The sequence below is a fragment of the Homo sapiens genome, chromosome 2 (assembly GCF_000001405.40).
Source record: "Homo sapiens chromosome 2, GRCh38.p14 Primary Assembly".
In the NCBI taxonomy this organism is placed as follows: domain Eukaryota; kingdom Metazoa; phylum Chordata; class Mammalia; order Primates; family Hominidae; genus Homo; species Homo sapiens.
Window position 1 is genome coordinate 154,461,260 of NC_000002.12, and position 222,986 is coordinate 154,684,245.

At 36.0% G+C, this 222,986-nt stretch overlaps 2 long non-coding RNA genes and 1 pseudogene across 4 annotated transcripts, besides 1 other annotated feature; 2 read left to right on the plus strand and 1 right to left on the minus strand.

Annotated features, from left to right (window-relative positions):
- Nucleotides 1-8,374: 8,374 nt before the first annotated feature.
- LOC105373694 (uncharacterized) lies at nt 8,375-27,639 on the minus strand. 2 transcript variants are annotated; one of them, XR_923486.4, is made up of 4 exons: nt 27,525-27,639; nt 14,551-14,662; nt 10,277-10,395; nt 8,375-9,741 (listed from the first exon to the last, which is right to left on the minus strand). It is a non-coding gene; the product is annotated as an uncharacterized LOC105373694 (long non-coding RNA). The 2 variants fall into 2 exon arrangements; XR_923485.4 differs by lacking the exon at nt 8,375-9,741 and having other exon boundaries at nt 10,329-10,374.
- Nucleotides 25,152-132,120, plus strand: LOC105373693 (uncharacterized). Of its 2 annotated transcripts, none has more exons than XR_001739741.2 (3): nt 25,152-25,237; nt 25,673-25,791; nt 128,611-132,120. It is a non-coding gene; the product is annotated as an uncharacterized LOC105373693 (long non-coding RNA). The 2 variants fall into 2 exon arrangements; XR_923484.3 differs by lacking the exon at nt 128,611-132,120 and adding an exon at nt 48,120-48,544.
- Nucleotides 122,102-122,829: an enhancer, noted in NCBI's record as "H3K27ac hESC enhancer chr2:155439873-155440600 (GRCh37/hg19 assembly coordinates)". NCBI's record gives its function as "activates a minimal SCP1, AML or CMV promoter by ChIP-STARR-seq in naive H9 embryonic stem cells {active_cell/tissue: H9 hESC(naive)}" and the evidence as "EXISTENCE:reporter gene assay evidence [ECO:0000049][PMID:30033119]".
- Nucleotides 129,148-129,269, plus strand: RNA5SP107 (RNA, 5S ribosomal pseudogene 107; annotated as a pseudogene).
- Nucleotides 132,121-222,986: the final 90,866 nt, after the last annotated feature.

Sequence of the window (222,986 nt, forward strand, 5' to 3'; positions counted from 1 at the left end):
GTTACATAGGTAAACTTGTGTCATGGGGCTTTGTTGTACAGATTATTTCATTACTCAGGTACATTCTTTTATAAGGAAAGAAATTCTTAATTTTTAATAATCTGAATATTGCCAGAAGGCTCAGTATAGAAACACTTTCCATGCAAGTTAGTGATGACAATGCAGGATGTGAAGATTTTTTGTGGTTGTTGCGGTGTGCGTTATGATTAAACGTCAAATATTGGTTATTATGTGATTAGTTATTTAATGTCAACATGTAAGAATTAAAGAAAGATGAAGACAACAATCTATTTGCATTTTAACAGTTAAATTTAAATTAACTAATCACATTGTAATCTTCAAATAGAATAAGGGAGCCAGTCAGGCAAAAGAGCTTTCTTCATTCCCTACTCAGGCAGAATATTTCAACCCCATTTTTCCTCCTCAGTGCCAACATCTGTCTCCACCTACATGTCAACCAGATGCATGTTTAGGAAGGTGATATACTTTTGGCATTCTCTGGGAATTTGCCAAGATCTTAGGCAAAAGGAATTAGGGTTAATGGGAAATAAATAGAAAAGTGAGATCTTTTTAAAAAAATGAAGTTCTCATAAATCTCAGTGAAGAAATATTATCCTGATTAAAATAACATGCATAGCTTATAAAAGATTATCATCAGCTAATCTGAGTGTATTGAAACCAAGCAGGATATATTAACATGTATCCTTATGCTTACATGCTATGTTTTGTGATTAGAGAATACGGTTTGAAAAAATCCTTTTCAAATTAAAGCTCTTGGGCCAACAGCAATTAGATAAATCTAGTTTCTGACTAATGTTCTATATTCAGATTGCTGCTTGGATATTAAGGTGGAGATCTGATGGGTAGACAGATAGAAAGGCTCATACATTTGTTATGATGTTGATTCATTTTGTGACTTCTTGCCTATTACATCCACTATTTATTGCTCCAAAATAAGAAGTATCTCTTCTAGGTCAAGTTTGACAGTCAGAAGAGAATGTCTGTAATATTCCTTCAGTTTAATTCAATTGTAACCTAAAACCACCACATTTATAGCAAATATGTTTTACAATAACAAGGTGTATTAGGAAGGGTAGACTTGAAATATGTTTTACAATAGCAAGGTGTATTAGAAAGGGCAGGCTTGAAATGGATGAATCAGAATCCAACTGACAATTCTAGCAATGAGAAAGTTCTTGAAAGCTATGGTTTTCATGTGCTAACCATTGCACTGGTCCCCATCTCCTTCCTTCTGGGAACACATGATCAGGAATGAGCCAATCATGAACCCCTTTGCCCCTCTGACTCTAGTGATTGCTCCAGAGATAGACCTATGATAGAAGCGAGGCTAATTAGATTTCCGGTTTTTTCTGTTTTATAAGTGTCTTATTTGGAACTGGAGGATAATCTTCCCATTTCCTCTTACGGTGAATTAAAGAAAAAAGACTGTGTCCCAAACTCAAGCATGTGAGGTTTCCTACTCACAAAAAGTGAGTAAGAAATTAAAAGAAAAAAAAAAAAAAAACGAGAATCAAAGTTTAGGTCCCTTGAACTAAGTGCAGTGCAGTTCTGCCCTCATCGTTTCTTTTGTTTAGATAGTTTTTCAAAAAACTCCTCTCTTGCTTAAACTGGTTCAAGGTTGGGTTTAAGTACACACAGATGAACGTGTACTGGGTAATCCATTATTTAAGCTAGCTGAACATGTTTCATCATTTGAAAAACGTAAATGATAAAATGGTCATCATGGATTTCTTGTAAAAGTGTAATCTATGCAGAGAGTCTAATTGTGCATGAGTCAAGGGGGTGCTCAATGGAAATTAGTTTCCTGATGCCACTTTTATTTCCAACATGCCACAGAAAAAGAACTTGTCTAGCAGACCTTATTATATGCTCAAGTGAAATATTTACACACCACTAATATATCTAGAGTTTAAGCTAACTGGCTGTGGCTTTCTTGGAAGTGAGGGGCCTTAATTTTTAGTACTTTATCATAGTTAAAAAAAAAAAAAAAGTAGGCCTAGTGACACAATCCCTCTCAGTTGAGGTTACTTTTTGTTTTAATACAGGAAAAAATATTACAGATTATATTAGTTACTTTTCAAGTGTAATACCTTGAAGTGTGAAAGTGTGCTTATTAAATAGCATCTATGGTAGAGTGATTATGCACTATTATTCCCCCCACAGACCTTACCTCTCTGTTAAAGGATTGCCTTGGCCAAGGAAGCCATTATATTTCTAACTCTCATAAACTGAGTTTTCAAATGACAGCATGTGAAAAAAAGTCTTTGTAGAGGCAGGGCACAGCTAGAAATACATTTCAGCAATGACTGACAAAGAAAATGATTGAATCAGAGGGATGATGAGACCTATATTTGAAAAGAAAAAGTTAATTACTTTGCATTTGATTACAATTCATTGAATATATTCATCATAATCAAAATTATTTGTAAGCACCTATATTCTAGAGACTAAAGCTAAATTTTTTATGCATGATTTGAATAGACTGAGACCCTACTTTTCTGGGAGCTTATGAGTTAAGATGGTAAAATAATGACATTAGAAACAGACATCAACATCATCAACACCTGTGCCTATCTTGATGTGCCATCTGTAAATATATTAACTTAACTATAATTTTATTTCATATAATGGACTATATATAATATTGGAATAGTGTAATATTATTTGGTATAATGCCTTCAGGAAGGAGTGGCATTGGGTCAGTGTTTAAAAGATGAAACAGAAGTAATTTTTGATAGCAAGAATGGAAAATCTCAAAGGTAATCCTTCAGATACAAAAAAAAATAAGCTAGTGTTTTTGTGACTGATGTTTCTAGTAAAATTTAAAATCAAGATTCCTAATAGTAATAAAATGTAGGCCTAAAATCAATTAAAGAAGTCATAAATTATAAAATATTCTTAACTCCTTTTGAAGAAAAACCTTTCAAAATCACTCATCCATTATTGTGTATGCGTGTGGTTGTGTGTGTGTGTCTGTATGTGTGTATGTAGAGTATTCTTATTTAAAACATGATAAATAGGCATCTTACAGGCTTGGAAGCAGGCTAAAAATATCCGCTAAACTCCCCTAGGTTTCACGGCAGAGGCATAGAGCTCAGAGTTAAATAACTGAATTCTGTTTTCAGCTAAACCCCTGACTTCTGAGAGTAAGGCTTCAAGGAGCTGTTGTTGTTGCTAAAGGCACAGCAAAAGGCATGAAGAACAGTGGTGCTTGCCGTGAAGATTTTCTAATGGAGGTGGTCCAACCCTGCTGTTTTCTAAGGTTACTGTTCACTCTCAAGCTGCCTTCATGATGCTTTCTCTGTGTATTAATTTCCTAGGGCTGTTGTAACAGAGTAATAAAAACAAGGAGGCTTACAACAACAGAAGTTAACTCTCTCACAGTTCTAGAGGCTAGATGTCAACAGGGCCATGCCCTCCCTGATGGTTCCAGGGGAGAATCCTATGCCTCTTCCAACTTTTAGCATTTGCCGGCAGTCCTTGGCATTCCTTGACTTGTATGAATGTGACATTCTAGTCATGTGGCCGTCTCCTCCCTGTGATGTCGTCACATCATCTTCCCTCTGTGTCTGTCTGTGCATCCAAAATACCACTTTTATGAGGATATCAATCATAGTGGATTAGAATCCACACTAATGACTTCATTTTAACTTGATTACTCCTGTAAAGACCTTCTTTCCTTTTTTCCAGATAACGTTACCTCCTGAGGTACTGGAGGTTAGAACCTCAATACACATTTTTGGGGACACAATTCAACCCATAACATTTGGGGCTTATGCCTTCCTTTAAGGTTGACTCACAAAAATAGGAGCCTAAAGGGATTCTTGGAGCAATTTTCAGCGCCTTCACTTTCCGCGCCATTCTTATTCATGTTTCTACACTTTATACATTTCTAGCCTTCTCACATCACACTCCCTTTTCTTCTAAAATCATACATATTGCATTATACTCAGAGTTTATTTTTCTTTGTAATACTCTCCTCTACCCCCCACCCCCTTGATAGAAATACTAATGACCTGCAATCAGAACTTCCTATAAAGAGTCATAAGAGGGAGATGATATTATTTTTAAGTGCGTTTCTTTCCACTCCACCTCTCACCTATGCAGTTTCAACTTCCACATGGACAGGATTGGTGAGTAGAATAGGACGGAACACCTACCCAGTTGTATATTGGTTTCTTGCCAAAAATACTTTTCTTTTTCCACTTTGTCATCATGCACCCTAAATCCCTTACTAGAACCTCTCCAACTAAATATTGTGTTAGTCGTGCTGAGAAGTTGATATCCTTCAATCTTTGGAAGACAAGTGACACCACCTTCTGACAAGTGGTGTCCAAGCAGCATTCTACTTTGCCCAGCATGCCTTATAAACCATATTCTAATTATCCATGTGTGCTGTCACATGAAGCATTGCTCTACACTGATAAAGAACAGTGCCCAGGGACTACCAGAAACCCACCCATAGTCAACCAAAATTAGGTTTATTAACCTGCTTCAGCAAAGAACACATATTGTAGTGAACACTAAGATGTGTCAGAAGTTAGTAAGCAAGGAGGGAGAACTTTCTGAGCAGAAGAAGCAAGAGATGCAAGGCATAAAGTTATGAATCATGATGATGTGATTAAGGAGCTATATGAAGTTTGCTATGGCATAAACTGGCTCACATGGAGGTAAACAGAAATGAGAAATAAGAAATAAGCTGTCTGGGACAGCTTTGCCTGCCGGATAAGGGCCTGGGACTTTTTTCCATAGGTAATGGAGTGCCATTGAAGAATTAAAAGCATGCTGGTGATATAATTATATTTGGATGTTGGAAATTGCTCTTTAAAATGAGAAGGAAGCACAGGTTTGAGGGCTTGAGACTTTCATAATAGTTTAGACTAGAACGGATGAGACCTTGAAATAGAGCTGTGGCTTTAGGAATGATTTTTGAGTTATGTCAGACAGAGATGAAATTGTATGGCTTAATAGGTGATGAGGATGAAGTAGAAGGAAGAATCTAGGGTAGGAATATTAAATCGATTTCAACACAGAATGATAACTGATGAATTCAAAGTGCCTGCTTGGAGTGCTCAGTTCAGACTCATTTTATGGCTATGGGAGTACATATTAGGAAAGCGGTGAATTAACCACAGTTTCCATGGCATGAGGAGGGGGAAGGAACACACTCATCGTGTGAAAATGGCATTGTGGCTGCGTAACTAGATACCATTTCATAATTCTCTCTTCCTTCCAGATCTCCAGTTTCTTTTCAGACAGCCACTTTTATATTTTATGTTCTTTAGGAAAAGGGATCATATAGGACAACTTCAATGGATATTCATAAAATGTCACTCATCTCCTTGCAGAGGGATTGTCCAAGAGCCTAGGCCTAAGCACATCAGCCCCCGTCACTTCCACAAACAAAGAGGTTGGTTTAGAAGTGGGCATGTGATGCCATTCAGTTCAATGAGATGCCAAAAGAGCTTTTCCATCTGGGAAATAACGTTTCTTGCTCTTAAGAGTAAGCTGGGGGAAAAAAAAGGGTAAGCTAGGATTAAGCCAACTGTAGTAGACCAATAAATATCCATATTGTTTAAAGCAGTTTGAGCTGAGATTTCCATTACTTGTAATCAAAACACATTACTTATTGATGCTTTTGTTGTCCTTCCTGTAGCACAACTCCCAAGTTCTTATTTTCAGTGACTAGGTGGATGTTGGTTGCGTTCATCAAGCTGGACAACAGAGGAGGTAAAGATTTTAATCCTAGGTTGGTTGGATTTGTGACACATATAAGACATCCAGAGAAAAATAACTAATAAACAATGTACATGCTCATCTATACTTCAAGAATGAGATCTAGCATGGAGTTTTAGATTCGAAAATTACTCACGTACAATAGGGGCTTTAAACCATTGTGCAAAATGAGACAGAATATTAACTTACAAGGTAAAGGGCAGTATTCATGTTTTTTTCAATGACATACAACATGATACTTAGAGTTGAACAGAAGATAAAATATTAATGTATATTGAATGTAACGGGAAAATATTGTTTTTTAAAATTTCATTTAGTTATAAAGCTGTGTGCTCTGGATCATAATATAAGATATATTTCTTACTATAAGTAGAAGTCAAAATAGCTTTCAAAACACTGATACAGAGGGAGAAACTTAGAAAGCTAAGAACAAAACCTGGGGACCATGAAGGGGAGAGCAAGAGAAAATAATTCTAAACAGGGGAGACTGAGAAGGTAAAATCCACATAGAATGCTCTCACCATTTTAAATTCATCTGTATTTACCTTTTAGCAGAAATTTCTGATGCAACAAGAGTGATGGAGAGTCAAATTTGGGTAGGAACAACATTAGGTTTAGTAACTACTCTGCCTTACCTATCTTGCACCTAGAAGAATATGCCTTTCCTTCATGCACACTGATCCTTTACAGTTTGGACTCCTCCAGTCTCCTATTCCCCAAAACTCCATCTTTTCTCAACGCCCATTTCTTTTTCCCTAGTAATGTTTGAATATTTAATAGCTCCAAAATTTTATATTCAGCTTCTTTTCATATCAGCTTAAGAAGTCTCTACTTGTAAAGTATTGTAAACTTTTTATATGACAACACCTTGGAGTGACTAGGAGTGTAAAAAAAAAGCGAGGAAAAATCCTAAGTTTTAGTTAGCTGAATTATCTTATATAAATATGACATTTTTAACAGAATTCGCCCATGTGAACCTAGATTAGACAGACTAAATCAGTTTTTTACTTGAATCATAGGAAAAACCTCATTTTTCACCTAGGAAGTGAGAATGTGAGTTATAGGAGATCCCCGGAGACTCAGTTGGATCAAAATTCAATTCTGTTTTTAAATAGATTTGAAAAGTGTGGATCACTGTTTTCAGCAGCATCCCACGTAATCATAAAAATTTCATGCTGGCATCTCACAAATCAATGGTGTTTTTCAAGACTTTCTTTTTTTTGTACATTTGTTTGAGCGGCTAGAAGGATTAATTTGTTCTCATCAGGGTACAGACCACACAATACTGCAGAATGAACATTCTAATACAGTTGTCTATTTAATGATTGCTTCTTTCTTGTGTAATGTGTATTATAATTTTGAAATATATCTGAGATGTTTGATTTTTATTGTATGTTAATTTACATTTCACATGCATTCATCTAAGAATCTGTGAAGAAAAGGGGCTCATCTCAAGGAAAGAACGTAATATTTCATTATTTAAACTGTATCTGAATCACAAAAGCAAAAATAGAATATTTAAAATGCATATTTTTACCCTGAAGATACAAAAAATAAAAATAAAAAGGAGCAATTTATGAACAAGTCTACTTATTACAGCATTATTTGTATAATAAATAATTTTGTAACGCAAAATTGCTTTGTATAATAATTCAAATGACCTTCATTAAAGAGCAGGTTGATTGAGCTATGATATAATCCCACAATAGAATAATATCCAGCTGTAAAAATAATGAGAAAGATATGTCATTATATGACTCTATAGTAATCTCCAAGACATATTACTAGGTAAAAACATCAAGTAGCAGAATGGCAGATTGCATTTTCCAAGAGTTGTGTAACTTTTTTTCATCCAACATTCCACATGTTCTTCAGAACCCAGTTACTTCCCCTTCAATAAGTGGAGTATATGACCCCTCCCTTTGAAACTTGGGAGACTTTTTGACTGTTTCAACTAATACACTGGTGATAAATGCTACTTTCAAGGCTAGATTATAAATAGTGATTGAGCTTCTGCCAGCCACCATGTCAATTATTTTAGATCACATTCATCATGTGAAGAGCGCACTTTATTTTCACTGGAATAGACACTAATTCTGTATGTGGAATTGCTTTTTCACAATTCTTCCAATATCACCATCCTTGCATTTACAACATGCTTTATTCTCCTTCGCAATGTCTCACATGGCATCACTTCTGACAAAGCAACTCACTTTGTAGAAAATGTTGCAGTGGGTTCAGGTTTATGACATTCATTGGTCTTACCATGTTCCTTATTACCCTGATGTATCTGGCCTGTGGGAAGAGCAAATTAGTCTTTTGAAGACTCAGTTATGGAGCCAGTTGGTTGGCCACACCTTGTGGGTGGGGTGTATATTCTTCAGGATGCAGTATATACTCTGAATGAGTGACTATGGGTACTGTTTCTCCCGTATTCAGGACTTATGAATCTGAGAATCAAGGACTGGAAATGATAGTGGCCAATCTCCCTATAACCCCACCGATGTGTAGTTGCTTCCTCTGTCTGTAACACTAGCTTCTGCTGGTATAGAGGTCTTAGATTACAAAGGGAGAAATGCATCTTCTGGGACATACAGTAATAAATCAAACAGAAAGCGACAGGCAAAAATGAGATTTATTGTATTTGCTAGATTGATCTCGAATATCAATGAAAAATTGAGTGAATATCAATGAAAAATTGGGTTACTACTACACATTGGGGATAAGGAAGAGTATTCCTGAATTCAGGAAATTTCATAGGGTATTGCTTAGAACTCCCATGTCCAGTCGTTAAAGTCAGTGGAAACTAGAATGACTCAATAGAGGCCGCAGTTCTAATGACTACACCTTCAAAAATAAAGATTTAGGTCACCCTACAAAGCAAGGAAGCATCACCCATCAAGGTGCTTACCCAGGTCATAGGGGATATAAAAGGTATATTGGAAAATGGTCATTATAAGTATCAGCTATGACAATTTTTCAAGTTGCAGAAAGGAAATGATAATCATTAATATTTCTTCCTTATTTTGATATGAATATAAATACATACATGTGTGTATACACATATGTAACTCATTTTCTTTCTTTCTTATACATGTCATTTTTTTTCATTCTCCCTCCCGTACCTCTACCATCTAACATGTTTTCATAGTAGCAAGCATTATATCTAAGCATTTGAGAAAGCATGGTTCAGTAAGAAGAGGAATAAATATCAGCCAAAAAAGACTCTGAATCCTCTTTTGGGAAAGGGGAGTGAGTTTTGGTTATACAGAGTATGGTTGAATCCTATTAGGTAGACTCATGATTTTGCCATTGCATTTATTTGGGAGTTTAGTATAATTAAAAGAGGGATATATATTGGACGATGACTTCACAAAAGATAGACTGTGGTGGCTTTGTAAACTGTCAGGTTAGTTGGATCTAAGTTTCTCAGTATTCTCTTCCATGTTCAGTTCTAAGTTAAGATTTGCCACAAGTGAAATTTGCATGGAATTTAAAGTCTAACTGGAATCCAGCAGCCAGAATTACACTCAGACCTGTGTGGGGTCACGCACTGTTGCTGCTCACACAGTTTATGACATTGTGGTGGATCTGCATAGTGCAGCAGCTTGGTTGGCAGCTTCTCAAACTGCCCCTGGATCTCCTCCTTCAGTTTTTCTGAAAGCTGCTCATGTCAGGGGCTGATGTTTTGGCAATTTGTTCAAGCTCTTTTGCAGAACATCATCAAAGTTGGAGGCTTGGAGGTGCTGAGATACCACTGCCAGTTCAGCTGAGAAACAGATATGGATGCCAAGTTTACCTTCACAGGTTCCACTTTGGTCCTGCCCTCCTCATTCCTTCCTAGTCTTACAGACTTCAAGCCCAGCTCCAGTTCTAGGGGTAGCAGGCTCACATAGCTTAACTGGCTCTCTCAATTGTGTAAGGGGTATTCCAGCAATAAATTCTTAACATTGCTTGTAGTGGTTCAGCTTCTCTGATCAAATTCTAAAAGATTCAAGAAGAATTTTTATTGTATGCTGTTTTAAAAAGAAAAAGTGAAAGATAATCTAAAAGTTAGTGAAAATAGTTACTCTGTAGACAGAGAATAATAAGAAAGAGAAAATGCAGACTTTGAAACTCTGAAAGTATTTTAGTTCATAGTTTTGACTTTCAAATCACGTAAATATGTTTCATGAATTAATAACCCAAATTAAAAGCAAAAAAGCCAAAGTATTCTGTTATAATGGAACAGTATATAAAAAGTGTGTGTATGTATATACATATAAAAACACATGTATATATACACACATATATAGTATATTCAAAGAATATAGTATAAATTCATATCTAAGCAGTTTCTATAGTATATAAAATATGCAAAATTTGCCAGGCGTGGTGGCTAATGCATGTAATCCTAGCACTTTGGGAAGCCAAGGCAGGCGGATTACCTGAGGTCGGGAGTTCAAGACCAGCCTGACCAACATGGAGAAACCCTATCTCTACTAAAAATACAAAATTAGCCAGGTGTGGTGGCACATACCTGTAATCCCAGCTACTCAGGAGGCTGAGGCAGGGGAATCACTTGAGCCCAGGGGGTGGAGGTTGCGGTGACCCGTGATTGTGCCATTGTACTCTAGCCTGGGAAACAAGAGCGAAACTCTGTCTCAAAAAATAAATAAATAAATAAATAAATAAATAAATAAATAAATAAATAAAATATGTAAAATTGATGAAATAAACAGACATAGAACTGTTCTTTCAAATGACCTTAAAAAACACAATGCTTTGATTCAAAAGGTGGACGTACATATTCCTCAGTTTGGGATATTAAAAAAAATTTGGAAGTACATATTCTGAAATATAAAAAAGAAAAATCAGATCTGTTTTTATTTTAATTAAAATGTAAATAATTTTATTTTGAAACTATATAATACACATATATAAACTTATGCAAAGGTGAAATGTGGCTTTCTATCTTGATCAAGATTTTCATGTAATATTAAAGGATAATGAAAGATTTTTGTTTGCCTCTTGAATAAACTCATGAAATAGAAGGAAAAGACAAGAGATAGATTGTTTGGAAAGCTAAGTCTTCCGTCTATCAATGAGTAAATGTTTTTGCCTGTGTAAAACTTTTGAGTTATCATTTTGGCTAAATGAATGACTTATTGTGACGTGGAATTCTATTTTATAATGTCAAGTGTTTTAAACCTTTAACGTATTTGATAGGCTTCCCAAAATCAAATTTCAACTTTAAAGTGGTCTTTTCTGACCTCTAACTTTGGTACAATACAGAGGGCCCCTGAAGCATCCAAAAGAGAGATAAACAGGATTATTTGGCATGTTAAGTTACATGGAAGCATTGTCAAAATAAAAAATAATGCTTAATCTTCTTCAGGTTATATTTTAGTCAATGATATTAATATATGTTCCAAAATTGTATGGAATTTCTAATAATAAAACCTTATAGACAAATCAATTTAATATTAATCAGTTTGGCCATAGGTGAGAGTCTCACAAACCCTTTATAATCCTTTACAGATCTTTGTTTAAGAGCGGATCAGTGCTCTAAGAAAACCCTGTTATGCTGTTATTCCAACATTCAATTCCTGGGAAAACTTAACAATACCCTTTAAATTTAGCCAATATGTTCACACACAGAATTTTTTTACAAGATTATTTTTTCAAAAATCTTCCTCAACTTGCTTAAACCTTCAGCTTTATCCTAATTTAAAACAATCCTTTAACCCTCTAAACTAGGCAAAAATGTATATTCCCGTGCCTTATAGTCTTTCACTAAAAGCACATTTTGCTTTCCTCACACACCTTGCATGTAAAACTGTTTTTTTCGGTGGTCTCAATTATATGTTACAATGTTAACTCTTAGCAATTTTTATTTTTGGTGAAAAACCTAGTAAGTGATTTTAATTATCTATTAGGTGTGGAGCCTAAGACACCAGACAAAAGTGCAGATAAAGTCTGACTCTTTCCAGCATAACCAAGGGGATTGGCTAACTCTACATGTCTCTAGGCCTTACCTAGAATCTAATAGCTCCAAAGCAGTTAAGTTGAAAATTTTTCCAAAGTCAAAGAAGCAGCTTATTACCTTAAAGCATTTAGTAAACCTAATATTTGACCTGCCTAATTTAGACCAAGTGTCTTTATTTTACCAATAATCTTTAAAATTCTTTATTTCTCAAAGCTTACTAAAGTCACGTGAACTAAAAGGCATTACAGTTTTTATTTTTCTGACAATATATTTAAGTGCTTATTACTTTCAAGCCAATTAATAAGAGCTCTTTCATATCTAAACTTTATACATATAACACATATGAATACACAGAAAGACAAAAGGAGATCCAATAGTTGTAAGATTTTTTATTGGTCAGTTTTTAAATTTCTTAATCCAGTTACTGGCTTCAGGGTAGTCTTCAGAGGAACAGGGCTAGGAAAACATGCAGTTTCTAGGGCCTAATAAGCAGGCACAGCTGTAAGGCAAAACTGTACCCTTGAAATTCAGGGTAGCATTTTTATACTGGATCCTGGCCCCAAAAGAGAAAGGCTATGGAACAAGACAGTGCAATGATTTCACCCTGCATTTCATTGCAAAGCAACTCAAAGCTGATCAGCCCATTCTGTGATTAACCCATCCCCACAGAAGTCTTATCACAGTGAGGGGTGGAGACATTTCCATATTTTCTAGGTGACCAAGAGCATGCTTCTCTGATCGAAACGTGCAAAGAAATGAGTATTTCCCCATAACTGCCATTTGTCATCCCTAAATGTGTATTTGCCTTAGATTTCGAGAGGGATCTATCTGCTTTCAATTCCTTGGGTTTCACAAGGAAAACAGAAGTTTTTCCCAAAACAGGCTCTATGGCGTTTCCTCTGTTTTTCCCAAGGAATCCAGGCTGTTAAAACTTGAAAGTTCACTTTTAATTAAGCTGGCTTTTAACCATAACACTCTTTAAAAAATATTTTAAATCTCTAATTATCCAACTTTAGCCAGGCCAAATGGCTAATATTTCTGGCTGTTGAACTTTACTAAAGGTAACCTCCCAGATGCTCAAAAGAAAGGAAAATTCAAGAAGGGAAGCCAGAAGTTGTATATGGAGGGGAAGAGTATCAAGAAATGGAAAAAGTCACACAGATATCACCCAGAAAGCACTTATACCCTAAGCCAAGATTGAACCTGGGCTGCCATTGTAAAATGGCAAAGCCTTAGCTTCTGAGATGAAGCATGGGGTGGTTTCCATTGCTCTTCCCATAAGGAGCATAGAGCAGTCAATTTTGAGCTTGCAATGGCTTTTAACTGATCTAGATAATTTTTAGAGCTATCTATGGCATGAGCCCCCAAATTCCTGTTTCCTGGATGTTAGAGACCAAGAGAAATTACCGTCACGTGGTTACAAGGTCAAGCCCCCAAAGACATAAAACAAAACAGGATGGAAACCTCATCCAGTTTTGTTTGTCTGTTTTGTTACCGGCCAGCTTGCTGAGCTGTCTTGAGCAGCCAGATTATGGAGCCTAGGCCTGCATTCCACCCTGTGGTACACCTTTTCATGACAGAAGGATGTAGAAAGACCAGGTCATAGCGTAAAGTACACCAGATTTGCTACAGCTTCAGACTAGCCTCACAAATCCTTTTTCTCATTAATTAAAACTTTGTAAGAGATAGTAATTTTTACTAGTCCTACAATCACTTTGCACAGAGGAAAGGGAAGGGAGAAAAGCATTGCCTGCAGCAGGCTGGGGAAGAGGAAGAGCTCAGGGAGGCCAGAGAAAGACCCACCCTTTGCAACAACACGGAATCAGAAGTTCAGGCAGCCGCTTGTCAGTTGCAAAGGGATCTTTTCCAGGAGTCCCATTGGCTCTCAAGTTTCTCCCTTTGAGGAGAAAAAACTCCTCATGTCCTGTGATCCCATGCATACCTAATCCTGTCACCCACAACCATCAGCAAAGAGTGCAAGGCAGATTAATCCAAAGAGAATAGCAGTTAACATGCCATAGTGCCAAATCAATTTTTAACCAAGAGGGACTTTTCTCGGGGAAGGGTATCTAACCCAATCCCATCCTTTACCCAGGTAAAATGTACCCCATTAGTTATTCAAAGTCAGCCAATTGGTGCTGCCGTCTATATCCTTGAATCAGGATAGTAACTAAGCTAAAAGGTTAGCAGATTTAATGTTTTTAATCAATTAGTCATTTATGCTTTTTATTTGCGTTTTGTAAAGTCTTTAAATAAAAATATTGAAATTTTCTTAGATGTTTCTGCATATCAATAGGCATCCCTAGATGAGACTAATTTGGGAGCCCTCATTTTTAAATGCATGTCTGTGCAGTGTTGTTCATTTGGAACATTCCACTGTAAGTTATCTTTAGTAAGATTTCACCATTTCTGTAAGAGTTTGCTGCTTAGTTCTTCAGAAATTAAGGACCTCATTTTTAGCTCAAATATTGGCTTTACTCTCAAGTTTCCTGGATCAACTTAGCCAGTGATTTTTTCCTATCTAAGTACATAAGACAAGTGAAACAAATGAATAGGACACAAAAATTCCGGTGAATTCCCAAAAGCCAAAATTTATACCCCCTGCAATATTGGCATTTATTATCAGTTTTTTTCTAACCCAGACAGATGTAAGAGGCCTCTAGTTGGATCCAAGCCAGTTAATTACTGGATCCAATCCAATCCTGGACCCACTCTAGTTTCTGTCATGACTCCTAAACCCAGTTTGAATCAGAAATTTGCTCAAAGAAACTCAGAGGTCTCAAAACACAAATCCGTGGAGCTTCAGAATATGAGAGAGAACTTACCACGATCCCCAGCTGCTCCAAGAGAGCAATGGGCACAATGGGCCGAGTGGGAACCACGCTCAGCGCTCCTGGGGGTTGTTAGCTCTTCTTTGGATTCCACTTCTGACACCATCTGACAAAAGAAAAACTTCAGCTGAATTAAAATTAAAGGAGTTCACTTGAGCATGGACAATTCATAAATTGGGCAGCCTCCTGAGCCAAAACAGGCTCTGAGACCCCAGCACAGCCACGTGATGAAAAAAGATTTATGGACAGAAAAGGAAAGTAACATAAAGAAAATAGAAGTGAGGTAGAGAAACAGCCGGATTAGTTACAGCTATGTGTTTGCCTTATTTGAACACGGTTCAAACAGTTGGCTGCCTTTGATTAACCAAAACTTGGTTATTTGCACAAGTGTAGCTTATGGTCTGTTTACACCTCCACCTGTTATAGTTTACAATGTACAGAGAAATTTTAGGCAGAACTTAAAATATGTAAGGAGGCAGATTTAGGCTAAACTTGATTTAACAAGTCCTAGAAGCAAGGAGCAGCCCTTATGCCCAGACTGTCATCTCTAAATGTAACCTTTCAGTGTAAAGAACCAGGACTCCTTGGACAAATGGCTAATCCAGAGTCTGGAGTAGAAAATGTGCAAGATGAAATATCCTGTTGTATTTGAAAGCAAGAAATCCATCTAAAAAAAGGGGGCACTACAAGCCACTGATCAAATACGGGAGAGCTTGAGAATCACCAGTAATAATGACTGCCATGGACTGAAACCATAAACTATGTTAACATCTATGGGTGCCTAAAACACAAGGAAAATAAAACAGACAAACAAAACAGAGCACAAATTATAGGTCTCCTTAGGGGTTTACTAAGGTACAAACTAATTATTTTAAAAATCAAAAAATAAAAAAAATGAGAAAGAACCAAGCATTTATTTAGCCTTTCTTCAATCAAGTTTCAGAGTCACAAAACTGTTGATGAAGAAAGATCTTCATGGAAGAATCAAATCAAAGCAAGTAAATGCAGGAGAATGCTAAAACTAGAAGGCCACTTTTTTGCAATATCTAATTGATATAGTTTGGATTTGTGTCCCCACCCAAATTTCATGTTTAATTATAACCCTCATATGTCTGGGGAGGAGACTAGTGGGAGGTGATTGGATCATGGGGGCAGATTTCCCCTTGCTGTTTTAGTGATAGTGAGTTCTAATGAGATCTAATGGTTTAAAACTGTGGCACTTTCCCCTTTGCTGTTTCTCTCTCTCACCTGCTCTACCATGGTGAAATGTGCCTTGCTTCACCTTCATCTTCTGCCATGATTATATAAGTTTCCTGAGGCCTCCCCAGTCATGTGGAACTGTGAGTCAATTAAATTTCTGTTCTTTATAAATTATCCAGTCTCAGATAGTTCTTAACAGCAGTGTGAGAACAGACTAATACAGAAAATTGGTACTGGGAGTGGGGCACTGCTATAAAGATACCTGAAAATGTGAAAGAAACTTTGGAACTGGGTAACAGGCAGTGATTGGGACAGTTTGGAGGGCTGAGAAGAAGACAGAAAGATGAGTGAAAGTTTGGAACTTCCTAGAGACTTGTTGAATGACCAAATTGCTGATAGTGATATGGATAGTGAAGTCCAGGCTGAGGTGGTCTCAGATGGAGATGACGAACTTATTGGGAACTAGAGTAAAGGTCACTCCCTCTATGCTTTAGCAAAGAGACTGGCAGCATTTTTCCCCTGACGTAGAGATCGGTGGAACTTTGTACTTGAGATAAATGATTTAGGGTATCTGGCGAAAGACATTTCTAAACAGCAAAGAACTCAAGAAGTGACCTGGCTGTTTCTAAAATTGTATGCTTATATGTATGAACAAAGAGATTATGTGAAACTGGAACTTATATTTAAAAGGGAAGCGGAGCATAAAAGTTTGGAAAATTTGCAGCTCAGCTATGTGGTGGAAAAGAAAAGCCAATTTTCTAGGTAGAAATTCAATCCAGCTACAGAAACTTGCATAAGTAATGAGCAGCTGAAGGTCAATAGCCAAAACAATGGGGAAAATATCTCCAGGGTATTTCAGAGATTTTCACCCATTATAGTCCGAGATACCTAGGAGAATAAAAGTGGTTTTGTGTACTGGGTCTCAGGGCCCTCTGCTGTATGCAGCCTCAGGACATGGCACCTGCATCCCAGCCACTTCAGCTCTAGCCATGGCTAAAAGGGGCAAAGATACAGCTCAGACCATGGCTTCAGAGGGAGCAAGCCCCAAGCCTTGGCAGCTTCCATGTGGTGTTGGAGCTTCAGGTTTGCAGAAAGCAAGAACTGAGTTTTGGGAACCTCTGGCTAGATTTCAGAGGATGTATGGAAATGCCTGTATGTCCAGGCATTTCCTCTGCTGCATGGGCGGAGCCCTCATGGAGAACCTCTAATAGGGAAAAGCAGAAGGGAAATGTGGGATTGGAGCCCACACACAGAGTCCACAGAGTCCTCACTGGGACACTGCCTGGTGAAGCTGTGAGAAGAGAGCCACCGTCCTCCAAACCCCAGAAGGGTAGATCTACTGACAGCTTGCACCTGCCTAAGAACTTGAGAGTCTACCCTTTATATCAGCGTGGCCTGGATGTGAGATGTGGAGTCAAAGGAGATTTTGCAGCTTTAAGATTTAATGTCTGGCCTGCCTGGTTTTGTACTTCCATGGAGCCTGTAGCCCCTTTGTTTTGGCCAATTTCTCCCTTTTGGAATGGGAGCATTTATTTAATGCCTGTTTCCCCAAGTTAGTTACCTCTAAGTATCTAAGTTGTTTTTGACTTTATAGCCTCATAGGCAGAGGGACTTGCCTTGTCTCAGATGAGCCTTTGGACTTGGACTTTTGAGTTAATGCTAGAATGAGTTAAGACTTTGGGGGACTGTTGGGAAGGCATGATTGGTTTTGAAATGTGAGGAGGACATGAGATTTTCGAGGGGCCCAGGCTAGAATGATATGGTTTGGATTTGAGTCCCCACCCAAATCTCATGTCAAATTGTGATCCCCACATATCAGGGGAGGGGACTGGTAGGAAGTGATTGAACCATGGGGACAGATTTCCCCCTTATTCTCACGACAGATGAATTAGTTCTCACGAGATCTGATCGTTTAACAGCTTGGCACTTCCTCCTTCTCTCTCTCTCTCTCTCTCTCTCTCTCTCTCTCTCCTGCTTTGCCATTGTGAAGATGTGCATGCTCCCACTTCACCATCTGCTGTGACTGTAAGTATCCTGAGGCCTCCAGTCATGCTTCCTATTAAGCCTGTGGAACTGTGAGTCAATTAATTCTCTTTATTTTTTTTTAAAGTAAATCACTCAGTCTACAGTAGTTCTTTATAACAGTGTCAGAATGGACTAATACACGAATCAAATAATGTCTCTAGACAATTACATCAACAAATGCTAAATCCTTTAGGTGAATATTTGAAATGCTAAATCCCTTAGGTGAATATTTGAAACTCTGTAAGAGTTGAATGACATTAAAGATTTCTATTACTGTTACTATTGATGAATCTTTATAATTCTAAAGTTAAACAATCAGATACAATGTATCTCTTTGTAGAATGCAGCGAGATGCTTAATTGAATGTTCGTTAGCTACCTATTTACAGAAAATTCAGAAACACAATAAGAGAGAGAAACATGTTAAACAATACCAAAGGGACATAACCTATCCAATTCAGAATGTGTTGAAATTTTTACAGGACAAATGGCCCACTTTTGTAAACATATAAATAGGAGAGAGTGTATGAGTGAGAGAGAATGAGAATGAACAATTATATCATTAAAAGTGATATAAGAGACATATCAGCCAAATGCCATATGTGGGTAGACCTTGTTTGGACCACAGTCTTGATAAACCAACTGTAAAAAGATGTATCAGATATTGCTATAAAATTTTTCTTAATTATATTGTCATAATATATATAAAATTTCCTTATCTGTTATATATATTACTTGAAGTATTTATAGGGAAAGCTATGTGATATCTAGAATTTGCTTTAAAATACTCCAGAAAAACATAATGTATTATGAGGATTGATAAAACATTTAGGACAGAAAGTTGATCATTATTGAAACTTGGTTAAGGGCACATGGGAGTTTATTTGATTAGTCTCTCTACTTCTACATATATTTGCAAATGTCCATAATAAAAAGCTGTGCATTTGTAAAAAAAAAAAAAAAGAAAGAAACACACACACACCACACACACACACACACAATGGTATATTTCAGTTTCTAAAAAAATCGATATAAAATTATTGCTGAAGAAATAATTCTTTTAGGAGCTATCTAATTAAAGGCTTTCGGAAAACCTGAAAATTGCATGGTTCCTTATTTCTCTTTCTTTATTATCATATCATAAAAATGGTATGTATGTCACTCTATAGTGAAAGTTTGGAATAAGGAGGATGTTGCACTTGAAATGAGAATAGAACTCAGCAATAATATTTCTAATATGTGTCCAATGTACAGTTACTTTAAAGGAGGGCAAAACATTCTTCTAGTTCAAGATATTGTTTCTAAAATTCATATTTTATAACAAACTATAAAATGAAAGACTTTTGCTTTATCTTACTTTTCAAATATCTTTTAAAAACTTACTCGTGAACACTCCTTATTTTTCAGGTATAACGCTACAGTTAATTTTGTTTTCTGTTTTGGCAAAAAAATCAGATTTTGACTATTTCCCCTTTTTTGGTAATTTCTTTTAGCAATTAATTTCTGAGGATCTGTGTCTTCTTAATGAGTACATTTTATCTCATGAGTTTGAAACTGCCTTTGCAAAAGCTGTATCAGTGAGAAAACTATAACAGTAAACTAAGCTAACCCAACCCCCATCTTGCCTTTTCCTTAATTATTCCCGGGCTATTGGGCCAAGCCAACTTTGGCAGACATTTAAGCTACAATTTAAATGATAGTAGGCTTTGCCAACAACTCAGCCACTTTTGTAAAACCAATAGGAGGCCACCAGGCTGAAGGGAGGAGAGGAGCCTTAGTCCTGATAAGGTCAGCTATTATTTTAGAGGTTATAAAATATGCAACTTCCTCAATTACTCCTGCAAATAGCACCACTATTGTAGATTGGCCTTTTGAGATATCTTTTCAGGTTTTTTGTATGTCTGACTCCCAGGGCTCCACCTGGACCCACAACACCCCCCGCCAAACCCCCACTCCTGTGGCCCCACCTAGAAGCAATTCCACTTGCAGGAGAACAGTTTCAACCCCCTGTGATTTCATCTCTGCCCCAACATATCAGCAGCAAGCACCTGTTACCTGGCCACTCGCACCCTTCCCCACAAACTGCCCTTGAAAAACCTCTAACCCAGGAGCTTTGAAGGTGATGATTTGAGTACAAACTCCTTCTCTTACATGTGGCATGGCCATCCTCGTCTATTAAACTCTTTCTCTACTACAGTGCCATGGTCTTTCTTTATGCAGAAGTAGGAATAACCTCTCAGGTGGTTACAAGCTTAGAATACTTGGAATATTCTATAACGATTTCAAGATTGATTGAATTTGGGAAACTCTTCCTAAAATTCCAAGTTGCCACTTTATATGTGACAGGTAATGGGAGACCAGATCAAACTTCCTAACAGAGCCAACTGCAAACCCATTTTTCTAAAAAAAGACTGTATCCTAATGATTTATTTTTAAGTACAGGATTCGTGCCTTGCTAATTGCTCTTTTTGTTCTCCAACCAACCTGAAAACATTGTACTTAATGGGTGGGCAATTAATGAATGAATAAACTAGTATGGGAAAAATTAGCAATCAGAATGCGTAGTACAGCTCTAAAAGGTTAAGCAACTAACAGTTAAAAGAAAGAAATGCTGAAAAAGTGAAGCACTAATCACTAGAGCCACATCAGGGAATGTTTTCCAAGGCAGTTGCACAAATACAGTATACCCATAGGGGTGGGGCAGTTTTCACCCCGCAAATGTTTGGAAAATACATCCTGTAGGCTTCTGCTTCCTGCTGCAGATCCATAGGGTATATTAATGGCTGGCAAACAATAGCATGCTATGTCTGATTGCTCAAGGCATTATTTTTTTTCTCTAAAGTTTGCATCAAGGAATATTTTTCAAAATGTTTCTAAAGGTCATTTGGAATCTTCTTGAAACTAAGAAAATAATGAGATGCCTGGAAATGCTGAGACACTTGCTTTCTAATTCATAGCTGAAAACACAATAAGCCTTTATGTATATGTCATTTTCAAGACAGCCTTCATTTTCTGCACAGATGCTCACATACCTGAAACTAAGGGTTCAGTATAATCAGGACTGAAATTTTTAGAATATATGGTTCTAAACTCCTATCCTAAAGCATTTTGCATATTTCCAATAATATAACTTCATTCCTGCCACAGGAGATTTCTGATAATTAGAAAACAGTTACTGAAATGCAGAAGATGGCTGGGCTTGGTGGCTTCTGCCTGTACTCCCAACATTTTGGAAGGCTGAGGTGGGAAGACTGCTTGAGGTCACAAAGTCCTCACAAAGGTGCAGCTAACGATTCACCCTATGTTGACTTTAAACATCTCATTCCCAACCGCCCCCCCGCCCCAAGTAAACAGCAATATCGTTTAATGTAAAATTCCCTGCAAGCAATGCTTTTCAATTCTAATGAAATCAGTAAAGATGATGCAGATGATTAAAAGAATGATTTTGCTTCCATTTGTGAAGTATATTTACTTATGAGCAATTAAGTATGTGCTATTTACTGCTTATAAATTAACAGAAAATATTTACTGTGCTAGCTTACAATTATCAAAAAAAACCCCAAAAGTTTGACTTAATAAATTTGACCCTGTTAAAAATTGTGTCAAAGTATTCCATTCTGAGGAAAGTGTGAGAGGGAAGACATAAAAGCAACTTTAGAGCTGAGATGAACCACTGAGCTAATTTCATCTACCCTCTTACTTTTTTACAAGAGGAAACAGGAGTTCCAGAGAGGGGAATTTATTTGTTCAAAGCAATTAGTCTCAATATAGGGACTGGAACCCCTTAAATAAGGAAAACAGAAAAACAGTAAGGTTGAGAGAAGGTGGGTGTATTAACATCTCTTAGGGCATATAAATCTGGCTTTCCAACTTGGGTAGAGCAGTAGCCATTCCTCTCCTCTTCAATTTGCATTTCTTCCTTCTCTGTATATTTACTCTTTATGCCATTTCTAAATGCATGGGAAATGCAAGAGGTGAAAAAGGATTGAGGCAGGGGCACTTAGATCCAAGGGGATACAGGGTTATTTGAGCTGATTAATTTAGGTTGGACCTGCTCTGTCAGTATTCACAGTAAACACTAATTCCTCTGTGCAAATAAGAACATAAGATGGGCAAGACATAACGTAGATAACAGCTTCCTATGGATCAGATGCTGTTCCAAAGCCCTTTACATGGATAATTTCATTTAAACTGCTAAACTCTATGAAGCACTTAGCATACATGATAAAAGAAAAGCACATAAAATTTTAATTAAATTACACAAATCACCTACGTAATTAATGATTGAGTCAGAACTTCAACCCAAACCAGGTGATTCTAAAGACAGTACTCTTGGCAATTATTCCATGCCAGATCTAAAAATTATGCCAATTCTATCATTAAATATTGTACTCATAGTATTTCTATTATTTGGGTTAATAATTTCAACCACACGCAGCATGTATTTTAACATAATTCATAAGAAGTAAATGTCACTGATAGGATCTTTAGTTCCTTTGTCTTGGAGGTGGGAGGTGATTCCTGTGGAAATGAAATTCATCAGTCTATTCAACAAATAGTGCCTGTTTTACATATAACACATCAGGCATGGAGATACAATGGGAAGGAAGAGAGATAGACAGAAGACAGAGGGTATGATGAAGAATCAGTGACAATTAAAAATCCAAGATAATTTTACCGATTTATGTTATATTGAGATAATTTTCATAAAGTAGAAGTAGAAGAGATGGTAATGTGAATAAAAAAGAAAACAAGGTAATCTCTAGAAGCTGAATTATGAAGAATAATTTCCAAGTAATATTGAGTGCTGCAAACAGTGAATGTTGAAATCTCCATTCTTCAATATTGATTAGAGTAGAAGGAAGACAAAAACTCTTTTTGAAGGTACAATCTTCAGGGAGATTTCACTGGGACAGTTAGTAAGTAGAAAAAGAACGTCTCTTTCTTTAGCTCTCAAAAGGACATTTTACCCATTTTTATTTCTTACTCTTCCCTGAACTAACAATGAAAAGGTCAAGAAAATTTTTTTAAACCTCTGCTATACACCTATAAGAAGTTTCTACAGCATTTGTTAAGGAATGACAACATGCTTAACAGACAGTATGACCTTCTAGAACATACAGCATGAAATGTGATTTTAAAACTTTTTTTCTCCCAAGATAAATCACAATACTAGAGGGGGAAATGAAACTTCCTATTAACCCTAAACTGGGCAACAGCAGGGAACTTGGCACTGATTTTCATTTACCTTATTCCTCTAACCCAGTGTACTTTTCCTTCATCAAATTGGAAGTAAACATGTTCATGTTCATGTAATCTCCATATAAAGTTGATTGAGAACTTCTGGGCTGTTTTCTAAAAAGATCTGTGTACATGTCCATACTAGCACATTAGATTTAGATAGAAAAAAAACTGCTACATTAATTCTCTTTGTTCTATTCTAGGACAACACATGTAATTATCCTTTAACTAAAGCTTGCTGAGGAGGGTGACTCATATTCAAATATGTCTCTGCTTCCAGAGTGCAGCAGTGAAAAGAGTGATTATCACCTCCAGTCTCTGCCTACTGCTTTAAATCTCAGCTCCCAAAAAGTGGAGGAACTTAAAATTTTCTCTTTCTTTTAGTCCTTTGGGATTAATTCATTGTTAATTTAATCTTTATAAAAGAAACCATCCTTAAGGATATAGAATTGGACTCATTTGCTGTGATTTGATTGGTACTGAATGGCAATTGGGCTTTAATACAAAAAAAAAAAAAAAAAGAAGAAGGAAATTCTAACAGTCTGTGTCATGCACAAGGTTTTCACATTTAACACAGCTCCTGTACATGGCAGGCGCTTCACAAATATTTGTTTAATTAATTGATGAATCCCTTTCGGTCCAATGGTTCAGAAGTACCCTATCAAAGTGCAACTAGAGCAAGTTAAAATCAAGGCCCTTAGTGAACTGATCAGGTTAGGCCTCTATAGGGGCAACGGAAGGTGAGCTGAGCCCTTCAAGGTTATCCACAGGCCAGTGAATTCAGAAGAGAAGATGTCAACGATGAAACACTCTCAAATTAACTGCTTTGCACAGCACCTTGGATAGAAGGCCATAAAACCATAAAATTATGTCTGTGAACCTTATAAATTATAATTATTTTTTGACGATGCTGGTTTTAATATTATATAAACAGGAACTGTGCCAATGATGAAATTACTGCTCTGAGAACAACACTGGCAGTGAGTTATTAGAAATGACAGTTGAGGGCTGGGCGTGGTGGCTCACACCTGTAATCCTATTGCTTTGGGAGGCAGAGGCAGGTGGATCACGAGGTCAGGGGTTTGAGACCAGCCTGGCCAATATGGTGAAACCCCGTCTCTACTAAAAATACAAAAATTAGCTGGGCATGGTGGGCCACTCCTGTAGTCCCAGCAGCTTGGGAGGTGGAAGTTGCAGTGACCCAGGATCATGCCACTGCACTCCAGCCTGGGCAACAGAACGAGACTCTGTCTCAAAAAAAAAAAATAGAAAGAAAGAAATGACAGTTGATGATCTGATTATCTCAGGGACAAAATAGAAAGTTATTGTGTTTAAGGCACTGCAGAGAATACAAAGAAATACAAGGAGACAAGAGGGCTTCTCCCCTGTGTAATGTACATTACCTTATTTAATGCTTGATAACAACACTCAAAATGGGTGCTATTTGCCCTTATATTACAGATGGGCAGATGAGGCTCAGACAGGTTAATTACCTTGTTTGAAGTAACATAAATAGCAAGAAAATGAACTAACAAGCCAGATGCACATTCTTTATTATTCTACTCTGAAAACCCACACTAAGCACCAATACCCTTGTAGATATCTGAGTACAGAGAAAATCCAAGGACTGTGCCATGTATTAGCAGCATCTAGGCACATAATAGGCTTACCTAAGAAGTTAGTGAATGAGGATGAGAAGCACATTTTACAAATTGGTTTTTGAAATACTTTTCACCGGTTTGTGTTACTGAGTTAGTACTATCAGAATACTCCTCCTCCAGTTTTGCCTAAATTAGCTGAATGGTTACTTTCATCTCTAGTTTCATATCACCTGAAACGATTTGGTTCATTATTTTGTCATTATGGAATCTGCATACTTTAGCTACCAAGGAATGAACTGTTTAAGGTCAAATTTAAAAATTATCTTCTTATGCTCTGATATGGTTTGCTATGTTCCCACCGAAATCTCATCTTGAATTATAGCTTCCATAATTCCCACCTGTTGTGGGAGAGACCCAGTGGGAGGTAATTGAATCATGGGGGCGGGTCTTTCCCATGCTGTTCTCGTGATAGAGAACAAGTCTCACAAGATCTGATGGTTTTATAAAGGGGAGTTCCCCTGCACAAACTCTCTTGCCTGCTGCCATGTAAGATAGGACTTTGCTTCTCATTCGCCTTCTGCCATGATTGTGAGGCCTCCCCAGACATGTGGAACTGTGAGTCAATTAAACCTCCTTTCCTTTATAAATTACCCAGTCTCGAGTATGTTTTTCCTAGCAGCCTGATAGCAGACTAACACATGCTCTATCCTTTAAACAATTTTGGGTTTGAATTTGCAGACACAGAAACCAAGTTTTGTTATTTCCAAAGTTACACAAGAGCATGAAATGCAGTCTTTGAAAGACAAAACTAAAAAGAAAATGCATTCTCACTCTCAGAACATTCTCAAGTTTATTAATACTTCCCATAGCAAGCTGAAACTATGATTTCAAATGCCCTTGAGGAAGTTTGTTTAAAAAGCAGGAAAGGGGGTGTGGACTTTGGGCTATTTTTATGCCTCCCTAGAAATTCTCTATGGTTTTCTCACAAAGTGCTGATAACGATGGCACTACTAATTTCTTTCTAGTTTATGAATTTATTCGTCTCTGCAGGATGCTATATTGAATTTTTGGAGAGAAAGTGAAACATGTCTGGGTCTAAGCAAGAAGTGAATATCTGCTTGGAGATTCTGTACAAGATGGTGGGGCTAGAGAAGCAACCTAGAAAGCAGGTGGGTTGACTTGTTACCTGAAGTACTTCATGATTCCTAGCGAGGGGAGGGCATTAACGAATGATACCTGGGAAGTTTGCTACTGAAAATATTTGAGTTTATAAAGAGAGAAAAAGAGTACACTAAGAATTTACCTTCCAACTCAGCATGCTGAATCACCTTTTTAAAAATGCAGCTATCGATAAAGAGTTACATGCTTTGTGCATAGGTAGGAGGAAATTCAGAGCACACACTGAAGGTGAAAATCCCATTCTAACTCTTACTAACTGGACCACCTTGAGAAGTTACTTAGTCTCTTCAGGCCTCAGTGTTTTCCTCTGTAAAATGGAGATCGTAATAATACCTACTGCATAAAATTATTTTGAAGGTTAAATTAGATAAATCATGTTTACTAATAACAAAGTCTGGAATATGAGTGCCCAAAAATGATGACGATTATTACATTCTTGTAGAACTCAAATTGTTTATAATTATACCTATGATCTTATTTTTCCTCAAATTGGTACAAAATAAATAGTAACTTCACTTTCTGATATGGTTGCGGAATAAGATTTCATGAAACCAAGAAGGAAGTACTATATTATTTTTTCAAAAACTGTAAAATTAGAACAGAGCAAATAAGGCTTTCTTGCATTGGTGCATTTAAGGTTGTGTTGTTCTACCCTTAAAAGCTAGAGGAAGGCCATGTGCAGTGGCTCACACCTGTAATCTCAACACTTTGGGAGGCTGAGGCTGGTGGATCACTTGAGCCCAGGAGATTGAGACCTGCCTGGGCAACACTGCGAAACTCCATCTCTACAAAAAATACAAAAGTTAGCCAGGGGTGGTGGCATGTGCCTGTAGTCCCAGCTACTCAGGAGGCTGAGGTGGGAGGATCGCTTGAGCCCAGGAAATAGATGCTACAGTGAGCCGAAAACTTTTTTTCAAGATAAATCACAATACTAGAGGGGAAAATAAAACTTCCTATTAACCCTAAAATGGGAAACAGCAGGGAACTTGGCCCTGATTTTTATTTATATCACTATCACCTGGACGGCTAGTGAAACCTTGTCAAAAAAACAAACAAACAAAAAACAATGGAAGAAGGACTAAATAACCCCCTCTTGTTATATTTGATAGTAATGTTTAGTAAACTGTGAATAAGTGACTTCTCAGGGTCACAGAAACTTAATAACAGGTGAAGACAAAAGCCTCATGTATGTTAAATCCCCAAGGTCAAGTCTGTATTTTTATTTTTACGTTGCTCTTTCTACTTCTTGACAGTTGGCTTTTTAAATACACTAATGAAATTTTGAGGCTAAGAATACTTCAGATTGTACTATATACTTATTGGGAATTATCTGTCACTACACGTAATGGCAACACAGATGATAAATAATAGGGCTCGCGATCTTTGGGGCGCTGCAGGTGTATGAGCCAGACTAGTGCTGTATGCATTGAGTATCAGGCTGAGACTCTAAACCCAACAGACTTCACAACAGGGGGAAAACGTGCATTTAATATAAAAGATAGGACTGTAAGCAAAATTTGTAAGATTGCGTCTGCCACTTTAAAAACATTTTACTTCTCCCTATCCTTGTGATTATGGCCTTGCACCTTTTATGTGATTGTAAAGATCAAACTGGCTGAAAGCTGAGCTGCCTCTCTTGCCATGGATTTTTATTTTCAAATTACAGAGGTTATAATGTGTTATTTAGTCATCTTGGCTTGAGTTAATGTTGAATTAATCTTACCTGGTTAACTCACTTAACGTTTCAGACTTCTCTCTTCCTGTCACCTCTTAGGGATTTCGTGCTTGGTCCCCAGTCAAGGTCGGGTATCTTGCTCTAAGTGCCCCTCTCCATCAGTGAACAAACTCGGATCCTTTTCTTTCAGGGAACTTTTCTTCACTAGTAATTCACATTTGTTACTGTGGTTACTTCATTAATGTTCAACTACCCATTAAACTATAATTTCTGTCAGAGCATTAACTGTGTTCCTTGGCTCACAAATATTTCCCCAGTGCATTATAGTGCTGGGCACCAAGTAGACACCCAGCAAGTATTTGATGAATGAACACTTGCTTTGGATTTGATGGAGACATAACTCCTGGGTTCATCATAAATAATTTACCCATGTTCATTTTGAGAGAAAAGTTTATATGGAAATAGTATTGGTTCTATGTTTTAGTCTTCAGGAAACTTCTCATCAATGAAATGTCTCACCCCTTTCATCTAAAAATAGATCTTTTATTTTGGGTACAGGATGTCACTGAGTTTGTGTTTATAGTGGTACTCAACAAATGGATAAACCAATAAATTGAAGTGACAGACTGGTGATTAGCCACCAGTCGTTTGGTCACGGTTAAAAACTTATGCGATACTAGAAGTTGCCTCATGAGTTTTGTGTGTAAGTGCAGTCCTATTACAGCCTAATGTACTCTGCCCACAGTTCCATGGAGAACATCTTGATGACTCAACCAGACATAGATATCTGAGAAATAGTAGTGCTAGCAGAAAATCAATGATCTATGCACTGCCTATGAAATGTGAGCTCTTAAATATCTTTGTTTTTACTGGTTTATTTTGGTAATTTAATTACTCTTTTATCCCAGAAATCTGCTGACTTGACAGCCCCTCAGAAGTTCCAGGGCACAACTAGGAACTCCCCAGTTGTTTCTAGGCCATTACCAAAGTGATACCTCTTGTGTACCTTCAGCTATTTATGTTGGCTTCTGTACCACTGTAGCTTCTTCCCATTCTGCTCTGACTCCCTGTTGGATTATTTTTCCTGTTGGAGAAATTTCACTATTGTGGTGACCTAAATGAGAATGGCACTACCATGCCAAGGGCTGCCCTCCTCACCTTGCCTTCCCCGCCCACCTTCCCCCACTCTCTCTGCACCAGTAGTCAAAACGCTGGAACAGTGTTGATTTCCATGCAGGACTAGGTAGATGTTTGCTCCAACTTCTTGACATACCTTCCTATCTGGGACATGAACTTCCACAGTCTCCAGGGAATCATTCCTTCAGATTTGGCCTATATTCCTACCTATAGACACCCAATTCTATTGAACACATAAGCCAGACATACTGTCCTACACTGACTAAAAAAGGGAGGCTTATGCATGCTAGTATCTTGTCAGTTGTTTTCCTTTACCCCTCCTCCTTTCTGCTACAAAGAAAGAGTGAATGGGATGTAAATACAGAAAATTGGCGCTCAAACAATTGAGTTCTTTAAAATTAATTTTACTGTCTTACCTTAGACAACAGTGCCTGTAGCAAGAATTTTCAGGGGTACCCTAAAAATAGACTAATTTTACCTGTCACTCCCTTTTCTCCTGCTGTTATTTCTCTTCCTTGTTAAAATTGGGACTATCTTAGTGCTCAGTGTTTAACATTGTTCCATGAATCTTTCTGGCTGTCCATGTAGCTGCATATTATTTTTTAGCCTTTAGAAGTGAAACATTCTCTTTCTTCAGTCCTTAGCAAGCTAGGTGTGAATCTGATGTTAATAATTCACAGTAAGCAATAAAGAAGGGTAGATAGTGTCAGGAGACATTTCCATTTGAAACATTTGCTAGCGCAAGTATATTTCAGATAGAAGAATAAGTGAAAATGGTGTTATTGAGAAAAGTCATTTGCTCATTTCTTCTAGGAAGTGACACAGAATCAAAACTTGAATCACACAATCTCCTTGCAAACTAGGATCTCATCATTTCACCTGATTGTGCAACACTGAGGTCATTCAGTAAAGGGAATAAGATGGGTGTTAGTTATGAGGGGTGGGATCCAGTAAAATGTTGTATTTTGAAACCTAGCATCATATTTTTTTTAATATAAAAGCACCAGTGTGAGCAAAGGAAAGTAAATTTGAGCAAAATTTAAAGAAACAAACATCTGGTTATCTTTATCAATTCTTAATTACTAATAACTTTTTATTTTAAGCCTAATTTTCTTTTTTGGGGGGTTTAGTGTTTTTCATACACAGTAAAAAAATGTATATTGTTAAATATTAAATTGCCTTTATACCATCTCTTAAGATTTTCTGTCAATGGAATTGTTTTTACTCAGATTCCCCTGAGGAGTACATCATTTTTATCCTCTAATTGCCGGAGATCCATGATGGAGACCTCGATTTCCATCAGACGGCAAACCTCCTCTCTCATTTTTAGGCTTGGCCATGAAAAAGATGGTTTGGACAGGACCGTGGTAAGTCCATCACTACATTCATACCCCTGTTTTTTTTTTTTTTTTTTTTTAAATCAGCCAGGAAAGCTTTTCTATGGCAACTGAATTTATCCAGTCCTTATATGCATCTATCACAGGTTATAACATGTCCAAATTTGGAGTCAAGAATTATAGCAAAGAGACAGGTAAGAAGAAAAAATCCCCAGGGAGGCTTTCTTTTGTGGGAGGCAGGCCGCCACAGTGCTGAGTATTAGAAACCTTTCAGCCAAGCAGGTGAACTAGAATTGGCAGAGTCCAGCAATAGCTCTTAGTCTAATTAAGAGATTTCTTCAGTGACATTTAAAAAGTGTAAATTCAGTTAATAGGTAATAGGCAACAAACAGTAATAAGAACATTCAGGAATTCAGTCAGGCGGTTAGTTTAAAGAAGAGAAGTGAATAAGCCATAGGAGCTAAGATATTTATTATTTTATTTCATGATTGACAAAATTGTGTATATCATGTACATGTTTTTATTTGAAACATGCATATATTTTGACATGGCTAAATAGAGCTCATTTACATATACATTATCTCACACACTTAACATTTTCTGTGGTGAGAACACTTAAAATTGACTCTCCCCAATTTCCATGAATATATTGTTGTTAACTCTAGTCACAATGTCGCATGATAGACTCCTTGAACTTATTTCTTCAATCTAACTGAAATCTTGTATCCTTTGATCAACATTTCCCTTTCACCACCCCTAGCCTCTTTTACCATTATTCTACTCTCTACTTCAAGTTCAACATTTTTAGATTCCTCATGTGAGATCATGCAACATTTGTCTTTTTGTGCCCGTCTTATTTCTCTCAACATAATGTCCTCCAGGTTCATCTATGTTGTCAAAAATGACAGGATTTTCTTCTTTTTAAAGGCTGAATAGTATTCCATTGTGTATAGATCACATTTTCTTTATCTACTCATCCAGCAACTGACACTTATGTTGTTTCCATATCTTGGCTCTTATGAAGCAATGAGCACAGGAGTGCAAATATCTCTTTAACATAATAAATTCTTTCTTTCTTTCTTTCTTTGGGGTATATACCCAATAGTGGAATTGCTGTATCATGTGGTTGTCCTATTTTTAATATTTTGAGGCGTTTCCATACTGTTATCCATAATGGTTGTTCTAATTTACATTCCCACCAGCAGTGCACAAGGGTTTTCTTTTCTCTATCTATTCTCCAACACTTGTTATTTTTTGTCTTTTTGATGACAGCCATTCTAAGAAGTTTGAAGTGATATGTCATAGTGGCTTTAATTTCCATTTATCTGATGATTAGTTGATGAACATTTCATATACCTGTTGGCCATTTGTGTGTCTTTTCTTGAGTAACATCTATGTGGATTCTTTGCCCATTTGTAAATTGAGTTTTTTGTTTTCTTACTACTGAGTTCAATGAAAGAACTCAGATAGATATACTTTAAAATTTTAATGAAAATTGAACATATAAAAGTATATTTATATACTTTTATATTTTATATTATACACTACATATCCTAAAATATGTCACATGGTCACATAGAAAATATACTGAACTTAGATTTAAATGAGGGGAATTTTATCTTGTTTCCTCCAATTACCATCTACCTGGATAATGGAAAGCATTTCTTTTTCCAGTGTACTTATCTATGAAAGGGGTTTATGTGGCCTGTCTTCCTCATAGGGTTAGTATGAAGCTCAAATGAGAGGATGCAAAAAACATGCATTTAAAATTAAGTACTAAGAAGAGGAGTAAATAAAAAAGTCCAGAACCAGTAATAAGGTGGGTGGCAGGTGTAGTGGAGTAGAGGAAGAAGTCCACAGAAGAAATTCAATTCTATATTCAGATGTAGAGAGAGGTAAGTTAGAGCAGGGCGTCCCCCCATGGTACCAGTCTGGACCATGGCCTGTTAGGAGCCAGGCCACACAGCAGGAGGTGAGCAGCAGGTGAGCGAGCATTACTGCCTGAACTCCACCTTCTGTCAGATCAGCAGTGGCATTAGAATCTCACTGGAGTGCGAATCCTATTGTGAACTGCGAATGTGAGGGATCTAGGTTGTGGCTCCTTATGAGAATCTAACTAATGTCTGATGTTCTGAGGTGGAACAGTTTAATCCTGAAACCATCTCCCCCTACCCATGAACGTGGAAAAATTGTCTTCCATGAAACCATTCCTTGGTGCCAAAAAGGTAGGGGACTGCTGGGTTAGAGAGATGTGATGAAAAAGATAAGCCTACAGGAACATTCTTTTGTTGCCTTGGGAGATGAAACCCAGATTATAATCACCTCTTCTCATTGTCCTGAAAATGTGAACCAATTAATCCTGGATTTCAGTACTTCATCTACTCTGTACTCTTAAAACATAATTAATGTCTCTAGATTAGTTAGAGCAATCCACATGAAGTGAAACTATTTTCTGGATGGTTGTATTAACACATAGACCACTGTAACACTGTAGACCTATAATAAATAAAATGAAGTTTCTTGAAGTCAGGTTGTTTAATCTTTATCTGTGCACATATTTTCCCTCAGAGGATGAAAGAAACAAGCAACTACTGGGTGCCCACCCACCTTAGGTCAGGAAGTGTGCCTATCTCAGTGAGTCCTCATGCCCAATTCATAAGGAAGGTCTGTTAACATAGGGGAAGATGAAGGTCTGTTGAGGTTAAGTAGACTGACAGTAGGTCCTCTAGAGACATTTGGAAATTGTTTTTTTTTTTTTTTTTTTTTTTTTGAGACGGAGTCTCACTCTGTCGCCCAGGCTGGAGTGCAGTGGCACGATCTCAGCTCACTGCAAGCTCCACCTCCTGGGTTCATGCCATTCTCCTGCCTCAGCCTCCTGAGTAGCTGGGACTACAGGCACCCGCCACCAAGCCCGGCTAATTTTTTTTTTTTTTTTTTTTTTTAGTAGAGATGGGTTTTCACCATGTTAGCCAGGATGGTCTCGATCTCCTGACCTCGTGATCCACCCGCCTCGGCCTCCCAAAGTGCTGGGATTACAGGTGTGAGCCGCTGCGCCCAGCCAACATTTGGAAATTCTTAATTCTGATTATGTTTTAAAAAAATTGCACTAGACAAGATGAGCAAACATTGACTTTATTCCGAAACTATTGCCTGAAATAGGGCAGAGATATAGATCAAGTCTCCATACCCAACTCTGCTGAGGCAAAGGGCAGGAGGGTTTTTAAGTGCTGAGTGCTGAACTCTGAGCTAGGGAAAAAGTACTGGAGGACCTCAGGGAAGATGTTGATCAATGGGATATATTGAATGCATTGAGTTATAACTGAGTTTGCAAATGTTTTCTCTGTGATTAGGATCTCTGTGTTTGCTAATTGGTGACTATTCCATGAAGATATGCTGCTACTCTCCCAAAATGACTGAGAAATAGGGATGCTATCACCTTCTATGTTCAGATTTCAGAGATGGTTCCCAGATTCTTGAGGATGACATTTTCTGAATTATAAAACTAGCAAAATATTTACATACATTTCAAAGGGACAGAGAAAAATTTACATTTGTTAAGTATTCTAAAGTAAATGTTCTAAGAAAAGAGAGTTTGGCAGCCTATTGTCAGGAAGAAACCTGTGTAATGTAGGCAAGCTTAGGCTTTTTGGGTCAATTACATTCAAAAATTGCCTAGGAAATGTAAAATGAACAAACCTACCAAAAAACAAAACAAACAAACACATAAATTCCAGGTCCTACTGTGGACCGATTAAATCTGAAAATTAGAATCTCTAGTGACCTGGGCATCAATATTTTGAAAAGCTACTCAGGTGACTGGAATATGGACTGAGCATCATATGTCTATATGCCTGTCCCATAACATTATACTCCAACACCTCTCCCCTAACTGAGCCATAATGGTCTTTAGCCCCATGATCGGCTTATTGGCTAGGATTATTTTAGATGTATTTTTAGATGTAGTGACGGTTTGTAGGGGCAAAGGGGAAGTTTTATCTCTGAAGGCCTCTGAAAATCAACTGACGAAAGGCAGATTAATACAGATTAATAAGAGAAATGGCATAAAAATTTATTAATGCGCATAGGGAGAAATCACAGAGTGATTGCCCCATCACAAAAAGGGGTACAGATGATTAATGCACCTTTCTTCTTAGGCTAAAGGGAGATGGGGAAGTATGGATGATTTTAGGGAAGGTAGTAAGTGATTTTTAGGGGAATCCAATGGGCTTGAAGAACATTCAATGGTTTATGATGAAGTCTATTGGGCCCACAGAGCAGGCAATGGTTCGTGACAAGCCTGTGTGTTTACAGACTTCAGTCTTTCATTCAGGGATATGAGTTCAGTTAATGAAAACTCAGAGAAGGTACCTGGGTTAATTATTTTCTTCTGTGGCAGGCCCAGACTTTAATTACATAAGGGAACTTCAGAGAACAACTTCATTCTGTGCTTTAGGAGATAAATGAGGGACAGGAGAAGAAACGATCAGACGGACTTTGAGGCTTCTTCAGTTCAGTGAGTCAAAGCACCATATTTTGGAGTATTGGTTTCTGAGCTCAACGGTGTAGTCATTTCAGTTTGGGTGATTGCATAATCTAAGTACTTAGTTACATGAATGTGAATGTGTTCTCACAGACACTGTTGGTTGTCATCTGCCTCCCTTCTATAAACTCCTTTGATTTATAGATTCTCAGTTTTGTTTGAGCAGTAACACTCTCAGGGAAAGCATGAACCTCCACAGCTTCAGATAATATATAATGATTGGCCAAAGACAGGTAAAGTGAATGTTTCCCCATTTGCTAAATGCCCATTTATAAGTAAACGTGGCCCAGTACTGACAAATAAGATGTAAGAGAAGTATTCTGGGGACCTACTGGGCAGAATATTTTCCCCGGATATAAAGAAATAGTGAGAAATCTTGCCTCTTTCTTCTACTTTGGATGGGTTGTATAGCACGTAATGCTTGAGGCAGGCATCTTGCAACCAAGAGGTAACAAGCTATAATAAATGATTAAAAGTCAAGTTCTCCAATAGAGTGGAGAGTTAGAGCCTGGATTCTTAATGATATCATGATGTTCTGTACAACAATTAGAACCACTTACTTCCAGATTATATTTTGTGTGTGTGAGATTTCTTTCTCTCATTTAAGCCAGTGTTAATTATTATTGTGCTTGCAACTGAAAGCATTCTACTTGATAATGTGTCATAACATGATGAGCAAAAGCTGAGATTTATAAAGAGGTTGCAGAAGTCATCAATAATGGAAAAGACAGTGCTTGTTCTACGTTTCTGCACATAGCCAGAATTCATCTCTCCTTCTACATCTTAATAATAGAAATACCAGAGTTTCCCTTGTTTTAAAATTGTTAATGTGTGTTTCTGTTCCCTACTGGACTGTGGCTCTCTGGAAAATGAAGACTATGTGCTATTTATCTTGGAGTCTCCTCCAGTTCCAATTTAATGCTTTGCGCATGCTATTTGCCCAGTAAGTGTTGAATCAAGTGAACTAAAGTTTGAGTTTGACAGCTTAGTGATTTATGAGGAGCTGAATGATATGTGAGTTGAATAAAGTTCTCATGGAGATAAAAATATTGGTAGGATTGAACATGTCTTCTGTAAAATGAGTGACATGGAATCTCCTTAAATTGGTCTTTGCACTATCACCATTAAACATCAGCACTTGAATTATCAGGTGTGGGTTGAATAATCTAGAATTAGTTAGAATTAATCTAAAATAATCCCTTTAACTTTTCATTTTCTCAGTAGTAAACTTCTGGTATGCCTGAATAGTTCATTAAAATCACTGTTTTTTTTTTTTTATTACCATTCTTTTTGGAAAGCTGTCCACTATCCTTAAGGATCATGTGAAACTAAGACTGCACCTCAATCCCTTTCACCTCAGCAATAGAATCATCATGTCATTTTGGCTCATTTTTCCCTGCAAGGACAGTCATGTGCATTGATAGTGAAGTTAAAAATAACTCTCTCTGTCTGGAATTCAGGATTGGTAGAAACCTCATCAGCCTACAAGGCCACAGTCTTTCAGAACTGTCAACTGCCACTCAAGGGAGTTAACATAGCTGCAAGGCATTTTAATACCAATATTTTCCTCACAGTCTAAAATGATTCAGGATTGTGCATGAGGGAAAGAAATCCACTAAGGGTATGAACTCAAATGGTCTTCTTTGTTAAAGTCATGTGAATTTTTATTTAACATTATTATCTAATTGCACATAGAGCTCTAAGTTATCCTAGGAAGCTCTACAGTCATGTAGCCTTTTGACTCTAGGGAGATCAGTGCCTATACCATCCTCTACAAATTATTGGCTATTCAGTTTTTAAAGGTTGCCAGACAGGGAATTTTGCTAATATTAAACAGAACCTGACTCTACGTTAATTAGCATTAAAGAAGTTATTTCATCTAATCAGTTGAGCTCTGTGATACTGAAATAAATAATATGTCAATATGACTGTTAAGGGCAAAGAAGTAGCCATTTTTGGTAAGTCTAAAAATAAAGTTTTAAATTTCATTACGAAAAACTTAGCAGATTCTTAGACCTCATTCTCTCTGATAATGTTAGTCTCACCCCAAGTCCTTCTCAAGACAGGTCACTCCAACCATGATCCTACTACCACCCATCATTCCTACCCTTACCTACCCTTAGCAGCCATATCAACATGAACCACAGGAGATTTCATTGCCTGATTTTATACACAACTGTTTGTATGAGGGGTTAAGTGTGTTTCTTTCCTCTCTATGAAATGAAGTGTATAGTTCTTGTGTCTCAGAAAATGTGTTTATGTGGTCTCTCAGCCAGAGACAGACAAATCTAACTAAATAATGTCCCAGCTCTGTACACGAAAATCTACAGAAATTTGCTGGGATAAATTTTATAAGACCCAAATAAATGGTCTTTGCATTGAGTCCAGTGACTCAATATTCTTAAGGTATCAGTTCTCCTCAAGTGGATCTGCAGATTCAAAGCAATCTCAATTAAAATTCAAACAGACTTTTTTTTTGGTAGAAATTGACAAGTGGATTCTAAAATTTTTATAAATTTTAGAGCATTTCTTTAAAAAGAATGATAAAGTTGGAGGATTGACCCTATCTGATTTCAAGACTTATTCTAAAATGACAGAAATCATGAGTATGGTGTCAAGGCTGACAAGTAGATTAATAAAACAGAATAGAGAATCTAGAAATAAATCCATATATATTTGGACAATTGATATTTGACGTTTCAAAGGCAGTTACTTGGAGAAAGAATATTTTTTTTAACAAATGGTGCAGCAACAATTGTAGCTCTATATGCAAAAAGAGGATAAAAAGCAAGAAAGAATCTTGATTCACAGCCCACATCATTTACTAAAATTTAATTTAAAAAGTGAAGTCTAAAACTTAAATTTCTAGGAATAAGCAAAGGAGAAAGATTTGTGATCTGGGCTAGGCAAGATTTCTTAGCTGTGGCACTGAAAGTATAATTTACGAAAGAAAAAATGATGAATTGTACTTCATCCAAACTAAAATCTTCTGCTCTCAGAAAAACACTATTAAGAGAATCAAGAAACAAGAAACAGATTAGAAGAAAATATTTGCAAATTATAAAACATGAATTACATCCAGAATAAAAGAAGATTGTTCCAACTCACAAATATGAAAATAAAAGGGATAATAAAAATAAGCCAAAAACTTACACATACTTTTAACTAAAGAAGATATTTGGATTGGAAAATCCAATTTCATTTGTTTTTAGACAAATTCATTTTAAAAGTCACTCTGTGTTATTCTGAAAAGCTTATTGGGATAATTGAAATAAAAAAGACTAGCCATATCAAATATTAGCAAGGATATCGAGAAAATGGAGCTCTCGTAAGCTGCTGATAGGAATATAAGATGGTACAACCACTTTGGAAAACAGGTCGGCAGTTTCTTAAAAATAAATAAATAAATATACAACTACTATATTATCCAGCCATTCCACTCCTAGATATTTATCTAAGAGGGTATTCACACACAGACTTTTCCAAAAATATTTATAGAAGCTTTATTTGTAATAGCCTCAAACAACCCAAATGACCTTCAACAGAAGAACAGATAAGAAAATTGTAGTATAGCCATATAAGGAACTAATAGTTTCTTATATGGCTATGCTACAATAGTACTAACCCACAAAAACAAACACACTATTGATACAGACAACATTGTGAATGAATTGGCCCCAAATCATGCCATGTGTTAAAAGCCAAGAAAAGAAAGAGAATGTACTATATGATTCTATTTTTACAAAATGCTAGAATATGCGAATTAATCAACAGTAACAAAAAGTAGATTAGTGCTTGTCTGGGAAGAAGGTTAGACGGTATAGGAGGATGGGATTGGTCAGGAGAAAATGAATGGGTTTGATGGATGTTAATTATCTTTATTGTGGTGACGGTTTCTTAGATAAATATTTCAAAACATATCAAATTGTACATTTAAGTTTGTGTGGTTTATTCTGTGTAAATTAGACATTGGTAAAGCATTTTTTTTTAAAAAAGAATCAGTAGGAGATTTTCACTAGTTGTATGTGGGCAGTAAGATTATCTGCCTAAGTTTCTACTTAGGAGTAGAATAGTTGAGTTAGCAGAGGTATATTTAGCCTAAAACTTAAATGACCACCACCACAACAAGGGTAGAGAAACAGGGTAGTTGGTAGTTATGAATGAATGAATGAGTGAATCTCTAATCTACTTATCCCTGGCAAGTTCCATTTGAGAGCAAAGAGCCGAGGAAAGAATGCTAATGAGAAGTCTTGCCTTGCTGGTGCTAGTTATCCAGCACTGGGTAAGAAAGTTCATATTTTTTTAGCCTTAGTTTCCTCACCTCAAAGAGGAGAGCCATGCTGTCTGCTCTGGTATAGGCAAGTTTTTGGTGATGATCAAATTTGATAATTATAGAAAATTATTCCATAAGCTATGAAATGCCATATAAACATGAGCAGTTAAAAATGTATAACCAATTTATCAAATGAAAAGGACACAGTCTGGACCCAACAGAAAATGAATTTGTTATTTTTTCCCCATTACTCTCCTTAAAAACTTGGTCAAATCCTTTTCCTATTTTCTGGATCTCTCAGATGCCTTAGGTTTTCCAGACTTTCTCAGGAATTAACAAATAATCTCATTTTTCCAGGTGTTAAAACATTAACCACATCCGTATAAAAACTCCACTCTCTCATTTGATTGGAAGCTTGGTCCTCCTCCAGTCCCTCCCCCAACACCTAGGCTTGTTGAGATCAGAACCCTGCATGGGAAAGGCCATAAAATTTTGCCTCACTGTTTCTCTCTGTCTTCTTTGCTACTAGGGAGTTCTCTGTTTCTTACCACCACAGTTGGAAGTGGAAGGTTAGCCAATTTTGATTGGACTGGTGTTCTTTAAATTTGTGTTTGGAGTTCTCTATTTGTGAGTGCTCAAATACTACCTTTCTCATATGGTGATTTTGTAGCTTCTTAGAGGATGTACTCCCATTTTTACCCTTTACCTCCAATAGCAGCCTTTCCTGTCTTCAGTGACACATTCATCCACCTGGCTGTTCATAACTTCTTCCTCAGCTCCTGGCTTCCATGCAGGAAGGCTTTTTCTGTTGGGTTGACCTAACCATGCAGTCAGGTCTTGTATGTTAGCATGAGCTAGGTAATTCAGTTCTAGCTCACTTCTGCAGGTGGCACAGCTGGCTTTTGGAAAACAGTCACCTCTGCCCTCCCAGGTAGAAGGCTGACATGTTTCTATTGAAGATATATTGCTTCTCTTCATTACAGTGGCAACTCCCACCAGAATTTAACCTTTAAAAATTGTATACATATGAGTCAGGTATCAGTTGTTGTGGCCACCCAACTTCAAGAACACATACCAAGTTCTCTAAGGGGTTCTCTCTTGAACACCACCCAGCTTAATTGAGGAAGACAATAATAATTGCCTTCTCTGAGCAGAAAGGCAGGAAGAAAGAAATAACCCTTTGACAATCTTCACAAAGGAATTTCCCCAGACATTTTCACTCCTGATGACTCTGAGCCTGCTTTTATGCAGCCGGAGGGTGGAAAGAGGGCTAGTTGTAACTATTGCTTTAGAAAGTGAGGGTTCATATGTTTGTTGGCTGTTTGGTTGTCTTCTTTTGAGAAGTGTCTGTACGCATCCATTGCTCACATTTTAATAGGGTCTTGTGTTTTTTTCTTGTTGACTTTTTTAAGTTCCTTATCGATTCTGGATAGGTAGTTCTTTTTTGTCAACTTTGTCAAAGATCAGTTGGTTGTAGTGTGCAGCTTTATTTTTGGCTTCTGTATTCTGTTCCTTTCGTCTATGTGTCTGTTTTTGTACCAGAACCATGCTGTTTTGGCTACTGAAGCCTTGTACCATAGTTTGAATTCAGGTAATGCAATGCCTCCCACATTGTTCTTTTCACTTGGGGTTGTTTTGGCAATTCAGGCTCTTTTTTTGGTTCCGGAGAAATGCAAATCAAAACCACAATGAGATACCAACTCACACCAGTCATAATAGCTATAATTAAAAAGTCAAAAAATAACAGATGTTGGCGAGGTTGTGGAGAAAAGGGAATACTTATATACTGTCAGTAGTGATGCAAATTTATTCAGCTTCTGTGGAAAGCAGTTTAGAGATTCTGTAGAAAGCAATTTGAAGAATTAAAAGTAGAGCTACCATTTGACCCATTACTGTATATCTACCAAAAAGACACCTGCACTCATATCTTTATCGCAGCACTGTTCACAACAGCAAAGACATGGAATCAACCTAGGCGCCCACAAATGGTGGGATGGATAAAGAAAATGTGATACATATACACCATGGAATAGTATGCAATCATAAAGAAGAGTAAAGTCATGTCCTTTGTAGCAACATGAATGCAACTAGAGGTCATTATCCTAAGTGAATTAATGCAGAAACAGCAAACCAAATACAGCATATTCTCACTTATAAGTGGGAGCTAAACCTTGGGTACACATGGACGTCAAGCTGGGAACAATAGACACAGGGAACTCTAAAAGGGGGAAGAGAGGTAAGCAAGGATTGAAAAACTACCTGCTGAGTACTACGCACACATTTTGGGTGATGGGTTCAATACAAGCCCAAATCTCACCATTATGCAATATACCCATGTAACAAACTTGCACATGTACCCCTGAATCTAAAATTAAAAAAAAAATCACAAAGAATGTAAGGGTTTTTTGGCATATCTGTTTTAAATTTACCTTAGCCGGAAAACACAAATAGTACCTCCTTTTTAAAAGACTAACATTTCATTAAAGAATGAAGCAGAAAAATGCAGTAAATGATCTGTTGTAAATTTGTATTAATGTAGTTTTTATGTGTTGGTAGCAAAGCCAAAAAATAATCTCTTTGCATTCTCTAATAATTTGTAAGACAGAGTATTATATAAAGACTATTGAGTATGCAATTTTTTGACTTGAAAATATAAAGTGAAAGGAAAGTAATGATTATGGGAAAAGATGGAGAATTAATCCATTGTTTTAGTTTTCGGACTAATTCTGGGTAGTGGAGCCTTTTTCATAAAACTTAAAATTATAAAGATAGTTTTATTTACCCTCATCATTACTATTTTAAAAGCATGCACTAGCCAGGTACCTGTAATCCCAGCACTTTGGGAGGCCGACGTGGGAGGATCCTGGTCTTGAGCCCAGGAGTCAGAGATCAGCCTGGGTGACACAATGGGACTCCATCTCTACAAAAATTTTTTTTAAAAATTAGACAATCATGGTGGTGCATGCCTGTAGTCCTACCTACTAAGGAGGCTGAGGTGGGAGGATTACTTGAGCCCAGGAGCTTGAGGCTGTAGTGAGCTGCAATTGTACCACTGCACTGCACCCTGGGTGACAGAGTGGGATTTGTCTCAAAAATAACAACAAATCTCAATAAATAAAAGCAGGAGCTAATGGGATTGATGTCAACATCAACAACAATAATTATTATTTTAAAATATTAATCTTATTGCTTTTATGTGCTATGATCAGAAAGTTTCCATATAAATTTAATACGTCAGAGGGATAGACCTATGATTGAAAGAAATGATTTACATCTGATATGGTTTGGCTGTGTCCCCACCCAAATCTCAACTTGATTTGTATCTCCCAGAATTCCCCTGTGTTGTGGGAGGAACCCAGAGGGAAGTAATTGAATCATGGGGGCAGGGCTTTCCCGAGCTATTCTCATGATAGAGAATAAGTCTCACAAGATCTGATGGGTTTATCAGGGGTTTCCTCTTTTGCTTCTTCCTCATCTTCTCTTGCTGCTGCCATGTAAGAAGTGCCTTTCATCTCCCACCATGATTCTGAGACCTCCCCAGCCATGTGAAACTGTAAGTCCAATTAAACCTATTTTTCTTCCCAGTATTGGGTATGTCTTTATCAGCAGAATAAAAAGGGACTAATACAGTAAATTTGTAGCAGTAGAGAAGGGCATTGCTGAAAAGATACTCCAAAATGTGGAAGTGACTTTGGAACTGGGTAACAGGCAGAAGTTGGAACAGTTTGGAGGGCTCAGAAGACAGGAAAATGTGGGAAAGTTTAGTACCTCCTAGAGATTTGTTGAATGGCTTTGACAAAAATGCTGATAGTGATATGAACAATAAGGTCCAGGCTGAGGTGGTCTCAGATGGAAATGAGGAATTTGTTGGGAACTGGAGCAAAGGTGATCTTTTTATGTTTAGCAGAGACTGGTGACATTTTGCCCCGTCCTAGACATTGGTGGAACATTCAACTTGAGACAGATGATTTAGGGTATCTGGCAGAAGAAACTTCTAAGCAGCAAAGCATTCAAGAGGTGACTTGGGTGCTGTCAAAAGCATTCCATCTTAATTTAAAAAAAGAGCATAAAAGTTCAGGAAATTTACAGCCTGATGATGCAGTAAAAAGGAAAAACCCACTTTTTCGGGAGAAACTCAAGCTGGCTGCAGAAATTTGCATAAGTAACAAGGCAAGAATGTTAATCACCAAGACAATGAGGAAAATGTCTCCAGGGCATGTGATAGGTCTTCATGGCAGCCTCTCCCATCACAGACCTAGAATTCTAGGAGGAAAAATGGTTTCATGGGCTGGGCCCAGGGTTCCTATGCTGTATGCGACCTAGGAACTTGGTGCTCTGAGTCCCAGCCACTCCAGCAGTTGCTAAATGGGGCCAAGGTACAGTTCGGCCCATGGTTTCAGAGGGTGCAAGCCCCAGACCTTGGCAGCTTCCATGTGGTGTTGAGCCTGTGGGTGCATAGAAGTCAAGAATTGAGGTTTGGGAACTTCCACCTAGATTTCAGAAGATGTATGTAAACGTCTAGATGCCCAGTCGAAAGTTTGCTGCAGGGACAGGGTCCTCATGGAGAACCTCTGCTAGGGGCAGTGCGGTAAGGAAAGTGGGGTTGGAGCCCCCACACAGAGTCCCTACTAGGGCACTGCCTAGTGGAGTTGTGAGAGGAAGACCACCATCTTCCAGACTCCAGAGTGGTAGATCCACCGACAGCTTGCAGTGTGTGCCTGGAAAAGCCACAGACACTCAATGCCAGCCTGTGAAAGCAGCCAGGAGGGAGGCTGTACCCTGCAAAGCCACACCAGTGGAGCTGTCCAAGACCATGGGAACCCCCCTTTTGCATCAGCATCACCTGGATGTGAGACATAGAGTCAAAGGAGATCATTTTGGAGCTTTAAAATTTGACTGCCCCGCTGGATTTCAGACTTGCCTGGGGCCTGTAACCCCTTTGTTTTGGCAAATTTCTTCCATTTGGAATGGCTGTATTTACCTAATACCTGTACCCCCATTGTATTTAGGAGGTAACTAGCTTGCTTTTGATTTTACAGTCTCATAGGTGGAAGGGACTTGCCTAGTTTCAGATGAGACTTTGGACTGTAGACTTTTGGGTTAATGCTGAAATGAGTTAAGACTTTAGGGGACTGTTGGGAAGGCATAATTGATTTTGAAATGTGAGAACATGAGATTTGGAGGGGGCCAGGGGCGGAATGATATGGTTTGGCTGTGTCCCCACCCAAGTCTCATCTTGAATTGTATCTCCCAGAAATCCCACATGCTGTGTGAGGGACCCAGGGGCAGGTAATTGAATCATGGGGGCGGGTCTTTCCTGTGCTATTCTTGTGATAGTGAATAAATCTCATGAGATCTGACGGGTTTATCAGGGGTTTCCACTTTTGCTTCTTCTTCATCTTCTCTTGCTGCCACCACGTAAGAAGTGCCTTTCACCTCCCACCATAATTCTGAGGCCTCCCCAGCCATGCAGAACTGTAAGTCCAAGTAAACCTCTTTTTCTTCCCTGTCTTGGGTATGACTTTATCAGCAGCCTGAAAACAGACTAATACAACATCCAATATCTCAAAACCATTGGTGTATATACATAACATTTAATAAAGTCAATAAACAAAGCAGAGAATGGTTGTGTTTAACATTATTTGTAAATACTTTAAAACATAATGAGTTATCCTGCCTTGATTATACATCATAGAAACAGTATTTAACATCACTTTATATATAATAAATGGATAAGTTTTGACTGCTGTTCTTCAAATCTGCTAATGTGAAAACTGTGACTTAATTGTTTACTTTCATCACTAGTCAAGGAAGAAATGTTTACAGTTTACTTACTAAGAAACTGTCATTCTGTATTCTTAGGAGGCCACCTCTTGTCAGACAACTAATGCTAGGAGGATAAAACACATGCTGGAAAAATGACACCTAAACAGCATACTTATGTTATACTTTCCACAAATTAAATTATGTGGTACTAACATCTAATAGCTCTTACTTCACTACAGGCAGTGTTTTAACGTTTTTTTGTCTTAATGTTTTAATGTCTTCTATAAACAAAGACAAGGACGGAATTATAAAACATGTTACATATCATGGTAATTATTTTATATCTGGATCTAGACTTGGATCAAATACGGGGCACTCTTGGTCCCCACATCCTACAAATGTGGGGTTGTATAGTATTTGGCTTGACTTGGTCAATGAACAGTTAGGTAAAAACACTTAATTTCAAATGCCCTAAAAAAATAAAAAATTGCAGGTTTATTTTTAATTGGTTAAATTATTCATATACCAATTTCATCTTTGACATTTCCCCATTATACAGAATTGGGATTGTCTGCATTAGCTAGACCAAAACACTCCATCCTGTGGTTTTTGTTTGTTCTACCTGCATCTGTTGCTTCTCCTTTGAGGTCCACTTCCTCATCTCCTCCACATTTTAGATGTTAAAGCCCTTCTGTTCTCTTTGTGGCTCCTCCTCCTTTTAAAACTGGGAAAGCATTTATTTCATCTTTTTAAACTTGTTAATCAATAGTCTGGTCATTTTTTTTTTCATTTCAAGGAGTTTCAGCCAAAGCTTTAGCTCAGCCAATCACTTGTCTTTCAAACTTTTCATTTCTCATCAGAAATGTGAATATCTTCAAGCATATGGCAAGGTATTTTGAGGAGCGAGTAGGTCCCTGAAATTATACTATAGCAAATTTAAAAGAATCTTGTTGAGGATTAGGATGACTACAATGTGTGGATTGGCAAGGAAGTAGGAAGGCAGAAAGACTTGTCTCCCAGATAATCTCCTCAGAAATTTTGGAATTGAGACCAACTGCTTCCACAGAGCTTAATGTGGAATAAAACTACCTCTGTCAGTTTGACTGCAGCATTTATTTGAGGAGAAAGAAATGTTGGATTTCTTTTTTATGCAGAAAAAATTCTTTTGTATTTCTCTTTTATGCAGGAAAATGATGATATAAAATAATAAATGACTTTAGGAAATTCCTGAAAATCAGTTTTTCCAGACAAATAATTTCCTCATCTGAGTAAACAGGTTTAATAAAATTTTGTCCAGCAAAAGTTTAATAAACCTAACTTGAATCACTGTGACGAAACCTAAAACCCTATAAAAATCTTTATTTGCCCTCCCTTTCTGAGACACTATTGAGATTATCAAGATGTTGTTCATGCTTTCTGAAATAACTTTAATAAACTTTGCTTTGCTTGACCAACAGGGTAATCTGGTGGTCGTTTGGGAGTGGGGGAGCATTAAGGTAGCTGACAAGTCTTAAGTACATTTGTAATGGGGATTGCTTCTGCTGTTATTTTTTTCTGAAATTGACTTGTTCTAGCACAGATGGCCCTGTAGGGGCCTCTAGGGCCTCTTCTCTGCGCTAAAAACACTAGGGAAATATTCTGTTTCTAAAGCTATTGCAATTTTATTTTTACAAACCTGCCCTAATTATAAACAAAAACTTCTACTTCTTGGAACACTTTCCCATTTCTGATTTCTATTTCTAGAAACTACATTTCTGATAGAGTTGTCTAAATTTAGGTAATTTAAATAATCATTTCTAGCAAGGGATTTTAGGAATAGATAACAACTGAGGTTTCTTTGAATGCAAATATTTCAAGATTCTCTGAGCTTGTATTTGGATTTGTTCTCTTTATGAATAGGCAAGACACTTGGACAAAAATATCTGTCACTCAACTAATAATCGTGGTTGATTTAGCTGTTTTGCCTGACATAGATTTACTTTTCCTCTTACAAGAGCTACATAGAATCTTCCTGAATCTGAGAGTTTATCTGAAATAATAACATTTTAGTAGTGATTTATCACATTGTAGAGTTCAAAGAGCAGAACAACAAAAGCGTGTACTCCAGATTAGAGATCTGTGAGCACAATGCAATTACTTCTTTACTTTATACTTTCTAAGGCCTAAATGAAATTATAATAAGAAGGCGCTCACTTCAAAATAACTTCCAACAAAAAAAAATTAGAAAGTTATCATTATTAATATGATCTAAAAATTAGTGAGGAACGGACAGGCTTCAATGAATAAACACTTTTGCACCTACATTCAGAATGATCAGAAATTACATGAAGCCATTGGGCTGTAATTTTTTGGTTTATAAATACATATGTGATATTTTTCAGAAATGAAATGAATTGCAGCATATGGTACCTTGGGTTTTTTGTTTGTTTGTTTTTTGTTTTTTTTTTTGAGACGGAGTCTCGCTCTGTCGCCCAGGCTGGAGTGCAGTGGTGCGATCTCAGCTCACTGCAAGCTTCGCCTCCCGGGTTCGTGCCATTCTCCTGCCTCAGGCTCCCGAGTAGCTGGGACTACAGGCACCCACCACCACGCCTGGCTAATTTTTTTGTATTTTTAGTAGAGACGGGCTTTCATTGTGTTAGCTAGGATGGTCTCGATCGTCTGACCTCGTGATCCGCCCGCCTCGGCCTCCCAAAGTACTGGGATTACAGGCATGAGCCACCGTGCCCGGCCGGTACCTTGGGTTTTAAGATAACAGAAAATATTTACAGATTAATATTTTCTGAAATTTAAAGTATTTTTATAAGAGATATACTGTTAACAAATGACTAGGAAAGAGAATGTAACTTATTTTAGAGAAAAGAATACTCAATACACAATCCTATAAATAATATGAACATTTAAATGGAAAACAGGGAAAAAATAGTTAATTATAGACATTGAAATATAAATGGTTAATAATTATATAAAAACATTTAATTTTGCTAGTAGCTATATAAATAAAAATTAAAATATCAATCAGATAAAACTTTTCAGCAGTCATATTGGTAAAAATTTTAAAAGTGCAATTATAAAATTTTAGTGTACACATAAATACCTGGGAATGTTTTTAAAGTGCAGATTATTGTTTGCTGGGTCTAGGAAGGGACCTGAGAGTCTGTATTTCTAACAAGCTTCCAAAAGATGCTGATGTTGGTCTGAGGTCCACACACTGAGAAGAAAAGGCTTAACAGACACTTAACCCACTAACTTAAAAAAAAAAAAATTCTCCCTTAAGCCTGAAAATAGTGTCTAAAATCTCATATGCAATAGACATTCCTTTAGGTTAATTCATTATTCCTAAGAGGGCAACATTAGGTTTTACCATAGCTAGATGACATTTTACAATGGAATCTCATGAACCAATTAGCATTGGACTTCATCAGATTAGCTAGTTTTTAATGAAGCATGACATTGAAAGAATGGGATACAGAAAAGTTATGTTCGCATTGGAAACTGAAAAAAGAGGCAAAGATCTAGAACACAGAGATGGCTAGGTGGAGGGTTAGCAGGGCCTGTGTGGCAAAATGACAATGTCCTTCCTATCTGTACAGGGGATCTCTTAAAAGGACAAGGAGCAGCATTAGGAAAGGGAAGGGTGTTAGAGATGGATTTTCATCCTAGACACCAGCACAGAAGGAACTCTGAAAAATGTGAGTACAGTATAAACAGTGGGAATTAAAAAGGTAAACACTTTCTGGTTGTATCTGTTTTTAAAGACAATGACAACTACTGTATAATGTTGGGGTTTAAAAAAGAAGTGTTTGGAATATAAAATCATTCTTTGGTTTAAAAATACTGAATTTAATAGAATTGATTATTTTCACACTAGAAATAACCCACTTGCCTACCCTAGTGAAAAACTAAGAAATACAAGGAATTAAAAGCATGAATCAAGTTATTATTGCTTTATTCTCAAAAACCTTGTGATTACAAGCAGATTCTAAAAATTAAGTTTAAATCCACTATGTATTGTTCAGTCCAGATTCTTAAAATTAAGTTTTAATCCACAATGTATTGCTGTGCTCAACAAAGCCAGTTTAGTAGATACTGTGATTTTCTATAATGTTCAGCATCAGCCCTCCTCATGGGTAATTCTGCTCAGGGCCTGGCATCCCAGGGAAGATAAAGCAGCAGAGATATGTCCACTTCCTGGTTTTGTCTATATCACACTCCTCAGAACGCCCTTAGAATTCTGACTTTCCTGTCAAGAGAGGACTATACTCACAATAAGGGTCTATTGGCTGGCCCAATGTCTGAATAAGATACACAACATAAAAAGATTCAACAGGGCTGTGGTGTTTGTATTTGTATGACATCTACATAATGCATTTTTAAGAGGGATTGTACAGTAAACACAAAGATGTCAAACAGTCTCATTATCTTTCAAAGGAGGCCTGTCAATACTCCTTTGAAACAGAGCTATGGATTAAAAGCTAGCTGAGGGATAAAGAAAAGTTAAAGTGTAATCATTTTTGATGAATGAAGGGGAGCTATCAAGTGGAGTGCTAAAGAAATCCGTGTGAGACCTCACATTTAACATTTCTCACATTAATCACCCAAAAGAGAAGGTAAACATACATTAATTAAATCAGCAGATGATACTAAAGCTCATCATTAACTCCAATACAGGGCAATATTTTCATAAAAGAAACTCTTTGAGTTGGGAAATGAGAGCATAAAATTCCTAAGTCAGATTTTGTCATTTTAAAACAATGCAAGTTTATCAAGGTATCAGCATCTTGCAACAGAAAAAAAAAAAAAAAAAAAAAAAAACTACAATGTCTTTTCCTTCTCTTCCTCCACCTCCTCCTTTCCTAACTGTTTATTATACAATGTTCACTATGGACAAAATTGAAAATATATATAATTAAAAAGAACAAACATTAATAGCTATCATCAACATTTTGCTTTTTATTTTCCAGACAATTTCCTTTATGTATATAACACATTCACTTATATTTTTTAGTTTCTCTAAATTTAAAATTTTTAATGGCAATGTCTTTCTCTATTAAGAAAGTTTATTTAAGTATTTTGTATCCTGTCTTCAAGATTTATCCATGTTAGCGTGTGTCAGAATGTTCTTCCTTTTGAAGTCTGAATAACATTTCATTGTATGTATATACCATATTTCTTTATCCATTCATCCATTGATGAACACTTGGGTTGCCACCTTTTGACTATTTTGAATAATGCTGCTGTGAACGTGGATGTAGTCCCTGGTTTCAGTACTTTTGGAGATACAGCCAGAAGTGGAATTGTTGCATTACATAATAAATTCTGTTTATAATTTCTTGAGGAACTACTATACTGATTTCAAAAAAAGCTGCACCATTTTACATTCTCACCAGCAGTACACAAGGATTTCAACTACTTTTCTTTGAAAGATTGGCGATTCCATTTTTTTTCCACTAATATGTAGTAGAAAGCTTTCTTCCTAATATCTGATACCCTCTATTAAAATACTACATTTGCTTTAGTAGAACACTTTGCCTTTTTATATAAATAGAAAGGAACTTATAGATGATAAAGAAGTGCAAATGTAACATCTGCCAACTCGCCATTGCTTTGATACTGACCTGGTATACTCCATTTTTCAGTCTGCCAAAAAGATCCCAGATGTTTCTGTCAGCCATGAGGAATACAAACCTTTGTGATTAAGTATTTTAAGTCTTTTAAGAAAAAGAATTCATAGAAAATTTTAGGTATAGAAAATGCACTTTGTTGTGTATTTTACTCACTGCCAAAGAGGCAAAAAAAAAAAAAAAAAGTGAGAGAAATAAATAATACTCCAGAAATTAAAACAATAGCTTAATGAAATCTATTTTGGTTCCATCTATTATTGTATAACACATAAGCATAACTATCTCTCAATTGCTTAAACATTTCTTTCTTTCAAGGCCTCTTCATAATGATCATATACGCTTCTGTGGGTATTGATTGCATGCCATTGAACAAAGGAATACATAGAACACTAATCTGCTTGATACTTTTACCTAGTACACATGTGATTTCAAATTATTTCAATTCTTATGGCAGGTTAGTAGGGCATAACATTAATAGACGGTCAAGCACACAAAACCTCTCATCCATTTCAGTGGTTGTAAGCCATTTCAACAGATATCTGTAGTTGCTGACTGCAGGGTATGAAGGAAAAAAAATAAGAATCAAATGGGAAGATTTAAACAGAACTGTGGTCAATGAACACATCAGTAAAGTGAAAGTATCAATTGTCCCATTACTGCCTGCAATTGAGAAGGCTTCAAAAGATCTTGACTTTTGCTCCTTATCTAAAAATTTATATTTGACTTGATTTACCTGATTTACTAGTTTTTTATTCTAAGCTCTCAAATCAGGGTAAAAGTACAGACTCCTAGTTTTGTCTGCAATAGGATTAACATATGTGGAGCATGTGGGATTTGTTAATAGTGTGCTTTGCTGGGCCAACAGCCTCAATGCCAGCCTAATTGATCCAAGTAGTAGTTGGTTCCTTAATGAAGATTCCACAACGTAATTGTTGTAGAAAAATAATGATTACTTTAGGACAGATGGCAAAGTGGCAAGATGGGGAAATTGTCCATATAATTCTGAGTCTAAATCCTGAGCTTGATGAAGGATAAGTGTTTGAATACTCCAGGAGAGGTATTTATAACAGCTCTGAATCACCCACTTACTGCTCAGCTCTTCATTCTCTTTTCCTTAAATAATGTAAGCTTTGCCTGTAGGGCTGAAAAAATGAATGACAATATTAATCTTTAAACTAATTAAATACTTTGAGTAATGCCAAAACATTGTTATATTTGTGCCTGTGTGTATTCTAAATTCCAAAATGCAAAAATAAAAAAATAAAATTTAAAGTCCAGAAAAATGTATTTTAAAAATTAAACCATAAATGGTTCACTCAACCATCTGGATTATTTTAGATTAAATGTGAATACCCCCTGTTTTGGCTTTTACATTTGTTTCTGCAGCTGTAGGCCTATGTTCAAACATCATCCAGTTCAGCACATACCTCTCCAGAACTATGAGCATACAGACACATTTTTTATTTAATGTAATAAAGGAAATATTTGGTACATTGCATCAAAAACTAATTTTTAAATGATCCATTACTATTTTTAAACCAATAATTTGCTTTTTGGCTATATCATCTACTCTAATAGAATATATGACACTGAGAAAATTTTTCTTGATGTAACTTTAAAACCCAATTAACCAAGCACAAAGGAAATTACGGATTGATTATAGCAGAAATTTTCAAGCTAAACTGAGTAAAATATTGAAATATTATATAAAAATTTATAAATGTAAGTTTATATACACATTATTTTTCTAAAAGTGGTTTTAACATTCATTTAATTGCCATAAGAGTGGTCTGTAATTCAAATCAGATTAGGACTACCAAAATACATACAGTGTTATGGTATACATGCTTTTCAAAGGATTTTGCCTAATTGTTTCTGAGGTTCTTTTTTTTCCATGTATCTGCCTAGAGGGGACATATATAAATCAGAGTACACAATAATTATCTCATTGGTTCAGTACATGTGTTCCAATTGCTGTATCAGCCATTTTTATTAACCACCACTACTGCTTAGCTATTGACAATGTGGGTACTTTACTTCACAACCTCCCTTTGTGTTGATAGATCTGTCTAGTCATGAATGATATATTACAACACATTTCTAGCATTCATTCATTCATTTTGGAACATTTTTTGAGCACCACTAAATACCATACGAAGTGTTCCATGAGCCAAATTAGGTGAAGATAAGATCTAGTATTAGAAAGGTAATAAGAGGTCCTACCTTCAAAAATATGCATACCAGGCTAAGGATTTGGGCATTTATTTGTAGAGGATAAGAAGGTATTGGAGGGTTTTTAGCTGAGAGATGACACATTGAATTTGCATTTTCCATGGATCATTCTGGCAGTAGAATGAAAAATGAATTTGAGTTCAGAAGCAAAAGTGTGAGAGATAGAGACAGAAAACTCACTTCTGCCAAGTGGAGGCTGGAATCTAAGAGAGTGGACTGATTTCAGGAATATTTGAGAGAAAAAATTCACAGGACATAAATCAGTTTAGCTATAATTGAGATAGAGAAGATAGAGGAAGAAATGATATTGGAAGAAAAACTAACATTTCAGTTTAGGGTTTTTGTTTTGCTTTGTGTTTTTTTTTTAATTTTATTTCCAGTTGGAACTGTACAGCAGACATCTGAAGATGCAAATTTTAAATCTGGAGAATAAGTTTAGAATTAAACGAAATTTGAAAATGATCATTTTTATAGTAGGTAAATCATACAAATACGTAAAATTATGAGAATACTTAGAATGAGAAGAGTAATAGGATAATATCTGAGTCCTGAATTTTATGACTTCGTAAATTTTCAAGGGTGGGCATGTGAAGAAGGGGTCCTTGAAAGAGAAAGAAAAGGAATGATCAGAAAAGTTGAGGATCAACAGAAGATAGACTATCATTAAGGCAAGAGAATAAAGAGTTTAAAGGAGGAGGGAAACTTCAATAGCGTCAAGTGATGTAGGTATGAACAGAAAAACACTTTTAAATTTGGTAGTTTATGAATTGCTGCTGATCAATGAAATCATCTTCACAAATCTGCTTGCCTCTTTCAACATACTTAACAAATTATATGAAAAAACCTAATTTTATTGATATTATACTATTTCCATTTTATATGAGGAATCAAACCGTTATACATGTTTACGTAATGTTATTATATATTCTATATTTTTCCAATTATGTTTACTCAGATAGTTCAATTGCTAAAATGAGTATTACGAGCTCATTCAATGAGAGATTTTATATAACAATATATCATAATTTTCCTGATGTTTTCACTTCATCATAGAAGAGCAGTTGGGGGCAGCAAGGGGGAATGATGGGATATTTACATAAGCAAAATCCAGTTATTGGATGAGGGTTGCCTTAGAGAGTGGTGTAATTTAGGACAGGCATAATTTCCCTTGACTGTTTTGGTCAAGGGAAATTCATGGGGAGGGACTAGGCTTCCCGTCAGTGAGCAACACTCCCAGCACCTAGGGGAATGGTGCTCAGTCCTGAAACCAGGGTTCTGGGCAACACCACAGCATTTCCTCGTCATTCTTGTAAAATAAACACACAGAACCTGGCATATAGTATATACTTAGTAAATGTTAACTGATCTTATTACATGTTTGAATAAAATACCTAAAGACTTTATGTGGCTACAAGTCTTTACATTGCCTAGCCCCTACAAAACTCTTCATCCTCAACTCGTACACTTGTTCAAGTCTCCCTCACCCCCTTCTACATTTTGTGTTTCCTAAACTTGTCATCCTCCTAGTCTGCAAATACAAAGTTTCCTTTAGCTAGAATCCACCCCTACCTCCCAAATTCTTAATTAATTTCTCTTAATTCACAACTCAAAACCAAGTGTCACTCTCCAGGGAATTTCTGTTACTCCCAAAACATGGGGTTTCTCCTGCTTGATATGCTTATGGTGTTATGTGACTTTTGCTTCAAAGCACATATGACCATTGAAACTAGACTGATATTTGGTTGACTGTTGATTAATATAATAGCTAAATCCTTCCTAGACAGGAAGCACCATGAGGGCAGGAAATACATTTGTTTCTTGCCTCAATACCTAGCAATAAAATTGTCCTTAGTACCTAGCAAGAAATAATTATTTGAAGAAAGGAGTTAATGAATAAACCCGTGTTGACTAAATGCTCTGAAATGAATAAACATTTTCTATAATATATACAATAAAATTATAATAATACTATTAATAGAATAATCATATCCCAAATTTCAGGATTTTGTTTCCTCTATCTGGTCTCTTTTACAACACTGTATTTAAAAAATAACACTAATGAGTATATATATGTAAACAGGGAACTGATCCTAATTAGTTGTGATCTACTTAACTATAGGAAGGATTCATTTAGTGAAGTAAGGGGTTCCATTAAATAGCAGTAGCATTTTTTCTTTGTTTTCTATAGTGAACTAGGAAAAGTCTGCAGCTACGAGTAGGTAATTCTTGCATACCTAGCTGTAATCTGGACCATCATGACAATAAGAGTGTGTTATTCTCTTGCTAAATCTTTTTATCTTCACAGCTGAAAACATGTTTCTGTCTCTAAGATGAAATATCTCCCTTTGATCCAATTTACTGAAAAATGCTCCAATTAAATTGAGTATATATTTTCAATTGCAATTGAATTCTAGTGTAGTAATTAGTGCACTAAGCTAAAGGTTCTTCCTGATTAAAATTAATGAGCTAGAAATGCTATAGCAGCTTGGCCTGCGAAGGGGGTTCTGGGAGGCTTTGGATGTGGGTACTAACATGAACACCAGCTTTACCCACTTCTAGAGTAGAAATATTTATAAACAACATGAGTTAACTGCTCAGCATGAAAACTTCCTGAAAAGTTTTATCTTCCTGCTATATAACAGTCTTTGACTGTGGGCTCTCAATGTTTACTATGCTTAAGAATCACCTGGAGATCTTGTTAAAAATGCATATTCTTAGTTAAAAATGCAGATTCTTAGCCCCGCATCCAGATACTTTAATTTGGTTGCCTTAACACCTTAGGTAATTCTGATACAAGTTTCCAGAACAAGGAGATTATGTTCCAGCTCCTCAGATTAATGCCTGTGGAGCTCTCTAGCCTGGCACCCACCCTGCTTCCTTCCCAACCAACTTCACACTTACAGGAAGCGCTGACCACAACATTTAGGTTACTTTATGACCTATGCCTTTCTTCATACTTTCCCCTCTGCTTTGACTGCTCATTACCACCCACCTTCTTCATATTTAGGTCCAGTTTCAAGGGTCTTCAGAAATGTCAATGATCCTTTGAAAACCTCTGCCTCCTCATTGTGCACCTGTTCTGCACCACAGAGCAGAGACAGCAAATAGACAACATGCAGACTGACCCTCTCCATCCCAGGCCTATGGCAGTCATCACCAGTTGATGATGTTGTAGACTCCTTTTCACATCCTTCTAAATCATGCTCTAGTAGCTATCATCAACCTATGAAGTTTGGTAGATGAAATAAAACCTATTGGCCATTCCAGTTGTTAATTATTTTATTATAACACCTATAGTATTCTATTACATTCATTTGTTTATATATGTGTCTTCTATTAGACAGAGATAGCTGGCACAAAGTCGACCCATAATCAAGATTTGATTAATTAATTTATAGCTGAATAATACTTCTTTCTTGCATAAAAGAATATACATTTTCCATGTTCACCTACATTTTAGAAATAGCTTCTGCTTTTATTCCTTAGATTATAGCTTCACTTAGTTAATGTCTTCATAATCATTCAACTGAAGTCAATAGCTAGATGCAAATGAGTCTGTCTGACGGATATTTTTGTTATGTCATTTGTATGTCATGAAGATCTCTAAGCCAAAATATACAACAATGAACTCCTTCTTACTGGTGGTTTGAGTAAAGAATTTAGATTGCTCAACTCACAAGCATCAGGAATTAAAAGAAGATGAGAAATCTGAGACTAAAGGCTCCTGTGTCTTAATTCCCACTTACCTTTGGGTCATTTTATAATCATTACAGTGATAACATTTATTGAATATCTTCTAAGCCTCTGACTTTTAATATATGAAGCTTTTACACTACTGACCTGCCCTTAAAGAGCTTTAATAATGCTTATTCTTTTTAATGAAGTGAGATAAGATTGCATTGGAATAGAATATGTGTAATCAGAAAAAAGGAATCAGGAGGAGCAAATGTTCAGAGCATAACAGGTACAGTTAATAAGTACTTCATAGAAGCATTAAAATTTCCAAAGACCTTGTTAATAACAAGAACAGTACCATTTAGAACATTACTGTGGATTTATATAATAAGTATCCTTCAAAAAGCTTGAAATAAAATGAATTTGCTAAAGTTGTTCAGTTGATGAGTTGTCTCTCCAAATAAAGTGGGTGAGGGAAAACACACACACACACACACATACACACACACACACACACACACACACACACACACAAAACCAGTAGCTTCCTGAGCGCTCAACTATGACTAGACATCAGACAAATATTTAGTGAGAGAATTAGCTGGCAAAACATGTGCTGGTATATACATTTATGGGATCTATCTATCTATCTATCTTTCTTTCTTTCTTTCTTTCTTTCTTTCTTTCTTTCTTTCTTTCTCTCTCTCTCTCTCTCTCTCTCTCTTTCTTTCTCTCTCTCTCTCTTTCTTTCTTTCTTTTTGCTTTTTTTTGACACGGAGTTCTGCTCTTGTTGCCCAAACTGGAGTGCAATGGCGTGATCTCGGCTCACTGCACCCTCCGGCTCCTGGGTTCAAGCGATTCTCCTGCCTCAGCCTCCCGAGTAACTGGGATTATAGTCGCGCGCCTCCACGCCTGGCTAATTTTTTGTATTTTTAGTAGAAATGGAGTTTCACCATGTTAGCCAGGCTGGTCTCAAACTCCTGACCTCAGGTGATCCGCCCGCCTTGGCCTCCCAAAGTGCCGGGATTACAGGAATAAGCCACCATGCCCGGCAGTGGGATGTTAGTTTCTAAAGAGTAATGCCGCAGTCGTTCTAAAACATCAAGAGCTTCATTACAAAATAAAGGCTCTTGAAGGCTGTTCTTGATTGCCACTTTAATTGTCCTCACATCCTGTTCACCCTTCCTTCTAACATCAGACCCTATTCGTTTTGTCAGTTTAAGAATTGCTCTAAGCTGAATATTCAGGTTTAGACCACTTTGCCTAATGGAAAATACCATAGTGAGAAATTGATGTGTTTCAAAATGCTCTTACTTTTGTCTTTAAAAAAATTATATCAAAGTTACAATTGCCAAGAATGATTATTTGTGTCCGTGAGAGAGATATTATGAAGAATGAATAAATCATCAGGGTTTGAGACAAATGCAGCATGGGGTAAGTACAAGACGATTAGTCAGAGCATTGGTTATGATAGCAAGTGATTGGGAATAATCTAAATTATGAATTTCTAAATTAATAATCTATTGATTTCCAACTAATAACCTAAATGTCCATCAATAGTAGACTGGCTAACAAATTGTGATACACCCATATTATGGAAGAGTGGGTAGCCATAAAAGAAAGTTTTTTCCTAAGCTTATATTGAAAATTAGTTACAAAAACAACAAGTTATAGAGGAATATATATTATATGATACTTTCTGTTTAGAAAGGAGAGATTATATATGCACATAGATATACATATTTGCTTATGTATGCATTTTTTTTTCTTTTAGGACACATAAGAATCTGCTAACATTATTAGGACAGGTACCTAATGCATGCAGGGCTTAAAACCTAGATGATGGGTTGATAGGTGCGATGAACCACCATGGCACATGTGTACCTATGTAACAAACCTGTAAGTTCTGCACATGTATCCTGGAACTTAAAGTAAAAAAAAAAAAAAAATAAATTACTCAGTATAAATTGCAAAAAATCTGCTAACCATGATTGCTAACATTTGCAATTTGAACCATGTGACTATAAAACTTTTTTCAAAAACATAGGCAAATACATTTTTGAAAATTAAATTATAAATACAAGGATACAGATGCCATAATTTTGCCTGGGTTTGAAACCTGGATCCCCTAATTCCAGCTGTGTAAATCTGAGTAATTTCATTTAACCCTTGTGAATCATAGTCCTCATCTGCAAAATGAGGTTAATATAGTGCCTACTCCACATCTTTTGGGAAAGATTAAATGAGATGGTATATGGAAAGCATTTTCTGACAAATGATAGCACTCAAATGATATTGTCATTATTTTTACAGCATTTCAATGGGCTTATTTGCCTGGTTTAAATAATCCTTTCTTTTTCAAAAGTGGCCCAGAATTCTGACTGGCGAATTTAAAGAATTGTCCATTTCCCAACAGCCAGAAATTATAAGGAAACTGGAAAATGAAAAAGCTGCTTATGTTGAATTCCAAAATCCTTTTTTGAAAGATTTTACTGTGGTTAGTAGGTTACATACTCCTTGAAATGGAATTTCTCACTCTATGAATTTGAAATCTTGAAAGTTTCAAGTGACCTCCTAATTGTTAAATGTAATTTCTTTCTCTCTTTTCATTCTTTTTTTTTTTTTTTTTTGAGACAGAGTCTTGCTCTGTTGCCCAGGCTGGAGTGCAGTGGTGCGATCTCGGCTCACTGCAACCTCCATCTTCCAGGTTCAAGCAATTCTCCTGCCCAGCCTCCTGAGTAGCTGGGATTACAGGTGCCTGCCACCATGCCCAGCTAATTTTTGTATTTTTAGTAGAGACGGGGTTTCATCATGTTGGTCAGGCTGGTCTCGAACCCTTGACCTCGTGATCCACCTGCCTCAGCCTCCCAAAGTGTTGGGATTACAGGCGTGAGCCACCGCGCCTGGCCTCTTTTCATTCTTTAATGATTTTTTTTCAGTTTTTAATTTTGGTGGGTACACAGTAGGTATACATATTTATGGGGTACATGAGATATTTGGGTATCGGCATGCCATACATAATAATCACATCATGGAAAATGGGGTATCTATCACCTATGTATTTATCATTTGTGTTACAAACAATTCAATTACACTGTTTTAGTTATGTTAAAACATGCAATAAATTACTATTGACTGTAGTCCCTGTTGTGCTGTCAAATATTAGGTCTTATTCATTCTTTCTAATTATTTTGTTTCTGTACCCATTAACCATCTCCACCTATCCTTTCCCACCCCAACTAGCCCTCCCAGCCTCTGATAACCATTCTTCTATTCTCTATCTTCATAAGTTCAATTGTTATGATTTTTTGATACCACAAATAAGTGAGAACATGGGATATTTGTCTTTCTGTGCCTGGCTTATTTCGCTTAACATAATGATCGCCAGTTCCATTCATGTTATGGTAAATTACAGGACCTCATTCTTTTTTATTATTGAATAGTACTCCATTGTGTATAAATACCACAGTTTTTAAGCCATTCATCTGTTGATGGACCCTTGGCTGTTATGAACAGTGCTGCCACAAACGTGGGAGTGAAGATATTTCTTTGAAACACAGATTTACTTTCTTTTGGGTATGTACCCAGCAGTGGAATTGCTGGATCGTATGATGTTTCACGTGCGTCCATGTGAAGAGATCACCAAACAGGCTTTGTGTGAGCAATAAAGCTTTTTAATTACCTGGGTGCAGGCAGGCTGAGTCCAAAAAGAGTCAGCGAAGGAAGATAGGGGTGTGGCCATTTTATAGGATTTGGGTAGGTAGTGGAAAATTACAGTCAAAGGGGATTGTTCTCTGGCTGGCAGCGGTGGGGGTCACAAGGTGCTCAGTTGGGGAGCTTTTGATCCAGGATGAGCCAGGAGAAGGAATTTCACAAGCTAATGTCATCAGTTAAGGCAGGAACCGGCCATTTGCACTTCTTTTTGTGATTCTTCAGTTACTTCAGGCCATCTGGATATATACGTGCAGGTAACAGGGGATATGATGGCTTAGCTTGGGCTTAGAGGCCTGACACTATAGTTCCATTTGTAGTTTTTGTGAGGAACCCCCAAGCTGTTCTTGATAGCGGTTGTACTAACTTACATTCCCACTAACAGTGTACCATGATTCCCTTTTCTCCACATCCTCGCCAGCATTAGATATTGCCTGTCTTGGATATAAGTCATTTTAGCTAGGGTGATATGATATCTCATTGTAGATTTGATTTATCTGATGATCAGTGATGTTGAGCATCTTTTCATATGCCTCTTTGCCATTTGTATGTCTTCTTTTGAGAAATGTCTATTCAAATCTTTAGCCCACTTTTAAATCAGATTATTAGACGTTTTTTCCTACAGAGTTGTTTGAGCCCCTTATATATTCTGGTGATTAATCCTTATCACATGGGTAGTTTGCACATATTTTCTCCCATTTTGTGAGTTTTTGCTTCACTTTGTTGACTATTTCCTTTGCTGTGCAGAAGCTTTTTTAACTTGATGTGATTTCATTTGTCCATTTTTGCTTTGGATGCCTGTGCTTGTGATGTATGACTCAAGAAATTTTTGCACAGACCAGTGTCCTAGAGAGTTTCCTCAATGTTTTCTTTTAGTAGTTTCATAGTTTTGAGGTCTTAGATTTAAGTCTTTTATCTATTTTTATTTGATTTTTGTATATAGTGAGAGATAGTTTTATTCTTTTGCATATGGATATCCAGTTTTCTCAGCAACATTTATTGAAGAGACTATCTTTTCCCTCGTGTATGTTCTTGGCACCTTTGTCAAAAATGAGTTCATTGTAGGTGTGTGGATTTGTTTGTTGATTATCTATTCTGTTCCATTGTTCTATGTGTCTCTTTTCATGCCAGTACCATGCTGCTTTAGTTAATATAGCCCTGGAGTATAATTTGAAGTGAGATAATGTGATTCCTCCAGTTTTGTTTTTTTGTTTAGGATAGCTTTGGCTATGCTGAGTTTTTTGTGGCTTCATATAAATTTTAGGATTGTTTTTTCTATTTCTATGAATAATGTCATTGCTATTTTGACAGGGATTACATTGAATCTGGAAATTGCTTTGGGTAATATGGACATTTTAACAATATTGATTTTCCAATCTATGAACGTGGAATATCTTTTCAATTTTTTGTGTCCTCTTCAATTTCTTTTGTCAGTGTTTTATAGTTTTTATTACAACCATCTTTCTCTTCTTTGGTTAAAATAATTCCTAGGTTATTAACTTTAATTGTGGCTGTTGTAAACAGGTTTACTTTTTATTTCTTTTTCAGATTGTTCAGTGTTGGCATATAGAAATGCTACTGGTTTTTGTACATTGATTTTGTATTTTGCAACTTTACTGATTTTGTTTATCAGTTCTAATAGGTTTTTGGTGGAGTCTTTCAGTTTTTCCATATATAAGATCTTATCATCTGCCAACAAGGATAATTTGACTTCTTCCTTTCCAGTCAGTTTGGATGCTCTTTATTTCTTTCTCTTGTCTGGTTGCTCTGGCTAGGACTTCTAGTACTATGTTCATTAACAGTGGTGAAAGTGGACATCCTTGTCATGTTCCAGATCTTAGAGGAAAGGCTTTCAGTTTCTTTCCCCATTTAGTATGATACTAGCTGTGGGTCTTTCATATATAGCTTTTAATATGTTGAGGTATATTCCTTCCATACTCAGTTTTTTGAGGTTTTTAATCAGGAAGGGATGTTGAATTTGGTCAAATGCTTTTTCAGCATCAATTGAAATAATCACATGATTTTTGTCCTTCATTCTGTTAATATGATGTATCATGTTAATTGAATTGCATATGCTGAAACTTTTTTGCATCCCTGGGATAAACCCCACTTGGTTGTTATGAATGATCTTTTTAATGTATTATTGAATTCAATTTGCTGTTTTGTTGAGGAGTTTTTCATCGATATTCATCAGAGGTATTAGCCTATTGTTTTGTTTTGTTTTTTGGTGTGTCTTTAATTTTGGTACCAGAGTAATACTGGCCACATAGAATAAGTTTGGAATTATTCCTTCCTCCTCTATTTTTCAGAATAGTTTGAGTAGGGTTGGTATTAGGTCTTCTTTAATTGTTTGGTAGAATTCAGCAGTGAAGCCACCAGGCCTTGGGCTTGTCTTTACTGAGAGAGTTTTTATTACAGCTTTGATTTCATTACTTGTTAGTCTGCTCAGGTTTTGGATTTCTTCATAGTTCAATCTTGGTAGATTATATATGTCTAGGAACTTCTCCATTTCTTCCAGATTTTTCAATTTGTTGGCATGTAGTTGCTCATAGTAGCCACTAGTAATCCTTTGAATTTCTGCTGTGTGAGTTGTAATGTCTGTTTTTTCATCTCTGATTTTATTTGGATTGTCTTGCCTTTTTTCCTAGCCAGGCTAAAGGTTTGCCAATTTTGTTTAACTTTTAAAAACCAGCCTTGTATTTAATTGATCTCTTGTGTTGTTTTCTTCATTTCAATTTCATTTATTTCTGCTCTGATCTTTATTATTTCTTTTCTTCTACTAATTTGGGTTTAGTTTGCTCTTGCTTTTCTAGTTCTTTAAAATGCATTGTTAGGTTGTTTATTTGCAGTTTTTCTTCTTTTTTGACATAGGAACTTTGAATTGTAAACATCCCTCTTAGTACTGCCTTTGCTGTATCCCAACAGGTTTTGACATGTTGTATTTCCATTGTCATGTCATTTGTTTCAAAAAAATTCTCAATTTCCTTCTTAATTACTTCGTTGATCCACTGGTCATTCAAGAGCATATATTTAATTTTCATATATTTGTATACTTTCCACAATTCCTCTTATTAATTTCTACTTTTATTCTATCGTGGTCAGAGAAGATGCTTGATATCATTTTAATTTTTTTGAATGTTTTAAGACTTGTTTTGTGACTTAACATATGGTCTATCCTTGAGAATGATCCGTGTGCTGGGGAAAAGAATGTGTATTCCGCAGCTGTTAGATGAACTGTTCTGTAAATATCTATTAGGTCTATTTGGTCTACGGTACAGATTAAATCTGATGTTTCTTTGTTGATTTTCTATCTGGAAGATCTGTCCAATGGTGAATATTGGCTATTGAAGTCTCCAAATATTCTTATATTCAGGTCTATCTCTTTAGCTCTAGTAATAATTGCTTTATATATCTGGGTGCTCCAGTGTTGGGTGCATATTTCTTTACAATTATTATATCCTCTTACTGAATTGACCCCTTTATTATTATATAGTGACCTTTTTTCTCTTCTTATAGTTTTGGTCTTGAAATCTATTTTGTCTGATACAAGTATAACTACTTCTTATCTTTTTTGATTTCCATTGGCATAGAATATTTTTTCCCTCCCTTTATTTTCAGTCTGTGTGTGTCTTCATAGGTGAAGTGTGTTTCTTGTGATAACAGATCATTGTGTCTTTTTTAAAATTCATTCGGCCACTCTGTCTTTTTAATGGAGAGTTTAGTTCACTTACATTCATTGTTATTGTTGATAAGCAGGGGCTTACTCCCGCCATTTTAAAATTTGTTTTCTGGTTGTTTTGTTGTCTTCCGTCTTCCTTTTTTTCTGTCTTCCTTTTAGTGAAGGTGATTTTTCTCTGGTGATATGATTTAGTTTCTTGTTTTTTATTTTTTGTGTATGTATTGTTTGTGTTTTGGCTTGAGTGTACAATGATGCTTGCAAATACTATCTTATAATCTGTACATTTAAGCTGATAATAACACTTTTTACATAAACAAGCAAATGAAAACTAATAAAAACTCCATGCCTTAACTTCATCTCCCTGCTTTTAAAATTTTTGTTGTGTCTATTTATCTTATGTTACTGTCTATGTCTTGAAAAGCTGTTGCAGTTGTGATCTTTGATTGATTCATCATTTAGTCTTTGAATATAAGATAAGAGTAGTTCATACAACACAGTTACAGCGTTGTAATTTTCTGTGTACTTACTATCACCAATAAGTTTTGTACTTAGGGATGATTTCTTACTGCTTATTAACATCCTTTTCTTGTAGGGTAGGTCTGGTGTTGAGGAAATGCCTCAGGTTTTGTTTATATGAGAAAGTCTCTATTTCTTCTTTATGTTTGAAGGACATTTTCATCAGGTAGACTATTCTAGGGTAAAATATTTTTTTCCTTCAGCACTTTATTTTATTTTTTGAGGCAGGGTTTCACTCTTGTTGCCCAGGCTAGAGTGCAGTGATGCAGTCATGGCTCTCTGCAACCGCTGCCTCAAGAGCTCAAGCAATTATCCTGCCTCTGCCTCCCGAGTAGCTGGGACTACAGGTGTTTGCCACCACCCCCAGCTAATTTTTGTATTTTTTGTAGAGACAGGATTTCACCATGTTACTCAGGGTGGTCTCTAATTGCTGAGTTCAGGTGATCCACCCGCCTTGGCCTCCCAAAGTGCAGGGATTACAGACTCCTTCAGCACTTTAATTATGTCACACAACTCTCTCTTGGTCTGTAAGGTTTCCACTGAAAAGTCTGCTGCCAGATATATTGAAGTTCCACAGTATAATATTTGTTTATTTTTCTCTTGCTGCTTTTAGAATTATTTATCCTTGACCTCTGGGAGTTTGAATATTAAATCCCTTGAGGTAGTCTTCTTTGGGTTAGATCTGCTTGGTGTTCCATATCCTTCTTATACTTGAATGTTGATATCTTTCTCTGGGTTTGGAAAGTTCTGTATTATTTTCCCTTTGAATAAACTTTCTACCCCTATTTCTTTTTCCACCACCTCTTTAAGGGCAATAACTCTTAGATTTGCCTTTTGGGGGCTATTTTCTAGATCTTGTAGGTGTGCTTCATTGTTTTTTATTCTTTTTTTTCCTGCTCTATGTATTTTCAAATAGCCTTTCTTCAAGGTCACTAATTCTTTCTTCTGCTTGGTCAATTCTGCTATTAAAAGACTGATGCATTCTTCAGTATGCCAACTGTATTTTTCAGCTCCAGAGTTTCTGCTTCTTTTAAATTATTTAAACCTCTTTGTTAAATTTATCTGATAGAATTCTGAATTCCTTCCCTGTGTTATCTTGAATTTCTTTGAGTTTCCTCAAAACAACTATTTTGAATTCTCTTCCTGCAAGGTGACACGTCACTGTTTCTCTGGGATTGGTCCCTGATGTCTTACTTAGTTCATTTGGTGATGTCATGTTTTCCTGGATGGTCTGGATACTTGTAGATTTTCTTCTGTGTCTGAGCATTGAAGAGTTAGGTTGTTTATTGCAGTTTTCACAGTCTGGAACTGTTTTGTACCCATCCTTCTTGGGAAGGCTTTTCAGATATTCAAAAGGACTTGGGTGTTGTGACGTAAGTTGTATCTGCTTTAGTGGGGCATCCTAAACCCAGTAATGCTGTGATTTTTACAGACTTGTAGAGGTACCACCTTGATGGTCTTGGACAAGATCCCGAAGAATTCTCTGGATTACCAGGTAGAGACTCTTGTTTTCTTCCCTTGCTTTCTCCCAAACAGAGTCTCTCTCCCTCTGTTCTGTGCCACCTGGAGCTGGGGTTGGAGTGGCAGAAGCACTCCTGTGGCCACCAGCACTAGGGCTGCACTGGGTCTCACCTAAGGCCTACTGTAACCACTCCCTAGCTACTGCCTATGTTCACTCAGGGCTCTGAAGCTCTATAGTCTGCAGATGGCAAAACCAGCCAGGCCTTTGTCCTTCCTTTCAGGGAGACAATTTCTCCCAAGCCCCAGAGTGGGTCCAGAGGTGCTGTCTGGGAGCCAGAGACTAGAGTCAAAATCCTTAAAAGTCTATGTGGTATTGTATTTTACTGCAGCTGGGCTGGCACTCAAACCACAAGACCTAGTCCTTCCCACTCTTCCCTCCCCTTTCCAAAGGCAAAGGAGCTTTACCCTGTGGCCACCCCCACCGTAGGCCCAAGGGGAGTACTGCCAGACTATGGCTGATGTTCCTTTTAAGGCCCAAGGACTCGACTCATCAGTCAGCTTGTGGTGAATGGTGCCTAGCCTAGGACGCATCCTTCAGGGCAGGGGGCTCTCCTCTAGCCCAAGGAAGGTCCAGAAATGCTGTTCAAGAGCCAAGTCCTGGAACTGGGGACCCCAAGAGCCTGCTTGGTGCTCTACCGCTCTTGGCCTCAAGCTGATATCTTAGCTGCACCTTAGGGGGCAAGGTAGTATCTAAGGTACAATACAAAGTCCCTTTACTTTTCCTTCTGCTTTTCTCAAGCTGAAGGAGTATCATCCCATATCCACCACAGCTGGGAATGTGCTTAGTCTCACTTGAAGCCAGCAAATCTCAGTCTCACCCAATGCCTTTGATGTAGTACTTGGATATCACATCGGGTTATTCAGGACCCAAGGGCTCTTCAGTTTGTAGGTGATTAATCCTGTGAGGACTGGGTCCTTCCCTTCTAGGCAGTGGTTTCCCTCCTGGCCCAAGGTATGTCTGGACTTGTTGTCCAGGAGGTAGGGCCTGGAAAGGGGGACTCACAGCTCTGACCAGTGCCCTCTTCTGCTGTGGCTGAGCTGGTATCCAACTCAAGACAAAGTCCTCCCCACTCTTCTTTCTCCTCTCTTTGAACAGAAGGAAGGGGTCTCTTTTGGAGCCACAAGCTGTGCAGCTTGGGTTTAGGGGAAAGGTAAGGCCAGCCCTCCCTCACCTGCCACAGCTGGTGTCTCAGCATGTCCTCTAGTCCACTATCTCTGGGCTCAGGTCAGCCCTAGGGCTCACCTAGAAGTTGCAGCTCTTGTGGCCTAGACTACCTTTCAAGTTTATTTAGAGCCCAAGAGCACTTTAGCCCATGGTGGTGAGGCTGTGGGAACTCCCGTTCAGATGCTGGGATCAGGGATTCCCCTCTGGCTAAGGCTAGCTTAAATGTTCCCTTTGTGGGTGGACATCAGCTGAGTTTGGTCTGGTTTTGTTTTCTGCTATAACAGGGCAGCACTACGTTCAGTGTCTCACAGCTGCTGCGCTTTCCCTGTCCTCAGTGCACAAAAATGCTCTCTGCGCCGCCCTGCAGCTGCAAGGGGATGGGGGAGGGGGTCACATCAGTGATTTGAGACTGGTTTTCCTATCTCTTTCAGTGATATGAAGTTAAAACCAGGTACTGTGAGTGTTCACCTGGCTTTTGGTTCTTATAAAGGTGGTTTTTCAGTGTGTAGATAATTGTTAAATTGGTGTCCTTGTGGGAGGGACAATCAGTGGAGCCTGCTATTCTACCATTTTGCTCTTCCCCCTCCTCCTAAAAAGATTGAACATTAATATTAAAAATACACTAATACAAAACTAAAAATTTTGGTCCCTTATGTTAGAACAACAAGGTTTTCTTAAATTATTGGTTGGCTTTTAATAAAAATACATTTTTAATTAAAAATAAAAATTACATCTTTAAATTTTGTAATCTGTAGCTTTTTGAAATGTCTCAGATATATATCTCAGAAGTTCAATTTTTGCTGTACCTTGCTGCATGTGATTTGTGGTCATACATCATTGCCTTCTGTTCTTTCTCCTCTTAAAAAGATACATTTTCTTGTTTGTTTGTTTGACTGGGATGATAACTCTTTCCTTCAACATTTTTGTCAATTCCTGTAGTTTTTTTCCTCTGGTTCTAACTTTGCTGTCATGGCCTGATGCTGAAATGTTTATTTTGAAGGTCTAGAAAAGCAATGTTTTCTTCACATGTAATGTGATCTGTGCACCTGGCTTTGCTTGGTATGTCTAAATTGGTCAATGTAACCAGGAAGCTTCCCAAGCTGTTACTAAAAGCCATATATTTCCCATTTCAAGGTACTAGTTTTCTTGTTTACATTCCTCGAAAATATAATGTGTACTTGTAACCCTGAACACGGTCTTTCTATGTCTAATTAAATTCAAGTATCCTTTTCATCAGTTTTGACTTCCAGCTTATCCAAATGGGCTTCACTTAAGGAGCTGTAATCACAATACAGGAAGTTTTTCTGGACCTTTTTGACACTGGCATAAAAAAGAAAGATTTTACATTTTATCAAGATAATTCCTGTGTTGTCTTATTTAGATTTTTTTATTATTTAGGAAAACTGAGCTTTCAAAGGTTGAGGTTTTTGTGTCTTTTGATTATTGCTCTAGTTAAATAAATAGTTATTATTTTACGATGACCTGTGATTCTGTTTCAATTAAGTGTTTTAAACCTTTTGACATTTTTGGCAGCTTTCTCCAGGATTAATATCCTACATTAAGTCTCTTGGGTCTAAAATTAACTTTTAGATTTTCCAATTGGGCTTCTGAGAAAACTCACAAAATGTCTCTCATCTTGCAGAGATTAAATGATTAGATTATTTGGTAAATTTTATGTAAAATATTATCAAATGATAGATTACAGTAAATATATAAGCTTTTGTTATCCATAGTTATTGTCTAAATTTTTCTTAAAAACATTTGCAGTCAGCTTCAGTCTAAAATTGCTTTTCATGAAAAAGAATCTAATAAGTATAGGTAAAAAGAGGAGACAATAATAATACAATTAATGAAAGAATATGCAACTGTATGTCCTGGTTTTATTGGATGATTATCATGTTTTTTATTTTCAATCCTTAATTCATTTTGATTTTATTAAGTATATTCTGCTATATATAATTTGTAGTATCTTTGTAGTAGTTCTGTTGAATATTATGTTAAGGGCAGGAAAAGACAATGTTATGTTTGGTGCAGAATAAAGGTGAATAGGCAAAACTTCACTCCTGCTGAAAACCAAAGCACATTTCAAAGCCAATTCAGATTCAGCAGAAGAGGAGATAGTCTCCACTCATTGATGGAGAAGCAGTACAGAATTTGTGGCGGTCTCTAACCCACTACTCTTTCCTTTCAAGCTGACTACTCTCACTTAAGTTTCTCTCATTTGACAGACCCAGGCCCTTCTGCTTATCAAACCCTCTCTTTTGTATGGTTTTGGATTATGTTAGCTAAATGGGAAACTGCATGAAGTTTGGAAGGTGGAAATTAAGTAGTAATCCTTACTCTCCGAAGATCTCTAGTATTAGCTGTGGTGACAAGACAGACTCATGAATGGCAAGATTCCTGCTTGTCCTCACTTTCTTCCACTCCATGTTCAGCTCCTACAGAACTGCGGATCCTGCTAACCAAGAGTGGCCCCAAGTCCCTCACTAGACACTGGCTGAAGACCCATAGAATCAACAGTTTCTTAAGAACTTCTCTACCAGCTCACCCTTTGTAGTTCCACCTCAGTGCCTGCACTTGCTGACTTCTTATAGTGACTGATGGGTATCTCCTCTGATTCTTCTATTCTCTCTTTCAATACTATCCTTACCCATTGCCTCCTCCAAATGTGTAAGGCCTAATTTCTATGACAAATCCCTTATCCCATAACTCTTCAGAGCTCAGCTTCTCTGATTAATCCCTGACAGATACACGCAGATAACTATCTTCTTTAAAAACTTTACAACTAATTTTTAAAATATCTGAAATGCAGCATTTAGAATGATATAAGGAAGAGTTGTAGAGCATTATCATTGATTTTATTTCTATTGCAATAAAATTCTGGGGCCAATTATATTTAGGGAAAAATAAATACAAAACAATATAGACAAAAGTATTTATTGATTACAATGCTTGTATGGAGACTACACTGTATACTGAGGAGAAAACTGTAAAATCAACTGAATAAATAATCTCTTACCAAAAGTCACTTGACTAACTTAGAAGACTCTATTATTTATAATCTCAGCACCTTAACACATAAAGGTTTACTTTTGCTCTCACTATGTGTCCAGTGTAGGCCACTTTGAAGATTTGCTGTATAGCATCACTTGGGTGCACACGCCAATAGAGGCTCTACCATCTTGGAGCTGTGCCATCTGGCACAGGAAGCCTTATAGTGGTAGAGACAACTGGTGAGTTGAACTCCCACTCTTCTATACTTTTGCTCAGAAGTGACACATTTCACTTATTTTCCAGCCAAAACTATTCACATGGGTCTATCTAACTGCAAAGAGGTAGGGATATGTGAGGCTGAAGATGGAATGTTTGATGAGGGCAACTCACTCTGCCATAGAGAGGGAACAAACATTAAAACCTGAAAGACATTTTCACAAAATATCTTAAAGTACAAATAAATAATAAAAGAAACTCTGGGAAGACTGATGAAAAGAGTGATTTAAATTAGTTGATGAATTATTATGGCTAGAAACTTTCTTGAAAAATGAGGACTACTGAGGCAAGATGCAAAGAATATGTTGAGTGTGGATTAGTGTTCGTAGATAGTCAGACCCCCTGGTAAAAGCAGGAAGTTAGAGGTTGATGATGAAATGCTGGAAATTAAGTTCCTATGAGAAAAGATTCTCATACAGGTAAGACAATAATGAGAAAAGTAGCTTAAAATCAGTCACCCAACAGTTAAGGTAGGATGGTTGATGAGAAGGGCTTTAACTGTATGTATTAGTAATTTGGCTCTGCAGGTTAAAAAATTCTAGTGGATTCTGGAGTGTGTGTACATGGCCAAACTAAAAAAAAAAAAGAAAAGAAATTAGTCTAGCGACCATGTGAAGAGTAGAGACAGAAGGCTGACAGTCAAATACATTAGTATGTTCTTACAGGATATTAAAATCTCATATCTGGCTGGGTGCAATGGCTGACACCTGTAATCTCAGTACTTTGGGAGGCCAAGGTGGGCCGATCACTTGAGATCAGGGTTTCAAGACCAGCCTGGTCTATATGGCAAAACCCCGTCTCTACTAAAAATACAAAAATTAGCTGGGCATGGTGGCACACACCTGTATTCTCAGCTACTCAGGAAGCTGAGGCAGGATAATTGTTTGAACCTAGAAAAAAAAAAAACTTCTTATCGCTATGAAACAATTTTTTACTGAAACTAACTGTAAAGTTGTCTGCTGGGTTATATATAGTCTTACGTTCTTGGACAAGTATTTCCTTGAACAAACAGCTAAGTCTTGTTGACATAGGTGGCCTCAGTTCTCAGTCCTAATAGTTGAGTTGTTGATAAAAGTGGTTTCAAATCTCACAAGGAAAGTTTGTAGAGAGAATAATAAGACTTAGCAGCAAATTGACTGGAAAAGGGTTGAAGGAGTCTAAATTGACTCCAAGAGTCAATTTAAGAACTTGGAGGATCAGAGGATGCTTTACGGGAAGAGTCTGTGATCTTTGTTGCTAATATAAATGACGTAGAAAAATTATATAGCCTCATGGTTATGAAAACAGGAAACTGAAAATTTAGTATTCAGTCTCCAATAATTGACAGTTGAAATCCTGTGAATGAGTGAATGTAGAAGGAAGAAGAATGGGAGTGAAAGTAGTGAAAAAATAAAGACTTGAAAATTACCTCAGGGATGATAGTAGCTAATAGCCAGTAATGAATAATAAATTAATGCCTGAAAGGGAAAGAAGATAAGAAGGAGAGTGCTATTATGGAAGTTACACATGATAGGTAGATTTATGGTATAAAATTAAAGAGGTAAATGTTTGGCTGTGGTCTAGTATGAGACTTTTATTTCACAAATTAGAAAACTGAGATTAAGAATGACTGATTTAGGCAAGACCATTCCACTGGTTACCAGCAGAGCTAGAATTTAAAGCAGGTCTTAGTTTTTGGCTGGCCTGTGTAACACACCGGCTGGCCACGTCCATGCAAGTAAGACATCAACATGTATAAGCACTTAGAAGAGAGTGCTGGCTTTGCCCTGGAGGAAAGTAATAAATGACTCTCAACTTAACACTTGCTGAAAAGTTATGACAAAACAGACCTGAAAGTGCTTGCCTTGAGGAGTGAAATTGGTGAGGAGAATAAGAGGTAGTGGATAGAGACTACCTATTTGCATAGCTTAGGCAGACTGGCCTGATAATTAAGAGGCATTTGTTTGTATTTAGGTCATCTTAGCTGAATTAAGGCTTAAGCTTTTTTAAGTGAACAATGTATATATTTCATATTTTTAGAACTCTCCAGTTTTATTTCTTCCAGATTTTCTTGTGGCATAGCCTGTCACAAAATTCAACCTTAAAAAGGTCAAACCTATTATAAAGCAAAAGTGTATGAAATTTTTCCTTGTTCTTTCTTTATGCTTTCTGTCGTAATTTTGAATGGTTAATTGGAAACCAACTTCAACTTCAAATGCCCAATTCTAGTGGAAGACAAATGCCCCTTGTAACATGGCTAGCTGACTGTCAGATCTGCTCAGCAAAGCTATGTCCTTACTTATTTGGGGGACCTTGAGAGTGAATTTAACCAATAATACCTAGTTCATCAGTGTAAGGGAGGGCAGGTTTGCTTTCAGCTTTGCTGTCAGTAGATCAAGTACGAAGTAGTCCTTTAACAGTTTCCTCGGTTAGTGTTAAAAATTTCTTTGAGCTAAGGTGCCTGATTTTTACAGTAATTATGAAGGTCCCACTACTATTAGCCCCCAAATAACCCTGAAATCTGTTTTGCCTGCAGGTATAAGGCCAGGCGCTTATACACTCAACAGTCTTTTGGGGGCAGGTTTACGCCTCTCTCTGCCTAATACCAGGGCTTGTGTTCTCAGTCAGGGAAGTCCTGGATCCTTTATTTACCAGCCACTATCGTTAGTGTGAAACATATTTTACTGGGGGGCCATTGTTTTCAACTGTGCTGCTGCACTAGGCCCCAGCAGACCAGACAAAACTAAATAAGGCTTACTTGTGCAAAACGCTACATAATCAAACTGAAACTTTAAGAAAGCTGCTAAATCCCTAAACAGATGGGTTTTCCCTAAAAACAGGAGATTCAAAGCAACCAATTAGAAAAGGCACAGTCAACCTAAATTATCATAATAAGGAAATTCTCTCTGCTCTAACCCTTACAAGAAAAATAATCTGAAGTAAACTGATGTTAACCAGTCCGATTTGTTCTATTATTCTGTTTCTGTGTTCCCATCTTACAAAAACCAACTGTTCTGCCATGACCAGTGGAGCACTCATTCTATTTTGTGGAATAAAATGCTGCCCAATTCTAGAATTACAAATAAAAAACAATTAGATCTCTAAACTAAGTTTGTTGCAATTTTATCTTCTGACATTAGGTAAAACTCTCTAGTCTTTACTTTTTTCCATTTTAAAATTGAGCTAGTAATAGAACTTGTTGTGCAAGATTATGTTGAAGATTAAATGAGAACACATTTGCGAAGCCTTCAATATATTGACTAACTTGATGAAAGCTTCAAAACTAATAAATGGTGGAAATTGGATTCACACTCAGTTCTGTATCTTTCCTTCACAGTAAATATAATATCTGTTTCATGAGTGTAGCTGGTTACTATGGCTATAATTGTTGTGTGTAAAAAAATCTGTAATTCATGTGGAATTGCAAAAGTTAATTAGACCCTACTCTTCTCTGTATCACCATAGCATATCACAATGCAGTTGAAGAGGGGGGATATTCATACAAGTGACAAAAACTACTCAGGAGGCGGTAATATGTGCCAACTGAACAGTGGACATTGGCTGTGTGAGGGAAACTGAAACTATTTCATCCCAAAACATACTTTTTTGACATATTTCAAGATGGCTATTCAGAGGAGCTAGAAATACAAGACTAGCTAAAAAGCTGTCTTCTGAAGGAAGATTTGCATCTGTAGAGGAAATAGTCAAGTAAACGACAGATGCAAACAGACTTTCTCTGAAGGCCCCCCGTCCGTATCTAGAAACCTTTAAAGGTGTGACAAACATTTACCACTGGCTACCATCTATTCCTTCTGAGAGCTGCTACCTGTGAGAATTCATCTGTACCTTATTTAGGGAGGAGAATAGGGCCTGTAGCCAGGGAACCTAAGGATTTCCTAGAACTAAGTCAAATGGAAGCACATCAGCTATGACAGGAAACATTCTCTTCATTTACGTAGGGCGTACACTGAGTAAAAGACTTTGTAACTTTACTTCATCCTCTTCATTTACATAGGGTATACACCAAGCAAATAACTTTGTAACTTCACTTTAGCCTCTTCATTTACATAAGGCATACACCACGTAACCAATGGAAACCTCTAGAGGGTATTTAAACCCCAGATAACTCTGTAACTGGGCTCTTGAGCCCACTCATCCCACTCTCACTCTGTGGAGTGTACTTGCATTTTCAGTAAATCTCTGCTTTTGTTGCTTCGTTCTTTCCTTGCATGTTTTGTCCAGTTCTTTGATCAAGACCCCAAGAACCCGGACACGCTCCACTGGTATCATTATCTGTATAAAAAGAATGCCTTTTCTGCAGGTCTTTCCTCTTCTTCCCATAACCTGTCTTTGCCATGATCCAATCCTCTATTCTTTCTGTAACCTCAAGATGATACAAAAGTGTCAGCATCTTGCCTTTCTTTGGGTTTTTATATTGTGTATGAATCTTGTGTATATAATAAAATTTTTATGCCCTTTTTCCTGGTAATCAGTCTATTATCAGTTTGTTTTACAGACTCAAATTATTGAAACTTCAAGGGAAAATTTTAAACTTCCCTACATGTGTTAAGATTCAGTTTGAAGGAGAGATATGCGAACAGGCAAACTTCATGAAGAAGGGACTTGAGCTAGACTTAGAAGGGGTGGTCAATTTTGAATAAAAAGAATGAAAAAGGGAGAATATTCCAAGCCAGAATTAAGTACAAGCAGAGGAGCTTGTATGGACCAGGGAGATTTGGCTGCTGGAGTGATTGAGTAGAGAAACAAGGAGAAATACATAGAAAGAGAGAGGCAGTGATGAATGGTAGAGCACTTTGCATGCCAGGCTAAAAGTTTGACTTTTCCATGAACAATGGTAAACTGATAAAATGGTTAGTGCTTTTGCATATGTGTTTTATCTTCTGATCAAATTTTCTTAAAACTGCTGTCTGAATTTGTGCCATGTTTTCAGCTGGCATTGGCCCGAATCTTATTAATTAGCTAAAAATCACAATTTCTCTAAGTTTAGTAAGATTTATCTGTCCATCCATTTTATAGTGAAAGCAGAAATCAAAAATGCAGATTTGAAACCCCCTTAGAAAATATTTAAATAAACTACTACAACAGAAAAATTATGAAGAAGAAAATTCCTGACCAAATTATTTTCGATAGGAAAAAGAAAACCTTTATTTATAGAATAACTAAAAAACTGTTTATGTGGAATATTTTCTTTAATATTGTTAGGATAAAGCTACATTAAATCTAAAGTCTAGAAACATAATATTGTCATTGTCCGCTGCTAGTTTTCTTTTCTGTTTTTTTTTTTTGTTTTTTGTTTTTTTGTTTTTTTGTTTTTTTGAGACAGAGTCTCGCTTTGTCGCCCAGGCTGGAGTGCAGTGGCATGGCGCAATCTTGGCTCACTGTAACTTCTGCCTCCCGGGTTCACGCCATTTTCCTGCCTCAGCCTCCTGAATAGCTGGGACTACAGGCGCCCACCACCACACCCGGTTAATTTCTTTGTGTAATTTTAGTAGAGACAAGGTTTCACTGTGTTAGCCAGGATGGTCTCAATCTCCTGACCTCGTGATCCGCCCGCCTCGGCCTCCCAAAGTGCTGGGATTACAGGCATGAGCCACCACACCTGGCCCTTCTGCTAGTTTTCTATAGATTCTAACTTTGTTGACATTATAGGTGATTCATAAAACTAATCATAGATATCACTTGATCAAACAAAACCAATACTACTCCTAAGCCTACACACTCACACCCTTTCTATCATATTCTATAATTCTTTTCTTCTCCATTTTAACAAACCAATCATCTAGAATTTTTTTTTAAAGTCTGGTAAGTGTTTATAGGAATACATTCAGCTCTGTATTTAAAGTTCACCAACAATTTGTCCTTATAAGTCTCTACTTTTAGAGGTTTATCACTTAGCAAAATAGAAATACTGTTATAGTTTAAAATGTGGTGTATGTGAACTCTGTCAAGAGAAGTTGGTCACACAAGCTTTTGTTTCTCTTTAAAAGAGGTTATTTTGACTACATGTTAGTTTCAGAAAAGCTGAGCTAAAATGGGAGATTGTCATTTTTACACTTACTCTCTCACAGCTACTAAAATAGCTCCACTTAATTGAGAAAAACCATTTTAGGTCACTACACTGTTAGGTGGTGGGAAATATATATAGCAGCAACAAGAAGTTGACATTTTAAAGGTAGATAAATTCTGAAGAGTAATAGGCTGCTGATTGACTACAAATATACATATACTAAGAAGAGTTTAAATAAGGGTTATTTCTTGAGAATATATTTTGTACCATCTCAGAGTCATAGACTGTTTTATTCAAAATTCACTATAGTCATCTATATGTGCATATGCCTTTTAATATATTTTCATTTTTTAATTCACAGAGGCTTACATTTATTTAAAGAGTATTAAAAGGATATTGTTTGGTTATCAGGTTTAATATAAACATTTTTGTTATTCAAAGGAGAAAGGTCAGTGTTAAAAATATTATGACAAAAAGGAGTTTATTAGTAAATTGTGGATATTTGGTCACTTAAATTCTATTGATAATGTTATTTATAGTTTACAAAGCTTAATAGCTTTTAAATCACATTCTAAGAAGATTTTGTAACTTTACCTTCACAATAATAAGGAAAACAGAAGAAATGTTATTTCCATTTTACAGTAAATACAAATAGAAGCTTCAAAATTCATACTTCCTTTTATTCAGTTACTCTTACCTTTCCCAGTAGTCTATTATGAAATCAGAGTCTATTTCTGGATATAAATATTTCATTGCTTTGTTTCTGGCATCAATAGTTCTCTCTCCTTACATCATCCATGGCCCTAATATTAGCTGGGAAATGAGGTTGAGACATTGCTTCTCTAAACAATGGGAGCATCTTGCTATCCCCCAGCCAACAGAGCTAGGTAGCCAGAAGCAGAAGGTGGGAGTTACCCTAGCTGTTTAGTCAATTTCCTCTGTCCTTATTTTGTTCAAACTTGCTTCCTGGATTAATATCCTTTCATTTTCTTCCTTACCATGTTACTGCCAATTTCTAAATTACCTGATTATGCTGTGAACACAAAAACATTCAACAGTTTAAGGCAGTTTTGTTTTTGTGTATGTAGTTAGTAACACTGCTGCAGCGGTTGTTATAGTAACCAGTTCTCTTCAGCAGGGAAAGGACTATGGACATTTGACAATGCTTAAGATTTAATAGAATGAGATTAAGTTTCTAAATTTCATATTTTATTAGGAGATGAATCCAGGGCAAATGCTGTCTTTTAAAGTCTCTATTTTTAAGTAAACAGTAAGTTAAAAGCAGGTGCTATCTATTCTTTTTCCAAAATTAACCTGGATAAATGCAGTCTCCATCAGACACTTTAATTGGTTTATGTAGTTATTCCGCAAATGCATATTCAGATATTTCACAAAAAAGTGCCCAAGTGCTATGGTTTGAATATTTGTCCCCTCCAAAACTCATGTGGACATTTAATCCTTAATGTAGCAGTATTGAGAAATTAAGCCTTTAAGAGGTAATTGGGTCATGAGGGCTCTGACTTCATGAATGCATTAAGCCATTTATGGATTAATAAACTAATGGTTTATCATGGGAGTGGGACTGATGGCCTTAGAAGAAGTAGAAGAAGAAGAAAAGAGACCTGAGTTAGCACACTCAGCCCCTTTGCCATGTGATGACCTGCCCCCCACCTTGGGACTCACATAGTCCACAACAGCAAGAAGGCCCTCACCAGATATGAATCCTCAACCTTGGTATTAACACTAAAGCAACTCCACTTTGCATGCTAACCTGCCGTCTTTGTTTCTGATTAACTCCTGTTTCAGGAAGACCTGTAAGATTTTCAGTTTGTCTATTGTTCCTTCTGTGAGAGCACATATTTACCATAAACCTTGCCCTTAGATCAAACAACATTTTATGTGATCATACTTCAGTTGTCCTACACATCCTTTCTGAGTCACCCTTTCCCTATGGTAGATAAGCCCTGGTTCTGGGGGGATAATGGCGTGGGGATCCACCATCTCTCTCCGCTGCCTGAGACACAAACATGACTTCTGTTCATAAATTCCTATTAAATGTTTCTTTCTAAGAAATGGATTCGTCAGCTTCTTTCTTCACAGAAAGTCAGCTTCCTCAGACTTTGGGGGTAGGTTTACATAGGCCTACATACTACAGAACACTTGGATTTCTCAGCCTCCGTAACTGTATTAAGTAAATTCCTTTTTGTTACAAATTATGGCTTCAGATATTCTGTTACAAGCAACAGAAGACAAACTAAAGTACCAAGTTACCCAGAAAAATGAGCACATTTCATAAAGTCAGTTTTGTATGACATGGCCACGCAGAGCATACAATTTACCAAGAAGAGCAAGCTTTGCAGTGAGCACTGCCCTCTTTTGCTTCTTTATTTTTTATTTCAATAATATTTTCTATTGGTTTGAAAAGTTCTTTACTCTCTTTTTATTCTCAATTGTCTCCCAGAAATAGCACCATTAACAGATCTATTTTTATGCAATTATAAGAATATAAATATTTAGGCCAGGCCCAGTGGCTCACCCCTGTAATCCCAGCACTTTGGGAGGCCGAGACAGGCAGATCACGAGGTCAGGAGATCGAGACCATCCTGGCTAACACGGTGAAACCCCGTCTCTACTAAAATTACAAAAAAAATTAGCTGGGCGTGGTAGCTGGCGCCTATAGTCCCAGCTACTAGGGAGGCTAAGGCAGGAGAATGGGGTGAACCTGGGAGGCAGAGCTTGCAGTGAGCCGAGATCGTGCCACTGTACTTCAGCCTGGGCAACAGAGCGAGAGTCTGTCAAAAAAAAAAAGAAAAGATGAATATTTATAGCTGTGTTGTGCTTAAATCAATGTTTATACAAACAATAGGAATCAAAAATATTTATATTTGATCATAGGGACTTTTTATTCACCTAATATATCATGAAATAATTTCCATGTTTAAAGCTATACATTATTAAAATAAAGAGTGTATGGTATGTTTTGCTGTAATTTATGTAAGCAGTGCCTATTAATGAAGAGTTAGGTGCTTTCTAACTTACTGCCCTGATGAATCAGTGTTCTGAGTGCTCTCATCCCCAGAATATGTATTGATAGATGAACTGCTGGATCGTAAGATAGGAAATCTCATATTTTATAGAAATATTTACAAGTTGCAGTGAGCCGAGATCGTGTCACTGCACTCCAGCTTGGGCTACAGAGTGAGACTCAGTCTCAGGAAAAAAAAAAAAAAAAAAAAAGAAATATTTACAAGTTAGGATTATAAATGATTTAGCTGCTATCCAAAGTATGTCACAATTCACAGTGCTTTTAATTATATATAAATGTGCTAATTTCTTCATACCTTTATCAATGACAGATAGTATCTCTCTTTCAAAAATATATCACCTATCTGGTAGGCAAAAAAAAAAAAGTTACATTGATGCCTTTACTTATACTTCCCCTTTTTTGGTTTGTGTTTAGTGGGGTGTGGTGGTTCACGCCTATAATTCCAGCTACCTGGGAGGCTGAGACAAGAGAGTTGCTTGAACCCAGGAGGCAGAGGTTGCAGTGAGCCAAGATCGTGCCACTGCACTCCATCCTGGGTGACAGAGGAAGGCTCAGTTTCAAAAATAATAATATTAATAATAATAATAATATTTTCTAAGCTGTTACGTCTGTTCACCTAACAGAAAATTTAACATTTTTGTTGGCTGATCCTCTATCCAAATAACTTACTAAATGACTATGTTAGCTATTGTTATATTTTACAAAGTACTCGGTAATGAAAGTGTTTCTTATATTTTACCATTTAAATGCATGCTGCCATAAGTTTCTATGTGATATATTTTATCAAGTTAAGCAAGTTGTTTTTCTTATGCTAAAATACTTAAAAGCACTTGTTTGGTGTTAAGAGTGGAATCGTATGAACTTCTTTTCAAGTGAAAGCTGATTATATTAAAATTCTAGTCCCAGCAACATAGAGAAGCTTATGTTGGACTAATTCTCCCACACAAAAAGAGCACAGGCTCTGTATGAGTATATAACTTTTTGAGGACACTGAACAATATAAAAACAGAAACTAGAGGAGTTGGATCCTTGAAAGATGGGCAAAGCACTTAGTGAGATCTTTTACATGTATATGGCTTTTCCCCTGTAGCACTCTGTAGTCTCCAAGAAGGGAGATTTAGAAATGAGTTTAAAAAAAATCACTCTTTGCCCGACCCCTAAGTATACATATATAGGCACAACTCCAGGGAGCTGAGCAGAAAGCAGTAGCTTGAGGGAAAAAAAAACAAAACACAAAAAACCTAGGCATATATTTCACATTTTGCATAATTAAAGGGACATAGAGTTCAGAATATGACTTCAGCCAAGTTAGAGACTGTGTGTAAATGTCTTGGTTTTGCAATGAAAACTTATGAAAAATCACAATAGTAAACACTATGTAACAGAACAAAGGGATTTACCTTGGACTGAGGGCTAAACTGAAGTAGACAAGCATTAATAAAATTTAAATCAAGTCTCCAAAATTTCAACGTGGTCTGTACATAATTTAATAGAGCAGAATTTATACATTTCAGAGGACAATAACATAGCCTGTACAATGTGTCATCCACCATAATTAGGATACAGCAAGCAGAAAATTACTAAACATGCCAGGAACAAGGTTATGTGATCCATAATATTCAAGGGGAAAAACAATGGGTCGAAAAACAGCCACTGTGACTCAGAATTGTGATTGGAAAATAAGAAATTACAGGCAAGGATTGTCTTCATAAGTGAACATGAGGATTGGGAAATGTCAGGAGAGAAACAGATTATTATACTTTATTCTACCTGAGGAATGGAGAGAAAAAAGAAAAACAAATCTTAAAAGACATGAGGGGCAATAAGGAGCAATTTACTAATAACATACATATGATTTAAATTGCAGGAGGAAAAGACAGATGGGACAGAAAAATATTTGAAGAAACAATGGTCTAAAATTTCCTAAATTTGGTGAATAATATCAAAAAGCTTAATGAATCCCAGTCATGATAAATGCTAGGAAAACACACCTAGGTGCTTCAATTCCGTTACAAATCAAAGAGAAGAGGAAATCTTTAACGCAGCTACAGGAAAAAAATAGGATACATTTCATGTAAGGGAACAGCTATAGAAATGATGCTGACTTCCCATAAGAAAAGTTTGCGGCCAGAATAGAATGGAACACGTTTAAAATACTGGAGGAAAAAAAAATCCTGTTATACTAGAATTCTATGTTCAATAAAAATATTCAAAAATGAATAATAAAGTTGTTTCAGATAAATAATAGGTGAAAAAAATTGTCAAAAGCAGAGCTGTTCTATACAAAGTACTTAAGGAAGTTTTTCAGGATAAAGGGGAATGATAGATGGAAACCAAGTTCTACACAAACAAAAATTACTAAAAAGAGTACATATGTTATCAGACAGCTTTTACTCTATTGTTATATACACATATTAATCTCATGAAAGACATTTATTTTAAAATAATAGCAAGGAACATGTATTTGAGAGGAGGTATAGAATTAAGATATATGAAATAAACAAAAAGTGGGGGAATGCTAATTGGACATGTAACGACATTTCTACATGTTGTTATTTGTGAAGTAATAGGATAGTTTTCGAATGCAGACTGTGGAAAGTTACAGATCCACATTCTAAATAAACACCAAAAAATACAAAAAGGTATGGCTAAAATGTTATTAGAGGAGATAAAATGGAACATTAAAAATATTTCATTTCCATACAATGGCAGGGGCATGGGAACAGAGGAACAAAAAGCAGTTGTGACAAATAGAAATCAAATGCTAAAATGCTGAAATTACAGCCAAACTCATCAATATTTAAATTAAATGTAAGTAGATTGAATACTTCAAGGAAAAGCTTTTCATACTGGATTTATGAAAAACAAGAACCACCTATTTGTGTTCTACAAAAAAAAAAAAAAATGGAAAACACAAAAACACATACAGGTTGAAAGTAAAGTAATGGAAAGTATTAAGAAAACTGTTGTGACTGCCAATATCAAAGAAGATTTCAAGAAGAATGCCAAGTAAAGGGTTCTATCGTGATGATAAAAGAGCCAACTAATTGAGAAAATACAACTATTAAATGGGTATGAAACCAATAACAAAGCTTTCCAATTCATGAAGAAAATTATGTCAGAACAGAAGTGAAGTATCTACAGATTTATATTAATATCAGAGATGTACTCCATTTTCAAATAGAAAAGGTAGATCCTCCCAAAAAATATAGATCTATATGATTGAACAATACTATCAACTAACTTTTTGCTAACAAACTTGCCCTAATTGACATTTTTAGATCACTACACCCAACAAAAATACTATGTGTGGCTCTTTCACCAAGACTGACCAAATGCTGAGCCAGAGTGGAATTAAATTAGAAATCAATAACAAGTAGATAACTTACACAATTCTAGAGATTTTGAAACATGGAGATTTGAAAATGAGCTACTAAATGATCCATGGACTGAAGAAAAATTATAAGGTAAATGTGAAAAAATATTTTGTGATGAAAAAAATGAGAACACAACATATAAGAATATGCGAGATTTAGGGAAAGCAGTCCTTGGAGTGACATTTAAGTTTGAAATGCTTAAAAGAAAAAAGGCTTAAAACTAATGCACTGTGCTTCCACCTTAAGAATCTCAAAAGAAGAGCAAAGTAAACAAAATTAATTTTAAAAGGAAATGATAAAAATCAGAACATAAATCAATGAAGTAGAAACAATAGACTAAATCAAAGAAATCGTGATTCTTTGAAAGATTTCTAAACATGATAAGTTTCATGAGTTACAAGTTATAAAGAGAAAAAAATTTAGCAACATAAATTATGAATGAGAAGATATAAACAACTTTATAACTTAAATGATTTTCCTTGAATAATAGAAATTATAAGAATTTAATAAAAACTTTAAAATGTAATAGTTCTATATATATATTTAGAAATTGAATTTATAGGCCAGGCGCAGTGGCTCACGCCAATAATCCCAACACTTTGGGAGGCCGAGGCCAGAGGATCACGAGGTCAGGAGTTTGAGATCAGCCTGGCAAACATGGTGAAACTCCGTCTCTACTAAAACTACAAAAATTAGCCTTAGCCGGGTGTGGTGGCAGACACTTGTAATACCAGCTACTCAGGAGGCTGAGGCAGGAGAATCACTTGAAACCAGAAGGTGGAGATTGCAGTGAGCCGAGATCATGCCACTGCACTCCAGACTGGGCAACAAGAGCAAAACTCCGCCTCAAAAAAAAAAAAAATTAAATTTATAATTAAACTTTCTACAAAGAAAATCCTGGGCACGTATGACTTCACTGATGAATCTTTAAAAATATTTAAGGAAGAAAAAATATCATTCCTACACAAACTCAGACAAAAGAGGCCGAAGAATACTTCCTAATTCATATTAGGAAACCACTGCAGCTCTGATACCAAAACAAATAAAAACATCCCAAGAAGAAAAAAAAATTAAGACTAATATCTTTCATGAATATAGACAAAAAAATCTTAAAATATCAAATTGTCCTACGATATGTAAAAAGGATAGTACACCTCATAAGATTACATTCACAATAGGAATACAAGGTTTAATATAGAAAAATTAATATAATTCATCATTTACAGACTAAAGGAAAAGTTCATATGGTCATTTAGTTAGAAGCAAAAATAAGCTTTCTAAAAAAATACATAAAAAGCCTCAGCAAACTCTGGATAGAAGAAAACCTGCTAAAGAACATTTACCAAAATCCTATAGCTAATATTGTATTTAATGATGATATATTAAATGTCATCCTCCTAAAACAGAGAGAAGGATAAGATTGTCTGTTCTATTTCTATTAATTTTGTACCGGTCATACTAACAGTGTAGGGGACAAGATAAATACAATTTAATATACAGACAGGATGAAGTAAAATAGCCTAACCTCACAAATGACATAATTTTGTAGGCAGAAAATCCTTAACCATGTACAAAGACTACTACCAATAAAACTCAAAGCATCCCACCTGTCCATCAACAGAGGAATGTAAAAACAAAATATGTTATATTGATATGATAGGATGACAATAGTAAGCAAGAATGTACTGCTGACACAAAAATAACATGGATAAATCTCAAAAACATAATGTTGAGTTGAATAAAAGTCCCATATTAGAGAATCCATTGGCAGGATCCTGTTTCTACAATGATGAAGAACCAGCAAATAGAAGTCAGAGCAGTGGTTGTTAATGAGTGGCAGTGTTTGAAAGGGAACATAAGGAAACTTACTGGGGTGATGGAAATTTTCCTGATCTTGATGGATTAATAGGTTGCATGAGAAATTACATGTATCAAAACTCATTGAAATTCTTAAAATTTGTGCATTTCATTGTGATATGGTTTGGCAGTGACCTCCCCTAAATCTCTTCTTGAACTGTAGCCCGCATAATCCCCATGTGTCATGGGAGGGACCAAGTGGAAGGTAATTGAATCATGGGGGTGGGTTTTTCCTGTGCTGTTCTTGTGATAGTAAGTCTCACCAGATATGACAGTTTTATAAAGGGCAGTTCCAGTGTGCACACCCTCTTGCCTGCCACCATGTAAGATATACCTTTGCAACTCCTTCGCCTTCCTCAATGATTGTGAGGCCTCCCCACACATGTGGAACTGAGTCCATTAAACCTCTTTTTCTTTATAAATTATCCAGTCTTGGGTATTTCTTCACAGCAGTATGAAAATGGACTAAAACAGTAAATTGGTACTAGTAGAGTAAGGTACTGCTATTAAGATACCTGAAGCAACTTTGGAATTGGGTAACACGCAGAGGTTAGAACAGTTTGCAGGGCTCAGAAGAAGACAGGAAGATGTGGGAAAGTTTGGAGCTTCCTAGAGGCTTGTTGAATGGTTTTGACCAAAAAGTCCAGACTCAGGTGGTCTCAGATGGAGATGAGGAACTTGTAACAACTGGAGTAAAGGTCACTCTTGCTGTGCAAAGAGACTGGTGACATTCTGCTGCTGCCCTAGAGATCTGTGGAACTTTGAACTTAAGAGAGATGACTTAGGGTATCTAGTGGAAAAAATTTCTAAGTGACAAAACAGTCCAGAGGAAAGACAGCATAAAAGTTTGAAAAATGTGTAGCCCAATGGCTGGCTGCATAAATTTACACAAGTAATGAGGAGACGAATGTTAATCACCAAGACAATGGGGGAAAATGTCTCCAGGGCATGTCAGAGACCTTCACAGCAGCTCCTCCCATCACAGAACTGGAGGCCTAGGAGGAAAAAATGGTTTCATGGGCTGGACCTAGGTCCCCCCTGCTGTGTGCAGCCTAGGGACTCGGTGCCCTGTGTCCTAGCCACTTCGGCCATGGCTAAAAGTGGTCAAGGTACAGCTCAGTCTGTGACTTCAGAGGGTGCCAGCCCCAATCCTTAGCAGCTTCCACGTGGTGTTGAGCCTGTGGGTACACAGAAATTAAGAATTGAGTTTGGGGAACATTTACCTAGATTTCAGAGGATGTATGGAAATGCCTAGATGTCCAGGCAGAATTTTGCTGCAGGGGCAAAGCCCTCATGGAGAACCAATGCTAGGGCAGTGCAGAAGGGAAATGTGGGGTCAGAGCCCCCACACAGAGTCCCCACAGGGGAACTGCCTGGTAGAGCTGTGAGAGGAGAGTCACCGTCCTCCAGACCCCAGAATGGTAGATCCACCAGCAGCTTGCACTGTGCACCTGGAAAAGCTGCAGGCACTCAATGTGTAAAAGCAGATGGGAGGAAGGCTGTATCCTGCAAAGCCACAGGGGCAGAGCTGCCTAAAGCCATGGGAGCCCATCTCTTTCATCAGCGTGACCTGGATATAAGACATGGATTCAAAGCAGATCATTTTGTAACTGTAAGGTTTAATGACTGTCCTATTAGATTTCAGATTTACATGGGGCTGGTAGCTCCTTTGTTTTGGCCAATTTCTCTAATTTGGAGTGGGTGTATTTACCCATTTCCTGTACCCCCATTGTGTACGGGAAATAACTAACTTGCTTTTGATTTTACATGATCATAGGTGGAAGGGACTTGCCTTGTCTGAGATAAGACCTTGGACTCTGGACTTTTGAGTTAATGCTGAAATGAGTTAAGACTTTGGGGGACGTTGGGAAGGCAAAATTGGTTTTGAAATGTGAGGACATGAGATTTGGAAGGGGCCAGGGGTGGAATGATATGGTTTTGCTGTCTCATCACCCAAATCTCATCTTGAATTGTAGCTCCCATAATCCCCACATGTCATGAGAGGGACCTGGTGGGAGGTAATTGAATCATGGTAGTGGGTTTTTCCCATGCTGTTCTCTTGATAGTGAATGTCTCATGAAATCTGATGGTTTTATAAGGGGCAGTTCCCCTGCACATGCTCTCTTCTTTGCTGCCATGTAAGACATGGTGCCTTTGCTCTTCCTTCGCCTTCTGCCATGATTGTGAGGCCTCCCAGCCATGTGGAACTGCAAGTCCGTTAAACCTCTTTTTTCTTTTTCTTTTTCTTTTTTGTTTTTTTTTGAGACAGAGTTTTTGCTCTTGTTGCTCAGGCTAGAATGCAATGGCATGATCTTGGCTCACCGCAAACTCTGCCTCCCAGGTTCAAGTGATTCTCCTGCCTCAGCCTCCCGAGTAGCTGGGATTACAGGCATGTGCCACCATACCCGGCTAATTTTGTATTTTTAGTAGAGACAGGGTTTTTCCATGTTGGTCAGGTTGATCTTGAACTCCTGACCTCATGTGATCCGCCCGCCTTGGCCTCCCAAAGTGCTGGGATTACAGGCATGAGCCACCGTGCCTGGCTAAACCTCTTTTTTCTTTACAAATTACCCCCTCTTGGGTATTTCTTCATAGCAGTATGAAAATGGACCAAAACGTGCTATGTGTAAATTATATACATATGAATATGTTCATGATTTATTCTTTCAATGCTCTAATCTATACAAATTAGAAATAGTGTAATGAATTCCTGTCAGGGTTCATTTTACAGTTTCCTAGGATTATTGCTATAATTCTTCTCCCTTTATTTATTGAATCTTAGTGTCAAAATTCATTGGAAATTCTTGGGAAGAAACTCACAGGTGTGTGTGTGTGTGTGTGTGTGTGTGTGTGTGTGTGTGTCAGAGAGAGAGAGAAAGAGAGAGATAGAGAATCCATTTGCATGTGCTGTTTATTTTCTAGAAATTCCTCTATTTCTGTCTCATTCTGACAATGCTATCTGGTTTATAGAGTGGCTCTGGATTGATTGTGTTTTTTCATTACCTTTTCAGTCATTTCTGCATTTTTATGTTTGTTTTAAGTCAGTTATCTTGAATTTGTAATCCTGCACCCATCCCTTTTAAAATCCAGTTGGAATTTCTCTTGTTTCTTTTCCCTAAATGAATGTTTTTATATGCAGGGCCTTGTGGGAGGTTTGGTGCTTTAGAGCAGCAGTTAGGTAGGAGAAAGCAGGTCTCAAGAAGATACTGCCTTTATCAAAGTGCCTACCTAACTTGTGTATCACTTATTCACATAGGATATTTTGGAAATCAGGTTTAGAAATTCTCTAGTGCTACTTAATAATATTCTTATTGGATCAAATGTATTTTAGAAATGTAAATCAAGGAAGGAGGTCAGTTTTGTTTTCCTGTACTAATTTTATTATTTTTATTTTTACATTACCCTTTCAGCACATCCCAGTTACTTTGGTTCAGGAGAAATTGCTATGTTGCCTTGGCAACATTTCATATTTTGGGCAAAATTTATTGCTAAAAATTAAGCAATTTAACAAGCTTATAAAATATTACTTTGACCAAATGCTTTTTTATAGCACGCCAAGGGAAAGATGAGTGATGAACGAGACTATTATTCTTTTGTGACTATTTAAAGTACTGAAGTGAGAAATCTGCAGCTTGAAATAGAAAACAAATAAATGTAATCAATGTTCTCATAGCAACAAATGCTCGAGCCATTGTGTTCGCTCATAAGCTACCATGGTACAGGAATGGTGTTGTGGGGTGATATTCATTGAAGTAAGTGACAACTACCCTTGTTTAGTTAGAAATACCACTATGGAATTATTAATTCTCCTACCTCTTTGATTCTTACTAAATATAATGTAGTCTTTCCAAGTCAAAAGTGTTTTGGAGTTTGCAGACCCATTATTTAACACTGATAATTTTATCCAAAATCATTCATTTTCATTTGCCATGGATTTTGGATTTTGTTGGGGATTGAGATGAGTAAGTATTTTGAATCAATAAACACAGTCCCAATCTTGGCTAGACCAGCTGCTCACTTTGAGATCTTAAGAAGGCAAATCAGTGTATTTGGAGCTATTATAAGACTAAATTGTGTGTGTGTGTGTGTGTGTGTGTGTGTGTGTGTGTGTGTGGCCTAGATTTGGTAGGGGTACAATAAATGTTGCTTACTTTTTATTTTGTTTATATGAAGTATCAAGTAATCCTGCATTATTCATTCATTTATTTATTAATTAACTGAATTACCGCTTATTCAGAACTGAAGAGAAAAATAATAATATCATGGAGAAAGAGAGAAAAATGAGGGAAAATGGAAAGAAAGAAAGAAATATCAATTTGTGAAAGAAGGTCATGTGCATTCACAAAGGTTTTTATAAACTTACATACTAACAGATCCAATTAGTTGTAAATTGCAAAAAACATTTAAAAATAAATAAAAGTAATGCTTTGGAAATAAATTCTAGGACTTCCAGTATAAACAAGGTTGACTGATCCCAAGGATTTATTTCTATTCCTTTCCCAAATCCCACTGAAAGTACAGGAAAAAATGTGATTTGAGAATAAATTAAAAATAGCACCAGCAAGCTGGAAAGGTGCCATCAGCAAGCTAGAATAGATGGGAATTCAGAAAGTTACAAAGCAGATGCTATCAACTTGAGAGAGAAACCCAAGAGAACTGAGAAATCTGCTACCTCATAAAAATGAAAATGGAAACCTCCTAAAAAGCTGCATTTCCCTGGTGGAACATCATCAGAGGTGCTGTGGGCTGACCAAAGGGGTAGAACAAGTGGAAGAACTTCAATATTTGTTACATCATTCTCCAATTAAATTTGTGCATATAATTCTCCCAATAACCAGGGTGTTATTACCAAGGAGACTTGCAGAGTTGGCTCTGGGGCCAAAGTGGAAGAACAGTGAGAGCCACAGATTACTTAGGCCACCAGAAAGCAAATTATCATACCTAGAGTAAAAGATAAGCTACCCCCAATACTGGAAGAAAGGCTTCCTTGTGGTAAGCCTCACTTTCCCATACGGGGAAAAGGGAACCGGCTTTGGGCTTCCTGTGAAGCTCCGTTTTCTCTCATATACAACCAACACTGTTCTCCTGATTAGCTCTTCTCTAATTCAACATTTCAGTGTCATCTTTTGGGGGAAGACTTCCATGACTACCCTACTTAAAGTAGACTCCTCTTTGTTATTCTCTAGCTCAGCTCTTGTTTTTTAAGTGCTTGTTATGAATTGAGATTATTTTATTTTATTGCTTGCTTATTTTACTGCAAATGGTTTATTTGTCTGTCTTCCACAATCAAAATGTGAGCTGTATCACTGTGACCTTGTTTTATGTCCATGGTACTATCCCCTTTCTTTCCCAGAGCTTGGCACAAAAAAAAAACTGCTCAACAACAGTTTGCTGACTGAATGAGTGAATGAATAAGGCACTCATAAAACATTTCAAAATAAGCCACGTTTTTAGCTACAATAAAAGTATTTCCTTAGAAATAATATATGTTTTAGTAAGCAATGTAATACTCTAGAAATTATCTCAAAAAGATGACAAGAAATAAAACAAACAAAATCCACCTCTATCCAACTAAGCCCCTTATAAGTTAACTCTAAAGGTAAAAACAATTTCTGCTGAAATTACAGATTTTAGAAATGAATGGAAAACACTGACTGCATACAAAAACTGAAGGAATGAGCCTTGGTACATATTTTTGAAAATATGAGTTTTTCAAAAAAAAAAAAGTTCACTTTGAGGAGCTAAGGTAGATGAAATAAAATTTAAAATACAAGAAACAATAAAAACAAGAAAACTAACTAAAGATTAAAAATGTAAAAATAGATTTTATAAATAAAACTAAAAGTTGGCTTTAGGGAAAGGAACAATAAAATAACAAGGCTTTGGTATGTCTGATCAATATAGGTGTATTAGCTTGCTAGGACTGCCATAACAGAATATCACAGACTCGGGGGCTTAAACAATAGAAATTTGTTTTCTCACAGTTCTGGAGTCTGGAAGTTCAAGATCAATGTGTTAGTAGTTTTGGTTTCTCCTGAGGCTCCTATTCTTGCTTTGCAGATGGCTGTCTTCTCACTGCGTCCTCACATGGCCTTTTCTCTGTGTGCCCATATTCCTGGTGCCTCCTCCTGTATATACTAATCTTCTGTTTTCACAAGGATTCCAGTCAGATTGGATTATGGTCCACCTGAATGGCCTCATTGATATGGTTTGGCTCTGTGTCCCCTCCCAAATCTCATGTCAAATTGTAATCCCCATGTGTTGGAGGAGGGGCCTGTTGAGAGGTGATTGAATCATTGGGGGGACTTCTGCCTTGCTCTTCTCATGATAGTGAATGAGTTCTCACAAGATCTGATGGTTTAAAAGTGTTTGGCACTTCCCCTTTCACTCTGTCTCCTGCTCTGTCATGGTAAGACATGCTTGTTTCCCCATTGCCTTCTACCATGATTGTAAGTCAGGACTGTGAGTCAATTGAACCTCTTTTCTTCATAAATTACCCAGTCTCAAGTAGTTCTTTATAGCAGTGTGAGAATGGACTAATATACACATTTTAACTTAATTCCTTCTTTAAAGTGACAATATGCAAATATAGTTATACTATTAAGTACTAGGGGGTTGGGACTTCAACATGTGAATTTTTTGGGGGAAGGAGACACAATTCAGTCCCTAGCATGAGGCAACAGATGTTAAGAAACTATATTAAGTGTTAGAAGAGGGTTAGAACCACATATGTGGATAATTTAAATATCTTATTAAATTACATTAAAATTTGTTATTTTGTGAACGATTCACTAAATCTCATAAAATGAATATGTCCAAACTTGATTAGTAAAACAGCATAAAACGTGAATTCTCTGCTAGTTCAAAAAAAAACATAAATGGTAGCCAAATCTAATACACCATCCCTAGTTTTGCCCTTAAAGTTGCTAGACCCAGGCAACATCAAGTAACATGGTTTCTATGGATATATTTTTTTTCCAAAACAAAGAAAACAGAGTTTCTCAACATGCTGTATCAATCAGTGTAATATCCTTAACTCCTCACAATAAAACAAGAATGTTAGAAATATAATATCCCAAATTAATTCAAAATAATTACAAATATTCCAAATACACAGTTGTTTATGCAATCTAGCAGAGGACTAGAGGACTAGTACAACATACCTACGTAGTTATTCCAGAAATGCAAGGAGATTTAGCACTAGGCAATATGGTAAACTTAATTATATTAATAAATTAAAGTACACACAAAAAATTCAATAAAAGATAAAAATATATTTGATATAACCTAGTAAGCCAGAAAAAGAAAATCATGTCCAAACTCGATAGAATGAAATATATGAGAAATATTATACTTAGAGTCACAATGTTAGGATCATTTTCTCTAAAGTAAATTAGTGAGTCTGGAAAAAGTCTAAATGTCCTAGCCAATTGAGTAAAGCAAGGAAAAGTGCGTATAGAGTAGATTTCTCTTTGAACAATATTCTCTCTGGGATACTGTTCTTTTAACATTGTAACCTTGACTTTAATATGCCTAAGTATTTGGGTATGTGTAGACAGACACACATATATGTATGTGTAAACATCCTTGCAACATATTTATATTTATATACACACATGCTTACTTTTGCACATACACAAGTTGTCTACCTAAATATGTAAATATTATTTGAAGTAGTTTATTTGGAAATTCATGAATCTAGTGACCATTTCGTCATATGTAAGTGTTTACATGCTTTAGAAACTACTACAGTGTAAAGCACAAACAAGGATCAAAAAGCTATTTTTAATATAAGACCTTAATGGAAGTAGCCATCAGTAGTTTGTATTACAGGTCCTATTTGTGCCTGTGGCAGCCTCAAACCAAATAGTGATGAGATATCTAAAGATCAGTTGAATGCTTATTACTAGACCTATATTTGCTCATGGCATCATTTGCTGTTTTAAATGTGTAAAATTATTCCAGTGTAAAATACAAGCTGGTGAAAGGGCCTGGGGGTTCATCAACAACAATCTAACCCTACTCTTCTCAGAATGCTGCTTCTGATAACCATGCTAGTGTAGCACACACTTCTCATGTTATATAACATGCCTACATATCTTAATATTTTTTCCAGGCCGGTACTGGTGGCTCACGCCTATATCCCCAGCACTTTGGGAGGCCAAGGCCGGTGGATCACCTGAGGTCAGGAGTTCAAGACCAGCCTGGTCAACATGGTGAAACCCCATCTCTACTAAAAATACAAAAAATAGCTGGGATGGTGGCGGGTGCCTGTAATCCCAGCTACTCGGGAGGCTGAGGCAGGAGAATTGCTTGAACCCGGGAGGCAGAGGTTGCAGTGAACTGAGATTGCACCATTGCACTCCAGCCTGGGTGACAGAGTGAGACTGTGTCTCAAATATATATATATATCCTCCAAAATAAACCTGAAAACATAATTGCACAGTATCTCTTTAGAAATACTGCATAAATAAATGTGCCAAATATTTATCTGAGTTCAATCTCATACTCTCCTTGTGTTATGAGGGGCTAGAATTTTAAATTATATTTCTTGGACTCCCTTGTGAACTGTTTGCTGGTTAGATTCTGCCAAAAGAAGGCACTTGTTTTGGACTGAAATTTTATAAAAAGTATAGGCCATATTGTTTCTGCATAGCAGAATACTGGAGGTAGCCATTTGCTCCAACAATGGGGAAAGCCAGCAGCATCTGTGGGAGAGTGGACTTCAGGCTCCTGCAGTATCATGGTGTGCACTCATAGCTGCCTGCTAGGAAGCCACTCTGATGGCAAGGAAGCCACAAAAAGAGCTGTGAGTAACACTACTTTCTATTTCACTCTCTAAACCTCCTAACACTTTTATAGCCAATTCATCTATTAACTATTTTTTCACTGGAAATACCTAGAGTGGTTTCTTTTCCCCAGTGTGGACTGATATAACACAAGATAAAAAGGAATTTGAAGACTTAGGGAGTTATATAAAACAGATGTGAAATCTGAATAAACTATGACATACAGTGTTGTTAAGGCCTTGAGAATTACTCTCAAACAGAACTTACTGCAGATAGCTGTTAGTTTTAGGAGATGTCTTAGTCTATTTTCTGTTGCTATAGCAGAATACCTGAGATAGGGTAATTTATAAGAGAAGAGTATTTTTTTTTTCTTATAGTTCTAGGGGCTGGAAAATCCAAGATCAGGCAGCCACATCTGGTAGGCTTCCGGTAAGGGTCTTGTGCTGTGTCATAACATGATGAGAGGCATCACAGGGTGAGAAGGCAGGAGGCTGCCACTTCAGTTTTCTCTTCCTTTACTTATAAAGCCATCAGTCCCATCATGGGAGCCCCACCTTGATGACTTTATCTAACCCTAATTATCTCCTAAAGGCCTCACCTTTTAACATCATTATAATGGGGATTAAGTTTCCCACACATGAAATTTGGGGTGCATATTCAAGCCATAGCAGGAATTACAATAATTGGAATTTCTAACTCCCTGTATATAGGCTTTTCTTATACTTTTTCTATTATATAACAAATTGGTTTGGGACAGCCCTAGTAAGTTATCACATTCTTGTCTACAGCTTGCATGGCTTTGCTAGAAAACTAAGTTTCCCTTTGGCATGTAAAATTTTCAAAAAATGAGACTTTAAAAACACCACCCTAAAATTAGCTATAAAAAGGAAAATCTTCTTGCGAAACTATTTACCAAGAATTTATGACTCAAGATCAATATTCATCTCAGCAATGATATTTTGTAATTGATATCAAGTTGTATTAAAGTGCTTTCCATGTGGAGCTTCAGAAATCATTTGCTTTCACAAACTCCATTAATTCTAAGGAGTTTTATCTTTTCCCAAAATTTGTATAAACTTGCTTTGTTTTGTTATCTTCAGATTAAACCAGAAGCCAAAAGAAGGTCAGGGATGAGTGTGGAGAGAGGTAGGGAAGATTTCTGTACAAGAGGTTAAATTGAGGAATTACAGTATGGAGTTTTATGTGAGTTAGATGGCATAAAGGTGATGAAATTCATAGATTTTTATAACTGGAAAGCTTATTATTTGAAACTGTATATCATTTTCCTAAAATATGTACTCCCTATATACAGATCTGTTTCAAATGTATAGTGTTTGTTAAAATATGTGCAGAACTATAATATCATACACATTACCCAAAGAACCATATACTTCAACCTAAAGTGTTAGAATTATCCTACTGAGCAAATGACTCCTAGCAGAAGAAATAATGTTATATGAGCTATTTTTAAATAGTCGGATGTGTCACAGAAGCTCTTCAAGAAATACATATTTTAAAACCTAAGTTATATGTATATATAAAGTGTGTGCTAGTCCTCTAAATAGCATATCTTATACATAAAATAGAAACTAGTTAATTTAAGCTCTTAAAATTTCATATAACAAGTCTGCTGGAAATTTTTGTAGAGTTTGGTGATGAGAACTTGGCACAGGGATTGGGAATTTATGTTCTAAAGATGTCTTGGATTGCTTTATATGGCTCAAACCAATTGTGGTGGCTCCCTTTGCTTATTCAGGCAATGAGAAAAAAAAATCAGCCTTTCATTTTCTGGATGCAATTTGAAAAATAAAACAAACTCTTTTATTGATGTTTTATAAGTCTCAATTTTTAAATTGAAAAAAAATAAATGCAAATAACTCTGTTAAAAAAAACCCTAAAGACTGAAATATGAAAAACCCAAGTCTACAGTATTAAAACAGCTCATAATTAAGGGTGCTATCTTAATCTATTCACAGTTGTTTTTCTGGGCTACATGAGGCACAGGCATTAAGAAGCACCTGTTAATAGGTTACCTAGGTTACTTCTACTCTAGTCAGGAGGAAGTGAACTTGCAGAGCTCTTTCGGTTTGGCTTGAAATGTCTTGAGCCTTGCTCAACCGCAGACATAGTCTCTGGAAAATGACCTCTTCATTGGAAGACAGGCTTCCCATTTGGTTTTCCCACCATTAAGGAAAATTATACAATATGCAGAACTTTAGCAATAATGGATTCTGGGGAAAGGATGTTTAACTTTCCTGTCTCTGATATACAAAAATATAAAATAAATGAAGATACTAAACGATTATATACAGCATGTATGTAGAATAAAAACAATGTATAAACTTATTTTTAATCATAAAGAGTTGACATATATACTGTAAATTCTCCTCCATTTTTCACAGTTGATTGTTTTTTTGCCTCATTTGCTTTTTAGCCAATAGGAAATTTGTGATGCAGAGCTCTCAGGGGAAATATCTGTGGAAAGTAAGGAAAGGGAACAAGATTGGGCAGTGGAGTAATTTGGCCAAGGGAGTAAAAAGTGGCACCTAAGTGGTTCACTTGAGTGTGAAACATGTTCTTTCATGCTCCCATTGTGTAATAGTAGCCAAACTTTCTCCAATGATCAGCGTCAGTAAATCACTTCAGAATGATGACTTTTCTATCTGCTAGTCCCTTGACATGAAGAGTTAAGTGCTCCTGTGGTATTTATAGTTTATAGTTCAATGAGATTCTTGCCAAATCTCTGGCTGAAGCATCCCCCAGCAGAATCATTCATTGTTTTGTTAGAAATTTGAGAGTTTTTAAAAGAATTTTCCAAACCAGAATATTTTGAGTAAAAAGGGGTAAATAATAATGGGCAAACTATGCTATCTGGTTACTATAATCATGTATGACAGTATAAATAATTATGCAACTGTTGCTAGAGAAGTAAACCTGGTTTAATATAATAGCATATAAGGTTATATTTTAATGGAGTCAGGTTGATTTTTCTATACTTCCGTTATGTTATGTATGATTATGAATGGCAAATTAACATGAGGTATAGATCTTTTTGTGTATTATGTTAGAACATCTATGCAAAACAAATATTTTGGTAGGTAGGTAAGCACTCAGGCCTTCTCAATTTTCACCATAATTCAAAAAAATCATTTTAGACTATGACTAATTTCATTTTCTCCAACTTATAAGAGAGCAAAACAAAGACAAAAGGAAAGAAATAATCCACTACAAATAAAGACATTCTTGCTTTGAGAATGTGATCTGAATGACTGCAAAGACAGAATATTTTCCATGGAGTAGAGGACTTTTTTTATATTGCTCATCTGAATATTAATTGTCTTAATGCTTTGGAACATCTCAAAATGCTGAATGAATCAAAATTCCTCATTTGTGCAATGGAGGAATAAGAAGGAAAATTAAAAGATTATTATATTAAGAAATCATTAAGTTTATTGACATTAAAGTATTTATGAAAGTTACATAATTATGCATATATAGGTGAAAAGAAATTGTTATTGTCTAAAAGTGTGGATGTAGTTGAAGTTATACTCACTGTTGACTGGGTATACAGGAGAAACCAATGACTGATTGGAATTTTCTGGGTGTAATCAAGCACTAAATGCACTTGCACTCTTGCACTTTAAAGACCAAAGTCTATAATTTTTGACTACTGAATTGCCTTTATAATTCTCATTTTCTCATATATTCTCTATTGCTTTCCAGTGTGTTTATTTTCTTAGTTTTTCTTTTCAATACAGCATCAAGTTAACTATCTCCAGTTCTTCCAGCTTCTGGGACAAATAAGGAAACTTTCCCCCAAAGTTAGTTTATTTGGGGTTATGTTTATAGGATATTGGCAAGTTGCCAGCATCTGCATGATAAATGTGAATGTTATACTCTCCTGACATTTCTTACAAATGATTTGTTTTTAACTATAAAAGAGATGTATTCGTATGATCGAGTATTCTACATTTTGCATAATTTTGGGGAATGAATATTCCTATTGTGCCAGACTAACAGGCACAGAATTTTCTGTGTGAGATTTGAAAAAACCTTGTGTTTTGCCCTTATTGATAGATGAACTAAGTAACTGCAACAAAAAAGTAACCCAGTGATAATTACCACTTGTTTTGGATTCCAAATATTATTGTAGAAAAGTGACATCATCTCTACTGTCTGCTATTAAATTATCATTATTTTTTCTTATTGTAACTTTGATGTAATTTAATATATTTTTTTCAAATAGGCTGCATCTCTAATTATGTATTTATAAGAGAATCTTCATTAAGGAGTTGTACTAGAAAATTTTAAACATTCAAACAATTTTTCCCAATTATTGAGTCTCAATAATAAAGTGCTTATTTGGTACTAAGAGCACTTAAAAGGCCTTGTCAAAAAAATCTATCATTCCACCAGGCGCAGTGGCTCATGCCTGTAATCCCAGCATTTTGGGAGGCCAAGGCAGATGGATCACCTGAGGTCAGGAGTTGGAGACCCGCCTGACCAACATGGAGAAATACCATCTCTACTAAAAATACAAAATTAGCTGGGTGTGGTGATGCATGCCTGTAATCCTAGCTACTTAGGAGGCTGAGGCAGGAGAATCGCTTGAACCTGGGAGGCAGAGGTTGCAGTTAGGCAAGATCACGCCATTGCACTCCAGCCTGGGCAACAAGAACAAAACTCCATCTCAAAAAAAATAAAATAAAATAGAATAAAATAAAAAATAAAAAAATGTCTGATACCTGCTCCTCTTTGTACCTCTGGTAGAGTTCGGCTGTGAATCCGTCTGGTCCTGGGCTTTTTTTGGTTGGTAGTCTATTAATTAGTGCCTCAATTTCAGAACTTGTTAATGGTCTATTCAGGGACTCAACTTCTTCCTGGTTTAGCCTTGTGAGGGTGTATGTGTCCAGGAATTTATCCATTTCTTCTAGATTTTCTAGTTTATTTGCATACAGGTGTTTATAGTACTCTCTGATGGTAGTGTGCATTTCTGTGGGATCAGCGGTGATATCCCCTTTATCATTTTTTACTGTGTCTATTTCATTCTTCTCTCTTTTCTTCTTTATTAGTCTGGCTAGCGGTCTATCTATCTATTTTGTTAATCTTTTCAAAAACCAGCTCCTGGATTCACTGATTTTTTTTGAAGGGATTTTCGTGTCTCTCTCTCCTTCAGTTCTGCTCTGATCTTAGTTATATCTTGTCTTCAGCTAGTTTTTTTAATTTGTTTACTCTTGCTTCTGGACACACGGAGGGGAATATCACATACCAGGGCCTGTCAGGGCATTGGGGGCTATGGGAGGGATAGCATTAGGAGAAATACCTAATGTAGATGAGAGGTTGATGGATGCAGCAAACCACCATGGCACGTGTATACCTATGTAACAAACCTGCATGTTCTGCACATGTATCCCAGAACTTAAAGTATAATAATACAAAAAACTATCATTCCTATTAGATAAAAATGCAGGAGATAGTTTTAGATGATAAAGCTAAGTCAAAGTCAGAGGTATAAACAAGCTAGCATTTCTTCAAAAGCATAGGTCACAAGTACTTTCAGATGGAATGATACACCTATTGGAGCAGTATACCTGGGATTCTCTTGAAAATTAAGGTTCATGTCTGTTATATAATTGCTTTGTGATCAGGAAACAATATATTATGAGATGTTTGGATTCTGCTAAAGTTACTAAATAAAAGATAGCTGATTATCTTCATCATTGGTGATGTAATTGGAAGTCAATTTTTTAATATTGGAAAATTCTTTGATTATTTAAATAGCATGTTCCTTTTCACAGTACCACACCATCTTTTAAAAACTGCAAAAAATAAAGAGAAACTTAGCTGTTTCGTGCAATTTGATATAGATATAGACATACAATGTGTAATGAATCAGGGTAATTGGAGTATCTATCACCTCAAACATTTATCATTTCTTTGTGTTAGTAACATTCCAGATCTTCTCTTCTAGCTATTTTGAAATATACAGTAAATTATTGTTAAGTGTAGTCATGCTACTGTGCTATTGAACACTAGAGTGTATTTCTTCTAACTGTATTTTTGGACCAATTAACCAACCTCTGTTTATCTCCCTGTCCTCACTTTTCTCAGCCTCTGATAACCTTCATTCTACTTTCTACCTCCATGAGGTCAACTTTTTTAGCTCTCACATATGAGTGAGAGCATGCAAAATTTGTCTTTCTGTGCTTGGTTTATTTCACTTAACAAAATGTGCTCTAGTCCCACCCATGTTGTTGCAAATGACAGAATTTCATTTCTTTTCTTATGGTGAAATAACATTCCATTATGTATATGTACCATATTTTCTTTGTCCATTTATTCACTGATGGACAGTTAGGTTGATTTCATATTTTGGCTATTGTGAATACTACTGCAAGAAACATAACAGTGCAGATATCTTTTCAAATACTGATTTTCTTTCTTTTGAGTATATACCCAGCAATGTGATTGCTAGATCATATGGTAGGTATATTTCTAGTTCTTTGAGTAACCTCCATACTGTTTTATATAGTGACTGTATTAATTTACATTCCTGCCAACAGTGTAAGAGTGTTCCCCCTGTCTGCATCCCCATCACCAACTGTTATTTTCTTTCATTTTGATACCATTTTAACTGGAGTGAGAAGATATGTCACTGATTTTGATTTGCATTTCCCTGATGATTAGTGATGTTGAGCATTGTTAAATGTTATGTTCTTGTTGGTCATTTGTGTGTCTTCTTTTGAGAAATGTCAATTCAGATCATTTGCCCATTTTAAAATCAAATTATTTGGGTTTTTTTTGTTTTGTTTTGGAGTTGAGTTTCTTGTATATTCTGGTTACTAATGCCTTGCCAATGGATAGTTTGCAAATATTTTCTCCCATTCTCTACATGCTCTAGGTTGTTCCTCACTCCGGACTGCCTGCCTGCCTGCCTGCTTGCCTCCCTCCCTCCCTCCCTCCCGCCCTCCCTCCTGTGCAGAAGCATTTTATCTTGATGTAGTCTTATTTGTATATATTTACTTTTGTTGTCTGTGCTTTTAAGTTCTTACTGAAAAAAAAATCTTTGACCAGAACCATGTCCATAAGCATTTCTCCAAAGTTTTTATCTAGTAGTTTCATAGCTTCAAGTCTTACGTTTAAGTCTTTAATGAATTTTGATGTGATTTTTTGGTATATTTTGAGAAATATGGGCCTAGTTTCATTCTTCTGCATATGGATAGTCAGGTTTCCCAGCATCATGTATGGATTAGATTGCCATTTTTCCAGTGTATGTTGTTTGCACCTTTGTTGAAAATGAATTGGCCATAAATACATGGATTTAGTTCTGGAGTCTCTATTTTGTTCCTTTGGTCTATATATCTGCTTTTATAACAGTATCATACTGTTCTGGTTACTATAGCTTTTTAGTGTATTTTGAAGCTAAAATGTGATACCTCCAGCTTTGTTCATTTTTCTCAGGATTGCTTTGGCTATTCTGGGTCTTTTGCGTTTCTATATGAATTTTCTGTTTGTTTTTTTCTACATTTATTAAGATTGTTATTGGTCTTCTGACAGACACTGCATTGAGTTTGCAGATTGCTCTGGATAGTGTGAACATTTAAAAAATATTAACTCTTCCAATCCATGAGCATAGGATATCTTTCAATTGTTTCATGTCCTTTTCAATTTTTCATCAGTGTTCTATAATTTTCATTGTAGAGATCTTTCACATTTTTAGTTGAATAAATTCCTAGGTATTTTTGGTACCTATTGTAAGTGAGATTATTTTCTTGATTCATTTTGCGGATTGTTGTTGGTGTATAGACATGCTACTGGTTTTTGTATGTTGACTTTGTATCCCACAAATGTACTGAATTCATTTATCAGTTTTAACAGGTTTTTGGTGGCATCTTTAGATTTTTCTAAATATAGGCTCATGACATCTGTGAACAAGAATAATCTGACTTCCTTTGCAATTTGGATGTCCTTTATTTCCATTGCTTGCCTATTTTCTCTGGGTAGGCCTGCCAGTACTGTGTTGAACAAAAATGGTGAGAGTGTGCAACCTTCTCTTGTTCCAGAATTTAAAGGAAATAATTTTAATTTCTTCTCATTTAGTGCATTACTAGCTGTGAGTTCGTCACATATGGCCTTATTATTTTGCGGTACATTCTTACTATGCCGAGTTTGTTGAGAGTTTTTATCATGAAGGGATGTTAAATTGTATTGAGTGCTTTCTTAGCATATGTTGAAATAATTATATGGTTTTTCTTCTGATTCTGATAATGTGATATATCATGCTTATTGACTGCATATGCTGTACCATCCTTGTATTCCTGGGATGAATCCCACTTGATCATGATGAATGATATTTTTAACGTTGTGTTGAATTTTGTTTGCTAATATATTGCTGAGAAATTTTGCTTTTATGTTCATCAGGGATATTTGTAGTTTTCTTTTTTTTTTTAAATTCATCCTTGTCTTGTTTTGGTATCAGAGTAATGCTAGCCTCATAGAAAGAACTTCAAAGTAGTCCCTTCTCTTCAATTTTTTGAATAGTTTGAGTAGAATTGGTATTAGTTCTTCTTTAAATGTTAAATAGAATTAATTAGTAAAATTGTCTGGTCTTTCCCTAGGCTTTTCTTTGATGGGAGATTTTATAACTTCTTCAAACTTATTATAATTATTGGTCTGTTCAGGTTTTCTATTTCTTTATGGTTCAAACTTGGTAGGTTCTATGTATTCAGGAATTTATCCATTTCTTCTAGGTTTTTCTAATTTGTGGGTGTATAGTTTATAATAATCTCTAATGATCTTTGTATATCTGTTGTTTCATTGTAATGTATCCTTTTATATTTCTAATTTTATTTATTTGGGTCTTCTCTCTTTTCTTTGAGTCTAGCTAATGTTTTGTCAATTTTGTCTCTTTTTAAGGAAACGACTTTTTGTTTTGGTGATCTTTGTATTTTTTAGACTTAATTTTATTCATTTCTGCTCTGATCTTTATTCTTTTCTTCCATTAATATTGGGTTTGATTTGTTCTTGCTTTTCTAGTTTTTTGAAGTGCATTATTAGGCTTTTTGTTAGAAGTCTAATTTTTAATATAGGCATTTATTGCTTAAACTTCCCTTTTACATCTGTTTTTTCTGTATCCTATAGGTTTCAGTAGCTTTTGTGTCCATTTTCTCTTGTCTCGAGAAATTTTTTAAAATATTTTAAAATGTCTTTATTAACCCATTTGTTGTTCAGGAGTAAGTTGTTTAATAACTATGAATTTATACAATTTCTAACTTTTTAAATTGATTTCCAGTTTTATTTCATTGTTGTCAGAAAAATACATGATATTATTTTGTTTTTTCAAAATTCATTAAGACATGTTTTGAGGACAAACATATGGTCTATTCCTGGAAAGGTTTCATCGTGACATGGAGGAAAATGTTTGTTCTGCAGCTATTGGATGGAATGTTCTATAAATGTCTGTTAGGTCCATTTGGTATAGAGTACAGTAGTATAGAGTCCAATGATTCATTGTTGATTTTCTGTTTAAATGATCTGTCCATTGCTGAAAATGGGATTTTGAAGTTCCCTACTATTATACTGCAGCCATTTTCTCCCTTTAGGTGTATTAATATTTGTTTTATGTATTTGGGTGTATTGATATCAGGTGTATGTGTGTGTGTGTGTGTGTGTGTATATATATATATTTGCAATTGTTACATTCTCTTGCTGTATTGATCTGTTATTATATAATGGCCTTATTTGTCCTTTTTTTAATTCTTGAATTAAAGCCTATTTTATCTGATATAAGTATAGCTACTTCTGCTCATTTTGTTTTTCATTTACATGGCTATCTTTTTCCATCTCTTCACTTTCAATCTGTACGTGTCTTCATAGGTGACGTGAGTTTCTTGAAGAAAGCACATACTTGGGCCTTGCTTTTTTTAAAAATCCCTTCAGCCATCGTCTATCTTTTAATTGAATTATTTATTTCATTTATATCCAAAGTTATTTTTGATAGGTAAGGATTTACTACTGCCATTGTGTTACTTGTTTTCTGGTTGCTTTGTGGATCCTTTCTTCTTTTTCCCTTTCTTACTGTATTCCTTTGTGGTTAAGTAATTTTCTGTAGTAGTATGTTTTGATTACATGCCATTTTTTTGTATCTATTATATATTTTTGCTTCATGGTTATTATATGGTTACAAAAAATGTACATAGTTATAACAAGATATTTTAAACTGAAAATAACTTTGATTGCAAAGAAAAGTAACACAAACAAATTCTGTGCTTTAACACTAGTTTATCCCCACTTTTTGCCTTTTTGATGTTTTTATTTACATTTTTATATTGCCTATTTCTTAAACAATGTGGTTATTATTGCTTTAAATAATTTTGTATTTTAGTCTTTATATTTAAGATATAAGTGATTCACTTATCCCAATTACAGTATTAGAGTTTTACAAAGTTATCTGTTTTCTTTCTTTTACCAGTGAGTTTTATACCTTCAGATATTTTCTTGTTACACTTCAGTGTTCATTTCTTTCAGAATGACGAACTCACATTAGCATTGCTTGCAAGACAGTGTTGGTGCTGATGAGTTCCCTCAGCTTTTGTTTTTCTGAGGAAATTTTTAGCTCTCCTTCATATTTGAAGAATTGGTTTTTTGGGCAGATTATTCTTTGTTGGCAGTTATTTTCCTTAAGCCCTTTAAATATGGCAATCCTCTCTCTCCTGGTCAGCAAAGTGTCTGGTAAGAAATCCACTGAAAGCCATATTGGTCCTCTGTTGAATGCCATGTTTCTTTTCTCTTGCCCTTTTGAGTATTCATTCTTTGTCTTCAAATTTTGCTACTTTGATTATGATGTGTCTTGGAGAATTATTCTTTGAGTTGAATTTGATAGATGACCTAGGAGATTTCTGTACTTGTATGCTGCTGTATTTCTCTAGATTTGGGAAATTTTCTGCACTATTTCCTTAAATATGCTTTCTAGGCCATTTTTGCTCTCATCTTCTGTGAAAATTACTATTACACAGAGGTTAATTTGCTTGACAATGTCCCATAATTCTTGTAGGCCTTCACTTTTTAAAATTCTTTTCTTTTCTTTTGATGGAGTCTCTCTCTGTCACCCAGGCTGGAGTGCAGTGGCATGAATGATCTCGGCTCACTGCAACCTCCACCTTCCGGGTTCAAGCAATTCTCTGCCTCAGCCACCCAAGTAGCTGGGATTACAGGCAGTCTCCACCATGTCTGGCTAATATTTGTATTTTTAGTAGAGACGGGGTTTCACCATCTTGGCCAGGTTGGTCTTGATCTCCTGACCTCATGATCCACCGCCTTGACCTCCCAAAGTGCTGGGATTACAAGTGTGAGTCACCATGCCCAGCCTTCTTTTCACTTCTATGGTTGATTAATTTTATATGTTCTGATTCAAAGTTGCCAATTCTTTCCTTTGTTTAACCAAGTGTGCTATTGAAGCTTTCTAATGAGTTTTTCAGTTCAGTTATTTTATTCTTTATTTTTATGGTTTCTATTTGTTTTTTTGAAAATTGTTTATATTTCTTTATCAAAGTTTTCATTTTGCTCCTGAATTGTAGTCTAAATTTTATTTTGTTTTCTAACTCTATTTCCTGTGATTTCTCAATCTTCTATAAGAGGATTATTCTGAATTTTCTGTCAGATATTTCATGCATCTTCAATTCTTCTGGGTCTATTGCTAGAACTTTGCTGGTTTCTTTCAGTGGTATAATATTTCTCTGAGTTTTCATAATCCTTGAATTTTTACATTAATGCCTATGCATTCGAGGAAAGAGCCACTTTTCTCAGTTTTTGAAAGTGTTCTTGGGTGGTGTTAGAGCTTTACTGCTTAGTATGAGAACTTAAACACTCATCTGTTCTTGCTTCATGTTATGGGCAGGACTTACAGTGAGTGCTGGAACTAAACCTACTACACTGGAACTAACTTGCTGCCCTGATGTTGTTTTCTAATATGAGGAAGACTTATAGTGAACTCTGGAACTTCAATATTTCTCCAGAACAAAATTACTGCGCCTCTGTTGTTTCCCATTCTGGGGAAGACTTAAAGTGAGCACCAGAACCTAAATGTCGTCTTAGAACTATATTGCTGCCCTGCCATTGTTTCCAGTCTTGGGAAGACTTAGTGGACACTAGAACTTTATTCTGACCTTTTAGTTGTTTCCAGGCCTGAGGAAGGCTCCATATGAGCACCTGGGAATTGTGGAAAATCCTATTAGGTATTTTCATGGATTGTGCCCCTGGAGTGCTATAGCACTGGCCAATCTCTTCAAAGAGTTGTATCTCCATTGATTAGAGTGCAAGTAGCCATCAATATCTTCGTGACAGTCAGTGAGCTCAGCACCCCACTCTTCGTCCCCAATTCACTCCACTTGGTTCAGCCCTCCTGGCACTTTCAATGGTTCAAATGGAATAGGACTGAAGTAGCCTTCCTGTGAACATTCCAAGAACAGAGGGGAGATTAAACATCCACATCTAATTCTCTCCTCTTGCTTAGAAACTATGAGTCTAGGAAAATCTGTGAGTGGAATTATGCTAGTTTCGAGGAAGGGTGACACAGTCTAAAGTAACCATTTCTCTTACTTCTCATGGCTTCTCTTGATTCTGTGGGCCCAGTGGGTTTCTTCACTTCTCCCCAAATTCTAGTGAATTCCTGTGGTAGTCTTATCTTTGAATAGTTTCTAATTGTATTTTTGTAGGACGGAGTGATCCTGGGGTATTTTTTAATCGAAATCTTGCTGACTAACTCCTTGCACTATGCAATTTTTTATCTCAGGTCAACTACCAATAACTCAGAAAAGATTTACCTAACATAAGATGTTAATTCAACTATCTAAATGTATTATTACAGCTTCAACGATGTTCACTTCTTAATATTTATCACCGTTGTAATTTTACATTTTATGAAATTATTTGATAGCTGGCTCTCCCACCAGATTGTGAGCTACACCACAGACATTTTGTTCTTTGGTTTTCTTTTCTTTTCTTTTTTTGGTGGGAGTTGGTGGGAGGCAAGATGGTGATTTTATCATCCTACAACTAGTGCCTAGTAGAGTACACAATATATAGGAAAAAAAAAGTATTTATTACCTCATTGACTGAATAATAAATAAGGATTGAAAATCATTACTGATTTTAATTATCTAGGCAGTTGTGTTTAACAATGAAGAGGACCCAGTCAACATAGCATCCTGCAGTTATTTTAGTATCTCTCCATAAAACATCAGAGAAAAAAAAACAGTGAAATGTAAAGCATATAAACAATAAAAAGGATTAGTGGTCTAAACAAAAACCAATAATACAACAAGTTAAACACTTACGTAGACCAAAAGTAGAAAAAAACATATACCAGTAATCTTGGCCAATGCTTTAGACTTACTCCAAGCTTAAAAGAAGATGGAGGTGGGTGGTAAAAGGGAGCTCAAAAGCAACATTTTGGTGGCAATGTCCAAAGCCAAGAGGAAATTTATAAAAAACAGGGCAGTAAAGGCCTGTGCAAGAAATATAAAAAGATTGTGATTATTATGTGAGATCAACAGCCTTGAGCATTGGTAGCTTTTAAAGTTTCCTAAATTAATCTATTGTATTAATATTACCAAGGTTGAGAACTATTGGTCTAACAAAAGTTATTTTTAATATATTTAAGTAAATATGTAACATGTGTAAAACACCTTCTACAAATAGAAACATGGACTCTTCATGCTAACATTTCGGAGAGAAGAAAATGTATAAGTTCATAAAGTGAAAGTATATAAAAATATATTCCAATTTACCAGTAATCAGAGAAATGAAAATTAAAACACTGTTGAAATATTCATTTTCAAGGACTCATAAGTAGGAAGAAAAACAGGTTAAAATTGGAAAGCTTGAAGAAATAGAAATTTTATACATTATTGGTGCTAATGTAATGAAATTATGGGAACCAATGTAGGTTTATATAGTGAAATTGAAATTTTCTTAGAACTTCTCAGTTTTCTTTCTAAGCATATACTTCAGAGAAGTTCTTATTCATGTACTCAAAGGAGTCATGCTTATTGCATGCAAATTGGACACAGCCTAAATATCTATCAATAAGGAAATAAATACCTACATAGTCATATATGGATCTGATGGAATACAGGTTCATAGTTTCTTATCTGTATTAGCTTTTGCTGCATAATAATACAGGCTTAAAATTTAATCATTGAAAACAATGCCTATTTATTTAATTCATGTTTCTGTGGGTAGGCAATTTAAACTGGGTTCACCTGAAAACTTCTTTTGGTCGTGGCTGGGCTCAACCATGCATCTGCAGGCAGCTGTTGGTATGTGGCCTCATTCACAAGTCTGGAAGTTGGCAGGCTGCTGGCTGGGGAGAGGGAATAGCAGAGCCTTGTGTCTCTGATCAGCAATCAGGCAAGGCCAGGCTTTTTGTCATGGTGGTAGTCACAGGATTTCTATGAACAGCAACTAATCAAGATCTGATATGGGGTCACCTTTCAAGCTTCTGCTTGTGATCCATCACTAACCTGCTACTGGCCAAAGCAATCAAATAGCCAATCCAGACTAAAGTTGTGGATAAATACACACTACCTTCTCATATGAGAAGTTGCAAATTATTGAGGCTATTTTTTTCAGTCTACCCTTGGGGTTAGAAGTTCCTTCAAATTCAGAAATTTTTCATTGTAGGAAAGTGATTAACTGTATATATTAAATATTCACTGAGACCTCAAGCAGAATCTGGAATAGCTCTCTATATTCAAGCTCATTAATATACAGTAAAATATATAGCTATTGATAAAGGTAATAAATTACATCAATGTAAATTCAGGAGTTTTGTTAAAAAATTAGTTTTGTTATCAAATTGACAAACAACACAATAGCAAACTTTTGGATTTAGAGCTTTTGAGGTGTCAGAATTGTAAGTGATTTTGGACCTTGTAAACATGAGTTAAAACTAAATGAAGTTGATCATATATACTAACTTTGATAGAGCCGAAAACCATAGTTTAGATGAAAGAAAGCAAGTTGCATAAAGATACTTATCACAGTTTAACATTTATACATAATTTTAAAATCAGAAAAAATAATTTATATATATGTGCATTAAAATATAAAAACACAAACTGAAATAATATACACAAATTTCAAGGGAGTACTTAGTCCTGAAAACAAAAACAATGACAGATCAGGCTGGGGGTAAATAGAAAAGGAAAATTATTTTAAAACAATCTAAGGCAATACAAATAAGTACAGATGGAAGCTTATTATATATTATATCATGTACTATATGATGCGAATCTCAAATCACTAGGGAAAAGTCATACTTTTAAATAAAAGGAATGAGGAATTTGATGGCCATTGGAAAAAAAATTGGAAAGTTGGACCCTTACCTCATACCACACACTAGAATAAAACCCAAATAAGTCAGAAATTCCAATTGTAATAATCAAGCCAAACAATTACTACAAAAATGGATTATTTTATAGACTGAGAGTGGATAAAAGCTTTCTAACTGTGATTAAATTCAGCCATGAGAATTAGAAGAAAGATCTTATATATTGAATGTGTGAGATCTTTAAGACATATTGCTGGGAGAGAAAGAAAAGTGTAGAATAATATATGTAGCATACTTCCTTTTGGATAACAGAAGAAAAGGAAATAAATAATGAAATCTATAGACCCACATAATTCACTTAGTTTCAAAAAGGAACACGTGTCTATGGCATGGGAGGAGGTAGGCAAAGTGGAATAGCAATGGATGCAATACTTCTTTTAATAGACTATTTTTTTTTTTTTTTTTTTTTTTTGAGACGGAGTCTCGCTCTGTCGCCCAGGCTGGAGTGCAGTGGCGCGATCTCGGCTCACTGCAAGCTCCGCCTCCCGGGTTCACGCCATTCCCCTGCCTCAGCCTCCCGAGTAGCTGGGACTACAGGCGCCCGCTACCACGCCCGGCTAATTTTTTGTATTTTTAGTAGAGACGGGGTTTCACCGTGTTAGCCAGGATGGTCTCGATCTCCTGACCTCGTGATCCGCCCGCCTCGGCCTCCCAAAGTGCTGGGATTACAGGCGTGAGCCACCGCGCCCGGCCTTAATAGACTATTAAATATAGCTTTGACTACAACCATTTAAATGTTTTTTTCAATTAAATAATAAAATTAGTTTAAAAAGAAAACAAACCAAACCCCATACTGTTGAATACAAGAGGAAGCAAATCACTAGTTTTTATCTCAAATTTACAAATAACAAAGTAGCAAACTTTTGGATTTAGAGCTTTTGAGGTTTCAGAATTGTGAATAAGTGAATAGTCTATTTACAGTGTGATATAGTTAGGATATTTGTCCTTGCCCAGATCTAATGTTGAATGGTAATCCTCTATGCTGGAAGCCGGGGGCCTCGTGGGAAGTGTTTGGATCATGTGGGCGGATCCCTCATGGCTTGGTGCTGTCTTTGGATAGTGAGTTCTTGTAAGATCTGATAATTTAAAAGTATGTGGCACCTCCCTCACCACTCTCTCTCTTGCTCCTGCTTTCGCTATGTGATGTGCTTGCTCCCCGCTTGCTTTCTGCGGTGATTGTGAGCTTCCTGAGCACTCCCCAGAAGCAGATGCTGCTATGCTTCCAATATAACCTGCAGAACCATAAGCCAATTAAACCTCAGTCTCAGGTATTTCTTTACAGCAGTGCAAGAGTGGCCTAATACACCACATTTGTAACATAGCCACACAGACAAAAATTTCAAGACTGCACTGTGTGTATTCTTAGAGGAATATATCCTGAAGACATAAACAGCAAAGAAATCTTAAACTTCAGACAGTATCTTATTTTTAATATTATGGTTGATATTCTAGAGTAAAACCATTTAATTCATACATTGTAGGCAAATTGCAGAAATTATCTTGTGATATTTTGGAAACAATGTTTTCAGAGAAAGAGGAAATACATATTAATATACTAGTACACTAATAATATATTAGTGCACTGATATATGTTTATACATATATTCTAATATACAAACCACAAAATTCAGAAAAATCATTTTGATGTTTGAAAGTGAATTGGAAATACTAATGTAAACTCATTATTCTATTTTTAAAAACATATATTCTAATTTTGTCACTGAAAGGGCCTACAAACAGTAAAGCATCCCTAGGGCCCCAATCTTATTTTTTAAACGTAATATTCCATTGAAAGCAATTAGAACTCCTTCAAGAAATAGTTGATTCCAGGTCTAGGGAAGGAAATGCACAAGATATACGTAGGATAAATTATGCCAAAAAGCAAGGAAATGCTCAAAGAATAAGGGAGTGTATCAAAAGGATATAGAAGTAAGTTTAACTACATGTTAATTGCTTTAAGTGTTGGATCCTGAAAAGACTGCCAGGACTCCAGTGGCTTCACTCATGGAATAGCTTTCTTATAGGCAAAGGAGGCAGTACAACGACTGCAGGGGAAGGATATGGATTGAAAGGGATATGGAGATCTCAGGGTTAGGCTTCTTTGATTTTCTACCACTGGGTTGCAGAGGAAGCACTGACAAATCAAGACAAATCTTCAGCTTTGGATCATGGGTGGCATGCTTGTGAAGCAGCTTGGTAGCAGGAAACCCAGTTCTGCTTGTGAGAAGAATCTCTTATATTAAGCAAGTCTTATAGGTACATTCCAATTCTATAATCAACCTTAACCATCAAAACCCCTGAGTCTCTAATAAAACCATGTGCAAAACATGAGTCCAATTATCATTGCCAAGTAATGCTGATAGGCAGGTATGTCCTGCAGATCTGTAATTAAAGGACATCACTTATCTGTAGTTAATGTAATTCACAGATTGGCCAAGGGATTATCATATTCCAGGCTTTTCTGGGGCAAAGCACATGATTAATCCAAATCAGCTGAGTAACTCATGCTATGCAAAAGGATTCTCATTAGCTCAAATCAGGGCATTTCAAGCACTAAAAGAAACAGTGATAGGCAACACAGAAAAAGTTTTTAAAAATTACCCATTACTCAAAATGAAAGTTTTATTCATAATTTATTATTTTTTCAGTTTTTTCTAAATATTTTAATATTAATATTCAAAAACATTTGTACACACTAAAGCAATAGTGTAATGAACACCCATACATCCAATTTTTAACAGTTTGCCACATTTGCTTTATTTATATCTATATTTTTTTCTGAAACATTTCAAAGCAAGTTGTGAACATCACACTTAATTTCTAAAATTACATTTTGCCACTCCTAAAATAAGAACTTACTCTTATATGCTTGTATATCATTATGTCATATAAGATAATCTTAATTGATTACAATATCATTTAATTCACAGTTCATATTCAAATTTTCCCATTGCACAAAATAATTTTTATTAATTTTTTCAATAAATCTTACTAAGTTTCATGCATTTAATTTGGCCATGATTTTGCTTCCATTTCTATCATTCTAGAATGACTTTTTTTTTCATGACCATAATTTTTTAAGAGAATAGGTCCGTTCTCTTGCAATTATAACATTATTGGAATCATGTGATTGTTTGCACATGGTTTCATTTAGCTTTCATCTCTAATAATTATATTACATAGGCATTCTAAGCTAGAATTGAAAGCTTATTTTTTATATGTTTTTGGCAAGAATATTTCATAGGTCATACTGTGTATTTCATATTATATCATATCAGCAGACAATGTTTAGGTGGCCCCACTATTAGTGGTAACAGATTTGATCACTTGGCTATGATAGTGATAGCCAGATTATCAGTTTTTGGGAAAGATTTTTTTTTTTTTGCATTTAGAACATAATCTACTGGATAATATTCTGCAAATATCCACTTTCACTCAGCCTTTCACCTAATGGTTTTAGGATCCATTAATGATCTTTGTATGAATCAGTTATTTCATTGGGTGTTACAAAATTGTGATTTTCTAATTCTGTCATTTTCCCCCCTCATTTTAGCTGACATTGTTACCTGATAGAGTTTGATCATCAGCCACTGTGGTGAACTCCAAAGTCTTATGAAAAGGCAGACTAAATAGTTAATTTTGTATCTTTAATTTTCAATTTCAGTGTAAGGAGGTCCTATAATAATCAATCTCATTCGTGGCATATGAATTTTTTCCTCTTTCTTTTTGATTTTCATTATGGGTTTTTAAGTATCGAGTGTGTAAATATCAATTGTAGATGCTATTTATTTGATATTTATATTTTACCTAATTTGGCCGGTGACAATTCCAGTAATAATTCCATCTGGGTCCTGGGTCCATTTGGTATAGTATCAGCAGTCTTTGAACTCTTCCTTGTCTTCTGGCATAACAAGATGTCCTACAATTAAGGTATTTTTTCCCCCTTACATGGAATACTAATTTCTCCAGGAAGCTCTGATTTGTTTTAGTTAAGAATAATATTTAAAACCAAGATTTATCTACAAGGAGCGCTCATTGTTATTGAGACAACTTCAATTCTTTTTACATTCAGAGACCAGAGCTAGAAAATTTTTTTAATCAACATCTTATGATCATATTGATATTTTTTACTTAATTTGGTTGATTTTATATTTGCATCTTTTTTTTTTTTTTTGAGATGGTGTCTTGCTCTGACGCCCAGGCTGGAGTACAGTGGTGCAATCTCAGCTCAGTGCAACCTCCACCTCCTGGGTTTAAGTGATTCTTGTGCCTCAGCCACCCGAGTAGCTGGGATTACAGGTGCGTGCCACAATGCCCAGCTAATTTTTGTATTTTTAGTAGAGATGGGGCTCCACCGTGTTGGCCAGGCTGGTTTCAAACTCCTGACCTCAAGTGATCCACCCACCTCGGCCTCCAAAAATACTGGGATTACAGGTATGAGCCACCGCACCCAGCCTGCATTATTTTTTATTGCACTGAAAACCTTGTTTCCTAATATAATTAATATATTAACATAATTATTTGTTTTGTTTATTTTACACAGGTAGTATATTTGGAATAGTTTCAAAGTTACCATGGTGATAATATTATTAGCATTATACCTGCTGAGTTAGATTAAAGACTTCTTTGCTGGTTTTTCTTTTCTTTCTTTTTTTTTTTTTTCAGTCCTTTACATATGTGTCACCAAGAATATACAGAATACAGTATTTAAAAGTCTCTTGAAATAATGTTTCTGAGCTTGCACCTCTGTATTAATGTGTCCAAGTTGATAAGTAGCTAGGATTGTTTATTTCTACTCATTATTCTAAGTTTTAGCACTTGCTTTTTCATATAACTTTATATTTTTGAGTAGATAAAACATACATATGTGTCAAAATTATATAAAATATTGTATTTAGGGAAGTCTCTTTTCCTTTTTTATCTTTACCACACAGTTCCTCGTGCCCTCTGTAGTTGTCTATTTTAGCTTCTGGTGTATACTTCCAGTGTGTGTGTGTGTGTGTGTGTGTGTGTGTGTGTGTGTGTGTGTGTGTGTTTGCAAAAATGGACAAGTATGCCTGTATTTTGTATACTTATAATGTATAATTATATACTTAATTTATATAATTTCTTTTTTATATGGAATATGTAACTACTATATGAACTGTTCAGTTCTTTGCTTTTTTAACTTTTGATACATTGAAAATTACTAGAAATTGTTTTCTAGAAAGCAAACAAAAATAAGCTCATTTATTATTGCTCTTATTTTATTATATTTATACAAAGCAGGTACATTTACAATATATATTATTCTTTTCATCTTAGTAATTGTCTTCAAAATCTTCTCACACATTAAGCTGTCTTTCCATCCCACCCTCAAAAGGTAGCTTTTCCACTATCGTTAGTGCCCATGTATGAGAAATAGCTTGCTTTACTGAAATAGTCATTCTACCTATCTTTCAACAACTGATATCATATTACTCTCTTTTGAGAACTAACTGGAGTCATTAAAGTTTAAGCAAGAATCTTTAAAAAAATTCTATAAAAGTAGTATTAATTAATCAAGGCAAGAAAAAATTAGCATTGCTCTGTTAAACATTAGCATCTGAGAAAATTGCTTAATAACTCTACATCAAAAATTTTAATTTATATAATCAAAATATGACAACATTCCATGCACTATTCATTTACATTTTTTTCTTTCAAGCATGTTATTGGAATTAAATAAAATTAATATGATTATACTCAATTTGCAGTCAAATTTCAAAATGAAAGAACACAATTTTTTTCAATTTTTTGAAATTATGTCTTTTTTAAAAATCAGTTTCTTTCTAGAAGTTAAGCTTATAGCCCCAGGTACAATGATGTATTTGATTTGAATACTGTTTTTCCCTAAAATTTAGTATATAGGCCATTTCTTTAGTGAATTTAATTTACCTGGTCTACATGTTCCTTGTATTTGAAAATTGATTGATATTCAGATCTAGTTATAATTTTGCCTTGCAAAAAATAATACAAAGCAATCCAAAAATGAATATTAATAATTACAATTTATTGAAACTATATAAATTTTCAAAAACTAATCCAAATAATATGTGCAATGAAGATGGGTATTTTAAATTTGCTATCTGTTTGCAATTTGTTTCAACGATTCACCTTTTGATTCATACAATACAATGATCCATATAAGGTCTGAACACATAAACCAAATTGGTAATTGCTGAACTTTTTACCCTTTCTCACTGTAGTCTGAATTTTTTTTTCCACAAAGAAAGAAATGTAAATGAGAGATAAGTTACCTCTTCACTTATAGGTCAAAACTTTTGGCTTTAAGGAAGGCATAAGTAAAGCTAGTATTTTAAATTAAAGAGAAAATTAAAAGTACATGAACATATATGTCATTTGCATTATGTTAATACATGTTATATAACATAAAATATATAATAATATTTTATATTAGTAATGCCACTCCAAAATTCCAGAATAGAGTGAAAAAGCCCAGATATGGGAGCCAGAAAAACCCTCACCAAGTTCAGCTGAACTTGCTGTCGCACCGGAAAATGAGATGTGCGGGGTAGGGGGCAGGGACGAGGGGGAAAGGGACCACTCGGGTCATTTTTAAGATGAGAGAGTAGTCACAGGGGAACAGAACCAGGAGTCTAAACGAAGTATAGCATGACGGGCGTACGTTTCCCTATACAAGGTCCTATTTAAGGGCACAGGAAAAGTTACAGAATGACAAAAGAGGTGAGCAAGAAGGTCTGCAGGGTGGCTGTTTTGAACCCACCACCAGTTTAGTTTAGAAGAGGTCCAATCACTAGGACGTGGGGTATGACAATCTAAATACCCGCAACCTTCATGGTGCCAGAAATTCCAATCAGGTGAATGTTCTTCACACTCGTTTTCGTAAAAACACCTGACTTGCCTCTGGCAGAAAAGACAGGACTGTGGTGGCCAGCCTAAACGACTGATGAGAAATTTAACCTCTTGTGACAAAAAATCAGCACTAAGGACCTTGAAGAAGTTTTTATCCAGACGTCGTGGACAATATCGACGTCCTGACACGTAACACCTTGACAACCACTAAACAAGACAATAGACACCGAACAAAACAATAAACATAAAACAAACAATTGACCCTAGGGCATGTAAACAATTATGACAGTTTTCCTATTTATTATTTTTTATTAGACAGACAAGGGGAGGGGGTCCCGTGGTGGGATCATTCAGGTGCCTGCCCGGCCACTCCCCCTGAGTGAACTTGGGCTCCTCTTAGCATTGGCAGGCCGGTATAAACCCCCGGCTGGGATGGAGCTAAGGCCTGATGCTGCCTTAAGCCTTATGAGGTCGCCACGGAACCGCAGGTGAGGGCCCACTCGAACTCCGTAGCTTTTGTCGTGCAGCTACAAACTGGAAGACAAACCGCAAGCGTTTGTCCTCCCCACTCACTCACCAGTCACACAGAGTTTATTGCAGTTTTTTTTTCTTTTAAACAAAGATACCCAAGATAAGAGGTAGGAAGAGAGAGAGAGAGAGAGGAGAGAGAGAGAGAGGAGAGAGAGAGAGAGAGAGAGAGAGAGAGAGAGAGAGAGAGAGAGAGAGAGAGAGAGAGAGAGAGAGAGAGACAGAGAGAGACAGACAGAGAGAGACAGAGACAGACAGACAGAGAGACAGAGACCGGTCTTCCAGAAACCAAGGCTCAGCTCCCCAGTGTCCTGGGTCTTGACATGAGTCAACGGAGGGTCCTCGTCAGGACCACTTCCCACCCAAACCAAGACACAAAGGCGCCTACCAGAAAACCAAGGCTCAACCCACTAGTGTCCTAGAGTAACAGGCTGAGTCAAAAGAGGGACACCCTCGTCAGGGCCGCTTCCCTCTTACCAGAAACGAAGTCAAATCTGAACTACCTGACCCCGGGGTCAGAAGCTGAGGACTCAGATGTTGAATTTTAGGGCACTCACACGGTAGTCGATCCGCTCTCCTCTGGAAGACGGTCGCCCTTCGGGGACCTGAAAATTCTTTTCTCAGGTGGCACCCCCCCCCCTACAAGCCGGCCGACCTTCCGGGGAGCCTGGAGCGAGACCGGCTCTCGCCTGGTGGGGTTAATATATCTCGCTGGGGCATCCAAAATGTTCTACCCTAGCGAGTTAGAAAAACACCAGACTTTGAGACGAATTAAGAATCCTTTATTAGCCAGCGATTGAAAGACAGCTAACGCTTAAAATTCTCTCGGCCCCGAGGAAGGGGCTTGATTAACTTTTATACCTTGGTTTTAGGAAGGGGGGGGTCTAGTTAAAACAATTTTACAGAAGTAGTCAAAAAGTTAAAAGGATAAATGGTTACAGGAAAGTAAACAGTTCCAGGTGCAGGGGCTTTAAGACTATTACAAGGTGATAGACCCGGGGCTTTGGGCGTTATCAATCGGACGAATTCCTGGGAACCGCGGATATAGCTTGCCACAGTATCTTATCAGTTAATTGCATCCTTGGATGTGCTGGGAGTCAGTTTGCACAAGTTAAGTCCTTGAGGAAGGGGCTGCCAGTGAAAGAGCCAAGATGGAGTCTGTCTGGCTGTCTTAGCTAAGGGAGAGTCAATTCAGGTGGAAACAAGGCTAGGTGATTAAAGGAAAAGGGAGAGTCTAAAAACAGAGTTAGTAAAAACCAGGTTGCGCATTACAACAAGAATATACTATCATAGAGACAATTAAATCTCTTCATTTAGTTAACTGTTCTGAGAAACTGGGCACTTCATTGCTTATTTTGATGAGCCTTATTGGTCATCCTACACTTGCTTATGCACCACTTATTTTTCTCAACAAAGTCATCTAGGCTTTGTTGCCCAGCTGAAGGCAAGAGAGTCAAGAATATAAAACCTATGTCCCCTTTCTCTCTGCGTTCTGTTCTGTTTGGCCTCTCAATTTACTCACTTTTCACATGAATGTGGTCTGAGAATGGGGTTTCTTTCAGCCAGTAGTAGAAGCTCTCTGCTTCTTTTAATTTACCACCCTTGGGTGGATGTGCATGAGAGTTATTAATGTTTCTTTTCTACATTTCTGTAGTGTTTTGCAAAATAAAGTTTCACATGCCCTTTCACAGTCCTAACTACCCTGAAAACTAGATAGGCAAGTATGATTATTCAAAATCACATGCTCAGAAATTTGGGTGTGAACTACTTTGAAAGAGATCCAGCTGGTAATTAATGATCAGTATGCAAATCTGCATTTCAAACACCTAGTCCAGTGCTTTTGGCAACATACAACAACAGAAGAAGTTACTGTAGTATGGGGTCATTTCTTTCTTAGCTGCCCTAAATAATGTTTAAATAACTAATTTATTAAGGAAAATAATTTCCTGGCAGTTTCCTTAAAAAATTAAACATAAGATAATATTTATCTATTGTTTTATCTTAAATTTTAAAGCAAAATAAAAGCACATGGTACCATAGGAATAAACTGCCTGCCACCCAGTCTTAGGCTCAGTAAAAATGCTCATTAGAAGAATTTTCTTAGGATAATTCCTTAGAATCTGGAAGCTACTGCAAATATTTTAGGTTTGGCATAGAACTGAAATCAACAGAACATTTAAAAATTGATTGGAGCCTTCTGGATTTACCTCTGACATGTAACAAGCTTAGAAGTCATTATGCCCTTCCTAATAATAAGAAAAACCTGAACAAACTAAAAACAATATCTTTATTGGACCTGTCAGGGGACTATGGTCACAGGGAAAATCACCACCCTGAAATCTGGAAAGACAGGTGAATAGAGTCACAGCTGAGATTGGCTTGCTCTGGACCCATGTTTTTTTATTGTCTATTCTGATTATTTGACATCTGGGGCCTTGCTGCTCGTGGAGGGACTGCCATTCTCAGGGTTCATCAATTCCTAGAGACCGTTAACAACTCACGTGTGAGTGCACTTTTTAAATACAAACCAACCAATCCAGAGCCCACACCCCAACCACTCCCTTTAATTGAAGTCTCTTACTGAGGATGACTATCCACCTGACCTCTTTGCCACAGGCCTAGATACCAAGAACATAAAGGACAGCCTTTATGTTCAGAGTTTGCTGAAATTATTCAAACTAGCCAGTCCTAAAACTGCTTACTCTGTGTTTCCTGTTCCTTCCCACAGACAAAAAACACAATAAGGCTTTTGCCAATAGTTTTCTCCTCTCCCGCTACCCCTCGACTGATCCTGATTCTTCTTCATGTGGCTCCTATGGCATGGCACACCCTCTCTTCTTGGGAATTGTAACTGTCTTGTCAGTGGCAATCATCTCCTGATATGTTGGCCTTACTGTACCTCATTTAAAAAATTAATACTGTATATTTTAAAACAAGCCATGAACTGGTAACACTTAAATAGGAATTTTGACAGATTCCTAGAGGCTGAGTGTGGACTAGACTGAGAGTGACAAACTGCTGGGGGCACTTGGTGAAGTAGCCACATTGGCTTCTCATGGTGAGGAACAGAGAATCCTACAGTGGCTCTGGCAGGTGGAGTGGAAAAGTAACCATTTTAAAATAGACCAAAGCATTCTCAATAACAGTTCTACTCACCAGGGAAAAAGACTTTACCAGGGCCTTATCCACTGCTGCAGAAGGGAATTTCTCCAACTCTAGTACCCTTTGGCCTTCTTGTCTCCCCAGTATGGGAGAGAGAAGGGGAAGGGAAGAAGACAAAGCCAAAAAATACTTGTGAAAGTCATAACCAAGGGGGATCGGCCCATTGAAAGAGGCAAATTTAGCTATAAGATTATAGTGTGCTTCCCTTCTCTTGTACCTTACTGCTATATCAACAGGCCTTCAGTATAAAAACAGCAGATTACAATTGAAAGTACTTTACGCACATACTCTATTTGAGTAGGATTTCAAGGAAAGCCCAGAAACAATAGAGAAGATAAGAACAAAGACATTATAGGAATTTGAAGTCTCTGGCACCTACAGCTACAGAAAACATTAACCATAGGATGTCTCCTTGTCAGATTAACATAAGAACCTCACGCTAAATACTTATTTACCTCAGTTCAGTTACCCAGTTTGTTATATCCAGCTTTCAACCAAGAATTACAAGGCATTCCTAAAGGTAAGGAAAATAGTCTGGAAAGAAAAGCAAATATCAGAACCAGACTCAAATAGGAAACAAATGTGGAATTATCAAACAGTGAATTTAAATTATTATGCATATGTTAAGGGCTTTAATGGAACGAGTGAACAACATGCAACAACACATGGGTCATGTGAGAAGAGAGATGATGGAAACCGTAAGAATCAAAAGGAAATGCTAGAAATTAAAAAATACTGTCATAGAAATGAAGAATGTACTTGACAGCTTTATCAATAGACTGGACATGAACAAGGAAAAAAATCAGTGAGCTTGAAGATATGCCAATAGAAACTTTCCAAACTGAAATGCAGAGGGAAGAATGAAAATGACAGAACAGAATATTCAAGCACTATGGAACATTTACAAAAGGTATGACATACATGAATCAAGAAATAAATATTCTGAAGAGACCCATATCTGTTAAAGAAATCGAGTCAAAAATTAATAATTTTTCAAAACAGGAAGCAACAGGCCCATATGGTTTCACTGGTGATTTCTACCATACACTTAAGGATTAAATAATACCAATTATCCAAATCTCTTCCAGAAAATAGAAGTGGGGGGAACATATCCACATTCATTCTATGAGGCCAGCATTATCCTAATACTAAAACCTAATAGAGATATTTTGAGAAAAGGAAAGACAAATATTTACTTCTGATAAATATAGATCTAAAAATCCTCAATAAAATATCAGAAAATTTATCTAGCAATATATCAAAATATCTGGTTAGTATTCTTCAAAAATTTCAAGATCATAAAAAACATGGGAAGTCTGAGAAACCATCACAGCCTAAAGGAGTCTAAAGAGACATGAGGACTAATGTCTTGTGGCATCTTAGATGGAATCCTGGAGCTCACAAAGGAGAGCAAGGAAAAACTGGGAAAATCTGAATAATGTAAGGACTTTAGTTAGTAATAAAATATCAATATTTGTTCTTTAATTGTAGTGCACACATATACTAAGGTTCTAGATGTTAATAATAGGGAAACTGTGGAAATTGGAACTCTGAATTACTCTTGTAATTTTTCTGTAAATCTAAAACTTTTCTAAAAGGAAAGTTTATTTTAGGAAATATATCAAAAGTATCAGATATCAACCTCAATATTTTTCAGTGTTGTGCTTATAAGTCTTTATCGCAGATTATGCCTTTGCTTGCTATTGACTATCAACTTTGGTCCATGCTCAGAGGTTCTCTATCTTTATGGTGCTTTGCTTCTTTGTTTATCACTTTTGGGTAGAGAGGAGGTGAAGAGTTTAGGAAACCTTGTTGGTATTTGTTTTCTACTGAAAGCTTGTCTTGTTTTATAAGAAAATCTGTTATTTATAAAATTTCACACCCATTTTCAAAAAGCAAGAAACCTTTCTTAACAGTGAAAAAGCACTTTTTAAAAAATATTAGACCAGAATGTTTCTTTATATCCATTTCTTCCATATTAGGTCTTGCCTTTTCTAGATGTGTTCAGCCACAGGCACTGAGGCCAAGTGCTAGATTCACCACTGCCTTGTTTCTGAGCCTAATTTGTTAGTCTGTTTCTGAGTCCTAATTTGTTAGTCTTCTGATATCAGCAAGGTAAAGCTCAAGTTATGGAGCCTTGGACATGGTTAGATAGCAAGTCAGTTCCCATAGACTTAATTCCCACATCCATTGGCTTCTTTCTCTTTCCAGAATTGCCCATATAATCAAAATACCATAATGCTTTCAGGCTTAATGGAAGTAATGACAAAAAAAGAGAGCAAAATATTTTGTCACAAATAGTAATCTAATCCCAGTTTCCCACAAGGGTTGTTCAATATTTGAAAATATTTATCAAGTCATTATCCAGAAATGGCTTTCCTCTAGATTAATTGTGTGCATTTCTGGACTTCCACAACCTTGATTGTATTTCCATAAAGGACATCTCTTTCACTTGTGTCTGTGTGAGGAGACCACCAAACAGGCTTTGTGTGAGCAGCAAGGCTGTTTATTTCACCTGGGTGCAGGCGGGCTGAGTCCGAAAAGAGAGTCAGCAAAGGGAGATGGGGTGGGGCCGTTTTATAGGATTTGGGTAGGTAAAGGAAAATTACAGTCAAGGGGGTTGTTCTCTGGCAGGCAGGGGTGGGGGGTCACAAGGTGCTCGGCAGGGGAGCTTTTGAGCCAGGATGAGCCAGGAGAAGGAATTTCACAAGACAATGTCATCAGCTAAGGCAGGAACAAGACATTTTCACTTCTTTTGTGGTGGAATGTCATCAGTTAAGGCAGGAACGGCCATCTGGATGTGTACGTGCAGGTCACAGGGGATATGATGGCTTATCTTGGGCTCAGAGGCCTGACATTCCTGTCTTCTTATATTAATAAGAAAAATTAAATGAAATAGTGATAAAGTGTTGGGGTGGCAAAAATTTTGGGGGGTGGTATGGAGAGATAATGGGCGTTGTTTCTCAGGGCTGCTTTGAGCAGGATTAGGGGTGGCATGGGAACCTAGACTGGGAGAGATTAAGCTGAAGGAAGATTTTGTGGTAAGGGGTGATATTGTGGGGTTGTTAGAAGAAACATTTGTCGTATAGAATTATTAGTGATGGCCTGGATACGGTTTTGTATGAATTGAAAAACTAAATGGAATAAGAGAAGGAGAAAAACAGGTATTAAAGGACTAAGAATTGGGAGGACTCAGGACATCTAATTAGAGAGTGCCCAAGGAGGTTTGGCATAGCCCTGCCAGAAAAGATTATTTATTTACTTTAAGAGTTAAGAGTGGCGGGGCCGGGCGCGGTGGCTCACGCCCATAATCCCAGTACTTTGGGAGGCCGAGGTGGGCAAATCATGAGGTCAGGAGATCGAGACCATCCTGGCTGACATGGTGAAACCCCTTCTCTACTAAAAATACCAAAAAAAATGGCTGGGAGGGGTGGTGGGTGCCTGTAGTCCCAGCTGCTTGGGAGGCTGAGGTGGGAGAATGGCATAAATCCGTCAGGCAGAGCTTGCAGTGAGCAGAGATCGTGCCACTGCGCTCCAGCCTGGGTGACAGAGCTAGACTCTGTCTCAAAAAACAAACAAACTAAAGAGTTTAGCACCAGGAGATATCAGCTGTGATGGCTTGGGGAAACAGTGTAAACCGGCAGTGTAAACAAGAGCAGGGCATTTATGAGTAGTTGAGAATGGTGAATAGGAGTATGACTAGACAGAAGATAGTAGGGATGACCAGTTTTTTGGGTGGCAGTCCAAGTTGGTCTGGTGTCTGGAATGAGACTGGGGCCTAAAAAAAAGGAGTGTCTATACAGGGGCTTAAATGGGCTGTACCCTTTAGCATTCCAAGAACAGGCCTGAATTCTGAGAAGGCCAAGTGGTAAAAGTATTGTCCAGTCCTTTTTAGGTTGGTGGCTGAGCTTGGTAAGGTGTGTTTTTAAAAGACCATTAGTCCGTTCTACCTTTCCTGAAGATTGAGGACCGTAAGGGGTATGAAGGTTTCACTGAATACCAAGAGCCTGAGAAACTGCTTGGGTGATTTGACTAGTAAAGGCCGGTCCGTTATCGGACTGTATAGAGGTGGGAAGGCCAAACCAAGGAATTATGTCTCACAGAAGGGAAGAAATGGCTGCAGTGGCCTTCTCAGACTCTGTGGGAAAGGCCTCTGCCCATCCAGTGAAAGTGTCTACCCAGACCAAGAGGTATTTTAGTTTCCTGACTCGAGGCATATGAGTAAAGTCAATTTGCCAGTCCTGGGTGGGGGCAAATCCCCGAGTTGATGTGTAGGGAAGGGAGGGGGCCTGAACAATCCCTGAGGAGTAGTAGAATAGCAGATGGAACACTGAGAAGTGATTTCCTTGAGGACAGATTCCCACGATGGAAAGGAAATGAGAGGTTCTAAGAGACGGGCTATCAGCTTGTAACCTACATGGAAGAGGTTATGAAATGACGACAGAATAGAATGGGCTTGTGAATCTGGAAGGAGATATTTTCCTTGGTCTAAGAACCATTTGCCTTGTGTGGGAAGAGATTGATAGTTGGAAGTTTCAGTGGGGGAGTAGGTGGGAATGGCCAGATGAGAAGGAGAAAAACTGCTGTGAGGGATAGAAGTTGGGACTAGCTGCTTTTTTAGCTAACTTATCAGCATAAGCGTTGTCCTGACCGATGGGATCTGATGCCTTTTGATAGCTGCTTTTTTAGCTACCTTATCAACATAAGTGTTGCCCTGAGTGATAGGATCTGATGCCTTTTGATGGCCCTTGCAGTGAATGACTCCAACTTCCTTTGGAAGTAAAGCGGCTTTGAGAAGCATTTTTATTAAAGATGCATTAATGATGGAGGACCCTTGCATAGTAAGGAAACCTCTTTCTGCCTATATACCAGCGTGGTGGTGCAGGATGTGGAAGGCATATTTAGAGTCAGTATAAATATTGACTCATAGTCCTTTTGTAAGAGTGAGGGCTTGAGTTAAGGCAATGAATTCGGCTTGCTGAAAGGTAGTGGAGGGGGGCAGAAAGTATATGCGTCAGGTGTGAGGAAGAAAATAGATTTTGGAAGTTATGAGAACTGTAGAGGGTGAGTTGAGCATAGTTTGTGATTTTGAGGGCCTCTAAAAGCATTAAAGCAGTGGCAGCCGCTGCACGCAGACGTGAGGGCTAGGCTAAAACAATAAGGTCAAGTTGTTTGGACAGAAAGGCTACAGGGCACAGTCCCAGCTCTTATGTAAGAAATCTGACCACACTAACCATGCCTAGGAAGGAAAGGAGTTGTTGTTTTGTAGAAGGATTGGAGTTTGTGGTATTAGCCAGACATGATCAGCAGGGAGAGCACGTGTGTTTTCATGAGAATTATGCTGAGATATGTAGCAGATGAGGAAGAAATTTGGGCTTGACTGAAGTAATGGGGGCTGTCTGTGAAGCCTGGTGGCAGTACAGCCCAGGTAATTTGCTGAGCCTGAGGGGTTTCAGGGTCAGTCCAAGTAAAAGCGAAGAGAGGCTAGTATGAAGGGTGCAAAGGAATAGTAAAGAAAGTATGTTTGAGATCCAGAACAGAATAATGGGTTGTGGAGGGAGGTATTGAGGATAGGAGAGTACATGGGTTTGGCACCATGGGGTGGATAGGCAAAACAATTTGGTTGATAAGGCGCAGATCCTGAACTAACCTGTAAGGTTTGTCTGGTTTTAGGACAGGTAAAATGAGGGAATTGTAGGGGGAGTTTATAGGCTTTAAAAGGCCATGCTGTAACAGGCGAGTGATAACAGGCTTTAATCCTTTTAAAGCATGCTGTGGGATGGGATATTGGTGTTGAGAAGGGTAAGGATGATTAGGTTTTAAGGGGATAGTAAGGGGTACATGATCAGTCACCTAGGAGGGAGTAGAGATGTCCTATACTTGTGGGTTAAGGTTGGGGGATACAAGAGAAAGATGCGAAGGAGGCTTTGGGTTGGGAAGAAGGGTGGCAATGAAATGTGGCTGTAGTCCAGGAATAATCAGGGAAGCAGATAATTTGGTTAAAATGTCTCAGCCTAATAAGGGAACTGGGCAGGTGGGGATAACTAAAAAGGAGTGTATAAAAGAATATTGTCCAAGTTGGCAAGAGAGTTGGGGAGTTTTAAGAGGTTTAGAAGCCTGGCCGTCAATACCCACAACAGTTATGGAGGCAAGGGAAACAGGCCCTTGAAAAAAGATAATGTGGAGTGGGTAGCCTCTGTATTGATTAAGAAGGGGACGGACGTACCCTCCACTGTGAGAGTTACCCAAAGCTTGGCGTCCGTGATGGTCTACGGGGCTTCCGAGGTGATCGGGCGGTGTCAGTCTTCAGCCGCTAAGCTGAGAAGATCTAGGAAGGAGTCAGTCAGAGAGCCCTGGGCCAGAGTTCCAGGGGCTCTGGGAGTGGCTGCCAGGTGAGTTGAACAGTCCAATTTTCAGTGGGGTCCCGCACAGATGGGACATGGCTTAGGAGGAATCCCGGGCTGTGGGCATTCCTTGGCCCAGTGGCCAGATTTCCAGCACTTGTAGCAAGCTCCGGGGGAGGAGGTTCTGGAGGAACCCCTGGCAGCTGCAGTTCAGGCGTTTGGAGTTCTTGGGTGCTGGAGATGTGGCTGGGGTTTGTCTCACAGTGGAGGCAAGGAATTGCAACTCAGAAATACATTGCTACTTGGCTGCCTCTACTCTATTATTGTACACCTTGAAGGCGAGGTTAATTAAGTCCTGTTGTGGGGTTCGAGGGCTGGAATTTAATTTTTGGAGTTTTATTTAATGTCAGGAGTGGATTGGGTAACAAAATATATATTGAGAATAAGACGGCCTTTTGACCTTTTAGGGTCTAGGGCTGTAAAGAGTCTCAGGGTTGCTGCCAAACGAGCCATGAACTGGGCTGGGTTTCTATATTTGATGAAAAAGTGCCTAAACTCTATCTGATTTGGGATAAAGAAAAAGGAGCATTAACCTTGACTATGCCTTTAGCTCCAGCCACCTTTTTAAGAGGAAATTGCTGGGCAGCTGGGGAAGTTCTCCACCTGTCCAGTGGCCGTTATATTACACTTTGCAGAACATTCAGGGCATTCAGGGAAACTCATCTTGTCCACCTATTAGCAATCAAATGCCTCACTGTTAGTAACACAGAAATGTGGGTTGAATAACCAACATGGACACCAAAGAGTTCTAAATATCCATTGTGGTCTAAGGTAACAAAGAATGAATCCTTTAAGCTTCATGGCCATCCATCCCAAACGTGGGGCCAAGCTGGTATAAAAGGTTGTGGAAAACAAGAAGTCTTAATCATAATCACTGAAGACTCTTAGGGTTCTAATCTGACCTTCTACAGCATTCACTCTGACCACCAACTTTGTGAACAGATGATTTTGAATCTTGGTTCCTCTGAGCTGTCTTTCTGATAACAATATAACTAATTGTATAAATCAGGATTTTCCAGGGAAACAGAACAATAAGAAACAGAACCCAATAAGAAATGTGTTGTAGGGGAAGGGGTGAGTGGTGTCAGTGTATATACATATATTATAGAAAGAGATTTACAATAAGAAATTTATTCGTGTTATTCCAGCTCCAGCAAGCTGAAAACCTAGAAAAACCAATGGTATAGTTCCAGTCACAGTCCAAAGGCCTAGTAAGCAAGAGAGCTGATGGTGTAAGTTCTAGTCTGAGTCTGAAGGTCAGAGAAAACTCTTTTCTCAGCTCAAAGACTGCAAATTCTCCCTTAGTCAGCCTTTTGACCTTTTCAGGCCTTGAACAGATCGGGTGAGGCCCATCCACATTGAGGGAGACAATTTGCCTTACTTAGCCTACTGATTCAAATGTTAATCTAACCCAGACACACCCTCATAGACATACCCAGAATAACATTTAATCAAATATCCAGGCACCTTGTGGCCTAGTCAAGTTGCCAAAACAATCAACCATCACACTAATATTTACTGAGAACCCTATATATCCCTGTCACTTAAGCCGGACTTTAGTCCTGTTATATTTGATTTAATCTTTTCAGAAAGTTTAAAAGGTAAGGTACAATTACTGTCTCCACTTTTCCAGTGACAAATAGTAAGTACAATGTTGTTAAATATTGTTATGAACTGAATGTTCCCCCAAACCCCCACCTAAAATTTATATGCTGAAATCCTAACCTACAATATGTTAGGATTAGCTCTCGTGAATGGGATTAGCACTCTCTTAAGAGGAGACATGAGAGAGATGCTGTTTTTTTTTTTTTTTTTTGGTCCATGTGAGGATACAAGAAGACAGCCATCTGCAAAGCAGGAAAAAGGCCCTCACCAGATACCAGATCTTGCATTTCCAGCTTCCAGATCTTTAAGAAATAAATTTTTAAGCTACCTAGTCTATGGTATTCTTTTTTATAGCAGTACAAGCTGACTTAAACAAATCTTTTCCAAAGATCACACTTCTAAGTAGTGGAACATCTGTCTAGCCCCAGAGCTGACTCAACTATTATGGACTAACTGACCCTAGTATGCTTGTTTTTTTGAGTCCAGCTGAGCCAGCTGAAAGGACAACAATCCCAGCTTTGGTAGCAATGGTTGCTCTAATGAAAGTGAACTTCAATCACACTATTGTTTATATATTTTGTTCGGTTAGCATGGCTGAGGACCTGGTATCCCTACTTTTCTAAGGTGACTGTGGGGAAGAAAAATCACAAGGCTTTTTGAATGGTCTAGAATGTTTATATTATAAAAAAAATCTTAACAACAACCAAATTTATACTCCATATTCTATTGCACCAAACTACTACCTGCTCACATTTCCACATTGTTACATATCTCTACTCAGTGATATACTGCAGTCTGCTCTTACCTGCTTGCAAGGGCCAACTGTGCACATTCCTTCCCCAGAGCCCATTGTTAGACATTTAGCAGCCCACCACTGACTTTATTCCTTTGTTCACGCTGATCACTTTTCTTCCATGACCTTCCTTGCCATTTTCACTGGGTTTAATTTTCAAAGGTCCTCATTCATCCTGTAAAAGTAATGTGTTGCCTATGTAAGCAATTCTTAAACTCCTTTCTTGATGCTTTTGCAGTATTTCATGGTATGTATGTACTATTGCTTTTTTATTGTTTTAAAATTATTTAGTTGTTTGAGCTTTTGAAAGATAGAGCCAATATTTTATTTATTTTTATATTCCCAGGATATAACAGAGCTCCCAACATGTGGTTGATGCTCAGTACATGAATCTTAGGCAGGGGATCTAATAAAAGTTTTTGAACACAGGAGAAATGTGATCAAAACACTAGTTGGAGAAAATGACTTTGGCAGTGGTAGGACAGGTGAATTAAAGTGAGGAAGATTGAAGATCAGAAGCATGGTTAAGTGTCTGAACCAGGATGGCTACAGAAGAAATGATGTTGAAAAGTCCATGAAGAAAGACTCAACAGGATTTGTTAATAATCAGCTGTGATATATACCCTTGCTACAGCATGTGTGGAGGCTGAGCTAGCAGTATCAGCATCTCTTGGAAGCTTGTTAGAAGTGTAGAATTACTAGCCCTACTGGAAACCCAGTAAATCAGAATTTGCATTTGAACAAGATCCCCAGGTGAGTTATATGCATATTCAAGTTTGAGAATCCTTGGTCAAAGAAGAGGAAAGAGTATAATATGACAAGCTTCAATCCTTTGTTTTTTAATCAAAGACTTTCTCAATATTTCCTTCTTTTACAGATTCCTTTACTGATTCCTGTGAAGTGACTGTAGGACAGGGACAGGTGAAACATTGGTTCTCGCAAAGAAAAATGGAAATAATTGAGATTTTTGGTGCATGTGTGGAAAATAAAGCCCCTTTATCCATAGAATGGATGCATATCCTTAAACAGCTCATGGAAAAATGTGCTGCATTGAAGCTTGTTTTCTACTGCATTTTTGTTGCAAAATATCAACTATTATGTGTAGAGATCCCTAAGTCCACGAGTAGCCTTAATTCTCAGGTATTACAGTGTGTCCTTCAACTCAAACTTATCTTCCTCATGGGAACCGTTTCCAAATAATTTTTTAACCCATTATTTCTAGCAGTCTTGTTCCTCAAGGCCATTTTTGAAGCTAAATTCAATTAGCTAAACTGGTAGATTAGTTGTCATGTGACAATGTTAATAGTAATAGTAACAATGTTCATACACATAAAGCTTATAATACGCCAAGCACCGTTCTGAGCACTCGACATATATCAACTCGCTAAATCTTCATAACAACATTATGGAATAATTATACAGCTCTACCACCCTGAATGTGCTTGATCTCCTCTGACCTTGGAAGCTAACCATAGTTGGGGCTGGTTAGTACTTGGATGGGAAACAACACTAAGAAAATGTAGCCTACATTTTACAAAAGAAGAAACTGAAGAATAGAAAAATTAAGTGATGTGCTTATAGTCACACTCCTAAGTAGCAGGCTTGGATTCAAACTCAATGACTTAAGAGACAGTTTTCTTAATGACTCTGCCAATTGTTCTGTAACTGTAGCATGCATCAAAATCACCAGGCGAATTTGTTAAAACACAGGTATCTGCCTTCCCAAGAATTTCAGATTCAGTAGGGCTGGATAATTTGCATTTCCATAAATTTCTAAGGTGATCCTGTGGCTGCTGGTCCAGGCATCACTCTTTGAGGATCACTTAATTGTGCTACATATGACCTCTCTGTGTTTGATAAATTTTAGCTTACCTAATTATGCTTTAAAATAGCCTTTTTGTAGAAAAATAAAAACTAGACCCAAATGAATGATATGCATTGAGAATTCCCAGATGCTTTGAAGAAAACATTTTCTGATTAAGCAAATAAATCTTTTGGAGTGGCTTGTACCACAAACAATTCATTGCCTTTTCTTTACAACTAATGCTTTTTGGTAATTCCATTCCAGTGAGAAACAGGACTAGCTGGATTTCCTAGGCTATCTAAAAATTCCTAATACTAGGGAATATAATGATTTCAGTATGATGAGTTAGAAATAGCAGGTGACCTTGATACTCTACTTGTTTCTGTTTTGTCATGAATTACCTTCATGCCCCGTGAAAGATCACATGACCTCTATTTCTTTACCTGTTACATGAGAGTCTTGGACTAAGTTTACTTGTTTCCTTTGTCTTAATCCCATAAATGAACAATTCAGGATTGAGGGCCAACTATCTCCCATCAGAAGGAGATTAGAGGCCCTACTGCAGAGTTACTTTATGTTGTTGCAATGATGCCCATGGCTTTCTTGTTGCCAAAAAGGAGGAAATAAAAGAGAACTCTGTCAGCAGTGTACTAATCATGAATCTATGCAACAGTGACAGTTAATCTTCTCTTCCTATTAATAGATGCAGATGCCTAAGGGCTTAACATTTTCCTACTAGCTTAATAAGGAGAAAAAGATTGAAGGGGAAGCAGAGATGCCTAATTGCATAGCCAGCAGCTATTACAGTGTTGCTCAAAGGGAGAAACTCAAGAGAAAGAGGCAAGATGGAAATTCAGCATTGGCCATGCCAGCAAGTTGTCCCCTAAGGAAATTAAAAGAAAGTCGTTTTGATCTGTTTTGGTGCATCTCTAGGAGAATATTCAATTAAGAACCCAGATGAGCTTTCACTCACCGTGGTGCCTGCACAGCTGTATAAAACAAAGCTGAAGATATATTGATCTTCCTGAGAATGCCATGGAATACTTACTGCAAATTCACAAAAGAAAAATAAAGCTAAGTCTTCCTGGCTTTACAAAACCATTTTGATTTTCAATTCAGGAAGTCATCTTACTGTGCTTAGGTGTTTCACTGGCATTTGAACATAGGAAGGTTGTGACAGGGAAAGGGACATGTATGCTTATAAAATGAAAAAAAATTCACTTGTGACTTTGAATTTTTTCTAGTTTCATTTATAAATTAAATGGATTTCTGTTACATCTCTAAGTACCATATTCTGACAGTCACTCTGGTTCCTCAAATAATGTATTCCCAATAGAGGAAAAATAGTACCTTAAAAATAACGTATTAATTAAGAAATAGACAGTTACATAAAAAAGCTAACACATTATTTACACATTAAATATACTTACCTTTAAACAACTTCCTCACTAACGAATAGCCACTATATAGACTATTAAAATGATGCTTTGTAAGCTCCTATTCTGAGATTATAAGTAATGTCTTGATGGACCACATTGAGTAGCAATTAATCAAATTTAAATTAAACAATCATGCTTGAGTGCTTACTATTGATATTGGTGGGCTCGGAGAGGTCCCCAAATGCCAGTGGGACATCGACCCCAGTTAGTGTTCAGGCTTTTGACACCACTGTGGGAACGAATTCCGGGCTGAGTCAAAAAATAGTGAAAGTATGACAATTTCTTGCAAAGTGAAAAGTACACACTCAAGAAAAGGGAGTGAAGGTATACTCAGAGAGTCTCATACAAGGGGGTTTGGGGCTTCTTACCTTTATGGGTTTCTTCAACCCAGGGGTGGAATATTGATGAAGATTCTTAGAAAAAGGTGAAGATTTTTTGGAACTGTGATGCCACCCATTTTTACACCAACTATAGATGTTTCCAGAACTGTCATGGCACTGGTGAGTGTGGTAATTTAGCATATTAATGACTATGTAATGAGGTCCTAGATGAAACCTGGGTCAAATCCAACACCATGTTGGGTCCAGTGAGTGTTAGCCAGCTTGGCCCATATCTTGTTTTTCAGGATCTTATAGGCCCCTAGCTTATGAATCTATTTCAACAGTTTCCTTTTGCTAGTCATGTGAAACTGCTGCCTAGAATTTTTCTATTCTCTGGCGATCACTCTGTATTATTCCTGTCTCACTATGAGCCAAGTCTTCTGCTAGATGCTGAGCACACAGATATGAAAAAGAAAATTGCCTAGCATCCAGTGAGTTAGTGAGGAAGCAATTCCATTTAGAAATAAGAAAACCTTTGAAACCACCTTTGCACAAATTATAGAAACGAGAAAAGGATGACAGTGGAATATACCTGATCTAACCAGCCCCCAACTTACCTATAGCCTCCAAACTGCCCTTAATCATCGCTAGGCTTGGGCCAAGCTATCTTTGGGAGAAATTTAGTTTATAGTTTAAATGATAATAGCCCTTCCCCAAAACTAAACCACCTTGGAAAAGTTAATGAAAGGCCTGCCAAGTTAGGAGGATGAGAGGAGCCTGAATTCTGCTAAGGTGTAGACATAAAGGATTACCAGCCATTATTCCAGAAGCTGTAAGATTTGCAACTTCCCTAATTACTCCTGCAGATAATATCACTATTGTAGCACTTAAGATTGGCCTTTTGAGATGTCTTTTCAGGATTTTGCATTTCTGATGACCAATGGCTCCACCCAGACCGCCAACAAATCCTGTGGCCACACCCAGAGGCTGGCTCAGTGCACATGAGGACCATTTTCCACACCCCTATGATTACATTGCCAACCAATCAGACGCAGACATTCCCTTACCCGCCAAATTATTCTTGAAACCTCTAGCCTCTGATTTTTGTGGGAGTCTGATTTGAGTAATAATAAGGTCTCTTGTTCAGCCTGCTGTGCGTGAATTAACCTCTTTCTCTGTTGCAATTTTCCTGTCTTGATAAATAACCTCTATCTGGGCAGTGGGCAAAATAAACCCATCGTGCAGTTACACCTTATCTACTTAACTTCTCATATTTCTCCAATGTGGGAAAGGTGTGTTTGAATTCTGGGAAGCATGAGGTGACTCATATTTGTTACAACACTAAAAAAAATTGTGAATTTTCATTATTCTGTTATTAATTTCTGCTCATGTTTTAATCTGTTGTTTGTCTAATGTCTTACATTACTATGTCCATAATTTATTAATCTGTACTATAGTGTCTTGTACATGTAAGCTCCCTGTTCTATCCAAAGTTGAGGTTCCTCATCTCTAATATAAAGATTATATATTTAAGGGATTTTTATGAGAATTAAATAATATCATAAAAAGAAAATGTTTTTTAGAAAACCAAAAATCACCTTAAAATGTAGGCTTTTATACAGAAGTGTTTTGTACTATGGGCAACAATTTAAGCTCACAAGATGAATACATTATGATCTTGATAGTTTAATATTTATTTGTTATTGTGTTATATCCGAAAGAGGTTGTCAACATGGAGATGACTATTTCATTACTTTTTGTGGAAAAATGAATTTCATCAGAGTGATCACACCTTGACTATAATTTATAAGTATTTACTTACAACTCCCCCTTTTCATTGCAACAATGACTAATCATGCATCATCTAAGATGGATTATATGAGTGATTTAAGAAACATTGAATTATTTAACCTGATTGAGGGTTTAGATATTCAAGAGAGTTGAAATTGTCAAAAGAGATACTTGTGAATAGGAGAGATTGCATTGTTCATATTTAAAATTGTGGAGCCTAAGATACAGATTTTTTTTTTTTTTTTTTGAGATGGAGTTTTGCTCTTGTTGCCCAGGCTGGAGTGCAATGGTGCTATCTCGGCTCACCACAACCTCCGACTCCCGGGTGCAAGCAACTCTCCTGCCTCAGCCTCCTGAGTAGCTGGGATTACAGGCATGCACCACCACACCTGGCTAATTGTGTATTTTTAGTAGAGATGGGGTTTCTTCATGTTGGTCAGGCTGGTCTTGAACTCCTGACCTCAGGTGATCCACCTGCCTGAGCCTCCCAAAGTGCTGGGATTAAAGGCATGAGCCATGGCGCCCAGCCAGAAACAGATATTTTAAACTAAACTTCTCATTCTAGTCTTGTTGACTTTGCATTAATTGCAGTTTTGTACAGATACTCCTTTGCAGTAAGAAAGAGACTTGGGGAAGTACACTCTCATGTGTCATAACCAGCTCATGGGGAGAAATTACTTTGGACATTATTTGAACAAAAATGTATTTATTGTTTGAATAAAAATGTATTATAGGAATGAATTTCAAATTGAGATTAATATAAATCTTTTTATTCAGATACTATAAAAATGATCTATAATATATACTACATTATTTCATTTTTTAAAATGACATTTTCATAAGCTCACATAAAGTAGATTTCACCTCAACTCTTCAGTTTGCATTAACAAGTCAATTATTATTGTGTTTAGCTGTAGGGAAACCATTAGGACATTGATAAGACATCTTAACTGTGATGAGAGCAATTGTGAATGTAAGGGGTAGCAGTTTGTAGAATGCAGTGAGATTAATCTGTAGTGTACTTCATAGGGATTGGTAAAATCAGGCAATTCACCAGGACACAGTACCTTTCCTAAATGACTCATTTCTCTGTTAGAGAAAAAATAGTTTAATAAATAAAAGATACTTTGTAAGAATTAGTTTCTTTAAGAGCAAAGACCAACATATAAACTGAAAACTTGATGCCTTTCTCTGCTCTTTTGTTTGCACTTTCTTCTTGTGGTGTTGTATTCTCCTTGTCCATCCAGTGTGAGAGTAATCTGTTTCCCAAGGACGTATGGTAATAAAATGTAAAGAGGGGTTTTTAAAGTATAACAGTGTATTTAAGCTGTCTTTTCCTTCCTATGCAAAGTTATTTACCTTTTTAAAACAATTGAATGGCCTTATGGTATTTCACAGTAACATGATTTAATGCCATTTCCCTATTAATAAACTTTTAAGCTCTCTCTGTATTTTTACTATTGGAAACAATGTGACAAGGAGCACACTTGTATTATTGTGCACAACTGACTATTTGTATAGAATAGATTCCTAAATAATCTTTCTGGGACAAAGAAATGTATATACAGAATTTCACAGATATTGCTAACTTTCCCTCCAAAAAGCTTATGCCAATTTATACAAAAATAAACAATTGAACAAGGGCAACTTACCTTCCCAATATTTTCAATCCTCTTTAAGAACTTTTTTAATATGTAGCCTATTTCTTTTAAAGCTGTGAAGTCATTATTTTACTTGATAGTTTTATGCTTAACATTACATATTTCTACAATGAAGAATTTTCTTTCTAGATAAGTTTCTTTCTAGATAGGAAATTTCTGAAGGGGGATGAGAATAGCATTGGAATTCTCCAAAAAGCCAAGTTTGTGGTTTTCAGAAAAAATTCACTTGTGATATACTAACTTTGTTAAATAAAAGGTGACTTCTTAAGGTGTGTGATTGTCATTATGATGTGTATATATGAAGGACGTCTAGGATTATGTTTGAAGCATTGTATAATACTGCAATTTAACTTGTCTCTTAAGAAACAGAAAAATAAAAATTAATCTATGTTGGTTGAACAAAACATAGTGCTTACAATTAGTCAGACACAAGAAAATAAAGTTGTTATTCATTAAAATGGCAAATTCAAAATTGGCCTCATTTTTATACTTAAATCTCTGTATGTACATATATTTTTGCATAAAGAAAGACTTTCCTTGAAAGAAGAGGAATAACACAAAAGGGTAGATACTGTGTGATTCCATTTATATGGTATTCTAGAAAAGGCAAAATAATGAGACAGAAATTAAATCAGTAGTTGCCAGAGGCTGGGATGGGGGAAGGAGATTGACTGCACAGTGGCCTAAGGGAACTTTTGAGGTGATGGAGATGTTCTATGTCTTGATTCTGGTGTGGTTACCTAACTGTCTGTGTGTCAAAACCAATCTTACTGTATACTTTAAAAGGGGGAATTTTACTGTATATATCATATCTCAATAAACCTCCCTTGAAATTTTTAAAAAGTTTTAAAAAAAGACTTCCTTACCAAATTCCTGAGTATAAATGATGAAACAACATTTATATAAGAAGAGTGAGGAAAAGGCTGTTTTTCAGTACATTAAAATGATTTTTTTTACCCCCAGAATAGCTCCTGGCCTTATAAATTGAGACACTTATAAAAGAAATGATTCCCTAGCCTTGGTACTTGACTAATGTTATAACACTAAAGACCAGTTGACACTGCATAATGATTACATGTGACAGTGGCTTTCTAAATATGTCCCTGATTTTTCCTTGAAAACCACTTTAGGTTTTAGAAACGCCAGCTCTGAATAAATGTTTCTGTAATATACTTTTACTTTCAGGTTTTGAGATTTATTCATCACAACTTGCTGTTCTGAAAGTTCTCACAATTGCAAGTCGCTAAACATTACACAAGTTACTAAATAATTTTATGCAATATTAGTTCTTCTAAATAAATTTTCAATGTGTTTAAAAATGGAGTGTTTTGAGTGTGTTAATGAGATTACTTAATATCTCATAAGATATTATTTTAAAATTTTATTGTAGAAATAATAGCACTAAATACTATAAGTAAAGCACCCATCCCCTTCAAAAGCTATTGTTAATATTTGGTGACTTTTTCTTTGGTTTTGGGGGGATGGAGTCTCGCTTTGGCGACCAGGCTGGTGTGCAGTGGTGCGATCTTAGCTCACTGCAACCTCCAGCTCCCAGGTTCAAGCAATTCTCCTGCCTCAGCCTCCTGAGTAGCTGGGACTACAGGCACACGCCACCATGCCAGCTAATTTTTGTATTTTTAGTAGAGATGGGGTTTCACCATGTTGGACAGGATGGTCTCGATCTCCTGACCTCATGATCCATCTGCCATGGTGACATTTAAATCTAGTATTTTATTCTAGAAGAAATAAAACCATAATACCATGTTTACATAAAAGATTGGATTGTCAAAACAGACTCATATGAATCACAATTAACCAAAAAAAAAAAAAAAAACTCTCACTGGTACTACACAGAATACATATGGTCAATGACTAGAATAGTGACTAGCTATTGTTCTGTAAATCCTTAATTTATTCAAGATTTCTATTTGTCTTTAAGTCAGTTTTTATAAGTTGGATATTTCTGGAAATTTGTCAATTTCACTCATATACATTTTCAAATTTCTTGGTATAATGTTCATTCAAATCATATTTTGATGTTTGTAATCCATATATAATCTATAATATATAATATATACATATGTATATATAAATATGTATGTATATACTCTATATAATATGTAATCTATAGTAATGTACCCATTTTCTTTCTGAAATAGTTTTATGATGTTTCCTGTTTTTTTTTCCTTGCTTTCTTTTTTTTCTCTCTTTTTTTTTTTTGAGATGGAGTCTCGCTCTGTGGTGTAGGCTGGAATGCAGCGGTGTGATCTCAGCTCACTGCAACCTCCACCTCTTGGACTTAAGTGATTCTCCTGCATCAGCGTCTGGAGTAGCTGGGATTATAGGCACTTGTCACCATGCCTGGCTAATTTTTGTATTTTTACTAGAAATGGGGTTTCACTGTCTTGGACAGGGTGGTCTCAAACTCCTGATCTCAAGTGATCTGCCTGCCTTGGCCTCTGAAAGTACTGGGATTACAGGAGTGAAGCACCGCAACTGGCCCCTTTCTTGTTTCACCACAGGTGTGTAAATCTTATTTATATTGTCAAAAAAATCAACTTTTAGCTTTGTGGATTCTTCATTATATGATTGTTTCCATTTCATTATTTTCTACTTTCATTTTTATTATGTCCTTCCTTCTAGTTTCTTTTAGGATTTGTGTGCTGGGTTTTTTAATCCTCTAACTCTTGAGAAGAATGCTTTATTAATAAAATTTTTTTTATTTTTATTTTTGGCCATGATAAAAAGTCAAAAAAACAGATGCTGGCAAGGCTGCAGAGAAAAGGGAATGCTTATACGCTATTGGTAGAAATGTAAAATAGTTCAGCCACTTGGAAAGCATTTTGGAGATTTTTCAAAGGACTTAAAACAGAGCTACCATTCGACCCAGCAATGCCATTACTGGATATATACTCAAGGGAAAATAGACTATTATACCAAAATGACACTTTCATGCATAGGTTCATTGCCACAATATTTACAACAACAAAGACATGGAATTAACCTAGGTGCTCATCAATGGTGGATTGAATAAAGAACATGTGGTTCATGCCTATAATCCCAGCACTTTGGGAGGCCAAGGCAGGTGGATCACTTGAGGTTAGGAGTTTGAGACCAGCCTGGCCAACATGGTGAAACCCTGTGTCTATTAAAAATACAAAAATTAGCCAGGCGTGGTGGTGCACGCCTGTAATCCCAGCTACTAGGGAAGCTGGGGCAGGAGAATAGCTTGAACCTGGAAGGTGGAGGTTGTAGTGAGCTGAGATTGCCCCACTGCACTTCAACCTGGGCGACAGAGCAAGACTCTGTCTGGAAAAAAAAAAAAAAAAAAGGACATATGGTACGTATACAACATGGAGTACTATACAACCATAAAAAAGAATGACATCATGTCCTTTGCAGGATCATGAATGGAGCTGGAGGTTATAATCCTAAGCAAATTAATGCATGAACAGAAATCCAAATGCTGTATGTTCTCACTGATATTTGGGAGCTAAACATTGAGCACTTATAGACATACACATGGGAACAATTGATACTGCCAACTAATAGAGGAGGGATAAAGGGAGTAAGACATGGGTCAAAAAACTGCCTATGCTCACTACTTGAGCGCAAAAAACCTACACATGTACCCACATATCTAAAACAAAAATTGAGAAAAAAAAATCTTCATTCATTTAATAACATAGATTTATCTTGATACATTTCCTTCAAACTAGTATTTTAGCTGTATCTCTTGCATTTTGATATGTTGTGTTTTCATTATGGTTTAGTTTAAAATACCTTTTAAGATTCTATGATCCATTTGGTACTTGTATTTGTATTTGAAACCTACCAAACTTGGAATTTTCTAGTCATCTTATTGATTTCTAGCTTAATTTCATATGTTCAAAGAAACTTTAACAAGTATTCTACCACATAAATATACAAATCTGTTTACTCTTTCTATGGGTAGCATTTGGATATTCACAGATTTGTGGTTGTGTGTATGTGTTTATTCAGTAGATTTGTGGATTTGTTTTTTAGCTTTATATGACTGTAGCCTTATAGACTTTGTATAATTTATATAGCTTTGGATATAACATAAATTTATGGGTAACATTTCGTTAGACTTATATTACTGTAAAGTTCTGCTTCATTGATTTTGAAACTATTTTATTATGTTCATATACATTTAGCAATGTTATACCTCTTTGGTGAACTGAAAGATTTTTATTAGCAGTATCATTCTAAATTTCTAATTGTGCTTTTCTGAGTTCAAAGCTATTTTTCCTTTTTACTAATATAACTAAAAAGGATTTAATTTGAGCAGTCTTTGAATGTTATTTTCTATTTCTTCACATTAAACTTCTGTATGAATATGTTTTATATATATTTCTCATAAAGGACATGTAATTTTGTTTTTAAATTAAATATATCATTCTGTGCTTTTTTAGCTAGTCCATTCATTCTTGTCATTTGAAATGGGTGTCATTAATGACCTATTTCCATTTGAGTTACCCATCTTATTATATGTTCCCTGTTTGTCCCTGTAGTTCTGTGCTTGTCTCCATTCAAAATTTTTCTTTTATATTAAGAGTTTTAATTTTTTTCTTCTGCTGCTTGTATAAAGTTATAGTATCTCCTTTTATTTTTGTTTTCATTGTAGAAATTAAAACATGCATGCTTAACTTAATATTTTCTCACAGTAGTCAATATATATTACTCTTCTCAGATGTTACAAGTATCTTTGAATATTTTAACATAATTCCCAGAGCTCTAAACATTCTCTACCCCTGGTTATTCAATCAAACACTAATCTAGGCATTACTGTGAAGAGATTTTGCAGATATAATGCAAATCACAAGTCAACTGACTTTCAGGTGCTGAGATGATCTGGGTGAACCTGACCCAATCAGGTAAGCGCTTTAAAACCAAGAATTTTTGCTGTCTAGTGGTAGAAGGGGAAGGTAGATTCCTAACACCAAAATGCTTTAATATGCTATTGCTAGTTTGAAGATGGAGAGGCTCCATGTGACAAGAAATGAAAATGACCTCAATAAGCTGAGAGCAGCTTGTGCTGTTAGCTAGCAAAAGACTTCAATCATAAACCTGCCAGGAACGGAATTCTGCCAACAACCTGAATGAACTGGATTCATCCCCACTTATTCATGCTTTTCTGTATCCTTATGTAACTGATTATACTTTTGTGTTGCCTTTGCAAAAGAATATATGAGTCATTTTTTAAGGTTGCTACCTGGATGACTGGGGGCGCTCAACTGGACCCTTTCTTAGGCAGGCTTTGGACTTCGGCTTCAGTCACGCATTGGCCCTGGAGTTCATCAACATCAAAGCTCAATTCACCACTCTGTTTCATGAATATTGATCTCCTAAAGTATTTAATAGTTTCTCAACAAATTTCTGGGTTACTAAGTGCTTGCAGCTCTTAATTGTCTGAAAATATCTTTATTAGGTAGCCTTATTCTTGATGTTAGTTTAGCTTGACATAAAATTTCAGTTCAGAATTATTTTTCCTCGGCATTTGAGATTTTTTTCCTGAGATGTAGGCTATTAACTACGTGGTTTTTCCCTTCTAAGTAATCTGGCTTTTCTGATCAATAGTTTTCATGTTTTATTTCCTTTTGTACATTATTTTATTTACTTTTATAATTATACCCTAAATATAAATATGTTTCTACTAGGCGGCTTTTGTTGAATCATTTCAATTTGAACATTAATATTCTCAGTTCTGTAAAATTTCCATTCATTATCTTTTCAAGGCGCAATCTCTTTCTTTCAATCTAAAACTCATGACAGAAGTTTGAAATTTCTTCATTTCAAAATATTCATGGAGATTGTTTTTGTCTTTTGCTAATTTAAGGTGGAAATGTATAACATTTCTAACATCTAAATGGTACACTTTCTTTTTTTGTTTTTATTTTTATCTTTTTGAGATGGAGTCTCACTCTGTCACCCAGGCTGGAGTGCAGTGGTGCAATCTTGGCTCACTGCAACCTCCGCCTCCCGGATTCAAGCGATTCTCCTGCCTCAGCCTCCCGAATAGGTGGGACTACAGGCATGCACCACCACACCCAGCTAATTTTTGTATTATTATTTTTTTTTTTTTGAGACGGAGTCTCGCACTGTCGCCCAGGCTGGAGTTCAGTGGAGCGATATCGGCTCACTGCAATCTGCGCCTCCCGGGTTCAGCCTTTCTCCTGCCTCAGCCTCCCGAGTAGATGGGACTACAGGTACCCGCCACCATGCCTGGCTAATTTTTTTGTATTTTTAGTAGAGATGGGCTTTCACCGTGTTAGCCAGGATGGTCTCAATCTCCTGAGTTCGTGATCCGCCCGCCTCGGCCTCCCAAGGTGCTGGGATTACAGGCGTGAGCCATGCGCCTGGCCTAATTTTTGTATTTTTAATAGAGACAGTGTTTTGCCATGTTGGTCAGGCTGGTCTTGAACCCCTGACCTCAGGTTATTCACCCCCTTCGGCCTCCCAGACTGCTGGGATTACAGGCGTGAGCCACCATGCTCGGCTCTAAGTGGTACATTTTCAATGCGTATTCTATTCTTGTTTCTCTAGATTTTTAAACCTTCTACTCTTATTTTGAGAAAACCTTTCCATTATTAATCTCTTTGATGGTTTTTGCCATAATCACATCTCCACAGTCACTTTTGACATATATGGTACTAATCTCAGGAATTAAAATGTGGATAGAGTGGTTGGGGGGCATAATTTAGTGTATGAACTCCATTTTATTTTATTGATCTATTTCTCCATCACAGTGTCTTATTTACTATAGCTTTAAAATAGATCTCAATATTCAAGAGTGGAAAAACTATTCTTATTCAAGACTGTGTCATTTTTTGCTCTTTTTATTTACATATAATTTTGAATATCAGCTTGCCAATTTCCACACATATGTACACCTACTGAGATATTTATTTTGAATGCATAACATTCATATATTAATTTCACAAACTTTAGCACCTACACATTTTTGTCTTTAATAATTGCATGGATTGAGAAGGTACATTTAAATTTCTAAATAATTACATCTATTTTGAAAAAAAAAAAAACCTGTTAAAGCAGGCTAGCCTTGGGGAGGTCGGAATTGTTCAGGACATGCACAATTTGTTTTAGAACATTAAATATATCTGACTCCAGTTACACATGCACTTACTGATTCAATGTTAACTTGAAATAGTTCCTGCTGGTAAACTTGCATCATCATCTTTTCTATTCACCAACTTGCTGAGGTCAACTTTCTTCCTTGGATCTTGGTTGTCTAACTTTATTCTTTTCATTTATATTTATTCCTAGCTTTTTTGTATGTGCTCCTGATGAGTATAAAGGAAACCAAAGGCTCTCAGCAAAGTTGCAAAACAAGAAAAGACTGATTTGTAAAGACATGATGCAGACATATTTTCTAGAATATAAGTGCAGAATCTCTGCAGCTTCACTACCTGTACTAAATATGTCTACAGATGCCAGAGACTTAAAAATATTTTTAAATGATTTATGTTATTTATTGAGTCAGTTTCCCTTAGAAACAGACTGAAGTGAGAATTTGTGTGCATGGAAGATATCTATTAAGGGTGATCTTAGGCAAAATCGGCAAGGAAGTGAGGGGAGCTAGAGAGGATAGGGAAATAGCAGTACAACAGCAAGGTGTCAGGGGACGTCTAACTTCAATCTGATTCATCCAGAAACTTGATGCTCACATTGCAATGCAGATTGTGTTCTAACTGTAGGCAAAGAGGCTGGACTTCTGTAATTCAGACTAGTCTGTCATGAATATACCCTTGGCTGTGTAACCCTAAGACAACTCCCAGAGAAGTGGCTCCAAATGGCCAAGGGTGAGCCTCTGAAGAAGTTGCTGGGTAGTTACAGGTGTGAGCCTTGTGGCCACTGTGGGGATGGACACTCAGCAAGTACAAAGGTTCCCAGTTGATTTGTCCTGGAGCCAACATCATATGTTACATGTTTTATTCCCTTGTGAGCTCTCTTTTACATGAACATTGCTTATAGCAAATACTGATCTCATTGTTAACCATGATTTCTCAGAGTACTTGATATTCTTTAATTGTATGAATTGATTTATAAGAAATTTATTAATCTGAAGGTATACATAATTTTAGAAGGATATTCTTTGGCTTCTTACATGTGTTTAAAAATTACATCTTGGGCTCAAACATTTTTAAAGAAACATACATTGAAATTATAATGTAAATTAATAGGGTATTAATGGAATTAAGAGGCCACAGATGACACTGGCTAGCTATTTACCAAAGCTATTTTCCTGTTCTTTCTTTTCTTCTTAGACTGTATTTCCCAGCCTACCTCTATTGAGAGAGTTGTTACGAGGTTATGCCAACAAAATGTTCATGGAAATTATGTATGCGACTGCCAAGCCTGATCTTCCATACAATCCTCAGGCTTGCTCTTTCTCTGTGGGCTGGTTGGATCTCAATGCCCAGGGTGACCAAGGGGTGGGGGATGGGGGGGATGTGCTGAAGATGGCAGAGCCTCCAGCCATCTGAGTTTCTGAATTAGTAACAGAGCATGTCACATCCCTTGCCTCTAACTGGACTCTAAAATGAGCAAGTAATGAACTTTAATTATACTAAGCTGTGGAGATTTGAGGGTGTGTAGCTAATGCAATTACTAGTATTGTCTTATTTAACATACATACCAGAATATATACACAAACATACTTTCAGGAGATTATAGACCCTAAAAATTGTTAAACACACTTGTGTATGTATATCATTAGTATATAAGGGTAAATAGTAAAATCTTAAGATTAAAATCCTTTTCTATTATGTCATCCTTATTGGTAATGTATTTTAGAATTCTTTTCACTGTAAATACTATTGCTTAATATCTTGAAGCCAGAATCTCCCTTAGACTTATATATTCTACCTAATGCTTAAAATAATTGTTGAAGAACAAGAATAGCAGTAATTTTAGAGGTCAAAAGAAGAACATTTTAAGAATGGCTGTAAAATTTCCCATGAAGTTTTGTTTTATTTGAATTTGTCTATGCTTGATTTTTTTTTTTTTTCTGGTATGAAACCCTGAGCCACAGTAGGGATTCGATAATTTGTTTTTCTGCTCTCAGCTTATACAGCTAAGCAGCAAACCAGCTCCCCAAGGAAAATCGGAGAAATATCCATTCTTTCAGCTACAAATTTGACTGCAGTGAACTCACCAGGCACTTTAGGTGTCCATGATTAATGGGAAGTCAATCAGCTCAGACACAATATCTTACATTATTGACATCCCACTAATTAAAATAATTTGAGGGATAGCAAATAATTTGAGGTAGAATTTCTGGAAATATCATATGAAAATAGGATTATTAGCTGGTAACTCAGTAATATTCATTGACACAGTAGCTTGGTTTGCCAGACAAATTATCATCAATGAATAGGATATGAGATGTGATTTAGAGAGGTTTTAAGAAAGGGAACATAAAATCGAAGGTCTGTGTTCAGTTTTTTTCCTTGATATCCTAGGAATAATTTGTGCTGCTTGTAACCCGATGGTGTAAAAGAACAAGTCTAGGGACTGTGGAGGACAGGACAACACCACAACTTCCTGCTACAGAATTACAGCTAGGACCAATCTTTTTTCAAAAGAAATACACAACTTGGTTTGTCATTACATTATCTCTAAGGCATTTTTATCCATGTGGCCATGCTTGGAAATCGGAACATTTTTCAGTAAAAATCTACTTACTATGATGAAAGATGTGTTGCTAGCACCTGGGTCATTGTGACTTCAAAAAGAACATTATTTGAGGAATAATTAACACAGTTCTTCCTTTCCAGGATACGGTCCCCAGAAACATAATTTTATTCATAATTATGCTTAGAAATTATGTATGATGTTCAGGAAATTAAATGTATGTTTTATTTTGAAAGGTCAAAACATTGTTTCCAAAACTAAGTATTTCTTAAATATCCCATTTAATTCATGCAAAGAATAAGAACATTCTAGAATTATAAATGTGTTTAATTTCATTTCCTATATTTAAATATGAATGTGGTGATTTGCTTTATTTCTTCAAAGGCCACTATAATAAATCTTTCTTCAATGGAAGAGTTCTAAAGATCTAAATTATGGTGTTTTTGTTTTGTTTTGTTTTGAGAAGTAGTAATTGGCTTTGTTGCCCTTTTAAGTGAATTATGTGGGAGGAATCTCTACATGTTTTCTGAGACCTAGAAACAATCAGACAGCAGTTGGCATGTCTATTTTTAGCATTGAGATTTTATAAAATAAAATGAAAGCCCACTTATAATTATTTTTATTCCATTGGTGAAAGGGTCACAGATTATATTTTTAATAATTTAAGCTTTTTTAAATTCTTAAGGTCATAAAAATTGCTTAGCAAATTGCTAAGCTGAGAATGAAAGATCCTAGGTTGTCATTTAGGCCTAAGCAGTGTCTGCTCTCTTAAGTAAAATAACACCTTTTCTGATAATATACAGGATATTTATCACATATCTACTGGATATTAAATGCAAGGTATTCTTTCAAAGATGGCTATGAGATATGGTATGGTATGGTTTAGATACTAACCTAAAGATTTCATTCTGGATAATTGGATAATTTGACGGAGGGCCATAGAGATTCATTTGCTCTCCTAAATCCATAGCCTTATTTAGATAAAATTTAGATTTGGAGATGTAAGTCAAGATGCAGAGAGTGCTTTGGACATGTATGGGTGAAAGAAAAACTTATACATATTTAACTGATAGTATTTACCAAGATTTGAAGCAGGTACTTTATATACTACATTTTATGGAATCTCCATAAGAGCCATGTGAATTAAACATTGGTTTTCCTATTATACAATAGATGATCTTCTAGTGTTACCTGTAAGAGAAATTCAGAGATATAAATTACAATGGGATCTTTTACTTGGGACCATGCCAGCCTCCTTACTTAGTGTCTTTTACCCAGCACCATCTCCTGGAGGGAAAGCACTTCTCTCTTGATCATTCTTAGGCTCTTCTTTCTTGAAATTTTCTTTTAGTGAGAGAGGGGAAACTCATTGGAGCAAGTATTTGTGGCAACACTGACTAAGGCCTACTTGTTTCTTTGTGAAGCTATTTACCACCCGAGGAATTCTCACAATTGTATAACCACAGAGAAACAAACCTATATGTGGGCTGCATGACCCAGGCAGTTCCTGTCGGTGGCCAAGCCAGGAGGAACACTTCTGACACCCAAATTTCCCGGATGACTAGGGTTCTAGAATAGCAGGTTTCTCGTATTAGTAAGGCTCAACCCTTGATCATAAAGCTCAAGGTTTTCCAACTTGATTGCATCCCCACTGCCAAATCCAACTCTTTGTAAACATGTGTTTCTAAACATAAGAGGCAGCAGGGTATGAGATCCCCTTCTAGAGAGTCCAGTTGTGGTCGACCCACATATGTCTCTCCATGTTGTGCTAGAGCTTGGGGAACCCTGTCATTCACCAGCCCTGTGCCTGAGGATGTCTGTTTTGAGATTTTTCCTGTGGATTATTTGTGCTGCTTAGCTTAATTCTCAATTCAAAAATAGCTTAATGGAAATTATTTTCCCCATCCTGTTTTTTTGTGTAACTGTAGACATGGCTTGGGACAGAATTTAGGAGGAAAAACTCAATATTGACCTCTACCTGTGTAAAAAAGACAGAAAGATTTCCTTTATGCTATTTGCTTTACTATTTCTTAGCACTTCACATTTTAAATGGAAATATTTCAAAGCAAATAAAATACCTAAAAAGTAGTCATGGCATTCTATGCAGTAAAAAGAAACCTATCAGCAGAAAGGTGGGATTTATATTTCTGCAGAGCGTACCTTCTGAGTTACATGAGCATTAAAAAAGATGGGGGAAGAGAAAGAGGTACTTCAACTATACAGGGATAAGTGTCACAGTATTTTTAATTAAGAAAAAATACTGACTAAGGAGCTAAAGGGAGAGCTCTTGTTTTGGTAGTATCAGACTGTTGATGAGAGTAGAAAATAGTCTGCGTGTGCCTATTAAGTTATTTTTTCTGCACCCTGCATCAATTCATATTACAGCTGTCAGAGTTGGTACAGGTTTTCAAGCAAATTCAGGCAATGCATTCACTTTTCTTTTTCCCCATTTATTCTTCTCTCTAACATAGGGCCTTAAGTTGCCCTCAGATTTGCATCCTGCCTTATCATAACTAACCATGATATTTCTAGCAAAACTGGTGTCAACCTACTTGAAAGTACATTTCCATTTCTTCAGCAGACTAATTGTCTCCTTCAATCCAACATCTGCTTGCAGAGATTTTAAATTAAGCCCCAGAAGATTAAATAAGTTATATAGTTATTAGCAAAAAGAGATGGTACCAGAATATATCAAGAATTTAGCAAAATGCAAATGCTATACCAATATCAAGTATAGCAAAGTGAGTCTTCCAAATGCAAAAGCCTAACAGAAATCTATATATTTATTTTATTGTGTAGATGTCAATATAACACTTGTTAGTATGTATGAAATGGTGATTTGGAATCTTTCCTAAAGCAGCAAATGATAATTATCCATGGATGTCTACACTATTTCCCTATTGACTGGCAATCTAATATTTAACTAAGCTAGCTTAAATTGAAGTACATTTCAATTGCACAATTTCCTTTGAGAGCAGATTGCAGTTTTAAAATTCAGTAGGCTGAGGTATATCAGATATGGCCATGCTAAGGGAGAAGACTGATTTTCTGTAACCAATTGCCTCCTAAGAAAGTGAAATAATAAAGAAATAACCTTGGGCTTTCACACTGTAGACACAGAATATTTGTTTCAAAAATAACAAAATAACAATAGCAATTAAAAAACTGAACCCCTGACTTACAAAAAGTGTATTAAGATCTATCTAAAAAAACCTATTAGACTTTGTTAGAAAATTCTTAGAGAATACCTGAGGCTATTATTTCCATAGCAAAAAGATGAAGATCTGGGTATTTACTCAGTTATTTGCTTATAGACTCTTTTCTTTATTTATTCATTAATAAACATATATTAAGCATTAATTCCTGAAACCTGGTATAAAAGGTAAAAGATTACTGGCAATTAGTTATATCAGGTTGCTAGTACCTAAAATGGTGGGAATCATAAAATAATCAAATAATAAAAAATAACTTGTATTTTAAATTTACAAAACAGTTTAATGAATTGTTTTTATTAAATATATGTTTGTAGCCATAACATTCATATCAATATGAATAGATATATGGCAGTGCTTGACTAGTTGTACCAAGTATTACAATTTTACATTTAATTTAGCCAGAAATTGTTTCTAATATATGCTCAGAATGCTTTAAGCACCAAATGACATCACCTGCGTTCAGGCCCCCAGAACTGGGGTTTGAAACACTAAGCTGTAAAATATATTGGGCTTCTTTTTCTTTTTCTGATGTTAGGAACATCCTAAGACTCTCTGAAATTGAATGGTGCTATTTTCAGAAGACATTAAACGTGTGCCTTTTCAAAATCTTTTGATAGTTTATGCCACTTTTTTTTACCACAATAATAATTTTAGAGCATTTTGGTATTTTTCAACTCACATATTTCTTCTTTCCTACTTCACAGTCTTGAAGTCTTGTCAGATTTCCCCATATGATCAACTCACTCCACATTCAGATGAATAGGTATGAGATCCATGCTGCCCAATTCTTCTATATGCCCAGCATACATAAATAAGGAGCTATCATTAAGAGCTTCACTGCTATACCACTTGTTCATATAAGTTATTAAAAACAGGAGCAACTCTGTTCCCAAAAATGTTTCCACTGACAGCTCTAGGGAAACTAGAAAGCAGTAGCTGATATGAGTGTAAAAAGGGGAGTGACTTTACAATATATGTCTTTCTCTCTTTATTTCCTAGGCTATAAAACTATGTCGAATTTCAACTTCATATTTGATTTTTATTGCATTGAAAAACTTCAGTAGTTATTTTTAACAACAAATTTTTATTCTTTCCCATACATACTGGTTGAAAATAAAACTAATCAAATCATTTCATTATATTGTTCTTCAGACTTAATGAAATAAATGTTTGATAACTTGTGTCTTTTATTCTTTCCCCCTTCTTTATCTACTTCAGGAATATTAGATTCCTTTACAGTTTTTTAAAAATTTTAAATTTATGAGTAATACATTTCTCTATGTTTTCCAAGAGGTTTGCATCTTATACTACTTTTTTGAGTAGACATGGTCAAGTATCATTGAAGGGGCAGCCAATTCCTGCTCTGTGAGGCCATTTTAACACCGCTGTCCCTCACCCGAAAATGCTTGTGTTACCATAGACATTAATTATCAGGTCCTTCAGCAACACAATGTCAAAATACGCACTTGGTATATTCAAATAATTCATTGAAAAATAAATCGACAAATTTCTTGGCTTCAGTGGCCAGGCTTTTAAGTATTCTTTTTTTTTTTTTTTTTTTTTTTTTTGGTCGGAGTTTCGCTCTTGTTGCCCAGGCTGGAGTGCAATGTCGCGATCTCGGCTCACTGCAACCTCTGCCCACGGGTTTCAAGCCATTCTCCTGCCTCAGCCTCCTGAATAGCTGGGATTACAGGCGCCCATCACCACGCCCAGCTAATTTTAGTAAAGATGGAGTTTTGCCATGTTAGCCAGCTGGTCTTGAACTCCTGACCTTAAGTGATCCGCCCGCCTCGGCCTCCCAAAGTGTTGGGATTACAGGCGTGACCTACCGTGCCTGCCCTTAAATATTTAAATCTTTTTTTTTTTTTTTTTTTTTTTTTTTTTTGAGACAGAGTCTCGCTCTGTTCCCCAGGCTGGAGTACAGTGGCGCGATCTTGGCTCACTGCTCACCTCCACCTCCCGGGTTCACACCATTCTCCTGCCTCAGCCTCCCGAGTAGCTGGGACTACAGGCACCTGCCACCACGCCCGGATAATTTTTTATATTTTTAGTAGAGACGGGGTAAATATTTAATTCTTTAGCATCTCACTTTTGTATTCTTGGGTTCATACTTATGCCCAGGTCTTGACACTGTGTCTTCAAGTAGCCTTTTGACTCCTGCCACAAATTACAGCTGTATATTGTATTATCTGAATTATCTAAAATCATGGCTATTTTCCTTTTTTAAGAAAAAAAAATCAGTTTTTCAGTACTGAGATATTGGTTTTAAACAAAACACAATAATGAGAGCCTTTACATATTCAGTAATTTAGCAGTCCAATTATGTCCTTCTGTCCTCTAAGTCAACATGTTTTAAAAGTGAGAGAATAGTAATTTTATATCTACATATGTGGAAACCATGTTTTTTTTTTTAAATACAACCTTTTAGCTTTGATATGAGGCAATTATGTTTTTCAGTAATATCTGGGATCTATTCTACCTGTTACAATTTTGTGTGTCGTAATAAGCCACAGAAAACTGTTGTAGGAATTGGAGGGCTTGGGAAGTAATGCCTTTGACTCTTTGCTTGCATAACTCCCTGGCAGAAATTTTTCCTTCCAGTAAAAATATAATATGAAAAGCGGATTACTGCTCAAATCAGGTGTACCTGGGAGCTCGGTAGATAAAGGAGATTTGTGATAACAACTGAAAGAATGAAAACAGGGGAAAAAGATAGTAGTTTAGAAGGTAAGTAGAATAATGATTTCAGCTTTGTTTTTAAGAAAAAAGGACTCTTTCCAAATTAAATGTGGTTCCTGTTATCTGTGAAAACATTGGAAAGTTTAAGGTTTCTATTTCTGAAGTTTTTGTATTCTACTAATATCACTTCCAAGTTAAAAACCCAAAATAAATATTTTAAGACAAAGTGTGCATATCATTTACTTTAAAGATAACTGTTGCACCTAAGAAACAACAACAAAAAAAGATATTTCTTGAAAAATTTTAATTATCTTATCCTCGAATATCTTGTGATTACATGCCGGAATCAAATACACAATATTTTTAAAGATCATAAAGCAGTATACTTAATTCTATCAAGGAAAAACTATTCAACATATATACCCTTCATATCTAAGTTTCCCTGAATCAGAAGGTTTCTAATTCAGGAGGTTGCTTGGAAAGGCCGATGTATGAAGTGCTCTAATTTCCACTTGCATTAGAATGCTGAGGTCCATTCCTTCTAAACATTTTCCAAAAACATTTTTGAGTATATCATTTATTCATTCATCCTTTCAGTTGATCTGACAAATATTTATTGAGCTCCAACTATATCCTATGTTCTGTGTTTGGGATATCGCAGTAAACAATAAAGGCAAAATCAATTTTGCTCTCAAGGGATTTATACTCTAATCAGGGAAATCCACATTTGTTTATATGCTTATATAAACAAATACATTTATATCTTTATGTGCTTATATACGTTATAATCATATACACAAATTAATAATTAAAATAACTTTAGATATTTTAAAAAATCCTGGATATTAGCCATGATGATCTGGCAAGGCCATTTTAAGAAGAATGCATTTCAGCTGCGTCATGAATAAGAAAATAATAAGCCAGCCAAGCAAATGTCTGATGTAAGATGTCTTCAGATAGAGGAAACTACAAGAACTAAACTTCTGAGGCTGGTGCAAGTTAAGAGATAGAAGTAGACAATAGTGGCCAGATGGAAAAAGATCTTATAGGCCTTAAAAGTAAGGAAGGGATTTCTTGGTTTCTTTGTTTATTTTCTTTTCTAATAATATTATAATAAGGATTTTAATCATAGGAAATAAGGGATTTGATTTATACTTTAAAAGATCAAATGGAAAGTGAGCTGTAATTAAACTAAATGGAAAGTGGACTAACTCTGGTAAGGTGTAGATTTAGCTATGTTAATCTATCCTAGCATTGTTTCAGTATAAAAGACAAGGTACTGTGTTAGTATAATTCTTTGTACAATCTTTCATACTAGAGGTAAGAAAAAAAAGTTTCAGTCAGAAGCCTCTAAGAGTGTTCCTTATCTCTGGGCCTTACTAAGATATCCTTTTCATTTCTCTCTAGCCTTTCATGCCAGAACAGGGAGAAGCTTTCACCCAATGGCATAGGGACCAGCTAGTTGGTTCATGTCTCTAGCAAACTTTCCTTTTATTCCACCACCAATTCCAACCACCAAATTGGGAATCTACGAGCATTTGGTTCAAAGAGCTCACAGCCTCATTCACAACCAAAAATATTTCAGAGTGTACTCTGCAGTAAGAGCTATACCATAGTGTGAACACATTGCAAAAAAAGAAAGAAGGGAGAGAACACTTCTGTCTTGGGGAAGTTAGGGAAGACAGCATAGAGGATGTTGTGTTTGAGTGAGGCCTGAAGACATCTAAAGTGGTTTTAGGCAGAGAAAATATAAATATAAAATTTTCTCTAAATTACAAGGAAAAGTAGCATGAATTAGAGCATGTAAGTATGATCATATATGATTTTTAGGTAAATGGAAAAGCACACGACTTCAGAAAAAGCAAAGATTTTTATGTCACTGGCAGTGGTAGGAAAGAAAATTGAAAAATTTATTATTTGTACCCATGGTACGGAATATGAGCATTAATTTTCAGGCCTTTGATGGAAAGTCTGCAAATAATTTTTGAGCATGAGGGTGACCACCAAATTTGTGTTTTACAAAGATAATGCTAAGGAAGAGTGTAAAGAATGGATTGAAGGAGCAAAAGGGCAAGAGACTAGCAGCAGAAAAACCTGTTAGACGTCTTTAAAGCGGTCTAGATTAGATATGCTAAGGGGCTGGACAATGAGAGATGGAATCAAATAGGGAAGAAGGATAAATTAAAGAATCATGTTGGTGTAGAAGTGATAGGGTTCATATGTGAATCAGGTTTATCTGCAAGAATAAGTGACGTTATTGAAGTTTATAAAGCTTCAGGCTTAGACTACTTACTGCATGAGGATGCTGGCAACCTACTAACCTATGACCTGGCCCAGGTATTCCAAGGATTATAGTCATTTGATAGGCTAGAACTTCACCTAAATCTCCCCATAATCATCCTAACTTCCAGTTTCTTTTTTTTTCCCCTTGATGTTTGGTATTTGAATAATGAATGTACCTTTCTTCAAGTAAGATGCAATATGCTTTATGTTTTAAGTTGGAAATATCTCCTGCCTACCAGTTTTGCCAGTGTGTTTAATGTTTGTTTTATTTTTCAAAGATGAATGAATTTTGGTTGAGCCATTGCTCCTAATAGGCAATACAGTCACATATTGTTTTCAGTCCTCCTTTATAAAGCAGCTGTATTTTTCACTTATGGCTGATTCACATCTTCTCATGAATTTAATTTTCTTCCATCCACATTAATTATCTAACTAAAGATGATATGGAGTTGTAATATCATATCAGTGACATAAATTGCCTATTACATAAAGTTAAGATATAGTCAGTTACAAACAACAAAAGAATCAACACAACTAATTTTTAATGAGAGATTTTTATGTTATATATAAAAAGAATAGTGCAACCACCAGGTTGGTTAATTGAAAGGCTAAATATAAAGCAAAGAAACGGTTTCCTTCAATCATCTTGCACTGCTATTTTCATCACACCAGGTTATCTTTTTAAGGTATCACAGATACCTTAAAAAGACATCACCTGTTCTGATAAAAAGATACCACCTTTTCTGTGATATCACTTTTTAAGATATCACAGAAAAATGAATAATTCTTATAATGTGTCCCTTTACAAGGGTTAGAAAAACTTTACTAGATGGTGTTGTCTAGACTTCCTCTCACATCTCATTGGCCATTTATACAACACTTGCTCTGTCTAAGCCAATCAAGTGTGATGACAAGAATAATGAAACCACCATGATTGGCTTAGACTCATCCTTCTCTGAAATGCATGACCATCTAATACCTGAACAAAATCAGGGTTTTATGTGAAAATATGCAGGAACATGGAGGATGGTTTTCTAAATAGGCTACTAATAGTATTCACCACTGCAGTATTCCTGAAGGATGTTTCTTTTGGAATATTTTAAGATTTGTCAATTACATACCATGATCTCTGGGTAGATAATGCTCCCTGAATACCTTTCCAACCTTGGAGCTTTCAGCATTAATTGGTCACTCATTTGGAGAAGACAGAGGGAAAAAAAAGTCATCAGAGTTCTTACCTATTGCAACACAGTCTCAGGAATTTGAACTGGGCATTGGCAAATTTCAATATTGGTCCTTGTTCAACTGCCCTTCCAGTGCCATCCATCATGCTATTAGGAATCTTGTCCATACATGCTGTTCTGTGGCTGCTCAGAAACTCTCTAGCAGAACTTCAAGTATTTTCTTCCAGTTAGTAGCCTTCTGTTTCAAACTCATCTATTTGACCAAAGTGTAACTGTCTTCTAGTCTCAGAAGCATTTCTGATTCATATAAGAAGCTAAGCTCTATCTTTGTATTCACTGGAAGTAATGGGTTAAAAAAATTCATTTCTCAAGCAACAGAAATGTATTTTGACAAAGATCTGAAGGTTCTAAAGATTATCCAAAAGAGGACACTGTTTGAAGCAGCATTTTCTAGTTTGCTGCCTATTTGACATTTGGCCATGCACTGATTATATCACATCTCAAAAGTAGCACTTGCTTACCTGCATTTCTGTAATATGCCACTGAAATAATACACGTGAAAGGGCACTGACATTGTGAGGGGCTGCTCCAAGAAGTTCTTGGGACCTGGGGCAGAAGCTACAGATTAGAAGACCATGACAATGATGAGTATTGTTTCAGGCATTAGCTAGCTTCAGTTTTTGGTGGAACCAAAGTGTCGAAACTCCAGGTAGTCAGAGTGGTGAAATTTTTAAATTATGGAGTGATCATCTTCTTCACGTCTCCCAGAAGTCATGGAGTAAATATTTTACAAACAACTAATTTTTGATCTCCAGTTACGTAAGAATGATCTGATTAATTTCTGTGAGTGAAAAGTTGTGGTATAGTGGTAACAGTCAAAAAATGAATATTCTAATGATTATTGCAAATGTCATCTCTTCATGCAGGAATATAGCATTAAAACAATTGGGGCTTACTAGCTCTGTATATATGTGGAGGCACAAAGAAATTCTAATGAAATCCCACACTAGTGTAACAAATGTTTTAGTTTTGCAATCTATATATTTCCTGAAATTCAACAGAAAGCATGTCCTCAGTGTCCTGAGCATTTAAAACAAGAAGAAAACTTTATTTAAAAGGTTTTGATGGCAGAAGAGAAAAGTTAAAGTTTCCATTTCTTTCATCATTTTATCTCCCTTAGTTTTTCCACATTTCACATCTGTCTTTCTTCTCTGAATACCAAAAGTAATTGATGTTAACTTGATAGGGTCTCAAAAATAATTTAAATTATTAAAATGTAGTTCTGCAGATATAAAGAATTTATGTGTGCCATTTTATTCTTCACTGTTTCAGAATGACGTCCTGCCCTCCTACCCACGGTGTAGCCTTCTCCACTTGTCTGAACACAAATGACATCTTTTATGTGTAAAGACTAAAGTGAAGTTCCATGAATCATTTCTTTTTTAATGTTTCCCATGGAGCATTTCCTCTCCCTGTCAAATAGAAATCCACATTATTCTCTTTTAGAGTTAAACCTTAATGTATTTTCTTTTCGCTTGGAGTACTTTTCTATTTTACTTGGTTACTGCATTGCTTCTTACATCAGGCTCATTTGCTACATCACTCTAGGTGCCCACACTATCTTTTTGTAACCTTGCCTTGTTCAGGGAAATCGTTCTCTCAAAAGCACTAAGTGTCTGAAACCATGACTGTTTATAATAGGATGGTACACAGCAAGGATCCCCAAACCCCGGGCCTACTGGTACTGGTGCGTGGCCTGTTAGAAACTGGGCTGCACAGCAGGAGGTGAGGTGAGCAGGCAAGAAAGTGTTACCGCCCGAGCTGCGTCTCCTGTCAGACCAGCGGTGGCATTCGATTCTCAGAGGAGCACAAACTCCACTGTGAACTGTGCATGCGAACGATCTAAGTTGCGTGGTCCTTATGAGAATCTACCTAATGCCTGGTGACGTGGAGTGGAACAGTTTCACCCCGATACCATTTCCCCCGCCCACTCTGACCATCGTGGAAAAATTGTCTTCCACAAAACCAGTTCCTGATGCCAAAAAGGTTGGGGACCGCTGGCACAGAGAGCCAAAACATGATTATGAATTGTAAAGTTTTATAAAATTTAATAAATGAAACCTGAGAAGTAACCATTACAGTTACAAAAACAAAATAAAGTTGTACATTTTTTAATCAACCATATGTATAGTGTAATAGAAGAAATGTTTACCATGGAGTCAGAAGATGCCCCTAACAAGCTCTATGAACTTACACAAGGCTTTTCTCAGCCTTGTCGTCTGCTTCCACATTTATAAATATATGGAAATATATGAATCTTGAACTAAATGATCACTATGACCCTTCCAGGTCAAATGATCTTGATTATCAGTATATTAATAGGTTATTTTATTTTAGGTTATTTTATTTTTATCTTAGTCAACTGGAAATGGACTTTTTAATAAAAGCATTAACATGGAATGCTTCCTCTTCTTACGTGGAAACAACTCCTAAAGCACAAATTTGTAATTATGGTGCAGGAGAGTCTTATCATAGGTTGCAGATTTTTAGGCAGTTTTCCGTAATGAGTTAGAAATTATATTAGGGGAGCTTATGATGGGGTCAGTTACTTATAATGCTTATTTTGTTAGAGAATATAGTATACATTTTGATGGAATAAAAGCTATTTGGGAGGATATTGCCCTGTTCTCTCACTCCACTTCTTACATGTCTTTTATTCTACAGTTGCTGTCTAAGTCTTAATATCAAAATTTGCTCCCTATGCGGAAAATCTGTTTGGTAACTATCTATTTGCTACCTAATCTGGGTAATGTTGTAGAACAGGTCTGTTCTCCATAATATATCCCTGTCTATCCAAATCAATGTTGTCTTTAGTTTGAATAATGAATATTTAGAGAAACAATTTGAATAGAAATGGATATAACTAAAACTATTCAGTTCTGGGGTTTTGGTTAGTGAGAGTTCAAAGAGCAAGGGTTTGAATGTGAAGGAGGGGTTGGGTAATATTTTCTTGGGGAAGCAGAATGCCTTAGTGAAAAGGGTACAAGAGTTCATATAAGGAAAGATAGACTCATTCAATTTCTTTTTCTTCCACTTGCTATCTGGGTGACCTGGAGCAAAGGAATTGGCCACATATGTATGTTAGGATTCACAGTTGTAGGTAGAAGAAACAAACTCTGGCTGATTAAGTGCAACTTGATTCATTAGAAGGATTAATATATGACTCAGAGAAGCAGTAGAAGAATAAGTGTTGCATTTCCATTATAATTACATAGAATAGTAATGATGGTGTGTGGTAAACATACAATTTTTGAAGCTGGTGTTACACTGATGCTGTTTGACATTTAGTACTAATACTCTATAAACGGCTATTCGATAAGAACAGGAAGAACTTAAATTGGACATTAGCTAGTGAATGACTAGAAATTCTATCAGGATCTGTTCATTTAATTTTGTCTTGTCCTTTCAGAAAATGAATCTATAATTTATAACTCTCAGGAAAAAAATATTGAAATCTTCACATAGCTCTATTGATTCAAATTTTAAGATATATAGATGTTAAAACAATCTTATAATAAAATTATCACACCATTAAGATGGTTACCAGGAAGACTTCAGCATTTTTACTAGTTCTTTGTTTTACTTTTTTCTCTTAGTGGTTTTTTTTTTTTTTTCCCAGTCTCTCTAATTATCACCTATTCCATCTATAGGCATCTTAATCAGTTTTGGCCATACACATTTACTCAGAATTCCAGAAGAAAATTAGATTGTATAATACATGGTTGATTTCCCTTTATGTTAGCTTGACAAATAGCAAGTGACAAGATTAGCCATCCAGGAATCCACAATTAAAGACTATGGTTTAATTATAACCATGTTAATCAGACTGGCAGAATTTTTTGCCCAGTCCTCTGATAAACCAATAACAAAAATTACCAAAGTCTTCTTTGGTATAAAGAGAGGCAAGGATAATTTGTGAAAATAATAGCTTTTGCTTGAAAGATATAGAGGTTTACTCATTATGTTTTCTAGAATGTTTTCATTATATTTTCTAAAATAAGAGAATTAGCTTATGGTGTGAGATTCGGGGTTCTGGATTTTTAGAATTTTAACTGCTTTCAATGAAAAAGATTCATTATGCACAATACTGTTGTTATGACCATTTTACTTTTTTTTTTTTTTATCATTTACAAACAAGGACAGCACATGTTTTAAGTGATGCTTCTTTGCACTATCCATGACCTGTGAAACTGCTATTACCATCAGTGAAAGGATGAAGGAAATCATCTGACCTTGGAAAATAGTAACCATTTACCTTTAGTCACCAACACTTTCTTGTGATGAGATGTTCTGTTAGTGGCTGTACTTATACTTGTTATCTCAGTGTAAATGACTGTGTACTGTTTCCTTCATACACTGATTTGCAGATGTGCAAATTAGAGAAGTCTACTAGCTAGCATTCCTTTTCACCCAAACTGCAGAGGAGAGATGCTTTCACTCTGTTAGTTATATGATTACTTTGCTGAGACCATTTAATGCTAATATGCGCTTTTGTCTGCATTCATCTTTTTGCTTTTAGTTCTGCCAGCATAGTCAGTTGTTACCCCCTCCTCATGTGCCTCAGCCTTGCTATTGGAGCCATCTACCTAGCTGACTTAATCTCTATTTCCATAGAAAATAGACATGTACAAGTTTAGTAATTCCCTATGACATGGCAAAAAAAAAAAAAAAAGCCCTGTAGAGACTTGTAAACTATTCTTTAAAAGCACCTAAGAATGAAATGTCACATTGCATGATAAGAATAGTTAGTGATGCCTGTAATCCCAGCACTTTGGGAGGCCGAGGCGGGCGGATCACGAGGTCAGGAGATCGAGACCATCCTGGCTAACACAGTGAAACCCCGTCTCTACTAAAAATACAAAAAAAATTAGCCGGGCGCGGTGGCAGGTGCCTGTAGTCCCAGCTACTCGGGAGGCTGAGGCAGGAGAATGGCGTGAACCCGGGAGGTGGAGCTTACAGTGAGCTGAGATAGCGCCATTGCGCTCCAGCCTGGGTGACAGAGCAAGACTCCGCAGCCCCCACCCCCCCCCCCCCAAAAAAAAGAATAGTTAGTGATGTGACACAATTAATGGTCTATGCTAGAAGTGCCATAGTGAGGCTTTTCATATTTTTAGTCATCAGTCATTCATTGAATATGTATTAATACATGTGTGTATTAGAGTTCTCCAGACAAACAGAACCCATAATATATATAAAGATATAAAGAGAGAGACGTATTAGGAGGAATTGGCTCATGAAAGATTACGGAGGCTGAGAAGTCCCACAATCTTTCTGCAAGCTGGAGGCTCAGGAAAGCTGGTGGTATAGCTCCAGTTAAAACCTGAGGCCTGAGAAGCAGTGGAGCTGATGATGTGCTTCCAGTTAAAGGCCAAAATCCCGAGAAGCAGGCAGCTGCTAGTGTCAGTCCTGGAGTCTGAAGGCCCAGGAACCAAGATCACTGATGTCTGAGGGCAGGAGAAGATGAATGTCTCAGTTTAAGCAAAGAGAGCAACTTCGCCCTTTCTCTGCCTTTTTATTATTTTCAGGCCCTCAATAGGTTGAATGGAGCCCATTGGTGAGGGCAGATCTTCTTCACTCAGTCCGCTGATTCAAATGCTAATCCCTTCCAGGAACACCCTCATAGACGCACCCAGAAATAACGTTTTACCAGCTATGTGGGCATAGCTGAACTGACACAAAAGCTGACACAAACTGACACAAAAGCTTAACTCTAACAACAACACATCTTTCTTTCTTTCTCTCTCTTTCTTTTTCTTTTCCTTCCTTCCTTCCTTCCTTCCTTCCTTCCTTCCTTCCTTCCTTCCTTCCTTCCTTCCTTTCTTCCTTCCCTCCCTCCCTCCCTCGCTCTCTCTTCCTTCCTTCCTTCCTTCCTTTCTCCCTTTCTTTCTTTCTTTCTTTCTTTCTTTCTTTCTTTCTTTCTTTCTTTCTTTCTTTCTTTCTTTCTTTCTTTCTTTCTCTTTCTTTCATACCATTAACTGTTCAGTCAGAAAGTAAAAGTCATAATAAAGTATTTTGATAGACATTATAGTCTACATTCAGACAGACCTATGTTTGAATCCTGACCCATTCTCTTACTAGTAAGTTTACTTAGCTTCTATGAAATGGGTTTTACCTTTTGGGATTATTCTGAGGATATGATAAATTGATAAGCTTAAAGTGGCAACCAGGGTCTTACTGAATCTGGGTCCCACTCTTGGGTGTGTAGTTGTGGGAAATAAGCTACTTCCTGAAGCTCTAATGCAGATACATTTATATCGTAGATTCCCTGAGGACTGTAAATCACATCGCTATGTTGAAGATGTTTGGTGTTAAGGACATAGCAGTACAGGATTGTGATGCCATGGAGCTAATATAAATAGGATAAGTAGTTTCATTCTATGTATAGCCATGGGCAGGAGGAGGTGGATGTCCCTTTGGATATTTATGTCATACCTTAAAAAATCACATTGCTTCAAAAATAATTTTCACTTTATAATTCATTTATACTTACTTTTTTATTAAGTAACTTTCAGTCATATAAAATAAAATTTACAATGGTAATGATAATAAAAATAGAAAATCACTAACTAGTAAACAAGTGGTCAATATTATATATAATATAAAATTATATATTTTATATATAATGATATTATTAATTATTAATTGATATATATTTTAATATGATATATATTATAAATGTAAAAATACATATGGTTTTATATGTGTGTGTGTGTGTGTATACACACACACACACATATATTTGCCTTTATGTTAGTTTCCAAGCTCCTTTTAACCAGGGTAAGATTGGCAAAACAAGTTGCAGTATTTTATTATCAGAAGGGAGGACATATATATGTGTGTATATATATATATATAATTCATTCAGTTGAAATAAAATTTTTCACATGGGACTTTGAAGCAGACATATAAAAGGCAATCTCATCAATGATAAATTTATGAAAAATATAGAAGCAAATTTACTATAACTATTTCAACTACTTTACAAATTCTGAAGATACAACAAGTGTTTACAATTCAGTGAGAATTATACTAAGAAGCACTAAGATAATGTGATCCAGGCATATGTCTTTCTGGTGGTCCAAGCAAGAAGTGAATGCAAATGAGAAAATACTGATTGTAGTAGATAAAGAATGGAAAGTATTTCCCTTAAACAACTTTCCATCTGCTGAAATTTTAAGAGTGAGTGATTTGATGTGGCTTAGTAATGTCAGTGTTCTACAGTGCTAAGAATAAAATTAGATTCTTTAGAGACTGAGATGACATTAGGAAAGTCAAGAAATATATCTATTGTTCTGTCTTCATTAAATATCTTCTACCTCTATGTATGTGGTTCAAGAGAATCCCAAAATTGTGTTTAATAAAGGTTTTACAAATAGCTTTTCTACATTCCTTTATCTGTTATTACATTTGATTGGTTTTTAATTGTTTTTGATTGTCTCCCTTTCCCCTTCTTGGAGCATCTCTCGCTGTACTCTCTCCCTGACTCTCGGTGATTACCCAGGTCCTACTTCCTTAGTAGATGAGGCCTGTGTTCTTTAGTTCATCAATTGCTTACACTTCTAACTATAACCTTATCTGATTCTCAACTATCTCTGTCTCCTTGCCTTTAATCACAAATGGTGCAGGGTACTTCTCTTTCTTCAGGTCAAACCAGGTCAACTCAGGGCAATCTCCTGTGATCCTGACTTCCATCTCTTAAGAGACTGTGAGCTCTTCAAGGTCAGTTATTATGTCCTAACCACTTTGGTCTTCTCTAGCAGGTGTATAGTTGGCCTCCTTATGTCCCCTGGGCCTTACCATCTGAATCACTAAACTGGACGTTCTTTGCTTGGGCTTGCTCTAGCACCTGTGCACTCTAGTCACATGCACTGCATGTGGAGATCCTAGAGAATTAATCCCTCCCTTCCCCCAACCCAGGTTCAGCCCTCAAATGATGACTTCTAAAAGTTGGTATATACATATTCCAGCCCTCTTGCTCCTCAGGCAGGATAACTAGGATGAACGTGCTCTACACTGGCTACCAGAATTCACCAGCCTGATTCAATTCTAGTTGACCCACAGTAATGCTTAATAATGTACCTTTCATCAGTTTTCATCTTTTCCCTGTTTCTCTTTGCTTTCCACTTCCCCTACCCAGGTGTTTCCCTGGATCACTTCCCAAGGAAATAACTTGCAAACAAATCTTAGTTTCTGGGTTTGCTTTCAGGGATATATATAAAAAAAAATGTTTTCTACACCCAACTCTGAGACTATCACATAGAGCATTATAAGTGTTTGTTGAGTGAATAAATGAATAAAATTAACAAATCATGAATCTTGCCATGTTACTTGAATTCATATGAGCTAAACTGTATTTTAAGGTTTTAAATAACTCAGCTACTATTCTTGCCATATTTGCACTACACGTTATTCAGTATCTTGTCTGTATTGTAGTAAACTTAGATTATCTTTGCTATAAATTGCTTTACCATGTCAATACATATTCTTTCATGTTAATATTTTTCTAGATTGTAAAACATTCCCAGATTAAAGCACGTGCAGTCTACATGCCAGGAATGGTTCACAAATAGCAGAAGTTTAAGCTAGTAATGCCAGCTTTATCTGCAAAACAGATCACAATGACAATTGCAAGCTTCTGCTGTTGATGTTGAAAACATACGTTTGCTGTGCCTCCTAAATAAAAATAAAACCTAGTCACAGAAGACACATTTGTGCTAGGCAAAGACCTCATTGGAATCCCTTATTACTTCTCAGCTATCTGGGGCCAAAATACCCTTGAATATTTTTTTGATCATTGCCTCTCTTAATTTTTCCAAAATTGTAAAGTAAGTTAGGCACCATGTAAAACTTTAGGATTTGAAGATGCTTTTTCTCTTTGTCCTCCACAGTCCAGCAGAGGGAGCAGTGTGTCACCCAGAAAAGCTTCAGCCACACACATACTTGAGCACTGGATTCTATGAGACAGACAGATGCTTGGATTTCGGTGAAAAGTATCCTTGACATAAGCTGAGAGCAGAGGCGCAAAAATGCTAGCGAAAATGGAAAGGACAGTCACATACACAGTGAAATTTGAGAGACTGAGTCAAACATATCTCAATCAAAATCTGCTTCCTAATCAGTTCTATTAATGCACTGAAGATTCCTTGGAAAAAAGAAAATATTGTTTAGAGGAAGAGAAGGCCACCCTAGAGCATTACGACTCATGAAAATCTTCAAATGGATTAGTCAGTAGGAAGCAGTGAGTATGATGACTAGCAAATTAAACTTTGGAGTCATGCTGTGGACTCAATTCCTGACTTTCACATATTAACTGTGTGACTTTATTCAAGTGATATAATACCTTGAACACTCACACTCTTTACCTTAAAAGTGGGGATAATAATATCAACATCATAGTACAGTCATAAGTATTAAATACCATAAAAGGGCTTAGCATAAATCATCAATAGTATCTCAGTAAATGTTAGCCCTTCTTGTTCGATTGATTAAAGTTATTTACCATGACCCTCAGGAAAAGAAACAGGCCAATGTGAAATCCAGTGCAAATAATGAAAAAAGGAAAATTACACAGGTGGAAAATTCTAGGGATGAGATAAAATGATAGGTCTTGAATTTTGGAGGCTGCCCAGTGTGCATCCACCGATATTAGGCACCAGAGAGTAGAAATATGAGGGTAGGAGAGGTCACCAGAAGCAGCAGGAAGTAATAGTATTTAAGTCAAGTACTGCCTCGCTTGTACATTTATCTGGCTTGATTGTGCCAGGAAAGTCTTCTTTCACTGGGACCAAAGGGTTCAAAAAGAGGGTGAAATAGCTAAACTCAATGCAGAGCTTTCTTCAAGTCAAATTTTCTTGAGTGTACAAAACATTAAAATGTTGGCAAAGGCATATGAATACTTGGCATCAAGGGCAACTAGGAATAAAGGTAGACTGAGCTTCCTTTTTTGTGTGTATCAATCTTATTTTAGTTCTGTTTGGATATGGGCCAGCCCTTGGGACACAATTTTTCTCCTGCTCTTACTTCAAAAATCATCATTGTGTCCATTATCCTTGCCTGTCTTTCAGGAGTATCCTTCCTCTGTGTTAGATTTTTTGGAGGTGTATCCACAGCTGTATGGAACCAGAAATGACCAATGCTAAAATAGTTTATCCATGCTGCAATCTGATCCTTTCCTCTTTCTCCATCTCCCTCTGACTTCTTATTCCTCCCTTGAAAATTAACTGTTTTATTTCATAGTCCGTTGCATTTTACCTGTATTTTTCCCCTCAATTTTGTGCATGTATATCGAAGGGTTGTTGCTGTGGCAACCTTCTGTGAGGAAGCTTTTGAGCTGTTCTATTACTATATATTAAGGTAGATTATAGAAGGAATCATTTTTAAAATAGAAATTTAACCAAATTTATATCTAAAAATGTTAGAGCACCAGGACTCTGAGTGTAAAAATCTTCTGTAATTGAGTTCATTATTTACAAATATTATTAGTGTTATTACTCTTTGTGTTCATTTTTACCTTGGGTTTGGAGAACCATTTTCATTTTTTTTCCTTTTTATCCTAGAGCATACTGCAAGTCGGCATCTGGTACAATTGTTCTCAAGTGTATTTCTCAATATGTGCTATAATAAGTGTCTCTCTATTTTCTTTAGTTTTCAATAAATATTTGCTCATAATTTTTCTTTTCCTCTTCTTAATTACTCTTTATGAAGCAAAACTTCTATGTATAGAATGTGTACTGGATCCTCTCTTAGATGAATCTGTCATGTATCAGACCATCATGCCCTCAGAGTGTTATGGAACAGCTGTGATTTCTGACCGTGACTCTCGGGTAGGTATCAAGAAATAGGAATATGGAAAGTGAAGTCTAGCCTTGTGTAGTTTCTGCAGTTTTTCCTTTTCCTTCATTTCCACAGTTTCTACTTATGAACTGGAATTCTCTTGTTCTTCCACCAGTGGTGTTTATGGCACATGCACACACACAAACACACACTCCTCATTCAGAGAATTGTAGAGCTGACTAAGGAATTAACATATTGCTTTCAGTGGGAAAGGTTTAAAGTGCCTCTTCCTTATGGTTTCTTCTTCATGGCTCTCTTTTATCCTCATAGTCTACATTTTTCAAGCCTGTATCTTTAGAGTCTCATAATTTTTAGGTGCACTAGACCAAGAATTCCTGAGAAGAGAAGTTATAGCTTTCTCATTTTTAACATACCCTAGCACAGGATCTGGCACATTAAAGGCACTTGGTAAATGATTTGTTGTGTGCTGTAATGAAGGTCATACAGATACTATATACACATAATTTTAAAGAATCGTAACCATTTTATTATGTCCATTGGAATTAACAATGTGCAACACAGTGTGTCCCCCATGTAGCAGTGGCATCAAATATATGGGCGTTGGTCAGGCCTGGTGACTTATGCTTGTAATCCCACCACTTTGGGAGGCAAAGGCAGAAGGAAAGCTTGAGCCCAAGAGTTTGAGACCAGCGTGGGAAACATGGCAAAACCCTGTCTCTTGGCAAAACCCCCAAAATACAAAAATTAGCTGAGTGTGGTGACACATGCCTGTAATCCCAGCTACTTGAGAGGCTGAGGTAGGAAGATCACCTGAGCCTGGAGAGACTTAGGCTGCAGTGAGCCGTGATCACACCACTGCACTCCAGCCTGGGTGACAGAGTGCGCAGAGTGAGACTTTTTCTTTCATATGTATATATATGTATATATGAGACAGAAAATTCATATATATATATATATATATATATATATATATATATGGAAGTTAATTCAGTTCATTTTAATATTTGTTCTACATTTTTGGACTGATTGAATGGCTATCCTAAATAATTTGTCTTTGCTAGCGTTTGTATATACATCCCTGCCAGTACTGAAATGTGTTGAAGTGGTTTGGCACTTGAAGGAATAGTTCATGAATTCTAAGGAGTAAGGCCATTACCCTACCTGACATATTTGGTACAGAAGTTTTAATCTCTAAAGTATCAAGCTTATTATTAAAATTAAGGTTTTGCTTTAGTATATATTTATATTAGAAACTTCACTTTCTCAATTCTTTGAGTTTCATATAACAAAAAGCTTTAAAATACCCCAATATATAAAAAAACTTTTATGTTGATGTTCTGATTTTAATTAACCATTTAAATTATAGAGTAAGCCATTTCCCTTCCAACTTTATCAATATCAGAATTACAGAATTGCTATTTTAATTTTTTAAGGTTAATTTTAAATTTATCTTTTTGAGACAGAGTCTTGGTCTGTCACCCAGGTGGGAGTGCAGTGGTGCGATCACTGCTCCCAGGTTCAGGTGATCCTCCCACCTCAGCCCCCCAGGTAACTGGAACTACAGGCAGGCACTAACACGCCTGGCTAATATTTTAAATTTTTTGTAGAGATGGGACCTCGCTATGTTGCGTGGGCTGGTCTCAAGCTCCTGGCCTCAAATGGCCTTCCAACGTTGGTCTTTCAAAATGCTGGAATTATAGGCCTGAGCCACCATGCCTGCCTCAATTTCGATTTTAGAAAATATAAATTTAGTGCTTGCTGTTCAAAAATATCTTCCATTGTAACATTCTTTATGTGTTGGCCATCTAAACAGTATTGTCCTATGTGCTGGCAATGTATAGCTAGTGGGAAAATGAGATTTATAATTCTGTAATTTAAATTTTTTATTTCTCCTTCATCCATTTTTCAATAATTATTAAATTTGGGGTTGTGATGTTTGTTTTCCCATTATACTTTTTCTAGGAAATTATATAAAAATCATAAGTTGTTTCTTTGACCATGAATTTTCAAATATTTCAGAATAACGGATTATAGGCACATATTCATTCTAAAGTGGACAATTTGGCAACATGGTACTAGGTTTTTGCAAATGTATGTACATATGTATTCATATTTTATATAAGGCTTAAAAAGTCACACTTTTATAATCTCTGGCCCTCACCTCTTCACCTGCAAAGTGAGGGATTCAATTGAATTGTTTTTGCACAACTGCTTCTGGGCTTTAATTGCCTTATTCTGAGAATAAATTCATCTAAAACTCATGACTACCTTTCAGTTTGACTCTCAATGCTCTTCCATTACTCCTTCTTTCACTGATTATCCCCACCATTCATATTGCCTTATCAGTCAGAAAAAGAGTATTTCTTGAAACAGTCCTCTCTTTCTCATCTTTAATATGTTATTGACTCTTGTTTGAGTTTATTCTTCAATGTCTTACATATGGTCCATATCCATTTCTCCATAACAGTCCAATCCATAATCATATATTGCTTGGAAAATTGCAGTAGCCGCCTAAGGGGGTCTCCTTGAATCTCTTACTCTATTCCAATCTCCTCTTAAATGGTACTTAGAGATATCGTTTAAAATTCCAATTGCTCATGTCATTTCCTGCTTGAAACACTGCATTGGGAATAAAAAAAACAGCTATGTTAACTGGTCATGCTAGACCCTAATTAATCTATTCCTACTCCTATCTGTTTCTCCACTTCCATCTTGGTACATTTACTCATCTTTTTTCCTTCAATTTTCCATATTGGATGTCTTTCAGTTCTTCAAACATGCAATATTTTCATATGTCTCAAGTCTTTTGCTATTCTCTTCTCTGTCAACATCTTATTAGCTCATCCCATTCTACTTTTACTAGTCAACTTCTACTTAGTTTCTGCTGTCCACCCCGGAAACACTTAGCTAGGGGAGACTATTGAGACTCTGTACTAGACCAAGATGCTATTACACACTCTGCTTATTTTATATGATATCTTAATCTGCCAGAACTCATCAAAGTGCTAAATATTTTATAATTCATAAATATATTACTTCCATTAGATGAGAAGCTCTCTGAAGAAGGAATTGTGTCCATTTCATTCACCATCAGGCATTAACTATTAAGTCCACTGTAGAAGTAGAGAAGAACCACCTATTGGTAAGCTGGTAATGTGTACTGCATTACAGATGACAAGTCTCAACATAGGATACAATCATCCATCCCTGTAAAAGAGAGCTTTATAAAAATAGAATTATACAGTACATACCATTTATAACCTGTTGTATTCACCTGCAAATTCAGTAGATTGTCAATATGTACATGTTCTCACAAAAATCTGCATCGATTTTTGTAAACTCTATAGAAGTTAATCATAGGAATTGAATACTCTTACTATTTTTTACCTGTTTTGTTTGCTTTGTGTTTTGATTTTTTTATTAAAACAATTACATAATCATTCAGAAAACTATATATTTATGTACTACTTTGATCATTTCAAAGAGCAGTGTTCTACAAGTTGTTCATTTGGTGTATCCCTAAGGCAGGGGAGAATAGAAGAATGCTAGCCACACCTGAAGTGGCTCTTATAATAATGGAGGATTTTATACACACATACATAATATACCTATACTATATTTATATTATATGTATGCTATATGTGCATACATAGGTAATATTTTCTTTAAATAAAAGCAGGTAAATTTGAAATACAATTTATAATCTGTGTGTTCTGACAATACATTTGAAAGTGTTTACAAAAAATACTAATAATTGCCTTGCTGCTTCACTGTGTAATTAGTAAGATATTATTGCACTGAGTCTATAAATTTTTGAAAATGGAATCAAATTACATGGCCTATAAGATCCAACATCCTGCTAACTTTTGTATTCTTCTTTGTGTTACGATATTTCAAGAAACTAAACTCACACATATATGTATGTACAAATCACAATAACATTTTCATTACTTTATTCTTCTTTTATAATAATTCATGAAAGGAAATGGCAGATTGCTGCCAAAGGACAAAGTACGGTCTTTTCAATGTACTCTTTGAGAATATTGATGGGTCTCATCTTGGTTAGATGTGAAGACACTTGAGTATTGTGGTGGATTAAAAGAATATCTCAACTACTTGTCAATCTATTTCAAAATCCAAAGCCCTCTCTCTTTCTTTTTTCCTATGCAAATAAGCCAAAATTCACTAATAATTCATGATATCCATCAGCAAGGCTTATCACTTATGAATCAAACTTGCTTTCATTGTGTTTTGTCATGTGTAGTAAAAACAGCCCTCATTTGTCACTTTTAATATGCACAATTTTAACAAAATTTAAAATTTATGAAATAAGTTAATTCAATACTTATAATTTATTATTAAGGTTGGCAAAATTTTTGTTGATCTTAACTGGATGTTTTCTCTCTTTTTTTAAGTGTTCTTTTCTTTCTTTCATAAAAAAAATCAATACAACACATAATTTAAAATTTTTATCAGAACATTCTTTCACATTATGTCAGCATATAGCTTCCTAGGAGAAATTATTCTTAAATTTATCTCCATTTAATTAAATATTACTTTAAAATAAATATTCAAGACTTTTTACCCCAAAGAAAAAGCATATTTTTTATTGTGTTTAATTCTATTGAGCACAATTAATAAACAAAAAAAAACCTTTGATGCAACATATATTTGATGAAAAATTATGAGGTGGATTCCGATACATAAAGGTTTGGATGAAAACTATCACTCCACAGTTCTTTAGTGTCAAGTTCATTATCTAGAAGCCTCAGGTCAAGACAATGACAAACAAGATTTATGATTTTATGTACTGCATTTTCCTACCTATCTTTTCCGTCAGAGTTTAAAGTTATATATCCAATTTCTATTTTTAACCACAAATCTACGTTCTCAATTAAATTATACTTTTAAAGTGCGTATAAAAATTGATATTAAAATTACTAGCCTCACATGTTTTAATCTTTGCCGTTAATAAGTAACTCAAAGATAAAGTGTAACTAGGCTGGGTGCAGTGGCTCAGGCCTGTAATACCAGCACTTTTGGAAGGCCAAGGTGGGATGTGGTGAGGAGATAAAGAACAGCCAATGCAACATGGCAAGACCCTATCTAAAAAAAGAAGAAGAAAAAAAAGAAAAAAGCCAGGTGTGGTGGTACACATCTAAAGTCTCAGCTACTCAGGAGCCGAGGCCTGAGGATGACTTGAGTCTAGGAGTTTTAGGCCGCCATGAGGTATCAATGCCACTGCACTCCAGCACAGACAACAGAGCTAGACTGTGTCTCTAAAAAAATAAAATCAAAAAATAAAAACTGTAACTAATTGCAACATTCACAAGGGGTTGATTTGGTTTACTTGAATATATGATTCTTGGCGCCGGGGGGTGTGAATCAAAACACAGAGAAAAATTTTAAATGACAGGGACATATAAAAATATGAGTTTTAGTAAACTCTTAGGACTCACTAAGAAATCACACAATCCAGAGTAATTGTGCAAAGGAGTGGAGAGTAGCCATTAGCCCAATTCACATTGACTGCATTTTGCAGGTTCATTAATATGAAAGTTCCACATTTGTCAATCTATGCTTATAGAAATGCTACTTTTTTGATGTCAAGAACTAAATTCTCCTGTATCAAATCAAGACGCTGATAATTTGAATATATTTTGGTATGCCATCTCACTGTCTTGTAGATGACACAGGAAAGTCAAGTTTGAGAAGACAATCTTAGGATACATTTTTAGAAGTGGTTTTCATCACTGGGTCAAAGGATACTTCTAATTAAGCAATTCATTTATCTTCTGAAACTGCCCATTTGAAAGGTAGTACAATTTTATACTTTCACCACTAATCAATATGTGTTTGTTTTCCTTCCTGTAACAGCATCAGTGGGTTCTTCTGCTAATTTTTTTATATGAAACAATCTGTTATTATGAAGGGAAGGCTAAGGATAAAAACAGAAACAATATCGCAATTGACAGTGTGAATACTATAGAAAGAGTAAGGGTTTTTAACTTGGATATGATAATTAGGTGGACAAAATGTACATTTGTAATCCTCTAGACCTTTTCAACAATTCCCACCCAACTGTCATGGTCAAATCGTCAAAAGGCTGTTCAAATCAGCAGCAGAGTCTTGTTGTCAGCACACAAATTTATTCTGGAAAGACAAAGGAGTTATTCCTTCTACACAAGGACCATCAGTAAGTGCCACACATTCAGCATGGCCTAGTGAAATTATACCACATCTCATCTCAGCTCCACCAATACACCTAAAAGCTAGCATAATACATGGCAGAAAGCATACACTTAATATTAGAATGTATGGATGGATAAATGAAGGGGTTTGTATATGGATGGAAGGGCAGATGTCCTTAAGATGTTATATTGATTTAAAAACTTGAGTATATTGGGCATACAATGAAGGAAAGAGAAAATTTTGAAAACCTATGTATATTTTGTCTGGTTCTTTTATTTGCTTATGACTTTTCAAAACTTGGAATATATGAAAAATGAATTTTAATAGTTTTTTTCTAAATAGAATTACCTATGTAGTCCTGAAAAATAATAAAGATAATTTATAATATTTCACTTTTCCAGGTCAAGGAATTCTATTTTGAGGGAAAATATCCAAGGAGACATTCTAAAATTACCAGTAACAATATCAGAAAAGCAAAACCACATATTTAAATGTCCATAATTTTTTAAACATTTAATATCAGATATTTTACCTAAGTAACAGTATAACAAGATCTTAAAAGTCTTGACAAATAGTTCTTCAGGTTTTCTCAATGTGGACAGATCTAATGTCATTTATTTTCACTTTGTGAGTTATGTCTAATGTTATATTTTATACTTCAAGATGTCTTCATTCATTTAAGCGGCATTTCTTTTTATTTCAATTTATAATTAGCCTTAATCTACACGTTCATTCTTATTAAGTAGTTGAACAGATGACAATTTTTGAAGGGATTTCATAGTACACTGCACAAAAGAAGACAAAGTTTCAGAAGGGAAATTTCTGGCAAAAGTAAAAGCCTGGGTAAGGATAAAAATATGTGTCATTGCTTTTCTTGGAGCAAGTATGGTTTAAAATTATTTCTGAAATGTCTGGAGATTAATCCTCAAACGTTGTCTACATCTCCTCCCATCAACATTTAAGTCTGAGTTTCATATAACTCTATCTAGAGCTGAATCTCTTGATTAAATTAATAATAATAAAAGAGTCAGGTATAAATATACCATCATCAAATAAAAAAGGATAAGTTAAACATCATGAAATATTCAACTCCAAAAAATCAGATGCACTAGCTATTTTGGTTTTGTGAGAGAATAGTGATTAAGGGCATTAATCATATTAATTTCAAAAGCTGTTTCCAGAATTTATTTTCAAAAGTGGGAATGTCTGTCATTGGATTGAAAAACATTCAAATTAAAATTAAAAACACTTTCCCACTTAGGAAAAAACATAATTCTATAGCTTCAAAGAATATGTTATCATTTCTTGCATTTCTATTCTATTTTCTCCATATGTGATATTATTTCCATATAAATATATATTTAAACTACTATCGGCATTTTTTTTCTATTTTGAAACTAATTTTATTAAATAAAATTGGGAAATTTGGAAAAGCATACAAAGGAGCAGTTAGAATTCTTTGTGTATATATGTTTCTTGCTCTCTCTCCCCCTTTCTCCAGTCTACACTGTGCTATATTTATGACTTAATATCCTACTTATTTTCATGTAACTGAGTAATAAGATTAGTAATTCCTCATGATCTCATAATTGTTTACAACTTGAAGAAGTGGCAGCATGATATTCCATCAACTGGAAATTCTATTTAGATTGCTTCCAACTTTGCTCTTACAAACAAAACTTCAGTGCATATTTTCATAAACATATTTATGCACAAATTTCTGATTATGTTCTAGATATATGTGTAGAATAAGGTGTATGATCTTATTCTAAAAGTCTGTGTTATTTGGCAAATTGCTTTCCAGAAATATTCTGATTTATGATTATACCAACATTTGAGAGAATGCTTATTTCACAATGTGTTCGTATTATCAATCACAAACTGAAAACTATACCTCAATTTGTTTTAGTTATCATTTAAGCTGTTTATTTTGTATATTTATAAATATGAATTCCATAAATTGAATTATGTTTTTGATCCTCATAGCGTTACACTGAATGATATATATACTTTAATATAACAAGATATATGTTTTAATATATCAAAATTATGTATACATTTTAATAGATCTGTATATATTATAAATAATATGTGAATATATACTTTATGAAAAGACATTAATTTTAATCATCAAAGGATTGTATGTATACATACATCTATCTTTACAAATCTTTACACAGATTAAAGCTACATAATATCTTTGTGTTTTACTTATTTTCATCTAACAGTGTAACATTAACAATTTCTTATGGTTTTTAACATTGTTCAAAACAATGAAAAAAGGCAGCATAATATTCTATCAATTGGAAATTTATAGTGAGATTGAGTGAAATGTAAAACTTAAAATAATAAAATGACAAACTAAAAAGATGTGCAAATATAAAAACAAAAACTTTTTTGTGTTTTCCCTTCCCTGACTGCCTTTGGTTTGAGTCTCTGGCAAAGGCTGGCTCTCTTGCTGTAGGATGCTCTGAATAAATAGGTTCTGTTCCCATTTTGTGATTTTCATTTCTTTTCATTGTAACATGTATCTTGAACCTGAATACTTTGTGGATTTTTGAAATTAGAATCATATAAAATTATCATCATATATCCGGCTGTAGATTGGTCTTTTATCATTAGTTTTGTGTGGAATTCTGTGATTCCTCTTGATTTGTATATATTTTTTTTCCATATTATGTCACATATTGTTGCTTCTCTTTCTGTCTTTAGATTTCTTACTTGCAAGCGTCATTCTTGTTTAGGTCTTAGATCTCAGAACTCTGTATCTTTTGTCTTCTCTGTCGTAGTTTCAACATGTCCTTTACTTTCATATTCTTTTCTGTTTTCTCTCCAAAACAGTTTGTGTACTTTTATTCTACTGTTATTAGATAAATTTGATTCTGTCACTGTCTTTTGGGATTTCCTATACTCTTATTTCATCACTCATTCTTTTAGTCTCCCTGATCCCATTTAATTTAGTTTTCATCTTACCATTATCTAGACTATGTGCTTTACAATGGTTTTGAGAGCATCATGCAGAAATCTTCCTTTTTTCCCCTATTTACTTCATGTAAGTACTTTTAAAACTGCTAGCTATAACACTAAGAAAACATTATAAAATCGTGGTTAAGAAAGAGATGGTCTTCAAGGTAAAATAACTAAAACATGACCTCTGGCTCTTCCTAATTGTGCTGGGTTGGGTCGAATTTCTTAATTTTCTCACCTGAAAGTGGGAATAATAATACTTATCTGTTTGGGACCACTGCAAATTTTTCTTTTGAAGTTTGTTCATGAGGTGGGCACTAATCAAAATATTTTTCCCGTCTTCTGTTTGTTCGTCTGTGACAGTGATTCTCAAATGTCTGCAGGCATAAGGACCACCTGGAGCACTTGTTAGACCACTACCCACCCCAGGTGGCTGGGCCCCACCAACAGTTACTAATTCAGAGGGTTGGAAGTGGGCTGGTGAATTTGCATTTCTAACAAGTTCCTAGGAGATGTTGCTGCTGGTGGTCCTGTGATTCTGAGTGCACACTCTGAGAACCTCTGGGGTATGATTTTTTATTGTTGTTTTTTTGTTTCCCAAAGATGGGTTACTTGATGCATAACTCAAGCCTCTGCTTCTCAATACATTATCAACAATAATAAAGTTAGTGAACTTCCTTCTGCCTGTTGTTATAAGATTTTAATTTGATCTTTCATTCCAGTGCTACTATTTGGTTTTGGCTTTTTGGATATATTCACAGGCATTTTAAAGGAAGTGTAGAGGACAAGTATGACAACTGGAAAATCTTGCTACCATATTAACTAGGGAGTCCTATATTTCTGTACAAAATTACACCATATGTACAGTTGATTTGTTTTTTTCTGATTATAAATTCATTGTTAAAAAGCCCATGTTTTAGACCCAGGTAGTGATGTATTATAACTTACAACTGACAAATGGTAAGCAAAAAGTAGTTTTATTCTTATTTCTTTGCATAGCATTTTATACTTTACAAGTTGGTTTCACATATGCAATCTCACTTAACTATCACCACAAATATGTTATTTTTGTTCTATTTTCGCCATTTAAAAGTAAAAGTACCCTGTTGGTAAATGATAGAACGTGGCAAAGCAGAGCTTATGTCCGTGATTTCTAATTCCAAGGCTCTCTCAACCACAGAGCAGGTAGTGTGTTACAAAGTTCATATAAAGACCGTAGGTGAACAACACTCTCAAAAAAATAGATAACAAAATATGCCAGTCTGTAAAATATTCAGGCACAGAACTATTTGCCACATCACATTTGGCTCCTGTCCTCCTGAGCTGTCGCAGCATACAAAGCCAATTTAACCTTGAATCTCGTATTTATGGTGATGGGTACTACAAAACCTGAAAGCCATTGTGAACAATTTGGCATTGTTTATATGACTTTTAAAATACCAGTTAAAACTTTGTGGACTATATGTGCACATATGTAAAATTTATACATATTACTTATATAGTATATGTAAGTATGTAGTACTATATGTAGTATGTAGTATATGTAAGTATGTAGTACTATATTTTATACATATTACAATATAAGTAATATGTATAAAAAAAAGAAATACACATAATATATATGGCATATACATATAAGTATATACATATGACTTATATAGTATATATAAGTATATAGTACTATATACTATATTTTATACATGTTATTATATGTCTTATGTATAAAAAGGAAAAGAAATACACACATTATATATACATGCCTATTATATATATGCTATATATGCCACATATATATAATGTGTATATTTCTTTTCCTTTTCTTCTGAAAATGTCCAGATTGCCTATATATATTATATAAGTATATATACTTATGTATACTTATATAGCATATATTAATATATAGGCATGTTATATATATATAGGCATATATATACACACGCACACATATATAGTTTCTGTGTGTGTGTGTGTATTTCTTTTCCTTTTCTTTTCTCCTAAAAAAGTCCAGATTGTCTCCTTTGGTGGTTTAGCCAAATCAAAGGGGAGAGATTATAGCATATTAAACAGTTCTAAAATGTGTCTCTATTTCCCATAATTTTTGGGCCTACTTAAGTTTCTGTAGTACAGTGCCTTCTCCTTTTGCTTGCAGTGTTGGTGAGGAGATTCCATTTCTAGCCTCTCTTCTTTTGTATCGAGCTTTCTATTGTATGAATGTTTCATTCTCTTCCTCAGCATGACTCACATAAAGAGCTTTTCCCTACCTAATATGTTAACTGAAGGTGGAAGTTGGACTTGATAAATTATGAAAGCATCAAGTGTTGGATTTCTGAACTTGTTTTTACTGAGAAATGGGATTTTCAAACTTTAATGAAATGTTTTCTATCTTAAGCTCCTGGGATTTTTACTATTTAGCTTTTGAGATTGGATGAGGATATGTGATTTTTATTTGCCAATGAAAGATTAATTTTTTTTTGCTAAGAGGTTGATTTCATTCTGCCTTCTGAACATATTTTACTTCTTAGCTCCTGTAGGAATTTGAAAACTGGATAGCATTCCATCTCATGGTGAGTTGGCAAGGATCCCTTCACTTGATATGGAGATATTCTAGCAGTGAAAGCATAGTGTTTTAATTCATACCCCCTAAGCTGAAATTTTCTGCTTACTCCTCAGAGTAACCTTTTCAAAGCTCATATAAATAGGGGCAAACTGATTATTAAAAAGCATTAATTATACTTTTAATTAGATGATTCAATCACATATAAAGCTATTCCAGGCTCCCTTTTGGGTGACTGTATAACCTACTTCTGCCTTCTCTGGGAACTACTCATTGCAGTTTCATTTGTATCATGAAATATTGTCGACCTGACCGTGACTTACTGATTAAGTTGGATTTCTGTTGGACTTCAAAATAACCTTTAATAACTTACTCATATTTTTTTTTAGGAAGTGCAAAATTTCACTGTTTTAAACATTCAGGTCTTTGTTTGCTCTTGTGTATTTTTAAAATTCATTTCGAGTATATACAATTCAATGACCAGATAATGTTAAATTAATAGAAAGTAGGTAAAGATAATTTACAGGTAGATAGTTTCTGAATGTTTAAGATGATTATGCACAAGTGCAAATGGTATGAGTAAAGGCTAAAATACGTTTCATCATTGGAGACCATGTGTTGACCTCAGCAATGGGCAATGAATTTTTTCACCTTTTTCAGAATGTCAACAGTTCTCCTTGGACAATAGTAAAGAAGAGGCAATTTGCATAGTGGTCAAATCTGTAGGCTGTGAAGCTGGACTGAATTCTATCACTAGTTCTGTCACACACTATCTGTGTGCCATTGCACAAGTTGTTTACATATTCCATAATTCCCTTTCTCTAAAATGTCTATAGTAGCAGTGTTTTATTTCTGAAGATTCTTATGAAATTCAACATTCAAACATTAAACATTCAAAGTGCTTAAAATAATACAGTACTGGACACATAGGAAGCATTTAATAAGTTATTATTACTATTATTATCATTATGAATGCAGAAAAAATCTAGCCTAGATTTTCCCAATTATTTTTCTTACTAAAAATGTTTAGAATTTGGATACAATATATACATATGCCTCATATAGGCTATGGAGTTTTACAGCGGTATTCTAACATATATTCATGAGGGAACGTGTGTTTTATTCAGAACTGTCTCATGATAACAATTTGGGTTTCATTTCCATCAGGCTAATTTCATCATTTTCATAAATGTGCCAGGCCTACATGGAACTCACAAATTATATTCTCATAAACCATAAAAAGGCTCCTGATCCTTGTGCCAAGACCTTCATGCAAGAAAGGGCAAAGCAACACTTTAAAAGAATTTAGCACCATTACAGAGCTACTTAGAAGTACAGCAAGTAATATTTGGCTGCAAACCATCATCTCTGTTAGGAAGCTTGGAAGCAGAATATCACCGTGTCCCACAAAGTGTTATAGCACATATGGTAACTGTTCTTTATGAAGGCTCCTGAGAGGTGATCTGTGTTTGGGTCAAGATAAGTTTGGCTCTGCCTTCTCTACTCTGCTCTGGCAAAACAGCCCCCATTATTGTAAAATGATTTTATTCTGGGAAAAAGATATCCCAATACAGCTGTAGTGGAGAGACATAAAAGGCATTTTATCCATTTATGTTTTTATTGATTTTATTTTAACCCTCACTGCATTTCGTAGATATGCATATCACGTATTTTCACCTCTAACAGCCTTAGGATGTGATAGTTTATTTTTTAGAGTTCATGCTTATCTTTATTTTTCCCTTTAGATCTAGGAGATAGCTATGCACTTTTTGAGCTTTTGGCTGGAAGAGGAGTTTCCAAGTTATTTGTCCTTGAGGATAACCTGGAGGGTGAGGTAGGATTGCCAAGTGTTACAGAGTGATGATAAAGTACCAGTGTAGTCCACAAACTAAAATCAATACAAAATCTAAGTCTTTCCTGAGAAAGTGTGGGTCTCCCTCTGGGTAGTGCCCTGAGAGATTCTGTAACTCTTTTCTTTCACAAACTTTTATTAAAACACTATTATGTTATCTGGTGTGAGAGATGCATGGGTGAATAATGCATCCTTTTTCAGAGCATTCATGATTTAAGAAGAGATCTAGAGTCACAAACCTAAATTATAATATGATGCAGAACATGTGATTTGAATGCAAGACAAAGAGAGATGAATTCTGCCTGGGAGGTGAAATTGTTGCTGAGGAGAGGTTTTCAGAGAAGCTACTGAGCTAGGTGTTGAAAATAAGTAATTATTTTCTAGGCTAAAGAATGGAGCTGTTTTCCAGAACAACTAAAACTGAGGAAGAAACATACCTAACTGCATGGAGTCAAGAGGAAACATGGCATGCTTGTGACAACAGTGAGACATTCAAAGTGGTCAGAATCTAGAAACGTGTGAAAGAAGAGTAGTAGAAGAAAATCAGCTTAGAGAGGTGGAATGGGTTCTGGTTATGAACAGCTGTGGAAGACATACTGAGCAATATGATTATCCTGTAGGCAAAAAGAGTGAATAACGTTTTGATTTAGAAAGATTACTATGGCAATTGTGTCTGAAGGATAGACAGAAGGGGAAAAAATCACGGCTGTGTGTTCAAACAACAGGTGATTGCAACACTCCATGTGATTGATGACAAAGATCTTGGCATATACAGTTACATAATACAAGGCAGAGAGGAAATAAATTCAGAAATATTTTTGGAAGTATAAAAGACAATTATGCATCACTGATTGGATAACGCTGGAAATGAAAGTGGAGAATTAAACTTTCAAGTTTGAAGCTGGGTGAATGACAAGAAATGAGAATATAGGTGGACAAAGAGATAATACTAACATAGATGAGAATTTCAATATTGGACTGCTAATTTTGAGAAGCTGTTGATTCAGGAGGACATGGCATTTGGAAATAAGAATTTGGTGCTCAGTAGTGACGTCTGACATGGATATGTCAACACAAAGAGGGTCATTAGAGTGGGGGGAAGATATGACATCAACCGAGGAGGTACTTAGATCAAGAGCAAAATAATGACCGTGAACAGAATGATCCGATCTAATCATATGATTAGAAAGAAATGCAGAGAATGGTTTTCTTAAATGACGTGCTTTTGTATACAATGAACAAAAATACTGATTTAACCTGGCTTAATCAGGAGAGGAATTAATTATCTATAATGGGAGAATGTCCTTACCTAAACTTCCCAATTTTTGTCACAATGATTTTTCAACTTTAAACTCTTTCCTAGCCTGGCTTCCCTTATCAGTATAAAATGGCTGCCAGAAGCAATTGGGATTGTATGCATGAGAAGAGAGAGACACAGAAACACTCCCATAGCCATGAAAATAAAATCTTCCCTTCGGATGGATAGGACCAATTAAACCATCCAGTCATCCTTGGTCAAATAACAATCACTAGGGAAAGGCCATTTCAGCTCATTGACAGGTAGTAGAGGATTAACGTAATTGGGAATAATTAGGACCTACTGAAAATAACGTACAGTAGAGGTGAAAATGCTGTGAACTTTTCTTGAGTCACATAGGACGGATGAACTGGGAGGGGTAGATTCCTAGATAAAATGTTGATTATATTAGAAAGGAGTAATAAAGGCAGTGGTTTCTAGATAAGCAATCAACAGTCTCTACCATATTGGTATTGTAATAGAATGTGCATTTTATGCTTACCAACAATTACTAAAGTGCAGTCGTGTTGGTGTGCACTCTATATAGGAATTTTTTAAGGGATTAAAAAATTTTTAGGGCAGAAAGGAAACAGGACTGTATGTGGGACAATAACACCATGACACCACATTCGTTTTCTGAGAGCAAGACCTCAAGCACTATTTGTAGATAATATCTCACATTTGTTAAGTGCTGTCTCAGTCCTAGATATTTTGCAAAGTTCTTTACATGGGTTATCATAGTTAATCCTTTTAACACTATGATGCAACAGGTACTCAACTTTCCATAGGACCATATCGCCAGCATATGATAAAATCAAGATTCGAACTCAGTCCAGATCAAAGAATTAGGGTCTATTCTTATTTCTGACATTCCTGTCATCATGTTCCACCACGAATCACCACCAACAAATGAAACAGGGGTTTAAAAACTATGTGAGTTATTGGGTACCCCAACAAATGGGTTGAAGTTTAAGATGGTTTGGGCAGAACCCCAGCTGACAAAAGGAGCAGCAGCCAACATGGCTGAGGTTAAGGGAAGGACACTGTGTGACCCGCAGAGAGATTTCCAGGGTTTAGCCCCATATTTGAGGCCAGATAAGACTAACGTCAAACCCGCCTGCTGAGGGGTGGAAGTTCCAGTCTGAGCTTGGATTGGCTCAAGGACTTGGAGAGAACTTTCGTGTAAAGAACATAAATATGTATGTATGTATGATTGCAAAGATCTAGGGAAGATGAGTTTTGATAATGCACTCAGTCACCAGTTGCTAAGTCACCAGTTGCACCAACACTGACTAATTGACCGACACTCAGTCACCAGTTGCACCAACACTGACTAATTGCCAGCCACCAGCCTCTATCCTCCCCTATAGAGGAGTTTACCAATAACCTCACCAACAGGTTAAAAACCACGCCAGTTCCCAAATCAAACCTTTTAGCACACGAACTTTTTCTCAGCCTCTTAACTTCCTTACTTCAAGTAAGATGAGCCCTTTTTCAATCCCATAGTAAGGAATTTTTTTTTTTTTCATGTAATTCTGACTTGTAACTTAATATACTAATGCTATCCACTGAGTCCTCTATTGTTACCTGAGTTGCAAATTCAGGCTGGGAACATGAAGGAGGGGCCAAGATAGGCTCCTCTGGCATCCTTGTCCCTCCTTCATGTTCCCAGCCTGAATTTTTCTATATCCTCTAGTCCATGGTTCAGACCTTATTTTGAGATTCTGTTTCAAAAACTTCTAGTGTTCCTCAAACTCCTTTAAGAACTAGACTTCTTCTGGCCCTCTCCCTAGGAACTTGAATCCTGATTCCCACCACAGTCATGTGTTGCTTAGCAACAGAGATACATTCTGAGAAATGTCTTTAGGCAATTTTGTTGTGTGAACACCATAAAGTGTACTTACACAAACCAAGATGGTGTAGCCTACTACATACCTAGGCTATATGGTAAAGTATCTTGCTCCTAAGCTACAGATCTGTACAGCATGTTTCTGTACTATATAGCAATTGTAACATAATGGTAAGTATTTGTGTATCTAAACATAGAAAATGTACAGTAAAAATACAATATTATAATCTTATAGTACCACTGCATAGGTGATCCATCATTGACAGAAAGATAGTATTTCAATTTGCCCCAGGTCTGAATAGTGAGTGGAGGCTTCCAAACAGCTCACCTGCTATGTTGGATATTCATTACCCTTCAGGCCCCTTCTAAGTACCCATGTTATCTCAGTGGGCAATTCTAAGGCTAAGCCTAGGCTCTTCTCTGTACCTGAGATATCTGACAACAAATAAACTACTCTGCATCACAGATGAACGCTAAGAGAAAGCACATGTCATTGTCAACCCCACTGCCTCTGTAGCCATAAATAAATTTTCAGAGTTCTATGATCCAAAAATGTGTCTATATCACTGATTTTAAAGAATACATATTATCTGACATATACTAGTGGCTTAATATTTTATTTATTTTTTGCATAGAATTGAATTGATTTTTAAGTCAAAGGCAGGAAATACATAAAAATAACTTTGAGGAGAAATTTGTATATTACTTGGACTCAATCTATTAGTTAATTTTACTTTATGTAGTTGAAAGCGGAATAATTATGCAATTTTTAGAGCTAACACAAAATTCAGCCTAGCTAGTACTATTGAAGAATCACGACTATTCATATCTAGCAGCTAGCAAATGTTAAAAAAAACAAAGCAAGTTAAAAACTCTAGACGCCATCTATAAAGAAAAAGATACATTTTCCAAACCACCTTAGCAAATCTGAATTTATGTCACTAACTTGGTTACAGATGAATCTATATTGCCTCTGGCTTGACAGGACCTCAGACTGCAATAACTTTGGTTCTTCTGGGATTCTGAGGCTGTCAGGAGGCCAATATTTGTGAAACATTTTAGAGAAATTATGTTTATATCAAATAGGGACATTGTTCATACTATTGATTGTGCTTGATTTATGTTTTGTCTTTTAAGCCAGGTAAATGTCGGAAACTACTCTTTTTAATAATTTTCTTCTCCCTGGTCCACCTTATATACAGGATGGTTCAAAAAGAATCAAATGCTTTAAAACACGTATTACTCAGTAAGTTGGTCATATATAAGCATGGAGTAAAAAACAATTTGAAAAGAACTAACACAGGTATTGTTATACATGTTCAATATTTGGTCTTCATTGCACGGGGCACACATCAATTTTTGTGGCCTAATCCTATATTCCTTCCTATATCCCTTTTATTACACATTGTCTTTTATATTGTAATAGAATCCACCCTGTGTGTTTTTTACTCTCTCTAAAGCTTTGAGAAAGAAGTGGTAGAACATTAAGGTTATTAATTTATTCCTCTCATAAAGTCTTGCGGTTTGCTATCTCAGGATCTGAGTGGCAACTCTCTAAGTACTTATTGCATGCAATTGTATATACATATTTTTATTTTCAGATATATTACTCATCATAATTAGAGGTGATTATGTCTTATTACAGTAGAATAAAAGTGAAAATTGTTATATTTCTTGACCACTGTGAGAAGATATTGAACAAATATTTATCTTTCTGATTTGGCAGACAGGGTGAATAATTTCTTGAATATTGAAGGTAGGTAATAAAATAAATTAGCTTATTCTAATTGTAAATACGTTACATATAGCAAGAATAAAGGAAATTGGGAAACTGTAAAAAGTAATAATTTTTGAGATGCTATGAGAAATTAGCACTTTTGTTATCATATGTTGATATACCTAGGAAGTCTTGAAAATGACCTTTCTCAATAAGCAGTCCTAATCCAAAAATGCATTGCAAAAGTGAATTATAAAAGTAGCAAGTAAAAAAACTGCGTAATTTTATATAACATAGATCATTAATTAGTTTATCACCCACAGACATAAAGTAGATGAAAGACAGTTAGAAGTTAGCAATACAAAGATGACTAGGAGAATCAAATTTGTTATTAAAATGCAAAAAAAGTATGTACACTTTACCATAATTTATAAGGAAGACTTGATTAATGGCAACCCCTCAAAATTGCTAATTTCATAGAACTGAATGATACACTATATTTTTACATCGGTGTTTTGATATAGTAGATAAACACAGGGATTGTTGTGTCAAAACCATAAGAGAAGATGTCTTTGACTCAACTTCAGCTTTACAATGTAATCTCTAATTTTTATATATGCTTTACTCTTTATTCGATGTTTTAAAACCATCCAGATTTAGTCTTTGAATGGTCCAATATCTCACGATTGGAAGTCTTAAAATTATTTAGCAAATGTTTACAGTCATGTGATAACAAGCATGTAGTTATATTATTGATATTATTGATATCTGTTCAATATTATAATATGGAAACATAAGATACATTTAAAAAATCATAATGCACATATTAAAAGAAAACAACTATAAAGTCAGAATAGTCTCTAAAAGTCAAATGAATGCATTTAGCTTTGCTTCATGCTCTGTGCAAGTTGCAAATTTTTAAAGGTTTCCACGATATGAAATTCACTATAGCTGTTAGAGAACAGAAGGGAAGAGACACATTAATACTTGGAGCTTGATTTTAAACACACATGAGGTAATTATTACTAGCCAAAGCCACCAACCTTGGAGGATTTGGAAAATCTAAAATGTTATCTGGAAGATTAGAATAATTGGTTATTGAAGAGTTATGGTGGAAAATGAAAATATCATTTTAGTACGGTAGAAAGATAGTAATGAGAATGATTACAATTACTGAAATAAAAGCCAATACTATATACTTGCAGAATTACTTTTTCTGTCATTTCTCGTCTCCTAGGAATAGATTCCAAGTATATGCTGTATATAAGATTGCCTAAAATTATCATGTAAACCAGGACACATCTGATCATGAATGGAAGTGTTATTAACAATTACTACAGACAAACTGGCATGTGTGTTCATCCTAGGTGGCAAAGGTATTTTCAAAGACAGCCTAGGCTAAAATTCCATTCCAACTGTTACCAGTAGTATAACCTCTCTGGAAATGTTGCTTAGTTTCTATATGCCTCAGTTTTCTCCCCAGTGTAATGGAAATAATAACAACACGTTGGGTTGTTGTGTGGAAGTCTGGTTGTTGTGTGGAAGTCTCCTAAAATTACCATATTGTTTACTAATTTACTTTGTTTTACTAATTTACTTTGTTTCATTGCTGCTTTGTGTTCCATTAATAAATACACATAAGTTATTTACCCAATTTAGATTGTTTCCAATATTTTATTGTCATAAACAATGCATCATGTCATTGCACTTATGTCATTTCACACATGTGAATATAAAGATGTTTGTAATTTCCTAGATATGGCATTGCTGTGTCAAAGGGAATATGCATTAAAGGTGTTTAATGAACAAACTCTAAAGTTTGTTCTTTGTTTTTAAATACATAAAGATATACATTTAGTTGTGTCAGAGGTAATCTAGTCAAGGAATCATGTCATGTACACATTCAGTTCTGAACGTTTCCTGTTATAAGGATTATTGAATTTTTACATGCAGAGAATTTCATCATGGCTTTAATACTGCATTGCCAACTGATGATGTCTCATTACATATCTTCCCCAATATTTTTTCTACTTGTTCAACTTTCATTTTAAGCTTTTACTTTAAAGAAGTATCTGATAGAATTTTGTGTTTGAGATGGGGAACGAGGAATAGAAAAGGAAGGTAAAAGAACATGGAAAATTGGTTATAGTAGAGGAAAGATACTTTTATAACAGTAACTGCCTTTTTAATTCACATCGTTGAGATGGGGCTCAGAAACAATTCATTTTCTTCATGCTTGGCAGAATCATTTACCTTTATTAAGTGGTTTCTTGAGCCTTGCTCATATCACTCCTAAGATGGCACACTCATCCCAATGGTGTGCTTTTCATATTAAGTACCAATTTCTAGCAGCTCACAGTAATTGATGCTTGTTAACTATATAAAATGAAGTAAATGAATTGAGGCAAAAATCAATATATCACTATTATTGCTCAAGTAAACTTTAAAAAGCTGGGCAGGGAAAGGCCCTGGAAAGATCTGAGTCCAGTCACACATACCTGGCCTTTATGGTCAGATTCTTTGTTATGGATGTCATGCTTTCAACCCTTGTTTTCAAGCGTTTTAGTGGGCTCTAGCGTAGCCTTTAGTCTAAGGCTGGTTTAAGTCCCAAGGTATGACTCTAATCAAATCTTTACTGGATGTCCCATGTGTCCAACAAGATGTCTTCACTCTGACTGGTGGAAACTCGAATGACTCTTGACCTTATGTGAGTTCTTGAAATTATTTGACTTACATTATTTTTCTTTCTCTTGAAGTTCTTTTCTACTCAGGCTTGTAGGCTTTCACTCTATATGTGTGAAGATTAATATTCATCCATGTACTATAGAACACTCTGTGGTCCTGATGATCTCTGCTTCTTGTTGTTAAGCCCTTATTGTCCCCTGTCCTTGAGCTTGGGCAGGACTTGTGACTGGAATCTAGCCAATAAAATATGGCAAAGGTGATGAAATGTCAATCTCACAAATACTTATGCTATGTAAGACTTTTTCTTTCTTTTTTTTTTTTTTTTTTTTTTGAGAGGGAGTCTCGCTCTGTCGCCCAGGCTGCAGTGCAGTGGCACAATCTCGGCTCACTGCAAGCTCCGCCTCCTGGGTTCATGCCATTCTCCTGCCTCAGCCTCCCGAGTAGCTGGGACCACAGGTGTGTACCACCACGCCTGGCTAATTTTTTGTATTTTTAGTAGAGATGGGGTTTCACCGTGTTAGCCAGGATGGTCTCCATTTCCTGACCTCATTATCCACCCGCCTCAGCCTCTCAAATTGCTGGGATCACAGGTGTGAGCCACCGCTCCTGGCCTACATAAGACTTTTTCTTAGCAGGCTAGAGAATAGACTCATTCTCCTACTGCTCTTAAAGAAGGCAACAACTGTTTTTGGGAACTCCTTATCCAGAGGGCCATCAGGCAGGGAACTATGGGTGGCTTCTAGGGCCTGAGAGTAACTTCTAGCCAACATCCTGTAAGAAGCCAGGGTGCTCAGTTCTATGGCCACAAGGAAATAAATTCTGCCAACAACCTGAGACCCATCTGAAGCATATCTTTCTCCAGTTGAGCTTTGGATGAGGCCACAGCCCCAGTAGTCCCTGATTGCAGCCTGGTGACACCATGAAGCAGGGCCTGCATTTACTACTTTAAAAAAGCTGTGAGATAATGAATGTGCATACTTGTAAGCCACTATATTTGTGGTAATTCATTATGTAGAATAGAAAACAAATATAAATCCAAATGTAGATTTCTGGAGCTCTGTGTCTGACTAGCTATCTCCTTTCTAGTACACTGCCCTGCAAATTTTGGCCACCTCTGGTGCTCCAACCTCTGTCCCTGCAAAATATCAAGAGTGCCTACTTCTGTTTTTGTTTGACTATTCTGCATCGCAGAAATTGCCACCAGGTCAAAAACTGAAACAAATAGAAGGTTCATTTATTTGTGTCTCTTCCTGCAAGGATCACAGTTTTGTGCTGTGTGTTGCTCGGTGTTTTAAAATAGTTGTTTATGTATTTTCCTCACTTTTTTGTTTATGTCTAGCTCTGTTATTCCATCATGTCAATAAGCAGAACTTATCTTCATTTTTGAAAACTACATTCTCTGAGTACCAGTTTCTAGGTTGCAAGTTCTTCCCTTTCAGTGCTTTGAAGAAAGTCTATAATATTCTAGCTTCCATTTTATCTGCTGACAACATGGCTGTTACTTTTGTGGTTGCGTCTTTGAAGACAGTGTCTCTCTTTCTACATACAATTCTTTTTAAGATTCTCCCCTTGGCATTTATGTTCAGTTATTTTGCTATGCTATTAATGTGATTTTCTTTTTATTTATTGTGCTTGTGGTTTGTATTGCTTCTTAAGTCTGTGGCTTCATGTTTTTCACCAGTTTGAGAAAATTATTAGGCATTATCACTTCATCTATTTCTCCAGCATTGCGTTTTATCTCCTTTCTGGGACTTCAATTGCACTTATGTTAGACATTTTCACTTACTCTCATACTTTATTGTTATTATTATTTCGGTATTCCTCATCCTTTTGTCACTTTGGGCATCATTATGGGTATTTTCTTCTGCTCTGTATCTTAGTTTAATAAATCTCTTTACAGCCATTGGAGTTCACTGTTAAACCAGTATTTTTGAGTGAGATCTTAATTTCAGTTAATGTTTTTTTTTTGGTTATGCACTTTGCATTTGGTTATGTTTTATGGTTCAGCTTCTTCCAGACATCTAAATCTTATATTTTATTTCCTTGAGAACATTAAGTAAAGTTATGGTGACTCCATTATATGTCTTCCTTCTGTGACAAGTGCTATTAATATCCTGCCCATATCCCCTAGGCATTTATCTCTAAATATCCAAACACTCTTCAAACATCTCTTCCTCCCAGCCTTTTCCCCTTTGTTTTGCCAGTTGGAGTATGCTTGGTTTATGCACAGTGCGAGCTGCAAACATTGAAGAGGGAATGCCTGTAGAAGTAGCCCTCATCCAGTGATTTTTGGGAAGCTGATGGACAAATACAACAGCTTTCTCATTCCTTGGTTGGGATAACTCTGAGACATGTTTTAAAATGTCTCCTTAAGTTTCCCAGAGAGATTGAACTCCAGTTATCCTTAGAGAGAATTGGTTCAGTAATGCATCTGGCATGAGTTTTCTTTTTTCTCTCTTTCTTACCTTTTCACTACTCTAGAAAGTTTTCTAGGAACAGGTACGTACTCTCAAAAATATTTGTGCTTGATGCCCGTTCTCAGGATCTGGTTCTGAGGGAAACCCATATCACTTTGCTTCGTCTTCCTTTGTACTTTGCTAATTTTGATTGAGAGTTAAACATTATATATTAAAAAAATACAAGAAAAAAAACTGAGGTTGTGAATGATGTTATCTTCCTTTAAAGATGTTTATCTTCCTTTAAAGTTGATTAAAGTTATTTGCTGGCGAGGAAACTTGTCTAAAGCAGATACTGGCAAACATTTTCAGTACAGGCCCAGGTAGTAAGTATTTTAGGTTTTGAAGGCCCTGTGATCACTTCTGCAACTGTACCAAGAACACAGCCATAGAGAAAAAATAAACATTAAAAATTAAAAAAAAAAGAATATGGCTGTTATCAAGTGAAACATTATTTATTTGTTTATTGTATTTATTTTATTTTATTTTTAAATGGAGCTTTGCTCTTGATGCCCAGGCTGGAGTGCAATAGCCTGATCTTGGCTCACTGTAACCTCCGCCTCCTGGGTTCAAGCAATTCTGCTGTCTCAGCCTCCCGAGTAGCTGCGATTACAGGCGCCAGCCACTACGCCTGGCTAGCTTTTGCATTTTTTAGTAGAGAAGGGGTTTCAGCATGTTGGCCAGGCTGGTCCTGAACTCCTGACCTCAGGTAATCCACCCGCCTCAGCCTCCCAAAGTGCTGGGATTACAGGTGTGAGCCACCGTGTCCAGCCTGAAACATAATTTTTAAAGATAGGTAGAGGGCCAGAATCTACCTATAGGCAAATCTGTAGTGTCCTGACATCTGGTCTGTAGGAACTTGCAATCCAAGATAATTTTAATCAAATCAGGGATTTGGTTGAGCTAATTTAAAGCTGAGCATCTGTCTCTGTGAGATCCAATATAGTTCTGATTGATGCTTGTTCCTGATAGACTTGGAAACCTCCTATCCAAAGCCTGGGAAGATTTTCAGTACTTCCTCCAATCCTTAGTAGCATTTAATCTTAAATTTGTAACCTTAGTCTTGGTAGTATTGTAAGTCCTTACCCTCTTAGAATTTTTTTTTTTCTTCAAATATTGATGGTATCTCTTTGAGGAAAGCAATCCCAAGTTCCGGGTTACCTCTTTGGTTTTCTTCTTACCTCTGGTGGTCTTAGCTCATAATTCTTTACTGTCTTTGCAGCTCTCTAATGCTTTTAAAGAAGTTTTTGTTGTTGTTGTTGTTTTTAAATATTTTGAGCAATTCTAGCTCTTCTCAATGAGAGAGTTACTCCATATTCCCCAGTCTTTCATTATAAAAATTGGAACTCCTCTACTCCCCTGTAGTCATCTGTGGTCAGGATCTCTCATTCCTTGAAGATTTCTTGGCTCACTGTCAATAATTCTTGTACTGCAAAATTAATACATATGATTTTTCCAATCTACTGCCCTTTCAGACACTTGCCCTTGTTTTTGCCAGTGATTGTGTCCTCCACCATGAATACACTGATCACTTTCATGATTGCATCTTACCTAGATATTGTCATTATTAAGAACTGCTTTTCAACCTCAGACCAATATCCCTTCTCTTTCTAGTTTATTACCTCTGGAATCCCTCCTTGACCTTTAATGATCTGTTTTTCTATTTCTTTCTTATTTCCCAAATCTCTAAGTACTGTATGGTCTCAGAGTTCAGTGACCTGGTTTTTATTTACACTCCCTACTTTCATGACCATTTCCAGTCCAACAGTTTCCCCTCAAAGAAAGGCAGGAATCCATAGGAGGGGGTGTTCAGAGCAAGTAAAGAGACTTGTCCACAACCCAGGAACTTGGAATTAAATTTAGAGTTGTGGATTTAAGTCTAGGTCAAAAATGGTCGGAAACAAAGATAGCAAAGAAAAATGAAGTATTGAAACTGGAAGAAATCTTGCCTCAGATAGAAAGCTTTCTAGACAATTTTTGTTTCTGTGGGAGCAAATTAATGAAATCTTGGGGCATTATTCTAGGGAATGAATAGTATAAATGCATTGGGAAAATAATAAATACACTTAAGTAAAATAAAAGTACTTCTAAAGGCTGGCAAAGAAACTTCCTTTTCTCCCCCTTACTCTGTAAACAAACCAACTAATTAGAAACAATCCTCTTTTGTAGTTTTCATTCCTTGGGATTACCAGTTATCATATTGAGGACAAAGAAAAACCACAGATATTACCTCCAAGAAGTCAGCTAGTTACATTGGATTAGGTGCAGAGTTTTCTATAAGTTCTAAACAATTCTTTCACGGTAACATTTGAAAACCTTTGTCCTAGATTAGTCCCTTTCCACTATCATAATAATAAAAAATACTAACCTATAATTGTCACTGTCTGGAGGCAAATAAAGAGCCCTTCATTTCAACTTGTGTCATCAGGGGTATCTACTCTTGTAGTTCTCAGTGAAGAATCTTGCCTTATTCTTGTGAAAGTTTGAAATGTTATGACACACGGTGCCATTCCTTCCACCCCGGAAAAGGTTCTAGGTCTATCTGGGCTCTCTGACACCTTGGATCCAGAGGTATTCCTAGGGCGGAATACTAGATTAATAATTCCTACACATCAAGGTGAAGATTCTTAAAACAAAATAAACAAAATGTAGATTATCGTCTTTTAATTCTGTTTATTAGAAAGTAGGATTATACAAAAATGCCTACATTCTTATTTCTATGAAGATAGGGAAAAGTACTATTTAAATAACATTTGACATCAGAAATCTCCCTCTCCACCCCTCATATTCTAGTGGTTAGTTGCTTCTGCTAGGTCTCCATAGCAAGTTTTCATTATTTAGGAAATGATCGGATAACAGCATGGAGAATCTACCTGGTATAAAGGCCTGCTTACATCACATAATAGCACTATACTGGAACAAATGTTTTATATTTCTGCCTAGATAAGCTGATCTGCAAATGGGTTGTAAGGATTAAATAAGATAAACACTGCAAAATGTTTCCAACAGTGCCTGGCATATAAGGAGCACTCAATTGATATAATTGATCATCATCACCATCTTCATGCTGGTAATTTTTATAATCATTATATTATCACACACTTTGTAAAGAACAGGTAAAAATTCACAAAATGTTTACAATAACTGGGAAAAATTACAATGTAGTATACTTAATGCAACTATATAAAACATGTTAGAAGGTAAAGAACCATGCAGCTATTTGCAATCATGAACACAGTTTTATTACCATGGATTTTTTCCTAATTGTAGTATTTGATACATTATTGTCTTAGTTGTAAAAAATCATAGTCTCTTCTTGCTTTTAAACTAATCTTCCTCACCTACCAATAAATTAAGTTCAACTTCATTTTCAATTTGTTCAGTGAAAATGTGCAGTGAAATTCCCCTTAGGAGAACTCTAGATTAGTGTCACTGCACTAATCCTCTATCGACCATCCTTGAAAGATATTTCAATCTCCTGGTGAATGCTTCCATGTTACTCATCCTAGGGCAGAGAGTTCTAATGGTTAGAAAATGTCTCCTTCTGCCGAACTTAAATCTCTCTCCCAGTTATGGGCATCGATTGATTCCAGTTCTGCCTTCTGAAGCTGTACCAGTAATTCTAACATGTTCTGAGAAAAATATCCCTTCACTCTTACAATAGGGGATTTTAAACAAGCCTAATCAAACAACGTGTCTATGGATGTGCGTGTCTGTTTTATTCATAACTTCAACAATGAGGAAATAATATAGTATTTACACACAATGTTATGACTACATTTTATACATCTTAGGATTCTAATTTTAATGTGATTCATAATACTAATTATGTAAAGAAATTATTTCAATAAATGTTTTTAATAAATACATTTTTCTGTTTTAAAATTTAAACGTAAATTCAAAACTAAACTTAGGTTTGCAGTTGAAATATCTTGAAAGCACTTTCTGTCATTAACTACATATAATGTGCATATTAAGGAGAGTGTTACAAGCTTCCAATTTATAGAAAATGAGGTTTTTATCTTCTCTGCTGGATCTGTAAAATTTATGTTTAATTTTTTGAACTTCTGAAAGGAGAAATGCTTTTTGGTACACTAACCTTTCAAATGTCAGCCCAGCAGGAGAATTTTTGGAGAGCTCCGAATAATAGAAAACACAGCTTACTAATCACAGTTATCTTGCTGGTAGGTTTTCTTTTGCAAACACTGTTGTACACAGTGGTTCCAAAGATTACTAAATTGCCAAAAATGGTCAGAAATTGAATCTGAAGTAGTTCTCCTAAATATTTGGTAGTTTATCTTTAACCTGATTTTTATCTTGGAATGTACTAAAAGTATAACACTACCTGAACTGAACATGCTTATTTTATAAATATAGTGTTTAGCTGGAGGTTAGTGTATTTGTTATTTTAGAAAGAGGGCATTTTATTTAGTTACCCATTTTTACAGTTTTAAAAATTTACAGTTAAATAAATGGAGTAAAAATGTTACTCTTGCAGCATGGTAATTTTACTTCTTGCCAAGATTCTATGATCCTTAAGTCATATTTAGAGGTTTAGGATTTTTTTCCTTCCTTGAATATATAAAGACAAAACAGAGTAGAGAAAAGATGCAGTTTTAAAACTACATTCTGTAACAGTTAATTTATTTCACCCTTGATGTGACAAAATGAAAGGTCAATACCGTCAGTCTTATGCAAGAATCATCAGGTGGAAAGTTTTTGTTTTTTCAAAGCATTTTTTTTCTCCTAATTTGGTCCCTTATGTATAGGTTGAAATTAGAGTTATTAAATTAGCCAAGAAAGAGAATTTTATGTGTTTTTATAAAGCAAGTAATTTTTTATTCAATAGACCACTGGATACAACCAATATTTTTTAAGCATCTGCTTTCTGGTAAACTAGGTATTTTTTATAAATGCATTTAATCGTATGAATGAAAATTACTATATCCATTATCAAACAAAGAAACCTAGGCAAAAGGAATATACAATTTTTCTAAAATTATATAATAAATTTGGAGCGTCAGTGCTAATACACATAAATCCTAACTCTAGAGTTGTGACATTTCCCTCTGAACTATGCTCCCGCTACAATAAGATACCAGATAATCAAATCAGTATGTACAAAACCGGAGTTCCTATTAAGACATTCCTGATGTAAGGCCTCTGGAAACTGTACATCCTGAACCTGTCTGACACTCTCTAAACAATTGTAATATGACATAGTATTTAATGTCTTATATGGATGCAAAATATCTTTGTACATAGAATAAACACTCATTATTGCAATAGTACTGTTAATTGAATGGGATGGTTATATACTGACCACATAATTAATAGATGAGAAAATGGATGCAAAGAAGGCTTAGGGTTATCAGTATAGAATGAAAAGGGTAAGAACATTAAGAGACTCTCGGAACATCTGTCCTCCATCCCTGTTTGAAGAATCAAGATATTTCTGCATTACCACCACTTAACCTTACAAATATAGCTCTCTCTCTCTCTCTCTCTGTCTGTCTCTCTCTCTGTCTGTCTGTCTCTCTCTCTGTCTGTCTCTCTCTCTCTCTGTCTCTCTCTCTGTCTCTCTGTCTCTCTCTCTCTCTCTCTCTCTCACACACACACACACACACACACACACACACACACACACACACAGTTTTCTTGATTTCATAACTTGGATTTGGACATGGTACCAGATGGTACTGAGCTCTGTTAGTTTTGGTAAGGATCTATAGAGAATATGTAAAACTTCTTCAGAAGTTGTTTAAAGTATTTACAGGAAGTATTATAAGCAAATTTGTGTTTATTATGGCTGACATTTCAACTTTCAATTTGTGTGACCATACACACTTCTAAAAGTTCATCATAATTTTCTTAATATAAACTTGTAGTAGTTCACCGTTGATTAATTGTTACAGTACATGCAAAAAGATAAGTGCTTGGAGATACTGTGGATTGGTGAAAATTTTGTTCAATTTTTCTCCTTTTTTATATAGTTTTGAATTTTGTTGCCTCTGCCATAATATGACATGGGCATAAGGTTTGACAATGAAGGACATTTAGGTCAACAGATCCAAGAGCCCTAAAATAAAACTGTATAACACTTAAAAAGGATTCCTTCTTTTACCTTCATTTGCAAACTGTGAAATGCAAAACAACAAGTGTGCCTTAGGGATAATTTTAATATTTATCTTTCTTCCTTTAAGAACTATTTTTTTCTGAATATGCATTCTCAGCAAATATCCTGTTCTTGTAGACATGGCTGAGCAATTCAGTTTTTTACTTGGTTGGGTAATTTCTTAAAATGCCTCTATAATCCAAATGTAAGTTTGAGTATAGCTTATTTCAGAGGTATTGAGTCTCAGGATCTCATCCAGCAATGAATGGAATTTAGCATATTCTGATACACAAAGCACACAATATTATAGTTCTAACAGACATAAAGAATTTCATAGTGCTTCGGACTTGTAAAATTATACTCAAGCAAGCACTAGCAGCCCACTATTGTTCCCTCACCCTTTCTTAATATTCAGGGAGCAGAACATTACTTTGAGATTTAAAAGTGGAGTGAACCCTATTTTCTTGAATGTTGAGAAATGCAGCTAAAAAGACTGGTCGAAGACAATGCTTAACAGCAGTGACACACATACATTTTTCTTGGTACCTGATCGTCTTTGTCTACTGTAGTAAAAATAAAATAATCACATTTTACTTGTGGATTTTAAATCACGTTTTATGTGATTTTATTTTTTGAGACAGAGTTTTGCTTTGTCTCTCAGGCTGGAGTGCAGTGGCACGATCTCGGCTCACTGCAACCTCTGCTTCTTGGGTTCAAGTAATTCTCATGCCTCAGCCTGCTCAGTAGCTGGGACTACAGGCACACGCCACCATGCCTGGCTGATTTTTTGTGTTTTAGTAGAGATGGGGTTTCGCCATGTTGCCTAGGCTGGTCTCAAACTCCTGAGCTCAGGTAATCCACCCGCCTTGGCCTCCCAAAGTGGTAGGATTACAAGCGTGAGCCACTGCACGTGGCCTTAAATCACATTTTAAATATTAAATTTTTAATAAAGAAATCCTATCTATCATTTATCTACAGAGAATTGAACCACCATAGGTAGAGAGAGCCATTTTCCTATTTTACAGATAAGTGAAAAAAAAAAACATTTACTATACCTAAAGTTAACATTAAAAGGATACTAGCTGAACGGTGGTATCACAAAAGGAAAAAGACAACCTGGTAAATGCTTGCCACATAATCTTAATAGCTAACACATGCTTTGGGTCAAAATACATTGAGATGATACATACCTTACATGTATCATCTTATTTAATAGAAGAACCATATGATAGGTACTATTATTGTTCTGATTTTCAGCGAAGACCATGAAAACTTGGAAAGATTAACTGTATAGCTCAAGTTTTTTTAGTAGTTAGCAGATCTACATCTCCAAGTTTCTCTCCCATTTCCGAGCCTATGCACTTAACCATTCAAATGTAAACTTGGGTAAATAGTGTTTTATCTTCCCTCCACTCTAACTAACACCGTTTTGTTCCAGTTCCCAGGATAGAGAAAAGATGAGAAGGGATGAATGAGAACAACTGTTCATTAGTCCACCTTATTTCTGGGTCATTCCACAAGACCCCAAGTGTTTGGCACTTTTGTACTTTATTCTGAGATTTTGTAGGTCCTAAGGCTTTGCTTCTCGGCCTTCCCAGAATTAAGGTTTTACCAGACTGCTAGTTTTCCAAATAAAATTATTTCTAGGACTGTATAGAATCCCTCATTAGAAATGCTAAATATTAAATTTAAAATGAGATGAACAAGGTGGCCTTGGTCAAAAATATAGCTATAACATTTATTAGAGGATAAAACACAGATATTAAATCAGATGCAATTATGTGTCATTGCAGTTAGAGTCACCCTGGGTGAATTAACCAGATAATTTAGAATGTTGCTAAATGTATATTCTTGTTTTGAGTGGATCCAATTTGTATATGCATTCGTTTGTTATTCATTAGATTAAAAAATATTTAATGGGCCCCTACTATATTCAATAGATTGTGTCCATCATGAGAATGCAAATATGACTACTAATGAATTTAAGAGAAAAAATAAATATCAGTGTCATGAGTTTTACAAATGAGTGATCTTTTGGATATCTTTGGTAAGATGGGACAAAAACTATAAAAAATGAGAATGTAACTTCTGAAAAATTTGATGTCTTCATTTTAGTTGTAAAAATCCTCCTTTTCACATAAATGCTTACTAGCTCTGCTATAATGCTACACATATATTTGATCTGAATTTCAAATTTTGTGCACCTTCTCATGAATATTAATGTGAATATCGCTAAAAAATTTCCAAAATGGGTAACAGTAGAAAAAAAGCAAAGAAAAGAAGTTACCGGCTTGAATAAATCTCAGATTTACTAATAGAGTGAAACAAATCAAAGAGCAGAAGTCAGACTCTGATTTGTGGGGTAACCTTTCAAGGAGCTCACCAACCAACGAAAGAGGATATGAGATGGTCTAAAATTCTCTTTACAGTGCAATGATACATCAGAAATTTTACTGGTGCCTTAAGTCTCAGAGCTCTAACTGGCTAACTGTGAAAAAAAGAAAGAGTTTTTCTGTTCTTTTCTTTTTTTTTTTTTTTAATGAGATGGAGTTTCCTTCTGTCACCCAGGCTGGAGTGCAGTGCTGCAATCTCGGCCCACTGCAACCTCCACCTCCCGGGATAAAGTGATTCTCCTGCCTCAGCCTCCTGAGTAGCTGGTATTACAGGCGCCCACCACCATTCTTTTCTTTATTTTATGTTTTAAATTGACAGATAAAATTGTATGTATTTATCATGTACAGCATTATGTTGAAGTCTATATACATTGTGGAGTGGTTAAATCTAGCTAGTTAATAAATGTATTAACTCTCACAGTTATTCTTGTGGTGAGAAGGTTTAACATCTACTCCCTTTGCATTTCTAAAGAATACAATATATCATCATTACTATAGCCACTATGCTGTACAATAAATCTCTTTAATTTATTCCTCTCATCTAACTGTCACTATATATCCTTTGACCACTATTTTCTCACCCTGCCTTCCCTGTAATTATCAGACTCTGATAACCACCATCCTCATCTCTACTTCTATCAGACCAACTTTTTTTTAGATTCCACATGAAAGTGAAATTATGTGATATTTGTCTTTCTGGGCCTGGCTTGTTTCACTTAACGTAATGTCTTCCAGGTTCATTCAGGCTGTTATACGTAAGATTTTGTTTCTTTTTCATGTCTGAATAGTATTCAATTGTATATATATAACGTATTTTCTTTATCCAATCATCTGTTGATCATTTGTTGATGATTTCATATTTCGGCTGTTGTGAATAGAGGGAAAGGTATGTCAAGCAAACATTAGGGATATGTCATTAGCAATTGTGGGGATGGGGTTTAGATATCCGATCTTGTTAATCAGATACTCATGTGCATTTGGCCTTATTGTCTCTAAATATTTTTGTAATGAGGAACCAGGAGAGGGAGAGTTTTACTGCTGTACACTCATCTTCACTACATTGGCAATGCAATCTAATCCCACACATGGAAATCACAATTATACAACATGGTGCCACTCCCACTAAAAACTAGCTCTGGGGATTGCAGATCTGTTTATTACTGTAGTCTCATTGCTTTACTTCTATTTCTTATCATCCTTTTCTTTATTCCTGTGTCTAACTGAATGCTGAACCTAAGACTTTGTGTCTCACTCTTTACCCATACTCACCCTGGGAACAGCTTTCTGCTTTTGATCTCTTAAAGTCTTATCTATGATAGTGTTTCTGATGCCACTGCATTTGCTCCTGGCAACTCCATGTAACCACCACTGGGGAATGAAAACCCAATATTTTCCTCAAATCTCACTGTCCGACATTCACAGCAATTTTCTGCCTTCCCTAACCTCAGCAACTCACCACCTTTCTTTTCCATCTCACACACACCACCTAAAAATGACCATATGCGCAACCCAGCAATATCTCTTAATTCCAGCTTCCCAAAAGAGGATAAACTGGAATGTCGTGTCAGACCAACAATTCAGGGTAGGTAGCTGAAAAATGATGGGGTTTCAAAATAGCAGGCAGAATTGGATTTGATTTGAGAGATGACTGCGAAAGTTTCACAGACTGAAGTGTGTATTCACAGAATTTAAAGAAAATTTGGGAGGACTACATTCACACAGGAGGCCAGGCCATTACATTAGATGATGTTTGAAGTGATAAGGAATTAGACTAAATGATTTGAACTCTGAAAGAGCTTTTGTGTTCTATTCTAGCTACCTATTTATTTTCTCTATTTACTATTGAAGCATGGATTACTTAACTGGCAGAAAAGAGTCATTTACATATAATCCCAGAGTATTTTTGCAAAATATATACTAGGTAGATTTTGATTATCAACCTCTTCCACATTTGACACATGGGGCTTTATTTTCATTGCAATTGTAGTTTCAATTGCTAGAAGTTCACAATCAAATAACTTTTGTGTTGACCGTTGAGGTCAATTTTGATTTCATCCAATTGATTTAGAAAGAATATTTCATGGAGAAATATACATTTCTGAGTGGCCAATTATTTTATTTATACTTATCACATTTTATGCTTTTTGAGTTTCCTTCGCTCCCTGAATTATCCTTGTAACTATGAATAAGTGGTTTTACTTTTATAGATGAGTGAAAGGAAGTAGCAAAGTTGTCAGTATCTCATATGCAATAAACCTTGCTAATGTAGAAAAAAATAGGTTTTCATATTATATTTTGGTAAGATCCAAAATATTGTAGGTGAAACAATGAATTATTTGCTGGTTGGGTAACATTTTTCAGGGCATTTGTGGGAAAGTTCTTATCTTGTAACAGATATGATTCGTGGCTCTCTCAGATGACCTTCCAACTAAGAATAATCACCAATAGTATGTCATGTAAAACTTAAATAAAAATGTGAAGATGAAAATTTGTACATAAACTAATTAAAATACATTATAAAAATGTGTTTAGACTCAGTACATAAAATGAAATTAAAATATTCATTTCAGAATATCATCTATTTCTAAAGTCTAATTGTTATGTATAAATAAATCCTATTGATTTAGAAGTGTTAAATACGTCCTCATATTGCAACAATACATACTACATGTTTATAAAAAGGAGAACTTTTTTAAAAAAATGGATCTCATGCTACCTAAAAAAATAGTTATAAGAATTCAATATATTTCTAAGTATTTACCTGATTTCCAAAGTGTTTGGCAATATGTTAACAAACCTTGTACTTTTAAAGAATTATGTAGGTGAATTAAAACATCTTCCTCAAAATTAACATAATTTGAAATAAATATAAACCTAAGTTATCTCTTACTACAGTATTATCACATCAGTTATCTCTTATCACATCAGCTTTCATACTTCAGTGACTTTGTTCACACGATTAAATGTAGCTTCCAATAACCCTTAAACTTTTTTCAGGGTTTGTAAAATCTACATAATTTTTAAAGGGTAGCTCAGATGTCATTTCTTCTTGTACACTCTTTGTGATCTATCCTAAGACAGAATTTTGTATTTACTTCTAATTGCAAGAAAATAATCATATAATAATATCCTTTGTAGACTTAAAATATTACACAAGGATCTCTGTTTTCTAGGAGGATGTAGTGTGTTGTATCAAAGAAATGTTCACTCTACATCCTGTAAAAAACAAAACAAAAACAACAGAATTATACAAAAAAACTCATATTTTAAAAAAATGTCAGAGAGCTGTGAAATCAATGCAGACTGTATCAACAAAAATGCTGGATAAGGGAAGAACTTTTCTGAGGTGAGCTGATGATTGCCTGGCAGTTTGCCTTTGAGAATACTAGAGATTACATACTTAAGTCAAGGACCTCTACTGAGAACAAGAGAAAACAGAAAAATGTGTAGTGTTGGACAAGACTGAAGTGAACAATTTGATTTTGATGGGCCACAAATGTCCGAAATGCATGGTTGATTTTAAGCACTGAATGCTTGCTTTTTCACGAGGCTTCAAGAGAAGTTGGGAAGTTAGCCTGAATGCTTCTGAATGACAAAGGCAATTATCTTGTAGTTCCATGGCATTTAGGAAAAATTCTTCTGGGGAAAATAAGTTGGTCTAAGCCCATGATGAGACTCTCACTCAAAATGTTTGTCAGATAACTTCCATGGGGCTGGAGGTAGAAGGGCTGGACTCAGAAGTTCACATACCTGGGAAGGGCATCTGAAGAGCATAGATAGACTTCCCATGGTCTTTCAGGACTGGAAAAAGCTCAGAAGAGCTGCACCCTAGGAACCGAAGGAAATTAGAGGTAGACAGAACCTTACTATAATGTAGCACAGCCCCTCCTCAGCTCAACTATGAATATTGAGCTGATCAATCTTATCTACTTAACAGAGTAAATAAATATCTTCCTTTCTGGAATGATATCACAAGAATAACATAGCACAGCCCCTTCTCATCTCAACTACTAACGTGATTGAGCTAATCAATTGTATCTGCTTAACCGAGCAAAAAAAAAATCTTTTCTGGAATAATATCATATATATAAATATATCATATGTATATATCTCATATATACATATAAAAATGCAAAAATAACATAAAAATAAAGATAAATGAAGTAAAATCATGGATGACCCTGATATTGGTGAAAATGGAAATGAATATTAAAATCACTGTGTTTATTATATAAATGTAAAGGGGGAAAAGTTGCACAAAATGAAAAGAAAGGACAATTTTACTAGATATGTTAAATTTATAAAAATAACCAAATATGCATTCTAGAAAAATAATATGTTAGTAAAGTTAGTAACTTGATATATGTGTTTAAGTGCAGATTGGATACAGCAATAGACAGAATTAATAGACTGGAAGACAAGTAAATATTGTCCAACTGAAGCAAAAAGAGAAAAAAATGAAAAGAAAAATCACAGTATAAGAGACATTTGGGATCTGTTCAAAGACTTTATATGTAAAACTGGATTCTTGGAAGGAGAGCAGAGAGGAAATGAGGCAGAAGCAATACTGGAAATGTAAATGACTAAGAATTTTCCTCAAATGTTAAATTATGTATACCCACAGATTGAATAATCTTAATGAACCCCAAGTATAATAAACACAAAGAAAACCACACCCCGTTACATCATAGTAAAATTGCTAAAAATCAAAGACAAAGAGAAAATCTCAGAACCAGCCAGAGAAGACACATGATCTTAAAGAGCAATAATAAAACAGACAGCTGGCTTCTCAAGAAAAACACTGGAAGCCTGAAGAAAATGAAATGGTATCTTTAAAAGGCTTAAAAAATGAACTTAGATTTCAATACTTGGTAAAAAAAAATGCTTCAAAAATAAATATAAAATAAAGCTTTTTTTAAAAAAGAGAAAAACTGAGGAAAATGCCAGATTCCTGAATAAAAAGGAATTCTAAGAGGAATTCTTTAAAAAAAAAAAATCACGTTCAGAAATTTCAAATGAAATTAAGAACAACAGAAAGGGTAAATATGTAGATAAATATAAACGAATATTGAGAGTATACAAGTATTTTTAATATTGTCTAAAATTTAAAATATATCCAGAAATAAACTGCATAGCAATAATAATACAAATAGTAGAATAATGTAAAGTTAAAAGAGTCTAAGTTTCTAATGATAACAGGGAAATGTTAAAGCAGTGTTTTGTATGAGACAGTAAGTGATTATTAACTTTACGAGCCAACTTGATTGGGCTAAGAAGTACCCAGATAGCTGGTAAGGCATTATTTGTTGGCATGTCTGTGAGGATGTTTCCAGAAGAGATTGCTATTTTAATCAATGAACTAAGTAAGGAAGATCTGCCCTCATCTAGTGTGGGTGTGCATCATCCAATAGGTTGGGCTTAGGTAGAAAAAAAAAAAGAAAAAGAGGAAAGGTGAATTTGCACTTTCTTTCCTGGAGCTAGGACACATATCCTTTCCTGCCCTTGGATATCAGTATTCCAGTTTCTCACACCTTTTGCCTTGGACTGAGAGTTTCACCTAGTTCTCAGGCCTTCAGACTTGAGAGTCGAATGATGCTACTGGCTTCCCAGTTTCTCCAGTTTGCGGATGGCCTCTTGTGAGACTTCTCAGCCTCCATTATTGTGTGAGCAGTTTCATAACAAATTCCCTTTTATGTATTTACATCTATATCTATATCTACTATGGGTTCTGTTTCTCTGGCGAACTCTGACTAATAAATCGTAGTACAATAAGGTTGCATTCCGTAATGTCTAGAGTAGTGGTGCTCATAGTCCCCAGACCAGCAGCATCAGCATAAACTGAAAATATAATAGAAATGCATATTCTTGACCTCATCCCAGAGCTACTGAATTTAAAATTCTGAGGATAAGGCTTAGTAAAGCTCTGTTTTAAGCAGCTCTCCAGGTAATTCTGATTAACATTTGGAATTTGAAATTAAATCAAATATATATTCAAATCAAAGTGTATATTATATATAAATAATATATACATAAAACCTAGTATATAATAATATATAACTAAAAAGTTAATAGAAGCTAAAAATGGAATAATAAAAAATGATTTATCCAAATAAAACAATTAAGGAGAGGAAAAGGACACAACCCACGTGGACCAAATTAAAATTAGATGCTAAGATGGTAGGTAAAATCTAAAATATATTAGATAGTATATTAAATGTAAGTAGACTAAGTACTCTAAGTCAAAGATTAAGATTGTCAAACTGGGTAAGAAAATAAAACTCAAATATATGTGGTTTACAAAAGCCACACTTTAAATATAGGACAAAAATATTTGAAAGCAGATGGTTGAAATAAATATATAACCTAGACATTAACCAAAAGAAAATTGGCATTTGTATTCTAATATCAGATAAAATAGCCTTTCAGTCAAGAGGCATTACTAGATATACACAGAGATATTGCTTAATCATAAAGGGTCCAATCCAAAATAAATATATCACACTCCTACTGCACTAAGTATGTTCTCTTTACCACAGTGAACTTAATCTAGAAATAAATAACAAAAAGAGAAGTTAGAAAATCAAAACTACCAGGAAATTAAACAGTATACTTTTAAATAATCCACTGATTATTTAAAATCAAAACTAAAATTAGAAAATATTTTGAACTGAAAGTTAATGAGGGCACAAGACATCAATCATGTGAGGTCCAGCTAAAGCAGGCGTTACACAGAAATGTGTAGGCTTGAATGAATCTCTTAGAAAGGAAAAAAATGACTCCTCTTATGAAGGTTGTAAAACAATTATACATCCAATTTAGGCAAAGTATTAGAAAAGAAATAATGCAAGTAATTTCAGAGTTCGATAAAACAGAAAATAAATTTCTTATTGAAAAAATTAACAGAGTTGATTATTGGAAAAAAATAGATAGACCCTAGTAAGTCTGGATTTTTTTAAAAAAGATAAAAATACACAAATCACTAATATCTAGAATTGAAAAAGATTTACTACAAATTTTAGAGACTTCAAAAAGTAAACAAGAAAGCATTAATAACATCTTTATATTGATGAATTTGAAAATATGTATAAAAAAGACAAGTTTCTAAAAACAATACAAACATCCAAAGTAGATAAACAATAAGTCTGAGGAATTTTGTGTTTATTAAGGAAATTGAATCAATTATTTAAGAAAATTTTAAAGAAAGAAAACAAGTCTGGCTTCACCAGTGATACATTCCAAAATTTCAGGGAAGAAATAACAGAAATTTTACTCTTAATATTCCAGAGAAAAGGAAAATTTGGTACACTATCTTTTTTAATTAGTCCGGCATAACTTTTATTCAAAATTTAGCAAAAATGTTAAAAAATGAAAATTATAGATTAATTTCCTAACTAAATAGATTTAATTGATTTAAACATTTTATCTAATCAAATCAAGGAATACTTATAAAAGGAAACTGTGTCATGACTAGGTAGCTTACATTCTGGGAATTCAAGGTTGGTTTAACATTCAAGAATCAATCAATAAATTTCACCCTATTAAGAGAAAAACCGGAAAAACCATATGAACATCTTGATAATTACAGAAAATAACTAATGGAATTCAACATAAACTTATTATAATACTAAACGAACCAATTTTAGCAAATAGATACACAATGTCTACCAATAAATGTATAAAAATAGTATATGTGATAATGAGAAATTGAATTATTTCCCCTCAGAGACAACAAGGTGAGTAAGCCCACTATGACTTCCTATGGAAGTCCGAGCCAGTGCAAAAAGTCAAAAGAAATAAATAATACATGAATTAGAAGTAAGGGATTAACTGTCATTATTGTCAAATGACGTGCTTGTATCTCTAGTTGTTTACAAACTATGAGAATTATTAAGTGAGTTAGTAGGGTTTCTGGATACAAGCTCAATGTTAAAAAATCTATTAAACTGAGTGTGGTGGTATGCAGCTACAGTGCCACTACTTAGGAGGCTGAGGCAGGAGGATCACTTGAGCTGGGAGGTTGAGGTTGCAATGGGCTGTGACTGTGCCACTGCACTCCAGCCTGAGCGACACAGTCAAACCCTGTCTCAAAAAAAAAAAATCAATTAAATTTGCATATGCCAGCCTCAAACATATAACATTATAACTTACAATAGCAGCTAAGCCCATAAATACCTAGAAATATATATACCAAAACATATGAAATATCTTTATATTAAAATATATAAAACATGTTGAGACAAATTATAGAAGACCTAAGTAGGAAAGGGATATACTTTATGGACTGGAAGACTAAATATTGTGAAGAAGCCAAATCTCCCAAAATTATCAATATATTTGATAGTAGCCCAATATAAATTACAACAGGTATTTTCATGGCAATTCTAAAATTCACATGGAAATGCAAAGGTCAAGGATACCCAAGCCATCATGCAGAAGTGCAACAAACCTGGAAGTGTTATACCAGCAAGATCCACGACATACTGTAAAGCTATAGTAATTAAGACAATTTGGTTTTGGTACAAGTTTGGGAGGGGCAAATGACCAACAGAACAAAACAGAATCTAGAGACACTTGCTATTGTCTGAATGTTTGTGTCCCTTCAAATTTATGTGTCAAAACCTAATCTCCAAGGCAGCATTATTAAGAGGTGGGTCCTTCAGAATGTGAGGGCAGAACCCTCACGAATGGTATTGGTGCCCTCATGAAAAAGGCCTTAAGGAGCTTGTTTGCTCCTTCCATGTGAGGCTATAGTAAAAGGATGTCAGACTATGGGGAAGAGGGCCCTCACCAGACACCAAATCTGCTGGGGACTTGATCTTGGATTTCCTAGCCTCCAGAAAATGTTAGCAATAACTTTGTTTTATTTATAAGCCATCCACTTATAATGTTTTTGTTACAGCAACTTGAATGGACTAAGAAAAATACCTTCATGTGCAATTGTTTGATTTGTAACAATGCAGTGTTCTTAATGTGCTGAATCAATTGGATATTTATCTGGAAAAAAAAGAATCTTAACTCCTTCCTCGCACCACATACACAATTTAATTCTAGATGGATTACAGATGTAAACATAAAATATGAAACAATAAATATGATACAAAGGAAAACATAGTAAATCATCTTTGTGACCTTAGAATAGGCACAATAGACTTATTAAATAGAGCCTGCAAATCACTGACTATAAAAGAAAAAATATTGATAAATTGGACTATATTAAAATTAAGGACTTCTGTCATCAAAAATCACAAGAGTGAATTTATAACCCTCAGAGTAGCAGATATTTTCTATTTCTGATAAAGGGCACAAAACCAGAATATATAGACAGCTCTTTAAAACCAATAACAAAAAGAAGGGACACACAAGAGAAAAATGAACAAAAGATCCTAACAGACAGTTCATAAAAGAGTATTTTCAAATACAAATAAAGCTACTAAAATGCTTTTTAATAGCGATTTAACTATTGCTTATCAAGAAAATGGAAATTGAAATGGTAATAGGATGCAACCGCACACCCACCTGAATGAATAGAATGAAAGGTCTGAAAACACCAAATGTTGGTGAGGATGTAGAGCAATCAGAACTTTTATAGACAGTTGATTGAAATACTAATTTCTTGAACAAATATTTGAGAAGGTGTGCTAAAGCTAAGCATGTACACCCTGTGACCCAGCCATTGCACAACTTGGTATATGCTCTCTCCTTAACTGCATGCATTATGTTAACCAAAAGATGAGTCCTAAAGTGTTCATAGAAACGCTGTATGTGATCATCTCAAACTGAGACCTATGCAAGTGTTAATTGTAAGAATACATACATGTGGCAGATTCACACATGGAATAAATATCTATTCAGCAAAGAGAATGACTAAAATCCAGCTACATATGTCCTTGCAGATAAATGTTAGAAACATAATGTTGAGCAAAAGAAACTAGACACAGAAAAGAACTTTTTGTATGATTCTATTGAATTGAAATACAAATCAGACACATTTACCTATGCTGTTAGAAAACCACGTAGAAGTTACTGTTGAGGGACATTTAGTGACTGGAATGGGACATGAGACAGACTTCTCTAGTATCAGTGTTTCATAGGGTATCAATATTTTATAGGTGTATTCAGTTTATAAAAAGCCATCAAGCAGGACACTATGGCATGCCCTTTTATATGTGTGTATTATACTTCTATAATATGTTAAATATCAGAGATTAGCTAAAATCCAATTTTACCACTATCCCTAATGATGTCTTCCTTTATCTGGGTATACTGTTTCACATAAAAATTTATTTTGTGTTTGCATGAGATCTACCTCATTCTTGGATAAGTTAGTTTTTCACATGCTGATGGACGCTCAGTGAGTAAATATGATTCTATTATTTGCCCTTTCAGAAAAGCCTGAACTAAACACCCTTATACACTGTTTTCTGTGTACATTATTTCTGTTTAGCCAAGGTAAATAAGTAGAAGCTGAATTGCTGTATAATACGATATGATTATTTCAATTATGATACATATTGCCAATTTGACCACCCCAAATTTATACTCTCACCAGCAGTATTAAGAGCACCAGTTTCTTTACACATGCATCAAACTTATCAACCTTTTTTTTTCTTTGTTTACCATAACATTCTTGTTTTAATCTGAATTTCCATGGGCATGGTGAGGAGCTTTTCATTTGTTTGGCCTTCTAATTTTAAGGGAGAGTCTACACTGCAGTCTTCTACTCCTTATATTTAATCCATAAAAATGATAGAAAAGAACATATAAATGCATAAAGACCTAAGCCAGGAAATGAGAAGACAGCCTCTTCACAGAACAGAGGCTGAAAAATACCAACTAGAGTTCATTGTCTCCATTCATCTTTCTTCTTCCAGGATGTTGCTCGAGTCTATATTTTAGCACCAATTTAATTCTGCTTACAACTATAGTTGGCTAGTTTTATGTCTATCGACTCCTACTAGTTAGTAAGCAAAACATTAAAAATGTTCTATTACTTTGGAACTAGCAAATATACAATAGAGCTCTGCCTATTTTAGACATTTAGGAAATATGTGTTGAGTGATACAACGTTAAGAATGGGAGAAAATCTTTCAAACTGAATATACTAGTTTTAAAAGTATCTGAATTTACTTACCAAAGCCTATTAATACTTTTATAATCTAAAACTAAATCTATTGTTCTCAGAGAACCATACAAAGCCGTGTTATGCTGCTTCATAATATTAAAATAATAGTTCACTGAGTGTGTAATCCACAAGACAAAGGAAAAAACACAGTGAGAAAAATATCCCTCTTTCCAACAATCTCTGTGAATCAACTTTGCATGAGAAAAATTTGCTAATACAATTTGAATATTCCATTTGCAATGTTAGCTTATGGCGGAAATACCTGGAGAAATTCCAGAGGACTTCTCCACTGTAGACATTTCCAATAAATATTTTCCTAAAATACAAATCAAACAAAGACACCCCATAGTTGAGATAGGATGAGTCTTTGCACTAAAAAGGAAGAAATATGGTGAGATGACTAATGGATGAAGATATATCTTTGAAAATTATTGTCAAATATTTAAGTTACAGTTTTTGGAGCCCAAATTGTGACCTAAAAATAAATTGTTCCTTTATCAATAACAGTCCATTTACAACCTCACAAAAAATATTGACCTAAAGGACTTATTAACATATCATACAAGAAGTTGTTTATTTTAGAAGTTATTTTAAAAGCATGAAAGGACAGAAAAGGAAGTTTCCAGTCCAAAAAAACATTATATTTTCAGCACCATAATTATTGTCATTTACAGTGCTGTAAAGCTTTAATCCAGGGGAAACTCATCAGTGGAATATGACTCAGTTTGATCTAAAAGTCCTTGAGAGGAGAACTGTCTGCAGATGGTTGCTCATCTGCATCTTGTAATTACAGTATATGTTCGTTCACACTCTAATAAACCTAAAAATATATGAGGACCAATATAGCCAATCTTCTGAATAAGCAATAACTAATGAACAAACATCTGGAAATGGCTACATGACTTATAATTGAGTAGATAATTTCCAGATCAATCAATGAAGTGTTGGCTGTTAATTTCTTAGTGTAAGTACTAGAGTACCACCTAAGCATTTAAAATCACTAGGCCTATTTGAAACATTTATTTGTGCAAATTATAATATTCTATAATCCTAAATAAGTCTGTATGAAAGTGAACTTTTTGAAGATGGACAACTACATGGTTTGGTGAGTGACTGGAAACACCAATAAAATGTTTCTAGGAAAAACAGTCTGCTTAGTGGGAAAGTAAATAAGTTCTGTTTGCATACGTCCTGTAACTGTAGCTGAGCTACAGACAGGAGCATCCCCAGAAAAAAAGACTCAGGCCAGTCAGGAGTAGCCACAATTTCAAAGACACCTCACTTTCTGTTGCCTTTCTAATTTGGTTACACTCAACATTATTATGGCATTTGTGTAAAATGAATTACTAAACTTATTCACTGGGAATCCTGACAATCTCTAAGCTAATGATTTTCTAAATTGCTGTTTCACTTTTGTGCTCTAAGCTCCTGGTTTCCAGACTCTGCTTCAACCAGAGTAGCTCAGTTTTTACTTGTTTTGTATTTTCAAATGCTATTAGTGCTTTGTTTTTGAGGAGGCATTGTGCTACCACTGGAAAGGGTTTAAAACCTACTCTTTCTTTTTTTTAATTTATTTTAATTTTTTAAAATTATACTTTAAGTTCTAGGGTACATGTGCAGAACATGCAGGTTTGATACATAGGTATAGATGTGCCATGTTGGTGTGCTGCACCCATCAACTCGTCATTTACATTAGGTGTTTCTCCTAATGCTATCCCTCCCTCAGCTCCTCACCCCATGACAGGCCCCGGTGTGTGATGTTCCCCGACCTGTGTCCACGTGTTCTTATTGTTCAGTTCCACCTATGAGTGAGAACATGCGGTGTTTGGTTTTCTGTCCTTGTGATAGTTTGCTGAGAATGATGGTTTCCAGCTTCATCCATGTCCCTGCAAAGGATATGAACTCATCCTTTTTTATGGCTGCGTTGTATTCCATGGTGTATACGTGCCACATTTTCTTAATCCAGTCTATTATTGATGGACATTTGGGTTGTAAAACCTACTCTTTCAAGTATTTTTTTATTTTAAAGAAGACAGATCAATTTTTGAAATCAACTGATGAATTATGAATGTGAAAGTTCAGGAAAATAATATGGTACACATGAAAAGTAGATGCTATTTTTTGAAAGATGGTATTTCTGGTTTTCTGATGGGTTTTGCACCAGAGACAAACTTTGTAACCTGCAGGAAACATTGAGACAGCTCTCACAGAAAGGAAAGGCAATATGTAGGTTTTTCGAAGAATTAAAAAATAAAACTACTATATGATCTAGCAATTCCTCTTCTGAGTATGTACCCAAAGGAAATATCTGAGATATCTGAGCTGCCATGTTCATTGCAGCATTATTCACAGCAGCCAAGATATAGAAACAAATGTTTATCAATTAATGAATGCATAAAGTATTATATACATCTGTGTGTGTGTGTGTGTGTGTGTGTGTGTGTGTGTAATGGAATATTATTCGACTTTAAAAAAGGATATATTGCCATTTGGAACAATATGGATGAACTTGGAGGATATTATACTATGTGAAATAAGTCACAGAAAGAAAAATATTGCATGATATCACTTATGTGTGGAATCTTAAAAAAGAAGTTGAGTACATAGAAACAGAGAGTGGACTAGTGGTTTGCAAGGGAGGAAGAGGGGAAAGAAATGGGGAGATTTCAGTTTGATGGTACAAACTTGCAGTTATGTAGAATAGGTAAGTCTAGAGACCTAATGTAGAGTGGGAAGATTATAGTTAATAATGTTGTATTTTATATTTAAAATTTACTAAGCGAGTAGATTTGAGGTGCACTTCTCTATCTCCCCACCCGACCACACACAATGGTAGCAATGCAAGGTAAATAATATGTTGTTTACTTGAGTAATTTTATTATGAATATGCATATCAAGACATCATGCTGTACAACATAAATGTATATATTACATTAAAAAAGAAAAGCACACAATGAAAATAATAATGAAAACGGCAATAATAGTAATTCTGAACTTAGATATGATTTCCACATTTTTGGTTTTCAAAACTTGAAATATCACCTCTCTAGCTTTTAGATCAAAATGAAAATGAGAAGAAACTGAAGGAGCGAGAGTCCTTTTTAAAAATCCTGTTGTGGGTGTTAAGTACTTAATAGGCATTATCTTACTTAATCTTTACAGTAACTTGTTTAATCTTCATAAAAATAGTAAATACTGTTTCTATCCAATTTAATAAATAGAGAAACTTGACCTGAACAACTGGATCCTTCAAAATTTGTGACCAACAATATCTGGGTTCTAAAGTCAGTTCTTTTCACAGTTTTATTTTTACAAGAAGATGATTCTTGAAAAGGATTAAGAATGTGGCCTTATATAAGTAGACTAGACTTGTCTGGTCATATGTTCATATTTTTCTTACAAATATGAACAACAGCAAAAATTAATTCTGTATATTGTAGCAAATTCAAAACTTCAGTACCTGTTACTTTAGATATACAAATATGATAAAGAAAAATCTTTTCAAACTAACATAGTGGTCAATGTTTATGCTTTTCCTTATGTAGACAGTTCTCGTTGCATCATTTATTTTGGAGTAGTGATGATGCAGAAGACAAAACATGCCTTTTCCTTCATGAGCTAGTAAAAGCTCCCAATTCTATACCTTAGGTTTTTAGTTTATTATAAATTTGAATTTGTATATAATATTCACCTATTTTTAATTACCAACCAGTTGCTAAGAAATAAAAATGTTTAGTTTTATTTAGAAATAGATAATTTTGTTTCCTTCACTAGATATGGTCATCATTTGGTATTTTACAACAGATTTTTTTCCCTAGTCCTAACTCTGATAAATTTATTTGGTTGTTATTTTAAGTAGTTTTTACCTGATAAAAATATTTTAACAGCCTTCATCTAACATTTTGGTCTTGATATTTAAAAATATCATGCTTGGTTTCTGTAGTACACATATTATCCTGGCCATGTGGTGCTGCTTTATAAGTTATTTGCTTTGATTTCATGAAACTGAAATAAATAACTTCTCTTCTAAGTTGTAGTTTATGTAGTGTATTAGAATAGTTATTATTATAAACTGAATTGTATCTCATAAAAATTCATATGGTGAAGCCCTAACCCTCAGTACCTTAGAATGTGACTGTATTTGTACCTTTAGAGAGGTAGTTAAGATTAAATGAGGCAAATGTGAGAGTGCACCCCTAATCCAATATGACTGGCGTCCTTATAAGAAGATGAAGAGATACCAGGGACATGTGCACATGCACAGAGAATAGGTCACGTGAGGACACAGTGAGAAGGCAGTAATCTGAGGCAGGTGCCTCACGTTGTTTCCAGGTACTTTAAAAAAGTTCATAACATTAAACAAGTTCTTTGATTATCAATATAACATTGACATGACATAATATCGTATGGTATCATAAATGCCTTTTCTTTTGAATTAAAAGATATTAAGACTCTACAGGTGAGAGCATTTTTTCTTCTGCCTCATTGTAGAATAAATACAGCTTCTCTCTTTAGAACCCTTTTGTACCAGTATCACCTGTTGATTTGGTAGTGAGGGACTTCCCTTGATATCTCTCAGATTCTGTTGAAGACAATTTCAGTTGCTAACTCAATCTTATATGTTTGTAACTGAAGCCACCCAAACCACCTCTTCCATCACTAAGCTTTTTCTTTCTACCTTTCTCTCAGGCTGCTTCGGGTGGAATGCATTTATCTTTCCATTGTGTTGTAATTCCTGTTTCCCAGTTATTGCTCATGATGTGCCTGTCAGTTGGTCCCACACATCTCTGCAGCAGAAAGCAGAGTGCCGACACAAGCCATTGCCCTGTCAGTCAGTGTCATTGACCACTTTTAAGAACAGCCTCACTGCAGTTGTTGTGACTACAGGGAAAGGCTAATGATGCATTGCCAAGAATTTTTCTTAGAGAAAGCAATTACCTAGCTATAACGGCTTGAACAACAGCAACATGACCTTTGGTTATGACACTCTCTTTATTAATTTTTAATTACTTCTATGCAGATACCCAATAACATTGACAAGATTTTATCTAGTAAATTTGTTTTTGTGCAACCCCTGGGTCGTAGGTAAAAAAAACTGCTGTAGCGAAATTTTAAAGGAGACGCTCATTATATATTTATATTCATCACCATATTTTAATGATAAAGCATTATTTTTACATTAATTTTGCTGACTATTGACTACTTTTATTTTTGCCTTGGTTCTAACAGACATAAGAAAATTATTATTGTGTAATAATAAAGGACATTAGACTCTTCTGAATACTTCAAAATATTGACAACGATGTCATGTCAATACGAGGATTGGATAAAAAGTCTAATTCATAGCGTTTGATTTCTTATTTTCATTTATTACTAGTACCATTTCTGGTTATCCTTCTTCTAGTCAAATTTATTTACTTCTTTGTACAAAAACATACAGTCTACATCTGATTAAAGCACAGAAGCTTAAGCTACTGGAACTTTTGGAGCCGAACATTCTGATATTTGATATATACTGGCCTTCTCACAGGCTACTCTTCCAGGATCAAGTAGACTTTAGCTCATAACATAGAGATTACTTTTATTTTTTTATCATTTAATTTTTGAAAATATATAGCTCAGCTGAATTAAAATATAGCAGGCAACATAGATTGGTGATATGTGTGTGTGTGCCTGCGTATACATGCCGAGAGAGAGAGACAGAGAAAGACACAACACAGAGAGAGGCAAATGTGTCTATCAACTTGTCATTATCTGTGGTGAAATTTTCTTTCATATTAATTGGCAGCATTTATATCGTCACATAATTGACAGTTCCTAATCAGTTTAATGATCTGTTTGTTGACTTACTGTTTCAATTAGGAGGCCATAAATTGCAAACAACAGAGAACTCAACTTTAATTGACTTAAAAAATGAAGAAAATATTTGGTTAAGTGCATGTGTTAATGGACGGGGAAGGGCTCAGGCATGATTTCATGGAGAGGTTTACAGTATCCTGAGAGATCCAGCTCTGTATCTCTCTGTGCATCTTCTTACATTGGTTTATCTTCACGATAACTATATTAAAATGACTGCAGCAGGCCTAAGCTTCATATCTATATAAGACATCATCCAAAGAAAGAGAGCTTAGATGCAATCCTTCAATAATTCTGGGATTCACTCTTATTAAACAAGCTTAGGATGAATATTAAGGTCTGAACCCAATGACTGTGATGAAGGAAATGGGATGTACTGTGTCAAGGTCACATTTCTCACACTTGAAGCTTGGAGGATGCCCAGGTCACATTTTCCGCACCTGAAGCTGAGATGGAACCCAGTTTTCCTGAAAGCACTAGGATCTCTAAATAAAACCATCCTTTTCCTTTCAAAAGGATGAAAGGAAAGTGCATAATAAAGATATAATCAACAAAGATAGATTATAGATGCATTTTAAAAATCTGCATTGCCTGCTGTAACAAAAAAAGTCTGTAGTATTCAAACTGCCATCTTCCATTCTATAAGGAAGGATTGACATTATTCTAAAAGATATTTTAGCTATTCCTTGTTGGTGTCAGAGAGTGGGTGTCAAAGAGGAGTTCGGCAGGGTAACAGAATGAAGAAAAAGCTGGACAATTTCCCAGCTTTCCTGAGTCAGGTCTTCACTGTATGGCTTCATTAATCTCTTTGAAGTAATTTCTCAGAACATCAGACACACATTCAAATGTTAGTACAAAAATACACTTCAAAGCCAAATGTGAATACTTTTTTATACCATGTATCACTTTGGATTAACAATATCTTTTTGATAAGGTATACCTATTTCTCCAGGATTTATAGGCTTAGGAGAGATATTCAAAATATTTAACAACTGCTATTTCATGAACTTCTGGCAATTATAATGTCCCCAGCAAAGCTGAAAGATGTATTGCCAGCTGATGTCACTAGCCTGTGAGTCGTGGTTGAATGACAGCCCTGGTTATGTCCTTCTGTAGGAAATCCTTGAGTTGTTATGGATAAGTCTTAAGGCCTAAAAAAAGTTATTTAAAAAACGCAAATCTAGTGTTGAAAGTGTCTGTCAAATGGTTTGATATTTGTGAGTAAAAGGTCCTCCTTTTGGCATTTTCTAGTTATTCTGGGGCTGCCTGCTTTCACCGTTGGTCTTTATTGTTGGTCCAAACTTGCTGTTCTTTAAATAGATGGTTCTCAAACATATTAGCTTTTTGACCTGTAAGAACAGATAAATTTTCCCATTACAAATTATTCCTTTTACAGTCATAACAATTTTTTGTTGTGTTTCTCATCTGTTGCTTCTATATCAATCACTTTATTTTACCTTTTGGGAGAATGCATTTGCTGAAAGAAAGTCACCATGTCTTTGGTTGCCATCCACCAATTGTTTATCTGTACTTGCAGCCCTGTCAGATTCATAGATGAGTGGTTAAAGGGTCCATACCTGAGATCCACCAAGCCATAAGAGAATGTTGATTTTGTTGGGAAACTCAACAATTCTCGGAGAGGCACTGTTGATAATTTCTGGAAAACAATTGGTGACTACAGCTTTCCAGGCACCCAAAATTTCCTGATGGCATACTCACTGTTTTCAGATTCACCACAGAAGTAAAACCCTACAGTCAGTAAAACCAGTCCTTTTGATAGGTCACACAACATTTAGACATATTTCTCTGGTGCATCAAGAATAAATCATAACAGCCTATGGAGATCTATTAATATCTTAATCAAATAAACTTTTATCAAAATGATTAGAGCTAGATTATTATTGACTTTAAGTATTACTAGCAAGGGCTTATTAATTGTGGCCGCCCTTAAATTCTGAAAAAAGAAAAAACAGAACGTTAAAAAAAAAAAACTGTCTGGAAGATTCTTTCTAAATGCTAGTCATCTCTTTTTTATTTCTCCTTTTCAGACCAGGCAACACACTACTGCTATGCTTTGAATGTGTCCTCCAAATTTCATGTGTTAGAAACTTAACCCCCCAGTTCACATGTTGATGGCATTTGGAAGTGGGACCTTTGGAACGCAATTAGAATTAGATAAGGTCATCAGGGTGGTGCCCCCATGATGGGACTGGTGGCTTTTCAAAAGAGAAAAAGAGACCTGAGCTGGCATGTACTTGCCCTCTCACCATGCGATGCCCTCTGCCATGTTATGACACAGCAAGAAGGCCCTCACCAGATGCTGGCATCATGGTCTTGGACTTCCTAGCATCCAGAGCTGTGAGCTAAATAAACTTATTTTCTTTACAAATTACCCAGTTTGCGGTATTCTATTATAGAGACAGAAAAGAGAGTAGGATTATTATTTTAAGTATAGTTAAAAGAGGCACATTTTACTTGTACTTTGAGTAAGTAAACACACACAAACTTTTTACACTGCAAAATCTTATATTTACTTCTGAATTCAGCCCTTATCTCATCTCTGTAATAATTCATAGTCCTTGCAACCAGCATAAGTGTTATCAAAGAAGAGATTACTGAGTTTATCACTTCAATGCTTACTGCCAAATTTATATTTGTATTCTAGACATACATATAAAATTTCTTGCATATCAAGCTCAAATGCCCAAAATGGAGTCAAAACTTGGTCCTCTTAACTGTTTCCTGTTTAGTAAATGCCAGCATCTCTTTGCCGTCATCTGTTGCTTTCGACACCTAGGAGTGAAGTCTGACCCTTCACTCTTTCTAATGCCAGCACCCGGACAATCAATTGATAATTTCCTGTCAGTTCCAACTCCTAATGTACCTCAAACCTGCCAACTTTTCATTCCTTACTGCTACTTTCCTGATCTAAGTCACTAAATCTTCTTATATCCACACCTGTCCCCTTCACTCAATTCATTCTCTCCCAGCTGCCATGATATGCATTTTAAAAAACTCAACCCTGGTAAGAACATTTAAAATTTAGTAGCTTTTAGTGATTTCCTATAGCTCTTAGGATTAAAAACAAAACAAAACAAACAAGAAAGCCATTGATCTTGAAATAAGGTTAAGATCAATGGTCCTGTATCATGGGTCCTCAGCACATAAGGTCCTGTATCTTGGATTCTCAACCCTGGCTTCATATTATAAACATCTGGAATTCTTTTAGGGTATTCCCCTTGCCCCAAGGAAGACTGACATCACTTCCTCAGCTTTATTTCTAATGTTCTGGAGAAACAGTCTGGTTGGCTTAACCAGACATACAGGTTAGAGTGGACAGGTAGAGGAATAAATGGGATGGGAGTTCCCAGAATATTATAGAGTGCTTGCAAACAAATCAATAGAAATTCCATAACCCAGCTTGGCAAGTGTTGGGACTAGAGTCATTATACAATTACTGCCATGGTTTCCTGTGTGTGTGTGTGTGTGTGTGTGTGTGTGTGTGTGTGTGTGTGTTTGTAGGCAGAGAGAGAGAGAGAGAGAGATCAGAAGGGCAGGAGCTGGGGATGGGAAGGAGGGGGCTTGGATAGATAGAGATTTACTTGAAGAAATGGACTCACATGATTGTGGAGGCTCGGTGAGTCCAAAATCCGATGGAGGAGATCAACACATTGGATACTCGGGAAACAGTTGCAATTTAGTTCCAAAGTCAGTCCACTGGCAAGCCAAGAAGAGCCAATGTTGCAGATAAAGTCTAAAGGCAGCCTGCTAAAGAATTTCCTCTTGCTCATGAGAGGTCAGCCTTTTGTTCTATTTGGGCCTTCAGCTGATTGGATGAGGCTCATTCACGTTATGAAGGTCAATGTTCTTTGCTCAAAGTTCAGAAATTTAAGTGTAAATTTAGTTCAAAAACATCCTCATAGAAACATCCAAAAAATATCTGACCAAATATCTGAACACTGTGGCCCAGGCAAGTTGACACATAAAATTAACAGTCATACCCCATTTGTCCTCTTTCCTCCGTGTAGCCTTTAAATAGACTGTTATCTGTGAAGGCATATCAAGGTATTTGTACAACTAACACAGATTGATGGAATCAGGACTTGCCTCTTTTAATAAGGGCAACGAATCATTTTCCACCTAGGAAAAGTTGAGAATAGTTTGTATTTGCTCTGAAAGAAACAAATCGTATAATAGATATAATCATTTCCTTGGAATGTTTGCTTTACTATATACAGAGTCACAATCCATCTATCTGTTTTCTGTTGTCAGCATTGCCCTGGGTTCTCAAGGACTTAAATGTACATTTTCATTAAAAGTGAGAATATACTCCAAAAACAATGTTATATTACTGTTTATTTATTTATTATTGTTGTTGTTGTTGTGTGGAATAGGGCATCATCCATAATGTTTGCTTGGAATGCCATTGGAAAAATAACCTTGCCTAAGCTGCTTTCACTTCCCTTGCATAATATCTGAAATTTAATTAGAATAAAATTGTATACTTGGGTCATATGATATATTATCCTGAAGAATAAAGATACACACGAGAGGAAGCTGTCTTTATTACCTTCATACAGTGAATTTGTGTATTTTTCTATAAAAGCATTTCCAAAGTCATTTTGTTAGAGCACTACTCATATCAAAAACTCATTCAGTAGGCAAAAAGTTCATTTCATATTTTATGCTACATTGCTTTTTTAAAGAGTCATAATATGCATTAAAGAATATTAATGATTTTGGGAAGTACTCCAGTTTAAAAAATGTTTTATTTATTTTCCAAAAATGCCTCAGACTTGTTTGTCTCTAAAGCCATAATTTTATATTACATTATTTAACATACTTGTTGCATATATTAGCAGATCCTCTCTTTAATGATTAATTCATTCAACAATAGCCTTTTTTGAGCTCCTACACAGCTCTAGGCAATGTATTACACTCTGAGACATAAAACTATGAATAACGTAGAGTTTCTACTGTGAGAGAACCCACAGTTTGGAATTTTCAGACACATATATGGATAAATTGGAAAACTATGACCTAGATGTTTAAGAGAAGCCCAAACAGTATGGTATAAGGGTTTGAGTTTACGTATTTGTCTTTTAGGTAAGCATGAGGTTAAAAGAAAAGTATTGTTTCAAAAACTAAACTCTTGCTGTGAGGAATGGAAACAAGAAGAGGTTTTAAAGCAGGATAGGGACAAGATCAATTAAAAATGCTTTCAGGAAGATAATTTGGCAGGAATCTGGTGGAGAGACTGTAGTGAGGAGGGCCTGGTGTGAGAAGGAACACATGGAAAGCTATTGCAATATTTCAGATAAGTGATCCTGAGTTTCTGAACTAAGGCATTTGCAGTGGAATTGAAGACAGGCCAGATTTGAGAGACATTCTGAGAAAGAACTGACAAGAGAAATTGACTTGTTGAATATGGGGAAGGGGGGTAGGAAGAAAGGGGTGTCAAAATATTACTCTAAAAGTTCCACCTTATATTTCTACATGGATGTTAATTCCAATAACTTTGCAGGACAGGGAGGAAGGGACAATGATATATCCTAGAAAAGGAGGTATTGATTTCAGTTTTGAATCCACAGAGTTTGATATTCCTGTAATGAAAAAAGATGGGCATATCCAGTTAGAGATAGAAATATTGATATGGAACTCAAAAAAGATCAGAATTGACAAAATTGATTTGGAGCTCATTAGCCTATAGATAATTAATTCTGGAGTGTGGCATCAAGAACATTAAGAGAGCATACAGAGGGAGGGAGAAACAGAAACAAGACAGGGATCTGGCTAGGACTAACATGTATAGTACAAACTACAGAGGGGGAGCCCTTGAAGGAGACCAAGATAAAGCAATTCAAAAACATGCAAGAGGAACAAGGAGAGAAATGGTATTCTGGATGATAGTGAAAAAAAGACTTTCAAGAAGTGCATTAAAGCATCCCTTAGTGAAGCACAGAGATTGTATTTCCTTTCTCATTTTCTTTTGGAGTCTCTTCTGTTGCTGGTATCCTTAGAAGCTTTTCTTTAGAGATGTTAAATATGCATCAATTTACCAATTGCAAATTGCAAAGCTGCAATTAAGCAATGCACCTTCTTTTTAATAGTTTCACTTCTCTAAATGTAAATATTTAACTATTGGCATTTATTCTGAGTAAAATCTCACATATACTTTTAAGCTAATGCCCTACTCCAATCCAAATTCAATTTTTCTGTCTCAGATAGGCATCACTTTAAAATGGTTCTGCCTCAACTGTTCTGTCGCACATGTTTCACTTGTTCTGGCCCCAGTGACTACTGTCAGGACCCATTGGGGGTAACCTATGACCAACTTCCCAATACAGGACTCCTGCCTCCTACTCTAAGGCTTCCCTTAGATGTAGAGAAGTGAGAGGTCACCATTTCTCTTTGTGTAACTGTAAGTGTTTGGCAGAGGTAGGGGTTTGGATTGATTAATCTCCTTGGGGCACATTGTTGACTAATCCGTGACAGACAGGGAGCCTAAAGATTAATTCTTCTGCTTTCTGACCCCAGGTGGAGTGTGGTGAGAAGCGGTTGCTTTTATGGCCTCTTAGAAAGTGGTCTTCCAAGGTGGAGCAGTCAGTCAACTCAGTCATTCATTCTTGCTCCCTCTGTTGGTTTTTCTCTTTCTTTGCCTTATTCCCCCTCCCTTCCCTCTTGCTGTCTTGGATTGTGCTTTTTAATAAAGGGGCATTGTATAAGTTTTTGCCTTAGGACTTGCATTCCATGGATCCAAACTTAACATCACTCATCAATAACAACAGCATCAACATTTATTAAGAACCCGTTCTTTTCTCACTAGTTTGTAATTTGTTTATACTATAATAGGTTATTAGGTGGTTTCTGGGTATGTAATCTGTTCAGCTGACATTTCTTTAGTTTGCTTATTACTGTTGTATAACACATTTTAATATCATACAGATCATTTCAGTCTACAGAATAGAAAGGGGAAGAAAGCTTTCCTCAATCCACTTAGTGTCTCTGGGTAGGCCTGAAAGTAAAACTGAAAAAGTCATAGTAAAGAGAAAAGCATATACACTGATTTATTAAAAGTTTTATGTGACACAAGAACATTTGGAAAGAAAGACTCAAAGACTCAGGGAAAAACATGTATTTGTATGCTAAGTTTGACAAAAGTCGTGAGATATGGATAGTTATGAAGAAATAGGATTAGAGAAAAAAGGGTATGATTTAATGATAATAAAGGGGGTACTCAGCAGGATCTGTTTGTTCACACTTTTTTTTTTTTTTTTTTTTTTTTTGAGACGGAGTCTCACTCTGTCACCCAGGCTGGAGTGCAGTGGCACGATCTCTGCTCACTGCAAGCTCCGCTCCCTGGTTCACGCCATTCTCCTGCCTCAGACTCCCAAGTAGCTGGGACTACAGGCAACTGCCAACATACCTGGCTAATTTTTTGTATATTTAGTAGAGACGGGGTTTCACCACGTTAGCCAGGATGTTCTCGATCTCCTGACCTCGTGATCCACCCGCCTCGGCCTCCCAACGTGCTGGGATTACAGGTGTGAGCCACCGCGCCCGGCTTGTTCAGACTTTTTCTACATCTCTGTGTGCCATTCCTTCCCCTTGGGTATGGCGCAGGACATCTGTCATATGAGGGTTTTCAGGAGATAAGAGACAGAGGAAGTCAGACAGTGACCTTTTTAGGTTTTATGGCTTGGTCAGGGTAGAAGAATTCTAGTTTCTGTGACCCACTTCAGAGGCCCTGGAGAGACACCTTCCTGCTTCTGTGGTTTTCTTATTTTTTTCAGTTTAAAACAGTATTCTAAAATGCCATAATTTAGGGTATTTTGTTCTGAGCCACGACTATTTTCCAAATGTTCTTACTTCATCCCATCATATAGTGTTATCATTGTATTAACATTATCATATTGATTATTTATTAACATGATCAACATATGTGCCATGGTTTGAACGTGTCATCCAAAGTTTATATGTTGGAAACTTAATCCCTGATGCAACAGCGCTGGGAGGTAGATCTAATAGGAGGTGATTGAGTCATTAATCTATTAACATGCTTTGCCGTCACTAATGGATTAATGTTATCTCACGAGTGGGTTAGTTATCAGAAGAGTGGGTTTGTTGACCTCTCTTACCCATCCACCATCTGCCATGGGAGATGAAGCACATAGGCCCTCACCAAATGCTGATGCCATGGTCTTGGATTTCTCAGCCAAATAAACTTCTATTGTTCATGAATTGCCAAATCTGTGGTATTCTATTATAGCAACACAAAGTGGGCTAAGACAATATGTGACCAATATAATGAGTATATGAATATAATGTGATAAATATATAAAGTGATCAATGAGTAATGTTATCATTATATCTGTGTTTCATTCAGCATGGACCTCAAAAGCCATGAACGATGTGACAAAGTCCCTACACTTCTAAAATGAGTTGCTAGAAGTCTTTAAGACATACTCAGAGATTGTGAAATTGGCTCAGTCAACATTATTCCATTAGCCATTTCCAGCTGAATATAAGAAAACAAAGAATTATCTGAGATTAAAAATTCTGTAGTGAGAATTGCTTTGCAAACAGTTGACAGAATATGATATGACCTCCTCTCAACTGCCCATGGGAGGAAGAAGAAGAGAAAACCAAATGGAAAAAATTTCAAGATAGTACTCTGGAGCTGTTAATGTGGTTCCACTGGAGCTTGAAGACCACTGAAACAAGGACTTGTATCACACTTGAAAAGTGTAAAGAGGAAGGGCTATGCCTGAGTAGAGTACTGAGGAAGCCTGGGGAAAGGGCTTTCATGTGGAGCAAGCTATGCTTGTTTGGGCAAAGCATTTTGGGTGATGCAGCTGGCTCTGAGCCTTTTCATAAAGGACCCCAAGGATTCTCTTGCATGGAGAGCAGGAGTTGGTACTGGCAAAGGTAGAAAGCCAAGGGCAGAGTCACAGGCAGCTAGCATGTCCCATCTGCAATTGAAGGGTAACATCAGGGAAATCTAAAGTACTCAAAGAAAAAAAAAAACCTATTCAAAATATTTTCAAAGTGGAAAATCTTCCATCAAAGAGGCTAATGCCTGTAAGGTTCAAGTCCTTTTAATTCTCTGCCACTTTATGAGTATGAGGGACCTAGATGTAGGCTCTGGTGCATGCTAGCAGCAGGGCACATTAGAGCCACTCAGGGAGAAATAGGTGGCTCAAAGGGAGGCACTGCCTGAACCAGCACCTGATGGTTGCATCTGGAACACATCTGGGACACAGTTTTATCTGCCCAAAGTTCCAGCTTTG